Source organism: Pogona vitticeps, chromosome 1, assembly GCF_051106095.1.
Source record: "Pogona vitticeps strain Pit_001003342236 chromosome 1, PviZW2.1, whole genome shotgun sequence".
Lineage (NCBI taxonomy): Eukaryota > Metazoa > Chordata > Lepidosauria > Squamata > Agamidae > Pogona > Pogona vitticeps.
The window spans coordinates 94,785,690-95,074,047 of NC_135783.1; the positions used below are offsets into that span (position 1 = coordinate 94,785,690).

General features: G+C 40.9%; 5 protein-coding genes and 1 long non-coding RNA gene across 11 annotated transcripts; 2 read left to right on the plus strand and 4 right to left on the minus strand.

Annotated features, from left to right (window-relative positions):
* Positions 1-7,022: 7,022 nt before the first annotated feature.
* REV3L (REV3 like, DNA directed polymerase zeta catalytic subunit) lies at positions 7,023-119,612 on the plus strand. 2 transcript variants are annotated; one of them, XM_020805332.3, is made up of 32 exons: positions 7,023-7,408; positions 26,956-27,145; positions 30,602-30,676; positions 32,959-33,119; positions 34,695-34,791; positions 38,607-38,701; positions 40,051-40,155; positions 41,539-41,623; positions 41,702-41,850; positions 45,050-45,175; positions 57,718-57,955; positions 60,545-60,681; positions 62,677-66,793; positions 67,867-68,765; positions 69,390-69,472; positions 72,143-72,268; positions 75,548-75,746; positions 78,581-78,692; positions 87,097-87,212; positions 88,256-88,374; positions 90,335-90,453; positions 91,689-91,830; positions 92,631-92,875; positions 94,989-95,097; positions 95,823-96,029; positions 97,693-97,802; positions 102,093-102,207; positions 107,430-107,567; positions 109,132-109,322; positions 111,895-112,141; positions 112,865-113,074; positions 118,488-119,612. In XM_020805332.3, exons 1-32 carry the CDS (start codon positions 7,204-7,206, stop codon positions 118,626-118,628), a joined length of 9,408 nt encoding a protein of 3,135 aa, XP_020660991.3. In that variant the 5' UTR covers positions 7,023-7,203; the 3' UTR covers positions 118,629-119,612. The 2 variants fall into 2 exon arrangements, with proteins under 2 accessions (XP_020660991.3, XP_072853841.2); XM_072997740.2 differs by lacking the exons at positions 7,023-7,408; positions 26,956-27,145; positions 30,602-30,676; ... (5 more) ...; positions 41,702-41,850; positions 45,050-45,175 and adding an exon at positions 57,362-57,528.
* A 1,655-nt stretch (positions 119,613-121,267) lies between these two features.
* Positions 121,268-138,113, minus strand: SLC60A2 (solute carrier family 60 member 2). Its single transcript, XM_072997752.2, has 4 exons — positions 137,697-138,113; positions 136,183-136,351; positions 128,766-128,882; positions 121,268-127,303 (listed from the first exon to the last, which is right to left on the minus strand). The coding sequence occupies exons 1-4, from the start codon at positions 138,006-138,008 to the stop codon at positions 126,078-126,080; spliced, it is 1,824 nt and encodes a 607-aa protein (XP_072853853.2). The 5' UTR covers positions 138,009-138,113; the 3' UTR covers positions 121,268-126,077.
* A 16,123-nt stretch (positions 138,114-154,236) lies between these two features.
* On the minus strand, positions 154,237-199,194 carry SLC16A10 (solute carrier family 16 member 10). Its single transcript, XM_020805355.3, has 6 exons — positions 198,407-199,194; positions 174,425-174,569; positions 171,784-172,216; positions 161,396-161,539; positions 158,862-159,090; positions 154,237-155,264 (listed from the first exon to the last, which is right to left on the minus strand). The coding sequence occupies exons 1-6, from the start codon at positions 198,885-198,887 to the stop codon at positions 155,023-155,025; spliced, it is 1,674 nt and encodes a 557-aa protein (XP_020661014.3). The 5' UTR covers positions 198,888-199,194; the 3' UTR covers positions 154,237-155,022.
* A 132-nt stretch (positions 199,195-199,326) lies between these two features.
* On the plus strand, positions 199,327-204,477 carry LOC140706665 (uncharacterized). Its single transcript, XR_012086452.2, has 2 exons — positions 199,327-199,437; positions 203,689-204,477. It is a non-coding gene; the product is annotated as an uncharacterized LOC140706665 (long non-coding RNA).
* Positions 204,478-239,914: 35,437 nt separating this feature from the next.
* On the minus strand, positions 239,915-261,381 carry RPF2 (ribosome production factor 2 homolog). Of its 2 annotated transcripts, XM_078385044.1 has the most exons (11): positions 261,006-261,094; positions 260,247-260,367; positions 260,024-260,156; positions 258,884-258,921; positions 256,604-256,643; positions 255,601-255,682; positions 254,477-254,553; positions 253,324-253,423; positions 242,720-242,822; positions 241,733-241,877; positions 239,915-241,198 (listed from the first exon to the last, which is right to left on the minus strand). In XM_078385044.1, exons 3-11 carry the CDS (start codon positions 260,078-260,080, stop codon positions 241,022-241,024), a joined length of 819 nt encoding a protein of 272 aa, XP_078241170.1. In that variant the 5' UTR covers positions 260,081-260,156; positions 260,247-260,367; positions 261,006-261,094; the 3' UTR covers positions 239,915-241,021. The 2 variants fall into 2 exon arrangements, with proteins under 2 accessions (XP_078241170.1, XP_020661016.1); XM_020805357.3 differs by lacking the exon at positions 260,247-260,367 and having other exon boundaries at positions 261,006-261,381.
* Positions 261,382-263,156: 1,775 nt separating this feature from the next.
* GTF3C6 (general transcription factor IIIC subunit 6) lies at positions 263,157-275,601 on the minus strand. Of its 4 annotated transcripts, none has more exons than XM_020805360.3 (6): positions 275,445-275,601; positions 273,439-273,519; positions 268,635-268,698; positions 268,126-268,170; positions 267,913-268,023; positions 263,157-266,772 (listed from the first exon to the last, which is right to left on the minus strand). In XM_020805360.3, the coding sequence occupies exons 1-6, from the start codon at positions 275,496-275,498 to the stop codon at positions 266,468-266,470; spliced, it is 660 nt and encodes a 219-aa protein (XP_020661019.3). In that variant the 5' UTR covers positions 275,499-275,601; the 3' UTR covers positions 263,157-266,467. The 4 variants fall into 4 exon arrangements, with proteins under 4 accessions (XP_020661019.3, XP_020661018.3, XP_078241173.1 ...); XM_020805359.3 differs by having other exon boundaries at positions 267,913-268,026; XM_078385047.1 differs by lacking the exon at positions 275,445-275,601 and adding an exon at positions 274,877-275,190.
* Positions 275,602-288,358: the final 12,757 nt, after the last annotated feature.

The following is a 288,358-nucleotide window of genomic DNA, read 5'->3' on the forward strand; positions in this document are numbered from 1 at the left end:
AGATGAGCATGAACCACAATCTGATGGTTTGGCCAAGTTCAGTGCATCATTCTGTAGACCCCGCACACTCCCCTCTCCTACCTCCTCTGTGCATTGGCCCATTCCCCACCCTGACCCTCTGGCAGCCACCCACTCAGATGAGGTGGTGGGGCAGGGAAGCCCATAGTGCTGTTTTTCAATGGGTGGCCACAGGAGGAAGCACATGCTGCAGTTGGTGAGTGGTGAATCATGCTGAGGAGGTGGGGGATGGAAGCACACCAGCTGGGGAATGGGTAAGTGCGCAGAGGAGGTGGGACAGGGCAGTGCATAGCGCCACACCAAACTGGGCCAAACCACCAAGCTGCAGTTTCTGTCTATCTCTAGTTGGGATGTTAGTTTTGCAGAAAGGGTGTTAACCCTGCCTGTCCCCTCCTTCTATTATGGTCCTCATGAAAACTGCACCTTCAAATTCATATTAGCCCCTGGAAGGAAGTTTCCATTGATACAAACAAAACATCCAATACTCCTTCATTTTTGAGGCTCTGTTTGGCACTATTTAAATATGAAAAATCTGTGACTAAGTGGGCAACAAAGTAAACAAGGGAACTTTGCTCAAAAAAACAGCTCAGTTGAAAAGGACTGTTCTTAAAGGCCTAGCCTCTCTTATCTCAAGGTAGTAGGGCAGGGGGGTTAAGCAGAAATAAAATATAACTGCTACTAACCATGATAAAGTTCAAAAACAAAATGAATTAGTAGCTCTGCAATGCAGAAATGAGATAGACTCTTGAAGAGGAAAGATAATTACTATAATTCATCACATGTCCATGTTAATGAAGCTTAGGTGAATACCTGGGTTTTACAAGAAACAAAGCTGTATATCCTTGTGCTACTTGTTTACCATAGCAACAGGCAAAGATTAGCCTCTTATAACCATCATCTATCAGTGAAGGAACAAAATAGGCTTGACTTACAACTAAAAGTAAACATTAATGTACTGAAATAAACTCGATGGGCAGGGTTACTAAAGCAGCTGTATTAATCTTCTCCCTGCCCCCCCATCACTAGACATAACTTTATTTGCTGAAAGACTGGGTTCTTTGTTATAAGCAAAGACACATAAAGTAGGCTGCAGTTGGTTCTACTTTTCTCATAATACTGAATATTCTTACTTTGTCCTTCTAGAGACAGACCTACACTCAGTTTGGAGGTATGGGGTTTAAATGGGTAAGTCAAGAGGAGGAGGAGGGATCTACCAATAGTTCAGTTCATAAGTGATCAGGCTTCAAGAGTGTGCATGCATAAAAAGCAAAGGCCAATCTGTTGTTCCTTTAGTATGCCTATGTCTCTTGTAGGGCACATGTATCTGTTTTATGTTTGTACAGTCAAGAATCAATGACAGGGCTTAGATTATTAAACAAACTGAACAGCCCAATGAATACAGACTTTATTCCTACTCCTACTCCTCTCCTCCCCTCCCACCCCATGGGCCATGTTATTCTGGTTACCATTGATTGATGCATGAGGACTGGCATACATTTGGTCCCCCCTTGGTGTGCAAGGACACTACCAGGAACAGAAACATCACTCTTACTGCCACAAAACCAGCCCTCTCATGCAGCAAGGTGCAATAACTTTCAATGATTTAAATAAGGGTGGGGAAAAAGAAGAATAAGTAAAGGCAGGAGTTTGCGTGTAGATGGTACAGCAAAATTTTAATGTCAGGCTTAGCAGCAGCGCAGGCAGGGATTTGGGCTCTGTTTTAGGCTGCAAAATGTATTTGGACAGCCCTGAATGCTTTCCTATTGGCAACAACCAAGGCAGAAAACACGTGGGTCTCCCATATTTTCTTATGGAGTGTTACTGCAACCAATCATGTGGCAATAATGCCCTTCAAGAGAGGCACTAGATGTAAAGGACATTCATAACCCAGCAGATTGCATTTATATGAAGAATGAAACCTACTCAAAATGATGAAATATTTAAAAGACATTTAATATGCTCCAGATTAGAACAATATGCAGACAAACTATAAAATAAAAGACCACTGCATTATCAATTGTATAATTCTGAACAAAATTTAAAAGGTACCTGCAGATACACCTAAGGAACTACTGTACTGTATTTTGTACCAAGGACAGCTTATACAAATCTCAACAGCAAAAAAAAACAGGCCTGCATGAACACTATGTTACTGTATGGCAGGCATGTCAGAACAAATGTTAAGGCTTTTTTGACATCTAGCTGTCCACTGATTTGCAGCTTTAGAAGTTCTCTGTAGCTTCATTGTGCAGCTATCTTTCTTTAGGTGCTTCCTGTCTGTGTTCCTGAATAAGGAAGGATAGGGGAGAATGAACTTCCTGAATCATTCATTTAACTACAAAGGAATTTATTGTTTCCTGACCAAGGAAGCATATGCATCAGTAAACAGTTTCTATGAGAGCTCTGAAGTCTTCTAGGAGGATAGCTTATTTTCCCAGATCCACTTGTCTAATGAAGTGAATCATGTGATAAATATACATAAAGAGTTCTCTCAGTTGCCAGATAAAGATAAAACATTGAATCTCACAGGCATCACTGCACGCATAGCAATCTGACCAAAGAAGACATTTGAAATGCTTTATTTTCTAAAACAGAATTAACAAACAAAAATATGCCAGTGTTCTCCATTAAAAGCCTTTTTACTAAGCCCTATTCTGCCCACTATAGAACACTCCTATACCTTGCAAAAATTAGCAATACCAATTCAAATTTATAGAAAACTAACTACTACCAAGAAAAAGAAATGCTTTGATTGTTATTTTACAGGGCATAAACAATCACGTTATTTGAAGAATAAAGCACCGTAGAACAAAACAGTTCCATATTAAACATGTCAAAAGGCTGACAAAATTATTTACATGTAACTAGTCATTGAAGAATATGCCCAAAATCTAAGGCAGCTACAGTAATTAGGTTTCTGCAAAGGGATCCAAATGTGTAATGTGTCCAATTAGCTCAGTTGGTCAGAACATGGTGCAGTACAAACAGTACTAAGTATTATGAGAGTTCTTTTAAAAATAGGTTTAGGGCTTTGGATTCTACTGTACATTCAGAAGACAGTTCATAGGATGTACCAGATCTTGGGTGGTCTAAACTAGATTGGCACAGATCTCTGACTTTCAATTGTTTAGTAACAGCCACTACAAACTCACTAAGCAGCAACATGCCAACTATGTTCCAACTAAACTGTACTGCTGAAAGGACACTGAGGGTAACAGAAGTGACCATGTCACTGTACAGTGAAGCTACGCCAATTCCTGGGCTCAGAGAAGTCTTCTAGCATTCTAAGTGTATGTCTACTACAACTGGTTCTGCACAGCAGATCTCAAGGTTAGTTTATAAAAGATATCACCAAAGTAAATTCTAGAAACCTATAATCTTTTCTTTCTACCACAAGTCAATGCTGAGCATACATTTTGCAAGGACAGATTCAACTTGAGATATCTCCTGCTAAAAGAATCTGGTAGTAGGTTAATGTGAAAAAAATCACCTGAGATGCTAGGCACCCACTACTAGTCAGAGGAGACAATACTGGTTTCAATGGACAAATAGTTAGACCTTGGACATGGCAGCCTCCTATATCCCTAGGCTTTTTAATTTCTTTTCACTTAGATGCTCTTATTCTTAACTTGTATAAAGTAACATGAATCCTTGCTCTTTTTCAAGCATTCTGCTAGCAGTATGAAAATTATTTCATAAGAGTGTTTTAACTAGTTATGAATAAAGCTAGTCTGCTGAAGTGTCAGAAAAGGTCATAATTATATCTGAAATTAATTACAGCTGAGCTATCTTAAATTGTTCTACTTGTGGTTTAAAGAATTGAATTTAAGACTACTCTAGTGGAATTTACGCAAAACATAATGTAACATTTAGAAAAGTTAAACTTTTTTCAGTCATCTGTGGAAAACCACCCTTGCTATTACATCAGGGCTAAATAAGGATATGGTTGGTTCTAAAAATAGGAACTCATATTGGTCTAGTTATAGCAAGAGTTATAATCCTTTACAGATCTGCATAGTTTGCAAGTTCAAATGAGGACACACAAGTGGAGGATCAGATTTACACTTGTCCTGTTACTGAGAAGTCAGACGTGTTCATTTAATTATTCAGGCCTTGCCTGGGACTAGCAAAACCAAAATTGGTCAGCAAATAATTTCTGTGCCACAATGGTGTTAATTAATGCTGCTTAGTTGATTTTACTGTATCATTTACAGACACCAATGCAAACTTTGTGTTTTGGTATGCACTTGTGTGTGAAAGTATGTAATGATTACAATGATCATAATTAACACAATATTTATTTAATGAAGAACCTCAGAAAGCCAAAATATTTTCTAGAATGTCCAAATGCTTTGATTGGTTTTACTAATATTTCACATTTCAAATAAAATGACTGAGGAGAAGACATGAGACTTTAATGCCTATAAAAAGAGAACACTTGTTTAAAAAGTTTTTTAAAACCACATAGTTATCACATGATCATGTACAATTTGTCAGACAACTCTTTAATGTCAGACAACTCTGATTCCATCAAGGCTGCCATCAGTGAAATGGAAAAGAAGTTTGCCTATGCACTTTTTAATGATGTTCTGAAAGCCCTTCAAGTCCATGAAGTAGATTTATGGGAGGGGACAGTATCAAAAGAAGGGATTATCAGCTAGCAGAAATCACTTAAGACTATGGTACTATTGGAGCCTACTGTAAGCAAAAGGATCCCACCAGATCACAGTTCCCTCTAATTTTCAGCCCCATTGCATGGGAGCCCCACTCCTTGTGGCACATGTAGGGGCAGGGTTCCAGCCAAAACTGGAACTAAACAGGTACCAACTCCAGCTGCTGGTGTGCAGCCCCAATGGAGCTCTGCACGTGCAGCTTACAAAGAAAGTTTGCACCAGATGTAACTTGTATGCAATTGTAATATGGCCGGCAATTTATTAGAAAATGTGTTTCAGCTCAAATAAGCATTTGACTCTTGTTAAAAATCAAGAGAATAGCAAATTATAACTGGGACAATATAATCTCTCTACAAATGCAATCCAGCTATAGTAGGGTCCAACATATCCTCTAATTTTCAGCCCCACTGGGCGGGATCAGTCTCTCATGAACTCATGATTCTACCTGGGGGGTACACAGGATTCAGTCACAACCAGAATCAAAGGGTATGCTTGATGAGGAGGACAGCTGGGCGGAGGGGGGCAGAGTTGTGCATTTTAGAGGGAACCTTGGTAGGCTCTGTAGTTTATTGGCACTGCACAAGTTTGTATACCAAAGGTTGCAAACTTACCACCTGATGCCCCAAATAGGTATCCCCTGATAAAAATTATCTAAATAATTTTTTTCCTTGAAAATCAGTATATGGCTTCTGCATGGATGTGAAAGTATACAATTAAGGGAAGCTAACTACACATATGCACCACACCTCTATGTGGCCATAACCACTCACAGAAAAACTTTTTTTTCCCAGATCATGACAATTCAGTCTATTTAGCAATACAATATACTGTGAAGAGTTTCAGTGTCAGAGCTCCTCAACTAAGAATGCTTTTGCTTGCTTTGCTATGAAATAAAACAAAGCCAAAAAAAATTGTCCTTTCTCAACAGCTGTTTCTTGGGCAGTTCCTGTTAAGGTACATCACAGCCAATCACCCCTCAAGAAGCGAACAACCAATTACAAGTGACAGAAATGTGAAAGGTTAGGGCTAACTGTCAGATAAAGCTTCGCTGGGTAAGATATTAGATGGGAATGGGCAGGTACTGTAGGACTAAGAACTGGGAGGCGGCTATGGCTACTCTGAAAGTGAAATCAAACAGATCTATTTAGTCTAGAGACGACACGAGGCTGTACTGAGCAGTCCAGCGACAAAGGGCCTGGGGAGTTGGCGAGGATAGTTATTGTTCGTGCTACAGTCGGTTACGGCTGATGGTCGCATAAATGTACCTATCCCGACAGAGGCACATAATAACCTTGTCAGGCAAATAGGCAAATGCCGGTGAGATTGGAAACATCTGAGGATTTCCACACACCGCCATCTACTAAGATTTCAGACGCCTCGCGGCAACCATGGCCGAGGTGTCCCCAAAAACCGCAGGACGTGCACAGACTCTGTCGGCAGCACGAAGGCTCCAGACGGAGATTCATCTCCGAGACCTTCGTCAGCCGCCGCCGCCGCCGCCAGGAGCTCCCCAACGGTCTCCCCACCCCCGCCCTACCGCGCGCGTGCCAAAGAGCCTTTCCCACCAATAGGACGCGGCGCGCCTCACCGCCCGTCGCCCGGCTGAGCCCCGAGTTCTCCATTCATCTTTTTCTGCAGCCTTCCTCCCCGCACCCTCTGGGAAAGAGGAAGGCGCACGCGCAGGGAAACCTTACCTTCGGAGGAGCCTCAACCCATCCTCCCCCTTCTCCCCCACACTGATGCGTCTCCTAAATTTTAGCGCTGTGACTTTTCCTCATAATCACCTCTCCCCTCCCCCCCTCTACTTTGCGCTAGACGCCTTGTTTCCGAAATGGCAGCTAAATATGGAGCCAAAGCTGTTCTTACCCTCCCACCCATCCGCTACTCGGAGTTCAACCTTTTTCCCAGACCGGAGAGATCGAAAGCCTAGCTATCGATACCACCGCTGTCTTGAGTAACATACAGTACTGTACAGAGAAAGACGCGGTACGCAGACATATGTACTGTATATCTAAGAAAAGCATGCGCGCGCTGAAACGGAAGGGGGGGGACGAAGCAGCCGGCTCTTCTCAACCCGACGCCGTTCCCAACCCTCACCCGCGAAGTTGGTGGTTTCGTCCGTGACGTCATCATCATGGCAACAACAGCTGCAGTCCAGAAAATACCGTTAAGGTGTTCGCGCGCTCCACGGCGAGGCTGGTTTTTTTTTTTTTTTAAATTCAGCTTGAGGCGCATACTATTCGCTGGGTTCTAAAGAGGCCTCGCCGCCGCTTCTCAGCTCGCGGGTGCGCGCGGCGCCTTCTCTTCCCCCCTCCCTCTCGCCCACCCATCTGCTCGTCCATGCGCAGGAGCAAAAGCGCGCGACCGGCGAGGGAGGGAAGAAGGCGGGGGCTGCGCTTGGGCTGCTTCGGCGGCGGCCCGGCGGCGGGGTGGCAGGCGCCGCAACCACCACCACCGCTGCCGCCACTGCTGCTGTTGCTGTCAGCAGGCTGAGGAGGCGGAAAGAGGTTTAATGACGGGCGAGGGAGAGACCCCCGCAACCTCGGGGTGCGCCCAGCGGTCGCGCTCCGCGGCGAACATGTTCTCGGTGAGGGTCGTGACCGCCGATTACTACCTGAGCAGCCCTCTCCCCGGCCTGGACCCTTGCCAGTCCCACTTCAGGGAGGCTCCCGTCAAGAAGGTGCCTGTGGTGAGAATCTTCGGAGCCACCCCGGCAGGTAAAAGGGGGGGGGGAAGGGAACCTCTTAAAGGGGAGGGGGCACAGCTGTGAGTGGGGGGGGAGGACGCGGGACTCCGTTGGGTGCCGGAAGCCTTCGGCGGCAGCGTCTTTTCAGGGCAGCTTCTCCCGGCCCCCCTTCCCTCCCTCCCGACTGGCTGACAGGCGCTGCCTTCTCTCCTTCGCCCTCGGCTTGCCACCCTCACCCCCTCCTCCTGGCGCGCTGTGGCCTCTGCCTCACCTGCCCTCCCGCCGGCCCCTGGGGATGGCGGCACCCTTTTGGCCCGGGCGGTCGAGTGCAGCCCGCCCATGCCGTGGGGCCCCCGCCTGGCGGTAGCGAAGAAAGGGAAGGCATTTCTCACCCCCACCCCCACCCCGCCGCGTGCCTCCCGTGTATTGTGCGTGCCGTCGCGTGCGAGCCGTGCCGGCCGAATGCGTTTCCGCCTGCAGGGACTGCACCCCGGTCCCTCCCAGCTGCTCCTGGCGGGGAAGGTGGGTGTGGGTGGGTTGCCGGTGTAAACTTGCTGGTGTGTCTCGCGTGGTCTTTAGTCCTTATGCAAGCGCTGCTGGAAGCGGGCGATCCGCCTCTTCTCCCGCCCTCTCCCTTTATAAGCTCTAATGGAATGCAGCTGTATAAACACAGCTTTTGTAATAGTGGTAATGCTGAACTATATCTTGGTGGCCTTTCGTTTTGTAGCATATCTTCGGGTGTAGAATTTCTGTACATTGTTTATGGAGTTTATGCTTGCTTTGAAAGATTTTCTCGCATTTCCTTGGTAGAATTCTCCTTAATTATTTACACTTGTCACCCAGGCAACATCTTATAAAGTTGTTAAATCAGTCAGGAGGAATCAGTCTAATCCTAAAACTACCCTTCAGGTGTTCTCCAGAATTTTACATATTTCTTTTGTCCTCTTCTGCTTTCTGCAATTCAAATCTAACAAACACCTATTGATAATTTATTGATCTATAACAAGAGCATTTTGTAGGAAACCAATTTTCGCTAATGTTATGTAATCCTGTGGTAACTATGAAACAATATGGGTAACTACAGTCTTTTTGTGAACACTTATCGGTAATACTGTACTGCGTGTAGCGATGTTGATGGAATAGGGAAACAAGAATTGTAAAAGACCCATCAGCAGTTCAGAGAGAGGGCAAGTGTGGTGTAAATGAATAAGACCAAAATAGGTGGATGACTCAGAAGCAAAATTTCAAAACAGTGGCCAGAATCCTATAGGATTTTGCTCCAAAGTAGATAATATCACTTAAGACATGGTGACAAATCAGAACTAATTAACAAAATGCTTGTTAAGTGTATAGTTGCACACCTGGTCATGTGATTGCCACACAGCTACGCACATGACTAGTTTGCTACCACAACCTGCACAATGTAACTTATCCTAGAGTAAAATTACAATAGGATTTTGGCCAGTGACAACCTCTCTACAAGTTGTATGTGCTGTTCCTTGTTCACTCTATGTTGTATGCTTTCTTGACATTATTTCTCACTGTTGGTTAGTGAAAGAATATTTTGAGTGCTATGCAATCATTTTATTTTTTATTTAATTAAAATATTTATATGCCACCTTTCTCCTAAAGGATCCAAGACAGCTTACAGTATTGAAAGAAACAAAATTAAAAACCAAATAATAAATTATTACAATATTTTAAAAAGCTTTGTCTACTTGCAGAAGGACAGCAATGATGAGGCCAGTCTGACCTCCTATGGCAGAGAGTTCCAGAGTCAAGGAGCAGCAACAGAGAAGGTCCTTTCCCTTGGCCTCGCCAAACACACATTTGAGGGTGATGGGACCGAGAGAAAAGCCTCACTTGATGATCTTAATGCCTGAGTAGGCTCATAAAGAGAGATAAAGTACACTGTTTTTCCAGTGGCCATTTTGAAACCGCCGATCAGCTGGCCGAAAATGGGGGCTTTGCGATGATTGCTTCCCCACGATCATCGCAAAGCAAATTTTCTCCATAGGGACCATCGCTAAGCGATTGCTTTTGCGATGGCAAAAAGTCCATCACTAAGCGATTTCATTGCTCAACGGAGCGATCGCTAAGCGAGGCACCACTCTATTTTAGATAGCTTGGACACAACCCATTTACGGCTTTATAAGTTAAAACCAGCACTTTTAATTATTCCTGGAAACAGATTGGCAGCCCGTGGAGCTGCTGTAACCAATCCCAGTTAAAAATCTGGCTGCATCATTTTGGACCTGCTGGAGTTTCCAAACACTTTCCAACGTAAGACACACATAGAGCACATTACAGTAATCCAACCAAGATATAACTAAGGCATTTGCCGCCATGGCCAAATCAGACCTCTTAAGGAATGGGCACAGCTGGCGCAATAGTTTTAACTATGCAAAAGCACTCCTGGCCACTGCCAAAACCTTAGCATCCAGGCTTAGAGACAAATCCAGGAGCACCTCCAAGCTGCACACATGTTTTTTCACAGGGAATGTAATCCTACCCAGCAAGGTTAAATGCCTGTTCCTTGATCAGCCTTTCAGCTGACCAGAAGAATTCTGTTTTGTCTGGATTAAGATTGAGTTTATTTGTCCTCATTTAGCCAATTACTAATGCCAGACACTGATTTAGAACTGAAACAGCTTCCTCGGATTTAGATGGAAAGGAGAGATAGAGTTGGATAGTGATGACACCGAACCCCAGAACTCTGGACAACCTCTCCCAGAGGTTTCATGTAGGTGTTAAAATATAGTAGGAGACAAAACAAAAGAAAACACTGAGGGACACCACAGACTAACTGGCAGGTTGTCAAGCACTGCCCTTTTGAGTTCTCCTGTCCAGAAAGGATTAGAGCCACTATAAAACAATGCTTCTCATCCTAGAAAGTCTGTCCAGAAGGATACCATGTCTGATGGTATTGAAAGCTACTGAGAAGTCCAGCAGAACCAATGGGGATACAATCTCCCTGTCTAGTTCCCAGTATAGGTCATCCACCAAGGCAATCAAAGCAGACTGTGCCTCATAACCAGGCCAGAAGCCAGATTGAAATCGATCTAGATCACGCGTCTCCAAACTTTTTACAGTGAGGACCACACTGTATACTACCAACGTTTTTGAGGGCCGAAGGAACAGGAATGTGTTCTGCATGCATGCGCACACACCACCATCCCCGCACACCCCCGCCCTACACCCGCACACCCCCCCGCTTGCCTGCACACAGGCTTAAGGGAACAGTCCAGACAAAATGGCAATGCAGTCCATAGTTTGGAGAGCCCTGATATACAGTGGTGCTCTGCACAGTGACGATAATCCGTTCTGGAAAAATCGTCGCTATATGGATTCGTCGCTGTGCGGAACAAAAAAGCCCATAGGAATACATTAAAACATGTTTAATGCATTCCTATGGGCAAAAAACTCACCGTTATGCGAAAATCCTCCATACGGCCACCATTTTTGCTGCCCGGTAAGCGAGTAAAGGGCGCGAAAACACTGCGGGCAGCCATTTTTTACCCGGCGGCCATTTTGGAACTGCCGATCAGCTGTTAGAAAAAACATCGCTATGCGAAAATCGGTAAGCGAAACAGCTTACCAGTCATCGCAAAGCGTCGTTTTACCATTTGAAACATTGCAATGCGATCACTTTTGCAATCGCAAAAAAGCCATTGCTATGCGGATTCTTCGTTAAAAGGGGCGCCCGTTATGCGGGGCACCACTGTAATCCATTTCATCCAGGAACATCAGGAGCTGAAAAGCTAGAACTCATTCTAACATTTTGTTGAAAATGAAAGATTAGAGACTGGGCGTTATGTGTATGTGATCATAATTCATAAACTTGTAATTTCATGTTTTATGATCTCAAGCCAATGATTTGTACAGCAATATGGTTTCTTGTAAGACTGTAGAATCACAGATTTTAGAGGGTAGTATCTTGTTGGGGATTTTTACTAACTGTTTCTCTGTTGGCGAGGTGATCGTGGTTGAACACCTGATTGTGAAATCAGTTGCACAACTACAGTACAACTGCTTGCATAATAATATTTGTTTAAGTGGAAAATACCCAAAATACACAGCCCAGAGTATTTTAATCAATACTCATGTCGTCCTTTTAATGTATATATATTATTTTTTCCATAATTCATCTGACAGTGCCAGCAAGTGTGCTTTTCACATCTGGTAACTTCATCCTGCCTAGCCAGGATATCAAGTAGAAAAGAGAAGTAGCATATGGTCTGTAAAAGATGCACAAGAAAATGGTGAAAACTCAATTTTTCAGAGTTCTCTGCAGTTCGTGACAACTCAGGGGATGGAGATGGTGTTTTTGTTCTTTTTCCCGCTGGGCTTTTGCAGAAGGGAAAAACAATGTCTCACTGCCTTCTGGAAAAGCCCACCCACTTTAAATGCAGAAAAAACATCCTTCCAGTTCTTCAGAGTTGTCAGCACAAACTGCAGGTCATGAAAGAAAAGAGGGATTAGTAGCAACCACAAATGCTAGGTGGCAAGCAAATTTATATATTTATTTATTTTATTGGACTTCTACCCTGTGCATTCTAGACCAAAAGTCTATTCTGGGCAGCAAGACATTTAATCTTTTTGATTTACCATTCATATTTAAATTTATGCAGGGCCTTTCCTTTTTATAGGAATGCCAAGGGACTTTGTAATAAATGCAGATCTGTGATACTGAGAATGCTAAAGAATAGTAAAAGTAATACAGAATCAGAAAAAGTGAGGTATCCCCACCTCCACACTTTGTGGAATAAAATATTCTTCACTACAATCCTGTGTATGTCTACTTCAGAATAGCCCTCTCTATATTCAGTTGGATTTAGCTCAAGGAAAATGTGGCCTTGGATTTACTGCCCAAATTCTGCCACCAAAAAGTTTCTACTAGATTTGAAGTTTGTATTCCTGAGCATAATTAAAGGTCCATGCAAAATACACTTATTTCCAAATAACCCATTGTGAATGCAGTGTATTATATGAAGGAAACATGTCTAGGTATGTACTGTTAGTCTTGCTGGGTAAAACAATAGAATTGTCATGTAATAACAGCAGGTATGGTGCAATATTGCAGTTGTTATGTTGTGTCAGCATCCTGTTTAGTAAATAGTCACTATTCCATGTTTCAGTATGCCTTGTTTACATATTAGTGTTCTATGTGACTCCTTGTATTTATTTTATTTATTATTTATTTATTGGATTTATACCCTGCACCATCTGGCAACCAGGCCACTCAGTAGTAAATGATTGTCTTAGTTACTGAGATCAATTTGCTAAAAATAGCTGATGATAAATACTTATTTAGTAAACGAAAGGGCGCATGTCAGCAAAACAAGATCTTCCTTGCATTCTTGGAATTATTTCATAGAAAACTCAAGTTTCAAAAAACAAGTGGACGTTAACCAGGGGGGATTTCATTTAAATCAATTTAAATCACAATTTAATCATAATTTAAATTTTAAAAATCTTTTTTCCTTATGATTTAAATAAAAAATTGATTTTTCATTTAAACTGTGATTTAAATCAATTTGAGTTTTAAAAACCATGGATTTTTATTCACACTGACATTAATTTGTATTTATGTGTAAACTTATTTCCTACCATGCCAAAGCCTTTCTTATGTAATTGCCCTTCAGAATGGGCAAGGCTTCATCTTTCACTGTTGGGAACAATAGTTAGAATAGTGATGTTATCTTAACATAAAAAGGTTCCCCTTGACAATTTGTCCACTCATGTCCGACTCTAGGCGGTGGTGCTCATCTCCGTTTCCAACCCATAGAGCTAGTGTTTGTCCACAGACAATCCTCCATGTTCATGTGGCCAGCGTGACTACACACGGAACACCGTTTACCTTCCCACCAAGGTGGTACCTATTTATCTATTTGCATTTTGCATGCTTTCGAACCACTATGTTGGCGGGAGCTGAGACAAGCAACAGGGGCTCACATGACTTAACGACTAAACAAGTGGACAGTTTTTGATAAGCATACCCTGGAAATACATACAAATCAGTATTTCTGGGAGGTTCTATTTAGTATTTTCAGCCAGTAGATAAGTGGATCAGTAGATACTGATCCTGCAGATAGGAGAAACCTTTGTTGTTGTTTACTCGTTAAGTCATGTCCGACTCTTCGTGACCCCATGGACCAGAGCACGCCAGGCCCTCCTGTCTTTCACTGCCACCCGGATTTGGGTCAAATTCATGTTGGTAGCTTCGGTGACACTGTCCAACCATCTCGTCCTCTGTCGTCCCCTTCTCCTCTTGCCTTCACACTTTCCCAACATCAGGGTCTTTTCCAGGGAGTCGTCTCCTCTCATGAGATGGCCAAAGTATTGGAACCTCAGCTTCACGATCTGTCCTTCCAGTGAGCACTCAGGGTTGATTTCCTTCTAAATTGATAGGTTTGTTCTCTTTGGAGTCCAGGGGACTCTCGAGAGGCTCCTCCAGTACCACAGTTCAAAAACATAAATTCTTCAGTGGTCAGCCTTCTTTATGGTCCAGCTCTCACTTCCATACATCACTACTGGAAAAGCCACAGCTTTGACTATTCGGACCTTTGTCAGCTAGGTGATGTCTCTGCTTTTTAAGATGCTGTCTAGGTTTGTCATCGCTTTCCTCCCAAGAAGGAGGTGTCTTTTAATTTCGTGGCTACTGTCAACATCCGCAGTGATCGTGGAGCCCAAGAAGGTAAAATCTGTCACTGCCTCCAACTCTTCCCCTTCTATTTGCCAGGAGGTGATGAGACCAGTGGCCATGATCTTAGTTTTTTTAATGTTCAGCTTCAGACCATTTTTTTGCAAGGCAGCAAACCATGAAGGGGAGGAGAATCCTACTGTAGTCTAAACATAATACAACAAATACTGGCCTATAATTATTAATGACAAAAAGCTAAGATACATCTTTCTTCTTTCACTCAGAATTCTGTGATTTCTGAGTGATTTTCACTTTTTTATGTGTTCCCCTCTGCACAAGTAAATCCTTTTTCATGTCTCCACATTTGACTATATCATTTTAAAATGGGATTTCTCACTAAAACTTGCCCACATGCAGGACTGCATGGTTGCTAAGCTACTCCTTGGTTTTAGAATGTTTTAAAAGCTTTTATTAAATTCCCTGTCTTCTAGGCATTACACAAATACATTGACAGGACTTTTTTTAAATTTATTTCTACAACTGGGGTGAAAGTGTGGTGTCTTTGTCAATGGGCATAAATAGTTTTAGAACATTCAGGTGATAATTTGTCTGTGGTGATAGGTGATCATAAAGGTTCTCACCAGAAGAATTCCTGAAAGTCATCACCCTCCCAAATCCAAAAAAGCACTCATTTGCAAGTTACCCAGTACAACCATATATTACGTCCTCTGCTGTTTTGTTGGAAAATAAGACATGTATGTTTATATGCCTGTGAGGGCATATGGTGGCATATATGCCTGGCATAGTAACAATTTAATAGCAGTATGCACATTTTTTAAAAAATTGTAAAATGCCTAACATAAGTAAGCTATTCTGTGCTCCTGCAACATGCAAATAAAAACAAGATCAAGTATAAATGTTTTATGTTGTTTGAAATTTTATTAGAACTGCAATAATTGAAATATATATACTCCAAAAAGCTTATGGATTTATTTGTGTATTTATTTCTAAAATGTATGAGTTATCTTTTTGGCTCAAGTGATGAACAGAAAAAACAAAACAAACCTAAAATCATATTGGGTTAAAAGATAGTAGTACTGTGTTTACACTAGGTAGTAATAGACCTAAAGAACTTGCTCTGGCTCAGTGCATTTCAGCAAAGCCTTCTTCAGGAGCTGAGCATAACACAAAACCACACATTAGATATTGAACCATTCACATTTTCTTTTAAGAAAATTATATATATATATACACCTGGCTTGGGACTCTCATCTTTATATAAATACATGCATTTATACTAAGTGATAAAATATATTGGCCAGGATGCCAAACACTTATTGAGCTTCTTTATACTTGCTGCACCTTTCTTTGGTCCATATCAGCTCAAAAACTAATTGAAAGTGTTGGAAAGTGCAGGCACTGGGAGAGGAGGCATTTGTACACAGCTGTACAAGGTGGTGAGATAACCAGCCCAGCAGTGTTATCATAATAAAGAAAGTCTATTACTTCATTTAACTCATGAGGTATTAGGGTGTTCAATTTCAGGATCCAGTCAATTCCCCTTTTTAGTAAAGACCTTTCACAGTTCCCAGGAACTCTGTCCAAGGCCCAGAACACCAGATCTTTTATTGTATGGTTCATTTCTGTAAAATGGCCAACTAGAGGACCGGCTAGTTGTTTATTTCTGAAATTACTAAGGTGTTCAGCTATTCATACTTTAAGAGGTCTAGAGGTTTTTCCTATGTACACTTTATTACATGGGCACCTTATAGCATAGATTACTCCCTTGGTATTACAGATAGTGAACTCCTTCAGGGTGTAAACTTTTTTATTCTGTGGATCTATAAATTCTGACATGTGCCTTCTATTACTGCAGTAAACACAATGCCCACATGGATGATGTCCTCCGGGAGGGGTAAAACACTGGGAATTAGTGATTGTGTAGTATCTTTGAACTCCTAACCAATATATCTCTTAGATTCTTAGTCCTTTTAAAGGATATCTGTATTCCCTCTCCAAACCCCACTAGATCTTCTAGAATGTGCCAGTGGCTTTTTATGCATTTGGTCAGTTGATTTGTTACATGGTCATATGTCAATATACAGTTTACATGGTTCGTAGGTGTCCTTACTTTTTTATTTAGGAGATTGTGCCTCGTCCTGGTGGCCTTAGCAAAACTATTTTCTATGACCTCATGTGCTCACAGTCCTCTCATGGTGCAATTTCTTTTTATTCTCAAAAAATTGGCCATAGGGGAGATGCTGACGCAGAGGTCTAGGGTGGAAGCTATCAAACCTCAGGTAAGTATTGCAGTCTGTTGGTTTTCTATATAAACTAGTCTATAATTTTCCAGACTCTTTCTTCATGGTGAGATCTAAAAAGGGTATTTCATTAAAGTTGTATTTGGTATCAAATTTGATGTTGTCCAGAGAATCTAGCGACCCACAAAATTGTATCAATGAGCTCTTTGAATCCCTCCAAATCATAAAGATGCCATCAATATATCAGAACCATTTGATCAATTTCCCTTCATAATGGTGTGTTCCAGAATACATCCTATCTTCATATGACTCCATATACAGGTTGGGCACTTCTGGAGCCATCGCACATCCCATGATTGATTAGGCATTCTTCATTCTCGAGAGACTATGGTAACGTCCTCTGTATGGAGGTCTTGGAACAGCGTCTAGTGTGGCTGAGAAGGCCAGTTCGAGAATGACAATCCCTTCCACACTGAATACAAATACAATCTGTCCCCTGTCCAGCTCCCTGATTTTTCTGGTTTCTGGACTGCCTCTTTGCCTCGGCCTCCTGGACAAGGGTCTCTTCAAATTGGGAGAGACCATGCTGCACCGCCTGCCTCCAGGCTGAACGCTCAGATGTCTAGGTTTCCCATCTGTTGAGGTCCATTCCTAAGGTCTCCAGATCCCGCTTGCAGATATCCTTGTATCACAGCTGTGATCTCCCTTCGGAACGATTTCCCTGCACTAATTCTCCATACAGGAGATATTTTGGAATCCAACCATCAGCCATTACCACGACATGCCCAAGCCAATGTAAACATCACTGTTTCACTAATGTATGCATGCCATCCCATAGCTACTCCTTTTAACTGCCAATAGAATTTGTTATTTAAAATAGTTCCTTTTCATGGCTATCTCGGCTAGGGAATTTAGAAAATAGGTGGGATGATGTTTTTCTGTTCTCCTGTCTACAGTAGTCCTAAGGATATCTAATGCTTCTTCCTGAGGGATAATCTGGGATTATGGTCATTGAGTAGAAATGTATAATCTGCATTACTGATACAACCCAAAATGAGGCCTTCTCCAGTGTAATTTTGATCTCCTTAATGATTTCCTTAGCGGGATCATAAGGGCAAGGTTCATAGGCATTTGTGTCAGACTATTGTCTAAGAATTTCCTCCTTGTACTTATTGATGTTCTGAATAACAGTGGCCCCACCTTTATCAGCTCTTTTTATCACAATGGATGGATCAGAAGAGAGGGATCTATATTACTAGACAGTAATAGACCTAAAGAATTTGCAAGTCTGTAATACTGCAGATTTACATTGTCATGATGTAACTGTGGTGGCAAATTGCCCCTTGTTAACTAGTTGCTTCTCATATTCCTAGTTATGCACCAAGTCACAGAAATAGGAATATGAGAGGCAGATCATTAGCGACGATTTGCTACTGTGTTTTTTGCAGTTATACTTACCTTGATTTAGATCTACAATAGGATTTTGACCTATATAATTTTGATCTCAGTTTTAAAAAACTTTTTATAGAAAATAACTTACTAGTTTTTATGCCATGTTTCAAATACCTATTGATATTTGGAACAAGGAATTCTAAGTATGAAGTAGTAAAATAAAAATACAGTTATGTCAAAAATAGAGTTTAATTCATTCACCACTGTCTTTGTGAACATGGGAAGATGAATAATTTTTCTGCACATTTATATTAAGTAGGTATGGTTACACAAGTTTAAATGAAATATTACATATAACTGTGTATTTGCTGTTCCTTTAATTTTGGAAAACAAATTAAATACTAAATGTTTATTTTTTTGTAACATGATTTTCTTTCCAGAACTTCTATGGTATCTCAGGTATTCCAAGCTGCAGTTAAAAATGAACAAGTATGGGGAAACTATTGAGCTAATGGCAGAATGTATTATATTCCCTATTTTCTCTGTTTGTAGTTTCTGTTTTGCTATCAGACAGTGATTTGGTAGGAAGACTACCTACCATATATGGAGCACATGCAAGGCAACATTTAAAACCCTTATCTGGGGCCAGAATTCTTTAAAGAAACTCCTGATCCAGTATATACTTATCTAGACCTTGAGATCTTTGGTTGTCATTTTCATGTTATCTCTGCCAAACAAGGTGAGTCAGATGGCTACTGGGAGGGGACTTTTTTGTGATGCTGCTCCAATTGTGTTATCCCCACTCCAAAAAGCTTCATGTGGCACCTATTGTGATAAATGTTTATGTCTTGGGATGAAATTTCACTCAGAATATGCTATCTGAACTTTATCAATTCTAAACTGAGCATTTGAGGGAATAACTACAAGTGGTGCCTCGCATAGCGATTGCATCGTATAACGATGAAATCGCTTTGCGATGAAGATTTTGTGATCGCTTTTGCGATCGCTTTCCGATGTTCCCTATGGGGGAATTTCGCTTTGCGATGATCGGTTCCCTGCTTGGGGAACGGATCATAGCAAAGCAAACAGCTGATCGGCGCCTCAGGAGGAGGGAGGGAAGGAGGGGTGAAGGGCCTGGCCCCAATCCCCGCGCGCAGCAACCCCTGGGGCGCCGAGCCAGAGAGCAGTTGCGGCGGGAGGCGCTGCAGAGGAGGAGGCGCCCGCCGGGGACCGGGATCAGGGTGGCAGTGGCTGGACAGGGGTGGCGGCACACCAGAGACCCACTCCTCGCCAGCCAAGGAGACCGGGAGTGCGGGGTTGGCTCACTGGCGGTGGCTGGCGCGCCCCTTCCCTCTCCTCCCCACCCCGGGCGGCTGCCTTCTTCCAGCCCGCTGCTCGCCGGCCTTGTCCAGGTGTCTCCAGCGCTAGCTGGCGAGCGGCGTTAGGCTGGCGCGCCCCTTCCCTCTCCTCCTCCCCACCCCGGGCAGCTGCCTTCTTCCAGCCAGCTGCTCGCCGGCCTTGTCCGGGTGTCTCCAGCGCTAGCTGGCGAGCGGCGTTAGGCTGGCGCGCCCCTTCCCTCTCCTCCTCCCCACCCCGGGCAGCTGCCTTCTTCCAGCCAGCTGCTCGCCGGCCTTGTCCGGGTGTCTCCAGCGCTAGCTGGCGAGCGGCGTTAGGCTGGCATGCCCCTTCCCTCTCCTCCTCCCCACCCCGGGCAGCTGCCTTCTTCCAGCCCGCTGCTCGCCGGCCTTGTCCGGGTGTCTCCCAGGCTAGCTGGCGAGCAGCGTTAGGCTGGTGCGCCCCTTCCCTCTCCTCCTCCCCACCCCGGGCGGCTGCCTTCTTCCAGCCCGCTGCTCGCCGGCCTTGTCCGGGTGTCTCCCGGGCTAGCTGGCGAGCGGCGTTAGGCTGGCGCGCCCCTTCCCTCTCCTCCTCCCCACCCCGGGCAGCTGCCTTCTTCCAGCCCGCTGCTCGCCGGCCTTGTCCGGGTGTCTCCCAGGCTAGCTGGCGAGCGATGGGTGGCCGGCGCGTCCCTTCCCACCCCCGGCGGCTGCATCCCTTCAACCCCTCGCTTGCCGGCCTTAGCCGGGTGTCTCCCGGGCTAGCTGGAGAGCGATGGGTGGCCGGCGCATCCCTTCCCACCCCCCGGCGGCTGCATCCCTTTCACCCCTCGCTCGCCGGCCTTAGCCGGGTGTCTCCCGGGCTAGCTGGCGAGCAATGGGTGGCCGGCGTGTCCCTTCCCACCCCCCTTTCCCACCCCCCGGCGGCTGCATCCCTTTCACCCCTCGCTCGCCGGCCTTAGCTGGGTGTCTCCCGGGCTAGCTGGCGAGCGATGGGTGGCCGGCGTGTCCCTTCTCCCCCCCCGGCGGCTGCATCCCTTTCATCCCTCGCTCGCTGGCCTTAGCTGGGTGTCTCCCGGGCTAGCTGACTGGCTGGCGAGCGATGGGTGGCCAGCGCGTCCCTTCCCACCCCCCCTTCCCCAACCCCCGGCGGCTGCATCCCTCCAGCCCGCTGCTCACCGGAGAAAGACCCTCCCGCCCACCTGTTTGTGCCCCGGGACAGCCCCGGCAAGGAGGCCGGGCGTCCTCCAGGGCTGGCTGGCAGTGGAACTTGGCTTTGCTATGATCGGTTCCGATCATAGCAATGCTTTTATAATCCAATCAATCCAAATTTTTTTCCTTCATTGCTTGGACTTCTACTTTTTTGTGGCAAATACATATACATTGATTCAGACAATGTGATTGCTTCATAGTTGAATGGGTGACCAGGCCTAGTTCAAAATGAGGATAGAGCAAAGGGGCACTCCTGGGGGTCCCCAATCTTTTTCACCCCTTGAACTGGCTGGGGAAGGCGGGTCACGCCCGCGCTCATGTGCATGTGTGAACGAGTGCGTGTGTGCATGCGCAAACAGCGGTGCGGCACTCGCACAGGCGTGCTAGAGTGTGTGCACATGTGCAAATCAGCTGTGCAGGGGGTGAGTGCGTGCAGGGGGGCGGGAGGTCTGTCTCCGTGGCCCAGTCTGGCTCAGGCCACGGACCGGTACTGGGCATGAACCGGGGGTTGGGGACCTCTGCACTAGAACAATCAGGATAGTGTGACTGATGGTTAGTGGTGGCCTCTCTGACTGGGGATAACCTTGATACATAATTCACCCAAATGCAAATCTTTGCTTAGGATTTCTTGAGAATATGATCCTATTAGTTCTTGCAGATAGGTCTCAAATGCAAAAGATGCTGGTTTTCTGATTGAGAAAAGGATTGGTTCCCATATATTTTGGACTTCTCCCTTGATATTCTGGCCATGGCTCCCCTTGTTCAGAGGGACCATAAGGGATCTCACTGCCACCAGAGGCAGGATCTTGACACCCCTCCCCAGCCATCCTGTCTCCTCCCACTCTCCCCAAATATCCCTGAGGGCCCACCTCCCTACAGTTCCTGACGCAGGAAATTCACCAGGCCTCCCGGCAAGCGCCTCTACTGGAGACCATAGAGATGGGCAAGGAGAGCCGGGCACATAGCCTTCACTTCTAATTCCTGATTGACATAGAGCAGGGGTCTCTAAACTTTTTAGCAGGAGGGCCACATCATTTATGCTCCACAATTTTGAGGGTTGAAGGAAGGCACACGCCTGCGCGCACGCACATAAGCTGGGCTGGATAAAAAGGCAAGGTGGGCCAGATGTGCCCCCTGGGCCGTAGTTTGGGGACCCCTGACATAGAGCTATGAACACCTCCTCTACAGCCTTCTCGTCCACTTGCTCGTAATCTCGAGATTAGACCACTGTAATGCGCTCTACGTGGGGCTACCTTTGAGGTTGATGCAGAAGCTCCAAATGGTGCAGAATGCGGCAGCCAGACTCCTTAGTGGGGTGAGAAAATACCAGCATATCTCTTCCACTCTGGCTGCCTTGCATTGGCTGCCCATTCGTTTCCGCATTGACTTCAAAGTGTTAATGATGACGTATAAAGCCCTAAACGGTTTGGGACCTCAATATTTGGCAGATCGCCTTCTCCCACCTAGATCTACCCGAATTGACACAGCCAGGAAGGACAGTTGAGGGGCCTAACGCCAAGAGAGGTCCGGAAAGAAAGAACAAGACACTGGACCTTTTCGGCAGTGGCCCCTCAACTATGGCACAGCCTTCCAACAGAGATCCGCCTTGCTCCCTCGCTGGGTGTTTTTAAGAGCCATTTAAACACTTGGCTCTTTAGGCAGGCCTTCCCTTCTGTCAATTCTTGAATTCTATCTTCTTGTTTTCTATCATTCCCCATCTTGAGCACACCATATTATTGATTCAATTCTTTAATGTTTATGATGTTTTATGATATTTATAAGCCGCCCTGAGTAGATGCTGTCTAGGGGGGGCAGGGTAGAAATCTAATAAATAAATAAATAAAAATAAAATTCATAGCTCTATATTCTGTCCCTTTTCCCACGGCGCTCCGGCTTGAATCCCTGGCTGCTCCACAGAGCAATGCACAGTTTGGGAACCACTGCAGAAAAGGAATTAAAACAGGAATCTTTTGTGTTGTCTTAAATTTCATTTCTTATTTGCAAATTACTGAAGATTGTCTGTTTAATTTTCTTATATGAGCTTTTATTGATTTGAAAGAAACTAATTAGAAATTTCCAGACTTTTTCTCAATGGTCAAAGATAAGAAATATCTGTGATACTATGCTGTTGGAGTTCCCTTCCCCACCCCCCAGCATGAGGAACAGGGTTTTTTTGTTTTTTCCCCAGGCTTTTAATTTTTTAAAATCCCAAATTATTTTAATGATGTATAGATCTTGGGTCATTTTTAGAATTTTATGTCCAAGACATTTTGGATTCTGCTGTGTGTTTTGCTGTTTGTTTTATCCTTTGTTGCTAGGTTTTATGTTGTATTTAAATGCTACAGTTTTAGTTTTATATATTGTTTGTTTTACAATGTAAATGGCTTCATCTGTTAGTGAGCTTCAGAAATGGGTAGAAATAACAAACTTTTTTAAAAAATGGATGAAATATTGCATGACTGCATTTTTAAACAAACTACATCCACATTCTAAAAAGCTGTATAATATAATTACATCTAAATTTTTCCTTTCTTCTACCGGTTTGGGCACATTTATGTAGAGTTATTTCAGCCCAGTGCACAACATCTGATGGAAATGGATCATATGAAGAATGTTGCTTGTCTCAAGTCTCATATGAACATTATGGTTCTGTGATATATGACTTTTTGTGTACCTTTCCCCCAAAATCTCTTATATTGTATTTGATTTATCTTTTTGGCTGTTGAAGCTAATACAATAAATATTTTAGAGCTCCCCAGCTACATTCATGACTCCCAAATGTTTCTATATAAAGCTCCTCTGGATTATAGCCTAGGAGAGACTCAAACATGCTAGTATTTACCTAAGATGTTTTCCCATTGGGAATACTGCTGTAATTGTTGTTTGCTCAGGGAAAAGAAAATGATCCCTTGATATTAACAAGCAACCACCACAAGGAAGTGCTTCAAAAGCTTACAAACTGGAATATTTTTGTTATACATGACCTGTGTTAAATTGTGAATTTTTCTGGATCTAATTTTAGTAATAATAGAGGAGATGTAGATTAATAAGTAGTGGGTGACTTCACTTCGTAAATGTTATACAGTGACTTTAGCTACTATATAATAATGATCATGTGCCATCTGATTTACAGAGATCTTTTTCAGACTTTTCCAGGTAGAGAATATTCAGAAGTGTTTTATTATTCATTTCTTCTGTAGGCACGCTGAGACTATGCAGCTTGTCCAAGTCTGGTTCTACAGGTTGTGCAGTGAGATCAAACTCCCAGCCTCTGGCTCTGCAGCCAGATACCTAAACCACTGAGCTATCCAACCAGCTAGCTATTCTACAGTTACGATTAATAACAACTTTTCCTTTTATCTTCCCCCATAAAATGAATGGTAGAGACTAGCTGGAATCCTGCTGGTAGTACCGACACAGTGGTCCCTAACCTTGGGCCTCCAGATGTTCTTGGACTTCCAAGTCCCAGAAATCCTGGCCAGAAGAGGTGGTGGTGAAGGCTTCTGGGAGTTGTAGTTCAAGAACATCTGGAGGCCCAAGGTTGGGGAACACTGGACTAGAACACATCCATACTACTGTGGTTAGGATTAGGAATTGGATTTTGGCTGGTATCTTTTTTCTTTCTTTTTGGCAAGATTTTATTATGGAAATAATTCCCCAGTACTGCAGTTCTCTTTCTCAATCCTGCCATCTTGTTTAAAATCTGAAGCCTCTACTTTTTTCCATATAGATGACACAGAATGACAATTATGGGCTGAACATTGTGGTTTTCTAACCTTCCCTCACCTTGGATAGAATTAGCCTTTGGCGGAAAATGTCTTATCCTGGAATGTGTTTCCCAGGGAGACTCTGGGACTCTTCGGAGTATACCAGCTCCCTATTGAGGTCAGGATTTCAAGATCCAGTGTGTTATATGTGTGATGGGTTTCTTGAGACAGGTCCCCTCTAAATTGTCCACTTGCATAAAAGACTCAAGTATAGGGTTTCAGAAACTGTCAGGATTGAGAGGTTGAAGTACAGTAGCAACAACAGTAGCTATAAGAAAAGCATTGTCAAAAAGAAATCTATTTATTCCTGTGGGGGAATTGACCCAGAACATTTCACCAGCCATAACTATATTGCAGATAATGACACAACATCACTAACTGCCAACTGCTTCTTGCATTTGAGACCATTACAAAACATGATCAGTGAGCCACAGCCTATTTTTTACAGTACCATATTTTTCGCTCCATAACACGCACCTTTCCATAACACGCACCAACTTTTTAGGAGAAGAAAACAGGAAAAAAACTGTTTTCTTCTCCTAAAAATTGGTGAGCCTTATGGAGAGGTTCATCTTATGGAACACACCCTAGGACCCTTTGGAGGCTCACCCTGCCCCCCCGGGCATCAGAGGGGGCAAAATCACCAGCTTCTGGGACTCTTCTGAAGCTTCCCAAGCCTCAAAAGAGTCCCAGAAGATGGCGATTTTGCCCCCTCTGGCTCGGCGGGGGGGGGAAGGGTGAGCCTCCAAATGGTCCTAGGGTGTGTTCCAGGACCCTTTAGAGACTCACCCTGCCACCCCAGGGGTCAGAGGGGGCAAAATCACGAGCTTTTGGGACTCTTCTGAAGCTTCCCAAGCCTCAAAAGAGTCCCAGAAGGTGATCAAGCCGGCCAGCGGCCGGCCTTTGGAGGAAGAGGAGGAGGTGAAGGGGGAGTCGGGGAGCCAGGCGCCTGGCCGCGCCAGGGCTCGTTCCCTTCCCCCTTCCCCCTCCGGTGCCCTGGGGGGATCAAGCCGGCCGGTGGCCGGCCTTTAGAGGAAGAGGTGAAGGGGGAGTTGGGGAGCCAGGCGCACGGCCCTTTCCCTTCGCTCGCCGCCCCGGGATGAGCGAGCCGGCCAAAGCGCCGCTCGCTGCCGGCCCTGGGCTGAGCGCCCGCCGCCTCCTCTTCAGAGGAAGAAGAGGAGGTGGAGCGGGAGAAGGGGAGCCAGGCGCACGGCCGCGCCAGGGCCCTTTCCCTTCCCCCGCCGCCGCCGCTTGGATCCGCGCCGCGGCCGGTCCCCCAGCCATGGTTGGACTCCCGGGAGTCCGACCATGGCTGGGGTAGCTGGGCGCGGCGCGGATCCCGGCGGCAGGGGCAGGGTGGGAGCGATCCGGATGCCTTTCAGGCATCCCGGGCTTGGATCCGCGCTGCACTCGTCTATCCCAGCCATGGTCGGACTCCCGGGAGTCCCACCATGGCTGGGATAGCTGGGTGCGGGGCAGCTCCGGGAATCCGGATCCCTCCCACCCTGCCGCCGCCGCTGCTTGGATCCGCCCCGCACTCAGATATCCCAGCCATGGTCGGACTCCCGGGAGTCCGACCATGGCTGGGATAGCCGAGCGCGGGGCGGCGGCAGGTTGAGGGGGTCCAGACGGCTTCCAGTGCTTTGCCTGGAAGCCTTCCGGATCCCCCTACCCTGCCCCCACTGCCCTGCGCCGCCTATCCCAGCCATGCTCAGACTCCCGGGAGTCCGAGCATGGCTGGGATTGGCGGCGTGGAGCGGCTTCAAGCCGCGGCGGCAGGGTGGGTGGGGGGCCCGGACGGCTTCCAGTGCTTTGCCTGGAAGCCATTCAGATCCACCCTGTCCCCGCCGCCGCTGAGAGCCTTCCGAGCTCTCAAAGGGCTTTCTCCAATGTCAGAGGGGGCCCTTTGAGAGCTCGGAAGGCAAATGTCGGCGGGGGCTTCGGGGTCCTTCCGAGTTCGTCGCCCATCGCCGACATTTTCCCCCACTGAGCTGGGGGAAAATGCCCCTTTCGAAGGGGAATGCAGGCGGTGGCTTCGGAAGGACCCTTCGGAAGGGTCTTTCCGAGGTCACTACCAGCATTTTCCCCCAGCTGAGCGGCGGGACTTCGAAGCTCCCACCGCTCAGCTGGGGGAAAATTGGGCTACATAGTCAACATCGCAATGCGATCGCAAAAGTGATCGCAAAATCCACATCAGTATGCGGATTCGTCGTTAAACGGGGCGCTCGTTAAGCGAGGCACCACTGTATTAGGTTTGAAGTAGAATAGTAACTGAATATATGTTCAGTATCAAAAACGCAGATGTCATATTGGGCATAGTGCAGAAATAAATTTAAAATTAGAAAAATAAAATGAAATTGCCAATATCATGTTGATCACATGCTGTATGACCATGTTAGGAATACTGTATGGCATTTCATCTTGGATGTGGGCAGTTTTGCTCTCCACATTAAGAAAAAGATGTAAAAGAATAGGAAAATGTGCAGAAAAGGACAACAAGAATGACCAAGAGATGGGAGCTATTCCCTAGACTAAGATTCAGATTCTGCAGCTGGTAATGAAATGTGACAGAGATGTAGGAAGTTATGCATGGTCTATATAAAGTGTGTAGGGATAAACTAGAATTAAGCAGGATGATTACTGTATTCAAGATACAGTATAAGAAGTAGAAGGATGGCTTTAAAAGGGTAGTGAACAAATTCATGGAGGACAGTCATTAAATACTAATCATGATGGATATATGAATATAGATATATCCATTCTGTTCTAGCTGGTTTTTTCTTGTATAATTCTTCTTGCAAAGCTGTATCTGAAAACTTTGAATACTAGTGACTATCGCGACATGTTGTAATCTGCCTTCAGAGTTTGTTAATTATGAATTTTTCTGCATTTTAACAAGTAAGATAGTTAATGGCTTTCTGAGCTTGTCAAATTGTGTAACTCTGAAAAACTGGTTTCTTGTCACCTAGGTCAGAAAACATGTCTGCATTTACATGGTATTTTCCCCTATCTGTATGTACCATATGATGGTTGTGGACATCTGCCAGAACATTATCTGCGTCAATTGGCTTTCAGCATTGACCGAGCACTCAATGTTGCTTTAGGAAATCCAGCTTCTTCAGTTCAGCATGTGTTCAAAGTGTCATTAGTCTATGGAATGTAAGTATTATTTTACTCTTTTTTGTCATTAGAATAAAGGTGAAGTGGCAGTTATTTAAGTTTTAGACAGTGTTAGATGATGAAAGATTTTTTAAAAATACTTTTGACGATGCTGTTTTTGTTTTTAAACAAACTTCATTTCTTCCTTTCCAAATCGGCTGGTATCCTATTCCCCATTTTTAAATTTATGGCAAGGGATTTCATATGAGAATCTAATGTTCTCTAATTCAATCACCACCCTTTCCTGTCAGTTAGGAAAAAAAAACTGCTGAAATGTACATACAGTTCTATGCTTCAGTCTGACTTTAATGAAAAAAACATCTACGTGGGCTATTACTATCTATTCTTTACTGCAAGACAAAGAAGATTAAGCTGTTCCTTGTCCTTATTTTTTTGTTTTCCCTGTTCATATTTTCTGGCACTCCAGAAATCCTAGGTAAGGTAAAGGTTTCCTTTGACAAATATGTCCAGTGTGTGTCCGACTCTAGGGGTGGTGCTCATCCCTGTCTCCAAGCCGTAGAGCCAGCGTTTGTCTGTAGATAGTTTCCGTAGTCATGCGGCCAGTGCAACTAGACATGGAATGCTGTTGCCTTCCCACCATGGTGATACCCATTTATCTACTTGCATTTTTACATGCTTTCAAACTGCTAGGTTGGCAGGAGCTGGGACAAGCGACAGGAGCTCACTCCGCTGCATGGATTTAAACTGCTGCTCTTTTGACCTTGCATCCCAGAGGCTTTGCGGTTTAATCCGCACCACCACCGTGTCCCAGAAGTCCTACAGAATCCTTAAAAACAACTCCAAAAAAGCAGAGAGGCAATATTACAGAGAATTGGTCTACTCCAAAACAACATGAGAAAGAAAAAATAGTTGTCAGACCTACACAGGCACTAGTTTATAGAGAAAGCCTCTGGCTGTACCCTTACTACAGTCCACACTGCTACCAGAGGCTATACAAAGAAGCTTCTCTAGCCAAGATACCCCATCATCACTAATCTTATGTGCAGGGCAGAAAATACTCACCAGCCAATTCAAAATGTGGTAAAACACCAAAAAATCTGAAAAGTGAAAGCAACAGTATGTATTCAGTGAAAATGCCACCCATCCTCCTGTGCCTGAACAGTTCATATCCTCTGTGCCTGAACAGTTCAGTATTAAAAAGCCTAGGCATTGGAATTGACCTGTGTATTTTGGTGAGGCACACACCAAAGCAAAAAGCAACACAAAATACTCTCTCCAAAATACACACCTTGAACAGAATAAATATGTAGGAATTTATTCTTCTACAACTTTGTGTAAAGAAAGTCAAGCCCTTGCTTCTCTTTCAAGTGTAACCTGCATAGTGATGTGTGAAATAAACACATGTATGTAATTTTGGTGCAAAGGATTTCCTACTGTATTTTGACACTTTGCCTCCTGGTAGTGTTGAGGTAAGTGATTCCTCGAGTGGTTTTATTGCTTATTTTGGAAATGGAGGGAAGAGAAGATTAAAAGGTTGTAGTGATTCATGGTATACGTGAGTAGAACAAATATATTTCCTCCATTCTAGCCATGGTATTAAGGGAGGGCCTCTCATTTGACTTTCCTTGGTGCACAACAACCATGTTAAACCTCTGCTGACGTGATACTTTGCTTTTTACCCAAGTGTTCATGTCAGTGGAGATACCTGGCTGTGGTGATTAATGTTCCTTTGCAAATAGTTGTTTAAGCAAATACAAGAATGCATATACAGTGGTGCCTCACACAACGATGTTAATTGGTTCCAAAAAAATCAACGTTGTGTGAAACATCGTTCTGTGAAACACCATTTCCCATAGGAATGCATTGAAAACCGGTTAATCCGTTCCAATTGGAACGGATTGCCATCGCTGAGTGAAAATCCCCATAAGAAACATCGCTGTGTGAAACAATGTTTCCTTCATTGGAATGTATTGAAGCCGACTCAATACATTTCAATGGCTTTGCGAAGTCCATTTTCGCTCCTGTAAAAGTGTCTTACAATGTTTGGAAGCTGTTTTAAATGATTGCAATGGTTAGCCCACCTCCTGAAACCTAAGCAAACTGATTTTGGTGTTGTTCTGACACTTCGTTAATTTATGGTAATTTTTTGTTTTCTCCATTGAAAACCATTGAATGGTCTGTCTAATGGTTTCCAATGGAGAAAACAAAAAATCATCATAAATTAACGAAGTGTCAGAACAACACCAAAATCAGTTTGCATAGGTTTCAGGAGGTGGGCTAACCATTGCAATCATTTAAAACAGCTTCCAAACATTGTAAGATACTTTTACAGGAGCGAAAACGGAGATCGGGAAGAGCTTTAAAAGGCAAACGGAGATCAAAGAGCCCTTTCCCGAAGATTAATTCATTAAACTGGAGATAGTTCTCCTTGCAATGATTTCATAATTATTATTTCAAATGGTCAATAACCAGTCACTAATTTTCTGATTTAAGTGTAAAGGTGACCTGAAAAGTTGTTATTCTAAAAATGAAACTTTCATTTTTCTTTCAAGTTTTTTTTAAATATTTACAACTTTCATTTGGGTTGTAAATATTAAGGTTATTTAAAATGTAACAACCAGCAAGAATGAGCATTTATGTAGAAAACCGTGATTTAAATTGGGTCTTATTGATTAGTGATTTAAATTATAATTTAATAAATCTGATTTAAATCAAATCCAGCATGGTCAAGCAGTGCTAAAATAATTCCCACTGTTTTTTATTGTTTTTAATTATTGGAGTTTGGTAAGTGGGCATCACCACATAACTACTAGGATAATTACTAGCTGTCTGTTCAGTGCTGAAGCTTGAGGAAACCGTGGCTATAGCAACGACATGCTGAGTGAAAATGTAAAAGCCTGTTCGCTGTTTGTTGAAGCTAGGGCAACATGGTATTGGATTGAGAGCCTAGTGGACTGTTTATATTTGAGGAAATTGTGAGGTATATTTACAGTTTTCATAACCATGCAAATATGTTTGGGTCTTAAATGCACTATGATCTTTAGTTTGACTGTCAGTGAGAGTATATCCTGATTCGACCTATGTTGTGTTTATAGCAGTGACCAAAAAAAAGTTGAGAATGACTGCTGCAGCATACTGTAATAATTTCGGAGGGGGCAGGCTTTGAAACAAGAGATTCATTTTCCTTTGTATTATGTTAGATACATTTTAAAAATAATCTTTATTTTTTTCTTTAAAACTAGCCCACTTTGTCAGTAATTTGTTTGTTGGCTCCTTGTTTGGATAGTGGTTGATTTTCTGCTGTGCATCCCGAACTATCAAACAACTAATTATGATATACAAGACAAAGTCCAGGTCTCGAATTAGGAATAAGTCCTTATGTACTATATTTCTGTTTACTTTGATAATGGTAGCTCAATACATGCACAGACCCACTGACTCAATCCAGAGCAGAGTGACCATGGTATAATATTGTACTCGATTTTTATTTTTCAGACCTTTTTATGGTTACCATGAAAAGGAAAGACAGTTTATGAAGATCTATCTCTACAATCCTGCTATGATGAAAAGGTAATGCTTAAATACTAAGGAACACTTTCCCTATTGGTATTCAAGTAACATACAGTACACTACAGTTCTAATAGGGATTTGTTCTGAAAGGTCAGGAAGGAGGATGCAACTGTTAAAAAGAAAACTTGGCAGAACATTGCCATCGCTTCAGTGCTGTTTGCACCCTTTTGTTGCCCAGCTACTGCTGCTTGTCAGTGCCATTTTTCCTTAGTCTTTGCAGTCTTAATTATCACCTGCCAGTATTGCTACTCATTTATCTGTGATCACTCATGTGACTTGATGTTTAAGTATTTGTAACATTGTCTTCCTATCAAATATAGCATCTTACATCAACAAAATTGTGCATTGCCTGGGATATTATGTGGTAAAGGTTATGTGGTAATCTGAGCATACAGCAGTGATGATGGAGAAGACCATGAAAGCAAAAGAAAGAAAATGGGGCCGTCTACAAAAGTATCAAAACAACATACAGTATATATTTTTACAGAAACTACAATACAGTGGTGCCTCGCTTAACAATGTTAATTGGTTCCAAAAAAACCATTGCTATGGGAAAACATCGTTAAGCGAAACGTGTTTTCCCATAGAGATGCATTGAAAATCGGTTAATCCGTACCAATAGGCACGGATTGCTGTCCTTAAGCGAAAAAACCCATAGGAAACATCGTTAAGCAATACAATGTTTCCTCCATTGGAATGCATTGAAGCCCATTCAGTGAATTTCAATGGTTTTGCGATGTCCATTTTTGCAAATTTAAGTGTGTCTTAAAAGGTTCAAAAACTGTTTTAAATGGTTGGAATCGTTAGTGCACCTTCTAAAACGGGTGCAAACTTAATTTGGCTTTGATCTGACTTTTTAATTTTAATTTTTTAAATTTTTTTCCCCCACCAACTTTTGACAGCTGTCAAAATTTGACAGCTCCATGCTTTCCTATGGGGGAGAAAAAAATTCACAGAACATTAACGAAGACGCAGAACGAAGCCAAACTACGTTTGGACAGGTTTTGCAAGGTGCTCTAACAAATTCAAGCATTTAAAACAGTTTCTGAGTCTTTGTTAATTTATTGTGAATTTTTTTCTCCCCCATAGGAAACAATGGAGCCCAACTTTTGACAGCTGTCAAAAGTTGGTTTCAATGCTTTCCTATGGGGGAGAAAAAAATCAGCAAAAATTAACGAAAAGTCAGATCAAAGCCATATTAAGTTTGCACATGTTTTAGAAGGTGCACTAACGATTCCAAGCATTTAAAACATTTTTGAACATTTTAAGACACTTTTAAAACTGAAAAAACGGACATTGTTAAGCGAAACAGGGGACCTAAAAATGCATTCGCTATGTGAAGCACGGTCCCGATATCGCTAAGCGAAAATCGCCCATAGGAAACATCGTTAAATGATGCATAGCCTTCCCTTCAGCCAATCCCTGAGTTTCCCTTTCTTACCTTTTCTAGTGTCTGTCCTATTTGCCTAAAGTTCTTCCCTTAGTTAAAACTGTTTTTATTACATTGTCGTATTATTGTTGTAAGCCGCCTAGAGTGGTCCTAACCGACTAGATAGGCGGGATATAAATAAAGTAAATAATAATAATAATTTTTAAAAACCATCGTTAAGCGAAAACATTGCTAAACGAGGCAATCGTTAAGCGAGGCACCACTGTATATTTACAAAAAGTACCAGAATATGCTCCTGAGAGAGAGAGAGTAAATTTTATATACAGTAGTACAAAACATGATTTCAGCATTTCAACTCAGTCCTACTTTACCAGTCTCAGATCTCTATGGATATTTTTATTAAAGAGGAATATATTTTATAGTTGTTGATTTTTGAAAACTATATATAGAACTTCATAGTCAGAGTTGATTTTCTTTTTGTTCCAATAGCACTACTGTATTTATTTCTTGCTTTTCCCCCCCAAACCAAGAAATAAATTAATTTATTGCCTGTATCCTTTTCTTTTGTAATTTTACATTTTAATCAGCTGTTCAAATATGCTTTTATATGTGTTTAGGTAACAGAAGCTGTTTATGCAAAATAAATCCAGTTTTTTCCAGAGTTATAAATAAATACAGATTTTAGTTGTATACATAGTTCTGTTTTTCCTTAAACATATGCACATAAGCCTTTAAATAGCATCTGCAAATATTTGATCCTGTATAGTATGTTTTTCTATAACAGTTTTAGGGCTTTGACCACTTAGATACAATTCTGAGATGTTGAAATATTAAGTAGCATGGTAATTTTTTTTCAAACAAAACTAACTTTTTAAATTCTTTTTAATTGTAGAGTATGTGAGCTGTTACAAGGTGGAGCTATAATGAATAAAATTTATCAACCTCATGAAGCACATATTCCCTACCTCCTCCAGCTCTTTATTGATTACAACTTGTATGGAATGAATTTAATAAACCTGGCTGCTGTGAAGTTTAGAAAAGCAAAGAAAAAAGGTGTGTGACTCTGATTATAAACTGCTGTGCAGTTTTGGGGAATCTGTGCTGGTGTAAAGCGTGGAGCATAATTCATTCTATCTTTTTAGAATGTGAAGCATTCTATGGTTGGTAGAGAGATTAACTAATGTCTCAGTAGACCTGGGTTCAAATTCCTAGTAAGCCATGGAAATTCACTGGGGGAGATATAACTGCTAAAACCACTCCTGAAATATTTTACATATGCAGAAAACCCTGTTTAGGATTGCTGTAAGTCAGATAAGACTTGCTAGCGCACAACAATCATTTTATTCATTGCTGTCAATAGAGTTGTGTTATGTGCAGGGAGTTGAGTTGTTTATTTGAAATTATCTGCTCATAGATGAAAAGATCACCTGGTTGGTTTATAAAAGTTAAGAAGACAGTCTCTTCTAGAGGCTTATAATCTAAATGTTACACCAAGAAATGAAAAGAATTAGTTTGGGGAAGGAGAAAAAGCAAACATGGGCATGTTTAAAAGTTCTATCAATTGTATTCTTTTTCAAATAACATATATCAGATTGATATTCCTCATTCTGTAATGTTCTTCATGAGAAGCAAGGGTGCAATATCCATGTGGACTTTGATCCTATGGAAGATGGATGAGGTCGAACTGTGTTGCCCTTCCTAACTGGCAGATAAAAAGTCACCACTGCAGTTGTTAGGGGGGCATGTGCCAACTGACTTGGTGGTATTAAAGGATCCCAGTGAAGATTCTTTACTTTTTGACTAAGAAGGAGTGAAAGTCACACCATTTGTTACACAAAGCAACAGGATTTCAGCCAGTATGTAAGGTCATGGTTATGCTTATCTTAATCGTTCTTCTTCATGGTCTTCACTTCTGATATGTTGCTAATTGATGTGCCCATGATATCTAGTATAAGAATCATATATAGATTGATGGCTGTAAGTGTGCCAGGAGAGTGTGTTTTTTCACCTTCTCCACCTGTAGGTTTTCCACATGTACTCTTATCTCCCATAAATGTCAATAATTATTTTTGGTTGTCTACTCCCGGGGTCCCCAACCCCCGGTAATCAGCCCGGTACCAGACCATGGCCTTGGCAGGACCAGGCCACAGAGACATACAGTATCTCCCACCCACCCCCACACACTCCACCCACGCCCATCCGCACACATGTGAAATCAATATGCAGAACAGAATGAGGAGGGAGCCAAGAAGACAGCTGATGTGAGTGAATAATAGAAGTTGAGACCCTGTGAAGTTCAAACTCTATCTGAAAGTATGAAATTTTATTACTAGTTTTTTTTACTATGTCACTTTGAATGTTCTTTGGAACTTGTAACATATATTTTAGAAAAAGATCACATGGAGAAAACAAATTGCAGATGAGGAATTATCTTTTATTGTCTTGAGCACCTATTCTTAAATTGGTTTTGAATTTGTTTTGTTTGTAGGACTCTCCCTAAATATTTAGCTTAGTTCAGAATACAAAAAAACATTGATCTTTCAAATCTGCAGTGCATAAAAGGAATAAAAGTTGACAAAAAGCTAGCTGTTAGTACTGGAAGGCTTATCTGCTATGTTTTCCTTATAGGTGATCTATCTGAAGAAACTGGATGTTTTAGCAATAATTTGTCAGGACACTCTGCTTCCAGAACCCCTCTTCGATGGGAAGATAATCAAATACCAAGGTTAGCATGTCCAAAGATATTTTCAGAAAATAAAGCACAATAGAAAGAAATATAATTTGATCAAGATCCTCGGTTTAACTTTGTGTTTAAATGAAGCTGTGCTGGATAGTTGAGACTTAGTCCTCCTGATTTACAAGCAAATTCAGTTAACTTGAATTTAGCCTTCGTTTAAACAATAATATAAATTACTATTTTGAGCATGTATGTTATATATGACAGCATGTTTAAAATGCAGTAATAGTCAGTCTGACTCAGAATTTTACTTTAGCTGTTGAATGATGGCAAGCATTTTGATCAGTGGAACGAAGACTGATATTTTTGCTTCACGAGTTGTTTTGACTCGTGTTACTTTTTTGATCTGGTACTCACCTTATACAAAGGGCCTGGTGCAAAAAAATTGTAACTGTTTATAAGAGATAGTTATACTGATGATATTATACATGATTGCTGCTTAAATGATGGTGACAGAAGTATTGTTGTAATGTCGTGTGTTTAGCGCTGCACAGTTGTGGTTGTTGCAAGGTTTCCACCCTGTCCTCCCAATATTTAGAAACAAACAGTGAAGAAATATTTTGTTCCCTTTTTGGCAACCTTTTTATTATAGCTGTTCACTGGTGCTGACGTTTCACTGTACAATCTTGCCGCATTCTGAGATGAAGTGTCTACCTATACTTTTCACCCAAGGGAACAATGTAGAATGGCAGTCACAAAGTGAAAGTCATTATTTTCTATTCTGTTCCTTAGGTAGAACTGGCTATTTTTTTATTTTTTTGGAACACACTTGAGCCTATAGTGTAATTCCTAGGAGAAACTATGAGCAGTATACCAGCATGCTATGAGGGACAAATATCTGAGTAATATCTTGTAATACAAAGGGTCTTTCACTTTAAGAGACAATGATAAATGGCAGCTCCCTTTCATTGTGAGTACTGTAGGTGTGATTTCCATAGAGATCCAGCTTTGTACAGCTGGTCTTGAATGATTGTTTTTCAGTAAGACACACTTTCTTTTCCTGATATTGATGTTTGTGTTTCTCCATTAAAAAAAAAAAACACAGGGAAATTCCCCAGAAAGGGAAGAAAAAACTATTTTTTTTAAAAAGGGGAATGGAATTGTGGTTGAATTGAAACTATACTTTCTCCAGCAACGAAATTTAGATCACAAATCATCTCTTCCACTTTCCATCCTTATTCAAAACTTGGATACACTGGCCAAGTCCTCTTGTATAGTTATAGTGTAATGCGAACTGTGTAACCTTTGGAGGCAAATTGCCTCGAGTTAAGTATTCACCATAGACATTACCTTTTTTTAATGACTCTCACAATACAACATGCAGCATATAGTATCTATGATGATTTCTAATCTTGAGGCAGTTCAGTCTCAAAAGCTGTTTGTGTTATTCCAATATAACAATGCAGGAGGATTTTGGTCAATGATGCACCTTTGTTTAAATTATGTTTTGGAAATTACTTCAGAACTTATTGCAAATCATAAAAGAAATTAAATATGTTTTACCCATACTCTTGCCCTCTTCTGCTGGCAAATTCTTATACTTAGTGCATTTCAGTGTAAGGAGTGTTGACCCTTTGTCTTGTTACCATTGTTGAAGTAAGAAATTTATTTATTTATTTAACTTATATGCCGCCCACATTACCCGAAGGTCTCTGAGCGGCTTACAACATTTAAAATACAGTAAAAAGGCAAAATAAAAGAGCAAAATAATTAAAATGCAATATATACTCTAAAATTGCCATCAGACCCACAGCTGATATGATTTCAATTAAAAGCCTTCTGTAACAGGAAGGTTTTGACCTGGCGCCGAAATGTCATCAGCGATGACTTGTACGTTTTATTTATTTAATGGTTTGGATTGGATTTCTATACCACCCAACTTAGTGGAAAGGTACTACTCTGGGCGGTGAACACAAAGAAATTAAACCCACAACAAATAAACATCTCTTCCCACAACAACATAAAATAACAAAATAAGGACAGACAAAAAATACAACACAATCAAATGGTAACTGAAACTGAGCTCTGAAATCAAAGTAATAAATTCCTATTTCAGACTCTGAACTAATTCAAATATGGTAGAAGCAGGAGGCAGACATCTCCATTCTCCCTCTTACAGCTCCCCATGTCCCCCACATACCTGCTTGAGCGATGAAAAGTCATCCAGAGCCAGTTTCCAGGCATTCACAGTTAGCTGTAGGAGGGGGTAAGGAAGAGCATAATATTGGATTTAGGTCTGTTATTTGAACTACATTTTGATTTAAAACTTCTAATTATGTCACAGTGTGGATTTGACAATTAAAAAAACTATTATTTTGCTTAAATCGTGATTTAAATCAATTTGATTTTTTTAAAATCAGGCCGGTGGCACTAACTTCAATCTTAATGAAGTGCTTTGAGCAGTTAGTTCGGAAATATATTATTTCCTGCCTTCCTGATCCCTTTGATGGGCTTCAGTTTGCTTATAAAGAAAATAGATCAACCGAGGATGCGATCAATACTGTGTGTTATATGGCTTTATCCCACTTGGAAACACAAGGGAATTATGTAAGAATGCTGTTCGCGGACTTTAGCTCTGCTTTTAACACCATTGTACCCCACAGATTAATAGACAAACTTAAAGATCTTGATTTTCCAGATTCTATCTGTCTGTGGATTTTGGATTTTTTAACAAATTGTCCACAAAGGGTTAAACTGAATGACTACATCTCTACTGACAAGATACTCAGCACTGGCACTCCACAAGGCTGTGTCCTTAGTCCACTACTGTTCTCCATTTATTCATCGGATTGCACCAATAACCATCCCACTAATAGGATTATCAAATTTGCAGACGATACTACACTAGTAGGACTTATCTCTGGGGATGATGAGTCTGCGTATCGGGACGAGGTATTACAGCTATCCCTCTGGTGCAAAAAAAACAATCTTTTATTTAACAAGTAATTCATAGTGGACTATAGGAAAAAAAGAGCAGACATTCAGCCACTGTATATAGATGGAGTTTGTGTGGAACAGGTGGTTGAATGTAAGTTTCTTGGGACTATCATAACAAATGACCTGACTTGGAGTGCAAACACCGTTGCGTTAATCAGGAAGGCACAACAACGGTTGTATTTTCTAAGGATTCTTAGAAAGCAACAGTTGACTGAGAGTTTGTTAATCACCTTCTATCGGAGTTCGATTGAGAGCATATTATCCTACTGTCTCTGTGTATGGTTCACGAGCTGCACAGTGGCAGAGAAAAAGGCAATTCAAAGGGTGATTAAGACGGCCCAAAACATCATTGGCTGTTCACTCCTCTCTTTGGAAGAATTGTATAAGAACAGATGTAAGAGGAAGATATCTAACATACTGAAAGACTCCTCTCATCCGGGATATCAGCTCTTTAAACTATTACCATCAGGAAGGAGATTCAGGGTATTGAAAGCAAGGACAAGCAGATTCAAGAACAGTTTTTACCCAAGTGCAGTATTGAGTTTAAATGCGGGGCCATAGGTTTTTGGTGGAATTTTAATTGCTGAGAGAAAACGGGGTATCTATATTTGGATGGTGAAAGTTGTGTATATTTTAACTTTTTTTTGTAGTGTTGTCCAGTTTTACCTTGGGGAAGAGCACCTCATTTCGTTGCACCCACTTGTGAGCGCAATGACAAATAAATTTCTTATGTCTTATGTCTTAAAAAACCATCAATCTTTATCCACCCTGTTATAATCAGCATTTCCTTATTTTTCAGTTTAAACAAATATTTTAATGGGAAATAACGTTTTAGTAATACTTTTTAAACTTTGTTGTAACTGCAGCTCTTTAATATTGGATGGTATTGACCGACAGAGTACCTGTGAATTGGAAGTGGATGCAGTGGCTGCTGACATTCTGAATAGGTTGGATATTGAAGGTAAATGGTATTTTCTCTGTGTAATCATTCAGGACTCTGGCAAGATTGTTTTTATAGTACCTGACTCAGTGAATCTTCAGTGTTGTTTAAAATTTTTGATTCACAATAAACAATCAAATATTATAATAAATGTGGTTAAATACTAAAAGTGTAGAAAGACAATTGTTAGAATGTTTAGTGTTACAGAATTAAACAATTTTCAGGGTAAGTTGGAATTACTTGTTTCTTGATAAGGTTGTGCGCAGGAATGAACATAATTTTAATTCCTTAATTATTCTTGTGTTTTGAACTTCTCCTGTATTTGCATAAGGTTTGATTGACATCCTGGGCATAAACATTTACAGTGGTGCCTCGCATAGCGATCGCTCTGTTTTACGGTGAAATCGCTTAGCGCCGCTGTTTTTGCGATCGCAAAAGCGATCGCTTTGCGATGATCCCTATGGGTGAATTTTGCTTTGCGATGATCTCAGGGAAGTGATCATCGCAAAGCCCCCATTTTCGGCCAGCTGATCGGCTGTTACAAAGTGGCAGCCGGGTAAACAAAATGGTCACCTGCTGTTTTCAGGCACGGATTCCTCGCTTTAGAGGCACCGAAAATGGCGGCGCTATGGAGGATCTTCGCTTAAAGGTGAGTTTTAAGCCCATAGGAACGCATTAATCGCGTTTTAATGCATTTCTATGGGCTTTTTATTTTCGCTTAGCGATGTTATCGCTTAGCAGCGATTTTTTCTGCATGAATTAACATCGCTAAGTGAGGCACCATTGTATTTTGTATTTAAAGAAGGAACATATCAAACTTCTAATTTATAGGGAACAGTCTAATTATTGTGAACAGCCATACAGTGGTGCCCCGCTTAACGATTACCTTGTTAAATGACGAATCCGCTTTACAATGGGTTTTTTTGTGATCGCTATTGCGATGTTCCTATGGGCTTTTTTCGTTTGACGACGATTAGTTCCCTGCTTCGGGAACCGATTGTTCGCTTAACGATGATTTTAAAACAGCTGATTGGCGGGTCAAAAATGGCCGCTCATTGTGCAAAATGGCTCCCCGCTGTTTTCAGCACTGATTGCTTGCTTTACAGGGGCCGGAAAATGGCCGCCCTATGCAGGATCTTCGCTGGACGATGAGGTATTTCACCCACTAGAACGCATTAACCGGTTTCTAATACATTCTAATGGGTTTTTAAATTTTGCTTGACGACAATTTCACTTAACAGCGATTTGAACGGAATGGATTATCGTCGTCAAGCGAGGCACCACTGTAATTCACAAAAGCACTGTGTTAGATGGTTTTAGTAATCTTGACCCTTCCGCCTTTGAATCTGCTGTGTCTCTTTCTTTTACAGTCCAGATTGGTCAAAACCCAGGTTTACAAGCAATATGGGAAGATGAGAAACGGCGACGTAGAGAAAACAAGGAGTCCTCTCAAATTAGTCCTCCTGACTCACAAGGTAGATAAGGACTGTTTATTTTTTATTGTTCCAACAAGGTAGATTTAATTTAAATCAAATTTATTTAAATCACTATTTGAATCATGATTTAAATTTTAAAAAATCTAATTTTAGACAATTTAAATTTTAAAAAATTTAAATCATGATTTAAATAAATTTGAATTAAACAAATAATTTATTTTTATTACTCTCTTTTGCAGGCAGGTACACGTGGTAGGTCATCATGTGATGAAGCATTTATTCCTTGTTAGATTGCCAGGTTTATCTCTGAAATCAGAATGTCAGACTTTCCCACAGTGATTACTCTATGCACTGTTTTATGTAATATTCTAATAGAATGGATAATCTGTGTACAGAAGATATGTTCAGCGATATATTCCAGATTATGCCAGAAGACCACTTGTTTAATTAGTTCATTTAATATAAATAATATTACTGTAAGAGGCCTTATAGAGTCTCCATGTCCTTTTGTCTAAGTTAAAGATGAGTTATGGCAAATTACATATGGACCAGAATCATGTTGGTGATTACGTGTGTGTAAATTAAATTGTGTAATTCACTGCAGTAAATTACTGCTAACTAACAAGGTGCTAGTCATGTTAAAAATTATGTGCTTTTTGTGCACTCAGGCATGTGCCTCATAACATGAACAATGCCTTCTTAATTAATGACAGTTCGATGCAGTGATTTATACAATTTAACTTACACATGCGTACACCAACAGAATTCTGCCCATGATTAACTAATTCTAACAGTTATGTTTCTGTGTCTTTCTTGCCTTTTTCAATGTAGTTGTTTTCAGTAATTTCTCTTTTGCTTTCTAATGCCCTGGTCTTCTTTTTAGTAACACTACTTGTGTTCTGATTATGCTTCAGTTGAAGAAGTAGTAAATCAGAATTCAGTCTGTACCATGTAATCTAGTAGACAATAAAGTTGCTAAAAATGAGTTTCTGAGAAATCTTTCATAAGATTGTCTACAACAAGGATCTTTTGGGGAGCTGATACTACTTTTCTCCAAAAATGCTCTTCTACTAAGTTGAAAACAGCCCAGCTGTGGGTTCACAAAGGAATTCTGATAGTAACAGGTACATTTTCATCCAGCTACAAATTATATTCCTTGTAACATCTTTGTGGGTGTATGCAGAATATTTTCTAAATATACATAGGAGTATTATCAAAAGCAACATTATTTTTACTTGATTCCGTGCTGCTTGAAGTGCATAAATCATGTGTTGTTTGGCCTCTACTTAAAGGTACTAGACAACATTCCATAAAGCTACAGGTAATTGTTAATAGTTTCAATTCCTTATTTATGGTTCTTTCAGCTGTCCTTTTGTGTTGCTATTTTAAACATCCTATATATCCTTTTTTCCATAACTAAAGAGCGTGGATTTGTGACCTCAACAGAAAGTGAAAAAATATTTCAAAAGAGACTGAAAGAAATCCTCAAGCAGAGTGATCTTTCTATGTAAGTAATAATTTAATTCTTAATCTTGTCTTATTGTGAGGTGTGCAACTGTATTTAAAGCTTTTTTTCATTAATTAGGACATTGTCTGGATCACTGGACTACAGTAAAGAATCACAGGAGTTCTCTGCTGAGTTGACATTACATCCTGATTTACCATCTCCTAAAGTTGTTCCATGTTCACCAGCAAATATGATTGAAGTGCATAGAGATAAAGAGCGGAGTCCAGGTTAGAATTCTTAGTATATTCAGTTCTTAAATCAAATACCTCTGCCCAGAACTGTTTCTGTGAAAAAGCAGAACAAAAGAAGTGTGAGAGAGAGACAAATAGTATGCAATGAATTATCTCTTGGTTTTGCACACCAATCTGCAGTCTCTTCCTTCTGTCCCTTTGAATTATAAAACCCTTGAGAAAAGCAAAAGAAAAATTATATGAAGACCATAGAAGAAAGATTAGCAAACTTTCTTTTATGTCAATTTATGTGAATATGTAAGGGAAAAATATGCTGTGAAACATTTGAAATTCATTGACAGGAGCCCTAATACTGAATGCTGCTCAGTTATATATTTAGTGAAGCTATAGACAGAAAGCATTGGAATCTTTCCATGGCAATTACTTGCCATCCATGGAAATAAGTGATTGCTTGGATATAGATAGGTGGAGCTCTAGTTGCTTTGCATAGTAAATCTCACAAGAGTAGTCTCATTGAATCAAGAGGAATTTGGTGAGTTGATTCCTTTATAATTTCCATTGATTCAGATGGGCCTACTTTTACCACAGTTACTTTAGCGTAGTAAGTCACAGTTCAAGTAGGCCCATTTAAATCAATGAAACTTATGGAGGAGTTGACTCACCAAATTTCTGTTGATTTGATGGACCGACTCTAGTGAGATTTACTACACTACGCAGCAGGATTTTGGCTAGTGTGTGTTTAATACCTTATAATTTAATCGGGAAATACATCTATAGATTACTTTTAATTTTTTTAAGGGTATGCTGTTTGCATAAAACTTAATATTTATGTATTTGTATAATTAATCAAGGCATCTGTTATGTTTGATCACTTCTTAAATATAATTTTGTCTTTTCTTTTTTTTATTATTTGACTGCTTAAAATCACTGATGATTATTTAGACAGAAGGTTAACCTCAGTGGTAGCATCCATTAGTCTATCTTCTGATGGCAGTACTTCTGTGAACAGGATCAGAGGGGGTTGGTCTTCCCCATTGCAGCTGGCTTTTCACCTCAATCTGGAAAGCTTGAAAATTCTTCAGAGTTGCTTTGGGATGAGGAAGACGACAGCAGGAGTGAGGAGACAGGAAGAAAGTTAGGTTGCAGTGTCACCACAGTGTCAGCATCTCATTGATTTTTTTAAAGACCTTTGCCATATTTTTCTACAGCAGCATGTTGGTGAACTTTTAGAACTAACTCTGTAACTATCAATAGATAATTTTAATATACCCTGTTTCCCCAAAAATAAGACCTAACCTGAAAATAAGCCCTAGTATGATTTTTCAGGATGCTCGTAATATAAGCCGTGGCCCCAAAATAAGCCCCAGTTAAGTGAAACCCCACTCCCCATCATTGTGCAACAACCAGAAGAAGATTACATAACTGTATTTGAAAAATCTAGATTGTTGTACATGAAAAAAAAATCCCCTGATAATAAGCCCTAATGCATTTTTGCAGCAAAATTAATATAAGACCCTGTCTTATTTTTGGGGAAACACAGTAGTGTCCTATTATTTCATATTTCTTAGAAAACGTGGGTGTATAATTATAAGTAGGGGGAGGATTTCTATAACATGTCATTGTTTTTCTGCAACCCATGTTTGAGCTTACGGATGGGTTTGAACATGTTTATGAATACTCTGGTGAGGAAGGCCAGATTACTGTGAGACGGGGCGAGAGGGGTACCCACTCTCCAGAAAGCCGTCTCTCCTCTGTACAGAAGAGAAGGAAGTACAGCTCCAGCCTGTCTCAACTCTCAGAAAGACACAGCAGTGAGGGAAAGAGGAGATAGAAGGAAAAATACATAAAATAACCGTTGAAAGAGCTCAGGGAAAAACGGCAGGAATAGAGTGGAAGAAGAGGGTGGAGATAGGGGTGGGGACAACAAATATAAAAAGGAGGGAAGAACAGCTACTGCCAGGTTGAGAGTTGGTTTGGATGGAGGACACATGGACCAGTGCTTGGGAAAGACTAAGAGTGCCCAAGGAGGAGGCGGATTATAGGAGGAGAAGGGAGATTCCACCCAGACCGTCCTATTGGGGAGAAGCAGAGGCCAAAGAGTAGAGAAGGAGGCTCAGAGAAGAGAAGGGAAGAATGGAAAGAGAGAGAGGCTGGAATGGAAGGTAAATGAGATGAGGAGGAAGGGGTTCAGAGAGGACCCGGGAAGACTCCCATGTGGGGTGATGGTCGGGATGATGAGACCGTGCCTTTGTTGGAAGGTGAAGTGGGACAGATTGTAAACCCTAACATCTTTGTGGATTCCCATTCCTGGATGAAGATTGGAAGCCCCTTCAGGACCCGTTGTCCAAAGGAGAAAGACGATGGAATCAAGTTCTAGACACTGGTTATTTGTTAAACACACCAATAAATATCTCACCTGTTTCTAAACAACAAAAATCTCCTGATTTATTTGAAGTGAGAAAGGAGACGAGTCAAACCCTCACAATTACTCTTAAACATGTTTGAACTTGCTTATGGGTTCAAGTGTAGGTTGCAGAGAAAATATGAAATGTCATAGAAATCCTCATCCTAATTATAAGAAAAATAACTGTGGGTCATATATTAAAAATAGATGTAAATACAGTCTCAATAAGAAGATATGCATGTATTAAGTTATTATATAATCCCGATTAATTGAATGTGGTACCGTTTCCCCGAAAATAAGACCTAACCTGAAAATAAGCCCTAGTATGATTTTTCATGATGTTCGTAATATAAGCCCTACCCCAAAAATAAGCCCCAGTTAAGTGAAACCCTGCCCTCCACCATTGTGCAACATTGTGCAGTAACCAGAAGATGACGACTGTATTTGAATAACTGTAGATTGTTGTACACGAAAAAAATAAACATCCCCTGAAAATAAGCCCTAATGCATATTTTCGGGGAAACACAGTATTAAATGACTTTATGTTTTAATGGTAGGTGACCATATACATAAAGAAAGGAAATCTGTTTTTATTATTTTTGTGTTCAAAAGCAGGATACACATATTTAAAATGAATATGCTATTCCTCTTTTTTGGAATGTTGCAATGCCAAGTGTTCTCCTCTGCTTCCAGTACAAATGTATCTAAACAAATCCTGTGATTCTATTTGAGTAATTTGAATATGCTAGTATCTTTAGCAGTGCTAAACTGTTTTTATGACAAATGGTCATGTTAACAAATAATTTGCAGAATTCCTGGTTGTCTTTTTAGGGGAATTCAGCACAAAGTTTAAAGAGGACGATGCACTTATTAATGAAGAAGCCATTTTGAATATCATGGAAAATAGTCAGCATTTTCAGCCTTCCTCTCAAAAGTTTAATAATACACCAGTGCTCAGTAAGTAAAACCCAGAAATATGTTAGTCTTTTTTTAAAGTAAGCAGAATTATTCTTCAGTATACTACCAGTATTTTTACTTGTATCCCATGTAACGTGTCTAAACTGAGGAAGATTTGAGTTTTTCTTCAAATGTGTGTGTATGTGCGCGTGTGCGTGCACACACACATATTTGGAGAAAAACTCTCTCTCTCTCTCTCTCTCTCTCTCTCTCTCTCTGTGTATGTGTGTGTGTGTGTGTGTGTGTGTATACTGTATATACACACACACACACACACACACACACACATATATGTATATATGTACAGTATGTATAGATACAGAGAGAGAGAGAGAGAGATGTAGTATTGATCTCTACTGATGGAGACGTTTGACTGTAAGTGGTTTGGAGACACCGTTTCTGGTTTAGGTTTGATAGTAAAATAATAAGTTGCATTCTAGTAGAGAAGTTTCCATAAGTATACTTCATCTTCATATTGTCTTCATAATCTTAGAACTGCAGAGCTAGAAGGGACCGTATGGAACATGGCGTCCAGTCCCTGTCAAGGAGTCACAGTGGGAATCAAATACCAACGTCTGGCTCCTTAACTAGAGATCTAAGCCACTGAGCTATCTAGCAGTTCTTTGTGGCCTCTGTGAATCACACTCTGGGTGATCCACACATGCACAGAGCCTTATCATAATATTCTACAGCTTCTGCAGTCAGCAAAGATACATTAGTACAAGCCTCTCCCCCCCCCCCCCCAGTATATGTACCTTGGTGCCAAGGCTCTCCCTTCAGTTTTTCTTCAACTGCCACGTTGAGAGCCTCACTTATAGCTTCTGTGTTTTTTCTCTGAAAAAAAGAGAGATAAAAGAAAAGAAAACCCATTATTATTATTTTAATCTATTTCGTTATCTGCTTCGGGTTTTAGACCAAAGTTCCCCCTCCCTGTCTTCAGTTCGTGGCCTCTTCAGGCCCGTTTAAATGTTGTGTGGTCTGTAATAATAAGATCCTTCTTTCCGACAGCCACACTAAGTGCCTTTTTTGTCCTGGAGCCACTCATCAAACCTCTTCTACCCCCACTGTAAAAACTTCAGGTGTGGGATGCTACACAGTTGCGTTTCCAGGCTTAAACTTCGACTTTGGGAACAATCCCTCCACCTAGACAAATACTGTATATGGCACAACCAGCGTGCAACTCTGTGCCTCATGCCAGAGCTATGGACAAGTCCGTTTCTGAAGCAGTAAAACAACATCCATTGGCCACCCCCTCCTGTTCCAAAGAACAAGGTGCTCCTTTGATGTCGACTTCAGCCGTATCTCCTGCCGCTTGGCCTCAGAAGACCAAGCATTTGACATCCACTGCCTCTACTTCGAACCCTCCAATCACCAAATGGAAGGTGTCAACCAACCAGCTTTTGGTGACTGAACTTCGTCCACTGAAAAAGACCAAGTCCTCAAAGTCGAAGCCCTCTAAGGCTATTTCCACACCATCTTCACAGCCAGCTCCCAAGTCTGAAGTCATTGTCTGTATCGGATCCCTCTCCGATGATGAGGCTTCTCCAGCCCATCAGCTGTTGCCTCACCCCTCCCAGTCCCCTGACTGGGATCAGCGCGTCAACCAACTGGCTACTTTTCCACCATGCACTCTGTTCTGTCTCTGTTACATTTATACCCAGAACAACCTATCACATTTCACCACTACAGCTGGTCTTGGTTAACAAACATGCATTACATCAGCTTGTTCCACTTGTATGCTGTTGGTCATTACGTTGGCTTTTACTTTACATTTGTGACTCTGTACTTTCATTACAATATTAAAATTTAACTCCCTGTTCACCAAAAGAACAAAATCCTGCCAGGCTCAAGGCCCCAAACACCACTGATGCTCTAAACGTCATCGGCTTCAGATCTTGCAGATCCAGACCTACTGTCTCCAGCTGAGGACTTTCAGACTTATGCCCAGTTAATGGTTCGTATGGCTAAATTTCTCAAGCTCCAAATTCATATACCCACTGCTTGAACCATTGGACCATCTTTACAATCTAATTTCTAAGAACACTACCACACCAATCCACATATCTGTGCTTCCCTCTCTTCTTAGCACAGCTAAACATTCGTGGATTAAGTCAGCCTCATCTCATGCTATCTCCCAGCATATTGAAAACGTCTATCAGGTTCACAATGCTGTTTTTTGTACAAAAATTGCCTGCACCTAACTCCATCTTTGTCAAGGCTTCCCAGTCTCATTTGCGACATCGATACCTTATTCCACCTAACAAGGACAGTCGGCGCATAGACTCAATAGGCCAATGGCTCTATTCATTGGTTGCCTTTATCATAAAAGTCACCAACCATCAAGGGGCTATGGGCACCTACCAATGCTTCTTATGGAACAGTATGTCTATCCTGATTGAGGCACTGCCTGATGATAAAAGGGTTCTAGCACAAACTTTTCAGCAAGAAGGCCTCTCTGTAGCTAAACAACAGATATTGGCAGCACACCACACTGTTGATGCCACATCAAAGACTATGGTCACCTTTGTAGCACTTCACCATTTTTCCTGACTTAGGACAGCTGGCCTCACAGAGGATGCCCGTGCCCATATCAAAGACCTCTCCTTCAATGGCATTGGTCTTTTCAATGCCAAAACCAGATGAAATTCTTGAGAATATACAAAAGAAACAAACAGCTGCCAGCCACTGGGGAGTTTACCCCACATATCAACAGCACACACAGTGACATCATCCCTACACCTCCTATCAGGTTTCAGCACGAACCTCAAAGGCAAACAACTACTGGTCCTTACTACAAACAGCAGTCTTATTGCACCAGGACCCGGCAGCAAACTACACTCAGATGCCACGACTGTAAACCTAAGCATCAGGTTTGACATCAAATCAGCCAAGCTCTTGCTACTACCGCCCATCCCCTACGAACCTCCCTTTGCTCTTTGGAGACTCTTACCTGTGTTGAAGAACATCGCCACAGATGTGCCTGGGTTCTCTCCATCATAGAGTGAGGGTACTGCATAGAATTCCACTAGCTTCCTCCACCGTTGCACACCATCACACCTCCATAGCTAACTTTACAAAACAAAATACAGTCCTTATTACTCAAAGACGCTGTAGAATCTGTACCACTGCACTGTATAGTCACAGTCTGTCTTTCATTATTTCACTGTCCCCAAAAAGGACAGCAGCCTCCACCCAGTTCTCAACCTCAGAGGCGTAAATCAGTACATTACTACCACCAAATATCACATGGTTACCTTTGAGTCTGTTCTTCCACTACTATTTCTATTTATTCTATTTATATCCCGCCTATCTGGTCAATATGACCACTCTAGGTAGCTGCTCCACAGAAAAGACTGGTGCTCCTTCATGGTCTCTGTGAATGCACACTAAAGGGTTAATCGACACCTGAGCAGAGCAGCCTCAGAAGCTTCCATAGCTTTAAGCACTAAGTGCTGGTGACGTCCCACCTAGGCTATATCACTGCCCCCTGGCACTCAGTGCCTTAGTTCCGTTTCCTGCCGCCGCTGTTGTAGCATTGTTCGGAGCTTCCTTGCGTTCTCGCTTTCCTAAAAACAATTATTTGGACCTCCCATCGTTTGACCTGGACTGGACTGTTGATTCTTCTGCCTGTGAGTTTGGACTTTATCATAAAACTGGTTATTGAGGCCTTTATGGCCTTTGAAGTTCCTTTCAAGCGCTGCACGGTCTGCAGTGCCAAAGTAACTATTAAAGATGGCCATTCAAAGTGCCTCTTTTGTTTGGGGAAGGGCACCAGCCAACCTCTTGCATTCACTGCAGGGCCTTTACCAAGCCTGCCTTGAAATGCAGGCAAAACAGGCTGACCACATTCCTCTGGTCGAAGTCTCTTGACGTGCCTGCCATGGACCCCCCGAGAGCCCCACCATTTGAGCACTCTTCACGGCAGCCAAAGAGACCGGAGAAATCATCTTTCTCTTCAGGCTCAAAGTCAATGGCCTCTGCTGCAGCATCGAAGCCTTCTTCAAGCCCAGGCCGGTTTAAAAAGAAAAAGAGGGCTGCACCACCAGTGTCTCCATCTCGCCCCTTGGCTCCTTTACTGGTGGTTGAGCTCGAGGAGCTGGAGGATGAGCTCATTCTGTCCTTGGGCACGATGGCTCCAGTTTCTCCCATGCAAAGCCGTTCCTCTGAGTCACTGCAGGTTTCTCCTTGGGCTCGATCGGAGACTCCACTCCCTCCTTCTCCCGATCTCAAGGCCCCTCCTCCTCATAAAAGGAAGAGGAAGACAAGGCATCTTGAGCCCAAGCCGGCTCCACCTCATCCTTTGCCGGAGGACTCCCGGCACTCTCTAAGCTCAACAGGCTTCGGGCTCGAAGGACTGGGGTTTTCAACATCATTCGACCCAATCATCTTTTTTGCTTTTCAGCAATGGCAGGCTTTTTGCAGACAGTTTCAGTGATTCTCGCCTATTCCGAGGACTGTTTCCGGAGACCAGCTGTCCGTCCTTCACAGCCTCGGGTGAGAGAACAGCCCCCTGCTCATCCTTCAAGGGATTCTCCAGTGGGCTCTACTCAGGATCCCAGGCACCACCCTGAGTTAGCAGTGCAGGCCCCTCTGTCTCTGGCCCCATCTCCTTGGACTCGGGGGGATGACTTCCTGGAGGACCTGCTTGGGCTGGAGTCTGATTTGGAACTGCCTAGAGATGTGTCACCTATCCATTCTCCAGACAATGGCCTTAAGCCTGGGTCTGATTCGGGCTCAGAAGAGGGGGAAATTGGAGACACCACTCCACCTGATGCCTCTACTCCAGTGTCAGTCACCATAGGCAGCCATCCTCCTTCTCCACCCAACTGATTAAGAGGATCGCAGATGTCCTGGACCTGGTGGTTGTTCAGCCGCAGCTGCAGAAACCGGACAAGGTCTTTGAGGACATGACTAAAGACTGGGTGGAGAACCTTTACAAGGTTCATGGGACCGGTACCGAGTTCCTCATGATGCGTCCTCCACCTAATTCCCTGGTGGTGGATGCCACACAGTCTAGAACTTGGTCCAGGGCTTCTTTGACCCCTTCAGTGAAGAAGGCAGGAAGCTGGATACTCTGGGCAGGAGGGCCTACTCCTTCGTCACCTTTACGTTAAGGTTCGCTAACTATCTCGCTGCCATGGGCATGTACCACAGACACCTTTGGAATGCGGTCCTCCCTGTTCTCAGCGCGGCACCAGAGGAGTTGAGAGCCGCTTGCCTCACGCACCACCAAGAGGCCATGTCTCTGGCCTGTCAAGAGAGGGTAGGTGCCAGACATGTTGTGGATATTTCATCTAAGCAGCTGGCCACCGTTGTTGCCCTCCAGAGACATGCGTGGCTCTGCTCTGCGTCCATCTCTGATTATGTTAGGAACAGGATTAAAGACCTCCCTTTTGATGGGCAGGGGCTCTTTGATCCGAAGACAGATGAGATCTTGGAGAGCCTGATCAAACATAGGAAGACGGCCAGGTCCATCTCAGCCCAGTCGACATCTCAGGGCTCCTGGCGCAGGTCCTACTCTTCAAGATCTTATTTTGATCGGTCCAGGTCCCACCAAGGGTCCTTCCGAGTTCAGTCCCGCCAACAAGCTGGCAGGCAGAGACAGCGCCAGCAGTCCCGTCACCAGGACCGCAAAGCTAAGCAGTCCATTTATCTTCTCACGGTTGCCAGCACCACTGGTTCATAGGGTTAGACTAGCCCAATTTTTTGATGCCTGGAGGGCTATCACATCCAACTCTTGGGTTCTCACCATCATTGCCACTGGTTACACAATTGAGTTTGACTCCACACCTTGCACAGGTTTTGTCAGAAATACAGACACTTCACCTGTTTTGCCTCAGGAGGTAGACAAGCTACTCTCTAAGGATGCCATTGTTTTGGTGAAAAATCCTGACATCTCAAGCAGTTTTTTCTCATGCTAGTTTATTATAAGAAAGATGGTGGACTTGTACCTATCCTTGATCTCAGACCCTTGAATTCTACATTACGCCTTGACATTTTCACATGGTCTTCCTTGATGGTACTATCCAGATGCTGAGACAGGGGGACTAGTTTGTCCTTATTGACCTCAAGGCATGAAGTCACCAGAGCTTAGAGAGTCACATTGAACTGTAAAACTTGAGTGTCAAGATACAAAAGGTCACTGCTGGGCAATACTCAAGATAAGGCCCTGATGTGACTAAGTAATGTTAGTTTGATCTTTAAATGTGATTTTCTCTTGCCTCAAGATGTTAGAAACAGAAACTGTAATGTCTTTTTAACTTTTTTAAATATATATATATCTTTGGCACAGTCTGCAGACTAAACGAACGGGCAGGTGAGTTCAATACAATGGATGAAGTAGCTCTTGGCATCTGATAATAAAAACATATTACCCATAAATTTAATTTTTCCTTCCTGCTTTCCTTTTCATTCTGAACAATTATCTATATGTACATAGGCTGTATGTACATATGTACATATACATAATTGTTCAGAATGAAAAGGAAAGCAGGAAAGAAAAACATAGGCTGTATAGGGACGTGGTGGCGCTGCGGGCTAAACCGCAGAAGCTTGTGCTGCAGGGTCAGAAGACCAAGCAGTCGTAAGATCGAATCCACGTGACGGAGCGAGCACCTGTCGCTTGTCCCAGCTCCGCCAACCTAGCGGTTCGAAAGCATGGAAATGCAAGTAGATAAATAGGGACCACCTCAGTGGGAAGGTAACAGCGTTCTGTGTCTAAGTTGCACTGGCCATGTGACCACGGAAGATTGTCTTCGGACAAACGCTGGCTCTATGGCTTGGAAACGGGGATGAGCACCGCCCCCTAGAGTCGGACACGACTGGACAAAAATTGTCAAGGGGAACCTTTACCTTTACCTTTTATCTGTCCTGAGTACTGGCGATTCCTTCGCTTCTCACTAGATGGCGTAATATATGAGTTCAAGGCTTTCATGTTTGGGTTGTCCACCTCGCCAAGGATATTTACAAAGTGTCTGGCTCCGGTGGCTTCTTACCTGTGTTTACAGGGCATCACAGTCTTCCTTCCCCTACCTTGATGATTGGTTGCTGGTAGCATCGTCTCCTGAAGTACTGTCACAGCATGTAACCTTTACGCTGTCTCTTCTCTCTAAACTTGGTTTACAGGTCAACCAAGAAAAGTCCACACTGACTCTTAGCCAGAATGCAACTTAAATTGGGGGTGTCCTGGATGCAGTCTCAGGCTGTGCCTTCATTCCAGAAAACCACATCCTGAAGATTCAGGAGTTACTTCCTCACTTCACTGCAGGAGCATGGGTCCAAGCTTTGTTGATCCAGCACCTGTTAGTCCTCATGGCCTCTACCATGGCAGTCGTTCAACACGCTAGGCTGAAGATGTGTTCCATTCAAGCCTGGTATCTGGCATTGTTCAATCCTCTTATCGATCTGCCTTCCAAGACTCTTACAGTCTCAGAGGAGCTGGTAGAGCAACTGACCTGGTGGTCTGTCCGCTCGAATCTCCTTGTGGGCAGGCCCTTCAGTCCTCTCCAGCCTTCGATCCAGCTCACCACAGATGCCAGCACGACTGGTTGGGGTGCACACATCCTGGATCTGACAGCCAATGGCCACTGGTCTCCAGAGGAAGCCTATCTTCACATCAACGTTCTGGAACTCTTGGCTGTTTTCAAGGCTCTTCTGGCATTCAAACGTCTCCTCAAAGGGAAAGTGGTACAGGTGGCATCTGACAACACCACGTTTGTGTGCTATCTGAACAAGGAGGAACACACTCCCAACGGCTTCTGTATCTCACAATCCAAGTCTGGGAGTGGTGCTTTCAACGCCACATCTTCCTGATTGCGATACATGTAGCTTCCACTGACAACCTCCTTGCATATCGTCTGAGCCAGTCCCAGGATTGCACTCAGAAGTGGTCTCTGGACAATGCAGTCTTCCACTCCCTCTGTCAGAGGTGGGGCACTCCATGCCTGGATGTGTTTGCTTCGGCCATGAACAGCAAATGCAACAGGTACTGCTCCCAGGCTGCAGCTGGGAGCCATTCAGAGGGGGATGCGTTCATGGTCCCTTGGACAGTAGGTCTTCTGTACATGTTTCCTCCCATCCCTCTAATCCAGAAAGCGATCACCAAGATCCGCCAGGACTGGGCGAATGTTATCTTCATCGCTCCCTGGTGGCCTTGCCAACCCTGGTTTGCCCCTCTTCTTCAGATGGCCGTGGATCATTTTCGGCTCCCTAACCTTCCTCGTCTACTCTCCCTCCACAATGGCAGGACACTCCATCCGGATCTGGACTCCTTGCATCTCACTGCTTGGAGGCTGGACCTTCGATAAGGAACATCCTCAGTCGAGCCCGTAGGCCTTGTACTCTGACTACTTATGCACGGAAGTGGAAGTCCTTTTGTGACTTTGCCTCTGAGCACAATTTGCCTGTGTGCCCCACATCATTGGACACTCTCCTCAGATTTCTCCTCCTTTTTGCAGCGTGGCCTGTCACTACACTGAAAGTCTACATTTCCGCGATAGTGGCATATCAGCCGCCTCTTTCTGATGCGGCCAAGCTGTTTCAACATCCAACATTGAAGCAGTTCCTGAAAGGTCTCCGCAATATGCGCCCAGCCTACAAGCCACCCACACCACAGTGGTCTCTCCAACTAGTCCTCCGTAAGTTGATGTCTCCTCTGTTCAAGCCTCTGGCTTCCACGTCCTTGTGACTGCTTACCTTCAAGACGGCCTTCCTTCTTACTGTCAGTTCAGCAAGGTGTGCAAGTGAACTGACGGCACTGCGGGTAGACCCATCCTTTATACAGTTTCACCCTGACAAGGTCACTCTGTTTCCAAATGTCCCTCTTTCCACCTCAGTCAGCTGTTGGTCCTTCCTACCTTTTTTCCCAACCCTATGACTAATTAGGAAAAATCACTCCATTCCCTGGATGTCACGAGGGCTCTGGCCTACTATATTTCCAGGACTCAGTCTTTTAGTTCCTCTCAATTTGTGTTTCGAGGACACTCTAAAGGATCGCTGGTCTCACTTCAAACCTTCTCCAGATGGGTGGTTGCTACAATCAAACTGGCATATGAGATTGCCCACAAGCCTTTGCCTGCCACTGTTCAAGCCCACTCAACCAGAGCAGTGATTTATTCCACAGCGTCCCTGCATGGTGTTGACCTCACTGATGTCTACAAGGCTGCGGCGTGGTCTGCACCCTTCACCTTTGCAGTGCACTATTGCCTCGATGTCCGAGCCAAGGCGGAGGCTGCTGTGGTTAAGGGCTGTTTTGGCTTCTGTCCTTTTGTGACACTCATCTCCTGGTAAGTCAGCTTGCTAGTCACCCATTAGTGTGCATTCACAGAGACCACGAAGAAGAAAAAGAAGTTACTTACCTGTAACTCTGGTTCTTCGAGTGGTCCTCTGTGAATTCACATGTCCTGCCCTCCCCCCCGCTGTACGTCACAACTACTTGTTAATATACTGTACAGCAGCAGACAGTTCTATGGAAATAAGGCACTAGGTGCAGGGGGGGGGCGGTGGTATAGCCTAGATGGGAGGTCCTTGGCACTTAATGTTTGAAGTTATAGAAGCTTCCGAGGCTGATCTGCTCAGGCACAGATTAATCCATTAGTGTGAATTCACAGAGGACCACTTGAAGAACCAGAGTTCCAGGTAAGTAACTTTTTTGTGATAATCGACTCATGAATGCCTACTTCCACATTTCCATCAGTCTAACTCACAGGCCTTACCTGCACTTCCAGCTAGGGGCTCAGACCCATCAATTCAAAAGACTCCTGTTTGGGCTCGCCACAGCCCCCCCCCCCAGGTATTCAGCAAATGCATGGCCACCGTAGCAGCATACCTCAAACTGCAGGGCATTCAAATCTTCCCATACATCGATGACTGGCTTCTCGTAGCTCACTCTCACCACAAAGCACAGCACCACATCCATTTCACTCTAATCCTCCTTCTAGATCTCAGCCTCGTAGTAAATCTGCAGAAGGCTACCCTACTACCTACCAGACATATGCATTACATCAGGGCCTACCTGGACTCTGACAAAACTCAAGCTTTTCTCCCAGTCAACAAACATCTCAACTTAATTTCTCTGCTCAGCACCTTCACCCCTCACACACTTGTTCCTGCGTTGAGGGTTCAGTGTGTCCTTGGCATGATGGCCTCAATTACCTCTGTAGTTCAGTACACTCGCCTAAATATAAGATCCCTTCAGGCATGGTTTCTGGCCCTGTTCAACCCACTCCTCGACCTTCCACATGCTCTCTTATGTGTCACTCCAGAGCTTGCCTCCCAACTTTCTTGGTGGTTCTCCAGACAAAACCTGAAAATGGGACGACCCTTCCAGCAACCCCATCCACAGATACAAGCCCACTGCGGATCCCTCCAGATCCATGCCCAGTGGAGAGAAAATGCTTCACATCAATGAACTAGAACTACTAGCCATCATAAAGGCCTGCAAAGCCTTCAGAAACCACCTCTGTGGCAAAATGGTCTAGATAGCTACAAACAATGCCATGGCAATATACTGCATCCTCAAGCAAGGCACACTACTCACTAGCCAAGCCTCCTATATCTCACCATCGACCTGTGGGAGTGGTGCCTCTCACACCACATTTGTCTCATGGCAGTCCATGTAGTTGGCCAAGAGAACAACCTAGCAAGCTTACTCAGCTGCAAAGAACACCAAGCCCACGAATGGGAACTGTACCAAATGGTCTTCCTATCTAGGAGTTGGCAGGAACTCCATCGGGAATGCCTTCATCAGACATTGGCCCAAAATACTGACCTACCTCTTTCCACCATTCCCTCTCCTCCACAACGTGGCCGTCTGTCTCTGGCAAGACAAGCTCATTGCCATTCTGGTAGCCCCGTGGTGGTTACAACAACCCTGATTTCTCACTCTCCACCAGCTATCTTCCAAGGTTTACCATCTTCCCTGTTTTCTTCACCCAAAACAGGACTCAGATCCTCCATCCAGATCTTCCAGTGCTTCATCTTGCAACATGGAGGATTCTGCCTCCTTGATGACTGTTATTCATCATGCAAAGAAACCCTCAACCAGGGAAGCCTACATGTATAAATGGGAAAAAATCCAATCCTTCACTTCCTCAACAGCATGGCCACCAATTAACCCTTCTCTCTGCCATGTTCTACATTTTTTTCTACACCTTTAAGTGCACAGGACTTTCTATCTCATCACTCAAAGTATATCTCTCTGCCATTGAGGCACACCAACCACTAATCTCTCCAGCCTCTAAATTCTTCAGACATCCTACTCTCAAAAGTTTTCTCAAAGGGCTAACTTGCATATACCCTGATACACGCTCCCCTCCAACTCATTGGTCATTGACACTAGTCCTTTGACAGCTTACAAGGGCCCCTTTCGAGCCACTGACATCAACAGACCTCCATCTCCTAACCTTTTAGACCATATTCCTCATGGCAATCACTTTAGCATGATGCGCCAGTGAGCTTGCAGCCTTGCAATCCAACTACCCATATCTCCAGTTCGACCCTGACAAGGTTTAGCTTTTTGTACATATTTTATTCCTTCCCAAGGTTGTCTTCCAATTCCACCTCTTGCAACCATTGGTTCTTCCATCCTTCTTCCCATCTCCATCCACTCCTCAAGAATGTATCATTCACACCTTAAATGTAAGATGGGCTCTGGATTTCTATATAGCACACAGCCATTCTGGCATTTAACTAGACATTTTGTCAGCTACCAGCTTCCATCAAAAGGTTTCCAAGTCACCTCTCAGCATATATCCAAGTGGGTTGCCTCTACTATCCAACTTGCCTACCAGCTTGCACGCCTTTCCGTGCCACAGCCCCTTCGCCCACACTCTATGAGGGCATTGGCGGCATCCACAGCTTTTCTCCGGGGGATTCCCCTCCATGAGATTTGGGCATCTGCCACATGGTTGCTGCCATCCACGTTTATTAACCACTATTGGCTAGACATTCACCAGAAGTCCAGTGCAACTTTTGGCTATGCTATACTTTCTTCTACCTTGGTGTGACACCCTCCTCTGGGTAAGCAGCTTGTTAATCACCCAGAGTGTGATTCACAGAGGCCACGATGAAGAAGGCCGGGTTACTTACCTGTAATTGTAGTTCTTTGAGTAGTCCTCTGTGATTCACACATCGCAACCCAGCCTCCCCACTGTCACACCCTTACTCCTAAGCAGCAGTTGACTAAGTTGAAGGGAGAGCCTTGATGCCAAGATACATATACTGGGGGAAGGGGCTTGTACTAACGTATCTTTGCTGATCGCAGAAGTTCTAGAATATTCTGCCGAGGCTCGGCGCATGCACGGATCACCCAGAGTGTGAATCACAGAGGTCCACTTGAAGAGCTACAATTACAGGTAAGTAACCTGTCCTTCATATCCAAGGAGTTAAAAAAAGTTTTATAAACTTTTGTTAGTGTTATATTTCCTTTTATTAAAACAAATGTAAGCTATTTGAAATGAACATTATTTGTAAGAAAAGTGCCTTGTTTGTGTGCCAAAAAGGTAATAGGCTAAAACGATATGTCTGAATTTGTTTTCCTGCAGTAGACAGTAGTGCTGATCAAGCCATGGTACATCTGTTAGCTGGACTAGAGGATGATGAATATGACATTGAAGAACAAAGAAGGTTATCCCAGCATTTTTCTTCTGGAAGTTGTCAAAATCCCCAAAATAGTGATGATGAAGAAAATGAACCTCACATTGAAAAGGAAGAAATGGAACTGAGTTTGCTGATGTCACAGCGGTGGGACAGTCACCCTAATGTTATTACTGAAAAGAGAAGGTATAGTATGTTGTGGAATTTAAGCTCTGGAAGAAATGGTATGAATTGGCTGTGCCAAAATTCCCATTCTCCTAAAACTGGAGTGAACAAAATGTGACCTTCAGAACCATTTTATGGTCCTCAGTGCCCCCAAGTTTAAAAATCCCCCCATTTACCATCCCCAAATCTCCCTGAATTTCCTCAAAAATTGGCTGCTTCCTTTCCTGAAGTACTCCAAGAGTGGTGATTTTGACTTCAGCAAGCTGGATTCCCATTTCTCCTAAACAAGCATTAGTAATGCTTGGGCAAACACATCTTATTTTTTTTTTGTCTTTTAATATTAATTTGTTCTGATCCATTTCTGCGCATCCTGTAGAATCTTGAGGCATGAATGTGGCCTCCAAAACCACCAAGACTGGCCACCTCTATCCTAAAGAATATCTTCATCAAGTCAAGTGTTCAATGTAGTATAGCGAGAGGTGTCTCAAAAACAAGAAATATGATTTGGGATGCAGATTCAAGTGCCGAACAAGCAGCTATTTAAGACAGATATTCTGTATATCAAATTTTGCAGTTGTTGCCCACTTTACCAAACAAAAGTCTGTCTTTTTCCTCCATTAAAGTCTATTTCTTGTCTCTGTCTGCCTATCTGGCAATAATGGATGAGACTTGCAGCTCCCTACTTATGGTACAGAGGTTAAGAAGTTTTTAGGAAAAGTGGGAGGTGGGGCTTCGTCACAGCAAGACCGGTCGGATTTCAAGAGGGCTGCTGAAACTGTCCTAGACCACTTGGTTCCCCCCCCCCCCCCCAAAAAAAAAACTTGGTGGGACAAGGACTTTCAGTAGGAGAAGTGAAAGTCTGAAGCAGCAGAATTGACTGAGAAGGAAGAAGTGCCAGTGGAAGCCTGGTTTTTCTTCTCTTTATAGTCTCATCTGAGTACAGAAATCGAATGGGAGCCATCTTGGCAAAAAGCTGTGAATGCCCCTTACAGAGTGTGGAAAAGTACAGAAGGATTTTGGAAAATATTTTTGGCCAGAACTTGAAGTAAGTTAAGATGTTTGTTTTACATATGGAACTCTTAAGGACCTAAATAATGAAGAGAGTGGATGTAATCTGTCAAAGGAAGTGACTAGAGATATATTTGGCGAGATGGGCGAGCACTCCCCCCTCCCTCCATTTGAGGCTTGATCAGGAGAAAGAGAAAGAAGGAAGGAAGAAAAGAAAAGAAGGGGGGGGAGAAAGTGACTTTATTTGTATTGCTGTATTGTTCGGCAGAACAATATAACCATAAACTTCTGAATAATAAAGTTGATGGATTTAAATCTGTGAAGCAGTCAGAAACAGTCTTGGGAAGATATTTTAAAAGGAGGAAAGCCCCTTCCCCCTGCCAGCCATTACTAATCATGAAGGCTGAAGAGAAAGATTGAATTGTTATTTGCCTCAAGGCACAAGCTGCCCTTGTAAATATCCATTGTGTTTACCACCTGCTAGAAAAAGACCCAGATAATACCTGCGAAAAGTCAGTAACTGCTTGAATCATGGAACAAGACACACTCAAAAACTGGCAAAAGAATATTCAAGACATGTTATTTACTGGATTACAACAGATAAAAGGAGAGATGGAGCAGCTATCTGAACAAATTAAAGATTTAAGGATGCAAATGAAATCTGCAGTGAAGGAGAAAAAAACGTAGGGTCCCAAGGCAGAGCTGGAAGAACAACAACAGGAAAGAAAAGATGAAATCAACTTACTAAAACTACAAATAGAGGGAGACAGTTTTACTTCTAGATTCCAGAAGTCTCTGTTTATCCATCACTACTATATGGTCAAAAAGGGATGGTTTCTTTAGGAGGGAATTTCTCTGTGGTGCTCTGTTAAGTGCTGGTGTCTTTCTCCTTTTGCAGCATCTTCTGGAAGTGAACTCATTAGTCTTCATCTATTAGTGTGAATGCATAGAGCCTGAATAATTAAAACCAAGTGCTTTTATTCTTCAAGTGGTCTTCTCTGCATTCATATGACTCTATCCTCTTTGACGCCTGTATTAAGTGATTTCTGCCACTGTGTCATCTAAAATTTATAATTGAGGGAAAGGTACATGGGAGGTGGAGGAAGCAACAGTCAAAATTCTCAGTCTGGAAGAATCCAAAAGGGATGGTCCTACACAGGGACAGACCTATTAGTGTGAATTAAGAGAAGAACACATGAAGAATAAACATTACAAAAGCAACTTCCACCATATACATAGAAAGCTTCCAAATTAATGTAACTCACAGTGCACTGTAATGCTTTGCCCTGAAATTTATTTCTGTCATGTCATAAAATGAGGAAAATAATATCATAGTCTGTAGATACAAGATCCTACTCTCAAAAAAGAAGCTGCTGTGTGGTTTTTCAGTTTTATACCTTGTTAATTTTGAAAATGCAGAATGTTTTCATTCTTCAAGTACTTTATTCCATGCTTGTTTTTAAAGTACCTTGTATAAAAGGCTAGCATTCAATTCTTAGTAAGCAGTTTTTCAGATGGTTTATATTTCTATGTTATGTACCATAGCCATTTCACATTGCTGGCAAAAAGTTTTTATATACCTAAAATAAGTTGTATTTCTAGGTCATCAAGCAGAAGTAAGAGTCAGAATTCAAGTGATGATAGCTCTTCAGAAGATGATATGGATTGGAATGATGACCATTTTCTGCTAGCAAGCCTGTCTATACCTCAGTTAGATGGAACTGCAGATGAAAACAGTGGTATGTGGACTGAAAAGAGCTCCCCCCCCCCCAAATTAAAAAAGAGTTTGTTCTCTATTAGCTAGCTGGATAATTCAGTCAAGTATCTAGCTGTGGAACCAGAGGTTGGAAGTTCCATTCCCCACTGTGCATCCCAGAAGAGCTGGCCTGCCACACAGTCCCAGGATACCCCCAAAAGAAGGGAATGATATACCACTTCTGAATATTCCTTAGGTAGAAAGCCCTGAAAAGAGTCACCATGAGTCAGAATTAAAAATACCAGACACAGTCAAAATTATAAAAAACATTGACTAGTATTATATAACAGATTGACTTTGCCTGGTATTTTGTAGCAGCAGCAGTAGTAATGATGATGATGTTATTGTTGCATAGCTGCAGAATCTTTTTGAAATAACATTTGTTAGAGAAATAATGTTTTTAAAATTACATTGTTTCATCTATTTAAGTTTCCTTGCTTCCAGACTTTAGGGTATGACATAGATGTCACTAGACATGGGAATATGTAGCTTGGCATCACAGGTGTCACAACCCCCCATTCCTGTCCCCCAGGACCAGCCCAGTTCGCTCCCGGGTCTCCTTGCAGCACATGCCAATCACTCTGGAGCTGAGGGGTGAGATTTGTCCTCCCACCTCTTTGCTGGAGTGGTTGGCTGTAGGGAGAGGTGGGACTACTGTGATTGGTGTGTTTTCACCACTGACAGACACGCCACTGCAAAGACCTCGTTGACTGGACCAGGCTGGTTCTGGGGGGCAGAAATGGACCACCATGGCACCTGTGGTGCCAAGCTTATTTGTATCACCTGGGATATGAATATGAAGCTCCCATTTCTAGATGTCACTGTCAGATGACATTAAGAGGATCAGGCTGCAAAAATGTAATACAGTTGATTATGCAGGTATACAGACAGGATGAAAAATTTGGTTCTGGATCTTTTTATTTTTTATTATATTTATTTATTTATTTTGAGATTCTCAAATCTTTGGGAGGACATTTTAAAAATGTAACTTAGTAGTCATGGGGGATAGTTTTTTTCTGCTGTACAATTTCCCATTTCTCTATGCATGGATATCTTTTACTTTATAAAATACCTGTAGAGGTATAGTGGTATGGAGAAAGATCTTTTATTATGCTAGCAGGGAATAAGATGTAGAACACATACAAAGATACCAGTATATAGGATTCTGAAACATAAATTGCACTGAATTTTTTTTAATAGAAAGTAGCACAAAGTACCAGAAAGCAAGTACAGTATAATAAAACCATTTTTCTTCCAAGAAAGCTCAGTCAAGATGTACCCAAAGTGAAACATTTTCTTAGCCATCTGCCTGCTGCCTTGAATGGTGATGAGTAGACCTTACCTTGTCCTTTCCAAGGACTTGAGGATGTCCTTAGCCTAGTTCAAAAGGACTAACATGCTTTTGTTAATTGCTTTATGAGCCAGTTCTGTTACAGTAGATAATGCATACACTTCAGCAAGCTTTGCTGCTTCTTCATGGTCTCTGTGAATCACACCTTGGGTGATTCGCATCTGCATGGAGCCTCATGGAAAGATTTTAGAACTTCTGCTTATACGGGTGGGGAGGGGCATATTATAATGTGTTTATTGTTACCGCAGAAGCTCTAAAATCTTTCAGTGAGGCTCCGCGCAGGCGTGAATCACCCAGGGTGTGAATCACAGAGGTCCACTCGAAGAACTACAATTACAGGTGGGTAACCTGTCGTTCTAGTGATTACATTACTTTTCAGATAGTGAGAGTAGCTGCAGTACAATACTTCTAGATATCAACTTAATGCCTTGATTATTCATTAGTACATTAATACCTTTGATATGTTTAATACATTTCATTAATACTATTCATGCATAATACAGCAAGAAGGAATCTTCTCTTCCTCTTATCTCTACTAATCATTAATCGTTTTCAAAAAGGTTGACATCTTAGGAAATATTACCAGGGGAGCAAAATCTTTAAAACGTTCTCTATGTTCTCTTCTAGACAATCCTTTGAACAGTGAAGGTTCTCAAACTCACACCTCTGCAGTTGCAACAAGCAAAATATCTGTGAAGTCATCTGTTTTTCACAAAGATGTTGCTACTCTGGAACTTCCATCTTCTGCTAAGATTACCTTTCAGTGCAAACACACAAGTGCTCTTTCTTCTCATATTTTGAACAGTGATAACCTAGAACTTTCTCAGCCAAACGTGGCAGGCATAAGGCCTGAATTAGTAGTCCATTCTCTTCCAAAAGAAGGCACTTACAATGTAAAATACCCAACATCTTTCAGCAATATCCTCCATTCTGAAAATTTAATCAAAGAAAATAATAAAAGTGAAATACTCTCAGTCTCACATGAGCCAGCTTATGAAGGTATCTCCTCAGTAGGTAGGCACTTACCAAACAGAAAATTCACTGGAATTAGAAAGGCTGCAAAAGATGTGTCTCTCTCTATGAATCACCAAATTAGTGAAAGTATATTGGCTAATAATACTAACTTTTCAAATTTGAGTCACTCCATGAACAAAGTGTCCTCTGAAACAAATAACAAAGCCAGTAGCACAAATTGCCTTTTTCCAGCACCAGAAAACTGTGAATCTGTGTCTGGTTCAGAGGGACATCAAATCATCACCCAGACATCTGAAAATAATATTGATGGAGGCAACTTTAATAATCTTAAAATTAGATATGAAGAACCTCAGGAGCATAAAGCTGAAAAAACAAACGTGAATCAACAAGGATCACATTACATGTTCTTTCCTAGTGTCGTTCTTTCTAATTGTCTCAGTCAAACACAGAAACTGAGCCCTGTGACGTATAAGTTGCAACAAGGCAAAAAGCTATCTAGATTAAAACTAAGCAAAAACAAAGTGGTTCTTGGCAGTCAGCAGTCTACAAGTTTCTATGATCTTGGATCCACAAAAGGCAGTTGCTGTGTACAAGGAAATGTTAGTAATAGCATCCCTGATAAAGACAGTTCATTGCAAAATGATATCATTCAAGTTCCTCGTGGCGCTTTTGAAAACAAAATGTCTATGGATTCTAGTAATTGTATTGACTGCCATTTTGAAGATGATGCTCAAGAATCTGAGCAAGTGTTTGGATTATGTGGAAATAAATACACACTTCGAGCAAAACGCAAGATAAATTATGAGACTGAAGACAGTGAATCGAGCTTTGGCATGCACAATTCAAAAATTAATCTACCTCAATCTGTGGGAAATGAAGAAGACATGGATGGATCTAAAAAATTTCAAAAACGAAGAAAACTTTCAAAAAAATTGCCACCTGTTATTATAAAATATATTATTATTAATAGGTTCAGAGGGAGAAAAAATATGCTTGTTAAACTAGGAAAAATAGACTCTAATGAAGAACGAGTTATACTTACAGAAGAAAAAATGAATCTATATAAGAAGCTTGCACCTTTAAAGGACTTTTGGCCAAGAGTTCCTGATTCACCTGCAACCAAATATCCTATTTATCCATTAACACCAAAGAAGAGTCATAAAAGGAAAGCAAAGTGCAAGACTGCAAAGAAAAAAGGTGGGAAGATACAAAATATGAATAGTAAAAATATTAAAAGAACTCTTTATTTCAGAAAACGAACACATGCTTTTCTTTCTCCTCCTGTACCATCATACAGTGCTGAAGCTGAAGACTGTGACTTGAACTATAGTGATGTTATGTCTAAATTAGGTTTTCTGTCAGAAAGAAGTTCAAGTCCAGTTAGTGTATCCCCTCCTCGCTGTTGGTCTCCCACTGACCCCAGTGCAGAAGAAATATCTAATCTAGAAACAGAAACTTTAGTATTCAAAAATGCTAACACATACAGCAATAACACTGTGCATCCTTATGTGGGAAAACATAATCAATCATTAACTCAGGTCAAGAGAAGTAAAAAGCAATTTGTTAGTGCTACTACAAGAACTAATAAAAGGAGGAAGAGTAATTTGTCTAATAAACCAGGAAATGGTGTGAAGAAAAAGCCTAGAGCAAAACAGAAGCAAAAAGTGTCAAACTTGGTAACAGCTGTGGATGAGATAAGCAATGTTTCACATGCCACGGAAGTTAAACTTGTGCTAAAGCACCATGATTTACCTGAAAGTTCTCACAGCTTAGGAAATTCACAGCTACATTATACCCAGAAAGAGATCTCAGTAAAGAGCTGTTCTGCAGGCCATTTGCCATCATCGCAACTTACATTGGCAGCTAATGCACAGGTAAATCCTTTGATCTATTTCCATTCACTGTTGGAAAATGAAAAGTCTGCAGGGTACCAGGGTTCAGCTCTGGCACAAGAGGACCTTCATGCAGCCAAAATGTCTATGGTTTCTGGAAGAGAAAAAGCCAAAATAAGTTTCCAAAGACCTGATAGTCAAAGTGATGTATTTAGGATAAAAGAACAATTTTTAAGTCAGAATAATGTCTTTGAGCAGTCAAACCATGGCTCTCAAGTAACACAGAATACATACATTTCCAAGGATATGCTTAAGAAGATGGAAGAGGTTACAAATTCCCAAAGCAGATTGCTATCCTCTGTTGGAAAGGCAAATGAAAATTATGTATCTTCTGATACAAAGAAGACTGATCAAATCCATCCTGGTAACTTTTTGCATTGTAAAGATAATCAGCAGCAAATACTTTATTTATCAGAAACAACAAAACATGCAGATCATATTTCATCTTTCTTTAAAACTTCTGAGGAAAGCCATGGACCTTTTCAGTTACCAAAAAAATGTTTTGTAGCTTCTTTGAGAAGTCCAGTTAAAAAATTGGGATGGGAGCAGAAGCAGAGAGGATTCATTTTGGATGTGCCACATTTTAACCCTGAAAAAAATATAAAACAAAAGACTCTGTCAGAAGCAATCTCTCACACCAAATCTGATTTGCAGTGTAAAGGCAAAACTCTTGTAACTTCTTCAGCATTCAGTGAAGGACAATCTGGGTTAGCTGTTCTGAAGGAATTACTCCAAAAGAGACAACAAAGAGTGAATGTAAACAATATACATGAACAGTTACCAGTTAAAAATCAGTTGTGCAGAAGTGTTTCCTATCCTCTTGATCAAAACAAATCAATTAAAAAATCACGTTCAATTGCATCAACAAGGAAACCCCGTACTCCTAAGGATAAAAAATCTAAAGAAAAAACAGTCAAACGTTTAAAAGATTCTGCAACCCAGCTAAATAGTAAGATTGGTCATTTTACACCTGTCAGTAGTCCAGTTTTTTATTCTGACCCAGGTTTTGAAAGTTGTTACTCACTTGAAGACAGCCTGTCACCCGATCATAATTACAACTTTGATATTAATACCATAGGACAAACTGGATTTGGCAGTTTGTATTCAGCAAGCCAGTTTGTCCCAGCAGATCAAAATTTGCCACAGAAGTTTCTAAGTGATGCAGCTCAGGACCTTTTTCCAAGTCAAGCTGCAGAAAGTGAACTTTTAAGTCATCATAACAAACTATCTAAGGAGGAAAATCATTTTTCTTCAGACCCCACAACATGGTTAAGATCTGGCCCACTGAGCCCTCAGCTTTTTGATAAAAGGTGCTTGGATAACAGTGAAAACTGTCTCCACAGTCAGTGGAAGAATAATATTCTTCCATCAACATCTCAGTCTAATTTGCCAGTTGATGTGCAATCAGAAGAAACATGCCAAAAAGAGCAATTTCAGATGGATAGAAATGCAATGAAGAAAGGGATTTTTCTTAGTCTTTCATCAACAAATAATGAATGGAGTCACACCCATTTTAGAAAGGAAACTTTTTCTGAACCCAGTCAGTCGCTTGATTCAGTCAGTATATCTTTTTCCTCCATTTTATCTTCACCCGATGGTGAACTTATGGATGCAATGTCAGAAGATGTAGAGCTGTATATTTCCCGAAACAATGAAGGATTAACACCAACCCCAGATAGTTCACCAAGATCTACTAATTCTCCAACACAGTCAAAAAATGGAAGTTCCACAGCTCGTGCTGCTCACATTCTTAAACCTCTTATGTCACCTCCAAGTCGTGAAGAGATCACGTCAACTTTACTTGATCATGATCTGGCAGAAGCAATTTATCGGGAACCATTTTGCAGCAACCCTTCTGATGCACCAGAAAAGCCCAGGTAATAAAAATGGATTAGAAGGTTTTCTGTATTCATACTTATTTTAAAATTTATTTGTGAAAATAAAAATTAGATACAATTTTCATATTTGATGTTTCTCCTGATCTTGTAAACAAGGGCTAGAATTCCCTGGGGTTAAAACAAATTTAATACATAAAGTGAAAATGTTCTGCTTCGTTTTTCAAAGAAACAGCTTCAGGGCACCCTATAGAACTAATATAGGATTTCTTTTTGGGAAATGTACAAGAACTTTACATTTTCTTGTTAGAAAAATGGTTGCCCTGACTTCCTTATTCATAAATAAGTTTTGTTAATATGTTACAGATTTTTAAAGCATTTTTAGTTTTTCCCCTTGAATAAGAAAAAATATATGTGTTAATGTTACATTAAAACTATATTTTTAATATTATAATATATGTACAGTATTTGTAATTTGAAAATTTACAATAATGACCAAATCCTATTGATATTTGTGTATTGTTTCTATAACTGGCTGCAGCCATTTGATAAAGTGCTGGGTTGTGTCTCAGTTGCATATCTGTTAATGTGTCCAACTTGTCATTTCGTTGTGGCAGGTTATTCAAACCTTATGTGAACACTGATAGAATGCCAGCTAATAAAACACTTGTGTTCAATAAAATCACTAGCAAATTTTTAACTTTGGCTGAACTCCTGTTTGGAACTATCTGTGTAAGGCTGATGCTGTCATCAGTAGAATGATTTTTTTAAAATTAAACACTTCCTGCTTCTCTCCACAGGTTGTGTATAGTTTCTTCCATCATTTAGAGGTCATGGGAATCAAGGGGTGAAAGAAGGAAGAATTTAGTTACTTTACATTGCCACCAGTGGCAAAGTCATACTGGCAGCAGTAATTTTCAAAAGATAAAAACTTCCTCCTCCTCTCTCATGGCTTCCAGATGATGAAAGGTATTAACCAGAAGCTTTGAGAGCCACGGATTGGCTGTAGGAAGTGCTTCAGTTCTGAGAAATCACCCCTTACATTGATGTTATTGCCCAAACAGGATTGCAGCCTTTGACTTAATGGAAAATAACTGAAAGTATTATTTTCACAGAGAGATTGGTGGAAGACTACTTACAGTTGAAACTAGACTTCCAAATGACCTACTCGAATTTGAGGGAGACTTCTCACTGGAAGGGCTGAGGCTGTGGAAGACTGCATTTTTGGCAATGGCACAAAGTCCTAGATCAGGATCTCCACTTCGTAATAACCAGTCTACTACTGACAAAAAACAAAAAAATAGTCACAAAGCTGGTGATGACAAAAAGATAGTCATCATGCCTTGCAAATGTGCACCAAGTTATCAACAAGTTCAGACATGGCTTCATGTCAAAGAAGATTTTGAACTTTTTAGGAAAAGGACTATCACCAAATTAACTGAAATAGAAAAGACTGGTGAGCGTTTGGACTGCTCTTCTTTGCCTAAAAATCTCCGTTATCAGATGGTCAATGTAGTTGAAGGTTCCAGCAAACCTGCTGTACAAACAAAAGGTACTGATGTTTCATCTTCCAGTCCTGCATCACCACGGACAGTAAAAAACGATGGTATAGATGTTGCTGAGCTGGGCCAGTATGCATTAAAAAAACACAACGTGTCATGCATCACTACAGATGTGGAAATGAACAGAGATGAAGGGGATTGTGTTAAATGTAGTCCTCCTGATTCCCCAGGACTTCCTCCTTGGCAGCAGATGGCATCCCCTGATTCCAAGCAGTCTAGCTCTGAAGACTCGGAGGGTATTTTTTCATCTGTGGAAGAAACTGAAACACTAGCTGAGAATGAACAGAAGCTTGTCATAAAAGAAAGCAAGATACTCTTTAGTGTCTCCCCATTGCTGAGCAAAGAATATGATAATAATTCTGAAGCTACTTGTCTGCATAGTACACCTATTAGGGAGAGAATGTCTGAAGAAAAAATACCAGAAGAACATGGATTTACTTCACTGTTACCAGGTAAGCTTACAAAAAGTGAGTGGCACACAGAACTGGAAGCTAAAATTGATACTGTATAATGGTGCAACTAGATGTGCTGGATGAGCAGCTTAATATTTCCAAATGCAAAGTAGTTAAAACCTGTCAAAATACAGAAATATTCTAAAATATGCAGTATTGAGTTGTTATGACCAAGATAATGAAGAATATTTTTATACCTAAAATAATACATTTAATTTTAAGACCAGCAGTATAAGGTTCTTTGGTGTCACGCCTTCCATGTGAAGGGAGGCCTGACTGAATCAAACTGAACAAACATTTCCTTAGAAGTCGTTTTAACTATTAGGTAAATTGGAAGCTGCCTTATACCGGCCTAACTAACTCTGTATAATTGGCCTAAATAACTCTGTATAATCTTGGCCTAACTAACTCTGTATAATCTTCTACTGACTTGTAGCAGCTCTCTATGGCTTCGGGATTTAATAGGCATTTTTTTTTATTATAAGCATAAGTAATACTACTTGCTTCTCGTTCCTTTCTGTTTAAAAGAAAATGTATTTTTGTTTTGGAGAAACAGAATGAATTAGTGTGTAACTGCTTGATATATGCATTCTCTTATCACTTTGCCTACTTCTGTCATCTCAGGACCAAACACCCAGAAATTAAATTGTAGAAGAAGAAATAATATTGATGCTCTTCGAAAAGTACTTTTGACAACACATATCAAGGTAAAGATAGATTGAAAATAAATGTATCCTTTAATTTGGTTCTACTTCAGTTGTTTTTTCCCTGTATTATCTAGTCATTTGTTATGGATCAAATTTTGAAGTCTATTTTAAATGTTCTCCACTAAAAATTACATATTGGCTACATGAACAGTGTGGCTCTCCTGATAGTGATATTGCCTGTCTAGCTGCTTGGAGGTTTCAGTTCCTTTTTCTAAGACATCTCCCTTCAGTTCAGCTCTAGGAAAAAAATTAAAATCTTGTCGAAAGCTTTAAAAAGCTTTTTTTTAAAACCCTCAGGAGAGTCTTAAGCAAGTGATTATTTGACAAAGAAAAATCAAAGCTTCTCTGTGTTTTTCTTACAACTAAGTTAAAGAGAAGCTCAGATTTCAAAAAAGTTCAGATGCCCAAGTAGCTGGATGTATTGTGATGTTATTAGGACCTTCATCTGGTCTGGTGGTAGGAGAATATTTGGTCCTTCACATAGTGAAGGTTTTGTTAGAAGTTCCCTTTAAAAAGGAACGAAAGAAAAAATAAAAAGCAACAAATATACAGAATTCCAAATAAAATCGGGTGGCACTGAGAATCTCAAACATGAGAGCAATGTTTGTTGCAGTAGACATCATAGGGTTGTGGCAAATTAAAGACTGTTAAGTTTTATTCATCATAAGCTTACATGTGGTCCCTTCTAAACATTGATGCAGGGGAATGAAAATGCAGCAGGTTTTAGTGCCTGTGAATTTTGCATTTTCTTTCCCATATCTTCCTCTTTTGCCCAAGAAAACACTTTATGCAACCAATAAAGTGGGCTATAGTACACAAGAGCCTAATAAAATTTGTTAGTCTTCAAGGTGGTACAATATCAGTCAAAAAGAAAAGAAAAAGAAAAGAGAAACATGTTGTGGCACCTTAAAGACTAACTGCTATACAGTATTTTAATGTGAGCTTTCAAGGAGCTCCCCAGGGCTGTGTGCTAAGTCCCTTCCTCTATTCCCTGTACACACATGATTGCACCCCACTGTATAACACCAATGCAATTATTAAATTTGCAGATGATACGACAGTGGTGGGGCTCATAAATAAGAACAACGAGTCTGCTTATAGAAGGGAAGTACAAAGGTTGATACTTTGGTGTAAAGAAAATCATCTCACACTTAACATCAAAAAAACTAAAGAACTCATAATTGATTTTAGAAGGAAGAGAAATGTACATTTACCACTGTACATAAACGGTGAGGAAGTGCAGAGAGTTGGTAGTTTTAAATTTCTGGGTACTTACATCTCAGAGGACCTCTCATGGACTATAAATGCCAACATGCTAATGAAGAAGGCACAGAAGAGGCTATATTTCCTGAGAATGCTCAGCAAGTTAAATTTATCTCAGCATTTACTTCTGTCATACTATCGTAGCACCATTGAGAGTGTCCTAACCTATGGCATTCTGGCATGGTTTGGGAGTAGCTCTGTAGCGGACAAAAAAGCTCTACAGAGAACCATTAAAATTGCCCAGAATATCATCGGGCTCCAGCTACCAGCCCTGGATGACGTCTTCACATCCCGCTGTCTGAGGAAGTCACACAGCATCCTGAGAGACTCTTCCCATCCTGTTGGTTGTTGTGGGTTTTTCGGGCTTCTTGGCCGTGTTCTGAAAGTGGTTCTTCCTAACATTTCGCCAGTCTCTGTGGCCGGCATCTTCAGAGACTGGCGAAACGTTAGGAAGAACCACTTTCAGAACACGGCCAAGAAGCCCAAAAAACCCACAACAACCATTAGATCCCGGCCGTGAAAGCCTTCGCGAATACATCTTCCCATCCTGCTTATAACTTTTTTGAACTGTTGCCGTCTGGCAGAAGATATAGAACAATTAAGACTCGGACCACACGTTTTCTAAATAGTTTTTATCCCAGAGCTATAATTGCAATTAATAATGAGCTTAAAGACCACCAGTAGTGAATAATTAGTTGGACTGTGTTACTTGGCCTGCGGTGTAGATGTTTGTATTTTTAGTGGGGGACTTTTAGTGGGTGGGGAGTGTTTCGGGAATTTTATGTGTGTGCATGTGTCTGGTCTCTGGGTGTCTGTGAATTTCGTTGTATGGGTATACTGTGTATATACTTACAATGACAATAAATTATTATTATTATTATTATTATTATTATTATTATTATTATTATTATTATTATTATTATTATTATTATTATTATTATTATTATTATTATTATTATTATTATTATTATTATTATTATTATTATTATTATTAATGACAAGGAAGTATAAGAATCTTTATTTTATTTAGAAAGAATATTGAGTTCCATAGCACATGCATAATTCATTGCGGAGAGGACATTTGGGCCTCACATTAATAAGACAGCCCAAAAGGAGTAAGCAAACTCTTCCCTTGATGGGAATCTATTCACTGTTTTACTGAATAGTGATTTCGGTAAAATCCATTCCCTTTGCAGAGACTGTTCTCTTGTCCAGTCATATAGTATTCTTAATTACTAATGTCAGTGTATGTTTAAGGATCTTGTTATGAGTCACTTTTTATCCAAGTCTGGGGAAAAGGTGGGAGAGAGGTCAAATAAACAAATTGCCCAGTAGTTGCTATGGGTAGAGGTAATATATTAACAAGAAAAAATAGTGTTTTTGTTGTTTATGTGTTCTTTTTTACAGAATCAGTTCACTGCTTTAAGTACCCCAAAGAAAGAGACGTCTCAGATAGAAGGGCCATCTTTAAACAACTCTTATGGTTTTAAAATAAGTATACAAAATCTTCAGGAAGCAAAGAATTTACATGAGGTAGCTTTCTCTCATTGATTACATTCCAATGGTATTACATTTATCTTCTCAAGTCCTATTTTGCTTATAAGCTTCATTAGTAAGAGAAGTACATTTGAATCAAATATATCATAGACTGAAGGGCTTTCATAGAAGCACAGTAATATAGAGCTGAAAGGGATGCAAGGGTCATTGAGTTCAACCTCCTGATGAAACAAGAAATCCATAGCTGCAAGTCCTCAGCAGTTGGACAGCCTTCCTCCATTCCCTGAACCCCGTTTAACTTTGTTAGTTTAGATAACTCTGCCGTTCTTCAATACAGTATAATCACCAGCAATTTAAGGTCCCTTCCCAGTTCAGCGTCATCTGCCATACATCCTGTCTGCAACAGTATATAGAGAATCAAGAAGAGATCTTAGATCATACTACACCTGCAGTTCTAATTTTGCCAGTAATTAAAGGGTGGGTTTTTTTTGTGCAATGTATATATTTCTTTTTTGAAATGTACATAAGTTGAATACCACTGGTTTAGGCTGGTAAAAAAAGAAAATGTAGCAGATTAAAAAGTATGAATACAAATATGCACATTTAACAAAATACTGGGTTAAAAACAAAATATAAAAAATGCACACATAGTCTCAATAAGAAAATAAGTCATTTCATTTAAACTTGTGGGTCTTCAGATACTCCTTCTTTAACTTCTGGGCAGCTACTCTGGTTTCTCTTCAGATATTATAAATCTTTCGCCTTTTACTAAGGATTTTTGTAGCTTATTTAAAAAGAATGGAGGAAAGAAAAATAAGTCACAAAGAAGAAAGTTCCAAATGGTTACAAGAAACAGTTTTCAAAATATGGGAGCAAAAGTGGAGACAAACTTACAAGCATCTAACTATTAGGTCAGCTTCTCAGACACTTTGCAGAAGCATAGAAGAGTCTGTCAGTTGAATTCCATATTTCATATATCCTAAGTTCTTCGATTCATCACAGTTAATATCTCTGTTTTACAGTCTCTTTCCTGTACATAAACCTTTGTCTATTGCTGTGTTTTAATTGGGTCTGTGACTGCAAAATAAATACTACTGCTGCTACTGCTGCTGTGTGTAGAGTCAGCTCTGAAGAACAACCTTGTCTGCTTTATGTGTAGAGTGGTGCCTCGCTTAATGATTGCCTCGTTTAGCGATGAATTCACATAACAATGTGTTTTTTTAGAAAATAATATGCACCGTATAACGATGTTTCCTATGGGCGATTTTCGCTTAGTGAAGTTTGGGATCATGCTTCGCATAACGAATGCGATTTTAGGTCCCCTGCTTCACTTAACGATGTTTCTTTTTTCAATTTAAAAAGTGTCTTAGAAGGATCAAAAACGGTTCTAAATGCTTGGATTCGTTAGAGGACCCCCTAAGTCATGTGCAAACCTGATTTGGCTTTGATCTGACTTTTCGTTAATTTATGGTGAATTTTTTTTCCGGCCCATAGGAACCAGTGGACCTGTCAAAATCTGACAGCTCCATGCTTTCCTATGGGGGAAGAAAAAATTCACAAAAAATTAGCGAAAGTTCAGATCAAGGCCAAATCAGGTTTGCACACGTCTTAGGGGGTCCTCTAACGAACCCAAGCATTTAGAACAGTTGCTGAGTCTTCGCTAATTTTTTGTGAATTTTTTCTTCCCCCATAGGAAAGCATGGAGCTGTCAGATTTTGACAGCTGTCAAAAGTTGGGGGGGAAAATTCACCATAAATTAATGAAAAGTCAGATCAAAGCCAAATTAACTTTTGCATCCGTTTTAGAGGGTGCAGAAGCTAATCCAAGCATTTAAAACCTTTTTTGACCCTTTTATGACACACTTAATTTTGCAAAAATTGACTTCGCAAAGCCATTAAAATGTATTGAGTCAGCTTCAATACATTCCAATGGAGGAAACATTGTATCGTTTAACAATGTTTCCTATGGGTTTTTTCGCTTAAGGACGGCAATCCGTGCCTATTGGAACGGATTAACCGGTTTCCAATGCATTCCTATGGAAAATGGTGTTTCGCATAACGATGTTTCACATAACTTTTTTTGGAACCAATTAAAATCGTTATGCGATGCACCACTGTATAAGGATTTGGTTATGGAACTAGAATCTCATTTTGAGTTCTTCTCTCAGGCTTTGGAAATCCCTCCCATACGAGACCAGGCTGGCTGCCTCTTTGCTGTCCTTCCACAAGCAGGCAAAGGCTTTTCTCTTCAGGCAGGCTTTTTTTCAGTAACTGGTTTCCTAAGAGGGTGACAAACGGGGAAGATAGATAAATACCATTTCCCCGAAAATAAGCCCTAACCTGAAAATAAGCCCTAGTATGATTTTTCAGGATGCTTGTAGTATAAGATCTACCCCCAAAATAAGCCTCAGTTAAGTGAAACCCCGCCTTCCACCATTGTGCAGCAACCAGCAGATGACATGACTGTACAGTGGTGCCTCGCTTAGCGATGTTAATTCGTTCCGAAAAAATTGCTGCTAAGCGATAACATCGCTAAGCGAAAATAAATAGCCCATAGAAATACATTAAATTGTGATTAATGCATTCCTGTGGGCTTAAAACTCACCTTTAAGCGAAGATCCTCCATAGCGCCGCCATTTTCGGTGCCTCTAAAGTGAGGAATCCATGCCTGAAAACAGCGGGTGGCCATTTTGAAACCGGCAATCAGCTGGCCAAAAATGGGGGCTTTGCGATGATCGCTTCCCTGCGATCATCGCAAAGCGAAAATAGCCCATAGGGAACATTGCAAAGCGATCGCAAAAACATCGTCGCAAAGCGATTTTGCCATAAAACGGAGCAATCACTATGCGAGGCACCACTGTATTTGAATAAATGTAGATTGTTGTGCATGGAAAAAAAATAAAACATCCCCTGAAAATAAGCCCTAATGCGGTTTTTTTGGAGTAAAAATTAATATAAGACCCTGTCTTATTTTGGGGAAAGCACATGATTTACAGAGGTTAATGCATAATATAAACCTATAAACAGTTGAGCCTCTTTTTAAAAATGCACGAATCTTCTGTACTATAGAGACAAGTGACCTTATTTCAAATTGCCTGCTCTTCAGCTACCAGTTATCATTATGTTGATCAGAGTAGAAGCAAACTATTTTGTCCCAGTTCCACAGAGGAGAACAAGGTTACTTTTATCAACCCATATGCAAAATAAATTGACAGACTCACATTTGATTGCTGTCTCTGACTTGCCAGTGCTTTCATTTGTAATACCATATCAAAAGTATTTAAAAGAAATTAACAGTGCATACTTTTCTGCATAGGTTCAGCATCTTACACTCTTCAGTGTAGAATTACATGCTCGAACAAGAAGGGACTTGGAAGCAGATCCTGAATTTGACCCTATCTGTGCTTTATTCTACTGCATCTCATCTGACACCCCATTGCCAGATACTGATAAAATGGAAATAACTGGTGCTATAGTGATTGATAAAGACAGAACAAGAACAATCTCCAGCCAAGGTTCTTATTTCTCTTCTGTTGTATTTAGAAATTATCCTCAGTAGTTTGAATTTAATATAATGAAATAAATAGCAAACAATATGTTAAAGTTATATTTCCAGATTTTTGCTAGAGTTTAAACTTGTGTCATTTCACTGTGCAATTATGTTAACCATAGCGGTTTCCACCTTATATCTTCCTGTGAACATTTGCAAGGGCCATGATGCTTGAGGAACAACATGGTATATTTGAAATTAGTGTTTAATACTTTGGTGTATTTCTGCAGAAGTCCTGAAGATATAAAGAGGAAAATATGTCTTAGATAGCTGTTCTCAGAATCCTTGTGCTGGACCAGACCCTTTTACCCTTCCAGGCTGTTTAAGAATTACATCTTTGGTGATCTGACAAAATTGGTTTAAGTAGAAACAGGAAGTTAATTATGTCAAATGTTCCGTAAGGGTGGTTGTGTGGTTTTCTCTGATCTTTGTAGGGTCTAAACAGGGCCCTTATTGTATTGTACCTTTTTGGCTTTGTTTAGACCAGTGATACTCAACCTGTGGCTATAGAGCTGGATGCTCTTGAGGCCCTACAGGCGGCTCTCGCAGTGTAGGCATCTGATCGGCGCTCCACTCTTATCAGGCAGCGCGGGGAGCACTGACCAAAGGACCAGCAGTGTGGGAGTCACTGAAGTACCTCCTCCCATAGGAGGAAAGCGAAGGAGCTGCTGGGATTTTTCCCCCCACAGGTAAGAATAGTAATTGCCTCAAACCCAGCAGCCATAGGAGGAGTGAATGGGAAGACTCACTCTTTTCCCCAACAGCCAATAAGAAATGAAGATCATGTTGGGGAAAAGAATGATGTGTCATAGCTAGAGATGGGGGTATTCATATATGAATATGAATACCCTCGCACAGCTGGACTTAACAAGGGTCTGGCTCCCTGGGGCCGGACTGTCCACTCACACATCTGGTGATGACGACGGCCGTCCCTTCCTTCCAGTCACTCCCAGAGCCTGCTCAGCTAGCCACTCCTGGCAATGGGAGGGAGGAGGAGTCTCTGCAAGGCTGCTGAGTCACTAGCCAAGCGGGGCTTCAGGAGTGATTGGAAGGAAGAGAGGGAGTGGCGCTGGACTCATGAGTGGACAGTTCAGCCCCAGGGGTCGGACCCTCATTAAGTCCAGCTGTGCAAGGGTCATAGCATTTCAGTTTGTGATGTGTTATGGTAGTACAACACCATCACAATTTACTGGAACATCATGATGCAAAGGTTGCAATGTCAGTACTTGATGTTATGCTCTGTAACAGCAATTAATGGTGAAGTGGCTCTCCAGCTGTTAAAGGTTGAGTACCACTGGTTTAGGCTAGTAAAAAAAGAAAATTTGACTTAATGTTCCTTATTTACAGATACTTGTGAACTACTTAGATCTGAAAGAATAAAATATTAAACTCAGTGAGACTAATTACCATTGCATAATTTTATACCACTTACCATTAAAGATCTGAGAAGAGTAAGAAATTCAGGATTGTGCCAAACTTGTATCTCTCATCAATTGATTCTTAGATATTAAGTCAAATAATTACTTGCTTTTACCTATTTTAGTATGCTATGCCATTTTTTTAACATTTTAAATGCAACATTTAAAAAGTTATCCTGACTTTTTTCAGGATGTCTTGGTAAGTCCTGAAAAGAGAATGTACAACTTGAATTAGATTGTAAAGTCTGTTAATAAAACAATTTCAGAAAATAAAAGGTGTACTAACAATGTTGCAGAGTTCTTCATTTCTTAGTATAGAGTATTGAACATTGGTTTATTCTTGGTATTACTGAATAGTATAGTAAAATTTGGCAATTAAAACCTGCTATGTGCCTTTTAAAAAACACATTGACTAATTATGAAAAAAATTGTGATCAGCCAAAGAGAAATTTATGAGGAAGGTTGTCTGTATGGTGTTCACATTTTGGCTCAAAATTTTTTGTCTCATTTTGTTTTATGTGGATGTATTTGGTTCTTTAATTTACTTTGAAGTGATGAAACAGTAATTATTTGGATGTTAATTCTTAGTATTTGAATATTGGATGTAGCCTTGCTTGTACCTCGTGAGCCCAAGGATACAGGGCTTCAAAAGCTCTTGTTAGCTCCCTGCTTTCCCCACCAGCTCAGTGCTGTGTCCCTTCTCCCTCTATTGAACCATCACAGTTTCAGAATGTTTTTCAGAGAGAAGCCTTTCCATATTTCAGACTGGTTCGAATGACTATCTCCTGCCCAAGACTCTGCCTATTGCTTTTTCCCTGCTTAGTAACTAGAGCCTGAACAGGAGGTAGTCCTTGAATATATCCTGCTGTGAACATCACGGTGTGGAGATCACCTTAGAAATGGAGGGCTAGCAAAATGTATACTTAATACATAATGGTAGAGACTATGTAGCTCACACAAAGTTCTTTAAACATAACTGATTTTATTACTGTATTGTAAAAAAAACTTTCAATATGCTTCATATCAAACAAATTGAAAATAATGTTCACTCTGTGCGGGGAGTGTGCATTCCTATATTAAACCAGTTATTTCCACCAAGAAAAAGCTAACCTTCATCAGACTTGTGCTTGTGAGAGGTCATAAATATTTGAGAATTAGTGCCCTCTAATATATTTATATGCAGTATACCTAGGATGGATAGAGTCTTACAAAATTCAAACATCACAAATATTATTCAAATCTATAATCTGTTTCATTGTCCAAGAAGTAGATGTGTACCAGAGAGAGTTGAAAAATGTTAATAACTGATTTTTTCTTAGTTTTTTTTTTTCAAAATAACGTAAAGTTTTTTTCTAGACATACATTTCAATTTGCTTTGCAGGTCTCAGAGAACATGCCCCTTTGCTTACAAGATCCGGTATCTCAGGATTGGAAGTTATGTACGCTACTGATGAGAGAGCACTTTTCCAGGAGGTAGTGAATATTATTAAAAGGTAGAGTACCTTTGTTCTCTGGGGATAGGTTCCCCAGTCTCTGAGTATCTCTGTAGTTAAGCTACGTCAACTCATAATCTGCCTGCCACTTCTTTTCTTTCTCCTTATTTGAACACTTTGAATTCTTTGGAAAATCTTCTTTCTCTGCTCATAACAGATACTTTTATCTTCTAAGGTGCTCTGTGCAAGTCTCCAAACAGACCTCTCGCATCAGTCTTACTGAAATTTTAATATTGCCAATGTACATATAAATCTTAAACTTTGAAGACTTTCTAAGGTTTTACGCATCTTGCAGTACAAATAAGACAAAACCATTATAAGTAACAGAGTTAAAAAAATGTGCAGCAAAATTCATTCATCTTAGTGTGATACAAATGAACTGGCATAAATAGGCATGAAGGCTAGCTTCTGTTTGTGTGTCTTTTTCCCAGTGGGAAACTCCTGCTTCCCCATATTTGGAAAACTACTTGGCCTCTCCTTTTCAAGTTTCTGACTTGTGTTTGTAGCACCCTCTGATCATACATCTGTGGAACTTCAGATATGTCCTTTCTTCAAGTGAACTACCAAAGCTTCAGAGTCCTAGTATTATCAAGAAAGCAAACTGTGAAACATCTGACTGGAATACATTCTCAAGGACAGTGTGTGCTAGGCAGAGTACATTTGCAATTCTCTCTCTCTCCAGCTAGAAAACTTCAGATGACAAGGGCATTGACCAAATCCAGGAAGCCAGAATACTAAAGAGTTGCTGAAAGCAACCAGCACAGGGTGGGTCCTGACGAAGCAGCGGATTCCTGTTCAGAGAAGACAAAATTGCAGGTAAGGGAATTAATTTTATCTCTCTCTTTTTTGGGAATCCGCTGCTCCGTCTGGCTTGGGAAACAACTTGGAAGTAACAACTTACTTCTGTTATTTTATTTTTCTTGGAATTCTCTACCATATGATGAGGGTTGGGGGAAGCTATCATACAATAAACTTTAGACGTGCCAAAAGGTAGCACATTACAACTTTTTCTTTCTGAAGATTGCCAAATGAAGAATTGACTGATGAAGTCTTCATGGATGAAGAAAACACTAATTTCTAAGATCTTTGTAGTGAACAGCCAAAGCAACTAGGTTTCTGCCTGGTGAACATCTGTTAAGGTGCTGTGCACTTGGAGTATCTGTTTAAGTACTGGAATATAAGCAATACCTTCAAATATCCTGATTCAAAGAATTTTTACTGTGAGAACAATAGCAGTTTATATTTCTTCTTGAAAAGTCGATATGACAGTTTCTCAGCTAGTTTAGACTTGCACAACAGTAACAGTGTTTATTCTGTTTTTGTTGAAAACAGTGGGACTGTGCTTCAAGTAAAATGTGTTCCTGATTTAGCCTTGATACGTTATCTAGATCACTACTGTCTCTCTTCTCTCATTTTTCCCATATTGGCTTGCACTTTCATAAACATGTTGAGGAACTGAAAAAAATACAAAATATTTTTTGTTGCTAATCATTATGTATTCCAAATGAAGCTTCACTGAACTCAGTGGAAAGACTGTTAATCTGAATAATTCCTCAGTTGGCAAATGCACTGACTAAAGTGGTTGTAAGGTGTGTAATTACTTCAGTCATGGTATACTGTTAACAAAACTGAAGATATAAAGGCATGGAGGAAGGAGTTGACAGAGGGCTGGAGATAACATGAAATCATATCAGGTGAGCCTTGCACTTTTCCCTTCCTCATTTCCAAGCCCACAAGGTGAAGGGGTTTTAAAACTTAACTGTGAATTGTTGTACCATTTGAACCCAAGAAATAGTGTTTAATTTTAACCACAGTAAGAGGAAACAAGTGAATTCTTAACCTGGTATTTTGACATTGCCTTGTTTTCATTAAACATAGTACAGACTAACAATAGTTGATGGTTTATGTGACATGATAAACTGGAATCAAGAAAAACTGATCTTATAAGCCCGCCAGAAAAAGAGTGGGAAAGAGTTGAGAGAAACGTATGGCTCATCCTTAATTTTCAAAAATGATTTGCACTCGTTGTATCCTCACAGTGTACCTCACTCTGTTGGAGTTTATTAGTTGGTTTATGAAATCGCTCAAGAATAGGATGCAAGAGCATAATTTTGTGATAAATAGCTAATAACTGTTTCTTTTCAATATTTTAAATAATGGCTAGAGATGCGATTTTCAGGTTAGTATGAATGGGTGGAAAAGAAACTCTAATTTTTGACCTTTTTCATTGTTAGAGGCAAACAGGAATTCAGCACTTGGGACCATGGGCTATGCTTCCTGTAAGATGGACTCCCAAGCCAGGAGATCCTAACAGGAAAAGGAATCCAGTATGGGTGGAAGTTTCTTGAAGAGGAAATTCTAAAGGCACAACTTAAGTCCAACAGGAAAGAAAGGTGGAACACAGCAAAAAAAGACCACAGAAATATTGGAAGGGACCTGAACCTGATTTTAAAAGGACACATATAGGAAGTAGAAAAAAGGCCAGCCACAAAGGATGAGAACAGATGAACAGCAAACAATTTTAGAGATGGCATTGGGAAGGCAAACACTGAAATGCTAAAAGCAACAAAAAAGCATTCTTCAGGTTCAGGCCTAGTAAAAGGCAGAGAAAAGAAACTCTGCTCAGCTACTCAATAGAGATGGAAAAAAGGATAACAGAGGACAAATAAAAGGGTGAAGTGTTCAATTCTCACTTCAGTTTGGTCTTTTCCCAAAAGATAACCTATAACCCTTTGTGAAGTACAAATAAGGGGCACAGGATCGCAGCTTGAGATTGATAAACAAATAGCTCAGATGTCCAGGGCTGGATGAATTGCACCCAAGGAGCTGACGTGAAGGAGCTGAGTGAAGAACTCTCAGAACCACCGTCTATTATTTTCTTGAAATCATGGAGGATGCGTGAACTGCTGGATAATTGGAGGAGGGCTAACATCCTTTTTTTATTCAAAAAGGGCAAAAAAGAGGAACCTAGAAACTACATTCCAATCAGCCTAACATCAATTCCAAGGAAAATTCTGGAACAGATTACAAAGGATATTCTGCAAGCACTTGGAAAACTATGCTGTAATAACTAGAAGTCAACATGGATTTGTCAAGAACAAATCCTGCCATTGTAATCTTACCTTCTTTTTTATTGGATATCCTCTCTGGTAGATAGTGGTGATTTTCTCAGTCACACTAGATGCTGTTCCAAGTCCTCCATACAGAGCACGTTACCATAGTCTTTCGAGACTGAAGGATGCCTAACATCTTGGCTTTAACAAAGCTTTTGACAGAGTGTGTCGTGATAATCTGATTAGCAAATTAACTAGGTATGGGCTGGATAGTACAGGTGAATACTCAGTAGGTTACAGAATTGAACTCAGAATGCTTATTAATGGCTTCTTCTCAAACTGGGAGAATTCAAAGATGGGTACCACAAGGTACTGATGCTCTTCAATGTTTTTCTTAATGACTTGGATGAGAGCATGCAGGGAGTGCTCATCAGATTTGTGGATGACACACAACTGGGCGGAATAGCTAATGTTCTGGAAAACAGAAACAAAATTCAAGAAAATCTTGATAGACTGAGCACATAGTTGAAAATAACAGAATGAAATTTAAGAGGAATTAGTGCAAAGTTTTATGCCGAGGAGGAAAAAACTCAAATGCATGGATGGGGGAATCCTGACTAGTAAAACTGTGAATGAGAAGGATCTTGGAAATGTTTTAGATCACAAGCCAACAGAGTGATATAGCTTCAAAAAAGGCCAATGCTATTTTAGGATGCATTAACAGAAGTATAGCCTCCAAATCCTGTAAGGTACTAGTCCCCTTCTGTTTGGCACTGGTTTGGCCTCATATTGAGCATTGTGTTCAGTTCTAGACTCCACACTTGAAGAAGGATGCCAACAAGCTGGAACAAGTTCATAGGAGGGCAACAAGGAAGATCAGGGGGCTGGAAAACAAGCCTCATGAGGAAAGAGTGAAAGAGGGGAGATAGCACTTTTCAAATACTTCAAGGATTGTCATACAGAGGAGGAGCAGGATTTGTTCTCAATCCTCCCAGAGTGCAGGACATGTAATAATGAGCTCAAGTCATAGGAAGCCAGATTTTGGTTCAATATCAGGAAAAAACATCCTGTTAGAGCAGTACGACAATGAAAACAGTTATTTCAGGAGGTAGTGAGCACTCCAACGCTGGAGGTGTTCAACATAAAATTAGACAGTCATCTGTCATATATATTTTGATTTGGAATCCTGCATTGAGCAGGGGTATGGCTAGATGGGCTTTTGAACTGCATTAGTCTATGATTCTATTATTATACTGTCTCATACTATTTGTCCTTCTTCTGCATTATTATCTTCTCTGGTAGGCAGTAGCTTATCACCATGTAAATAAAGGGTCTTTCCCTTACCTCTTATCTCAGTTACTTTTAACTAAAAATGCTATAGATTAAACCTAAGAATGTCTGCATATGAAGTCCTCTGTCACTGAAGCATAATTATTTCCCCTTTTCATCTTTCTCTCTTAATCTATACTGTTTTGAGTTAATGTCGGGAACCGTTACATTATGTTGATTGTTTTTATTATGTATATGTGAGCCGCCCAGAGTGGACTATGTCTAAATGGGCGGCATATAAGCTCAATATAAATAAATAAATAAATAAATAAATAAATAAATAAATAAATAAATAAATAAATACCTACAGAATGGTAGCATCCATCATAAAAATGATGGAATTCATAAATTGCACCTTATCAGTAACGTGGGAAGCATATAGCCCTCCAGATGAGGTAGGGTTGGCAATCAGGAACGATTGGAATTAGAGTTGGCCAATACTCCTGCTTTTAGCTATGGATGAAGCTATCATGGTTCTTCTGATAGTGCTGTGCAATTTTTTTCAAAAATGTCCTCTACCGAAAAGAAAACAACACCAATTTCTGAAAGCTGTATTGCTTTAAAAGTATTAAGGTCCTAAGAAATGCTTTGAGAAATCAGGAATACTTTAACATTTTTATTGTCTGTATGGCTGCCGTGACTGCTATGCTTTTTTGAGCTGCTCGAATCACAGACAGCACATCAACATCCACATGGAATTGCTAGTTCTCAAAAATCATGGATTTGTGACAATTTGCGTGTTCATGAACCCAGCAGCTGTCCTTTATGTTGCGTTATAGCAGAACCAGATTTCAGCTTCCTAACTGAAATCCAAGAATCATGGAACTGTTTCTCTTTTGACTGCAGACACAAATAGGCCTGTGTGCATCAATCAGCAAGTATTAAAGCATAGCTCTTTTTAGACTGAGGAAGCTTATGATGAGCGGGGTTGGGTAAAAGATGGATCATGACCTATCCATAAGTCTCTTGAGTATTTTGAAGCAGGCCATCAGGAATTTCTGATTGTTTAAAAATGAGGATGACAAAAATGGGGGTAACAAAGATGCTACCAAAGAGAATTCAAATATGGTATCACCCAGGAGTGAGCTTTTATGTGGAAGGGCTATAAACTTGGGGCTGGTACTCTTGATTCCTTGGCTAATTCTTCAGTTCTTAGTCTATGTCTTCTCACCTACCTCGGGTTGGTAAATGTTGGTTTTTAGTAAAAACAAAACACATTCTGTGATCCTTATTACTACCATCTTGCCATGTCAAAAAGTTTGTCACCTGAACAGCTTCCTAAAGGCCTCTAGGAAGATATTAGAAGTTTGTGCTTTTCACAGCCGGTATTTATCCCATTTAGCATTAATTCCAGAATGAAAATGGGTAACAATTTCTAATCATATTAGATCCATCTGGGCATCAAAGTATATTTTCATTGCTGTAATGATTCCAGGCAATATCAGCTTGTCTATTTCCACAAGCTTTATTCATCTTCATTGCTTTTATGTTCCATATGCACAAAATATTTTAAGAGTTGTTGAAAATGTAACCTGGAAGTTACAGGCATGTTTCAGTTAGACTAAATCAATCTTACAGCTGTGAAAAACTGTAGGCACAAATGCTTAAAAATATATGAAAACTGAACTTGTTGCAGACAAATACTTAAGTCAGATTTTAATCCAAAATACAGGTGCATAAAAGGTACAATTAAAATATTTTAAAAATGTTTTAATTACATGCTAGATATGCAGAAGCTTACAACCTAAAAGCACATTGAAACTTAAAAACAGAATACAACTCTTCAAATACTTCATTAAAAAGTAACAAGCATTATAGCTTTAAGCAGTCATATTACTGGATACACATGAAAAATATTCTAGGTGCTCACCAGGCCAAGCTAGTTTGAATCTATGGAAGAAAATCCATGATTGCTGCTACTACTGTGCTGATACATGTTGCTGCTCTTTGAAGTTTATGTTATTGGTATCTGGTGTCTGTGGCATGTGTACATTGTGTCTGTGTCTCTTGCTTCCTTCTGTTTATATTTCTCTCAATTATTTACAGTTCTCTTCAACTGAGAAATCTCTATTGCTTTTACCAGGGTGGCAAAATATGGCTCTCATAAATATGAGATGAGCAAATTGCTGCGATAGCAGATAATAGCCTTTATTTTGACTAAATGGGTCCCTGTACCAATGGGAATAGTTAGTTACTTGAATACCATTTTGCTGGGTGGGCAAAGTGCCATGTATATAAAGTCCTAGTGAACTAAGTTGGTCAGGTACCAGTTTTCCCTATTTGCACTTTAGGAAGGTAGGTTTTTTTCCTCTCTTTTGTTTTTATTTTCTTATCATTTGCTTATATCTACCTAAGAAGTGTTAGGAATGAAAGGAGGTTCTTTTGCAAGGCAAGGTTAGTGTAATTGACCTTGCATTTAGACTTAGCTGAAAAGGTGTCTGATTGCCCTGCACTGACTTTTAGTAAACTGTTGTTTAAACTTCATTTTTAAAGCACAACGCACATGTTCATAGCTGCATTTTCTACACGCACCCTTTTTATTTTAGCACTGTATACATATAAAATGCCAAACCTTGACACTCTTATGTAATATGGCATGGGGATTTTTTTATTTTAAAGAAAAGCAACATGTTGGTGGTTTCAATAGACAAATCTAAAGTGTCATCACTTCTAGCCATTGAGGATATAAATTGTTAGCTGCAGTCCCTCATGTGAAAAATGAATAATTATGAAATTGGACAGACTTGCTAGATTGCTTTGAAAACAAGTTTATAAAATTGGGGGGGGGGGAGTGAGAGTAAACAGGAAATTGACAGACCAGAATTTGTAGAAGTAATGCAACTCTTTGTAGTTAATGTGCTGTTAAAGTAAACTTAAATGATATATTCACAAGAGCTGTGGAAGACAGGGAACTAGAATTGTATCCTTCATTAAAACTGGGTAACAGTAATTATGTACACCTGTAGCAAAACATGAACTAGAAGGGTTTTTTACCATCTCTGATGAATGTTTGGAAATTTATTGTAAAGCTGATGAACAGTTTCTAATGCCAGCAAGTATCTCTGCAAAACTCTTTGTGATATTAGAAATTGTTTTGTTTAACAGTACAGTTGGAAAAATAGACGGTTACTAAGGATAATATTGTTTTTTTAAATTCAGACATTTATCTACCGAAATCCAGTAGAGAGTAAATGAGCTTCAAAGCTGTAGATCTTTTCCCTAAAGTATACCTTTTTTACGACATGTAATAATGCTTTCCAGCTACAGTTGCCAGATTTCAACTCAATATTAGGAAAAACATCCAAACTGTTAGAGTAATATGACAATGGAACCAGTTTCTTTGGCAAGTGCTAAGCTCTCCAACTCTGGAGGCATTCAAGAGACAGATAGACAGCCATCTGTCAGGTATCCTTTAACTTGGGCTCCTGCATTGAACATGGTGTTGGACCCAGTGGCCTTATAGGCCCCTTCTAAATCCATTATTATGTGATTCTCTAACATGCACAGATCATTGTAATCCAATTACTGTTTCTTCATTCCCCAGATATCTTTTCATTGATGAGATCTGTGCTCTCTCTGATACTGATAGAATCCAGGGATTAGCCTCCAGAAGTTATATATCTTTGATCCCAGTTACCCACCAATCTAGTTGATCACTTTCAGCATTTACCCTTAATTCAACTCCTTGTAGCCAGCTACATTTAATTCCAAGTTTTTTATTATAAATCGTTAAGCATTAGCTCTTAGCTGGAGAAACATGAACATATGGTGTGAGGATATAGTGACTCGGTAATTAACTACAGTATGTTCTGTTCTTCTCTGCAGCTCCAGCAGATTGGTATACCTAGTTTTCCATATCATAGTTCTGCACTTGTGGGTTCTGCATTTGTGTGTATTTATTTCCGCACTCTTTGGAATGAAACTAACATTTCAGTTTCAGTGGTTGCCAACCTTAAATTCAGTATAGATCTGTTAAGTCATAAAGCTTTTTTTCTATGAAGAAAATTTATTTTCTTTTTTAGGTATGATCCTGATATTTTATTAGGCTATGAAGTTCAAATGCATTCTTGGGGATACCTGTTGCAGAGAGCAGCTGCTCTAAATGTTGATTTATGCCAGATGATCTCTCGTGTTCCAGGTGTGTTTGTGTGTCTAATGATTATTAATGATTATTAGAAGCCGTTATTTTATTTCAGTGTCACTGACATCTTTAATTATCGTTAGAATGTTTTTATGCAGAGGTATTGTAATGCTTTTGATTGTATTGTTTATTTGTATTTTATTAATTTTATTATCTGTTCTGTTAAATTGTATTTTAATTATGTTGTTTGTGTTTATTGTAAACCACCCAGAGTGGCCAGCCAGATGGGTGGTATAACGAACACACACACGGGTGGTATATATCTCTCTCTGTGTATACACACACACACATATATCATACACACACACACACACACACACACACACACACAGAGCTTAGAAGTTTAATTCCCTGCTGGGGATGGTAAATCATTTCCAAATACTTACTGTCTAGAAAACCTTGGAAAAGGGTAATCATAAGTGACAATTATTACCTTCATTTTACTGTTCTTAAAAATAAATGCAGCTATATATGAAAACATACCTTTTTTGTTTCCTTATATCAGCTTTTCTTTCTTGCTTCTCTTTTGAACCTTATTCTCCACGAAAGCTCACATTGAGATATAATATTTAGTCTTTAAGGTGCCACAGCATTTTTGTCTTCTTTATTTTTTTTATTTTTCTTCTGTTTTTGCCTGATTGGTTAAAAGACTATCTTGAAATGTTTGCCTGTGGTGATCAACATCAATTCACTCCCTTTGTTTTCAGTGAACATTTTGAATGTGCTTACTGCTTTACAATTATTTTGAAACAATTAAGAAACATTTTCAGGCTAAGTAACCCACTTAAGATAGGGAAAGCTTTCAATAGATTTGATTCCAGAAAAGTTGCTGCAGTTCTGAAGTCTTAGCAGAACAGTTTATCTGCTGTAATCTACAGTCTAGTGGCAGTATCTTATTCTGTTAAATTCGGTTGTGACAGACTTACCAAATAGATTGACACTTCTGTTTTAGGGTATTGGTTCATACTATTGTCTATTAAAAGTTTATATGTTGCAATAAAATTTAATGAATTATCAAAATCCTCTTTTTAATGTTTTAGAAGATAAGAAAGAGAACAGATTTGCTTCAGATCAAGATGAATACGGGTCTGATACAATGAGTGAAATAAACATTGTTGGTCGGATTATACTAAATATCTGGAGAATTATGAGACATGAGGTAAAGTCTGTTAGAATTATTTTGGAGCCTGAGGAGTTTGATTTCTAATCGAACTTCTCATTAGTGTATAGTGTATTTCTGCAGCTATTATATGATATACAATTTCAGAATAACTTTTAGAATCAGCTGTTTTCCATCATAATTCCACTAATAAAATAAATATTTCTGTAGTTTTCCAGTTTTGTATATCTGTCTATTTAAAGGTCAAATAATTCTGTGTAGGCACAAAAATATGAAAATGCTACAAATATGCTGATAATCTTCCATTTTATATTAACATATATTTACATGGCAAAAGGAAATTCATGGAAGTGAATTTCCAACCCCCAGGATACCATGAAAATGCTAAATGCAGGAAGGGGGGCTACCTAAATGTAAATGTTGTGGTACAGCAGACTGAGAGGGAAGAACATACTTGAAGATGAGTCATGGCATCTTCTGTAAATGAAAGTTTTGACCATTGTCAGAATGGTCCTGTAACTGCATACTCTTAACATGTTTTATTTCACCAGTCTTTCTTGTCTGTGTTTTATACCCAATTTGCATTCAGCATTTGCCATTTATTACAGTTGCAGGAACCATTCTGTGTGTTACACTGATTTCAGTTTAAATATTTAGGCGAGGAGCCTAACACCGAGGGAGGCCAGGAAGGAAAAGACAAGAAATTGGGCCTTCTCGGCAGTGGCTCTTCGCCTCTGGAACAATCTCCCTCCTGAGATTCGCGGGTCTCCCTCGCTGGGTATCTTTAAGAAGCAATTGAAGACATGGATGTTTGGGCAGGCCTTTCCATCACATTCCTCTTGACCTCCCTCTTTCCTCTTTACTGTTTTGTTTTGCGTTTCGTGTAATGTATTGTAGTGTTTTTATTAATTAGAATTGTTTATTTATATTGTTATTGTATCATTTTACTGTTGTTAGCTGCCTAGAGTGGTCCTCACCAACCAGATAGGCGGGGTATAAATAAAATAAATAAAATAAATAAAATATTTACTCTTACCCTTTAAATTAACTGCATACTTGTAATGTTCATTGGGGTATAAACATTCATTGGCAGATCCATTCTCATGGAGTGAGAAATTGGGCAAAATGAACTCTGGCACTAGAGATGGGCATGATGTGCTTCGTACTGCATTGTCACAAGTCATCAGCATGGCACCACAGGTGCCTTGCATTCCCTTCCCCCCACCCCCATTCAGCCAGCTCCTCAGCTCACCAGCCACCACAAGCTGCTTGTCTCCTGCTCTTCATGCAACTGTCCACTTGCTGTTGCAACACAGACTTCCCTTCTCTACCTCCTCCAGCAGCTACTTACTTAAAGGCAGTGCTGCAGGAATCCCTGCCGTGTCTAAATCAAGATGGAACTGACTACAAGCAGTTATAAATAGTCTTAAGCTGGGCTTCATTAATGTCATTTCTGACATCCACCCTACCCTTACACACATCACATTGCAGTGGCTTGGATCAGAATTTACTGGCATATTGGGTTAGCAATACACAGATCTTGTCTCCAGTGTAGCAGTGTTCTTGGTTTTGTACTGTAGTTTTATCCAAGCATTTTGTCAGGACTTTAGCTCTAGCATTGGGCTAGATCCAATAGGAATTGACACCTACTGGCTACTGGGGAACCCCTTTCAAAGATTTTGGAATATATTATTTCAAAGCCAGACCCAGCTTGGATTCGCATGCCACTTGCACTGTCAGTGGTTTGCACTATCGTACATCTAAGTTTGCCTTCCATTCATTAATATTTTCCCAGCATGCAGCTTGGATTGTCATCTTAGTCAGCATTCGGATACCAGTGATCTCAGTCCATGTCTTGTGCCAGATGATATAACAAATAAACAGTGTCTGTTTTTAACCTGTTCTCTATTCTGGTACATTTCTTCCTTTCCCACTCAACTTGATGTGGTTATTTGGGTGGTCATATCATTTTGGTCATATCATTTTTCTCTTATTTTAGGTGGCTCTAACTAACTATACATTTGAAAATGTGGGGTTCCATATACTCCATCAGCGCTTCCCATTGTTTACCCCTCGTGTTCTGTCTGATTGGTTTGATAACAAGGCAGACATCTATAGGTAATTGCTTTTTTAATGGATACTTCCAATTATATTTCTTGATAAAACATATAATTTGTTGTATATAACAGTTGGCAGCAAGCGAAGATCAGTAAATGTAGCAACAATTTGAAGTGCCTTACTGCAAATATCACTTAATTGTAAAACACTTCACCTGGATTTATACTATATTGCTCTCTCAGCAGGTTCAGTTTATGGTTTTTGTGGACCCCATGCAAATGTGTTGTGGTGGGAGAGTAATCAATATCATCTATGTGATATATGATAAAATGAGAGCTGATCACAGAATGGCAAATACTGTGGTTTAATATTATGGGCAAGCCAACTCCATGAGTAGAAAATAGTTCTGCTGCTTACATATGTTGTCTTCATAGTCTGTAGTGTAATCAGTTACTGCTATAGTTGGTTAATCAATTTCTATATTTAAAAGACAGTGCCTGTTTCATATTCCCAGAAGCATGTAATGCCCATGTCAGAGGTACTGTAGGCAAATGAAACGGGGGAAATACATAATTTTTATTTGACATATCTAAAGTTATGCATAGAGGCCACAAAGGTGATTCAACTGTAATATGTTTTTTTGGCAAAGATCCTGTTGCTTACTAAAATCATACTAAATTAGGCCCATCAGATTTGGTGGATTTGGTGAGTCAATGTCTCCATAAGTTCAATTGATTACAGTGGGCCTACTTTAGTTGCTACTTACTTAATGTAGTAAGTCACAGCTAGAGTAGGCTCATTTGTATCAGTGGAACTTATACAGAAGTTAACTCACCAAATCCCCATTGATTCAGTAGGCCTACTCTAGTGTGAGTTACTAATCTAAGCAGCAGGATTTCAGTCACTGAGTGGTGATTTATGCATGCATACAACCCACTCATCCTCTTGTCCTTGGCACCTGCTGGCAACTAAACCACTCCTGCTAGCTTTTCCCAGTTTTTGTGAGGCTGCATGCCAGTATAGATTGGAGGGGGTAGGGTACTACTTATAGTCTTTCACTTTCTTTAGAGGGTTCCAAGGGGAGGGGGGGTGCTCAGCACAGACACAGATCCCATTTGTTACAGCTGTTTTTTGTTTCTTGTCCAGTCCAGTCGTCACCATTTTTGTCTTTGATTTTATTCAAGATGTTGACAAATACAGTAGTTGTTTAATTTCTTGGAACTCTCCCCCTCCCCCCAGAATATCCATTGTTTACTGATTCTAAAGATTTGTATGGTTTGTTATTTGATTTTAAGATGGAAAATGGTGGATTATTACATTAGTCGTGTCCGTGGGAATGTCCAGCTGCTAGAACAAATGGATGTGATTGGCAGAACAAGTGAAATGGCAAGACTGTTTGGAATTCAGTTTCTGCATGTGTTAACAAGGGGATCACAGGTAGGATTCTGTAAGCATTTTGGAAAATCAGCACATTTGGGAAGTTCTTTTTTTTAATTCTTGGGAAAATATGGTGAATCAAAAGTTCAAGATAGACTTTAATTATAATCAGGGCATAGATTTCAAGAATCACCTCCTGTAGAGTGCCTTCAAATCCAGCTCCAGGTCTATGCTGCCTCTTTGTGAAAGATCAAAAGCCTACAGATAGATCGGAAAATCACTTCTCTTTGTAATCAAGTTACAGGATATCTGTCTTCTTTCTCTTCATCTCATATTCCTTTTTTATGACAGATGCTGCTAACTTTGGCCTATTTCACTGTTCTGTTCACGTTTAATGATCTGTATAGTAGAGCATTTCTAACAGGAAGATGCTCTGTTTATTCCATATTTTTGAAGTTTAGGCTCCATCCACACTGCTAGATGCTTTCATCCAGTGGATGTAGCTCCAATTCATTGGCTCTATATTCTATAGACAGTGGAACATTCTGAGTGTCAAATTGTACTACTTGGATCTCGCATTAGGGATTTTATTGTAAATGAAATGCTCCTGAAGAGTTGAAAATTGAGGAAAGTCCTTCACAAAACAGGAAAATAATTAGAGAGCTACTCAGGATGTTTCTCTCAATTTATGAATCCAAAAGTCAATGCAGTCAAGGTAATAATGGTTTTTAAAAATCTGTTTCTCACAAGTTTTGCTGCTTGTTAAACTAAGAATAGCAGTAGCATAGTCATTCTGGAAGTGTTGAAAAATGTGTATTCCATTTTTAAGTTTGACCTAGATACTCTTTTTTCTTTTGTAGTACCGTGTGGAGTCAATGATGTTACGTATTGCTAAACCAATGAATTATATCGCTGTGACACCCAGCGTCCAACAGCGCTCTCAGATGAGAGCCCCTCAGTGTATTCCTTTAATAATGGAACCAGAGTCCCGTTTCTACAGTAATGCTGTCCTTGTATTAGATTTTCAGTCTTTATATCCATCTATCGTGATAGCGTACAACTACTGTTTTTCCACATGTTTGGGACATGTTGAGAATTTGGGGAAGTAAGTATTAATATTTTCAATCTCTATTTAATTCTCTGATACTAAATAAATACTTCATAGATCAAAAAGAATAAATTTAGCTGATTATTTCTGATTTAGCTGATTCTCTGAAAATATTCAGTGTTTTGGTTTCTAAAATCCATTTCCTTACATAAAAACAGCATGTAGAAATGAATACACAAGTGTAACACATGTTTTTGTGTGTATATGCATTTCAAGAGACATCTATATGAAAGTCCCTTTAGTTACAGAAAAGTCCTCTTTTTGAAAATGGTCAGAAGCGTCAATACTCAAAAGCCATGTAGAAACTGAGATAAAATATAAATTTTTAAAAACATATTTGTTATGATAATAGAATTCCAATGTGGTTGTAAGGGGATTTTTAATTAAACCATAAAGTGTACATTCATTATAACAATCTGTAAAATGCTTAAACATCCCATTGTGTCTTGTACAGCAAATTTGTCCAAAGAGTGCTATAGAAATTCAGCATTCTCAAGCTGTAGAAAGGAGGCATTTATTAGGATGGATTACAGTGGTGCCTCGCAAGACTATTTTAATTCGTTCCGTGAAAATCGTTGCCTTGTGAAAAAATCGTCTTGCGAGGTTCCCTATGCATCAGTCTCAGAAAAAAAAAGTCTTGCGAAGCATCGGTCTAAACAAAAAGTCTTGTGAAGCATTGGTCTTTTAAAAAAGCCTTGCGAAGCACACTCATAGAAAAAAAGTCTTGCAAGGCACCATAGTGATCGCAAAAACCGTCTTGCGGGTTTTTTGTCCCGCGAGGCAATCGTCTAATGAGGCACCACTGTATTTCCTTTTGCTATCTAAGTGAGGCAGGGGTTGATCAAAGTCGAAGAGGTTGATATCTGGAATGTACATGCTTGCTTCTTTCCCCTTTCTTTCCCTGACCTTGCCCAGGAAGAACTGTCTTTGATTAAGAACAATCTGAAGAATCCACTGGAGGCAGACTTTTCAGTGCTGATTATTTCCTTTCTGTTGTTTTATTGGGTTACAACCTGAAGCTGAGGGAAGAGCAGTTGGAACCTGCCACTTTCTCTGATACTTCTTGTGTTTCATTGATGTTTTGCAGGAATGATTCTGCTGCACCATGAAAGCTCTTTTCCCAGTCACCTTTGATAGATAATTAAAGCGCAGTTGGCATCTTCATACTGAATAATACATTAACTGTAGAGATTCCACTGGTTGCTTTCAAGGACTATAACCCTTTAAAAAGGCAGTGCTCTTTAAAAGACCAAAATTAATAGTGCTCAGACCTAGCATTGCACAAGACTTGTTAGCTTTCCACCCTAGTAATTACGGCCCCATCAATGGCTTCATTATGACAGAGACCACTGTACTCTCCATTTAAGACACCCTAAACAATATTGAATATAGTGTTGAAACACTGCTGAGGACATTGATCGAATTATACAAACCTGACAGCCCTCAGTAACATCTGCAAAGTAATGGTCTCATCACATCCTTCTGTCTTCACCAGAAATTAGACCTGCATGCCTCTATCACATCAGCCTTTTGTTGTTGCTGTTGATCTGAAAAAAAAATGGGCAGGGATTTATACATACATACACACACACACAGGGGAGAGGAGGCTTTTTCCTAATGGAATGCAAGATTTAGTTTCCTCAGTGGAGTGATTTCCTGGTACCCTCATTGTCATTTAAGTGCCAAGTTAAAGCTACCTTATTTTACCAAACTTTTATTCATAATATGACTTTAATATGCTGACTTTAGATGCTGGTGTTGTTTTATTATCACTTTAGTCTATCTGTTGCTGTTGCTTTAGTTTGTACATGGAAAGATGGAGTAAATTTTTATTTGGGGATTGTTTAACATAGACAAAACAGATGGCAGTCATGAGAGAGAATACAAATTAGGCACATATGAAAGAGAATATAAAGCTTGAAAGTGGGGGGGAGGCTTGGGCATGAGAGAGGATGAGAGGAATGGACAAGCAACTAAAATGGATTTACTACCAGAGTTGGATAGTGTTGCTAGATATTGTGGCATGCAGGTATCTGGTCTATTAATGCAGACTAGAAATGCCCATTTGTATTAGTTCTGAAAAGTTGATTGCTTTTTTCTTATTTTCTAGATATGATGAGTTTAAATTTGGTTGCACATCTCTGAGAGTATCTCCTGATTTATTGTATCAGCTTCGACACGATATCACAGTGTCGCCCAGTGGAATTGCTTTCGTTAAGGTAAAGCATTGTTCATAAGAACTCAGGAAGCGCTAACTTGGATCGGACCAGAGGGTTATCTAATCCAGCATTCTGTTCCCACAGTAACCAGCAGTTTCCATGAATAGACCACCAGCATCCCAAATGCCTGTGGGAAGCCCACAAGCAGGACACAAATATAATAAGTTCTTCTGCTTTGCATGCCCTATCAACTGGTATTAAGAGGAATACTACCTCAAATACTGGAGACAATATATTGCCATAAGGGCTAGTAACCTTATTGTCCATGAGTTTATCCAGTCCTCTTTTGAAAACTATCCAAGTTAGTGGCTGTCACTATCTTTTGTAACAATGAATTCTATAGATTATCTATGTACTGTGTGAAGAAGGGTTTTTTTTTTAATTGAATCTCTACCACCACCACCCCCATTCAGCTGCATTAATAACCTCTGGTTTCTAGTATGGACTGTCCTTTCTGGTTTCTGGACAAGTCAGACATTTTAAGAGTTAATCTTCACTGAGGTTGATAACCCTTTCTAATTATGCTGTAATGATGCTATGAACATACAAGTTTCATAATTCATGAGCTGCTTATTCAATATTCTTGTTTTATTCATCATAAACAAATGGTTCTTCATTACACTCAACACTCTCTCTGTGTGTGTATTTACTGTTAATTCTTATATTACCAGGAAGTTTTGATTTTTCAGTGGTATTTTACTGTAATTTGTTTTGTTTTCTGGTAGTCCTCAGTAAGAAAAGGTGTATTGCCAAGAATGTTGGAAGAAATTCTAAAGACTCGAATAATGGTGAAGCAATCAATGAAAATCTACAAGCATGATAAAGCTATCAGTCGAATGCTTGATGCTCGTCAACTTGGCCTTAAACTTATAGCAAATGTCACATTTGGTTACACTGCTGCTAATTTTTCTGGAAGGATGCCATGTGTTGAGGTGAGTGGCGAAAATAACATGTTAAGAAGACTCAGGGGGGAAATAAAGTAGTTAAATATGGCAGTATTTACTATAAGGCTAAAGCTAATTTCAAAGTTCAGTTCCATTACTGCAATAGAAGAATGATGAGTTAATTCATAGTGTTCTGAAAACTACATGAATATTAAAGATGTATGAAGCATCTTAAGTTAAATCCAGAATTCCATTCATGCAAAAAGGCTTTCCTGCCCTTTCTTCTGACTTACACAACATGAAGTACCCCCAGAAACTGTCAGGCAAACTGAACCCTGTTCACAGACCTACAACTCATAAGGCTGATTATGTCATCAGCTGCAGCAATTTTTTTAAATACAGTGGTACCTCGCACAACGAGCGCACCGTAGAGCGATGAATTCGCTCTACGGTGACACTCTTGCGATCGCTAAAGCGATCGCACAACGATGGCCCCTATGGGCAAAAATCGCAGAGCGAAGGTCGGTAAGCTGCTCGCTTACCGACCTTCGCTTTGCGACCTGCCGATCAGCTGTTCGGCGGGTAAAAAATGGCCGCCGGAACAGCCGAAAGGGGCCGGGGCGCAGCGTTTTCGCGCCCTTGGTAAGCAAGGGGAGCGCGCGAAAACGCTGCCGGAAGCCCCGAAATTTCGGGGCTTCCGGCAGCGTTTTCGCGCGCTCCCCTTGCTTACCAAGGGCGCGAAAACGCTGCGCCCCGGCCCCTTTCGGCTGTTCCGGCGGCCATTTTTTACCCGCCGAACAGCTGATGGCAGCCATTTTGGCGCCCTCATTCTGCGAGGGGAGGGCGCGAAAATGGCTGCCGCCTATGGAGGAACTTCGCTGAACGGTGAGTTTGAAAGCCATAGGAATGCATTGAACAAAGTTCAATGCGTTTCTATGGCTTTTTCCCTCCCGCACAGCGATGTTTCCCACAGCGAAGGTTAATCCGGAACGGATTAACCTCCCTGTGCGGGGCACCACTGTAGTGGGAACTGGATGGAAATCTAGTTAGGATACATTTCACTCGTCTAACCCTAGGCTCAAGTCCTTATATATTTAAATGGCTATATATATTGTCATTTATAGTTTACAGCAGTAAGAGAGAGATATTTTCTCCAAATAATTTATATATCAAATCCCACAACTTTGTGAGTTGTGGTAGAAGTGAAAAGCTTGTGAACCTATGGGCATTCTGTTTGAGTGGGAGCAGTACGTGAGCATGGGACTTTTAAGTGGACACTTTATGTGGACAGAGAAGGAAGGGAAGAAACTGAAAGGCTGTAATTAAATTGTTAATATATTGGGCAAAATCCTGTTGTGCAGTGAGAATGATGTCATTGTCAGCATAGGAGTGCCACTAACTGAAGACTTTCACAGCCCACACACAGAGATGAAGTTGCATGCATCCCACAAATTTTTTTTAAGAAGGAAGCCAGTAAATTAGCAGCAGTCTGCATTCCTAACAGTTTTTCAGCCATTATTATTGGTGATTAATTTAAATGAAAACAAAACCTAGCCAAGTTTGAATGGTAATCTGAGAGCAGCATTTCAGTCAGATTATACTATCATAAAGCAATAATTATACTTGTGGTCAGTTGAATAGAAACATTAGATAAATCAGAAGTCAACTTTGGTGTTGAATACTTTATAATACTGTATCTTTGTATCTACAGATTGGTGATAGCATTGTGCACAAAGCCAGAGAAACCCTGGAGCGAGCAATAAAACTGGTGAATGATACAAAAAAATGGGGAGCACGGGTTGTATATGGAGACACAGATAGGTACGAAGGATATTCTTTTACTTAGGAAACTTCCAAACCAGGTTGAATAGGAGAAGGATGGCTCAGGGAGAGGGAAAGTCCTCCTCCCTTGGAAAGGGAACCACGGTACAGGAAAAGGTTGAAGAGAGAAAAGCTTCTTCTCAGGGTGCTGGTCCTTTTTGTTTTGTTGACACTTATAAAGTTTCCTGCTTTATGAGTGGCTTCTTTAACTTCTTCGTGGCCTCTGTGAATCACACCCTGGGTGATTCATGCCTCATCGGAAGATTTTAGAGCTTCTGTGGTAGCAATAATCATATTAGAATATGTCCCTCCCCACCCATATAAGTACCTTGGCGCCAAGCATCCCCTTTCAGTTTCTTTCAGCTGCCGCATTGAGAGCCTCATAATTCTGCTTCTGTGAGTAAAAGAGAAAGAGAGCTTATTCTTGATTCCTTCCTGTTATCAATATTTTTTCTTTTAAACTATTAAACTCTTTATCATCAGAGACTTTTTCTTTCCTCTCGCTTGGCCTTCGGCCACAGCACACAAACCCCTCCAAAATATTGGTTTTTCTCCTCAATTATTTTCCCCTATTCATGGCCCCTTTGGCCCACTTAAGCACTGCATTGTCTGTGATAATAAGATCCCACTTTCCGACAGACATGCTAAGTGCCTTTTCTGTTTGGGAGAACAACATCAAACCCTGTAGGGCCACTTCCCAAACCAAAGCAATGGAAAAATCCATTACTGAATTTTTGAAACAACGTCCATCGGTTAGACCAGCTCATCCTGATTCTCCATCTGCATCATCTAAGACCTTGACACACAAATCGAAACCCTCCATACCAAAGTCCTCAACTTTGAAAACAACTTCTAATTGTCAGAGACCTACTGAAGTTGCTCCAGCTACGGTGCCTGTTCCTCCTAAACGATCTAAACAGTCTAAATCTATGGACTTCCCACCACAACTCTCTGAATCAGTTTTGGTCGGATCTCCCTCAGATGATGACAGACTTCCGTCCCATCAACCCTGTTCTCCAGAATGGGGTGATAGAGTCGACCAACTAACTTCCTCTCCTTCCAGTCCACAACCTTCCATTCCTTCCAGCAATCCTTCAGTTATTCCATCGCCCGAGGATTCCCATCCTGAATGGCTTGACACCATTCCATATTTGATGCCCTCGGATCGCCCACCGATCCCTCGATGGCTCTGACCATGGATCTCTGCTGCAGACTCCATCGGTGTTACTTACCTCTCCAGAGTTGGACATTGTCGATACTGACCCGCTGTCACCAGCAGAGGATTTCCAGACCTATGTCCAACTTATGAGTCGCATGGCTAAATCTCTTGATCTGCAAATCCACTGACCATTGACAGAACCAGCCAATCTATATGATCCGATATCTGAAACTACAACCACTCCGGTAAACATATCGATGTTGCCATCTCTCCTTAGTACTGTGCAGAGATCCTGGACAGAACCAGCTTCCTCCCATACCATGTCTAAGCGGATTGATAGCCTCTATGGAATCCATGGCCCAGGAGCCATTTTCCTCCAGAAATAACCAGCTCCAAATTCTATATTTGTTCAAGACTCTCAATCAAGACCTCAACATCAACAATCTCTCGTACCACCAAATAAAGACAGCTGACGAACAGATGCCATGGATAGATGGCTTTGCTCTTCCGCAGCCTTCACCATGCAAGTTGCTAATTATCAAGGAGCCATGGGAGCTTACCAATGCTTCATCTGGGACAACATGTCCACCTTTATTGAATCCCTGCCAGAGGATAAAAAGATACTAACTCAAACCTTCCAACAAGGTCTCTCTGTTGCAAAACAACAGATGCTTTCCACCTGCCACACCATAGACACTACAGCCAAGTCCATGGCCACCCCTATGCCATTTTTCCTGGCTCAGAATGGCTGGCTTAGTCGAAGATGCTCAAGCACGTATCAAAGACCTCCCAGTCTAAGGAGCAGGTCTTTTTCATGCTGAAATTGATGATACACTACAGAATGCACAAAAGAAATGTTCAGCAGCCAGACGTTGGGGAGTTTACCCTTCCTACCAGCAATGTCCTTAGCAAAATCAATGGAAATGTCCCTAAAACGCGTACCAGAAGTTCCAACGAGGCCCTCCACAACAAACCTCTTACAATCCATACATACTTTAAAAACCAAAGAGCCAAAACCTGGCAACAGCCTGCCACTAGGCAGAATGACCGGAAACTGAAACACCATGTTTGACGTTCCTCTGGCCAAGATTACCACCCACCCCATCAACCCTGCCCTCTGGAAACACTTACCTGCATGGGAATCCATCACCACAGATTCCTGGGTACTCTCCATCATCAAAAATGGCTACCGCATCCACTTCTTTGAACTTCCTCTGACAACACTCGTCGTTACTCCACTGTCACAACCCCTGCAAGAAGAAATAATAAGTTTACTTCTGAAAGATGCCATACAACCCGTCTATCAAAACAACACCGGGTTTTTCTCTTGCTATTTCACCGTCCCCAAGAAAGATGGAGGACTTTACCCTATTCTAGATTTACCGTAAGATTCTTAAACAACTACATTGTCACCACAAAATTTTGCATGATTACTCTAAAATCAGTTCTTCCCTTACTTCGAAAAAACAACTGGTTCACCGCCATAGACCTAAGAGATGCTTACTTTCATATTGCAATACATTTGTTTCCAACTTGGATCACAAGCATACCAATTCAAAAGACTCCCATTCAGCCTTGCAACAGTTCCAAGAGTATTCACCAGGTGCATTGCGCCTGTAGCTACCTCCCTCAGACTTTAAAACATTCTCGTCTTTCCATATATTGACAACTGGCTCCTTGTAGCACACTCTTGTTGGAAATCTTGACGAGACACCCATTTTATCCTCACCTTTAAAACAGCTTTTCGCGTAGCCATCACCTCAGCTCGACAAGCTAATGAATTGGCAGCTTTACACTGTGACTTCCCTTGTTAGTCACTCAGGGTGCGATTCACAGAGGCCATGAAGAAGAACGACAGGTTACCCACCTGTAATTGTAGTTCTTTTTGAGTGGACCTCTGTGATTCACACATACTGCTCGTCTTCCCCTTTGTCACACCATTGTTTGCTTATTATTAAGCAGTGGTTGACACAATTGAAAGGGGACGCTTGGCACCAAGGTACTTTTACGGGTGGGCAGGGGCATATTCTAATATGTTTATTGCTACCATAGACAGTCTAGAATCTTCCGATGAGGCTCCGCGCATGCACGAATCACCCAGGGTGTGAATCACAAAGGTCCACTCAAAGAACTACAATTACATATGGGTAACCTCTCGTTCTTCTTCAGTGCTAGCCACAAGATTATTCTTCATTGGTGAATAACATGGTGATGCTAAAACCTATGGAGACAGTTCTTTCTTGTTTTCATGGGGTAGCATAACCCTAGGCAGCATATCTATGTACAGTGGTGCCTCGCTTGACGACGTTAATCCATTCCAGCAAAATCACTGTAGAATGAAATTGTCGTCAAGCGAAAGTAAAAAGCCCATTGAAATGCATTGAAAACCACTCAATGCATTCCAATGGGTGAAATACCTCAGCGTCCAGCGAAGATCCTTCATAAGGTGGCCATTTTCTAATGTCTGCAATGCAAGGAATCCATCCTAAGCACAGTGGGCAGCCATTTTGAACAGCGGGGAGCCATTTTGAAACCTGACGATCAGCTGTTTTCTGATCGTCGTAAAGCGAAAAATCTGTTCCCGAAGCAGGGAACTGATCATCGTCAAACAAAAAAACCCCCATTCAGTTATCATTTTGCAATCGCAATAGCGATCACAACCACATCATGAAATGATTTCATCATTAAACGGGGTGATCGTTAAGTGGGGCACCACCCTGGACTCATGGGGTAGCAAATCTACACATTATGTATCCATCTCCATTCTGACACATTGTTTGGGGTCATGTCAGCACCATGAAGCTTTTCCCAGCCTCCCGTTTTCCAGACAGCTAGAGTTTCCTGCCCTATATGGGAGCCAGACCTGCATCTGAGCCATCTTCTTGCCCCTTTTTCTGGCTTATTCTTAAATGTGTTACTTTGAGTAACAACACATAATTGTATGTGTTGAGTTGAGTTGATTTATATAGGAACCCTTAAACAAACATGATTCTTGATTTCTTCGAGCATCAATTGCTTGCCTATACATTTTTTGTTCTCTATCCCAAGAAAGAAGAAATGTCACTGTATTGCCTAAATAATTATAGGAAATATTTTTAAATAGCTGTTTCCTAATTTTCTTCCTTTTTCAGCATGTTCGTACTACTGAAGGGTGCAACCAAGGAACAGTCTTTTAAGATTGGCCAAGAGATTGCAGAAGCGGTAACAGCTACCAACCCCAAACCTGTAAAACTGAAGTTTGAAAAAGTAAGAGAAAAAATTACATTTGATAAATTCATTAATTTATACCCTGCCTTTCTGCCAAAATACAACTTTTTGCAAAAACTCAGCAACAAAATTAAAAAAGATACACAGTGAAAACATTGGTAAAGGTAAAGGTTCCCCTTGACATTTTCAGTCCAGTCGTGTCTGACTTTAGGGGGTGGAGCTCATCCCGCTTTTCAAGCCATAGAACCAGTGCCTGTCCGAAGTTTTCCGTTGTCACGTGGCCAGCATGACTAGGGAACACCGTTTTACCTTCCCACCGACATGGTACCTATTTATCTACTCGCATTTACATGCCTTCAAACTGCTAGGCTGGCGAGGAGCTGGAACAAAGCGATGGGAGCTCACTCTGTCGCATGGATTTGATCTTACGACTGCTGGTCTTCTGACCCTGCAGCACAGGCTTCTGCGGTTTAGCCCACAGTGCCACCATGTCCCTCAAAACAATGAAATTAGCCCAAATCCAGTGATTTACTTTAGCAAGATTTCACACTTCTATCAGAATTGGTGATGCCATCTCCTCCCCTGTGTACCTAGAAGTCTGGTCTGGAGTGCAGGGACACCCTCTGAAGCAGATTTTATTTTAATACCACCACAGTTTGCAGCAACAGCAGGACAATCCCAATTGCCCTGGATTTAGATACTGGCCATATATTTAAAACATGAAACATATTAAAGAAAAATAAAGCACTCAAACCTCCTCCAACAGCAACCTGATTTAAATATCTGTCTGAGAAAACATATTTGCATTTCATGTTTTGAAAAATTCAGCTAGTTTTTTGTCATTCCAGTTTTTCCAGAAGTAAATAAGGAACTCTGTTTAAGAAAAGCATTCTTAGTGCTGCTTGATTTAATAATGCACTTTTAGGAAGATAACAGAACGAACAAGTACGGGATTAATTCATAATACATTATTCAAATTCCTTATAGCATAGAGAGATCTGCACGCTTCTGTACTGAAATCTGTCCTGTTAGAAATGCAAATAAAGGAACATAGCTTCAGAAATAGAATGATGATGTAGCAATACCAGGTAAAAGGATCCAGTTAGGTCCACCTATTTTAATGCTATGTCAGACATGTATTATGTAAGTCAGAATCACACTGAGATTTTGCCTTCCCTTAAGAAATCACTGTAGACAGTATCTGTTGCAACAGATAATACCTATGGTGATTTCTTAACTTGAGGCATTTTATCTCCAGAGGTGAAATGTGTGTTATGCTTATCTGTGTGTTATGGTTATGAAAGTACAGTGGTGCCTCAACTTATGACTGTCCCTACTTATGACAATTTTGATTTACGACCAGCTCCGGCCACAAAATTTTGCTTCGACTGGTAGCCGGAGCTTCTAGTTATGAACACAAAAAGGCAGGGGGAAAAGGCAGGAAATTCAAATTGCTAACTGTAGGTGGCGACGGGGCTGCTTCTTTCTAGCTCTTTCGCCCTAGCAGTTAGAGAGTGTGTGATCAGAGGAGGCTGCCTGGTAAAGTAATGTGCTGTTTTCTGCTTTTTAAAAGCTGTTCTGGGTGGGGTTTGCAGAGTAGTTTTGGGCGGTTTGTTTCTGTGCTGTGTTGTTTTGTTTTTTGGTGATTTTTTTTTTTTGCAGCCGCAGCACCTTGCAACAGGTCTTGCTCCTTTATTTTTGGTTGGTTTTTTTTTTTTTGCAGCACCTTCGGGGCTTGCTTTGCTGTTTATTTTTGGTTTGGGTTTTTTAAAAAAAAAAAAACCCAGCGCCAGAGCTTGCTGTGTGCTTTATTTCGGGTTTTGGTTTGTTTGTTTGTTTGTTTTGAAAGCCCCAGCGACAGAGCTTGTTTTGCTGTCTATTTTTGGTTTGGGTTTTTTTTTAAGCCCCAGCGACAGAGTTTGCTTTGCTGTTTATTTTTGGTTTTGGTTTTTAAAGCCCCAGCGCCTTCCGACTGGGCTTGCTGTGTGTGTGTGGTTTTGTTGCTGTTGTTTTGTTTTGCCGGAACAGATTAATCGTGTTCCAGTGTATTTCAATGAACAATGGTGCTTCGACTTACGACCATTTCGAGTTACGTCCATCTTCTGGAATGGATTATGGTCGTAAGTCAAGGCACCACTGTAGCTAGGATTGTGGTCACAAATTCAGTTGTTTCAGCTTTTGAGATCTGTTGTGATTTTTAGTAATATATTGCATTTTAAAGTCTACATAAAATAAACTATACTATTTTACTCCCCAGTAGCTCAATTCACTCTTACACTTTCTGCCATTTATGTATTGCCATAGGTTCTGCTTTAAACTTATTATGATATCCCGTATGTGTGTATGTACATGCATGTGTGTTTATGTATGCATGTATAGTGGCACTCTTGGGCATCTTAGAAAGTTGAATTCAGTAAAGGAAATAGTGAGGAAGATTACCGTACATTGTTAGGAATACTCTTTTAAAAAGGATGAGAGCTTCTTGAAAGTTAGGTATCAAAAGCAGAGTCACAGTTCTGACAAGAAAAAAATATGGAAGGGTAGAGCTTTCAAATGAGCTGAGATTTTAACGGGCCATATACAGGAAATGGGAAGAAGTACAGATCACCGAGGAAACCTGTAGCTAATATTTCTAGGGAGTAGGTCAGAAGGCTCAAACTCTCAAGAGAGGTTAAAAATAAAACATTCAGAGGTAGTCTCTAGCCAGTAGATAGCAAACAGAAAACAGGATTGTTCAGTACATACTGTGCCTTTCTGTCTTCTCCCAAAAATCCCCTTACAGGGAGAAAGGTGGTCTGTAAGTAACAGGGAGGGAGGGAGGGAGGAAGGAAGGTGTTCAATGTAGCACTAGTAGAATAAAAGAACAATGAGGTAACTGCTCCCCAAGACCCTTAGTTCCGTGAAATTAAGTAAAGCCTCCAGAGGTAGATGATCTGTATCCAAGGCTGCAAAAGAAGCTTGTGGGTGCAGTTTCAGAACCTCTGCCTATAATCCTCGAGAATTCTTAGGAAACAGATGAGATTCTTGTAGACTGGAGGGAGAGGCAAAAGTTGTTCTCATCTTGGGGAAAAAGGAAGAAGTCCATGTAGCTACCAACCAGTCAGCTTGACATAAATAGCAAAAAGGATTCTAAAGCAGATAAGTAAACAGTCAACTGTCTCTTTCTCTCTTTGTAGAGTTACAGACTTCCTAGATCAGAAAAATGTTATAATGTGTACTGATTTCAGCAAGGCCGAAAAGGTAGTACTCACTTGTGCAGCAGGAATGTCTTCATCAGCAGTGGCAGATTACTGATGATTAAAGACGTCTGTGTCCAGTTTTGATACAAATGCAACTTTGTCACATTGTATGCACACCAAAGGAAGGTTTCCATTAATCTGCTGCTAAAGATGGCATCATGCTCGTACAGGCAGGACTGCTCAATAGGATTTCATCCATTGTTTAATATAGTGGACTTTGAAGAAGGAATGTAGGAGATGCTCATCAGATTTGCTGATGACATAAAACCAGGAAGTGTAGCTAATACGTCTCAAGACAAAATCAGAGTTCAAAATTAGCTTAATAATTGAACTGGATCAAAACAAATGAAGTGAGCTTCAACAGGAAAAAGTAGACAAATCAGATGCACAAGTGGAGGATGGGTGGCACTTGGCCTGACAGTCACACATATGAAAAGGACCTAAGGGTCTTGGTGGATGAAAAGAAGTATTGGTATCACTTATTCTGCTTTTGGCAGACCCCAGCTAGAAAATGGTGTACAGTTCTGGGCATCATTGTCAAAGACGTGCTTAGCAAGCTGGAGCATATATAGAGGAGAGTGACCAAGATGGCAAAGTGTCTGGAAACCAATCCCTGTCATCAACGATTGAGGGAGTTGTGTGTGTTTAACCTTGAATAGAAAAGACTGAAAAATGACATGATAGCCATGTAGATGATGGGACAAGCTTGTGGTGTGGGGCTTCAGAGAATATGACCCAAAGTAATGGATTCAGGAAAAGAGGTTTCAGTTAACCACTAGCAAGAACATTTTAATAATAAGAACTGCTTGACAGTGCGGTGGACCACCCAGGAAAGGGATAGACTCTAGATAATTTTAAACAGGTTAGATGACCATCTGTTAAGAGATGTTTTAGCTGTGGATTACTGGCTTCATGCAGGGGTTGTTTCCTTCCAGCTCTACAGTTCTGTGATTTTTTTTAGTGTTCTATAGTCTTTCACAGCTTGGTTGCTTTCATTTAAATAACACCGTGGCTGGAGTCCTATTTTGCTTTTATCACACACTTGGATATCTCCAGATCAACACCCTCAGTTTGCACCCAGACACACACTAGATGGCCAGAGAACTGTAAATGACTTACACAATTTTTCTTACATGAGCGGCCTTTCATTATAGAATTCTGATTTTGTCATTTAGGGCAGTTACATGCGCATACATTTCAAAATCAAAGGTGCCTTGGCAGAAAGGGGGGAATAAAGAAAGAATATATAGCATGTATATCTGTATAAATAGTAGAGATTCTTTTTTTAAAAAGTGCCACAGTTGTGTGATATCCTCATCCCTGTTTTTTGGCCATGGTGTTATGGAATCCACATGGAATTCTGTAACAGAATTTTCTGCTGAGCTTATAATATAGTGCATATAAAATTTACACATGGTAGGCATTCCTTATTTGTGTGATTGATGAGAAAAATGTTTATGTGAGTGTGTGCTGTGTGGATTCATTTGCATTGCCATCAGATTCACTTGTTATGTGTTGAAACTCCAGCATGTAACAAGGAACAACTTATCAAGTTGATTGAATCATAGTGTAACTGAAATGTACACAGTTCTAATGTCATAGAAAAGATAGGCATTCTTTCTTTCTTTCTTTCTTTCTTTCTTTCTTTCTTTCTTTCTTTCTTTCTTTCTTTCTTTCTTTCTTTCTTTCTTTCTTTTTTGTTGGTTGGTGTTCTGTTCTGTGCCCCCTCCCCAGTACATTCTCTCACATTCCTAATATTACATCATAGACTTGGTATGAAGTACCTTTGAATTTTGTGATCTGTGGTAAAGTTGAAAGTCTTGTCACAGATCCAGAGCTTCACCCTGTAAACCTCTATCAGCATCTAAATGAAATGTGTTGCTAGACCATCAATATTGCAGAGTTGTGATTTGTATCTGTGATATTTTTACAGTTAGATCTATTTGTGAAATGTGTAGAGTAGAATAACCCATTCTGCAGGTTTCTTCCATTTCCTGATACTTGTGCTTTCTTACCTTATAGGTTTATTTGCCTTGTATTCTACAAACCAAGAAGAGGTATGTTGGTTATATGTATGAAACTTTGGACCAGAATGATCCAATATTTGACGCAAAGGGCATAGAAACTGTTAGAAGAGATTCTTGTCCTGCTGTTTCCAAGGTAAAAACCACAAAGTTATTTTCTGTTATTGTTGTTGCTATTTCTAAAAAAAACCAATTCTTGATTAAATTCCATAATAGTCTCTAGGCAATGCAGAGGAAGAATCCACTTGACTAAATTAATCCAGTCACTGCCCAGATCAATAGGCAGGAAACACATGATGTTGAAGGAGTTTTCATTGGGTCCGGAGTCTTCTTCCAGCAGGCTTCTTACCTACCTCCATCCAAATCAGAACCCCCATATGAACGCCATTCTATCCTGGCTTTTCAGTTCCACTTACCGTATTTTTTGCTCTATAAGACGCACTTCCCCCCCAAAAAAGTGTAGGGGAACGTCTGTGCGTCTTATGGAGCAAAGCTGGCGATTTCACCCACACTGGCCCCGTGGGGGGTGGGGGAGCCTCCCAAGGATCCGAGTCTGCCTCCCAGAACCCTTGGGAGGCTCCCCCACCCCATGGGGCCAGCGGGGGCAAAATCGCCAGCTTCCAGGACCCTTGTGAGGCTTGGAAAGGCTCAGAAAGGTCCTGGAAGCTGGCAATTTCGCCCCCACTGGCCCGTGGGGGTGGGGGGAGCCTCCCAAGGATCTGAGTCTGCCTCCCAGAACCCTTGGGAGGCTCCCCCCACCCCCCATGGGGCCAGCGGGGGCAAAATCGCCAGCTTCCAGGACCCTTTTGAGGCTTAGAAAGGCTCAGAAAGGTCCTGGAAGCTGGCGATTTCACCCCCACTGGCCCCGTGGGGGGTGGGGGAGCCTCCCAAGGGTCCGAGTCTGCCTTCCAGGACCCTTGGGAGGCTATCCCCACCCCCATGGGGCCAGCGTGGGTGAAACCGCCACCTTCTGGGACTCTTGAGGCTTGGGAAGCTTCAGAAGAGTCCCTGAAGGTGGCGATTTCGCTCTCTCTGGCCCCATGGGGGGGCAGGGTGAGCATCCAAAGGGTCCTGGAACACACCCTAGGACTCTTTGGAGGCTCACCCTGCCCCCCCCCACGGGGCCAGAGGGGGCGAAATCCCACCTTCTGGGACTCTTTTGAGGCTTGGGAAGCTTCAGAAATGTCCCTGAAGGTGGCGATTTCACCCCCTCTGGCCCCCAGGGGGCTGGCTGAGCCTCCTAGGGTGTGTTCCATGAGACGGACCTCTCCATAAGACTCACCAATTTTTTAGGTGAAGAAAACAGGAAAACAATAATCTGAGCATTGCCTGGAAGGCACTCTCGGACCCTTTGGAGGCTTCCCCCACCCTCACCCCGCTGGCCCAGCAGGCCGAAATGCCCAGATTATTTTTTTCCTGTTTTCTTCTTCTAAAAATTTGGTGCGTCTTATGGAGCGAAAAATACAGTACTTCTTTCTTATGGCTGTTTGTAATTTTTATATCCTGCCCTAATTTTGTTTCTTCCTGGGCTGTGCCTACCAAAATGGATCCTCAACATTGATGTCCATGTACTGTGTGGCAGAGGTGAAGAGCCATTTGAAAGTTAAGGGATGGACAATAGTAGATTTATTAATCGTGCCAGTATTTCAGATCACTGGACCTTTTGGATAGGTTTAAGAAACCCCTATTATGTCTTCCAGATACTTGAGCGTTCAATCAAGCTGCTGTTTGAAACACGCGATATAAGTCATATCAAACAATATGTGCAAAATCAGTGCATGAAATTATTAGAAGGAAAGGCCAGCATGCAAGACTTCATTTTTGCAAAAGAGTACAGAGGAAGTTTTGCATACAGACCTGGAGCATGTATACCAGCTCTAGAAATCACAAGGTAAATCACATCCTGGTATTCTAAGATTGTATTTGATATTGTTTTCATGTTACAGGAGTTAAAAGCATGAATTCAGTGTCTGTTATAAAAGTAATTCAGTATACTGTGGTAACAAGGTCCATTCAATTTAAAACAACAACATCCAAACAGAGTGGTAAAAGTGAGTGCAAGTATACAACACTCCAGTTCAACTGAGTTCTGATGTACATAGCTATAAAAAATTAGCTGTCCGGTAACTTAAGAAACCTTGTCTGTTCAAGTAGTACATTCAGTTGACCAGAAGAGAATGATATTCTAAAAAATCTTGACTGAAATCTAGCAGTAAGTTGCAAGTAGAATAGACCCATTGAATCAGTGGAAGTTGACCAACCAGATCCCCATTGATTCAGTGAGCCTACTCTGGTTGCAACTTACTACTTGATTTCAGCCACCAGCTCATAATACAGATAACAGTACAGAACTAAATGAGCTAGAGCTTCAGAGATTGCTATTTTACATGGACACAATCTTTGGGGAGGGGGAAATTCTCAAAATCTGCCCTTGAATATTGCTGTGGGCAGAGCATTAGGCCTCACAAGAATAGATGACCTCTGTATTTGAATGTTCTTCAGCCATGGGAGAACAGGTTCTGTTGGCAAAATCATAGAAGTCTTCTTATTCTAAATTAGAGAGTATTCAAGTAGTCTTCCATATATGTTTATGTATAGAAATAGGTTTCCTGCTATGAACATCAATGTGTTTGTTTGCTTAAACTTGTACCCCACCCATTTAGTGGACAAGCCACTACTCTGGGTTGATTCCAGGAAATAACAAAATATACTATGCAACAATTTTTTAAAATAGCTTATGAAAACAAATACCCTTTTGGCAAACCATGGGCCAATATAAACTCAGTACAAAATTAATATTACAAAGGGGTGAGGTTTGTAAAGGCCTGGGTAAAAAGCCAATTTTTCACTTGCTTACGGAAGCTCAGGAGGGTGGGGCCAATCACTTCCACAAGGCAAGCAAAGGGGAATAACCCCAAAGATACAATTATTTAAATATTGACTTAATTGATAGAGGCGGGGGATACAGATTTCATTTTTAACAATGTAGTGATAAACCATGCCATTCGGAAAGTGACAAATTTGTCTTTGTCAGCAAGCAGGGTCTTAAGCTTTTCTAGTTCAGAATTACTAGAATGTTTTTGTAAAATAGGGTTGGGAAATCTTTCGTGATAAGGCTGTAATAGTGAACAATAGAGCACTACATGTGCCAAATTCTCCACTGATATTTGGTCACAAGAGCAAACTCTCGTGATATGGCATTTGTGTATAGTGTCCTAATAAACTGGCTAGTGGTAACATATTAAAACGTGCTTGAGTAAAAGCTTTTCTATAATCAAAATTCAGTAAATCAGTAAAATAAGATGGAAGATTTAAAGGCAAGTGTAAAATGTTCTTATATAAAGGGGCCGTTTTTAGGGTGCCTAACAAACCTAAATCGGTTTGAACCCAGTGATCGGACAATCTCTGTTTCAGTAAATGTTTTGCAGTGGATAGGCCAAGGTGTATCATATACTGTTCGGAGAATCCAAGTTTAGCAACTAGTTGCAGTGCAAAAAGTTTCCACAATCTAAAATTCATCTCCCCATACAATGCTATTAAAAATTCTGGCTGGGTGATGAACAAAATTTTCAGCCAGTAATTATTAACTTAAAGATTAATGTCATTATTGACATTAGTATCAGTTCTAATCTATGAAATGCTGAGGGGGTTGAAGGGGGGACTGCCAGGAGTAATCGAGCAAATTTATTTTGGATTACTTCTAGGGAGGTTAGGTTTCCAGTTCCCCATACAGGATCTGGGGAAGTAGCTGGATTTTGTAAATTTCATGTATGGGTGGGACCAAATGCCCTCCTTTAATTCTATAGACTTATAGAATCCCTTACAGGGGGGGGGGGGAGTTCCAGCGTGATCTTGGGGCAGCCACTACCAAGAAGGCCCAGCTTCTGGTTGACAACTGCCGGGCCTCTCTTGGAGTGGTCATCGTCAGCATTAAGGATTGAGAGGTGCAAGTGGGGTGGTACAATGGCCTGAGAGAGAGGTGCTCTGACTGGTAGCGAGGTCCTAAACCATAAAGGACTTTATAAATTAACATCAGTACCTTGAATTTTGCCCAGAAGCATATTGGCAGCTAGTGCAGGCAGGACAGGACAGTTGAAATACAGTCAAATTTAGATGTATCAGTGACCAACCTGGCCATCACATTTTGCACTTGCTGCAGCTTCTGAACCACCTTCAAGAGCAGTCCCATGTGGGGAGCATTGCAGTAGTTACTCCTTGAGATTACCAGCACATGAACCAGTGTTATCAGAGACTTCCTGTTGAGAAGGGAGGCAGAGATGTGCAATCTGCTTCAGATGGAAAAGGGCAGATTTGGCCACAGCCAAGATCTCTTTCTGCATTGAGAAGAAGATATATAATTATAAAATAAGTATGCAGATATGTTCTCATTTTGACTACAGTTGGTTTTCTCAGTTAACTGTTGCTTTCATGTGTATGAAATGGATCTTTCTCTCTTCAAATAGGAGAATGCTTGCATACGACCGACGATCTGAGCCACGTGTTGGTGAAAGAGTACCTTACGTTATTGTGTATGGCATGCCAGGATTGCCTCTCATACAGTTGGTTAGGCGGCCTATTGAGGTTCTTCAGGAGCCGAGCTTGCGGCTGAATGCCACTTACTACATCACCAAGCAAATTCTTCCTCCACTGGCTAGGATCTTATCACTTATTGGCATAGATGTTTTCAGCTGGTACCATGAATTGCCACGGGTAAGTAGGTGAAATAGCAAATATAGCATGTAGCTGCAACCATGGAAAAATGAAAAAGTTTTGTAAAATTCTGTGATATACAAATCAAAGGTATAGCTAGATAAGTGGAGAGATCTGCCTCTCTAGCATTTAGATTGCTTTTTACACTTCTGTGGAATAGTTGCTTACCTGTCTTCCATGCCCCTACTCCTTCAGGTATTTGGTACACATGCTTTCTCCCTCCTGCAAGCCTATATTAATTTCCCTTTAAATTTTAAAGCTGAGTACACTAACAGGCAGCAGTAATGGCACATTGACTGTCCTGGCCTTCAGTGAAATGTACAGATGCCATGAGGCTATGCGGATCTTTGCATTTGTTGGGAAGAGTATTCTGTGGCTATCCAAAGTTGTTTGCTAGCCAAAGGATTGAGACTGACAATGTGTTTAGTGTAGCACTTCAGAGTTATATTTGGCTAGAAGAGGAGGACTGCCATGAGCAGAGACTGGGTTTCTTTCTTCCAGTCCGATATGAACTGCCTTATGTGAGGAGAGGCTTCTGGATATATTGTATGTAGGGCAGATCCAAAGAACTTATTTATTAGGCTTTACCTGTAATTCTGGATATATTTGGAGGGGACTTGCCAGATACTAGTGAATACGGAGTGAAAATAGTAAATTTGATAAAAGTATTTTGGCAAAAATGAATATATTATTCACTTTCCTGTCTAATACTGTCTTCTATAGATCCAGAAAGCTGCCACAGTGTCCCACACTGAGCAGGAAGGCAGAAAAGGGACAATTTCCCAGTATTTCACCACTCTGCATTGTCCTGTGTGTGATGAGTTGACACAACATGGGATCTGCAATAAATGTAGGAGCCAACCACAACACGTACTTGTGGTTCTTCATCAAGATATTCGAGAACTGGAGCGTAAACATGAACATCTGGTTAAGGTAGGGTGAAAAAAAAAACCCAGTGGAGAGAATAATCTTTTTAGTTTTTAGAAGCTGGACCCAATAAAGAAAACTGTCAGTCCAAAGTGGGGTACTCTTCAACTGAAATGAACGTACCATACCTTTAAGTTAAAAAATAATTATAACTTCTGAATTTTCATTTATTTAATTTATTTGAATAGTTCTAGCCTGCTCTGTATCAGTACATCTCAGGACATGGTATCCACAATAAAATCACATTAAAAGAAATTATAGAATTTAGATACTGTTAAACAATTAAAACACATTGAAACATTTCAACACAGTTGTACAATCAAAACAAGATTAAAATAAAGGGTTATACACTGGCTCATAATCTCTAATTGCCACGTGTTTGGGTCCTTACATAAATACAAAGAATAAGAATAATAAGAAGAAATGAGTAACTGTGTTACTCTATAATCTGTTGCAAAGAAAACAACAAGGATGATAGAATCATAGAATAATTGAGTTGGAAGAGGCCTGTAGGCCATCAAGTCCAACCCTCTGCTCAATGGAGAAATCCAAATCGGAGCAGATCTGACAGATGATTCTCCCATTTTCTCTTGAATGCCTGCAGTGCTGGAAAACTTACCACCTCCTAAGGTACCGGTAATTGGTTCCATTGCTGTGCTGCTCTAACAGTTAAGAGGTTTTTTTCCTGATATTCTCACCTTAACTTATTCTAGTTTGCTTGCATATTTCATAAAGTGTGGTGTTCAAAACGGAATACAGTACACAAGATGAGGCCTCATCAGTGCCGAATAAAGGGGGATTAGTATTTCACAGGATTTGGAGGCTATACTTCTGTTAATGCAGCATAAAATAGCTTTTTGGCAGCTACATCACTTGTCTTGTGGCACTTTGGTAGTTTCTGAAGAAGTGGGCTAGCATCCACAGGAAGATTTTTGCCAGTAAAGTTTTTTCATCTTAACATGCCACAACATTTTTGTTTGTTTGCTGCAATGTGAAAATGAAACATTCACTTGAAAACAAAGTAACTTACAGATGGGTCACAAAAGGTATTTCAAGAAACTGTGATGCACTGACCAAAATCCTGTTCACACAAAGTTACAGTACACTAGTCAGATTATACCAATATCCAGCACCAATTGAAATTAATCAAAAGCTTCTTGTCCCCCCGCCCTCCCCTTTTCAAGTTCAGAAGCTCCCTGAGGGTTTCTTTTCATCCTGAACAAACTTTTGGGATGACAGAGGGAGCTTTTATTAGTCAAAAATTGACATATCAGTGCTAGCAGTCCTGATCCAGGTGGTGGCAATCTGGTAACAATTATTGATTATTAAGAGTCTTCCCACTCCCTGTCCGAAGGCTCCCAAAGGCTTCCTCACCATGAAAAGGAAACCACAGAGAGCCTCAAAACCTGAAACAGAGGAATAGGGAGCTTTCAATTCAATTTAATTAAATATTACCAGTGCTGGATGATGATGTCATCCAGCCTGTGTGGTGTAGCCCAGTGTCAGAGAAACTCCTGGTTGCATCTTGATTCAAAGAAACTTGTTTCAAAACAGGATTTGTAACATGGATGGAGAGTGGAATGAAATGGTCACCTTTTGATGCTAAGCTGCTACCTTAACCGCCCTATAACTCATATTAGTAGTGATATGCATTTCTTGAGAAATGAAGCCTAAAGACACTTTGGCACCAAGGGTAGTGGGGACAAAGAACTCAGTGTCTCCTGGTTGTTTCCCAAGAGAGGCAGCTGGGGTCGGAGCACTGGTTCACCGGATCAGACAGACATCATTTACAGGTTTCTGTAAAATTTGGAAGCAGGCAACAATACCAGAAGATGATTTTTCACATTGGTTCTTTCCAACTGAAAGATGGGTTTAGATGCTTATAAATCTCCTAGGAATTTGCTCTTAGGATATACCCTGGTGCAAGCTTGCACTGCAGCAATTACCTCTGTGTCCTCCAGATCTTCAATTAACATTAACATTTCCTATATTTCAGATATTGTTTACTTAATGCAGTTAGGAATAAGATTTAGGATTAGTAGATTATTAAACCAATATGAACAATACATTATACATCAAGAGGGAAATATTATATTAGGTTTAGGCCCCTTTGGGCTATATCAGGCAAGCGAATAGGATTTTGTTATATCGAGACAGAATCTATTAAGTTAATAGATTTTGTGTCTATTTGTGTGATTTTCATCAGAAGGGTTTGTGTTCTGCTGTAGCAGAATCAGCTACTGTTCTTTGGGTAGAATCTGCAGGCAGTATGGAATGTGGGTGTGGTAAAAGAAATAGGCATTTGGGGAGGGCTGCAAGAATGCTGCCTGCACCCACTGCAGCAGCTTGTACTAAGAAGAGTGGGTGAGAAAGCCTACAATTGCTATTGTGAGCCCTCCCCATACAAACACTGTCACCCAGCTGCATTGTTCAGCACTGACTCTGTGCAACAGCAGCAGGCAGCCATACATTCAGTGTGTGTCTCCCCTCAGGTGGCAGAAAAGTCTCTGGTTCAAGGTGGGACAGATAGGAGTGAACCTGAGACATGTTTCAGTGACATCTTTGTGCAGTAAGGGGCCAGAAAAGTTGATGAACAAGGCACTTTTCTCCCAAAGAGCTGATGTGCCAGAGAAGGACAAGGATGGCATCCCCACTCAGACTGACACTGTCAGCTTGGGTAGCAGCAGTGCTGCTGGTTTTGTGGTTGGGAAAGGAATTTATGAAGAGCACCATACCCATACTATGCAGCTCCATCATATTCAAGAAAGGGTTTACCCCATTTCCAGCAAATCTCTCCTGTACAAAGCAACCTTGTGGTTGATGGGAACTCCTCTTCAAACACATACACATCTGATGTAGGAGAAGAGGAGAAATACAGTGGGGTCTCGACTTAAGAACTTAATCCGTATTGGAAGGCAGTTCTCAGGTCGAAAGGTTCTTAAGTTGAATCTGCATTTTCCATAGGAATGCATTGAAAACCATTTAATCCGTATCTGCTCTTTTCGTCCATAGAAACTAATGGGAAGCTGCTATTCTGCCTTCTGCCACTAGAGGGGGATATTTTTTCTTTTTTCCTTTTAACCTAAGATGACTTGGCTTTAAAAAAAAAGGAAAAAAAAGAGTTCGTAACTCGACTCTAAGTTCTTAAGTCGAGTCCATATATTCCTATGAGAGCGGTTCGTAAGTCGAAACGTTCGTATGTCGAGCTGTTCGTAAGTCGAGACCCCACTGTAGGTGGGCACTATTTCAGAAACATGTGAACCTGAAATCACCCCTGTTCCTCCAGCTGCCCCACCAGTTGCTGGAACTAGTAGTGATGACAAGTTAGCAATCCCTCTTAAGGAACATAGTCAAAAACCGGAGCTCCCAAGAAGTCAATAATCTGGAATCATTTTCCACAGTATTCAGCAAATACTTGCATCGCTGAGTGCATGCACTGCAAGGAGGTGCTCAAGTGTGGGCAGGGCTTGGGCCACCTCTCCAACATTAGTGTGCTCAGCCACCTGAAGAGTCAGCACAAGGCATTGCTGCTAGTCAATAAAAAGGGGTGAAGTGGCTTTCTCATTATGAAGGATAAGAGGCATCATATCAGCCCAGGGAAGTAGGGAGGAAGATAGGCAAAAGTAGGACATGGAAGGGAGCAAAAGCCAGACCATCTCAATAATAAGTTACCCTGGAGGAACTTTGCAGAAAAAGGCCTTCGGCTATCGTAAAACATAACCTAGGGAAGATGATAGCCCTCAATGACCAGCCATTCTCTCTGGTGGAAAACACCGGTTTCCATAGGTTTGTGGCAGAACTGGCACCATGCTACCAATTGCCATTCTTAACAACCCTTAGCCGTGCCAGATTTATATTGGGGTTTCAGGCACATGGTACAGCAGCATCTGGCTTGGGCACAAGTGGTACATTTTACAAGTGACATCTGGAGTAGCCAGGGTGCAAAAAAATGCTTATCTCCCCCTGACAAGATCCTGGTGGGGAGGCATCTTAGATAGGGCAACATTCATGGGCAGGATATAGGCGGGCCCTGTTGAATATGGCTGTGATGAAGGGTGACCACACAGCTCACAACATTCAAAAGGCTCTGAAGGATATGCTGCTGCAGTGGAATCTAACTATAGAAAGGTTAGGTCTGTTTGTCAGAGACAAGGCTGCAAACAGTGTGGCAGCACTTCAGGCTGGGAAGATGAAAGGGGTTTAATGTGTGGCGCTCACTCTCAACCTAGTAGTTCAGGGTGCTTTGCAGGGTATGGAAGACACGTGCATACTTAATATAATTGAGTAGGCCTGAAAGGTGGCAGGGCATTTTCATCACAGTTTCCAGGGCAATGAGCTGTTGCAACAGAGGCAAGAAAATTTGGAATTGTCACTGCACCACCTAATCCACAATGTGGCAGCTTGATGACTCTCCACTTTCTATGTGCTTAAAAGAGTGCTGGAGCAATGAAGCACATTCCATGATTTGGTACTAGAGATTTCCATTGGTGTGGCTGCACCCCTAGGCAGTGAAAAATGTGACATTATGGGCCATGTGGTCTATGTCCTCTGATGATTTGAGAGTGCAAATCCCTAGTGGGGAGACAGCTATCCTTAGCAAGGTGACCCCGGTATACCAAGAGTTTGTTGGCATGATGGAGGGCATGAGGGGACAGTTTAGGTTAACCAGGGGACTCTGTTGATGGAGAACAGCATTTTTTCCAGCCTGAAGTGGTGGCCCTGGCTTGCAAGCTAAAGGACCTGCTCCCCTACATGTTTGTCTCCTCGTGGAAGGAGGAGTATGTTCTAGCAACCTCCATGGAGTCCTGAATTAAACATTGAGGAATGGTTATGAAGCCGAGGTTCACTCAGCCTTGCATCCTTCCAAGGTTGGTAAATTGAGTACCCAGCTTGATGGGGGTGGACAGTGTGTAACTGGCATAAGTAAGTTGTAAACCACCCAGATAGTGCTTTGAATGCTATGGGGCAGAGTATATAACCAGCACACTTCACTCTGCTCTTCCACTTGCACAACTTGAAGGGCCCAAACTTTGCTGGTCAGATCCACTTGTTGTAGCCCTAGCTGCTTTATTCCATTCCATTCCAGAGGGGTCCTTAAATTGCAGGAGCAGTTTTTCACAAAGTACATGGATTGAAATGAGTAGGAATGCTTGAGGAAAATCTGGTGCCCTGGCCTAACATGAGCAGAAGTGCCTTGTGTTAAGCAAAAAGCCGTAATTGCATATAACTGAAGCTTTTCCCCAGTAACAAAAGAATGCCTTCATTATTAAAGTAGATCCTGTGCTTATTTATTTGTAAATAAATTTCACTTTGTTCAGTGTTTCTTGCTACCAAATAAATGTATATAGAGTCAATTTTAGTCAGGATTGACTTACACATATTTTCCAGTGAAATGTATAATCTGTTTTATCCACCCTAGATATGCAAGAACTGTACAGGTTGCTTGGACCATCAAATACCATGTGTTTCATTGAACTGTCCGGTACTTTTCAAGGTCTCCAGAGTGAGCAGAGAACTGTCCAAGGCACCATATCTTCGTCAACTACTTGATCAGTTTTAGACTGCATGTGTTGCAGGATTCCAGGTGCTATTTTCTCCATGTTTACCACTCCAATCCTATCATGCATGGTCCTTCAGTTTCATCTTGTCCAGGATTTTCATTAACTGCTGACTTGTTCTAAAATAATGAATGTTTGTCCTAAGTAAATTAAAAATACATGTGTTTATTTGTTAACCATTCTTTTTAAGATGTCAATGTTATCCATTTTTCTGCCTTTTTACTATATTGTTTTACAATTTTGATATTGGAATAACTGTGTGTTAGCATTTTGTTAAAAATCCATTTCAAAACTAAAAATTTATTTCCCAATGGACCTCTGAGGAAGTACTGAAACCCTTTGAGGATATGGCATTGTGTTTTCTTGAACTGTCAGTATCAATGTGTGTTACTTACAGATATCTCATCAACTTTATAATTTTGATTGCAGAATATTTTGTAAATACACTTTTTTTACTTTTCAAATAACTGAGTAAAATAATGTGCAATGAATTTTATACTGACAATTTTAAAGTTGGTTGGGGTATTTCCTCTTCAGTTTTGCTTGATTCCAAGTAGATTTGTTGTTTTGACCAGACTGTGCAAACAGTAGTAAGTGTAGCATTTTTGAAGCATTTTCTAAAAACCACTGTCTTGCTTTAGCTATTACTGAGGCATTGTGAGGAACTGTGCAAAGACATTTTTGTTACAAAACTGTGGGACTGTTGCAATATTTTAAATAAGAAATTTTATTCCATTTTTGCTTTTGTATAGACATTTTATTGCTTCTAAATATGCTTAATATTTCATTATGTACTGTACAGTTAAAATTTATTTGCCATCATCTTGACAAAATGTGTATTTAGAATATTTGTATAACTGTATAAAATAAAAAGGAATTATGTTGTCACAATTCATTTTTTAAATCAAAAATCATTTTGTTTTAAAAATTAATGGATATCATAGTAAAACTGAACAAAATCAAATAAATGTATGTGCATTTTTTAAGTTCTTGTAATTGCATTTATTTTTAACAATTCTGCCTAAAAGAATTCTTTTAAAAATTGCTCTTTAAAGATTAGTGCCCTTTCATTACATAGCACTCCTGTTTCAAAAACTTTGTAATGGAACTTCTATCTTACTCTGTTTAGTTATCCAAGATTTTTACTGAAAGATTACGCTATCTGAATTTATCTCTCTTTTAACTGTACATACTTTGTACAGGAGAAAGTAGGATTGCATATTGATTTGCAGGAAAATGACCAGAATAGGAAGACTGGATAGGGAGGGGAACGGAGATCTAAATAAACAAAGTACTGTATTGGTTGTTTTAGATTTTTTGGGCTGTCAGAGTTCTGACTCCTTATCTTCTGAAGATCCTGGCCACAGAGACTGGCGAAACGTTAGGAAGAACCACCCTCAGAACACGCCAAAGAACCCGAAAAAACCCACAACACCATCAAATCTCGGCCGTGTAAGCCTTTGATACAAATTACTGTATTCTCAAAGGCTTTCATGGCCGGGATCCGATGGTTGTTGTAGTTTTGCGTGTTTCCAGAACACGGCCAAACAGCCAAAAAAACCTACAACAACCAAATTACTGTTGGGACTGCAGTTTAGGCTACAGGGGAAAGTTACTGCTGGATTCTTAAAAGCCCTAGACAGTGAAAAAGAAATTATGGGAGTTGACGTGCAGTATTATCCCGAGAAACATATTTTTCCATATCCCTAATTTCGAACCTATCAGGAGGAATTGTTGCTTTTCTGGAATTACATCTTACTGATCTGGCAATCATGAAGTAAAAATGAGGGGAGCAGGCTGGATTTCACAATCTGGTTTTAAACAGACTTTGCCTGTTAGCTTCTCGTTTCTTGGAATGAGTTCAAAAGGAAATATCTTTAGGAGTAATTTAGCAAATTTGTCCATTCTAAAATAATTATTAGATATACATAAAACTATGTATCTTACCTTAAGGGCTGGTAATTTAATATTCCTCAGAAAAAGCAAGTACATTTGTGGAAGGATCATAGCTTAGTATTTTGCAGGAAAAAAAACCCTCCCAGGTTTTATTTCTAGCATATTCCAACAGGGCTAGGAAAGAATCCTGTCTAAAACTCTAGAGTCATTTCCACTCAATTTTGACAAGACTGGACTAAATGAACCAGTGGTCTAATTTCACAATAAGGCAGCTGTTTGTATTGCTAAACTGTTAATGACCCAAGATCCAAAAGCCATAATTTAAGTTCCCTTCTTCCTCCACCAAGGATCTCTGTTTGTGTAGCACCCTACCCATTGTTTCATATTATGTATTGGATGCCTTTTGAGCTTTCTTTGCTGTGAAGAACAGAAGAAGCATTTGGAATCAGCAGCCAATTTTCTGTTCATTCCTGGAATACTTATAATCCTATTACTTACATATGTTTGCATTAAATCAAAATGGCATAACCACAGCAGTGAGTTGCCATTTCTTAAAAGAGTTATGGCTTGCATTCCTCATCACATACCAGTCGTGCCACAAGGGATACATACAAGTGTCAGTTCCTTAACCAGTGGCAAAAAAAGCAACCATTTTTCTGGTATCACAGTGGCTTGCTGGAAATTTGTAGAAATGACCGGGGGAGGGGGCATAAGACAGGCAGAATCACTGCAAGGGACAGCTGGATTCATAAAACAGTATGGCTTTAATAAAAAAATTGGGAACTATAAGTGAGCAACGAAGCATTCCTTACATTTCTACATTCCTGCAGAATACAGATATAAAGCTCTAAGAGGGAGGTTTGTGGCAGGGAAAGACCGGCTTCAAACCCGTTAAAATAAAAGGTACAAGATCAAATAATTTCTGTACAAAGCAAAGGAATACAGTACAACTTGTATATTAAGTTATCTAGGGATCTGCATCAGCTTTAGGGGGAAAGGGGGCTCAAAGAAAGTGGAACCAGTTGAATCAGGATACTGTACAGTATGTCTAGATTACAGAAGTTCAGGAAGCCTCCGTTCCATCCAGTTAAGACATCATTTGTACAAATCACTGGTCTTTTGGGGGGTTAAAAATGCTGAAATTTGAACAAAAAGGCTTGCCACCAGTTAATGTAGCAAAAGAAGCAAGCACCAAATAGAAGAGATTGACAGCTAGAGTTCCAGTAAAATGCAGAACCTGTCCTGGAAACTTCCCTCACTGAGTCCTGGGCTGGGCTCTGATCAGTTGTAGTACGTAACTCTTTTAAAAAAATTGCCCATCCACCCAGCCAAGCATTAGTTTCATGTACAGGCATGACAATTTTTTTTCTATTTCTTTCTTTCCAGCAGTTACACAAAATCTTCATGATACTGAAGGACTGAGAAAGAGAATTTAAAGCTTTGTACAGGGTTTGATAGGCTATGTCAAAGTAGAACCAATGACCCCCTTCACATGGCCATTTTCTACATTTTGGGTTTTTCACCAACTGTCCGTTTCTGGCTTTCAGTTTTCAAAACCATTTATTTTTCTTGTGTGTACTTGTATATGTTCCGGGGGGGGGGGTTGCACAGCACTCTAATTTGAGCTAAGCAACAAGTGGGTGCCTTGAACTAGCCAGACTACTAATGGTGGACACTAATGGAAGCCGCCTATAGTGGTCATTTGACCAGATAGGCAGGATATAAATACAATAAATAAATAAATAAACATCTTTGACACAGATTTTTCCCTGAGCACTATTCCTGGGCAGAGACAGAAGGAAAGAAGTCTACAAACTAAAGATTCACCACCTTCCCAGAGCTGCTGGTACTGCCCTGCCCTGTCCACCTGCAGTATTTTCGTCTGCAAGCTTCCAGATAAGATACCTGCACCAATCCAAAAACAAATTCATTCAGGCCACCTCCAAATCAACTTGGAGTACACTGATCCTTATTTGTACAGCAAATATTTGGATACAAATCAAATTTGACTGCATCCCCACACCCCTAATCATATACAGTATATATGGTGGCTCTTTATCTATTGTTCCCTTTAATTTCTAAGCTTGTCCTTCAGTTGTTTGCTCAGTTCAGAATTCAGAAGTAATGCTGAAAGCAATGTAGTTAACTGTAACTAATTACTTTCTAACTGGTATAATAGTTACATTTGAAAAGTGTTACTTATAATTAGTAATATTTTCTAGTTACTGTTTAAAGATACCTCTCAGATGCATTTTAGAGGCTTTTACAAACCCACCCCTTTTTTCACATTTTACACCATTCTCTTTATCCATCCTAACGTGCATGTTTGTTATTTGATAAACAAAAACCAACTAGTTACGTTTCCAACATTGTTATGAATAATTGTGATGTGTGATCCACTTAATCCTTTTCAGCAAACAAAATTGGCCCTCTGGAATACGCCTTCTGTTACATCAAAGGTAATTCCACTTATAATTAAGTACAGCCCTAAGCCAAATGCCCTAAATGCTGAAACATGACTGTGTACTATTTAATAGTAGAGCAACTAGATTATTAATACAACATAATTATCACAATCCTCCAAATGATAAGAGGCCAAAAGGAACATTTTAGACAAAAGCATTCATTCTGGAATTTGGAACTGTAAATGTTACACAGAAACACTATGTAAATACAATCAATGTTTGCCCATATACTTGATTACTTCATGTTCTAAACAATGATGATCATGGCTCTAAGAGGTGTTTTATTCAAGAATTTCACAATTCTCAATTTCCCTGCAAACACAAACTCCTAGCTGCATTACAAAATCATTCCACCAGTGGACATAGCAAGGTGGTAAAATTTAATCATAAATAATAACTAACAAGGCAAATATGATATGAGAATTAGAACAGCTTTTCAAAAGGTGGATAGTCAAAAAAAGTATACCGTTTATTTCATAATGCCAGCCTCATACTGTTGATTACAAACTTATACAAGTACTCCTCGTATACTCACTGTGTACAGTATATGCACTATTGGGGGGATAGGATTTATCCAGAAATTACTGAGTGTACAGCTTTGCACCAGTGTCTGTAGTTATGCTTTACTATGAGGTTTATATAAAACCAGTATTTAATTCTTCCTTAACATTATTTTTCAGTTGGCAACCATGTTTTTAATCACACTCTTAGATTTCACTGTTGAAAATACAATGAAATCCAACTAACAATATTTGTCCCACATGCCAAAATTAGAATACCTGCTTCTTGTTCCAAAGAACCTTTTTTCAAAACAGAGGATTTGTAACATGGGAGGACAGAGGGTGATCAAAGGAGGGGAATTTTACAGGAGGCATATACAAGCCCTTTCAGATGTCCCATGTAGCATTTTGGATCTTGTTCCCTGTTTACATCCAAAATTAAATCTATCTCTGTAGACTGTAGTAAAATCAAATAAATTCAATCTAAATGCACTAACGTTCTCAATTCATGTAGATATCACTAAGTCTAGTTTTAAAATTAGTGAAATGTGTAACTTTAAATTCCAGAAGTATACAAAACAATCAAAACAACTTACAGTTTAATGCTTCTTTTAAAAATACATATTTTCCTTCCATCAGCTCTTAGTATTAAAATACTTCACCACAGAATTTCCCTGTGAGGTAGTTTTATTTTCAAACTTATCCAGAGGCAAAGAAGTGTTATAATTTCCCAGTTTTTAAGTTCCAGTCTAGATTTCCTCTAATGTCCCAACATAAATATATCAGATACAATAGTGTATTGCCAGTTGTATCTAAGGTCACTTAACAAACAGTACCACTGCAGTAACAACAAAACACATCTGTGCAGAGACAGTTCTCTTCCATTATATATCACAATCCCATACCTGAAAATGTGGGAGAGAATGAAAGGTAAGAACGAAATACACTCGCAAGGCAGGGAGTCACTATTCAAAGCATATTGCACTCTGCAGTGGACTGCAGCTACAGCCTTCCTCTACACACATGCCACTGCCAGCAATGTGGCATTAAAATTCATCTGCTGATCCTGCTGAAGACCAATCTTAAATCTCAACAGCTTCACTCAGTGACACCCATTAAATCTGCAAAATCACAACTCTTGCTTTTATTGTTTGTCCTTCCTTCTCTTTGCACACAGTGCTCCCAAGCAAATTTTAAAATCATACTTTTCTTTCTTTATAAATGTGGAATAATGCAGTCAACTACATACGAAAAGTGTTCATTTGAAAAAAAAAATAGTCTTTTTCCAAAATACAAAAATAAAATTTGTGGAGTCATCGATCACAACATTGGTCGTCAAAGTATAAGGTGCCATAATTTTAGCTTTCCCGTTTGCATCTTGCCATGCAGCAGGCATACTCTTCTGTAGAGCATGCCTGTGGTTGTGAAAAATAAAAGATTCATACTCCAGAAAGAGAAGCTCCACTGTCTGGCATAACAGTGTGAAGGAAAGGCCCTACAGAATTCCTGTTGGTGAACAGGAATATTTTTCAACAGCAATTAAAATTAGAACATTCCTATTCTATTACAGTTTAGCAAACTGTTGCCACATGATGCTGGTTGAAATCCTGTTGCACAGCTCTATGTGTGCAAGAAAGATTATGTAAGCAGCAGCAAACTGCTGCCAATTAAAGGCAAGTTGCTACTGATTAATGATTATTGGGTTCGCACAACTCGTATATGATGAAATTGGGTACATTCTGAAATTTCAAATGGAAGCCTTTAAATAGTGATTTCCTGCTGCTGCTGACATCATCACTGTTACACACACAACAGGATTTCAGCCATTATACCCTAACATTTTGTTAGGAAAGGATAGTCTGTACCTACACTTGAAAAAGAACTGCTATATCCAGGTTCATCCTACTTCTAGAAAAGCTGCCAATAAAAAGAGCATCAAAGGAAACCTTTGCAACTGTAGTACACAGATACTAGTGATTATAAGCAACATCACTGATGCAGATAATATAGTGGGAAAACAGTTTTATACTGACACCACTCTTGTTTTTCAGAGATACTTTGAAAAGATGAAGTTGTAGTGTAGCAGGGGAAATGTGGTCTATACAGCTACATTAAGGTAATGTTGCAACTCAGGGTTGTAGGAATACAGATGGAAACTAAAAAAAGGAAGGGATCATCCACAGTGCTCTCAATAATTCATTTGAAATCACAGACTACAGTTTGAACATCTGTCATATCTTGGTTTAAAAACAAATGTAAACTATTACCTTGGTAAAGAATTAAGAAGCCTAAAATGATTTCATTACATTAATCTCTTCAGTGTCAGGCTCTGTATTTGTCTAAGCAACTTAAAGAGTGAAGCTTCATACCTTTTTGAAGAGCTATTATACTTAGGAATATTAGGAAATGTTCACCTTTGCTCCCATTTCCCACCACCATCATATTCATCCAAGGGGGCTCACTGAACTATTCCTCCCATTCCCACGTAATTTCACACAGAAACTGGAATTACTGAGTTTCTCAATACCACTGAAATGTCATATACCTTTACTTCTTGCTAAATGTCTTCTTGTTGTAAAATAAACCAGCTTTAGTCATTTTTACTTGAGCTTTTGCCTCTTGGAGATACGCTAGCAAGCACAGGAGAATTACATGATACATTTTCTGAAGCATGTGGACTGGAGGTGGTAAGTACAGATTGCCCTTGGATCTTCTTAGATGTTTCAATTACCGAGTTCTGCAGAGTATCATTCATCTCAATGACTTCAAAGTCTACATCATTCCATTCCCTGCCATCCTCATTATCACCCTCATCGTCTTCCTCAACATGAGAGTTGGACAACAAGGCTTCCTGAAGTTCACTATCTCCAACATCCTTCCGCTTAGCATCACAAGGGGATGTTGCTAATTTATACAGCACAGGGAACAGCACTGCAGTCATGGAGGCTGCTCCCAAAGCACTGTACATTAGCACAGGGAGGGCTGGATAGTATCCCTGAAGTAAACCAACCACTGCTGGGATACACATTTCCCCGAGAGCTGCACCCATTACAAAGAGTGCTGCAGATTTCCCTTGGATAGTAGTATACTGTTCAATCCAAGAAATACCACTGGGGAAGATAGTAGCCATTGATGCTCCATACACTGCGGAGCCAAGCCACAAAGAGACAGGATGTTTACTGAACAGTGCAAGGAACAAAGATGACACAGTGGAGCATATGACGCTCAGAAGGATCATAGTTCCAGGATACGAACAGGCTGCAAAACAGATAGCCAGTCCTCTACAAGTTGCAAATGTTCCCCAAAAAACAGTATTCAACCCTGCTGCTTCATTCTCTGTCATAGCAACATAGGTTTTTGCATAAGTAAAAATGTAAGAGCCATAGGTCACTTCTGCTCCAACATAGCACAAAAAGAAGAATGAGAGTAGTAGTATGAGGGCCTTGTGATATTTGGCAGTCTTGAATGTTTTTGTGGAAAGCTTCACTCTGTCTCGAACAGCACTGCTCTTCAAATACAAAATAAAGAAAAACACTGCAACAAGCAAGAGATAGGTGCCTATAACAACGTAAGACCATACAAAGTTTAAGGTCAGATGTAGCTTCAAAGATGATGGAGGAGAAGAAAGAGAATTCACAGAAGACTGGTTGTCATCACCGCCACTTGGATGAGCCTGGGGACCAGTAACTCTCCCACCCAGGGCCAATTTGGCCAGGATGGGAGCCACAACAGCACCCAGGGCAAAACTGAAATGTAACGCCTGCATATGCGGACCAGCTTCTGACCCCCATGTGTCCAAAGCAAGAACATTGCCACCTGTAGAGTAAAAAAAAAAACAAATAAATTAAATTTTGTTATGACGAACGGTTCCTCAAAAATACTGTATTTGCAGGCATATAAGACTACTTTTTTGCCCTGAAAAACATACCTCCAAGTGGGGGGGGCGTCTTATACATTGGGTGCACTTCAGTTGGGATAGACATAGCTGCCCACAGTAGCCTCCTGATGCCTGCCCACCTCATTCTACATACCGTCCAGTATCGCGCGGTATCGAGTGCGGCCACAGTGAACATCAGCAGCAAGACGGGGTGACAGCCTTTTCTATGTGACGGGCCCATTCTGCTCGGCGGGAAGCAGCGCCGCTCCAGCCCACCCCTTGTCTACACAGAGTTCACACATGCGCACTTGCGCACTAGTGCCGGTCACAGGAAGATGCAGGGGCGGGCCGGAGGCACTGCGGCCGCGCTGCGGCCGTACAATGGTGACAATGGATAGCACCTTTTATTTGGTGTGTGGAAGGTGTGCGGAAGAGGGGGTAGTCTTATATGGTGAGTATATAACAAACTCTATATTTTGAGTGGAAATGTTGGGGGGGGTCATCTTATACACCCAGTCATCTTATATGCCGGCAAATACGATACACTAGCCTTAATATGACTGCTGAACCTTTGGAAAACACTGATAGTGTGTCACCACACTGTGGAATCCCCCTCCCCTGGGAAGCCAGGTTAGCCCCCCCCTTCTTGACTCTCTTTTTAAAGGCAGACTTCTAACTGATCTAGAGAAGCAAGTGCATATACTGAATTGAGTGGGTACATTTTAAGTGTTTTAATTGTTGGGTTTTAATGTTATTTTTGAAATGTTAATTTAAAAGCTGATTTAGTGTAGCACACAGAACATCAGTCTAGGACTCAAGAACCTGGGTTCAAATCCCCACTTGGCCATGGAAATTAACAGCACTGATTTTTTTAAAAATTAAATATGTCACATATCTCGGAAACTCTGCTATAGTTGCTGTAAGTCTGAATGAAGACACATAGCACACATTTGTTTAATTGGTTTTTAATACATCTTAACTGTGTTCTTAATTGCACTATATTGTTTTAATTTATTGTGAACTGCCTTGGGTCACCTATGGGGAGAAAAGAACATACAGTATAAAAGAAATAAAACCACAGAAATATAGAGTAAATGACAGTCAAATATAAAAGGAAGGGCAGGTTGCTTGCTGGCATTTTTTTCTATTCTGGTTGATCTTTCTCCTTTGCAACCACTTCTTTAGCCTCCAACAGGACATAAATCTTTTCTGAGTTCAACCCATGTGAACTAACTTGACTGGGCCACTGTGCTCCATGCACACCATCAAAGGTAAGTAGCATTGAGATGTTAGCAACACACAATGGCAATTTACATTTAATGAATGCAACAAATTCCTAGTTTAACCTAACCCTGTATGACAGAATACGGCAACAAGAAAACGGTGGTATTGAGTTTTTACCTGTATCCAGGACGCCCATTGAAAAACCAATGACAGACATCATAGCTGTTAGCAAAAGTGCTTTCTTACACCATGGGATAGCATACAGGCCCATAGTCGTGCCCAGCATAGATAATCCTATAAAATCGAATAATTAAGAATGAATGAGATATACAATTACTAACCACAGTTTTTCATATTTCATTTCAAAACTCATTTTTTGCATTCCAGGAAAAAAACAAGCTTGATTTGTAATAAGTGAGTTTTTAAAAAGTTTAGTTTTGGTTAATGTCACATATTGACATCAAAAGCATGCACAGGCTGCAGCATCCTACAGGCAATTACTTGAGAGTAAGACCCACTGGAATGAACGAGGCTTTCTTCCGAACAGCCACATGTAGGCATATATTATTAGTTTCCAAAAAATGAAGTCACAAACCGGCAAATGCACTGGCTTCAGCAGTTTAGAATGAATAATGGCAAAGGAAACAGACAACTTATTTTAAAATGATTTCACAGGAGGGGTCAGAACCCTGTCCATTGGCCAAGGTGGGTAAAGTCTCTGGCAGTGAAGTCTGACAAATCTTGGATGGCCAAAGGCTCTTCACCCTTGCTTTAAAGAGTACAACTTTGTTCGAGAAAGCATTTTCAAGCACATGAGAGGAGGGGAGATATTTCTTCTGAAAGTAGCAGCCCCTCATAAGGTTCCATTCAAGAGGGATATTTCAGTATCTTTGATTAGGGGAAGGGCTATTTCTAGAAAGGAGGCCGAAAAGCCAGAGTACTCAATCAGAAAAGCGCACACTGGACTTAGATTCCACGAGCGTTCAAATACAAGGGTAAAATATCAACATATTACTCCCACTCTGGCCGCCTTGCACTGGTTCCCCGTTCAGTTCTGCGTAGATTTCAAAGTCTTAACACTTACGTACAAAGCCCTAAACGGTTTAGGGCCTCGTTATCTGACGGAACGCCTTCTCCCACCTAGGTCTACCCGTACCACCCGATCTAGCCAGGAGGTGAGATTGAGGAGCCTAACACCGAGGGAGGCCCAGAAGGAAAAAACATGAAACCAGGCCTTCTCAGCGGTGGCTCCTCGTCTTTGGAATAGCCTCCCTCCTGAGATTCGCATGGCCCCTTCCCTGGGCATCTTCAAATGCCAACTGAAAACCTGGCTGTTCAAGCAAGCCTTTCCTCCATCCACTGTCTGATTTTGTTTTGTGTGCCTTCTCCCATCTGGATCATTGTGTTTTTTAGTAATATGTTTTTATGATTTTAAACTCTATTTAGATTTGATATGTTGTTACCCGCCCAGAGTAGTCGGTACGACTAGATGAGCAAGCTATAAATGTAACAAAGAAACAAACAAATAAATAAAGGTAATCAAAATTATTACCTAAGACTATTTTTAAAATGTACAGTGGTGCCTCACTTAACGAGTGCCTCGTTTAGCGATGAATTTGCATAAAGATGTGGTTTTTTAGAAAATAATATGCACTGTATAACGATGTTTCCTATGGGCGATTTTCGCTTAGCGAAGTTTGGGACCATGCTTCGCATAACGAATGCGATGTTAGGTCCCCTGCTTCACTTAACGATGTTTCTTTTTTCAATTTAAAAAGTGTCTTAGAAGGGTCAAAAACGGTTCTAAATGCTTGGATTCGTTAGAGGACCCCCTAAGTCGTGTGCAAACCTGATTTGGCTTTGATCTGACTTTTTGTTAATTTATGATGATTTTTTTTTCGGCCCATAGGAACTATGGGCTTTTTTAAAATCCAGAAGTGTGTGGCAACACTCTGCTTTAGTTTCCTTTGAAATCAAGAATTCTAGAAGGACATGGTCACTCTCGCCTACACTTCCCCTTAATGCCACTTCCCCCATCAAGTCATCTTTGTTGGTCAGAATCAAATCAAGGAATACAAGGTACCTGTGATACAAGTATAAAAGAAACCCTTATCCTAAAGAGAGCCTTAGGAGGCTCAGAACATGAAAAGCAAAGCCAAGCAAAGCAAAGCGTGCTGCTTAAAAGCGGAGATAGTACGCTTTTAATTACAGTAAGATCCTTGTATCTGCAGGGAATTGGTTCCAGGCCCCCTTCCCACAGATGCTGAAAAATGCAAATTATAGCAAACACTATTATAATGTTGTTGTTTAGTTGTTAAGTCCTGTCCGGCTCTTTGTGACCCCATGGACCAGAGCACGCCAGGCCCTTGTCTTCCACTGCCTCCCAGAGTTTCGTCAAAATAGCAAACACTATACAAAGCATGGTCTCTGGCTCCCTATTGTGGCCAGTTCTGGTAATAACACCATTAAAACATTTATCTAGTGCAGGGGTCCCCAACCCCCCAGTCCACAGCCCTGGAACTAGGCCGCGGAGACAGATCTCCGCCCCCGCATGCATGGTGGGTGCGTTGTGCTCGCGGAGGGGCATTGCGCTTGTAGAGGGCATGGCACACTCACGCGCATGCGCACAAGCACAACACGCCCGCCCACAAGCCGACACACCCTCCCACAAGTGTAGGGGTACCCCCACCCTCCCTGCGCACAGAGCCTGCAGCCCCCAACCAGTCCGTGGCCCCAAAACAGTTGGGGACTAGTGAATACTGCACATAGCATGGTCTCTAACTCCCTCTACTGGTCACTTCTGGTAACTCCAATGTTAAAAGTATACAGTACATATGGAATTTTTCTTTTAATATTTTCAGACCGTGGATAAGTGAATCATTGGATACCGATCCCGCAGATACGGGGGTTCTACTGGAATTTAAATTAAATAAACTAGCCAGATTATTATCATGCTATTTGCACAGCGTAATGTCATGCAAGAGGATTTCAGCCATAAAATGACATTCAGAGGTAACAGAATATAAATGTAGATACAAATTAGAGAGAAAAAAGTAGACATATTGTGACATATCCCAGTAGTATCCTCCCCCTACCATGTGACCCAAGTATTTTATTTCTGGGCTACCCAGCTGACACTTGCGGGCCTGTACTGTTAGCCCTGCTGCACTTAACCTCTGCAGCACTAACTCCAGGTGTATCAGGTGATCTTCCCAGGTATTACTGAAGATCCCTATGTCGTCAATGTAGGCCACTGTAAAGTCACTGAGCCCTGCCAAGGTCTGGTCCATCAGCCTTTGGAATGTGGCTGGTGCATTTCTGAGACCAAAGCTCAGGACTCGAAACTCATAGAGACCAAAAGGGCTGCAAAAGGCAGTCTTTTCTTGATCCCTGGGATCAATTCTTAATTGCCAATATCCCTTTACCAGGTCCAATGATGAGATGAACCGACAACCCCCTATGGTTTCAATCAGGTTGTCTTGCCTGGGCATTGGGTAGGCATCAGGAGTGGTTACACGGTTTAATTTCCTGTAATCGACACAAAACCTAATGCTCCCATCAGGCTTGTCCACAAGGACTATCGGAGAGGACCAAGGGCTAGAAGAGGGGACGATTATGTTCTCCCTCAGCATTTCGTCCAGCTCCTTCCGCACCTTGTCCCTATAGGGTCCCGTTACTCGGTATGGGGATACTGCCTGCGGGGGTGCATCCCCTGTGTGGATCCGATGCATCACTCCCTTCACTATCCCCGGCTTGTTGGAAAACACCTGTTGATATTTACTAAGCAGCATTTTTAGTTCTTGCTGCTGGTCTTGGGTGAGTGCAGGACTGATCTTTACCTCCTCTGGGTTGTATTTTACTTCCCCTCTACCCTCCCAGAAGGGTAATTCCGCTTCCTCACTCTCAGCTGCTTTTATCGCGAATAAAACCCTCTGTTCCCCTCTGTAGTAGGGTTTTAGGGCATTCACATGAACCACCCTCCTTGCTTGGTTCTCCTCCTGCTCTATAAGGTAGTTCAGGTCTGACATCTTGGAAATGACCCTATATGGTCCTGCCCATTTGAGCTGCAGTTTATTCTCTCTGCAGGGCCTAAGCCAAAGCACTTCCTCCCCTGGGTCAAAGTGCCTCTCTCTAGCTTTGTGGTCATACCATGTTTTCTGTCTGACCTTCTGAGCTTGCAGGTTTTCTGCTGCCAGCTCTAGTTTTTTCTTTAGGTCATTCATCAAGGTGTCTATGTAAGTCACAACGTCTTGTGGGTCATCCTGGGTGATCTGCTCCCAATTTTGTTTGATCAAATCAAGGGGCCCTTTCACCCCTAAGTGTGCAGCAAACATGTCAGAGTGACCCCTTTGTAAGATCATGGGGCGATACTTTTCAGGTACCACCAGCTGACTTCTGATCCCATCTCCCCCTTTTGAGATATTCCTCGGGGTCTCTCTATATAAAATCCCCTTTTTCTCCAGAAATCTCACTGGGGTTTCAGGTGTTAGCTGGGCGTCAGTCACCTGTTCAAAACACTTTTGGAGAGTGGCGTCTGCCTTTTGCTCCTGTCCAAATCTGCTGTCTGTGGTTAAGGTTTCCACCACAGCTTCTGAACTCCCCTCTGCTTCCGTCTCTGGCTCATCATTACCCCCCTGAACTGTCCCTGTGGTGGCTTGTGAGCGTGTAATCACTAGCACCCGTTTCACATGTTCAGCCAGGTCATTTCCCACGAGTACGGCTGCTGGCAGAGTCGATGAAATCGCTAGCCTCCAAACTCCCCTCCAGCCTTGAAAGTTGACAGGTACCTCCGCGACTGGCAGTGAGATTATCTGCCCCTCAATCCCTGCCACCTTCATGCTCTCATTTGGGATTATAAACTCCCTAGGAATAATATCTGGATGGCACAGGGTTACCTGGGAACAAGTGTCCCGCAGCCCCCTATACTGACGGTCAAGTATTCCTACGTCCACCCCTGCTGTCTCAAACAACTGAGAATCTGTTTTCACCAGCAAGCAGCGTTTTACCTCCACAAGAGGACCATTTTCCTCAGCCTGATCAGCAGCGGTAGCTGTTCCAGACTGAGTAGCCATGGCAACAGGCTCCCTCAGTGAGACTGAGCCTTGCTCTTTCTGGACACAGAACACAGCTTTTGGCTTGGTTCCACTAGACTCCTGAGGCACCATTCCTTTTAGCTGCTTTAATTTCTGACACTCTGAGATTAGATGACCCTTTCCCTGACAGAAATAACATTTTCTGGTGTATTTTGATTCTCTCTCATCTTGTTTTGGTTTTCCCTCCAAAATCTGAGGTCTTTGTTTCATGTCTGAGGGCTTCCCTTCACCATGGGCCCCTCCCCCTTGCTGGCTTTTCCCTGGTCCCTGAGAGTACTTGCTGTAGGTTTCTTTGAGTTTACCCACAGATTTCCCCTCACCCAAGGGCTTTCTTATTTGGGAAATAAAATCTGCGATCTCTGCGGCTGCGGCCACAGTTTTCGGTTTCCTTTCCCTCACCTGGAATTTCAATTCCCCATGCAGGACTGAATAGAACTGTTCCAGTGCTATCAAGTCTTTAAGCTGCTCATAGGTCTCTGTTCCCTCCTGCGATAGCCATTTCTCAAGCAGCCTCACCAATTGGGCCCCTACTTGGGTAAAAGTCTGTTCTGGGTTTTTTGTGAGGGACCTGAATCTTTGTCTCAGCTGCTCTGCATTTATCCCATGTCTGGCAAACACCAGTTTTTTAAACTCTGCAAAATCTTTCATCAGTTCCTCAGGCATCTCGGCATAGACCTCAGCCAGGCTACCACTGATTAAAGATCGCATGATGGTCATCTTCTCAGTTTCCCTCACTGAGAAGTCCACAAACGCCCTTTCCACTAAGGAAAAGAACACCTCAGGACAATCTCCCTTGTGGTACACAGGGAATTTCTTCAGGTCAGCCTTAGACAGTTGGCCTCCCTCAGAATCCCTATTATTATTATTGTTCTGGTTCATCATTTCCAGTTTTCTTAATTCAAACGCCATCCTTTCTTTTTCCAGAGCAATTTTCTCTCTCTCTAATCTTTCTTCTCTTTCCAATCTCTCTCTCTCTAATCTTTCCTCCACTTCAAATTGCCTCATCCTCAGTTCATGCTGTTGGACTATGAGCAATTTTCTAAGTTCTGGGTTCTGCTCTCCTGTGCTGTCACCCTGCACTGAGCCAAATTCATCCTCAGAACCTTGGTCAATCTGGGGGTCTTTCACTTCACTCATGTCTGCTACCTGGCTTCGAGTCAAGGGCATAATCCCCCCTCAGAACAGGCTGCTTTAAAAAGTCAAGCCTCAAAATAAAATGACCACTTTTTTCCTTCTTGCCTCAGAACCAGCTTGCCCTAGAGATTGCTGCTGTTCTTCAGCACTACTTGCAACAGTATCGAGTCAGAGCCTACCCCCCTCTGCTGGGCCTCTCAGCTGGCAAGCTAGCTCGCTGTTGCTACGCAGTTTTGCCTCAGCTTTTTCCCGCCAAAACTAGGCTGCCTCAGAGCACCTTAATCTAAGTCTCCCCAGTTGGCACGTTCTTCTACTAGCGCACCTCCCCGTGAGGTACACCTAGAAGATTACCTACGCGCCTCAGACTGTCCCTGACTAGACCCCCCTTGCTCTGGGCACACTTGCCAAGGCTTTGCTGGACCGCTGGACAACTGGACCAGTCGTATCCCACACGCTGGACACCAATTAATGTGACAAACCCAGACCTACTGGGATATGTCACACAGTTACACTAAGCTGCCACCAACCATTCCCTGTAAGAAGTCACACAGACCAGGGATGGATTTTTAAACAATAAAAAGAATAAGGTTTATTTTAAATACACACAGGGAAAAATAAACAATCAGGTGAATAGGATAAAGTAACGTGGCTTATTCTCACTCATACAAGCATACAGTTTGGTTCACCCAGAACCCTTAACTTAAAGCACAGACCCTGAACCTATCAGTTCTGGCTAACCAACAGACACCTGAACCTATCAGGTTGGTACTCTGACACACAGAAGTACCCTGTCTGACACACAGACTCCCACAACAGCTTCTTCTTCCCAGCTGCTGCTTCGTCACATCCCAGTGTCTCTCACAGTGTCTCTCAGCATCTCCACACACGCTTCACATATTTATACAGTACAGCCCCTCCTCCTGATGTCCCGCCTTCCACTCCCCATAGGATGGAACTTTCCCTCCAAACCCATGACAGACAGGTAACATCAGTGCTGTATGTAACACATATGTGCCCGTGTGTTTTTCAAATCAATGGAATATGACATGGGAAAGATTTATGACTGAATACACAGAAAACTAGGAACAGGCATATGTGCTCCCCCGATCTCCATTTATAAAGAACACATGTCTGAATATGAAGTTTGGCAGGAAAGTAAAGAGGGGAACTAAGTCTAGGCCCTGGCACATTTCCCCTCCCAATCAACCAATAGAAGTATTGCTAGTTTAATATACGAGGATCAAGCACAGAACCCCATAGTATTACAGTATTTGTGCAAGTAATTACCCATCAAGCTAGGGACACATGAGGACTCCCTATTACAATGATGCAAAATACTGTATGATGGTTCACTTCTGTATACTTACCTAAGAGCAGCTGAACATTCATGCAGTCAGTGAGTATTCCACCAAGTAGAGAACCGCTAAAGTACCCAAATGAACGTCCCACGAAGATGTAAGAAATCTGACTGACATTTTTATTCACATTTTCAGCCAGGTCTTGAAATGTAGGCCCTAAGATAGCAATGGCCATACCCTGAAAAGCAAAACAATTACATCAAACTGAGGGCAGCATAAGCTATTTTGCTGCCTTGGGCAGAGAAGCTTCTTTTAAAACTCAGGAACTGGTATTTGGAGTCACAGCATCGTTATTACTGGATACGCCATATGGCCAACCTAACAAGGCTGTCTTGGTGTGGTGGCAAGCAACAAAGGGGCCTGTGGAGGGGATATGGTTGCTCCTCCTGGCCAGCCAGACCCATGCGGGTTGCGCTGGGAGCACCAGGGGTCCAGGCGCTGCTGTGCCTCTTCCTGGCCGCCACTGGGCTGCTGGCAGCATCTTCCTGATGGGCCAAGTAGTGGGAGCTGAGCGCAGCTGTGCAGGTGCTGCAAGAGGCAGCAGTGATGGGGCAGTGGGAACTGGAGGTGCAGCAGGGCACCCTCTGCACCATGGCCAAGCTCAGTGCGAGGTAGCTGGGAAGGACCTGGGGGGAAGAAGGGAGGAAGAGGGGGTGCTGTGGAAAGCGGCGGTGGCAGATCCATGGATAAGGGGGCGCAATACTTGCCCCAGGTGCCGGCAACCCACGCTACGCCACCGTCTTACTCATTCTGTTGCTAAGTTAAGAGCTTCCGTGTTCCCACCTGAACCACACATAAGGGAGAAATACAACCCAGCATTCTCAACATGCAGGTGATGGCACTTCCCTCCCAGTCATCAGATGACACCACTCACAGGCCCCAGGTCCGTCCACCCTCTGACCTTACCCATTTATAAATCAAGCCTGAAGTGCACTACAAGCTGTTCTCTACATTTTAATCCTCTGTTGTACTGTAGCTTGATTTATAGAAGATTTCTGTGTGTTTTATACTGCAAATTACCTGGCGGCCGCCCTAGAAAAATATTACTAAACTCGAGTTTGGGGAAGAGAGGCCAGCCGGCGGCAAGCCCTTGGGTTCGGCAAGAAGACCCCCCTCCCGCCGCCTTTCCTCCTCTTGATCGGAGCAGAGAGTTTCGACCGCTTTCAGGCAGGGCAGGCCGGCCTTCCGCGGGTCGCTCCCGTCACCAGCGGGAAGGCCGGCCAGATCCTCCGCACCTGCCGACCGTCACTCCTCGGGCCCCGGGCGGCTCTCTCGGCACCGACTCGCCAAGGGAAGCTTTGCCCCCCGCCCCCGGGGGGGCTGCACGGAACGCGGGCAGAATCCCTCCCTCCCGCCCTTGCAATGCGACCACAGCAACAACAGCAACAACAAAGGCCGGGCCAGACACCGGGACCTTCCACGGGCATACTGACAGGCGAACATCACACACACACACACACATACACGTGCAACCCACGCCGGCAACACTTGCTTCTCTGCCCGGCCGCCCCTCGTCTACTTACGAGGCCGAGGAAAGCGGCGCAAAGAGCGGCCGAAACGCACCACTTCAGGGCCCGCAGCGCCGCCGCCTCCCGCCCGCCGCCACCTGCGCCCGCCGCCACCGCGGGGCTTCTTCGGCCGCGCCCGTCCGCCACCGTGACCCCCGGCTGGAGAATCACCCTGGCGGCCCCACGGAGCGACTGCCTCCCGGGCGCCGGCCCGTCGGCCACCGGCTCCTTCTTCTCCGCGTCGTCCTCGCTGCCGTCTTCGCCGCCTCCATCGTCCTCCAGTCGGGCGAAGCGGACCTGCTTCTTCCGCTCCGCGGCGCCCGCCATCGCCGCGCAACCAACCTTGGGCCGCGGCCGCAACCAATGTGCCGGCACCACGTGACCTGGGTACGCCCACGTGCCCGCCGCACCTTTGCCGCTGCCGGGCAAGCTCCCCAGCGAGGAAGCCTACAACTCCCAGAAACCCCTGGGAATAAACAAACCCGGGGGGGGGGCTCGAGCCCGTACGGGACAAGCCTCGTGCCCGTTCTCGACGTCAAAGCCCCTCGGAGGTCCCTATTGGCTACGGTCACGCGATCCCCAGGCATTGCCCTGAACGACACCCGCCATGCGGAAGTGGCGAATGCCCAGAACAAGAACGGTGGTGAGGTCGCCTTGCGCTGCGGTGGTTCGGGGTTGACGTCGCTGAGCAGGTGGCGAAGGACGAGAGGGGCCAGAGACAGGAGAGCAAAGGAAGAGGCGCCCTGGAAAGAGTCCACCTCAGGACGGAGTTCGGAATTTGTGTTTTTTTCTGCCGACAGCGCTTTTATTACTGCTGCTTTTATTTTGTGAAGTAATCAGTTAACGGGAAAGAGACGTTCGTGCTGTTTTGTGGTGTGTCTGTGGGCTGTTGTTGCTTGCTTGTTTTACAGTAGCAGAATGAAAGTTGTATCTGCCCACAGAAAACGGTGAGGAAAGGCAGTCATTTAAATATACCTTGGAAAATTATCTTGGACTCAAATTCCCCCCCTGCTGGGTGGGAAGCTCTGGAAATTGTAGTCCGAAAACACCTTTATACGGCCAACTAAAAAGGTACAAAGTTCTAAGATGATACAGAAAGCAGTAAAGGACCTTTGACGTTCCAGTGGAGCCATCTCCATGATGTCTAAAAACATAATGTGGAAGTTGCAGGGATTAATGAGATTTGATTCAACCATGAGGGTCGTCGTTTAGTCGTATTCGACTCTTCGTGACCCCATGGACCAGAGCACACCAGGCCCTCCTGTCTTCCACTGCCTCCCGTAGTTGTGTCAATTTCATGTTGGTTGCTTCGCAGACACTGTCCAGCCATCTCATCCTTTGTCGTCCCCTTCTCCTCTTGCCGTCACACTTTCCTAACATCAAGGTCTTTTCCAAGGAGTCTTCTGTTCTCATGAGATGGCCAAAGTACTGGAGCCTCAGCTTCAGGATCTGTCCTTCCAGTGAGCACTCAGGGTTGATTTCATTTAGAATTGATAGGTTTGTTCTCCTTGCAGTCCAGGGGACTCTCAAGAGCCTCCTCCAGCACCACAATTCAAAGGCATCAATTCTTCGGCGGTCTGCTTTCTTTATGGTCCAGCTCTCACTTCCATACGTCACGACAGGAAAAACCATAGCTTTGACTATTCGGACTTTTGTTGGCAAGGTAATGTCTGTGCTTTTTAAGATGCTGTTGAGGTTTGTCATCGCTTTCCTCCCAGGAAACAGGCGTCTTTTAATTTCGTGGCCGCTGTCTCCATCAGCAGTGATCATGGAGCCCAAGAAAGTAAAATCTGTCACTGCCTCCATATCTTCCCCTTCTATTTGCCAGGAGGTGATGGGACCAGTGGCCATGATCTTAGTTTTTTTGATGTTGAGTTTCAGACCGTTTTTTGTACTCTCCTCTTTCACCCTCATTAAGAGGTTCTTTAATTCCTCCTCACTTTCTGCCATCGGAGTGGTATCATCTGCATATCGGAGGTTGTTGATATTTCTTCTGGCAATCTTAATTCCGGTTTGGGATTCCTCCAGTCCAGCCTTCCGCATGATGTATTCTGCGTATAAGTTAAATAAGCCGGGGGACAATATACAGCCTTGTCGTACTCCTTTCCCAATTTTGAACCAATCACTTGTTCCATATCCAGGTATAACTGTTGCTTCCTGTCCCACATATAGATTTCTCAGGAGATAGATAAGGTGGTCAGGCACTCCCATTTCTTTAAGGACTTGCCATAGTTTGCTGTGGTCCACACAGTCAAAGGTTTTTGCGTAGTCAGTGAAGCAGAAGTAGATGTTTTTCTGGAACTCTCTGGCTTTCTCCATAATCCAGCGCATGTTAGCAATTTGGTCTCTAGTTCCTCTGCCCATTCGGAATCCATCTTGTACTTCTGGATTAGAATACAGTACCCAGCTTGTACCTCTGGATTAAAATACAGTACCCATGAGGGTACTAATACTAAAAAATGGCAAAAAAGAGCAATAAACTGTAATTCTCCATTTTAAAAAATGCAACAGTGTTGTGGCCCATTTAAGACCAACACATTTATTTCTGCTTGAGATTTGGTGTTTTGCAGTCCACCACTTCGAACACAGACTGGATTGCCACACACAAAAGTTCATGCTGAACTAAATTGGTAACTCTTAAAGGTCCTATGATACTTTAAAACAGCAAAACACAGGTACCTTTATGAAAAAATCATTTTAAAAATATAATGCTTTGCAACTAAAAACGGTCTTGTCCAGTGCAAGTCTCACAGCCTTGCTGAAGAGACCAGAGAGTCTCACAGGAGACACAGTGGGGAATCAGACTCCCAATCTCTGTCTCTGTAACCAGATACTTAAACCACTGAGCTATCCAGTCTTTAAGAGGCCTGAATCCTCTTACCTAGATATGCTGGTTTAGCAGCAATGATGTAACTTTTGCAAGTGAATTGCCCCAGGTTGAGAAATCACAACAGACATTTCCAGTTGCATCCAGAGTTGTATAAGATGATAATTTCTTTTTAAGAAAAGTGAGACACAAATGTTTAGCAAACTGGTTATTCATTGTTTTAAGACAGCAAAGTAGTCATTTGTATTAGCACTGTTCCATTTACAGAAGGAATTTTTGGCTCTGTGTTTATTAACCCATTGGGACATACTAAAACAAGGAGGAAAATGCTCTCTAGTTTCTTCTAGTGGTAAATTCTGATATTGCACCATGATATTGCATCTTGAATATACAAAATATAAAACAAAACCAGACTTCCCTAGGACTGATAAGAATGTGTCATAAAGCTTGAAAAATTCCTGACAAAAGGCACTAAAAACCCTTCTAAATGGTCTTTAAAAATAACATTTGAAAATATCTGGATGCTTGTTACACCAAAAGTAACTTTGTAACTTGCATTATTTTTGAGGCATGGCTTTGTTATACCTTTGTTATCACCTGTAGGCAGATAAATATACTACTTGTTATTAGATAATTCCAAGCTCTGATCCAGATGTAATCACTAAATCTGTTTAACTATACGTAAACAGAATATTAAATTGCCCATTTTACCATATTACTTGTGCAACACAATGAGAAACTAGAAGACAGTACAACAAACTCCCCTACCGTAGGGCAGCAAGAATAGATCTCTTCAGTTTTTACAATTTCCGTAAAAGGCAAAAGTGGCCATTTTCCCCACTTATGCCAGTAAGTAAACCCCTGGAAAGAAAGATATATATCAAAAACAGTTTACAATATAACTGGAGAGGATGAAACCAGAAATGTGTGAGGAGTCAGTGTAGTTCATCTAAAAAATTATTGCTTGATACATTACAAGTCACTATTTACAATAAATTACATTCCACTGATAAGGCAAAATGTTAAATGACGCACTAATCTCACTTACTTGCTCGTTAGTGGCTTTTGATTTTTCTGATCATAAACAAGTAAAAATAACATGCCAACTCACATTTTGTAGCACAAAAGTGTATTTTCTTTCTATTTTATATCAGTTAGACTTATCTTTACTCTCAACATTCATTTTATGGCATTATTAAGATAGACCAGGACATAGCTTTTAAATGTTTTATTGTAAGTGGTTCTCAACCTTTGATATCTTACATCCCAATAATAACTCTACCAATGAACCTTACTCCCACTGTGGAGCAAGTAGAGCAAACAAAAAACTCCACTTCTTGCAAGAAAATTTTACAGCAATTCTGCTTTTCTATTTACCTCATAATTTACTGGATGAGGGTGAATAAACTGAAACTTAACCCAGACAAGATTTCAAAGGCACGTCTAGGCAGTTAGTCAAAGGCAGATCAAGGAATAGAGATGCAGCGTATATTGGATGGAGTTATACAGTACTCCCCCTGAAGACACATGTGTGCAGCTTGGGTGTGCTCCTGGATTCATCTCTGAACCTGGATACCCAGGTTTTGGTGGTGTCAGGAGTGCATTTGCACAATTAAAACTAATGCATGAGTTCCATCCGTTGCTGGAGAGATCTGATTTGGCCACTGTGACACACACCCTAGTTACTTCCCGGCTGGATTACTATAACACATGCTATGTGGGCTGGCAATGGAAAGTGTCAGGAAACTTTAGCGGGTCCACAATGCAGCAGCCAGATTGTGACTGGGGCTAGTTACAGGGATCACATAACCGCCCCTGTTACAACAGCTCCATTGGCTACCAGTTAGTTTTTGGGCAAAGTGCTGATTTTAACCTATAAAGCCCTAAATCAGGCTTGTCCCAACCCGTGGCCCGAGGGCCACATGTGGCCCAGGACAGCTCGTAATGCGGCCCAGTGCAATTTTTTTTTAAAAGAAATTCCAAAGTTTTAAGTTACACTGCCGATGCTTGCGGCCGGAATGTGGCCGGGGCATGTCACAACAGTAGCGGGGGAGAGAGGGAAGGAAGGAAGGAGTGGGATGGGAGCGGACAGGGGGGCTGCGTGAGTGCATTGCGTCATTCCCGTCAATAGGTGGACCCCCTCCCAGTCGAAACTGGCAGCCTCTGCTGTCTGAGATCGCAGCTGCCGGTAAGCATGCTTGGAGCGGGGCTGCGAAGGACGGCTAGGGCTGCTCCCCCATGAGGCCCAAACCAAATGTATGTGCCCAAACCAAATTTTCATCTTCTAATGTGGCCCAGGGAAGGTGAAAGGTTGGACACCCCTGCCCTAAATGATCTGGGTCGAAGCTATCTCAAAGTGCGTGTCTTCCATTATGAGCCGGCTCAGGTATCAAGATCATCAGGAAATGCCTTTCTCTCAATCCCACCACCTTCACAGGTGCATCTGATGGGGACACAGGAGAGAGCCTTCTCTGTTGCTGCACACAGACTTTGGAACTCTCTCCCACAGGAGGCCATCTTTGCTGTCCTTCCACAAGCAGGCAAAAACCTTTCTCTTCAGGCAAGCTTTCCCTCAGTGACTGGCTACATAAATGTGACTTTCAGATGGATTGTTATGCATTACTGCTCTGACTGTGTTTTTAGTACTACTTGTGTTTACCATCTCTTAAACCAGTATTTGTTCCTTTTTAATATTGAATACTTATTGTTTTAGATTTAATATTGTATTTTAATGATGTAACCTGCCTCTTTAAAATCATTGTTCTTAGCTTTAAATATTATCTTCCAGTGATGTAAACCACCATTGTGTACTCCTTGTTTTCAGCTCTGAATATTGTCTTTCAATTATGTAAGTCACCTTGAGTCTTATTTTAAGAACTGTGGGGTAAAAATACTTTAAATAAATAAATTTTATTTGCAGAGTGGACAGAAGGAACAGAAGATTAGAGGAAACACTTTGTGTCCAAAGTTACTACCAACTTGTCAGAAGGTCACAGATGAGTAACCTATGATAGGTAAATATATGGGAGAAGGCATATCCAGGACTGAGGGAGCATAATTGTTATGGGAACCTTGTGTCCCATCCTAGACTAATTCTCTGTTGTACTAGTGCTACATACATACATCTCTGGTTGAGAAGCGCTGTGCGTATTTTTTCATGTCACAGGGTATATGTATTTGTATCTAAGGAGATCGCTAAGACCAAATTCATACAGAAGTATTCTATCACAAAACTATGAAGATAAGAGTTTCTTCCCTTTAGACAATGTGTTTCTAAGAAAGTAAGATGGACATAATGGCCAGAATCCTATTGGGAGTCATGTCAATGTAATGCAAATGATGTAACTTTTGGAGACAAACAGCATTATGTTAAAGAATTACCACTGACATCTATTGTGCTCTGCATATGCAGCAGATAATGTAAATCATGATTTCTTAACCTGGGGATATACATGTCCAAAGGTTATGCCAATTCTTTGTTAGAATGTCTTGTGGTTGTCCAGTGATAATACTGAACACATACTGGAAAATTACATCACTTCTATGTAGTCTGTGATATGCAGATGATACCACTCTGGTGACAGAAAGTGAGGAGGAACTAAAGAACCTCGTAGTGAGGGTGAAAGAGGAGAGTGCAAAAAACGGCCTGAAACTTAACATAAAAAAAAACTAAGATCATGGCCACTGGCCCCATCACCTCCTGGGAAATTGAATGGGAAAATATGGAGGCAGTGACAGATTTTACTTTCTTGGGCTCCATGATCACTGCAGATGGAGACAGCAGCCACGAAATTAAAAGACGCCTGCTTCTTGGGAAGAAAGCGATGACAAACCTCGACAGCATCTTAAAGAGACATCACCTTGCCAACAAAAGTTCGAATAATCAAAGCTATGGTTTTTCCTGTCGTGATGTATGGAAGTGAGAGCTGGACCATAAAGAAAGCTGACTGCCGAAGAATTGATGCCTCTTGAATTGTGGTGCTGGAGGAGGCTCTTGAGAGTCCCCTGGACTGCAAGGAGAACAAACCTATCAATTCTAAAGAAAATCAACGCTGAGTGCTCACTGGAAGGACAAATCCTGAAGCTGAGGCTCCAGTACTTTGGCCATCTCATGAGAAGAGAAGACTCCTTGGAAAAAACCTTGATGTTAGGAAAGTGTGACGGCAAGAGGAGAAGGGGACGACAGAGGATGAGATGGCTGGGCAGTGTCTGCGAAGCAACCAACATGAAATTGACACAACTACGGGAAGCAGTGGAAGATAGGAGGGCCTGGCGTGCTCTGGTCCATGGGGTCACGATGAGTCGGACACGACTAAACGAACGAACGAAGAAGCTGCAGGACAGATGTGACAAGTGTATTGACTTCCTGGGGGAATATGTAGAATAGTGTGGCAGTTACAGCTTCCTAGCGCATTTTTTTCTGGGAAAGGCTCAATACTTATCAGCACCCCCTCATAAGCAGTCCAAGGTCAAGCCGAATAATCACAGAATAAAATCAAGGATCAAAGCTTAATCAAAATCAAGTCAGTCCGTAGTGAATAAGCCAGATAAATTTTGTAATCAAGAAAACCAGTCTGAGTTCAAATCAGAGATTTTAAACAGAAGGTAGCTCTAAGTGATTTGAAGTAGTCCAATTGCAGTGGCGGCAAAAAGGAACTGAGGTACCACAAGTCGGCGGAGCATGCACGATACAGGGAGACGTTTCACTTGTCATTATTTAAGCTCTAGAATATTCCAAAGAGTGCTGCGCAGACGCAGTTTAACCCATTTCTGCGCATTCATAGAGACCACGAAGAAGAAAATAGAGTAATATATTATTTATTTAACAATAATTGACTTTTAAATTACTTCTGTCATGCTACTTTCATAGTTATAGTTGCAAACTTTGCACTATCATAATATTTAAGTGTATATACTGTATGCTATTAAAAATGGAAACTCAAAAACTAATGGTGTGATCATGACTGCACTCCTTGTTCCTCAGCCAGCCAAATCCTAATCACACATACAGTGGTTGCATATTAGGCAGGCCTCTTGCCAGAGGCACAAGCCAAAATGCAAACAAGAACACAAGTGCTACAGCTCTGATGCTTTTGGCCTGAAGACTGCAGGCTGACAGCACAACAGAAGAACTGTTTTTAACATGACAGTATATAAAAATAGGTGATTAGCAATATTATCAAGATGTTAGCATAGATGGAAGTGGGAGATAGCTGAGCAAAGAAACACCTTGATAGCCATGAAGGAGCTGCCAAATGTGAAAAGAGACAAGATACTATGATGGCGGCAAACTTAACAACTTCTGCCCGTCATGCCCATAAAGAGCTGCTTTAGAGGTGAACTTGTTGAGGCTGTCTGTCTTGCATATTCCATCTGTATGGGGAAAGAAAGAATATAGCAGTCTCAGCACTTTGGGATGCAGTAGCAGAAATATTGCCGAGAGGGAACAGTGAAAATTGGCACTTGGTTAGCCATAGGAATGGAGAGTGAGGAGAAGCCCTCATCCAACTAAGACACCCTTCTACATGTGAAAGATGGCTTGTGAGGGTTCACTTCCTGGCTCCCAAGTAGCGCCGAATAAATCGCCAGACTTGTGAGGTTTGGAAATTGGGGTAACATTTAGTGCATGATTTAACAAAAGTCCAGTGTCCGCAAATGTGTTCCAACCTTTCTCCCTGTCAAACAGGTCTGACAGGTTTCCACTCTTCAACTTTAAATGGATTTCCGTTTGGAACGTTCCAGGGTCCCGGCCAGTCCAATGTTGTACTTAGTTTTAATATCTGTCCATTCTCCCCCTCCAACAAGGGGATTGTGTCTTCCTCTCTGGGGTCCACCCAGGCCAACTCTGTGGCAGGGTCAAACACCTGCCAGGGTCCTCCTGTTGCTCCCTCTGTTGCATCCCCCAGATCGTCCATTCTAGTCTTTCCCTTCCCTCCCTCTCCACCTTCTTCTTCTCCTCCCTTAATTTCCTCCTCCATTGTTTCTCTTTCTCCCCAGTACAATGGTTTTGGGGTGTTCTCCCTTCTCCTGCAGGCATCTGCCTCCTCCTTTGGGACTCTCAGCTTCTCCACCTTTCCAGTCCAGGGGTCTTCTACCCATATCCACTCCCAGCCTGGTGGGAGTCCTCCTTCACCCCGTTTTATCTCTGCTAAACCTGCCTCCACAACTACCCGCACTTTTTCCTCCTTTTCCGCCAAAATGGTCCCGGTCTCTAGGATCGTTAAGTCTCTCAGTTCTCTACTCTCCCTGGGTCTGATCCAGGTGGTCTTGTCTTCTGGGGTGGGGGAATTGGCGGACTTTGGCTCTCATCGGCAGTAGGGACGGCACTCCCATGAGAGGAGCTTGCTCTCACCTTTGGTCTCACATGGCTCTTCTAGTTTTAGAGCAGGAGAGCATGTCTCAGGCCCAGTTCTTCATTGGAGTGGGAAGTAGGTCTTTTTACCCAGATCCCAGGCGAAGAGTGAGGGAAGCAACAGTCCTGGTAGCAGTTGAGATCTCCTTCTATGACCTTGATGATTGCTGGCCTGAAGCATGCTGTGACATTTATGTCGTATGTTAATGAAGCTCACTGATGGTTACTGGTGCTATCTCTGGTATGCCGTGCTTTATATGCTAATTTTGTTTTAATACTGCTTTCTGCTACTGTCTGTTGTATTCAGCTAGACCTTTAGAACTGGAAAAAGAATGTCTGCTTTGAATTCTATTAGTGTAAATACTGAGCTTGTACTTTGGGCACTGGTATATGGAAAATAATCTGAAATCAGGAAGTGCCCAGGCAGAGGGGGTTAGAGGAAGAACGTCCAGGCTAATACCATAAGACAGCAGTAGATATGTAGAGGAGCTCGGGAAGCATCATCATAAGAGGAAAGAATACAGGTGTCTAGTGACCATGTACCTTTCTTGACAGCTGCATTTTCAAGAACTGTGTAGCCACTCTAGCTATAATGGAACATCATTCATCTATGACTTGACTGGGTGCTTTCCTGATGTGCATATGAGTCCTGGATGGGGAAGATGGCTTTGCCAGGGTATTCTGTGCAGCATCAAGCCCAGTCAGACAGGGCAAGGGAGTATTGGAGCCCTTTATAAGAATTAATTAAAATGTATAAATGTCTTACTGTGACTATACTTCATGCATCTGAAGACATGGAGTCAAAGATATACTAAATAAAACTTCTTAGATTTTAAGGTATTGCAAGACTGTTGTTTCTGCTGTGACAGGCTAACATGGCTGCACCTGAAAATTACGTAAATATTTATAACCATATGTGTCATACAGCTTGGCTTTCAAGAAAGCCAATTTAAATATATTTCCCATCAGGTAAGATTGCCAATGCTGTAATAGCAAACTTCAATTTCAAAAACCATAAAAAGTCGGCGATTAAAAAAACCTGCCAGTCTATGACCAGAGTTAAGATTATTTCAAATTGACCTAACCTACACTTGGCCTGGGCAGCAGAAGCTAAAGCTTGACTTAACTGATATGCTGCATGCTCAGGGATGATGTACAGTGTCACATCTTCTGCTTGCCAGTAACATACCCACACTTTGCCTTCGTCTTTCAGGCTCACATCAGATGCAGAGGATGGAACACCAGGACCAGAAGAGTCTTCCTATCCTGATCCTTACTTGTTTCTAAATCTATCTTGTGAGTTGACCCATTTGGCTAGTAATTCACAGGATGCTTCAAGGAAGAGACAGGTGCCTCTTCTCATACTATTGTTATGCTGCTTTTTTGTGTGACTCTACAATATGAGAGAATTAAAAGATAATTTTAATATCTTAGTCTGGATTTGGAACTGTAGCATGACGAATAGGAAGAAATAGCCACAAACCACCATGTATTTTTATTTTGTAAGCCACCCCAAGTAGACATAGTCTAGAGAGGCGGAGTATAAATCTAATAAATAAATAAATAAATAAATAAATGTAATTTTTACTAAAAAAGCATGCTGTAAGGTATCTACGGTTGCTTTGGAAACTGATTCTCAGTTTGCATAAAATATGTTGAAGGTATGAGGAAAAATATTAATCCAGATTGAGATTTCAATCAGCAGGCTGAACAGTAAGAACTGTTTCAGAACCAAAGGTACCTGATAGGGATGAAAGTGGTTGGGTGGTATGATGTTGCAGTTGAAAAACAAGAATGTGGAACAGATTAAATACCATTTTCCAGCACCCCACTTCTTTGCTTTCTACTAAAACTTCCCAACATCATTTTGCAGCAGAAAAGATCTGTGGTCAACAATATTTTATATTATGTAACTTGATAATTTATACAAGTCCCTGGCCTACATCAGTTCATTCACCACTCACGCGTTGCCAAGATGCAGCTGAATTATTTTCAAAACTTGCTTTGACAGTTCTCATTATTGGCATCAATTTGTGCTAGGAAAAACAACTAAAAGCACCCCACTGCAGGTTACTAGGAAGGAGCACAGCACACTAATATCATCTGTATTTGAGAAGACATCCATCTATTTGAGAAGACACCCATCTACTCCTTGATGTGCCCTGACGGCTACTGATGTAAGCAACAAACAGGTTGGACTACAGGTACCAGAAACCTTCACCACTAGCTGTGCTGGCCAGTCTCTGGGAGTTGCAATCCAAGAACATCTGGGTTACTCAAGTTTGGGAACTACTGTCATAAAAGGATTAGTTTAGCAACACAATATGGCTCAGCTGCTTCTTAGAGTATGAAGGGCCAAGATGCAGTGTGGTACCTCTGCTAATCTCAGGCACTCCATATTCCCCATCTGGATTTATTCACAAAAGACTAAAGCAATGTGTGGATGCATGAAGAGTAAATTGGAAACTAGCGTAAGTTGTGATACTGCACATCATTACAGATAATGCACATCTATTAAGGCATCAGCCTTAGCTTCCATGTTCCTACCAGTGAGTGGCTTGGATCAACAAGAGACCCTAGTTTTAAACCATCAGGATTTTTTTATTTGAAAGTGTATAGTCTTTAAAATTACAGGTTTTTTATGTTTGTTTGTATAAAATTAGTATTTGTCCCTAAAAATAAGACTGCAGTATTCGCTATCAATAAATAAGATTGTTCACACTTACAGTATCTAATTCAGCCTTATGAAGTGCTATCAAGTTTATTGTATATATCTGAAGTTCACATAATTATAATTTTTAGCACATGAACAAGACATTTACATACTGGATTGTATCCAGCTGCTGTCATTCCACTAATCCAGTTGTGGAAATAAAGTAATTTTCAGCTGTTCTGCCTTACCCCTGCACTGCCTCCCACTCTATCCTAAAGGTCTGCAAAATCCCCAAAAATAGATTTTTCAAGATATGAAGGAATTGTCATTTTGTCAGTGGAGGCCTCCCCTGGTCAGAAAAACGACATCAGCACAAGTAACACAGACAATTAAAAAGACTAACTGCAACATTTAAAGAACAGAAAAGGCAGTAAGAAAGGGGGAAAAACAGGAAGGCAAACCTGAGTCAAATGAAAACTGCAGGAGATGAAACGACGGACATACTCAGGACAAACTGGCCAACAAACTCCCAGACAGGTTAGAATACATTGGGGAAAACAGTCAATAAATATATTATCAGGAAAAGAATGGAATTCTGAAATTCAAATACATGGGGTACACCAGGAAAGCAGATATCATGGTATGAGCAGAAACTACTTCTGTGATATTGAATCATGGTATATGTCACCATTTTAGCTTCCTGTGGCATGCACACAAAAAAAGGTTTTGCCTGCAAATAAAGCATGATTTAACATCTTATACCTTTCAGAAAATATATTATCAAAGCTATATTTGGACAATGAAACTAAATATATACGATTTTTCTGAGCATAAAAATATATTTTCAAAAACTTGATAACACAAATTCGTGTTTTAGTCTTTTCAAAATCACACATTTGTCTCTCAAACTGTTGCAGAATCAGAGGTATCAGTAATATAGGTGCCTTAAAAACAATAGGACAGGATGTTAACACTGAGAATTTAAAATCCTGTGCAATTTCATTAATTGTTGAAAGGAAAAATGATAATTGTAATATAAAATGGCATAGTTTTACATGTTTGCATCTCAACTAACATTAAAAGAAAGCAGCAATAGCTATATTGATTATCTTGTTCTGGCTACATTTTAACATTCTTATGTACATGAATTTTGATTGTTTAATGTGAATGAAAACTTAAAATATTTGTACTGTAAAATGAAAAAAAAATTATACAATAACCAAACCTAGGAATTTTACAAATTTATGAGAGTAACACTCATCGTTAAGACAGATAGAATAACTGTCTATTGAAATAATTTCTAAGGCTAGAAATATATAATTGGTAGAACCTGTTTAAAATACTTGGTGAGCAATACTGGTGTCTTGACTTACTAGATATTTGTTTTCTAAAGCACTTGTGTCTGCACAGGCAAGTGTCCTGATGCCGTCTCTTTTGTTCACAATGCACACAAACATGTTAAGGAACATAGCCTGAGATAGGAAGGAGATGGAGAAAAATCTCACTGGATATAATCTACATTCATGGGCTTCATTACACTCAGCATGTCTCCTTTTTCTCCTCACAAGGATGGGTGGTATTCTTATTAGATCACTAAAAAGTCAACAAAAACTAGATTTTGGCCCTGTAAAAGTCTTCATCAGACTGGGCAGCAAGAGCTGTGAATAGTGCAGAAAAAACATGAACATTTCAAAAATCATGGCCAGATGTGCATGGCACATTTTGTTAAAAGTAAGATTCAAAATGTTAACTACAGATTATAGTTAGAGGTGTAGGCTTCAGTTTCCACCTTTCTAGTATGAATTTAAATGTCCCCATCTGGAAGACAGAGTTGCCTGTTATTCAGCACCCTCCCCCACTGCCACCTTTTTCCTCTATAAGAGGAATTACATGCAACATCTGTAGCATGAACCATGCCCAGAAAAGCAGAAATCTCAGTCCTAGTCTTATCCTGGCAACAAATACCCTTTACACATCTCTTCATCTTTAATACTACAAATTGTACCTTGTTGAATATTCTGGACTCCTCCCATATTGGACCCTGAGATAAACTGCTTTTCTACTGTTTGACAACTTTTAGAACTTATTAGAAGTAAAAGGTTGCTCTTTATTCTTACCTGGATTTTGTTCCCATCAAAGCATATCTGCCAAATGATTATCTAAGTTTTTCTTGAATGTCTCCATTGCTGGATCACTCACCAGCTCCCGAGGTAACTGGTTCCACTGTGAAACTGCTCTAACAGTTAGGAGGTTTTTCCTGATATTCAACTGAAATCTGGCTTCCTTTCACCTGAGCCCAGTGTTGTGTGTCCTGCACTCTGGGATGATCGAGAACAGATCTTGCCCCTCTTCTGTATGACAGCCTTTCAAATATTTGAAAAGTGCTATCATATCCCCCCTTAGTCTTCTTTTCTCAAGGCTAAACGTGGCCAATTCTTTCAGCCTTTCTTCATAAGGCTTGGTTTCCAGCCCCCTGATCATCCTTGTCGCCCTCCTCTGGACTTGTTCATTTGTTAGCATTCTTCTTGAAGTGTGGTGTTCAGAACTGCACACAATACTCAAGGTGAGGCCTAACCAGTGCTGTATAGAGGAGAATTAGCACCTTGCAGGATTTGGAACCTATACTTCTATTAATGCAGCCATCGGTCCAGATAGGCGGGGTATAAATCAAATAAATAATAATAATAATAACAATAATAATAAAATAGCATTTGCCTTTTTTGGAGCTACATCACACTGATGGCTCATATTTAGCTTGTGATCTATGACAATTCCAAGATCCTTCTCACTCGTAGTTTTGCTGAGCCAGGTATCCCCCATCTTATAACTGTGTACAGTGGTGCCTCGTATAACGAGTGCACCGTTGAACGATGAATCCGCATTGCGATGCAGATTTCCCTATCGCTAATGCGAGGGCATGCTTGCATTACGATGGGGGAACAGCTGTTCAGCGGTTCCAAAATGGCTGCCGGAACACAAAAAATGGGTGCCGGTACACCCAAGATGGCCACCAGTACAACCAAGATGGCCACCAGAACATAAAATTGGCCCCCGGTACACCCAAGATGGCCGCCAGAACACAAAAAATGGGCGCCAGTACACCCAAAATGGCCGCTGGTACACCAAAGATGGCTGCCGCAACAAGGGAAAACATCGGAGAACGGTGAGTTTTGGGCCCATTTGGAACGCATTAAACTTTGTTTAATGAGTTCCAATGTGTTTTTTGGATGCGTTTTACGATGTTTTCCCATAGCAAAGGTTAATCCGGAACGGATTAACCTCACTATGCGGGGCACTACTGTAATTGGTTTCTTTTGCCGAGGTGCAGTACTTTGCACTTAGCCCTGTTGAATTTCATTCTGTTGCTTTCGGCTCAATCCAATCACGGTCATTTTGAATATTGTTTCTGTCTTCTAGGGCCTAGGTTCTTAACCTTTGTTACTCGGATGTTTTTGAACTGCAACTCCCAGAAACCCCAGCCAGCACAGTTGGTGGTGAAGGCTTCTGGGAGTTGCAGTCCAAAACTCCTGAGTAACCCAAGGTTAAGAACCAGTGTTCTAGGGCATTGGCTATTCCACCCAATTTTGTATCATCTCAAATTTGACATGCATTTCCTGCACTCCCTCATCCAAGTCATTAATAAAAATACTGAAGAGCAACAGGCACCAGGCCCAATATGCTTCATAAAAATTTTCTATGCTTTGCAAATTCTCAAGGTGAAGTGTTTCCCCTCCATATCTATATTGTTCATAAAAATTAGCTTCTCCAATCAGTAACTGTCTTGCCTCTCATATATATCTCATAATCAATGAAGAATCAAGAGCAACCTGCTACTTATAACAAATTCTAAAATGTGTTGTCAAGCAGTATAAAGGCAGTTTATCTAATGGAACTTCCTGTGCGTACACCTATCTCTCTCAGACCCTCCTTGGGACCTCAGACGTCTATCTTAATGGAGAGAGTATAATGACCCATTATCCAATAGTCTGGGCCTTCCTAAATAAAGTTGTTGTAGTTTGTTTCTTTTGTCTTCTACAGACTGTATAATGTCCCAGTGTGAGCAAGCTGTATGGTATTCTCAGTGTTGAAGAGCAAACATCAGGACATTATTTCAGTAGAGTAGCTTTACAACATTAAACCACCTGAAACTGAACCCAGAGTGTGAAACTCATTCCAGGACTAACCAACTATTCTTTGTATTCCAGGGATGCTACATTGTATTCATATGAAAAGGCAGGCCAGAGAAGAAAAAAACAAGGAATGGAAAGGCCCCAATATGGGAGACGTCCAGAATATTCAACAAGGTACAATCTGTGGTATGAAAGATGAAGAGATAGGTAAAGTGTATTTGTTGCCATGTTGATCACATTGTCTTTCTTGTTTCCATTCCTCCCTCCTCTTATCTGCTGTTAGACACCAAGAGAGAACCAGAATCTTGCCTATTTATAGAAAGTCTATTAATTTATATAATTGTGCTACTGTAAGAGAAGGTATGGCAGAATTGAAATAGATCAAACAAGTATGTTACTTTACTACACTTAAGGCTAAACAATGAAAATACAAAAATCTAACTTAAGGTTTTCATATCACTGTAATTATGCAATATATGGTTTTAATAATACTAATAGGCCAATTTAAAAAAGAAATCCTTGGACTGTAATCCTTAGACACTAAAGATGATGTAAGAACAGTGTATATATATAACTTTTCATTATCACAATAGTTCAATTTAATTATTTAATATATTAATTATAAAATCACCATAATCCCATCTACCTTCTAAATACTGTAATAAATGAAACAATGCAACAAAGGGCCTAGTGCAGAATTGAGCAGCCAAAGATTTACACAAATGTGAAAGGCATCAGTATTGTATTTCACAATTCAGTCCTTTGGAGAACAATTGTTGTGAAGAGTAAGGCGGGAATCCTATGCAGTATCAGGCATTCGGAAAACACATGAAAATAAATGGATCTAAGCAAGTGTAAGTAGACATAGGATGTGGCTTTAAGAGCACCTAAGAAGCAGTGATTCCAGAGACAAGCCCCATGGAACTTCTAAAAGATTAATAGTAATAGTTTAAAAACTTTCGGATGTTCCCAAAAATTTAAAATGAAGTATTCCACTGGACAAGTAATGAAACCACTGAAGGTATTGTAAAAGCAACTGTTAATAAAAGGGGTACAGTTCTTCAGTTCTACAAATGCAATTATAAGCATGTATTGATTGCTTTTAAAGTTCTCCTTACATACCCACTCACCAGCATAAATTACAAAATGTCATATGATGTGTGGACATTTAGTTTGAAAATGTAGCCAAATACTGGTGAAAGGCATTCCAAATACTGGTGAAAGCCAGCCGTTTTGTTTCCACATATGCCACTACTTTGCTGTTTTTCAAAGTGGCTTTGCTTGCAAAGTACAATCATGTGGTACATTCATTTCATAAATGGAACCCTACCCTAGTTCTTATAAAAAATACATTCAATCTGGTAGAAAAAAATCAACCATTAAATAACAAATTCTGTTTCTTTGCTATGTTTCACAAATGAGTTCAGTCCTGAGATGCTTTTGTTTTCCAGCATTTTTTCTGTAGTTCCTCCATCCATAGGAGTAGCTTGAGCTTGTTCTTTGTTTTTTTCCTTTTCATGTACCCATGGGATGAAACATAAAATAACTCCTCCAACAATAGGCGGAATCCCTGCTAGGTAGAATGCAACGTTGTAAGTACCTAAATGATCACGCAGTTTTCCTGGAAGGGAAAGAAAGAGACAAAGAAATTGATTACCAAAGTTACAAAGTGGGGTAAAATCCCAGAAGCTAACTCTTTTTTTTATCAGTTAACCACTATTCACCCAGACACAAATCAATTGTCAGGGTTGTTTTTTGACAAGTGTGAAAGAGAATATCTGTGGTCTATCTTGACTGCTGCCATTGGTATTGTTAACACTGAGGCAGTTCTTTCCTATGTAAAGCTGGGTATCCTTTTCCCTGCTTGCAAGATGAGCATGATACTTTGCATCAATATCAGCCCATTTCCTGGCATTTTGAATTGTCAGTACAGAAGCACAATATCCCATATTTATAAACCAGAGGTTTTTTTAAAAACTGAATTTCCTGGCTTTTTAAAATAGAGTTTATATGGAGTGTATATATGTTAAAATGGAGTGTGTGTGTGTGTGTGTGTGTGTGTGTGTGTGTGTGTGTGTGTGTGTGTGTGTACACACACACACACACACAAGTTCCAAAAGAAACTTCCCTTATGTAGAATTACTCAGTGCTAGAGGATCCCAGATGATGAACACATGATCTGAGCTATGGTTGCTAGGAGAGGACAGAAGCAAGAACAGCTTGGATGTGGTTGTGGTTCCTTTGTGCAACAATATTTTGAAAAGCTATTGCTAGACTTAATGAAATGGTGAAGCAAAGATATGAGTAACTGCAGCACATACAATGGAAAAACATACACACCCTTTAGGTTCTCAGTTAAACATATGTTACCATGTCCAGTCTACAAAACGCAGACTAGGAAGCTATGTTTCAGTTTCTAAACCCTTTCCTTACAGTAGACAACCTGAGGAAGAAAAGTTACATCAGACCAAAATTGCTACAAACATGTGGATGTTTTCCAAAACATTTCCCTCACTTTTTGAAATTTAAAAACACTGAGAGCTGGGATTTAACAAAGATTGTCATTGGAAGCCAAGGTCAGAATTATCCATCCTATCTGAAAGAAAGAGTGAAGAAAGACAGGAACAAAAATTAACTCATTTGAAATGTGGTGTTGAAGGAGAGCCTTACAGATCCCAGTGAGAGTCAGAAAGGCATAAAAGTGGATGCTCAACCAAGTTAAGCCTGAACTATCACTAGAGCAAAAATGAGTCATCTGAATCTATTTATCATGCACATATAATGAAAATACAGAACTGATAAGAAAAGGTAATATTGCTCGGCGAAGTGGGGGCGGGGCAATAGGAAGACAGGAAGACCTAACATAAGACAGAGTGTCTCAATTAAGGAAGCCACAGCTGTTCATTTGTAAAACCTGAACAGAACTTACTGGGAAAACAATATTCCTAAGAAGTGGGGACAGTAGGGAGAGAGAACCTAATGTGACGTGGTGTTGATTTGCAAGGTCAGAGCAGAGCTGTTAATGACAGGATGTTTTGGAGGTCATTAACTCATAGTCATTGCACATCAGAAGTGACTTGATGATAAATAAAATCTTTGGAGATTTTTTTTTAAATCATGAAGTAATTGTGTATTTTATCCATCCATCCAATTTGTATCCCATTCCCACGCACAACTCTGGGTGGGTGACAAAACATGTAATAGAAAACAAAAATGAAAATAGTAACATTAAAAGCAGCAACAATAACCCTAAACAACAGATGGCACCAAGCAATCATATAAACCCAGAGCGGATAGAGGAAAAGGTGGTGGAGGTGCTCAGCTGGGGTCATTGTGGAAAGGCTCCTGGAAAAGCAACATCTTTAATTGCTTCCTAAATATCAGCAGGGAGGGGGCTAGACCAAGCCCCTCCAGAAGCTGGTTCCATAAAGTTCGAGACACCACAAAGGCCCTACCTCTTGTAGAGGATTTATGAGCCTCCCTCAGGATGGCCACCCAGAGGAGCCTTAACTGGGATGATCTTGTTGGTCAGGCAGATAACATTAAAGAAAGGCCATCACAAAGACCCATAAAGAGGCAGATAGCAATAAAACCTCCAAAAGTATAGCATAAGGGAATCATCATAGACATCAGACCAGTGAAGAAAAATGAAATAACCTATATATTGGGAAAGGAAAAGGTTAACTGTTAAATCATACTGCAAAGATAATATATAGTGACAAGAGAGGTGGAATTGAGTATAGTGACCAGACAGGTAGAATTTTGTAATATGACTGGATATAGTTTTTGCTAATATCAAATGAAACTATCCCCAGCCACAACGCAAAAAAATAATAATATCACAGCTTAAATAGTGAGATTCTAAAAATTTGTTCTCTATTCTTTTTAAAATATATTTTAAAATATGTTTATAACCAGACACAGAATCCCTCTGTAATACCTGTTTTGCCAGGAAGGTGTCAAAAAATTCTCCCCCTGAGAGTTAACTAATTGGGTCCTGACTGACAGAGTCAGAAGTTTAGATTGCCCCAAACCTGGAACTGATTTCCCCTTTGAAGACTTGTGTCAGGAGCATGATTTCAGAAACGTTTTCTGAAGACACTCAGGGTTGGGACAATGACAACTGTTCTGTACTTTTCTAATGCAGAAATACTGTGAACATGCCTTACAAAGTAGTATGCTAATTCCCTGGAGATAACATTCACTTTGCAGCAATATGTCTCTTTCTGAAGAACTGTCATTCCATTACTTTCTTTAAAACAAAACTGTTTTTTTTACTCTTTAAAGAAAATCTGTCTTTTGATTCTGTCTCCATCACCTTTCATTGCCCTATAGCAGTAGTCCCCAATCGTTTCCAAACTGTGGACCAGTTGGGGGGTGGGGTCCGTGGTGTGCTTGTGGGTGGATGTGGTGCACATGTGAAGGTGGGCATGGCGCACTCGTGGATGGGCGTGGTGCACTCACAGGTGAGCATGGTGCATGCAGGTGGGCAGGTCCTGCGTGTATGCAGGCGTGCGGGGGGTAGGAGATCTGTCTCTGTGGCCCGGTCCTACAAAGGCCATGGACTGGCAGTGGGCCGCGGACCAGGAGTTGGGGACCCCTGCTCTACAGCTTTCCCTGCATAAAACTGTAACAATGTATCTGCTTTGAAACTCTCTTGTTTGTAAGCCTGTGTAACAAAATAACAGTTTATCCCTTTTGAAAGGCCTTTTTTGAAGATCAATATTTCACGTCCAGTAGCCAGGATACTTTCCAAATTAAAAAAAAAAAACAGGTGGTACCAACTATACTCTTTTAAGACAGCAAAATTGGTCTTTTCAATTTATATGATCTGTTTTAAATCTAAGGACATTTAATGTTGCTTCTTTCTGCATGAGGATAAAACAGTTCTACTTCTTAAACAATCATAAGTTGTAAATCCTTTTCCCACACTTTCTAAAACATGGCACAGAGCAAGAGCAGACTGTCCACTACAACTGTGCTAAATTTGGTGCTGATCTGAAGTCCAGTTTCAAAGTTATAACTTCTTTTTGGGTGGCCCCCATATTTAGAATTGCTTTGTAGAATGTTGCTTTGTTCTGCTGCTCAATAACATCATACTACAGAGATTTATCCTCTTGCATTTACACCAGTTGGGTTCTGGCTTTATAATTAAAAGTATAGTTACTGCCTTACATGTTTTCTATATACAACAGTACAGAAGATAAATTCTGCTTACCTGCAATAGGTGGACCGACTGTCATTGGTATAGACATGAAGCCCAAAAGGAACCCAATTGCCTGAGAGACATATTGTGCCCCAACAAGCTCAAAAGCAATAGGCGCCATAATGCTAATGAAGCAGCCATCAAAAAGACCCATAAAGAGGCAGACAGCAATAAGACCTCCAAAGGTATAACATAAGGGAATCATCATAGACATCAAGCCAATGAAGAAAAATGAAATAACCTATATATTGGGAAAGAAAAAGGTGTGTTAAATCACACTGCAAAGATAATAAAATGGTAAAACTAGTTCGAGAGTATCTAATGAGAAACCTTTGGGTAGTGCGGGTGGCATATAAATAAAATAAAATAAAATAAAATAAATAATGCCGCTATACAATCATTTCAGATTATTTGGGGACCAAATACATTGTGGAGTTGTATTCAATTGTGCCCCTGTGCTGAACAGAGAGCTCTTCAATCTGAATTGAAAGGGGGAACTGCAATTTTCATTGACTAACTTCCTGTTCCCTTTGCATCCCCTTGCATATACCCCCAATATATGCTCCACATAGTTGCAGACACATCGGAATAGCAGAGAAGTAGCACAGGGTTTGCAATATTAGGAGATTTTTTTTCTTAAAAAAATCACCTTCTTCCCATTAAGGAATCCTTTATGGAAGCACACAGCTTGCCATGAATTATGGAACACAGTTGGATACAATCTACAGTTTATGCTTATTTTATTCCAGTAAATAAAAATTCTTTTCTTAAAGGCATGAACTCTACTGCAAGTATATGACATATCTTTATTTATATAGCAATATTCTCATGTTGTGGGAACTTACTGAATGCTATTTATTATGTGTTACAGATGCAACACCTCCACAACATTAGTTAATAATCTAGGTTTTATTTTCTGTTTTTATTTGATTGTTTATGGATTTACTATATTAATTGTTGGATTACTGTATGTGTTTTACTGTGAACCACCCAAAGTAATGCTATGGCACTATTAAACTGAAATAATAAATAATATTTTAATATGCATTAGAGTGGCAAAATATTCCCTCAAGATGTGTTGGACTGCAATCCAATAACAGCTGAATGTTACAATGGTAACATTCAAACATGACAATATCCATCCGGGGGGGAAAGCAATTAACTGAAGGACCATGCTTTCTTCTGCTTTCATAAACTTGGGTGAGAGGGCAATCACTATCTTTAAGCAATATAATACACCTGTCCAGCACTGAAGCTTATATTTCCCTCTTAAGAAAAATAAAATAAAATACACAAAATAAAACACAAAACCATTGCATCACAGAAGTGTTTAGCTCAATTTATCCTGCTGGGATGTGTATTTATTGCAACTGCATCCAAAAGCATGACCAGATTCCTTATTGAATTAAAACAAGCCAATCAAAAGCCAACATTTTGTCTGTTGTGCTGCTTCTTGTAAGATTTGTTTCCTTTTAAGAAAGTAATATAATCTGATTATTTTTAAAAAACTTATTACTCTATTTAATGAGTTCTGAATGAACTTACTAGCTTCAAATTCTATGATATGATTAGGATATTGGGTTTCAATATTTCTGTTAGGCATAGGGCCTACTGCTGGTAATTTAATATTCTGCTGCTCAAAGTTGTTCGTTTCCTAACACTGAAACTTCAAACAGGAATCCAGTTAGCTTTTCTTCCTGCTATCTTCAAACTCCTGTGAATCAACCATATGTATCCTTTCCTAATCACACAGGTAAGGAAATATTTACTCAGAGTACGATAGACAGAACAAAAGGATTTACTTGGATGTCATCTCCTGCAAGTGGCCCTGCTGAGTTTTCAACATAAAGATCTCATTCTTTGCATTTTGATTAAAGGCTCTCTGTGGGAACCAAACTTCAAGAGAAACTATTGTTTCATCAGTCTCTCTTGGATTCAACAGGCTTCCTGTCTGATAAGGGTTTTCATAAAGGCAGACTCCAGCATGCCATAATTGTACTGGTTTACAGATGGCTTTAACTGGTCTTTGTCTCCATGGGTCCAAAACACATGTTTAGACACTCTTGTCAACCTGTACCTGTATCTGGATATATTATATATTTATATAGGGTGCAACTTTGCAAATTCAACCCAGTGAAGTCTAGAAATGCTCAATGAATAAACAACAAATGCTGAAGGACATCCATGCATGTTTTTGGTAGTATCCAGAGATTCCAGAAAAAAATATTGATGAGATCCCAGGAACTGTAGGAAATATGTTTCCTATTGTTACTGGCTTTCCTAGATGCTACTAAACATACACAATGACAGCATGTCGCCTTAAGAAGACTCTTCCTATTCAACATAATGTGGAGAAGCAAAATGACAGGGAGTTTTTCACAGGCTCAAAAATCTACTTTGGATTGGCCTTAGAGACCTCATTTGCATGGTCTTATTTGCAACCACAGAAGATACAGATGTGACAAGTCAACAATGGTCAACAACATTAAGTCATCTGGTAATATATTGGTTGCCTTCTTATCAGGATTATTGCGTAACAAACATACCTGTAAATAAACTTTTTTTGCACCAGGAATATAATCTGCAATTCTGCCAAAGATCAACCGCCCAATTCCTGAAGTAATGCCCAGGCAAAGCAGAAGTGCTGCATCTGGAACATCATCACCAATGTGTTCTTTAACATGTTTTAGCTGTTTCAGAAACAGGGGGAAAGGAGCTGAATTTAGCCAGAAGTACAATCTTGCATATAATCATACAAAGAGAGTTCATACTGCTGTCAACCATATTTTCAATTGTTTCCCACCTTCACAATCCCATTTTGGACAATCATTTCTCAGCTTTGAGCAAGCCTTTTTCAAATACACTTGCCCTTCTAAGCCTCTCTTTGACATCTGCAACAGAGAACTAGGAACTGAAACCACCGAATTCAAAATGTCACAGAGGTGTCTGACTTATTCCAAAATTAGTAACCAGTTTCTCAGTTTGGATTGCATAGAAAATGATGGTTAACCTGGAAGGTTATTCCCAGCATAATCATCATTTACACATAGAGAGAATGTAAAAGGCTTCATGCGCTAGAAGGCTTTTTCCTGAGCTTACAGTTGAGTTGATTGAATATGATCATAGTATTCTTATTATTCTTGTTGCTGTTCTGACTTGTATACCGCTCAGAGTGCTGGAGCATAATTATTCAAACAGCTCTCCCAACCCCCAACTGGGTACTCATTTTACCAACCTCAGAAGGTTGGAAGGCTGGTTCAACCTTGAGCAAGCTACCTGAATCTGTTGAAATTGAACTCGGGTTGTGAGCAGAGGCTTGACTGCAGTACTGCAGTTTAACCACTGCACCATGAAGCTCTTTATACACATCCATACAATACATGCCTTAGAAAAGAAATCTTAAAGAAATGACACCTCCATCTTCACTAGTCCAGCTTACCAATGTTTTAGAACAGGGGTCTCCAAACTAGTTACAGTGACTGCCACAGCGGAGGGCCAAAGGAACAGGAATGTGTATACGCACACATGCACATACGCATGGTCACATGCACACCACCCAACGTTCCCCACATGCACATAGATGCGTTGTTGTTGTTGTTGTTTGTTATTACACTGAAGTTGAAGGGAACAAGTTCAAAGATGGAAAGAGATAAGATAGTATATATGAAAATCAACTGATATCCTTGTGTATAAAGTCAGGAGAGTTGCAATGTGTTTGAAACTACTGTATTAGAACAATGTAAGCATAATCCCAGTTAAAACCTACACAAACCAACTTAATAGAAACCAATTTAATAGAAAATGGAACACACAAATAGGAATCAATTTTAAAGAGTCAAAAGATAATTTTCTTAGAGAGTTGTTAAATGAAATTAATGTTAAAAGCTTCGACACTAGGTTTGTGAAACAGTTAAAATATGGAGATATGCAAAATGTCAGTTTAATATAATAGGTATTTTAGAATTTTTTTAATAACAAAAAAGTTTACTCACTTTTCAATACTAAACCCATTAAATGACTGCATGTGCTTTTAGCTAATTTGAAAATGCAAACTGCCTCAATTAAAGAGCTATCGTCCCTGAGAACTCTTCTTGCCTTCCTTCTTTATTGTTGACTCACAAACTATTTGGTGCACACTATAGAACACACAATTGCAGTCTGGAAATAGCCAGTATTAGTATATGAAGTAACTCAAGTGAAATCTGCAAGCTTTTGTACTAGGAAGCAAGGGGCTCACCAGCTGTCTTATAAATGCTCTTGTCCTTGTCTTTTAGCAAGCTAAAATACACTTGGGCTTGTATCTAATCTGTTTCACTTGAAACTTCTTCCAGTTTAGTGGTGCTAAAATTGCTTAATTAAGAGTTTGCAGAACCTGGCTTAGATTACAGACCTGTATCAAGACCTAATTTAAACAGTGAAATTCACATGATAATGGTAAATCAATTAATGTCTCTCAGCCTAGCCTACTTCACAGAATAGCTATACAGGTAAAACATACTCCATTCCAAGTTCTTTAGAAGAAACATGGAACATAATAAATAGCTACCTAGAGCTGTCAAGGCAAAACCAACTATAAAGTTAACAACATTTGTTCTGGATCTAGGGAAAAAAGAGAAGGATCAGGGTCTTCAGTCCTGGGATATGCTTTTACATTCCAAAACAAAGGAAGTGGCCAATGAGGAAGACCTAAGCATGCCCAGTAGCATTCACCTTGTTCCAGAGAGCCCACACAGCCACAGAAAGGAAATATTATTATTACTATTATGCTAAACCATTCAACATCATAAAAAGGTGAACTAGCAGATGTCATACCATATTAATGACTTGAAATACAGATGTCATACTATATTAATAACTATATTTGCTTCAAAAGTTGGCTGGATAGCTCAATGGTAAAGGTTGTATAATTTTCATCACTTGATAATGATTTTATATTGCCGTTTTTAAACTCAATTCCATCACATTTTTGCCACATTGTATAGACAAGAGCTGTACATAAAGTCAAACCTCAACTTACGAATGTCCCTACTTGCGAACGTTTCGACTTACGAACTGCTCCAATAGAAAAATATTGCTTTGACTTGCACATGGAGCTTCGACATAAGAACAGAAACAAGCAGGGAAAAAAGGCAGGCAATTCAACTTTCTAACTATAGATGGCGCCAAGGCTGCTTCTTTATGCTGCAGCTCTGTCAGCCATTATACAGTAGGGTGTGTCGCAGTTAAGAGAGCTCCTGCTTTCTAGAGTGAGCTAGAGTGAGCCTGTGTATGTGTCTGTTTTCTCCTTTTAAAAAACTTCTGGATGGGTTTTGCCTGGGGCGGATATGTTTCTGTGCTGCTTTGTTGGTGGCTTTTTCCCCCTTAATGCCTCAGCAAGGGAGCTGAGTTTACTGTTAGTTTTTGGAAGTTTCCCCATTTCTTAAAGCCTCAACAAGGGAGGTAGTGTTACTGTTTTGTTGTTGGAGGTTTCCCCCCTTCTTAAAGCCTCGGTGCCTTCCGTTTCTTCAGCCAGAACGGATTAATTGGTTTTCAGTGCATTCCTATGGGGAATGGTGCTTTGACCTACGAACATTTCGACCTACGAACGCCCTTCCGGAATGGATTAAGCTTGTAGGTCGAGGTTTGACTGTATATCAGATTTCATTTGAATATCTTCACTAAATATGTACACTGTTTAACAGTGATTTTATCTCGGTGGAACTTTTCGCATATAGTTTTAGGTAATTCATGTATAACAGATTATTGATTTTTCCTGCTTGTTCTGAAATATGATAACCCAATCCAGTTTTATTTAAAATTACTGACATGGGGATGAGTGGGATGTTAAACAGCAGTGGTGACAAAGAATCTCCTTGAAATATTCCTCTTTTGATCCTAACTTCCCCAATTTTTTTCGCATAGGCCATTAAGACAGTTGATTATGATGATTATTTATTATATAAAACTGTAATTGCAGCTTTTTCATTAAAGGATATAGTTACTATGTATTTCACTATGTGAATTCACACTAAAGGGTTTAATTTGCGCCTGCACAGAGGTCTCCGGAATAATCTAGAGCTTTATGCTACGTTTGTCAAGGACTGTCCCACTAGCCCACGAGATCTGCCCACCCTCACAATCACCTCAGTTCCTAAGAACAGCCCGCTGCTGCATCAAAAGATAGAGGAGTGACAGACAGAGGAGTATGGGCGGGAAGTATGAATTCACAGATGACCACTAGAAGAACCAGAGTTACAGATAAGTAACCTCTCTTTCTTCTTCGTGGTCTCTGTGAATGCATGCTAATGGGTGACTAACAAGCTTACCTTATAGGTGGAGGGACGTCACGGAAGGATTGAAGAAAGGACAGCTCTCCCAAATGAAGCATCTTTTTTGGCTCTTAAGTCCAGTCTCTAGTGGGAGGCAAACATGGAAGGCATTGCCCATGTGGCAGCTCTGCAAATGTCCGGGAATGGAACTCCACGAAGGAATGCTGCGGAAGTAGCCATTGCTCTAGGAAAGTGAGCCTTAATACCCTCAGGTAGAGGCTGTTTGGCAAGTAGATATGCCAATTTTATGGTAGAGACGATCCAGTGGGAAATCGTCTGGGAAGAAACATAAGAACCCCTATTAAGGGGGTGTGTGTGCAGTGATATAAACAGATTTTTGGATTTCCAATAGGAAGAAGTCATTGAAATATAAAAGGCCAGAGCCCTTTTGGTGTCCAACATGTCTAAGGATTTTTCCAAATCATTTGAAGGCGATGGAAAAAAGGTAGGCAGAATTATTAGTTGGGAGAGGTGAAAATGAGATACAACCTTTGGTAAGAAGGAGATGTCTGGAAAAAGAGTAACCTTGTCGGGATGAAATTGGAGAAATGGAGAGTCAACTCTCCATGCTTCAAGTTTGGGCGGACATGATGGCGACAAGGAAGAGCATCTTGAGAGAGAGGAGGTAGTCTGAAGCGGTGGCAAGTGGCTCAAAGGGAGGACGAGAAAGCCAATGGGGAACAAGAGATAGGAACCATTGTGGAGGAGGAGGAGGCGCTGACAGACACATATTGGCAACACCTCATAAGAAGCGTTTCAGTGTGGGATGTTTGAAAATCATGGCAGCTTCTGAGGCTGATATGCTATAATGTCTGACAAATAGATTTTGAGAGTCAAAAAAGTCAGTTGCTTGTCATACAGATAGGAGAGAAACTGCATGACAGTTTGCAGATTTGTAAGATTAGTAGAAAGATTGTGTTGGTGAGCAAATTTCATGAAGGCAGACCACTTGCGAGAATAGAGTTTGATTGTAGAAGGTTTCCAGGCATGAGCAAGGATAGCCTCTACTGAGGAAGGATTCTCCATGCCGTGAGGTGGAGGGTGTGGGGATCTGGATGGTGGGTCCTGCCTCGATGTGTGTGAAGGTGTGAGATAAGGGGTAGGCAGATGTAGTCGCTGGTGATGGAGCATAGCATGGCGAACCATGGTTGACGTGGCCACCATGGAGCAATCAGGATTGCATTTGCATGGTCCATTCTGATTTTGGATATTGTCCTAAGGAGTAGAGGAATGGGAAGGAATAGGTATCTGCAGGCGCAGATTAAACCCATTAGTGTGCATTCACAGAAATCACGAAGAAGAAATTATATTTAATGGGAGTCTCTTATCTCCAGGCATCACAACTGAATTTGTAAAAGTTATAATCCCATCAACTTCCAATTCAGGAGATATGTGCTGTATCACTGAGAAAAATCTAACATTGCTGGTACTCAAAAGTGGTAACTACATGAGACCAGGCCATTCATTGAAATTCTTCTTTGTGACAAAACAGCTGCTTAGAAACAGGATCATAAAAGGGATAAGAGCATGCCTGATTCTTTAGGGAAATGGGTGAGCTCAATTAAGAAAACACATGATACTGTTCATCAGAATAAAATAAAAACCATAAATATGCATCAAATTGTTCACTTTTATTCCATATTAACATATACTATTTGCCTGTGGATGAAGAACATGGACTATTGAAATACAGTATACAAGATTATATCTTTCCTATTCATGGCATCTAATTTCTGGAGGATTTTGAATACAAATGATCATAGACCTTAAAAATCTGTTAACTCTCACAAATCAAACTATTATATTTAGGCAAACATGTTTTTCCATAAACACTGCATGTCTTGGCTTTTCTTTGCAAAACACTGCTCTTCATTCTGCATGATAGCAGGCTCAAGTTTCCAAGGTTCTCCATGTTCCAGATATACCTTGGTAGGTAGCTTCTGAGTTTGTACAGAAAGGACTTTCAGAAACTGCTGCATTTGTGGCGCTCAGAGCACTATCCTCAGGGTTATACTGTAATTATAGGGTGTCAGTACATACGAGAGATTCAGGTTGTAGTGCTATATATACTTACATGTGAGTTGTCCCACTAACTGGTACTACTGAATAGACAGACATACGGATATACTATGAAGATCAAGTCCTTACTCAGCTCTGAAATATAGGTACATTGTAACCTGTTGCAAACCTTTGGAGTATGACAAGATAACAAAGGACTAATCATGAAGAACAGTTTCTGATGTTCGGTGATAGCTATTTAGCTATATTTGATTTAGCTATACTTGATTAATTTATATGTACACAACCTAATTTCAATTAACTCATGCCTCACCCTACATGTGGCCTACTGACTGTGCTCTCCCCCTAACAATTTACAGCAAGTCAGATTTTCAAAAAGTCCCTAAGAAGTAAGTGCTGAGAAGTAACTAATGATGAATGGTTGCCAGTTTTGCCTGGTATAAATATATGAAGTTAAGATCCCTGTACAGTGGAAATAATACTTCCTGGCATTTTTCACAGAACAAATGTAATGTATCACTTTCAGATGGAAGTAAAGGGGCTAGACTAATCAAACACAAGACTGCCAGGTCAACATTGAAAAGTGCAAGGAAGAGAAAAGAAATGCAGACCAGTTGAAGAACTGTATAAAGGGGGGAAATTTCACTAACCTGGGCAGTCAAATTGCAGCAGAAGTTGAGATCTGAAGGAAGATAAATGTAAAGATTAGAAAAGCAAGTAAAGCACACAGGAGTCCCTGAAGATCTGGTGCCTTAGAAAACATCCAGCTAAAAATCAAGGTGGCACTGTGTTACACAAGTACCATGGTAAACCTTGGACAAAAACGCATGGAGAGTTGGCATGAATAGAGGCAAAATAAAAAGAGAAAGAAAGGTAGAAGAGGAAGGGAAATATGGTGTGAAAGGTTACTATGTTTCACAGGCACATGTGTAAATGTATTTTTTAAAAAATTCAAAATAGTAATACTTAATGTACAGCATTACCCTCAGAAAGAAACAGAAAATTGTCTCCAACCGCTAACTGCTATCATGACAATTATTTTTCAAAAAGAAATATTTGTTGGAAAACTGAGTATAAGGACATTAGCACAGAAATTGTACAAGTAAATTGTATGTATGGTTACAATGTGTGGTTAAATGTGTCTCCAACACATTGAAATGAATGTGACATGTCATGAGTAGATTGTGTCCTATACACTTGGTTTTAAATCACAGGATAAGTCAGACACATGGTGTTCTGAAATCTTTATACTGTATTCTAGTACGTTTTTTCACCCTAATATTATTTACTGAAATTGCCAACAGCATCATAAAAAAAACAAATACTAGAAGACACAGATGAGGATTATTTGTGGTTGTATTCAAAGAGCTGCTTTGGCAGTTAGAGTGTACTTCTCTTCATGCAAAGTTAGAAACTGCAGTTTTCTCCAGTACTTTCCTCTTGCTGCAGACTCTTGCAATACAACCCATGCTGTTCCAGAGGTCTTCCCGTCTTTAAAATTGGTTTTGAAAACATAGGGCATTGCCTTCTATGGCGGAATGATCCCACACCACAAACATATTATTAGGATCTAACCCATTTGAAGCCTGTATCTCAGAAACAGCTAAACATATGCATACTACATCCCAGGTGGAATCTCTCACACCACTCATTTGGCTTCCTTCCAAGACAGGTAATGTTTGTTCTAGCTAATTTTCACAGTGATTTTAAAACTGAATAGCAGAAATTTAAACTGGAAAATCTATCCATTTTAATGTAATGAAAAATTGCTTAACTGCCAATCACTACTGGTTAAGTTGAAGACAGACAAATACAGTGGTGCTTCGCTAGATGATTGCCTCGTGGAACGAAAAATCCACAAGACGATTGTTTTTTGCAATCACTATGGTGCCTCGCAAGACTTTTTTTTCTATGACCGTGCTTCGTAAGACGTGGTTTGTTTTTGTTTTTAGACCGATGCTTTACAAGACTTTTTTTAAGACCCATGCTTCGCAAGACTTTTTTTTTGAGACTGATGCATAGGGAACCTCGCAAGGTGATTTTTTCACAAGATGACGATTTTTGCGGAACGAATTAAAATCATCTTGTGAGGCACCACTGTATAAATAGCAATGATTTAAACAAGGCTTCCACGGTGTGGTGCCCACCAGATGTTTTGGCCCATCTCAAGATCAAAAAAGTGGGGATGTGCCATTTGTGTTTGGTATTTCGACTTCAATTCTCCAAGAATTCCCCAAGCAGAATTCTGAGAGTTCCAGCTCAAAGACCCTTACATTACCCAGACACTTACAATTCACTCAGCTGAACTAGGGCCTATCTTGTCAGCTGCACGGCTGTCTCAAGCCTATGCTTCTTGTTAATATTTTTTTTAAAAGAGGAAAAGAAAAGAAGTCAAAGTCCAAAACAGCTGCTGAGGCGCTTTCTGGGAGCTGTAGTTCATTGGGAGGTGCCTGCTCTAAACCCTAAAAGGAAGTGAGACCTCAACTCCCAGAAAGCACTCTAGCAGCTGTTTTGAACTTGTACTACTTTTCTTTTCCTTTTTTAAAAAATTTAAAAATATTATTTATTTATTTTTGCATATTAGCAACAAGAAGTATGGTCCTGAGACAGCCATGCAGCCCAAGATAGGCCCTGGTCCAGGTAAGTGAAATTTAGCTATCTGTAGGGATGACTCTGTGGGCTGCAGCTCCCAGAATTCTACCTGGGGAATTCTGGGAGTTGGAGTCTCAGAAAAATTAATGGCACATCCAGATAAAATAGCCAACATGGCTATAAGTCCTGGTGAAGTGAGTTGTAGTCCAAAACATTGGGAAGGCACTACATTACAGAATACTGCATTACACAAAGGTTTTATATTTACAAAACTGGCCTTGATAAAATGCTTGTATCCTTTCCAATCATAGTTAGCCAAGGTGAAAAGACTACTCATCACTTGCTTTGCATGTGCCTGGTTTCTACCTCTAAGCTGATGTTGGGCATACATTGTGCTGACTTCCTAGAGTTTTTGTTCTTGGAAAGCATTATGTTCTTCAAATAAAGTGCTCTCTTGACACAATTATAGGATGCCTATAAACAAGGAACATGCTGGAAGTATCCCCACTTGCTACCATCAAGTTGCTGAAACTGGGCTAAAGGCACTGTGTTCTGAACTTGTTTCCTAAGAGACAATGAATCTTTCAACCCTCTCCATGATCAAGCTGGCCAATTCCCATTCTTTAATATCAATTTAACCTTAGAAAAATGCATGCCTATATACAAGGATAATGATGCACAGTCTGAGTGAAGAAATATCATTTCACAGTCTCTGTGAAGTAATTCTTCAACACAGTGAAGAAATATTCTAGATGTACAGAGGTACGATTGGATATTGCAAACAAAATGTTCCCTTCCTATCTAAGACTCAGTGCAAACATGCTATTCATACAACTGCAGCTGCAATTATTCAGCTACATATTTTCCCTATCATGAGGGATTTCGATATTTCACAAAAGAACAAGTGAGTGCCCTCACAAATATGTGTCAGTAAGGTCAAACTTCTCAATCAAATTCATGAGATATTAAGGGATGTTATAGAAGTACATATCTGGAGACATGTCTGAAAAGTACTCAGCACAGCACAAAATACAAAATGATGTACTACAGCAAAATTTAAAACAGAATGTTGGGGTTTTGTTCCCTTTGCCAAGTCTCTGGGAATATCTGTACATGCAAACTCCCAGCAAATTTGACATGGACTCCTCAAAACTACATTTAAATGTGCCTATCTACTGTAGAATGCTTTGGGTTTCCTGCTTTTCAACTTTGTATTGTTGGCTCCACCTATTTGGTTTTTTTTTTTACCAAGATTTGTATTGGTTTGAATAAAAAATACTGTTGGACGAACAAACAGATTTCATTTTCCCTATTCTAGACCTCCCAAAGAAGATGACAAAAACAACTGGCCCCTAGAACCAGCAGCCAGATACAGTAAAAGAGAGAAAATGGAGTTTAGAAGAAGAAATTGGGGGGGGGCAGCCAATGGACACAAGAAATTGGTAAAGGAGAAGTGGACAAGCAAAGGAATTGAGAAACACATAGAGTTGTAGTGATATCTACATGCTGTCAGTTCTGTTGCATGGCACAAGACCAGATACCAATGTTGCTTTCATTTTATCTGTCCCTGTCTTTCACAGTGACATTTCACCAATGGCATTCTCACATTTTTCTAAAAAGCCAAGCACCAGAGTTCTGGAAATTCTTATCCTGAGCAGGATGTATTCTTACAATAGTGCACACCACTGAGCCAGATCATGGTAATCCAAACCACAAAGAAAAACACCTGCAGTTCTCTCTCTTCTCCTCTGACCAGTGCAGCATTTGACAACAAGCACTTATCTTACTTACTACAAAATACTTTCACAAATGCATAAGTGAGGGAAATATTATATATAATGTTCTTGCAAAAAGGAAGGTACACATAACAGCCATTTTCTCCCTTGAGTCTTCTTTAGTTTGGAAATAAAGTGAACCTATTTTCACTAGTGTTTTTCAATGTATCAGTCTATTATATTCAGTTAAAGGAACAATACAATATAAAGCTAAATAAAAATAAAAATATGTATACTTACTAAATGAACATAAGGTATGAAATATCCAAATAAAGCAGCTGGGATTCCAAAAGCCCAGATTCGATAACTTGTAATTTTGAAAATTGAAAAATTGAACATCTTTCTGGCAGGAGGAAAGATGAACCTGCTCTTTTCCCCACTCTTTTTGGCACTAGGAATGAGAGGTCTATAAGTAAAACCAGCCAGGAAGAGAATGAACACAAAAATGCACAGGACTCGGAAAGTGTTATGCAGGCCAACTGAGTCAGACAGTATATCTAAAAGAAAAGGCAGTGTTATAGTAAACAAGCTACTGCCAGCAGTGACAATTCCATTCACCAGTCCCAGGCGCTTCTTGAAATAATGTCCCAAGATGACTAGGGATGGCTGATAAGTAAATGAGCAACCACAGCCAAATAAGATTCCATGAGTGAAGTAGAGAGGTCCAAGTGAGCTACAACAGACAGGAAAAAAGTGTTCATCAAAGTGTTGCACATATTTATAGCATTTTGATTTATTATAAAAAATATAGGCATATTATCTTTCAACCCTCACAAGGGCCTCAGTGTGGTTATGAATGAATGATGCTGCTGAAACTCAAAATTATTTGGCTCATAAGTCAAGTCTGGTACATTCATAATTCTTGAATGTACAGTCAGACCCAATTTTGATACAATGAATATTAATATTTCATAATTCTATGAAGATCAATATACTACATGTGCCGAAGCAGTCTCCATAACTGAACTTTACCATCTTTCCTCATGCTCGGTTTATATTACAAGCATTTAAATAGTTAACTTCGATCAATATTACTCCACAATCACTTCGTTTCTGAAAAAAACTACCCTATTATATGTTACTATATTATATCTTATCAGAAAGAGAAGCTTTTATTAGAGAAAACTATATTTTAAAAACATCACTTGCAGATGTTGTATTTCCACAAATATCTGGAAAGGGGGGGAGAAAACCTATGCCAAAAGATACAGTTGCAACTGGGACGCAAAGAACAATGTCAGTACACCCAAGGGCATGAAGATAGAACAGTAAGATTTTTTACTCCCTACCACCGGGTATTACACACAGTTCCCAACCATTCCACATAATACTGTACTTTGATAATTCTCTTGGCTGTAAAATGTGTTTGCTATGTGGCAAGGGAGAAGGGACCAAGGTTTCAAAAACCACAAACCTAACATCATCTTGGATACACACAATTAGTTGCAGTTAGCTGCATAATACCATGTACAGTGGGGTCTCGACTTAAGAACTTAATCCGTACTGGAAGGTGGTTCTCAAGTCGAAAAGTTCTTAAGTCGAATCTGCATTTCCCATAGGAATGCACTGAAAACCATTTAATCCGTATCTGCTCTTTTCTGTCCATAGAAACTAATGGGAAGCTGCTATTCTGCCTTCTGCCACTAGAGGGGGATATTTTCTTTCTTTTTTCCCCTTAGGTTCAGGGAAGGCAGGGAACACTAAAGGCAGCACTTTAGAACTCTTTTTTTAAAAAAACGAAGCCAATTTTAAATAATGTTTTAAAGCATGTTGTGCTGATTTTTTCAGCACAAAGGCACTCAGGCAGGCTTTTTAGGTGCTGAGCAAGCCTCCGGAAGCCTGCTCAGAGCCAGCCGATCAGCTGTTAGGCGGGGAGAGGAGCGGGAAAACCACAAAATGGCTGCCAGGCTCTTTCTGGGTGTCGGCTTTTAGCTCTTTCCTGCTCTTTTTCCTGTGGTTTGGGGGCTACCAAGGCCTGGTAAGTGACTTTATTTAACAGTACAGTATTTATTTTTAAGTTTCTGACCCTTTTCCCCCCTCCAGAAGCCTCTAAGGGGAGGGAGGGGGGACTTTTTCCCTGTTCGTAACTCAAGGGAAGTTCGCATGTGGAGTCCTTAAATTTCCCTATAGGGCAGGTTCGTAACTCGAATTGTTCGCAAGTCGGGTCGTTCGTAAGTCGAGACCCCACTGTAACTGCTATAAGAACTGATTTACTAATATAAACTGGACAAATCTTATTGAAGTCCATGTTTTACAACAGCAAAAAATTAGGAGAGACATCCATAAGGACAACAAATCTGTTTTTATATCTTACTAATGAATCAATTTAGACATTTAAAAAACTGCGAGACATGATTTAGGTGAAAATGTACTTAAAATACATTTTAAATTGAGGCAAAAGCAACCGTTGGCAGAAGGGGAATCTTTTATCTCCTCGTCCCCTTCCTTCAAACTATCCAGACTCCCAGAAGTGTTACCCAGATGGTAAAGGAAACACAGTCATTGAGATGACCTGTGATATGGCAAGAGGAGGGATCTCTAAAAAATTGGGTGAGGCAATTTTGGGTGTTTCTGCCCGTGGAAGCCAGATCATGAATTCAAACAAGTAGATTAATGCTTGAAGGCTATGTCTTAAGTGCATTATGATTCAGACATGTAACACACCATACTGTGTTGACCTACCTAGGTAAGAACAGAGACTTAAGTAAATACAAAATATGGCTTCCAAATTACTTGTCATAGCTGAAAAGCAGCTGAAAAGCCATAAAGTAAATGGCAGTATCCTCTATAACCTGAGGACATATAATCAGGCTACCAGAAGACATCATGTGCTTTGTCTGCCACATAACAACTAAATTCTGAGAAGTGTTTGCATTCTTACCTTACAAATGAGCTTGAAAGAAGCCCAATGAAAGCAACAGCTGCTCCAACAACAGCTACTGTTCGGCAGCCATATATATTGGTAAAGATACTGACTATGGGAGAACAGAAGAAGATCATTCCCATGGATAAGGAATTCACCAATGCTGTAGAAAAGATTAAGAATGTAAAAATAAACTTTTTGAATAAGACAGATTTCAAAACATGACAGAATATAAAAAGCAATTACCTATTTTTAGAGGAATACAGAAGGAAATCTGGCAAAATGAATTAAATGTAGAGGTTTCAGACCAAACATTGGGTAAAATCCTGTTGTGTACTTTATGCTATTCAACTTGGATGATAACTTCAGCTGCACTTGTGCCATGGCCATTTCAAGGTAATTAAAAACTTCCTAGTTCCCACCACCACCTCCAAGAACCCCTAGTGACCACCTTTAACCCAGGACAGACTTCAGGAGCTGTAGAAGATGGTATATAACATTTAAAGCCTGAAAGTTGCTGCTGCCAGTCCTGGTACTGCCAAAGGAGTGGCTAATTTTGGGTTACAGTGGGAGAAGTGTGGGTCACATGAATTCCAGAGGCTTTCTGAGGCTCATCCATAGCTTCACACTGCCGAAGAAAAGGGGATAAAGAAGCCTTCAGGAGGAGCACCATTTCACTCCACCCAAATCTCCCTCGGGTCTCCAAAACAAAGAAAATGATCCCAGAAATGGAGATTCCATCTGGAATTTTTGTGGAACTAGGCAGAATCCTTTCAACAGAAACAAATGCCTGAATCCTTGAAATTGATCTATCTCCTGAAATATTATACAGAACTATAGTTCCTACAGGTTATACCACCTTAGCTAGGAAAGCATAAAGGTTCTGACACATGCTTTCAATTACAGTACTAGAATATTGTTCCAAATATATGTTATTGTATGTTGCAACATATAAGTTATATGCCTCTTCTGTTTAACTTGCAGTCCCCTCCTCCCCACACTTCCTATCCCACTCCTCTCAAGTCTACAGAAACAGGAGGAAATACAGTGGTGCCTCGCATAGCAATGTTAATTGGTTCCAAAAAAAACATCGCTATGTGAAACCATCGCTATGCGAAACACCATTTTCCATAGGAATGCATTGGAAACCGGTTAATCCGTTCCAATTGGAACGGATTGCCATCATTAAGTGAAAAAACCCACAGGAAACATCGCTAAGCGAAACAATGTATCCTCCATTGGAATGTATTGAAGCTGACTGAATACATTTTAATGGCTTTGCGAAGTCAATTTTTGCAAAATTAAGTGTGTCATAAAAGGGTCAAAAATGGTTTTAAATGCTTGGATTAGCTTCTGCACCCTCTAAAACGGATGCAAAAGTTAATCTGGCTTTGATCTGACTTTTCATTAATTTATGGTGAATTTTTCCCCCCTACTTTTGACAGCTGTCAAAATCTGACAGCTCCATTATTTCCTATGGGGGAAGAAAAAATTCACAAAAAATTAATGAAGACTCAGCAACTGTTCTAAATTCTTGGGTTCGTTAGAGGACCCCCTAAATTGTGTGCAAACCTGATTTGGCTTTGATCTGAACTTTCGTTAATTTTTTGTAAATTGTTTTCTCCCCCATAGGAAAGCATGGAGCTGTCAGATTTTGACAGGTCCATTGGTTCCTATGGGCCAAAAAAAAAAATCACAAAAAATTAACGAAAAGTCAGATCAAAGCCAAATCAGGTTTGCACATGACTTAAGGGGTCCTCTAACGAATCCAAGCATTTAGAACTGTTTTTGACCCTTCTAAGACACTTTTTTAATTGGAAAAAAAAACATCGTTAAGTGAAGCAGGGGACCTAAAATCGCATTCGTTATGCGAAGCATGGTCCCAAACTTCGCTAAGCGAAAATCGCCCATAGGAAACATCGTTATGTGATGCATATTATTTTCTAAAAAAACACATTGTTATGCAAATTCATCGCTAAACGAGGCAATCGTTAAGCGAGGCACCACTGTAACATGTTTCAAGAATGATTTTTTAAAAACATTCTTTTATCATTCAAATGATCAAGGCTGTGCTGACCTGGCTGTTTTGTTAATTGTGCAAATATTCAAACAATAAAGAAATTAAGTTGCAAACCTAATCACACATGCTACACAGGCCTTAGACTGAATTATTCATAACCTTCCATTCACATTACCTTTGCAGGTTGCTTTAACTTCAAAAGATAAGTGCAAGCAATTACATGGTTTGTGGTTACAAACACAAGCTGTAATTATCTCTGAATTATGTTATTATAACAGATAAAGTGCAGCTCACAAAACTAATGAGATTTTTATGAAATGTTATTTATATAGTCATCATCCTGGCCTTACCCTGACTAGTAAAGTACAGCTAATGTAAATAGAATATTCTTTTTAACAAGTATCTTCACATATGCAGCGTACAGTGGTCTTCAGCTGATAGACTGTGACACCCAGATAAAAGGGGTATTACAATAGAAGTGGCATTGCAATCTTCTGGTTTATTTAAAAGTCAAGAGAAGCAGGAGGGGAGAGGAATGAGGGTAGGAGGCAGACAGGAAACAAAACTAAGAGAAAGAGAGAGGGGGAAAAGAGGGTCCATAGCACTTTCCTAAAGCTTTCTTACTAGAACCTGGAGGCACTTTTTACTTACCACAAGCATCCAATCAAGTGACCAGTTACAAACCTGCAATTTATATCCAAACAAGTTTTGCCTGTAACTTCTTGCATTAAAATATGTGTTAAAGGAAGAATGGGGAAATTGTGGCCCTCCACAAGTTGTCATCCTTCACTACTGGCTATGCTGGCTAGAGCTGATGAAAAGTTGCAGCCCTAGGAAATATGGAGGGTCGTACATTCCCTACCTTCCTCGATGAAAGTAAACAAAGCATGTAATTGGATACAACAGGACTTTTACCTTATTTGAAATCAATCTGGTTTCATAAGATATTTTTAGACTTCAAATCACAGGACCTGGATGAAATATCCATGTATCATACACTGTATAACTTAAACAAATGTACAGTAAATAAAAAGATTCTTCAAAAACCACCATATACTTTATATAAGAGGAATACATTTTAACATACTTTACACTTAAAAGCAGCAGAACTGATATTTTAAACTGGCTCATATAAAAAAATCAAGCCTTTTACAATGTTATTTATCAATCCATGCAAGGAGTGTTGAGAGAGATGCAAAACTAAGCTTTCAAAATCAATTTTAATTTAGTAACTTAACATTAGTAAGATTTTAAGATAAGTCTATACAGTGGTAGCTGGATGAATACCTCAATGATTTAGGCATCTAGCTGCGGAGCCAGAAGTTGGGAGTTCGATTTCCCACTTTGCCTCCTGTGATTAAAGCTAGCCTGTGTGGCCTTGGGCAACCTGCACAGTCCCAAGGTGCCCACAGAAGAAGGGAATGGTAAATATTTCTTAATCTCTGCCTAGAAAACCCTGAAAATGGTTACCATAAGTCAGAATTCACCTGGTGGCATATTATTATTATTATTATTATTATTATTATTATTATTATTATTATTATTATTATTATTATTATTATTATTATTAGTATTATTAGTATTAGTATTAGTATTAGTATTAGTATTAGTAGTAGTAGTAGTAGTAGTAGTAGTAGTAGTAGTAGTAGTAGTAGTAGTAGTAGTAGTAGTAGTAGTAAAAATACCAGGTGCTGTGAATCAAAATTATAAAAACATTGACTGGTATTATATAAGAGATACTGTATAAGTTTTAACAAAAAACCTAAGTATCTGTTAAATATTGGTGCAGTATGTATGCTGTTCCTAATATTGCTGTTTTTTTGTATCTCTGATGGTTTTAGTTCTCAGATCTGCAACTGCTTGTAACACTGTGTGAAATTTCATGATATTGTTCCAAAGCCCTGTTGATAGTAATTTAATATCACAAACTATGGTTAATGCTAAACTACAAGTGAAGCCAAAAAAGAGAATGCATAAGCCCACACACTATCTTTTCCCCCAAAATCACAGTATAACTATCTGAACTGAGTCAAAGATTTATCATCCCAACTTACTTTAGTGGTGCCTCGACTTACAACAATAGTCCGTTCCAGAAGACGGGAATAACTCAAAATGGTCGTAAATTGAAGCACCATTTCCCATAGGAATGCACTTAAATGCAATTAATCCGTTCCCGCCAAAGGAAAAAAATCACCAAAAAAATCACTGCAAGACTCACTGGAAACGCAATTAATCCCTTCTGGCTGAAGGGGGGGGGAGAAAAGCAACCAAGCATGCAAGACCCATTGGAAATGCACAAAAAACAAACGGAGCAGATTGGAAATGCACAGAGAACAAAGGGGGCAGGTCGGAAATGCAAAGAAAACAAAGGAAGAAGCAAGGAAAGCATGCAGGACCCATTGCAAATGGGGGAAAAAACCAAAAAGCAATCAAACCCTCCAAGACCCATCGCAAATGGGGGAAAAACCCAAAAAACAAACCCCCCAAAATCCATCGGAAATGAGAAAAAACTCCAAAAAGCAACAAAAAATCCCAAGACCCATCGGAAATGGGGGAAATACCCCCAAAAACAAACAAATCCCCCAAGACCCATCACAGAACAGAAATAACCCCCCAGCTCAAAACCATGCTGCAAAACCACCCATAACTGTTTTTAAAAAGCAGAAAACAGCACCTTACCTTACCAGGCCGTCTGAAGCCTCCCTGCAAACACACACACACACATGCTCAGTCAGAAGCAGAAGCGAGGCAGTCCCAAGCCTCCTCCAGCACAGACTCTCTAACTGCTGGGGCGAAAGAGCTATAAAGAAGCAGCCTCGTCACCACCTATAGTTAGAAATTTGAATTTCCCGCCTTTTTCCCCTGCCTTTTTCTGTTCATAAGTGGAAGCTCTGGTCGCAAGTAGAAGCAACATTTTGTGGCCAGAACTTGTCGTAACTCAAAATAGTTGTACGTAGGGATGTTCGTAAGTTGGGGCACCACTGTTGGACTGTAATGGACTCTGCCAAAAAGAATCACATCTGGGGCAATGAAGTCCATGCTGTGGCATCTGATCTAAGATGACCGTTCGACACATGACAGCTATCAATTATTGATGCTTCCTTTTCAAGGAACCTTCTATCTAGTCTTCTTCCCTGTATGCTTTAACATCCATCAGGACAGCACCCTGGCAACAGAAGGATCTGAGGAAGAGAAAAGGAAACTCACAATTGCCAATTCTTCCATCTCATTGGAGCATTTCAAGATATGTCAATCAACTGCTAGAATGCAGCACTCTACAATGACTAACATGTATCAAAAAATCCTCAGAGCTCACACTTGACATTAAACTAGCTAGACAATATTAATTTTCAAGTAGTTAAGGAAGACTTGTGTTGAGACTAAAAATTTGTGTATAATTTAAAAATGTGTGAATTGAGTACGTTAAAAGGTCACCTCATATTACCAATTTTATGCATGATTAAGAACTACATATTGGCACCTTCTCTTTATCTTTTTCTGCTTTCTTGTTTGTTCATTTGTCAACTTCTTTGAAATACAATTATTCTGAACACAGGTATTAGAAAGAATATCGTGCACAATCTGGCTCAGTTATACAATTCAAGTAAAAATGTTTGAATCTGGAAGATTATCAGTTTATCATATGATAAGGTTTTCTACTATGTGGGTACTTCATCACTTTTATGAAAAGAAATCTGATTCTTTTTTCTGCCACAGATGCTAAAAACACTTCCCAACATTTACCACTTACTAAGTTGATATCTGTGTTAGTAGTCTAAGGTAGTTTGTGTTACGTGCTTTTCCTCTGTAGCTTTCACTTCTTAAATTAAAATTTTTTTCCAAAGGTATACACATTTAAAATTGCCTACTCCCACACAAATATTTACAGTTATTCAATGTTTTTGGATTGTTTTCTTTTTTAATCCTCAGTCTTTTGTATGCTCTTTTACTGCTAATAGGAAGTTGCAGTCACAGCTCTAAAGTTATGATACTGTGTCTGTCAGGTAATGAGGGAACTGTGGGTACATATAGTTAGGATCAACTTTACACTGTAAAGTGAACACACTACTGTAATTATTTATTGAGATTTTTTGTTCCTTTTGCAACTGTTATATTTGCACCTTAAAATTGTTCAAAGAGAACTTTAACATAATGTTCACTGTACATAAAAAAAAACAACAGCAACAACAACAACAGCGACCTTAACAGCCTTAAAGGCAACTCTCCTTATTTTTCTGATCATTCATCTACAATGCAAAAGATGAATGAGTAACAGTTGCTTTCAATATGTTATTTGGACTGCAATTCCCCCCACGGTGGATTTGATTTAAATCAGATTTAAATCACTGTAGGGTGGATTAAAATCAATATTTTTTAAATAAAAAAAGATTTTAAAAAAATATAATCAGATTTTTTTAATCATCAATTTTTATAATCCCTGAAGTGATTTAAATCAATTTGTTTCAAACCAAATCCACACTGGTTCCCATCAACTCTGGGCAACACTGCCAACAGTGAGAGATAAACTAGATGGCCACAGTAACTCACCACTCTCTTACAGAGGAAAGCGATAACTCAAAGATCACTGATAATACAATGCAACAATACATGAAGGAATAGAACAAATATCTTCATACGAACAGAACTACTATACAGTAATTAAGAGTGGATGAATAGCTGCCATAGAACATCTCAAAGACAACCAAGCTATGTGCATTACTATACTTCAGCATTTATTTAGGTAAGCTCCTACATTTGTTATGTGGCATATTAGCTTTATGTACTGTACTTAACTCGCACATGTTTTAGGAAAGAAGAAACCACAAAATGTAATGTAATCTTTCCCTAAAACATTGCTGATATTATAAAGAAAATTAACATGAAAATTCAAGGCAATATTCGACATTTGAAGTGTGTTCAATTGCTTTATCATCAATTGTTCTGAAGGGGGTTATGAAAGATGCTTATGTTTCTTTTTGGAGAAGCGAGAATGATAGTCTTATTTAACAAAAATTTCCATTGAAAGTTCAAACACCTGTGCCCATTTTGAGACCCAAATATTTATTCTCGTATTCATGGAGTTGCTTTTCTGTCATGTATATAAAGCAGCATACAAGTAAGCATTCTGGGACAGCACATGGCCAAATGTACACCTCTTACAAAGAGTACACATAACAACAACATCTAGACTTCCTACTTCACGCTGCAATGAGAGAGCAGCAGGAGGACGGTGCTCTGTCTACTGGGCTGAATTCCAACCTGTTTGGGACCTCCCAGGGAGTTAAAACTACCCCAAAGAGGTGGTGAATTGGGGGAGAAACCTGTTGATCATGGGGGGGGTGTTTGGTAGTAATCCCCTTTTTTATCTGGGAGACTCCCCAATCAACCAGTGGTCAGAAACAAGCAGCTGAATAGCTTGCTTGCAAGTCATTGGCAGCTGGCAATAAAGAAGGGGTAAATCAACTAATTAACATTGTTGTTACCTCTCGGTGAGATAATATTTTATAACAATACTGCTTTATGACTATCCCTGGACAAGATAATCCCTATAACAGAAATAAGTGTCTCTTATCTCCACCACTTATAGAGCAGCGGTGAATTTGGAGAGAGGGAAGGAGATGCAAAGAGCCGCAAAGAAAATAAATTGGACACTGTCCAGAGCACAGGTTGCTGTCCTCTGAAGATGCCGGCCACAGAGACTGGCGAAACGTTAGAAAGAACAACCTTCAGAACACAGCCAAAGAGCCTGAAAAATCCAAAACAACCACTAATTAGACATTTAATTTTATTTCAAAGAAAGAAGTTTGGTATTAATTTGGTGTTAGAAATTTAAGAAATCTTTCTCTTAAAATCATTATTAGCTAAACAACTCTGGGAATTAAACTTGTTAAGTTATGGGTATAACTTTTTGCATTGGCAAAAAGCCTAGAACAATGACCTTGAACATTCTATGGCTGTCTTAAGCCTAGAAATTGTTTTGGCTTCCCTTTTTTCCTGAGAACTGACTGAAGCATAGACAAATTAACTCTGGAAAGTCTAATCCTGCCAAAGTGTAATTTTTAAACTGCACCTTGCTGAGATCTGAACAAAGACAATTCAAATTGGAATATATATCTGGCTAATGTGGACCTATGTGGACCAATACAAATATTTGGATGTGTGTATTCACGAAGGCTTTCACGGCCGGGATCTAATGGTTGTTGTGGGTTTTTCGGGCTCTTTGGCCGTGTTCTGGAGGTTGTTCTTCCTAACGTTTTGCCAGTCTCTGTAGCTGGCATCTTCAGAGGACAGAGACTGGCGAAACGTTAGGAAGAACAACCTTCAGAACACGGCCAAAGAGCCCGAAAAACCCACAACAACCATTTGGATGTATCTTGAATTCTGACTGAAACACAGGCCGAGATAGAATACTGGAATGGACCGCTTCCAGGGCTGGATTACAAAATACATGAGGACATGAATACAAACATGAAGAGAACTGGACTATAACTTTACATCTGAGACTGGGTTCAAATTTAACCCTAAAGATGATCAATCTATTAAAGTGGAATTATTGAAGCAATTATTGATGGAACTGGATTGATTACTTTAAGCAACTGGACATCTTTCATTTGGAATACAATTATTTGACATCTTGGGACATAATGCTACAACAAGGAAAATTTTGGGATGAAACAAAATCTCTCTTCAAGCAATTTTAGAAATAGTGAGATCCCACAATGAAGAGGCAAAATCATTCAATGAGCAGTTAAGGAAGGACTATATTCAACAGGAGCTAGGGAATAATGAACAAGGAAATGTGAGGGTGGTAGATGATGTATGCCAACCAAAAAAGGGGCTGGAGGAAATCAGAGGAGAAAACTTAGGAGATCTAATTCATCTAAGATGAGGAGAGTCTTACGTGTGCTAAGGGAAAATAAGGGGAGAGAACTAGCAGATCTAATTAAAAACAGCCTGGAAGATCTATTGGAGACAGATCAAGTGCATAAAATTATCTCAGATGATACAAGAGATGGCAGAATATTAGAGAGAGAGGAATAAGAATTGGGAAAAGACAAACAAGAGAGGCCTGGAAGGAAAAAACAAGAAACCGGGCCTTCTCGGCGGTTGCCCCTCGGCTTTAGAACACCCTCCCAACTGAAATTCAGCTGGCACCCTCGCTGGGTGTTTTCAAAAGCCATTTAAAAACCTGGCTCTTCAAGCAGGCCTTCCCTCCAGTCAATTAACTGATCTTTATTTTTCTTCCTTGAGTCATGTCATCTTGGTAATATGTTGTTTGGAATTAATTGCTATAACTGTGTCTTTGACGATTTTTATACATGTCATATTGTTGTGTTTTTATCCATGTAAGCCGCCCCGAGTAATAAATAAATAAATAAATAAATAAATAAATGAATGAATGAATGAATGAATGAATGAATGAATGAATGAATGAATGAATAAATACTGTTAAAATCATTATACTGAGTCCTGCTAAGAATCTTCCCTCTCACATTAGGGAAGACAGAAAAAAAGCCTGCACTAGAGATCAATATAACTTTTCTATTTTAGCATTAACTGAATAACATTAGGGGATGTGGTGGCGCTGCGGGCTAAACCGCAGAAGCCTGAGCTGCAGGGTCAGAAGACCAGCAGTCGTAAGATTGAATCCAAGCGACGGAGTGAGCTCCCATCACTTTGTCCCAGCTCCTCACCAACCTAGCAGTTCGAAAGCATGTAAATGCAAGTAGATAAATAGATACCATCTCGGTGGGAAGTGTTCCTTAGTCATGCTGGCCACATGACAACGGAAACTGTCTTTGGACAAGCGCTGGCTCTATGGTTTGAAAAACGGGATGAGCACCGCCCCCTTGAGTCGGACACGACTGGACTAAAATGTCAAGGGGAACCTTTACCTTTATGAATAACATTGTGTCCCTTATTAATCAAGGAGCAGTTTTTAAAAATAAACTTAAATATAGCTGGCAGCAACACAAATAATGGAATGCTTCTAAGATAATTCATGCACCCACTGTCCCAAAACAATATACATTTCAAAAGCACTGATGTTATGCACATGCAAATATAGTCAATTAATTGACTACATTTTATAAGATCCATCAATTAAGATGTATTCAAACCAATTGATAGGATAAGCCATTAGAAACACTGTCTGGAAAAAGAACTGAATACCAATTTTATGGGTATAGAGTCCACCCTAGTTTAGTTTTAACTACTTTTGGTTATAACAGCCATAATCATAACTTTTGCACCATAGTTCTGGAAATAAGCAGAAAGAATGGAGGAAATGTTGTATTAAACTGCCGGCAACCCTTAACACACTTATGGAAGTTCAATTGTAGAGCATTCTTCCAATGAAACATGTTTAAGATTGGGCTGTAAATATCATTTATCCAGTCTGGCCCACTCATTTTGTTTCCTAAACAGACACAGCATGTATCTTGGGATATGGGAAGCTGTTTTCACCATGTGAAGCAATTACAAAGTCAAAAGACTGCAGCCAGATGGAAAGAAAATCTAATTATGCATCCAGTTCACCACTCTAAGCATTCAGAATATGAGACTTTTATTTTACTGAATGAATCTGAACATATGTGTGAGCCAGGAGGCAAGACCGAGGCACCTCTCACTGGAGCACCACCCATTCCCACAAAGGAGAGAGAAGGGAATTATGGATTGTCAGCTTCCTCGAAGAATACTTTGGAGGATTCCCTCAAAGGGGCCAAGAGAGAAAGATCATTCCAGGGCCTAAGGGGGATGGGATAGCTAAGAGACCAGTTAGAAAGGGTGGGAAAGGAGGAGGAGGAGGGAGAGAAAGGAGGGGGATAAAAAGGGAGAAGAAGAAACAACAGTACTCAATTTCCCCGAAAATAATCTCTAACCTGAAAATAAGCCCCACTATGATTTTTCAGGATGCTCGTAATAAACCCTACCCCCAAATAAGTCCCAGTTAATTGAAACCCCGCCCTCCACCATTGTGCAGCAACCAGAAGATGACATTGACTGTATTTGAATAAATGTAGATCATTGTACATGGAAAAAAATCCCCTGAAAATAAGCCCTAATGTGTTTTTGGAGCAAAATTTCATACAAGACCCTGTCTTATTTTCAGGGAAACACAGTAGTAGTGGAAGCAGGAGGGGAGGAGGTAAAAGAGGAAGAGATACAACCACCAGGGTGGGAATGGATCTGGTTAGAAGATCCCTGGATTCACAGGTGGGAGAGACTGAAAGTACTCCAGGAAGAAGCAGATGATAGGAGGAGAGTGGTGATTCCCCAAAAGCCGGCTGAGCAAGCAGGCCCCTGGAATTCATGTTTTAGGAACCCTTTCATTCAAGAGGAGTGGAAACCTTTTCTGGCTCAACTGGAAGGAAAGGAAAAAGACTATGGTTCCTGTTGAAGTAAATTGTTTATTTAATAGTTCTAAAATAAATGTTCAACAGTTGCAACTCAAGACCGGTGTCCGTGTTTGGAGATGTGGGAATACGAGAGGAGGGAGACGTCATGAGATTCAACCCTCACCCTCACAATATACAGTGAACACGCCTCAGCAAAATAAAACCTTTTGTTCAATATGGCAACATAGTTAGACATCATTACTGAGATATGCTCTATACATTGAACAAACTGCTGCCTGAAGAGAAATAGCTCACGATGTTTTGAGATAAACTGAAATAAGGGCCAGTGCATAAGATGATCTGGCCATATAGATTTGGAACTACTGTAAGAGAATGGCATTACCTTAAAGCTAAACGATCAGTAATGACCCTTTTAGGACAGTATTTGAAAGAAAACACTGGTCAAAGCAATGCTACATAGCAGAATGATACACTAGCCCCCCAGATTACACAACCTTTGTACTATTATACTATAAAGATCAGACAACAGCATGCTACATGAAGCAGATTGCTCTACTATGCTTTTCAATTATAAGGTCATCTGCTTTGGTTCTATTCAGGTAAACAGTGGATGTGGGCTGAGATTTACAGCTAGAAGAGTTGTCCAATCACTTGTTTTGCAGGTGTGCCCTAATCTACGTCACTACTGGCTTTTGCAGCTATCTACCTCAGTTGCTATCAAGTCAATTTTGATTTTCAGGGTTTTCTAATAGAGAGTACTCAAAATGGTTTACCATTGCCTTATTCCAGGGGTATCCTGGGACTATGTAGCATGGCCAAGGCCACATAGGCTGGCTCTTCTGGGATGCACTGTGGGTAACTGAACTTCCAACCCCTGGCTCCACAGCCCAGTAGCTAACTTACTGATTTTCAAAGCCAGTCAATTAGGTATCACTGAAAAAATCTGTAAAATAAAATCCTTAGAAATCCATGTTGTATACAGTAACACAAAAAAAATCACACAGATACGTACGTAACGATTATGAGAAAGGTAGAAGTTTCAAGAATATAATACTGCTGCAAAGGCGTTAACTACAGGAGAAAGCCTTCCAAACATTTGTGTAGGTATGCCATTGCACCACACCATGCATGGGAATAATATCTTATTCTCATTTTATTTTTCAGAAAAAGTAACCTTATAATATGTTGACGTAATAATAGCTTTGTACAATTCTCCTATTTGATCACATGGCTTGCTTTTTATGCTTAAGTAGAATTTTTGCAGTATGTGTGACTGTAATCGTATGCAACTAACTAAATGAATAAAATATATAAATATCTACTCTGTAGAATTTAGTAAGGTCTCCCTGCAAGCACACAGGTACAGAATCCCACTGTTGGCCAGCTAGAAATGAAAAAGAAAAAATTATGGCAAAAAAAAATAACACCCTGGAAAAATTATTGCAGGAAAAAGGAGAACAATAAGATTTATAAACTCTTAAAATATCGACCAAGTATAAAAGGAGGATCAGCAATACAGCATTTATTAAAATATTATGAAGCCTTTCAAATAACTCAGTTAACTTCATAAAGGAGAAAGATATCCATTTCAAATGGAAGAAGAGAAGAAAGCAAACTTAATTTACATTTATATACATCTAGGTTGTTGAGAAATGGGACTCAATAACAGAACCCCTTTACTATAGATGCAATGCAAATACAGTGGTGCCTCGCTAGATGATGATAATCTGTTCCACTGAAATTGCTGTTTAGCGAAATCATTGTCTAGCGAAAAGCATTTCCTTATTGGAATGCATTGAAACCTGTTTAATGCGTTCCAATGGGGAAGAATCGTCGTTGTCTAGAGAAGATCGGCCATAGGAAAGCCACTTTACAAACCGCCGATCAGCTGTTTAAATAGCTGTCTTGCGAAGCTTAGGTCCCGAAAACACCTGTTTTGCGAGCGCAGAGGGAGCTGTCAAAATCGTTGTCTAGCGAAAATCAGTTTGCGAAGCAGGGACCAAACATTGTCCAGTGAAATTCCCCCATAGGAATCACTGTCTAGCGAAAAAAATGTCATGCAGGGTAACTGTCTAGCGAGGCACCACTGTATGGCAAAGATATACAAAAATTCATGCCCCTCCAATATCCCCCTTATGTCATTGTTTAGAATACCTACAATTTAAATCTAAGGATAAAAATCTTCAGTTTAAATTTTGGAAGGAAATAGGAATTTATAGAATAAAATATCTGTTTGTACAAGGGAATTACAATTAGACAGTTACAAGAAAAAGTTACAGAAATAGCAACTATCTGGTTTTGATTATTTCAGATAAGAAATGCCACAACTCAATTATATAAGACATCAGGACCTAACAGACCATTAGGAGAGCTAGAAAAAGAAAAATGGACTAATATCACTAATTAATAAAAGCATTCTCGATAAAGAACATAGTAGCAGCACAGGACCTAAGTGAGTTTGGGAAACAAACTTAAACATCAACATACCAGAAAATATCGGGGGGGGGGGAATACAGGCCACCCAACCATACAAATTTGATATCAGCAAAATCTAAATAAATTATGTTAGAAGTCGTCCATAGATAGCACTTATGTCCTACCAAACTTCATAAAATTAGTAGAGAGATACCAGAATTGTGCTGGAGAGTGTGGGCAGAAAAGAACATTAGAACACATGTGGTTAGTTTACCTAAAAATAGCAGCAGTCCAGTAGGTGATCACCTGGCTAGAAAAAAACAACAAATGAAACCTTATAATTAGTCTCACTATTTACCAAAGGAAATTAAAGTTTATCAAATAATTGATGACTCTTACAGGGACAGCACAGAATGAAATTATCCAGTGCTGGAAAGATGCTCAGGACCTCAGTTTGCAATGATACATGAATAAAGTATGGGCAGTGACGCTGATAGAGAAACGTGACTACAGTAATCGGGTGAGATTATACAGAAGGGAGATTAAACAAGATAACTTTATAAAGATAAGGATTTTATACAGATACATACATAGACAATAAAATATTTACTAAATGAAATAAGTACTAATTCAGATTTTAACAGAATTTCCATAACCATATTTCTGAGAATATGGTAGCTCTCCATCTTTGGAATTTGAAGCTAATGGAGACCAATCAAATTATGAATTAGAAAGTGAGTACACGTGAGTGTAACTCAAGACTTTGAGGAATGCAGTTCTCAAACCAAGCATCTGAAATTCAACACTGGAGATGTTAACAATGTTGCACAAAGGATATTGTTTTTAGAAGACTTCAAAATTGTAAATAGTTAGTTGCCTAAAATATTAAAAATCAATAAATACACAATGACCATTCATCTAGCTGCTTTTCAACAGCCATTTAATATAACTGTATGCACGTTGTATCGTATATGTTTAAAATAAGAATGCTGAAACCATCAGTACATCAGCATGTTATATAATGAGAAGGGATCTTCTCATAGATTTCTCCAACATATGCTTTAACACAGGTGTTAGAAAATGTAACAGTTGAAGCAACTCAAAATAACCTATGTAAATATGCAGTTGAAAATTTCAGCAATGAATCTTTCAAAACACACTAAAAACTTCTAACCAGAAAAGCAGTTTTTAGAATTTCCCAGCTCAAATTTAGCCTAAAAACTATTTTAAATGCTCCAGCACAGAATCTACTTTCCATGTCTCCCTGACACGACTAGCTGTAAAACTAGCAAACAAAAATGTTATGGTCTTTGCACTGTGAATCAGGTTTAATCAAAGGTCATAGATATAATTTATCCTAATTTATAATAACAACAGTAAAAACAACATATCAAAGGTTAAGAGTATTTTATGGCTTAAAACTTAATAAATCTTAGAATCCTTTTATCTTGTTCTTCCAATCAAATTATCATTCTAAAGCTTTAACCCAGCATAAAGTTTTTATGGCAATGTGGTTAAAAAAAAACAACTGATGGTAGGGGGAGTAAGTTCTATTTTACCTACTGGTTGCTGTTCATGTTCTGACTAGAGAGCCATCTTGAAGTTCCCATAGTCTCTCCATCAGAAAGAGAATCAACATAAGCAGCTCACTAGCTTATTTTCTTCCCCCACAAAACAGTAATTCTGCTTTATGTGTAAGGCTGAAATGTTATACCCAGTGCGAGCATAAAAACTTGAAATAGATGGGGCTTAAATGGAAGATATATTGCATTATATTGGAATTAATTTAAGTCCTATATATAGTCCTTATACAGTCCTCCTGTGCCTTTTCCCTCCCTTTGTCTCATGTGTTTTACCTCTGCATGCCAGATTATACATTACAATAAACTAACTGGGAGACACACAGGCTGAGTTATTTAAACTCAAATACAGTATTTATTTATTTATTTTATTTATTTTTGGACTTATATACCGCCCCATAGTGCTACAAGCACTCTGGTGGAGGAATAATCACAACTGAGACAGCAGCACAAGGGAAAGGTTGGTATATTTTTATTGTAGCTTTTCTTCACTTGCAGGAAATTGGGAGGGAGATTTTTTGCCAAATATATGAAGATGATTCTGCTTTGCCACTGTCCCAATCCCGATATTTCCTCAACACATCAGTTACTGTATTTTAAAGTTTACTGAAGAAAAATGAACTACACATAGTTCATGTAACATACAATTTGGACTTCAGACCATAAGCTCAAGGGTAGGACTATGTCTTTATTTTATTTTATCCAGAGCATATGGTCTACACTACAGCTATAGATAAAAATACAACATATCAATAACAAAGACTTCTGAGCACTTGGAGACTAAGGCCAGAATCCAGTTGAACATGCAGTGAGCATGTTCTCTCTGTCCACCAAATTCTGTGAAATCTCCAGCTTGCCGTTGCAAAAGATTAGCCTGCTGGACAGAACAAGGCTTCTGCTTGTGCAAGTCCAGAAAAAGGACTGTTGTGTGATCAGTTTACTCAAACAGATTTATTGGGAACATAAGCTTTAATTTCAGAGGCATGGAAGCATACAATCATATATTACAGCACACAATTTAATTTTCATGGTACTTTAATGTTGCTGGTTTTGCTGCTGCAGAGCAACAACTGCCCATTTAGGCACAGCTCCTGTTGGCATTCTAGAAACACAAAGCGAAAAAGTGCTAGAAGTATCTCATCAGGGGAGCTACTCAATAATACTATCTTCTGGGAGAAAGTTCTTCATTTGTGCTCTACAGGTAAAGATAAGGTGTAGAAGAGAAACCATGGGACTGCAAATAATCTTTAGGCTAGGCAGTCAGGGTTTAACTCCAAAGTAATGACAAGACTGAATATTTCACTGAAGAACAATGGAATTTCTGTGCACTAGAAAACAAGCATGAATGTCCTTTGGCAACTCTGCCCTCAAAACTGCTTCATCCTGAAAAAGATAAGGAAGCATCCACAATTGTTGAGCCACTGTCATATCCAGGTTGTCTACTCAGAGATAAAGATTTGTCATGCCCTTACTTCACATAGTTTATCATGTTCACATATGCTATCAGTCCAACAGTGCAGTCTGTGCTGGCAATAAGCAGGCTGAACAATCTTCAACTATGCTGGCAAATGTTTTGCTACCCCATTAATGACATTAGGTTTAAGCAAATGACCAGTTACTGGTCCTGCAATTTAACACAAAGTAGCACATGATTACAGAATGAAAGAAAGCTAGGTAAATTTCATTTCACCAGCTTAGGTTTTCCAACCAAGGATATATCCAATAATAATTTATTGCCCCCACAGTTCCTATTATTATTCCACACTTAGGCAAATGTGCACCACTTGCTAAAACTGACATGTATTTTTAAGGCACTGACAACTTTTCATAATAGTGTACATGGGTTTTGAAACAGAAAGGTTTTGCACATACAGTACAGAAATTGGTCTGGTTTCCCTTCCTGAAGTAAACCCTCCTGTCTCATCAGGTAATGCTCTCAAATGTTCCAACTTTCAGGGGAGCACAGGGACTGCCATTGCAAGTTTCCCTGCATCCAGAAACCACCACATGTGGCTGTTTAGCCTCAGAAGTGCTCAACAGCTATGAATGGGTGATTCTCAGCACTCTAATTATTAGATATTTGGCAATTCAACTATTCTTCAGAACTTTCCTAAGAATGAAGTAAACTTCCAGCCTAAGTCGGAGCAATTATCCAAAGATTACTGCTTATTAATTCATTTATCCTCTTCAGTGAGCAAAAATAATGGGGATTAGCTTGCCTTTACCTCTTGTGAAGTTCATGCTCAGTTTCAACCAGACGCCTGCAGTCATCGTAATTAATTATAAGAAGAAGACATAGTAATTGGATTAAACGATACATGTACATTTTTTTCTTTCCAGATGGAATTTTCTCTCAATGTTTTAAATAAAGATACCATCAGAAGGTGAAATATGTTCCTTCACTTTTTCTAGGCATAATCCACTCAAATGCCAAAGTATATCACAGATCACTGTCAACTACTCAACTAGGAAGAAGCTATCTACAGTAATGTCTAAATTTGCAACCAGAAACTGAAGGACAACATGTGATATTGCAACCATGTCTACTCAGAGGTAAATCACTAACTCTGATGGGGCATGCTCTTAGGTAAGGCTGCAATATATTGAAGGTAAATACAATTTGAGTTTTTCATCAGGGTCACAAACATTTTTTGATGAATAAATCTTTACTATTACTTGTAGCAATTTATACCAAAACTTCTAATGTATTTAAACACGTTAAAATGGAACAATATCAGCTAAATAGAAGTGTATCAGGAACACTTTTAAACATAATTCAGACCGCCAAGATCTCCATCCTTCTACAATTTTTTTAATTTATGTATTTATTATAGTTAGACCCTGTCTTTCCACTAAAAGATAGTGCTCAAAGTGGCATACATACTTTTTTAAATAATAAAAACAGATAAAATCACATAAAATATTAATAAAGCCATATATCCCTACCCCACCGTAAAACCATTAAAATTTAGAAAGGAGTTGTTCTAGAAAGAAATTCACCAACAGAGGTTCTGCTTTTTAAAAGCAATCTAACTAAATTACAGTTTCTTCTACCTGTTTCTGTTTTTTTTCCTCAGAAGCTAAGAAGAACTTAAAGGGGCAAAATTACAACTATAAAAATGGAAGTGCAATAAGTACTCGTACGCTACATGGACAGCTGGATTTTTTTTCAAACTAACTGTACATGTTGCAACATAATGCAACATATTTTCTTCCACTTCCTATGGATGTAGACTAGGTGATTTTTTTAAAATCCATTTCTGCATTGTTATGTTTTATTATGTTGCTTCATATGCCTTTTACACCAAAGAAATAACATTTATGACTGATTTTAACATACTTTGACTCTGATTTGTATTTCATGCTTTTATCCCCTTACACAACAGCATGTAGTTTTTGACATACTTATTAGCAAAGAAGTCCCATCACTTCAGATTGTGTCCCAAATTTCTCCCTTGATCTACTTTTCCACATAAATAATTTGGAGGTCAAGCCAAATGATCACAAACTCCGTCAAATAGATTCATTTCCTTTCTGCATACCAGGGGTTTTCTGAAAGTCTTAGTTCTCAGCAGGGCACTTTCTACAGTTGCTAAAATTTGTTTTGATACAACAGAGAACCAACTCCCAATGCTGCTATTAATTTAAACAATGTTTGTTATAGCTGACTATTCTTTTCCAGTTTCCATCCAAAAGAAACACACTGTTTATCACAATAAGACAAAAAATTTGAAAAGCTGCATATATTCAGACTTTACATTAGCACTCCAAGAGTTTTTGAACGTTTTCAATGTTAATTTAAAGCAGATTTTTAGAAAGTTACAACTCTGCATATTAAATAACTTCAAAAGAATTAATAGTTTCAATTGAAATTAATTATAAAAACAATGCCACTAACATTCTGTGCCAGTGTATTGTCCATAAGCAACATACAACAACAAATTCTATCAGAATTTGGAGCTGATGATACACACAGATGACAACATACACAGTAATGCGTCACCCAGGTATTCTCTCCACTACTGACCTATAATTTGATCTTGATCAGTTGATTTATATACTGCTCTAATCAACAAGACTCTGAAAAGGTTGCATTCATCTGATTTCTTGTTGCCATTTTCACATGAAAAACTATTGTATTTTTGTTTCAAGTTCAACTTTTTAATATACGGAATAAATTTGGGCCACAAAGATTTCTACCTAGAGTTGTCGATAAGGTAAGTAAAAAACACTGTCATCCAGCTGTAAGAAAATAAGAGCATTTTTAATAAAAAGAAAAGGGTCCAATTACTTCCTTTTCAAAGGAAGTAAGAGCAGGTCTACTGGAGTACATCAAGGTTCTGTCTTATTTAATTCACCCATCTGATTCCATGGTGTCCAGTCATATGCCTATGTAAACCCTACAAAGCAGGACAGGACACAACAGCATCCTACAATCTGCGTGAACAACTGCCATTCAGGATCACCTCTGCTACTAAAGACTCTATAGTTCTAATGACTGGAAACCATCATTAGCCTTATCCTTCATTACTTGTAATAAATTATGTACAGTACATTAATTTTCCACTGTGTTAAGAACTTTTTTGTGTTTCTCCAGAACTAGTATTTTCCTCTATCAACTGCAATTTATAATTCAGCACATACAGCACATCTAAGCTGCAGCTTAATAGAAAACAAAATACAACCCACAATCTATACGCACTCATTAAGCAGTAGGATGTTTGTTTGTGCCTAATAAGACAGTAGCCAGTACATCTAAAGTTCTGGCACAACTGTGCAAATAAGTTTCAAAATGTTTGCCCTTACAGATGAGAATCTGGAAAAGACACAGGTGTTAAGCTTTGTGAGCATACTGTGGAAGAGGAATAAAGCAAACAACCTAGATATCTAGATGGTTAGCTGCCCTTAAAGGCAAACCCTCTTAAGCAGCCAGAAAGACACACAGGGCTGTGCTATATGATCTAAGAACTTCATCTATCTCAATGTGATAAAATTATAAGTGATAAAAACTGGGGAAGCAGAGAAGAAAAAATGAATTCAGACTTTGGGAGCTGAAGCATACAAAATACCAGTGGAAAATTAATTTGGTGATTTTAATATTTTGAGAATAAATTATAATATAGTTGATTTGGCATCAAACTTCAGCTTCAGTACTCTTCTCATGGTCTTAGCCAAGTCCATCTCAATCACACTAGCTTGCCTTTTATAAAACAACTATGCTAGCTGCCTAGAGTGGTCATCTGACCAGACAGGCAGGGTAAAAATACAATAAATAAATACAAATAAATAAATAAAGCTGAGCCAAACAAGGTCTGACACTTGGGCCTCAGACCTCTTCCACTACCATAGCATTGGGCCATAGCCAAGATGCTTGCATTCATCTAATGCAGCTTCCTATTTTTAGGAAAAATAGGAAGCCTTCAGTCAGAAGGCTCAAATGTAGTGCAAGCATAATTTCATTCCCCTGTTGTTGACATCTAGGCTCTGGTGTTTCTTGGTATTCTGCCCCCATGTATGGAAGTTCCATTTAGCCATCAAGGCTGACAGGTGTGAATAGACTGAGAAATTGGAGGAACATTGATTGAAGAACCTTTCTGGAAAAGTTCAAGCTTTTTTTCCCAGTGCTTAGAAATGGCTGACTCAGAGAAAAAAGGGAGGCAGTTTTTGCCCACAAAGGAATGGAAGCACCACCTGTAATTTATCTGTTGGGGTAAAACTTCAAGGCTGTATTGGCTTGTTCCCTAGGCGACAAAAACTGCTAGTCTTCCTGAACATTCAAGGGAATCTGAAGCTTAACTGATGGGCCATCTCAAAAGGTCCAGAAGGTGATGATGAAAAAGGTATAAAAAGAAGTTCAGAAGTTATTTTAGGAGATGCTATGCTCAGTTGCTGTCCTGCTATGTTATGCCATGATGGATGTACTTCTATGGATGCTGTGAGACCATGCTGAAACTATTCTAATTAATATCCAAGTACTGTATTGTTCCTGCCTTAGATTATAATTGATCATTTGCTCCAAAATATGTTGATGCTCTTTTTTAAAACTTTCAAAACGTTTGCTTTTTCCTTCTTCACTATCTTCAATAAACATTTTAAAAAAATTCTCCATTCAATCGTCTGGCTTTTAGATTATTTTTTCCTAAAAGGGGTTTGTGGTACTTAAAACAAGCCTTTTTCTTGTCCATCTACCAGGAACCTATGTTTTGTGGGTGTGATGGCAAGTCTACTTTGCAAGGTTGGCGTGAGAGTCAAAGTGCTTAACTTTGTGGTTTTTTTTTTTTCAATTCCCCAGAAACACGGTTGAGTCAGGTCAGACTAGTTTCTGGTTTCTCTTCAGATCGTATAAATCTTTCAGTGGGGTAGTGTGGCTAAGTAGTTGGAACAGAATTCCCTGAACTAGGTGGTCCATGACAACAATGGCTTCATCCAAGTACAACCTGTAGAGCAGAGGAGGGGAATCTCTGCCTAGCTATAGCCTCTAGAACAGTACCTCCCAGCCATGGGTAACCCAGGTGTTCTTAAACAGCAACTCTCGGAAGCCTTCACCAATAGCAATGCTGGCCAGGATTTCTTGGTGGCTTACTCTGGGTTACTCTGTGTTGCAAACCAGTGCTCTGAAAATTCAGGAAACTCCCCTTCCATAACCCCTGCTTCCAGGTACTGTATGGGGAAATTCCTCTTTGCCCCACCTGCCTTCTCGCTTAAGAGCATGGCAAATGAGGCAATCTTTCTGCTACCTCCAATTAGTAACAGAAGATGGATTCCCTTAGTTATGCTTTATCCACACTCAAAGGGAAAAGATACAAGTCAGGCAAAACCACTCAGAAAAAGCCACAGACTGCAGAATCACTCCTGCAACTCCCAACTCATTTGAGGCAGCTTCACTGCACACAGATTTTCTCTGGGTGCAGCAGACCCACATACTGTATTACAAATATGGATTTCTGGACTACATCAATAGGCATCGCCACAACCCCTAACGCAGTCTGATCTGAAATGGCAAACACCACCCCCATAAATTACCTCACCCCATCACAGGAGAAACTTGGGACATGTCGAACAAAGGGAACATGTGGAAGGTACGTATAACTTTACCAAATCTGGAAGATATGCACCACTCTCCCTTTTCTGATTCAAAGATGTTGCTAGTCTATTTACTCTTTCCACATCTTTCACAACTTGATAAGCTAATCATAGTCCCGCTTGCATCTTTGTGTGCTCTGTGTGTATAAACAGGAACCTGGCTTAGAAGTCAGCTAGGTCTACAAATGCAAGAGTGGGTGAAATCTTTTATTGGACCACTAAAAAATTAAACAAATAACAAGCTTTTATGGATGGAATCATGGTGGATAAAAAAATCAATGATTTTTAAATCTAATTTATTAAATCACAATTTAAATCAAAAAATGATTTTTAAAAAATTAAAATAATGATTTACATTTATTTAAAAATCAATTTGATTTAAATGAAATACATCCTGGATGAAATCCATGACCTAGCTCTACAAACTGCACCATAAATTACATACAGGCTGTTCTTCGTGGCACCATAGTTCAAGAACTCAACCCAGCAGCACAGATCCTTTTCCATTTTTAAGAGATGCCATCAAAATCATTATCAAATCGTATCTGTGCCCCTGGACAGAAATGTCAAGTTCATGGATTTAGGAATTCATAGCACTACCATAATATCAACAAATTGGTCAAAAAATGAATCACTAATTTACAAAACTTTTGTTGCACAATAGTGTAAAATATAAATACAGGTCATGACTCATCGAGGTTTTACATGGGATAACCACAAGACTATTAACAAACTGGAGTTCTCATCTATAATGATAGACTTCACCATAAAAATCAGCAATCTAAAAAAGTCAACAACATATGTTACTGTGCTATGCAAGCTTGGATATAAAAGATGGATCCTCTGTTTCTTAAATGGGTTGCCAACAAACCACCATCAAATGACATTTGTGCCTACATAAAGGTAAAATATCCAGAGTTTTATGGCACTTCCATGGATGCAAGGCACCAAACTTACAAAGACATATAGATTCTTGCTGGGGAATCCCTTTCTCAACTACTGTTATGTATCAGAAGCCACGTCAGTATTCACAGACTGGATCACAACATGCATCTCTGCCCTTAACAGTCAGGAAATGCTGGCTCTGATGCTTCAATTCTTTTGCAAGGAAAGCCGGTTGGATCTACCACCTAATCACAGAGGTACCCACTGCCTACAAGGTTGTAACGCTTCCATTAAAAACAGAGCTAGGGGAGGGAGGGAGGGAGAGGAGGGGTTATTGCCCTCTAGGTGTTTAGGGACACAACTCCCTCCGCAGCAGGATGAGAACAGCCGCTCTGCCTAGTGTCTACGCCCCTTTGGGAATCCGAGGGATGAGAAGAATGCCCACCGGGGGTCCTTAGTAAACAACGGAGGCTGTGAGCGTCTGCTGGAGAGAGTAGACCGTCTCACCATCCGTGTCTCCCCTTTGGTTTGTTTTTGTTTTTTTGTTTTAACGAATGCAATGCTTCCTGTTGCAGCTTTGGGTGTGAAGCACAAGAGGAGCCCTTCTCCCGAGGTCCGCCTTCCCTTGCCCTTTCCCTCCCCCCCCCCCAGGGCTCACCTGTCCTGAACATAAGTTGCGGGTCCTCGGGGTCTCCAAATACTTTCAGCATGGAATTGAAAAGGATCCCGCAAGAGTTCTGGATGCCGAACACGGTGCCGTTGCACCACATGGCGGCCAGCATGACCAGCCACCCCCAACCGCCCTCAGGAGGCTCGAACGCCTCGTCTTCCTTCGGCCCTGGGGGGGCAGGCGGCGGCGGCGGCGGGGAAGGGGGAGGAGGCGGCGGGGAAGGCGGCGACAGCGACGGTAACGGCTTTCCGTTCTTCTCCGGAGGGCTCCCCGTTATCAGAGCCACTTCGTCTCCGCTGTCGACGGCGGCAAGAAACTCTCCCGGGGGGCACCATTCCTCGTTCCCCAGCTTGGCTCCTGTCGCCGTCGCCTCCTCCCCGCTTTCTCCGAGAGGGGGCAAGGGCGCGCTGGAGGCGGCGGCGGCGGCGGCGGCGTCCCCTGCTCCCAGTTCCTGGCTGACGGGAGACATCCCCGCGCTAACCAAAGGAAAAAAATAAACGACCGAGGCGGCCCTCAGGGCGACCTCTCGCTTTACTGTTTTCCCTTCGCTCTTCCTCCACCTAGCGCCGCTGAGGCCACTCGACCATCGCCGGTAAAAGAGAGAGAGAGAAAAAAAGAGAGAGGTTACAAGAACGTGGAACTTATCGGCTAGAATGGGGACGGGACGCAACTTTTCTTAAAAAAAAAAACAACTAAAACTGAGATTTCCGTTGAAAGCCAAGCCGCCCGCCACACCGCCTCGCGCCAAGCCACGCGCCGATCCCCTGAGGCTGTTGGCGAATGCCGTCCAAGCTGCCTCCAGGTTATTTTTAAAGATCCAAGCCCCACGACCAACAAGGGACGTGGCCAGGAGGAGGACGTGCTCGTTTCCCATCCACTCATCACTGAGCCTTCCACTAGGTAGGAACCTCGAAGTCCCGCCCCCTGGTAGGATTGGTGTCGGGAGGGGAAAGAGAAGGGCTTGAAGCGCTGATTGCCGGTAACGGAGGGAAGTGAGCTCCGCCTGGCTACGACTCGAGGCAAGTAAGGCGGGGGGGGGGGGGGAAGGAGAGAAAAGGAGCGCGTGTGTGTGAGCGCGCACGGCACGCGGCCGGCGCTAAATCAAAAGGTAACGACCACCGAGAAGAGGCAGTTGGAGGAGGGGGGGTGGCGCGCGGAGAAGGCAAAAGGAGCTGCTTCCCTCCTCCTCCTCCTCCTCCTCCTCCTCTCGCCCCCCCCCCCGCCTTCCAGACCTGAAGAGCGGAGTTCTGAGGGGAAACAAATACTGCAATAATCTTCGCGCCCAGCCACGCCGGTCTCAGAGGGTGCGAAGAGATAGGCTAAGCCAGGGGGTGTGTAGATATGCCTCCGTGCTGTCAGTTCATCTGCCGCAAGACCGTGACACCAAGTTATTGGCTTGGCTGCGAGAGCACAAAAATAGCCGGCCAAGGTACAGGGCCAAGGGACGTGCCTTTTGCTAAGGCTCCCTTGGCACCAAGTAGGGGCAGGTGGGCCTCCCTCCCTCCCTCAAGAGAGAGAGAGAGAGAGCCTGGCACGCTTGGAAGGCGCGTCGTTGACTTGTCGGGAGTAAACGACCCCCGACTTGGCGATACGTGAAAGGAGGCAATACGGCTCTCCTCCTGAGCGTCGCTGGATAGCCTTTTTTCTTGTGTCAAGGAAACGTCTTGATAATCGAACGCCTTTTGTCAACGCCCCATTGTCACTTTATTATTGCCTGTTTATCTGTATTCTCACCTGGTCATGGGCGGGAGGTGCATTTAAGCGAATGTATTTGCACTCCAGTGCCTGAGGAAGTGGACTTTGAACCACCAAAGGTCACAGGGGAATAAAAGTATTCGTTTTAAAAGTGGCAAGATAATTTGGTTCTATTCTTGAGTTGGGGGTGAGGTGAATAGCAAAAGGAAACGGCCCAAAGAGGAAAGGGGAAAATAATATTTTAATCTAGTTACTCATTTTCAATCGAATTGACTTTGTGAGCAATGAGTCTCATTCATTCTTCATATCCTACCATTCTTGCAAGAAAGGCAGCATAAATAAATGGGACACTACTGTAGAAGCATTTTTGCCCACATCTTTTTGTTGTTTTCAGGGGTTTCAAGGGAGAGTGTACTCAGAAGTGGTTTATCATTTTCTTCTGGGGCCACCCTGGGCCTGTGCAACTTCCCCAAGTCCACACACACTAGTTCTTCTGGGACGCACTGTGGGGAAGTTAATTCCCAACCTCTGGCTCCACAGCCAGATAACCAAACCATTTATCCAGCTAATGATAAATTGTTCTACTTTTTAAAAAAAACATGTCATATGTTTTCATGTTTCCTACTTCAGTTGGGTAATTGAGGATTGGATTACGTATTTGTCTTGTGTTTATCTTTGAATCTCATTTAAACTTTAAACAGGACCTTGTCATATGAAAGGCAGTGCACACCCTAGTCCTTTGTTTTTGGTATTTGACCGTTGATTGTTGAAGGAACTACACATTGTTTCCTTTCAAAGTGCCTTTCCATTCTTTTGTAAGTATTTCTTGACATGTTTGACTGCCACTTAATATCTGAGCACTTAATTTCCACCATCTCTCTCTCTGAACATTAACTCCCCCCCCCCCCCCGTGAAAATACACTGGTAGGTAGGGTGGATGGATATTTGCAAATTTCTCTTTGTTGCAAATTATCTTGGCAGTTAATGTTTTCCAAACAGTATATACCAAATGTCAGTTGTCATTATGTATACAGTTGTCACTCTGGTTGCAATAAACCAGGAAAAGTATTGTTGCTGCATATTAGCTACAAACAGGCATAACCCAATTTGTAACACACACTCAAGTTGTTGGACTTTTTCCTATGTGTTTTAATCCAACATATCAATACACATGGTGAGAGATACTGTGGGGGGGTAGTTGATACTGTTGCCATGGGCATGTTGGGGTCTCGGTATGATGTCACATGACAGGAACATTGTACCCTCCTCCCATTCCCTCTTACATAGTCATGATTCATAAATCTTTGGACATGCATTTTTAAATACTGTATGGGTTTTAAAATGGAATCGGTCTTCCATATGTGCAAATGGAGAGGCAATGGAGAAAAACAGGACAATGACAGACGGATTATGATAGTTGAGGGAGGAACAAGGGGCTGGTGAACAGGAGGATGGGAATAAATAGAACAAAAGATTTTGAACCACTGTACGGCTTAGTGTCATGTACTATGACAGGTGTCACTTCAGATTTTATCAGGTTTTTCTTGGGAGTGTAGTTTCAGATCCAGAATATAAAAGACCACTGAGGTGGCAAATAACAGCCTTTTCCCCCTCATGTAACCTCATAAACATGTGTTGCCTGCATCCTATATTTCTGATAGCAATACAGTACAGTAATTGTTAAGTGTTATTATTGTATTGACCACTGATATGCATAGCAATTTCTAGTTAGGTTAGCTTGGGTCATAAATTCTTTCTCCCCCACCCCACCCCAAATGCTCTCATCCAACATTCACAACCTAGTTTTCAGTATATCTTTGTTCTTGATACAATACACACAGTCTAAAATACTGAAAACATTCCACAGCCAATTACCACAAGGCTGAACCTAAAAGGAGGAGAAAGGCTTAAGGAAGGACAAAAAGCCCCGTATAATGTGATAATTCAGTATTATTTTAATTTGCTTTAAATAGGTCCCATAAAAGCATTTTTATAGACATAAAATGTTAATAATGATAAAAATATTTGATCCTAAGTAAAACAAAGTAAGGTGGAGAATAAAATTTAGCACAGAAAGACTAATTAGATATATTGAGCAATACAGAAGTCAAAGATCTATACCCTTTCTCAGAACAGTGCTTAATTTATGGCTCCGTGTAGAAATGAACATTTTGTTGCAACTTAGTCATTGGGCTCCTCCTGCTGTTAAATAGTTTTAAACAAAGGAAGTGCATCTGGCAAAATGTAAGGATCTGGATTTGGAAAACAAAGTAGCTCTGGAAGAATACTTTTGTAAGAACAAATAAATCTTAACAAAGGAACAGGAACTTGCTTTGGAGGTTAAATTTCAGTTTAGAACTTTGAAAAGGTGTGATGCAGAACTCAAAAAATAATGCAGCATGTCTGGTGGCTCCAGGCACAATGATTTAAGATTTCTGAAGTCATACATAGCATGGAGATCCTTAAGAAGAAAAAGAAAAAAAAACCCTGCCCGGTTTATTAGTTGTTAATATCTTCCTAATCCTCTGGAGTAGGTGTGTGGAATGTACAGTATTTGGAAGAAAACGTGCTTCTTGCCCAGTTCTCTTAAATTCGACTGTTCTTACGGCAGAAGATCTGCAGTGGATCCTGCCCTATACAAGAAATAATTCTTTTTAAAAATTGTCTTTTAAAAAAAAATAAGTATGGATTTTCATAGATCTGTTTCTGGTTTCATTACAAGGACAGGTTACTTACCTGTAACTGTAGTTCTTTGCGTGGTCATCTATAATTCACATATATGGGGTGTTTCTGTGCCTGCACAAACTCATTGGAAGATTCTAGTGCTTAAATAGAAAAACTGTTAGAGCATGGGGCAGCCCTGTGCATGTCCACTCACCTAGCAACCATCCCTTGGTTTCCCTAGTCCACCACTGTATATGAAATACTGTAATCGTGTGGTGGAATTAGTGGAGGATGGGCAAGTTACGTGAATTCATGGATAACAACTCGAAGAACTACAGTTACAGGTAAGTGTGAGGCTGGGAGTACCCCAAGGGGCACTCCTCAGAGTGCACTGTCTGCCTCCTTGACTGAAGACACTGAGGGACAGATGCCCACCCTGAAGGAGAACCTCCTAAAGGAACTGTGTTTGGAAGAGCAGGGGCAGAAAGAACAAGAGAAGAAAGAGCCACCAGAGGGTGTCATTTTGGTGGGAAAGGGAGATAAAATAAAATGGGGAAAGGGCGAAGGGGGCAGTTGGAGATAGAAGAGGGGGAAGCATATTGGGTGGAGGAAGAAGGAGATGAAAGAAAAAAGGACTGGGTTGAAATACCCTGTTTTCTGAAAATAAGACCTAACCTGAAAATAAGCCCTAGTATGGTTTTTTTGAGATGCTCGTAATATAAGACCTACCCCAAAAATAAGCCCCAGTTAAGTGAAACCCCGCTCTCCACCATTGTGCAGCAACAAAAAGATGACATGACTGTATTTGAATAAATGTAGATTGTTGTACATGAAAAAAATAAAACATCCCCTGAAAATAAGCCCTAATGCGTTTTGGAAAAAAAATTAATAAAATAATCTTTTATTTTCAGGGAAACATGGTAGTGCAAGAGGACCCCTGGACAAGGGAGTGGACAGAGTTTAAGGTCCCTAGAGAGTATGCTGAGAAAGAGTGGAGGAGAAAAACGTATAGAAAGTCACCTTACTGGGATGAGACTGAAGAAAGGGAACAGAGAAGAAAGCTCTGAGAGTGACAGCAACGGGAGGCTCAGAGACGGGAGAACAAGCCATGGCCAGATTGTCCTGGGATACCCGGCGGGATGTGTCCCTTCAGGCCAAGAATGAGACAAAACCCAGGCAAGAAAGTGTGGAAACTACAGGTGGGCTGGGTTTTCCACCCTCCCCAATAAGTTCAGCTACAAGTGTATCCAAAGTATCAGGCGTTCCATGGACATGGCGTTACAGAGACTGCACAGAAACTCCTATGCAACCAGAGGGGGATTTGTTATGGTTTAATGAGAAAGGAAATGGTATCTCTGAAGCAAGAGGCAGAATCTGTGGTGTTTTTTTAACTTTTTTTATCACACCTATAAACACAAAACTAACAAAAAGCACACGAGACAAGCAAAAAAAAACCCCCACATATAGGCAGGGTGGAGGCATTTCCGTACAATATAATCCATTATATAAATCTGACTGCATCAAACTTTTTGTTCTTAAAAGTTTAGTTCAATATAAACCATCCTAAAGTTATAATAATTCTAGTGATTGATTTTTTTATAGATTCTTTCTCTTGCATCCTTGGATAACCAATTATATCTCAGAATATCAATGCTTTACCATCATGAGAAATCAGCATTTCAGAAAGAAAAAACAAAACCAAACGATATATTTGTCTAACCTTAGTTACATAATCATGTTGTAATTCATATGTGCTTAATAGCTCTATGTGAGTGCCTTATAATTGAATAGTCTCCAGTACAGTGGTGCCTCACTTAACGAGTGCCCCGGTTAACGACGAATCCGCATAGCAATTTGGCTTTTATGATCGCAAAAGCGATCGCATTGCGATGATTTAAATGGTAAAAAATCGCTTTGTGATGATCGGTAAGCTGTTTCGCTTACTGATTTTCGCATAGTGATGTTTTTAGAACAGCTGGTGGGCGGTTCCAAAATGGCCACCGGATAAATAAAATGGCCGCCCACTGTGTTTTTGCCTGGATTCCTCGCTTACCGGGTAGTGAAAATGACCGCCATATGGAGGATTTTCACTTTAAGGTGAGATTTTTGCCCATAGGAACGCATTAAACGGGTTTTAATGCATTCCTATGGGCTTTTTCCCCCCGCATAGCGATGAATCCGTATAGCGACTATTTTTGCTGCACGGATTATCGTCGCTATGCGGGGCACCACTGTACTATGTTCACTCTAACAAACATCTATGCATACATATATTTCATATCAGTATTTCACATGCCATCAGTATTTCAAAAAATGGAGATTACACACACACACACACACACACACACACACACACACACACACACACAGAGTGGTGCCTCGCATAGCGAGGTTAATCCGTTCCAGATTAACCTTCGCTATGCGAAAACATCGCTAAATGGGAATAAGAAAGCCATAGAAACGCATTGAACAAAGTTCAATGCGTTCCTATGGCTTTAAAACTCACCGTTAAGCGATGTTCCTCCATAGCGCCGTCATTTTCGCGCCCTCGGTAAGAGAGGGCAGGGCGCGAAAATGCGGCGGGACCTTCCGGCAGCCATTTTGGAACCGCCGATCAGCTGTTCTCCCCGCTTCGTTCTGCGAAAATCGCTAAGCGAATTGCTTAGCGATCATCACAAAGCGAAAAAACGCTATAGGGGCCATCGCTGAGCGAACGCTCCAGCCATGGCCCGGACCCCCTCGCTATGCGAATTCATCGCATAGCGAAGCACTCGTAAAGCAAGGCAGCACTGTATACTATATATATATATAACCTTATTTACTTAATCGATTTACAATTCATATATATTTTGTTTCTCTAAATATATGCCTTACAATCAACAATTTCTAATGTTATATTCATCATAAACATTTCAGATTACATAGTTAGAAATTCTTAATTGCCGTTTGACTCCAAACATAGTCGAAATTACTTGCATTATATAAATCACATCAATTTTATGTCTACTTGTGTGCCTCTCAATCCATAATTTTTATTATTACATTCATCAAATAACATTCCCCCTTTTTATAATTTATAAATCTTAACTCCACATCACTTATATTCCACATCACTTATAGCATTATAAACCTAAAATCAAATTCTTATAGTTCATATTATGTTTCTCTAACTAGGTGCCTTGCAGTCAACAGTTTCTAATGTTATATTCATCATAAACATTAGAAAAGAATCTGTTGTTGATGTTGGAATATGCAAGTTGTTACCAAATAAAGAATTTTTGTTATGATATCATGATGTTCCTGAGTCATCCATCCAGCACAGTTCAGATGAAAGATAGAAGGGAACTGCACAAGATCACAGGAAGTAACCTGTCCTTCTTTGCGTTCTCTGTGAACCACATACAGTATATGGGTGATAAGTTCATTTGCTGGCTGGTGGGATGTCATGCCAACAAGGAGAATACCACAGCTCTGCCAAATGTAGCATGAACCATTCTTTGAGTCCCTATTCTTAATCTCTGATAACTAACAAAGAGTCTGTTAATTTTTCATATATGTTTAATTCTTGGAGAATAGACTATTAAAGCTCAACAAGGTATGTAGTGTTTTCTCAAGGTCTGATTAAGGTGATAGAAAAAATGCTGGAAGAACAATGGGTTGAAATGGAATTCAGAAACTATTTTAAGTAGAAAGGAAAAATGATGACCTTTTCCTTCTAAAATTGTAAAAAAGGGTTGTGTGGTAAATCTGGATGATAGATTGAACCCTTGTTCTTAGCAATTAAGTGAGGAATGAGGTGCCGATTGAAAAAATCACAAGCCATTAGTTTCAGGATCGTGAACCATGCCCAACAGGCCCACCAGAGGACTATGAGGATTCCATTTGACCTTTCCTGTTGAAGCTTTATTATTACTTTGTGTAACAGAGGAATTGGTTGAAAGGTATAGAACAACTCAAGCTAGCCAAAGGACCCATATGATCCTTCTCCACTGTTAAGATGTTCAAAAGAGGCCCTCCTTTTGGTCCCATTGCCATCACAGGTATGCTTGATGAAGACACAAGAGAGGGCTTTCTCTGTAACACATCTCAGACTCTGGAATGCCCTCCCTTGGGGAATTAGGTTGGCTCCCTCCCTTTTATCTTTCTACCAAAAGCTGGAGAAAGTAATTGAGTATAAACCAGTAAAAACTATGAAGTATACTGACTCACCCAGTGAGAAAACTCATAGATTGAGTGAAACGATCAATCATCATCACTTATTTATTACTTATTTTTACTTGTGTATTTTGGGAATTTGAATGGGGATAAGGATAAAAAGAGCTGCTGGTATTTTAGATCTATGGCTTCTGCCCTATATGTGCAAGCCAAAGAAATAACAGCCATTCTTAAAACGCCCAAAAGGGATTTTAAGCTTTTGTTTGAGCTTTTCAATTTACAGATTCTGACAAAATATGACTGCATGAAAGCCTGAAAACACAAGATTTGCCTGGAAGCTGGTAATTTGATTGTACATATGACTTTGCATATGATACTTTGTTATTTTTTGCCACTTGCTATACAGTTAAATTATTGTATTTTCATGCATATAATGTGCACATAATTTTTTTAAGCCGTCGGACCTGCTACATGTTATATTCATAGGAGACACCATAATCTTTTAAGTGCGTAGGGCCTCTAAAGGTCTTAATCTGGCCCTGGCAGTGTGTGGGAGAGATGTTTTTTCTATTTAAGTTTTAGAATGTTCTGAGTAGAGATGGAATATTTGTATTCATTAACGAGTATGAGCATCCCTGGCCCAGGTGTCCCAGATCCCCAGGCCTGTCTCCTAGAACTGACCTATCCACTTAACGGGTTACAGCCACAGAGTCAGCATCCGGATCTGCACACCAGTCTGTGATGAAGGCCAGCTGCCGCTGCTCTGCCTTCCTTCTCTTCTGGCCACTCTAGCCACGGGGTAGTAGGATGAGTCTCACCACTCAGCTGCCGAGTAGCTAGAAGATCAGGAAGGTGGAGCAATGGCAGCCATCCCCATGTGCTGCTCCATGACCCATAAGTGGATGCGTTGCCTCTGGGAGGTGGGCCTGGGGATCCAGGACACCTGGGCCAGGAATATTCATATTTGTTAACAAATATAAATATCCCATCTGTAGTTCCGAGGAGTTTCACACAAGCACAGAAACAGCCCATATGTGTATTTCAGGGAGACCACAAAGAACTTTTGACTATTATTGTTGAATACGAAATAATTTATGTTAGTTGTTGTTAGTTGTATGGAGAGCGGAGCTTCGTCACTGTGCCGTCCAGCTGTACTCAGAGAACCCTCTCTGAGAAATGCTCGAAACCAATCAGTCCGGACACCTTTAGGGACAGCAAAGGTGAAGGAAGAGCTGGTAGAAGTTCTTCTGGGCTGTGTGTGAGCGACAGAGGAAGGAATGAGAGGCGGTGGCTAATCTTTTCATCCTCTGAAGAGATTCACGAGGCATGGGCTGACCAGAACGCCATTTTTTTGGTGATAAGCAGTGAGTGTGACAAACCCAGACCTACTGGGACCTGTCACACAGTTACACTAAGCTGCCACCAACCATTCCCTATAATAAGTCACACAGACCAGGGATGGATTTTCAAACAATAAAAGAATAAGGTTTATTTTAAATACAAACAGGGTAAATAAAACAATTAGGTGAATAACATAAAGTAACGTGGCTTATTCTCACTCATACAAGCATACAGTTTGGTTCACCCAGAACCTTAACTTAAAGCCCAGACCCTGAACCTATCAGTTCTGGCTAACCAACAGACACCTGAACCTATCAGGTTGGTACTCTGACACACAGAAGTACCCTGTCTGACACACAGACTCCCACAACAGCTTCTTCTTCCCAGCTGCTGCTTCGTCACAACCCAGTGTCTCTCAGCATCTCTCAGCATCTCCACACACGCATCACATATTTATACAGTACAGCCCCTCCTCCTGATGTCCCGCCTTCCACTCTCCATAGGATGGAACTTTCCCTCCAAACCCATGACAGACAGGTAACATCAGTGCTGTTATGTAACACCTCCCCTCTTTATAAGTTGTTTTGTAGGGGGAAAGCTAACGTGCTTTTCACCAAAAAACAACCTGAATAAAACACACAACAACAGTTATACATACCATATTATACTTACTTATCCTTACACTCTAAGTTAACCATAGCAATTATGCATTTAAACATTTACCATATACATTACATTAATTTACCTTTATTCATACAAACCAAATTCAAAAACAGGTACATTTAACTGTTTGTCATCATTATATACACATAGTCCATGTTCTTTTGCCGTCTTCATTCTTCAGGTCTTCTTGATAAGGCGTCAGCAACACAGTTCACTGACCCCCTGACCACCTTCACTTCAAAGTCATAGTCCTGTAGGTTTAAAGCCCACCTCATAAGCTTGCTATTGTGGGTTTTCATTGTCTTTAACCATTGCAATGGTGAATGGTCAGTACACAGAATAAAATGTCTTCCCCAGATGTAAGGCTTGGCCTTCTGGATCGCGTAGACTATGGCCAAACACTCCTTCTCCACGGTTGCCAAATGTCTCTCACCTTTTTGAAGTTTCCTACTCAGGTAGGACACTGGATGCTGGTCACCATTCTCATCCTCCTGGCACAGAACTGCTCCTACCCCGCTGTTAGACGCATCGGTGTAGATGATGAACTCCCGGTCGAAGTCTGGAGCACGCAGCACAGGATAGTTGATTAACGCCTCCTTCAACCTCTGGAACGCCGCCTCACAGTCGCCGGTCCATGGGATGCGGTCATCAGCCTTCTTCCTCGTCAGATCGGTCAGCGGAGCCGCAATCTCGCTAAACCTCGGGATGAACTTTCTGTAGTAGCCCACCAACCCAAGAAATGATTTGACTTTTTTCTTGGTGTTGGGTCTAGGCCAATCACGAACAGCTTCTATTTTGGCCTCCAGGGGTTTTATCATTCCTCCCCCTACCATGTGACCCAAGTATTTTATTTCTGGGCTACCCAGCTGACACTTGCTGGCCTTTACTGTTAGCCCTGCTGCACTTAACCTCTGCAGCACTAACTCCAGGTGTATCAGGTGATCTTCCCAGGTATTACTGAAGATCCCTATGTCGTCAATGTAGGCCACTGTAAAGTCACTGAGCCCTGCCAAGGTCTGGTCCATCAGCCTTTGGAATGTGGCTGGTGCATTTCTGAGACCAAAGCTCAGGACTCGAAACTCATAGAGACCAAAAGGGCTGCAAAAGGCAGTTTTTTCTTGATCCCTGGGATCAATTCTTAATTGCCAATATCCCTTTACCAGGTCCAATGATGAGATGAACCGACAACCCCCTATGGTTTCAATCAGGTTGTCTAGCCTGGGCATTGGGTAGGCATCAGGAGTGGTTACACGGTTTAATTTCCTGTAATCGACACAAAACCTAATGCTCCCATCAGGCTTGTCCACAAGGACTATCGGAGAGGACCAAGGACTAGAAGAGGGGACGATTATGTTCTCCCTCAGCATTTCGTCCAGCTCCTTCCGCACCTTGTCCCTATAGGGTCCCGTTACTCGGTATGGGGATACTGCCTGCGGGGGTGCATCCCCTGTGTGGATCCGATGCATCACTCCCTTCACTATCCCCGGCTTGTTGGAAAACACCTGTTGATATTTACTAAGCAGCATTTTTAGTTCTTGCTGCTGGTCTTGGGTGAGTGCAGGACTGATCTTTACCTCCTCTGGGTTGTATTTTACTTCCCCTCTACCCTCCCAGAAGGGTAATTCCGCTTCCTCACTCTCAGCTGCTTTTATCGCGAACAAAACCCTCTGTTCTCCTCTGTAGTAGGGTTTTAGGGCATTCACATGAACCACCCTCCTTGCTTGGTTCTCCTCCTGCTCTATTAGGTAGTTCAGGTCTGACATCTTGGAAATGACCCTATATGGTCCTGCCCATTTGAGCTGCAGTTTATTCTCTCTGCAGGGCTTAAGCCAAAGCACTTCCTCCCCTGGGTCAAAGTGCCTCTCTCTAGCTTTGTGGTCATACCATGTTTTCTGTCTGACCTTCTGAGCTTGCAGGTTTTCTGCTGCCAGCTCTAGATTTCTCCTTAGGTCATTCATCAAGGTGTCTATGTAAGTCACAACGTCTTGTGGGTCATCCTGGGTGATCTGCTCCCAATTTTGCTTGATCAAATCAAGGGGCCCTTTCACCCTTCTTCCAAATAAAAGTTCAAATGGACTGAACCCGGTACTGGCTTGTGGCACTGACCGATAAGCAAACAAAAGGGATTGCAGCTTCTGGTCCCAATTGTTTGGATTCTCTGCCAAGTAAGCCCTAATCATGCGCATTAGAGTCCCATTGAACTTCTCAGTTAACCCATTACTTTCCGGATGATAGGCAGTGGTTTCCTTGTGCTTAATTCCACAGATTTGCCATAAGCGTTTCATGAGCTTTGATGTGAACGATGCGCCCAAATCTGTGATTATCTCTGAGGCAAATCCCATCCTGGACATATACCCCACCAAAGCATCGGCCACTGTGTTAGTTTCAATGTTAGTCAAGGGTATGGCTTCAGGATACCTTGTGGCATGGTCCACAATGGTTAGAATGAACCTGTTCCCCCTCTTTGTGTCCTTGGGCAAAGGTCCCACAATATCCACCCCTATGCATTTGAACGGAGTGTCAATCACAGGCAAAGGGCACAACTTTGCTTTGGTCCTGTCGCGGTTATTCCCCTGCCTTTGACACACATCACATTGTTTACAGAACTCCCTGATCTGCTTCCCTATGTCAGGCCAGTAGAAATTCTGCGTGATTCTCTGCTGTGTTTTGTTCACCCCTAAGTGTGCAGCAAACATGTCAGAGTGCCCCCTTTGTAAGATCATGGGGCGATACTTTTCAGGTACCACCAGCTGACTTCTGATCCCATCTCCCCCTTTTGAGATATTCCTCAGGGTTTCTCTATATAAAATCCCCTTTTTCTCCAGGAATCTCACTGGGGTTTCAGGTGTTAGCTGGGCGTCAGTCACCTGTTCAAAACACTTTTGGAGAGTGGCGTCTGCCTTTTGCTCCTGTCCAAATCTGCTGTCTGTGGTTAAGGTTTCCACCACAGCTTCTGAACTCCCCTCTGCTACCGTCTCTGGCTCATCATTACCCCCCTGAACTGTCCCTGTGGTGGCTTGTGAGCGTGTAATCACTAGCACCCGTTTCACATGTTCAGCCAGGTCATTTCCCACGAGCACGGCTGCTGGCAGAGTCGATGAAATCGCTATCCGCCAATCTCCCCTCCAGCCTTGAAAGTTGACAGGTACCTCTGCTACTGGCAGAGAGATTACCTGCCCCTCAATACCTGCCACCTTCATGCTCTCATTTGGGATTATAAACTCCCGAGGAATAATATCTGGATGGCACAGGGTTACCTGGGAACAAGTGTCCCGCAGCCCCCTATACTGACGGTCAAGTATTCCTACGTCCACCCCGGCTGTCTCAAACAACTGAGAATCTGTTTTTACCAGCAAGCAGCGCTTCACCTCTATAAGAGGACCATTTTCCTCAGCCTGATCAGCAGAGGTAGCTGTTCCAGACTGAGTAGTCATGGCAACAGGCTCCCTCAGTGATAATGAGCTTTGCTCTTTCTGGACACAGAACACAGCTTTTGGCTTGGTCCCACTAGAATTCTGAGGCACCATTCCTTTTAGCTGCTTCAATTTCTCACACTCTGAGATTAGATGACCCTTTCCCTGACAGAAATAACATTTTCTGGTGTATTTTGATTCTCTCTCCTCTTGTTTGGGTTTTCCCTCCAAATTCTGAGGTCTTAGTTTCATGTCTGAGGGCTTCCCTTCACCCTGGGCCCCTCCCCCTTGCTGGCTTTTCCCTGGTCCCTGAGAGTACTTGCTGTAGGCTTCTTTGGGTTTACCCACAGATTTCCCCTCACCCAAGGGCTTTCTTATTTGGGAAATAAAATCCGCGATCTCTGCGGCTGCTGCCACAGTTTTTGGTTTCCTTTCCCTCACCTGGAATTTCAATTCCCCTTGCAGGACTGAATAGAACTGTTCCAGTGCTATCAAGTCTTTAAGCTGCTCATAGGTCTCTGTCCCTTCCTGCGATAGCCATTTCTCAAGCAGCCTCACCAATTGGGCCCCCACTTGGGTAAAAGTCTGTTCTGGTTTTTTCGTGAGGGACCTGAATCTTTGTCTCAGCTGCTCTGCATTTATCCCATGTCTGGCAAACACCAGTTTTTTAAACTCTGCAAAATCTTTCATCAGTTCCTCAGGCATCTCGGCATAAACCTCAGCCAGGCTACCACTGATTAAAGACCGCATGATGGTCATCTTCTCAGTTTCCCTCACTGAGAAGTCCACAAACGCTCTTTCCACTAAGGAAAAGAACACCTCAGGACAATCTCCCTTGTGGTACACAGGGAATTTCTTCAGGTCAGCCTTAGACAATTGGCCTCCCTCAGAATCCCTATTATTATTATTGTTCTGGTTCATCAGTTCCAATCTCTTTAATTCAAACGCCATTCTCTCTCTCTCCAATCTTTCCTGCCTCTCCCTTTCCTCCATTTCAAATTGCCTCATCCTCAGTTCATGCTGTTGGACTAGGATCAATTTTCTGAGTTCTGGGTTCTGCTCTCCTGTGCTGTCACCTTGCACTGAGCCAAATTCATCCTCAGAACCTTGGTCAATCTGGGGGTCTTTCACTTCACTCATTTCGGCCATCTGGCTTCGAGTCAAGGGCATAATCCCCCCTCAGAACAGGCTGCTTTAAAAAGTCAAGCCTCAGAATAAAACGACCACTTTTTTCCTTTTTGCCTCAGAACCAGCTCTCCCTAGAGATTGCTGCTGTTCTTCAGCACTTAAATTGCAACAGTATCGAGTCAGAGCCTACCCCCCTCTGCTGGGCCTCTCAGCTGGCAAGCTAGATCACTGTTACTACGCAGTTTTGCCTCAGCTTTTTTCCCGCCAAAACTAGGCTGCCTCAGAGCACCTTAATCTAAGTCTCCCCAGTTGGCACGTTCTTCTACTAGCGCACCTCCCCGTGAGGTACACCTAGAAGATTACCTACGCGCCTCAGACTGTCCCTGACTAGACCCCCCTTGCTCTGGGCACACTTGCCAAGGCTTTGCTGGACCACTGGACAACTGGACCAGTCGTATCCCACCGCTGCCACCAATCAATGTGACAAACCCAGACCTACTGGGACCTGTCACACAGTTACACTAACACACAGTTACACTAACACACAGTTACATAACAGTGAGTACTCCGGATCCGTGGAGGCGGAGGAGAATAGTTTATTTGTAGTTAAAAATGGACAATAAATAATAAAACTTGGTGCCTTTAAGCTAATGAGCTGGAGAGGAGATAAGTCCGAAAGAAGTTCAAAAGCGGCGAGTTTTTTCTTGCTGATCGGCCCTATTTTAATGAGCTAACTGGAAAATGAAACTAAACTAGCCAAGGCCGATCTGGGTCAGAAAAATAATAACTGTGCCTGGAAACTGTTTGATACCAAATAACTATGGACTGATCCTATCTGGATGTTACAAAGAACTCGACAGAGTTGGTAATAGCAAAAGTACTGGCTTATGAGACTCTGGGAAGATGCGTTATCTACGTGGAGGAGAAAACCCCCTCCTTTTCTTTTTTCTTTCTTCTTTGTTCACTGAAGGGAAGCCTTTGTTAAGTGGATCTATAATGTACTAGAAAGGCCATGTATGGGGAAAGGGCGACACATACTGGAAAAAAGTGGAATATCACTGACAATTTCATGGCATTTAACTGACTTCTCTGCCTTTGCATCAAGAAAGGAATGAAATTGTGGATAGATTGAGGTGGGAAAGGCATGGCTTTTTTTAAAAAATTTTCTTCTCCTTGTCCTAATCTGGCTCTGGAAAGAACATTGGGAGCTGGAAAGCACTGGAGTATGGACCTTTATTCTGGTGAGACCCTCATTCTGGTGAGACTGCATGTGGTTTGAACTCTCTTCTTTGCCAACTTCCTCATTTGTCTGGTAAAACGCCATTGAGACACTAGAACTTTGTGTGGCACTAATTTTTGTGTTTCTGAGGCGCTACCTGGAAGCCTTTGTTAAGTGGATCTACAATGCACTAGAAAGGCTGTGTGTGGGGAAAGGGCGACACCTACTGGAAGAAAGTGGAATATCACTGATAATTCCATGGCATTTAACTGACTTCTCTGCCTTTGCATCAAGAAAGGAACGAAACTGTGGATATATTGAGGTGGGAAAGGCATGGTGTTTTGTTGTTGTTGTTGTTTTTAATTTTTCTTCTCTTTGTCCCAATCTGGCTCTGGAAAGAACAGTGGGAGCTGGAAAGCACTGGAGTATGGACTTTTACTCTGGTGAGACCCTCATTCTGGTGAGACTGCATGTGGTTTGAACTCTCTTCTTTGCCAACTCCCTCATTTGTCTGGTAAAAAGCCATTGGGATACTAGAACTTGGCGTGGCACTAACTTTTGTGTTTCTGAGGCTCTACCTGGCCTGGATTGCTGTGGAAGGACTTGGTCGATAATTTGAGAACTGCGGCGTATCAAAGTTGAAATTTAAATTGCTAATCTAAAAACTGTCTCAGATATTGTAATATAAAGACTGGGGGAAGGTCTGGGGGAGGTGGTGGATAGTGGGTTCTGAAGTTGGATTGATTGAATAATGGCTACAAAAAAAACTAAATCCCAAACACCAGGAACCTCCCCAGCCCAAACACCAGCAATAGGGAAACTGACCTCCCAGAAACCAGAAAAATGAGATAAAGAATGGCAAATGACGATGCAAACTTTGTTGACGATGGGCTTTGACCAGATAAATCAACGCCTGACACAAATGACGAACCAAATGGCTCATATGCAGACGGAATTAACTGAGACAAAGGAGCAAATAACGCAAATAAAAACCAAGACGCAAGATATAGAAGGGAAAATGGAAGATACAAATGCCAGACTGGGCAGAACTGAAGAAACGGTGCAGCAGACACAGAGAAACCAAAGGCAATGTGAAGATAGGCTAATTATGTTGGAAATGGAGAGAGCTCTTAAGGTGTTAAGGATTCAGAATGTACCAGAAAAGGATTCTGAAGATCTGGAGACACTAATGAGTGAGGCCCTGGCACCAGCGATAGAGATGGCAGATGGAATTCTGCCAAGGTCTGGAAGCAGCCTTCAGAGTGAGCACAGCATATGTTAGAAAAAATAAGTTACCAAAAGAAGTGCATTTGAGATTCATGAAGAAGGCAATCAGAGATAAGGTTCTAAGAGCCTCACAAGAAAAACAATTGACAATAGAAGATAAGCAAATCAACGTCTTAAAACAAATCCCTTGGCAAGTGAGACAGAGAAGAAAAGAATATACCACTTTGGTAAAGCTACTTCAACAAAATGGAATCTCATATAGATGGTTAACACCAGAAGGACTATTTTTCCGGATTGATTCACAGAGATATAATATAACATCTCCAATGAAAGCAAGAGATTTCATGGAAAAAAATGAGAAGAAGCTGAAAAAACCAGATGACAAGGAACCAGAAGAAAGATCCCGAGAGGAACAAACGCAATTATCCCAACCAGAATCAGACACGGAATTAGAAGAACAAGAAATAAATGAGCCAATAAGCACCAGAAGCACGATGAAGAAAAAACAAAAAGATAGTAATTCCAAGCAAGATGTCTAGAAAACAAATGAAGATTATATCAGTAAATGTAAATGGCGTAAACTCACCCCAAAAACAAAAAAGGACCTTTCTACAACTGCAGAAACAGAAATTTGATGTTATTTGCATCCAGGAAACTCATGTGAAAAGAAAGGATTTGAAATTATTAGAATGGCCAAGATTAGGAAAACTATTTGCGGCTTCAGACGTGAGCAGGAAGAAGAAAGGAATTGCCATCTATATTAAGAAGGAATGGGAGCCTTGCCTGACCTTTGCCTCAGAGGATGGAAGGATAGTAATGGTGGAAATTCAAAGAGAATCCAAGAAATTGTTACTAGTCAATGTCTATGCACCAAATGGAAACCAGGAAAATGTTTATAAACAACTGCAACAAGAACTGGCAAATAAAGACTATGACCATTACTGTATAATTGGAGATTTCAATGCCGTCTTTGATAGAGAACTAGATACAAAATCAGGAAAAATAAGCAAAAAGAAGAGAAACATCGTCCCAAGAAATTTTTTACAACTAGCAGAAGAATTGAGTATGGTGGATGCATGGAGAACATGTAATCCAAAGACAAGAGATTATACCTTCTACTCTAATAGGCATAAATCATGGTCAAGGATTGATGCATGCTGGATGTCAACAAACCTGATGAGAGAATTGGAACAAATAGATATTCTACCCAGTACATTTGCAGATCATAACCCAATTATGTTACAAACAGGCAGTAGACCAAGAGAATTTAACTGGAAATTTAATATACTACATTTAAAAAATGAAGAATTCAAGAAACAAGCAAAAGAAGAAATGGACTTCTTTTTTAAACAGAATATATTAAGAGCCTCGTGGCGCAGTGGTTAAAACGCTGTACTGCAGCTAAAACTGAGCTCACGACCTGGGGTTCAAATCCCAGGTAGCCGGCTCAAGGTTGACTCAGCCTTCCATCCTTCCGAGGTCGGTAAAATGAGTACCCAGCTTGCTGGGGGGGCAATGTGTAGCCTTTATAATTAAAATTGTAAACCGCCCGGAGAGTGCTTGTAGCGCTATGGGGCGGTATATAAATCCAATAAATAAATAAATAAATAAATATAAGACCAGATATTTCAATGTGTACAGTCTGGGAGGCAAGTAAGGCTTTCTTTAGAGGAATTGCCATAAGATTTGGAGCAAAACTAAAAAGAGAAAGACGGAAAAAATATGAGATTCTAGAAAGCAGTTTAGCTTTGGAAGAGAGGCAGTTAAAACAAAATCCAACAAATAAAGATTTGTCAGAGAAGATAAAATATATACAACACCAGATAAATATATTGCTCACCAAAGAAACCGCAAAGAAGCTTAAATTTGCAAAGCAAAACTTTTTTGAGAATGCAAACAAATCAGGAAGATGGTTAGCATATAAATTAAGGAAAGAGAAGGAGAAGACAATAATTCAAACTCTGAAAGATGAAAAGGGAGTAGATAAATTCAAACAGGAAGAAATAAAAAAAATTGCTGAAGATTTTTATCAGAAACTATATGAGAAAAAAAAAGTAGACAGAGAAACCCAGGAAAAATATATACTGAAATACAAGAATATGAAATTGACTAAAGAACAAATTCAGTCCTTAAATGAGCCTATAATGTATGCTGAAATCATAGAAGCCCTTAAAAAACAAAAAAATGGGAAAGCACCAGGTCCGGACGGCCTACCAGCAGAATATTATAAAGAACTGGAAAAGGTGCTACTTCAGCCATTTAAGAAGCTGTTAGAATGTGTTGAAGAGGAAGGGAAAATACCAGCAACATGGACTGAAGCGATAATTTTTCTTATACATAAAGAAAACACGGAAGGCAAAGAAATACAAAATTATAGGCCAATTTCACTGTTGAATGTGGATTATAAAATATATATGACTATTCTGGCAACTAGAGTGAAAAGAATTTTAACTCACTTGATCCATCAAGATCAGTCTGGGTTTCTCCCCAAAAGACAGGTGAAGAATAATATAAGGATAGTTTTAAATGCCCTGGAATACTATGAAGCACACCCGGAGAAACAGATGGCTATGATATTCCTGGATGCGGAGAAAGCTTTCGATAATCTTGACTGGAATTTTATGATACACATGTTGAAAATACTGCAGGTTGGAGAAAGATTCATGAAACTAATCAAAGCAATATATACTGAGCAAAAGGCAAAAGTAAGAATTAACAGCAAACCATCAAAAGAAATCTAAATACAGAAAGGTACTAGACAGGGGTGCCCACTCTCCCCACTCCTATTTATTTTGACTCTGGAAATACTAAACAAACAAATTAGAAATAAAAAGGAATTGAAAGGATTAAAAGTGAAAGGTCAAGTCTACAAACTTCAGGCCTTTGCGGATGATTTAGTTATCATACTGGAAGAGCCATTGGATTCAATAGAAGACCTGATGACAACATTAAAAATTTTTGGTGACATGGCAGGAATGAGAATAAACCAAAAGAAGACTAAATTACTTACCAAAAACATGAGAGAACAGGAACGACAAGAGTTAATAGAGAACTTCCAAGAGGAGAAGAAAATTCGATATTTAGGAATACAAATTACAAAGAAGACAAGCACACTATTCAAAGATAACTACATGAAATTAATGAAGGAGATACAGAACAATTTGGAGAAATGGGACAAATTACAACTATCGTTGCTGGGAAGAACTGCGGCGATTAAAATGACTATCTAGAAATATCTTTCTATGAGTTACCTTTTCCATACACAACATGTTCCCCCTCCATGACTTAGCACAAGATGCTGGCATTAAAAAAAAAAAGAAATTCTGAAGTACATTTCTATTTCCACAAGAAATTGCATTCAGTCTCTTGCCCAATATCACATATGTCTTCCTAGATTCTTGCACAATAGTTCATCCAGCACTATCAGCATTTTTTCTACTAAGCTACTGCATCTGTGTAGCCAACTGTATAGTGCAAAATGTTCACTGTTAAGTGACAACAAGGGAAAGAGAAGTCTTTTTATATCTATTCAGTGAAATATATTCACAGTATTCATATTTTAGCTGTAAGTAATTACAGTAGTGTCTCAACTTATGAACTTAATCCATATTGGAATGGTGTTCATAAGTAGAAGCACCATTTCCCATAGGAATGCATTGAAAACTGATTAATCAATTCCAGCTGAAGAAAAAAATAAAAAAAAAATTAAAAAGAACACAGCAAGTCCGGTTGGAAGGTGCTCTATTGCTGAGGTTTAAGAAGAAGAAAAACTCTAGAAACAGACACTAAAGCCACCTCCGTTGCTGAGGTTTAAGAAGAAGAAGAAACTCCAGAAACAAACACTAAAGCCACCAACAACACAGCACAGAAACATACCCACCCCAGCCCAAACCCACCCAGAACAGTTTTTTAAAAGGAGAAAACAGCAGCTTAGCTCCCTGCGGACACACACTCCAAAGCAGAAGGAGGCAGCTCCAAGCCTCCGACTACGACGACACACTCTCTAACTGCCAAAAGTGAAAGAGCTATAGTACAGTACAAAATAGCCTCGTTGCCACCTACAGTTAGAAATCTGAATTGCCCACCTTTTTCTGTTCGTAAGTGGAAGATCTGTTCACAAGTCGAAGCAAAATGTTGCGACAGGAGCTGTTCGTAAGTTGAAATGTTTGTAAGCAGGGACGTTCGTAAGTCGAGGCACCACTGTGCATCAAATTTTAAAAAGAAGTACAAGTATTAAAAGTATTCATTTCCCCCCAAAATTGGTTTCCTATAAGTAATAAATTAAAAGATTATTATATGTGCCTTTGTCAAGAAATGCAAACAACTACTTCACATTCATATGTCTTTTTCATATTGACAGCTCCAAAGGTAATGATCAGAGGACAGCCTGGAAAATTTACTTTTTTGGACCATATTTCCCAGAATTTCACAACCAGCATGGCCACAAGTAAAACTTCCAAGAGCTGGTTCATTGTGACAGTAGGAAACAATCTAGAATTAAAGCTGTTTCTTATGTCTCATTCCTAGCTCCCTTTGACTTTTGTGTGATTTTGCTTCCTGAATATTAAATATGGCAATTTACAATGAAATATCTTGAGAATACATAGAAGAAACAATAAAAGTACTAAAAGAATGGAACTGTTCCAAATACCAGTTACTAGTGGCATAAAGAACTGGTAAGAGAGGAGAAACTATATGTGAAATCTGGCCATTTTTAATCAAGTGCTAAAAAGTGTTTCATTTCATTATACAGTGGGGTCTTGACTTGAGAACTTAATCCGTATTGGAAGGCGGTTCTCAAGTCAAAAAGTTCTCAGGTCAAATCTGCATTTCCCATAGGAATGCATTGAAAACCATTTGATCCGTATCTGCTCTTTTCCGTCCATAGAAACTAATGGGAAGCTGCTATTCCGCCTTTGACCACTAGAAGGGGATATTTTGTTTCTTTTTTTCTTAGTTCAAGAAAGGTTCAGGGAAGGCAGGGAAAATACAGTCCAGGCAGTACAGTACCAGGCAGTCCGAAGACTGTCTCCAAATCCACTCTCTAAACGCTGGGAGGAGTGAGGAAGCAGACAGGCACCCTTTTCACTGGCCAACAGTTAACTGAAAGTTCACATTTTGCACTTTCCCTGCCTCCCACGTGGGTTTTTTTCAGTTCTTAACTCAAATCTAAGTATGTAAGTCAAGTCAATATTTTCCTGTGAGAGTGGTTCTTAAGTCAAAATGTTCTTAACTCAAGCCGTTCTTAAGTCAAGACCCCACTGTATCCTATTGAATATTATTAGAGGAATGCTCCAATAAATATATGGTGTGCCATTTAGGCTTTTGCAAAAGGACAAATGTGCCATTTTTGCTTGGTGTCAATCTCCCATGTGAGCATTCCTTTTAGAAACATGACATATGCTAAGGCCAGCACTGGGAATGGGAGTAAACACTTGAAAAGTTTATGGAAGAAAATACCCTGAAGACTTTTAAAGCCTTTTTAAGAAGGCAGATAAGATGAATGATGGATAGCAGGAAGAGTTGTTTGAAGAGAAAACAAGCCCGAGAAAAATGACTGAAAAACACTCTGGAAACAGAAAGCCTCGGCAAAAATAAAGCAGTGCTGAGGGCTGTATCCAATGTAACGAGTGCATCATGTTCCTCCAGATCTGTTCCAGAGGGTTTCCTGATCCTCTTGAACTTATTTGAAAGTGGCATTTGGAGGGGGGGGGGGTTGGAATCTGTTTTCCTATGTTTTTTTCTCAAACATACAAATACTGCTGATGCAAAACATGCAAGGAGAAGAGATACAAGGGACAGGAACAAATTAAAAGATGCTTACCCCTAAATTATGACAAATTCAGGAGATCCCTGAACATTGTCAAACAGGTGTATAGTACAGTAGGATCCCCATATCTGCAGGTCATTGGTTCCAAACTTCCCTATGGATCCCAAAAAAATGATGGATAATAGCAAACACAAACACTACCCACCATCATTGTCACCACCCTCGTAATAGGTGGCCCAGGCCATGCCTCACACCCCTCCACCTACCTGCGGCAGCAGCGGGCAAAGGGGCTGAGCTACCAGGGCAAATGCTGCCCTTTTTGGGTCTGCTTTCCCATCAGGTGCTGCAGCATGGACATGACCTGAGGCAACAGTAGAGGAGGAGGAGGAGGAGGAGGATCCCGCCCACCTGCCTGAGGTGTCTGAAGGCCCCGGTGACTAGGTCGGAAGCAGAACCTGGGGGAAGAGGATGAGCTGCCCACAAGGGAAGGGAATGGAGGCACATGCGAAAGGAAGGGAAGTGTGTGTGTGAAGGGAAGGGAAGGGAGCCTCGAGGGAAGGGGACAGAAGGGAAGGGAACGGTGAGAGAAGGGAAAGGTGGAGCCCGCAAGGGATGGCCCAGAGGTGGCCCAGGCCAGCCCCACACCTCTACACCTGCTTCTCACAGTGGGCAAAGGAAGGGGCTGAGCCACCAGGATTGGGGAGGAAAGGGAGCTGAACAAGTTTGGGAACCACTTTGGTAAAAGGGGGGAAAAATCCAGAAAGGAACAGGAATTTATAGTAGGGTCTCTGGCAGGGACTCCCTCTCGTGGCCAGTTCTGGTAAAACATGCAAATTTTTAAAAGGATTTCTTTTTTTTTTTAAATATTTCTTCTATTTTTTACTACAGTACAGTATTTTCAGATAGTGGATGAGTGAATCAGTGGATACTGATCCTGTGGATAAGGGAAGGTCCTACTGTATTCTGACATTTATGTAGAAGCTGAAATTTGTTTTTTTTTAAAGAGTTAATATTTAGAGACCCCGAGCTGTGATTTGCTTATCTTATGCATAAATCCAGCACTGAAGAAGGGATATGATTATGAAAAACTCTAGAATGATAAATTTTCACTGGTGATAAATATAGCCAAGGAGAAAAACAAATAATTTATGCATAAGCAAAACAACAGTAAGGAAAATACAGCTAACAGAGAATTAAATAAAACGTTCAGTATCATAATAATGAATGAGAAATAACTAAAACTTTATTTAATGTCTAAGGGAACATTACATTAAGAGAAAAAAATGGACAAAGTAAGGCTACAGTCCTGTGTGCACACATATCTGAGAGTAACGCCCACTGAAATTAGTGAGACTTTCTTTAACGGAAATATACCCTAGATTTGCTATATTTCTATACACTGGGGTGGCAAGCCCACAATGTTGCAAAGCTTTTGACTCTGGGTGCACCCACCATCTGCAGCAGCCTCTGATTCACTTTTCTCATGGGTCAACAAGACTTCATAGACGGAAAGTTCTCCACCTCAAGAAAAGCAAAAGTTACTCTTGAGCAAAAATTCTGCATTTTCTCTTTTTCAGCAATGGTTCTTACTGCAAACAGCAGCAGCTTTCAGTCTGCAAATGTTAAGACAGTATGAACTTCCATTCACCAGGGAATAAATACATAAAACTTATTTTTTAAAATTCCATCAAATAATGTTAACAAAGCACAGAGTAATAACATGAACACCTATGCCTAACTATCTGAATACATATTCTATACCTGCTTATGCTTTGGCCATCATATATATTCTCTTTTTTTACCTCTTTTAAGTCATGATAGTATTTCATCTAGATTGGTGTATGATTAACAGAACTGTTAGTGGAGCAGTGATTGCAACATCTTTATTGATTAACAAAGCAGAAAAAAATACATCTTAGCTTTCAGTTTCCAAGCTGAGTCTGCATAATCAGCTTGCAGAAAACATTTCCACTACTGCACTCTCTAGAGTTGCTATGAAGTTAGGAGATCAGCATAAAACCCCATGACTTATATTTGGTAATCACTCTTCAACTGTCACTAAAGTAATGGTGGCAGTTAATTGAAGCAGGGACCCTCACATGACATTAATTGCTCCTTGTCTGTTTTTGCTCCTGAGTAAAATAAATAATGAATTGTCTGTATGTATTACCTATCAATCTATATATGCTCTTACTGACTGGCTAAAGCTATATATGTATTATCTTCAAGATTGCTTTCATTAAAGCATCCTGACTTTCTTTAACTCATGACTTGTGCAACAAGGTCTTTTTTTCTGTGCCATCAATTAGATTTTGCTCCAAGCTCCAGGCAGCCTGAGGACATGGAAGCAAGCAGCAATATAAATCAATAAACTACTGATTGTAAATCAGTGTAAATCAGCTACTACAGATTGAAGAAAAATGATTCAGAAAATTAGTTTAGGCCACTGTGTGTGAAATATACACTTTTATTTTATTTTGAAGCATTGCATTGGCTGCCCATCCGATTCCGCATTGATTTCAAAGTGTTAACGCTTACTTATAAAGCCCTAAACGGTTTAGGACCTCGATACTTGGCGGAACGCCTTCTCCCACCAAGATCTACCCGTGTCACTTGTGCGAGCCAGGAGATAAGGCTGAGGAGCCTAACGCCGAGAGAGGCCCGAAAGGAAAAGACCAGAAACCGGGCCTTCTCGGCGGTGGCTCCTCGCCTTTGGAACAACTTGCCCCCTGAGATTCACGCGGCTCCCTCGCTGGGCATTTTTAAGAAACAACTAAAAACATTGATGTATAGGCAGGCCTTCCCAACAGAAAACCCTTGACGATCTTTCTCTTATTCTGTTCTTTATTTTCATTTACGCTTCTGCTGTAAAGTTTTAAAATTATATTGTTGTTTTTTACTGTAAGCCGCCTAGAGTGGTCTAATATGATCAGATAGGCGGGATAGAAATAAAATAAATAAATAAATAAATAAATATAAACCATGTGTGGTTGAAGCTGTTTAACTTTTTAACACTTAAAGATTTAGCTGATTTCATGGGAGACAAACTGTGATAATCCAGACTCATTGCATTCAAATAAACATAATACTGTATATCTTTATGTACTTTTCCATTAATGCAACAAGAAATGTATCACAGAGTTCCTTCTTAAGCTTTAACTTCAGCCTTCTAAAGCTATTCCAATGACGAACAGCCTCCGTGTATTTGTGTGTTAACTTTCCCCCCATTTTCTCTTTTACCACATCTCTAAACTGCTCTGTTCAGCTCCTGGGAACATCAATAATTTGTACCATATGCTTACTGCCATTGCATAATATCAGCTTACTTGTGTGGCTCATTTATTTTTAGGCACAAGCTCTGTAGTAAGAAAGCATGGCCACTTACCGACAAACTAAGTGGGGAAAAAGTTTTACACACATTCAAGAGTGAGGAATGCTTGTCATAAAGTGTACTTTGCATTTTTAAAAGAGATTTTATTTTAAGCTTCAGCTGGAAATGTTTAGAAGCCTCCTGCACCTAGTTTGGTGTAGTCACTGCCAGCAAATAAACACCGAAGTTACAACACAGTTCAGGCAGGATCAGGATTATGCGTACTATGTAGCACCAAGAACCACAGCAGAACAGGGTGAACTTGGGACAGAGAGCAAACTTGATTAATGTGCTGACAACTTTATAACCATTCTAACCTTCTAAAGAGTGCAAAAACAGTCACACAAGTGGTTATGTAGAGAATTCCAACTTAAGACACCTTTATATGAATCATAAGTGCTTTTCACCAGCATGATTTATGGTTTAAAGGCAAACTAACCCCCTTTAACACCAGCGTCAGGAGGGTTTTTAAACAATAAACTTGCCATCTGTTGGGAGATCTGGAACTGTACAGCCTTTCAAGAGGTTGAATTCCCCTTCGCCCCGCCCCTCCTCAAAACCACAGTGGTGAATTAGCACCAGGAAACAGTCTGCTTTGTTTTGTTTTGTTTTGTTTTTAACAAGTTAAAATACATAAATTAAACAACAGAAAAAGCCCATCCTTTCCCACATGCTGCCGCCTTGGGATTGATAGGAGCTGTAGTCAAATATCTGAGAGGTGTCAGATGGAAGGAAGACTGCAGGATACAATCATGCGAGAACAAAAACATGTGGCAGATTTTGCTTCAGATTATGTTTGGCATTTATCCATTAATATATATTTAAAATGTTCCTATATAAACAGTTGGTTAGAGGGGGTTTTTTTTGGTTTTTGTTTTTTTCTTAAATGGGTAAGCATACTTGCTTTTTGGAGCGCTCATTTGACCAGGATAGAGAGGCCTTTATAAACCACGTAGCCACACTACCTGGGCTTTTCTGGTACTGTATGGGTAAGCTCCAAAAGCAAAAAGCAAAAGCATGCTACTTATATACTGCCCCATAGCGCTTAAAGCACTCCCTGAGTGGTTTACAAGTTAATTATGCAGGCTACATATTTGCCCGCCCCCCCACCTCTCCCCACCCCCTGAGCTGGGTTCTCGTTTTACTGACCTCGAAAGGATAGAAGGCTGAGTCAACCCTCGAGCTGGCTACCTGACCCCAGGTCGTGAGCCCAGTTTTGGCTGCAGTACAGCAGTTAATCCACTGCACCACGAGAGGGATCAATGACCTGAACTCGGGGGAAATGGAAATCCTCTGGCCCGGTTCCCCTCCCAACACTCTGACTCATCCTCACTCCTCAGTGCTTCAGCAGGTTAAAAAAAATAACAAGGTTGCGCACTTTGACGTACACGTTTACCCTGCCAGGTAGGAAGACCAAAACACCTACAAAACACAAAGGGATCCCATGGAAGTGGCACAAGGCATGGGTCTTCTTTCACTCCTTTCCTCTCTGTTTTTCTCAGCTGAAACCGTTCTCACTAATTAGCTTGGTATCAGGAGAGAGCATCTTAGGACCAAATTCCTCTTTGCCCACTGATAAGACACAGCTGGCAAAGCCTTTCCCATTAGCAATTCCCCCCCCCTTTTTTTCCTTTTGGCCTGCCAGCACAAGTGAATAGGCCCAAGATTCAAAGTCAAGTGAAATGTCAACACCTCATTTTCCAGTTTCTTGAGGCTTGTTGATTCAGACAAGCGGTCGTCAGTCAACAGTTCTTCATTTATTGATTAAATAAGCTTTTGAATTATTGGGTATAGCTTTCAAACAAGATAAAATAGTTGAGGGTGTGGATTAACTGCGATTTATTTGAGATTATGTAATAGTTTATGTTCCATTCAAATCATGCTGACTACAGATCTAAGAATGGACTTTCACTATTCTTTTTAATGAGTGAGCTGAGGAACAAAACCCATATGCTTCAGTAGTTTTATATATATTTATTTGGTTTGCTTAATCTGGAAAAGGGTGAACATTCTACTTAAGTTTAAATTTTAATTTAAAATTTTAAGTACTAATGTGTTGTTGCTGCAGCACAAAATAAAAACCCATCATAGTAAAACAAATCAAAATAGAGGTTTGTTTGTTTGCTTGAGCTCTAAATCAAAGTTTAAACCCAAGGCAGAAGCTACCTTTTATTAGACAAAGTAAAACTATTGCATTAGTGAATCATCCAGTCTTCCTTTGATCTCAGAGAAGCTAAATGACAAATCCACCAAAAATTAGCATTACTGCCTCAGACATTTTGGCACTGAAATCTTAACAAATTGGAGGCTGCTGATTTGGCAACTCTAACTAAACTTTAAAAAAGGAACAAAAATTCCATCTGAGTTTTCTTTCCCCCTTACTTCCCTTTTGTTAAAACAGCTGTATAGTGGCATTCAAAGCTCAAAAAGCAAACAAACAAATGCCCTAATTGGGATTTGTTTTAATATTAAAATGTATTTGCTGCCAAGTAAAAGCATCCTGCAACACTCCTTTGCAGCTCTCTGAGGCAGGATTGTGCTGCTGCCTCATGCTGAGGCTGGATCTTAAATCTTAACATGAGGTCTATTCAGTCATAGGTATGGAGCCCACATGGACAGACAGAAACACAGTGGCCAGTGTTGCATTGAAGACAGAAACAGAAATGGCTGATGGCAGGAAAGCTTCTTTACTTGTATAGGATCTCAGGGTGAGCCAGAAGCCCCCAAAGTCAAAGTTCTTTCCATGCTCAACATGACAAGGAAAGGCATAGGGGTTAACACTCTCCCTTCAGTCCACGTGGGCTCTACATTCCTGAACAGGGATGTAGAATATTTATTCAGAGCAAAGCATTGTGAAGCAAAGTGACTTTGAAGAATGAACTGATTTGGGGTGCTTGTTTAAAGTGATTGGTTTTCAACCTTTGATTCTTCCATATGTTTTGGACAAGCTCCCAGAAGCCATTTCTGTTGATCATGTAGTCTTAGGCTTCTCAGAGTTGCTGTCAACCAAGGCTGACAACCAAAGTATAGACAGCTCCCCTTCCCATTTCAAATGGTATTTATTAATACAAAGTGGCTGATGGTAAATGTCCCTGTTTTCTGTGACTCTGTGGAAAAAAAATTATAAGGTCTGTAGCGGGCCACTCTGACGTCACTGCCAATTCAGGCCTCTCAGAGTGCCCACCACTCCTCTTCACACTGCTGCCACCAAATTATAATTACTGCTTAAGGAGGACAAAGGTTTCTTTCAAACAAAACAGGTTTATTGGTTGAACAAAATAAAAGTATGTAAATCACTGGTTGAAAATCAAGATAGAAATCACTTTCTTATTTAATCAATTACACAGACTTTCCCTCACTGACAACTCAGGCTCACAGGCCCTTAAACCAGCTATCTCAAGCTCATCCTTATCCAGTCCTTATCTGTTCCTTATCTCCTCACACACCCTTATATAATTTTTCCCTTCCAAATAGTATTTTATTTAGATTTTTTTCCCTACATACAAAAAAACATCTCTACCAACCCTACACAAAAAAAACAAAAAACAAACAGAGACAGTACACCTAAATCAAAAAATACAAACAGACAAACCCCCACATATATAGGCAGGGGGGAAGCATTTCCATACAATGTTATCCATTCTTTAAAAAAAACTGACTTTACCAACCTTCTTACTTTATAAGAATTCCAAAATATCATTCGTTCTAAAATTGTACTAATTCTAATAATTGTTTCTCTTACATCCTTGGCTACCAATTATTTCTTGGAAGATCAATACTACCATCATGTAAAACTCCACATTTCAGCAATAAAACATCATTAGAGAAACAAAAGCAAAGCAAAACCACACCAAACATATCTAACATTGGCTACCTAATCATATTATACTTCATATGTGTTTAGTATCTTTATATAAAGGCGTTAATTATCCTCCTACACTATATTACTTTCTATTTTTAATCTATGCACATATAAAGTTCTATATCAAAATTTCACATGATATCAATATTTAAGAGAATAGGTATGTTATGTATCTCTCACATTATAGATTGATTGTGTTACAATGATATCCCAATTTCATATTTCATCAAAATTAACATTAGTTCCTTTTTTTCTAGTTTTAAAATGCCACCTATAAAAACCTATTAGGCTATTTTCTCTCTGATTTGAAGTTTCCTCAATGTTCATGTCCATTTGGAGCCAAGGAATGTCTAATTTGTAATCATATTTCAACTCTTCCTTCTCGCTTCTTCGATCTGCATAAACACCCATCAAGTTCGGACATCTCTCATCCACCTGAGCCTCTTTCCCCTCCTTTGTCTCTTTCCTTTGCGACTGTGTAGTGATGATTTCTGTTTCAATCTGTTGTGACGGAAAGTTCCAGTGCTGTATCTTTTCCTCCATCCCAGAGAGGACAGTCTTAAGCCCATCAAACTGCCACACCCTTATATAATTCAGCTCCTCCCCCTTCAGCACCACCTTCCGTCCCCTCATTGGCTGATGATCCACTACCCAGCTGTGATGGACAGGTGAGGTCAGGGCTGCCTGTTACAAGGTCCTTCCTCAAGAGTGGGGCAATGAACTGTATGGGGGTCTGAAAGAGCAGAGATCGTGATTTTTTATGTTTATTTTTACTGCAACACCCGAATTACGCTAACAAATATGGTTTTAAAACTTCTTAAGTCCTGTGGAGGAGGGAAGGAAGAAGTGGCAGTGGCAGCAGCAAAAGGAGTAGCTGCAGAACTGTTGTGGCTCATGTGGTAAAATATCTCAAGTCTGTCCTAATCATACAGTTTACTTTGTTTGATTTGGGACTGCAGAACTGTAGCAAAATCAGTGACATTAAATAATGCCTGTCACAGTAGGACCCCCATATCTGCTGGAGATTGGTTCCATGGCCTCCATGGATACTGAAAACTGTGGATAATAATTAACACTAGAAAGCGCCAGGGACCATGCTATGTATTCTTCACTAACAAGTATTCATAGCATGGTCTCTGTCTCCATCTGGTGGCCTGTTATGGTAATACATATGGATCTTTTTCTTTTAATATCTTTAATATTTTCAGACCGTGTATAAGTGACACCATGGATACTTATCCCATAGATATGGGGATCCCACTGTATACTGTTCGTGATGCAAGGTTAAGCATATCTACCAACACAAAATACCTACAGTAACCATATAAACTGTGCTTAGTTTAACTCACTGGTTCTTAACCTTTGTTACTCAGATGTTTTTGGACTGCAACTCCCAGAAGCCTTCACCATCAGCTCTGCTGGCTGAGGTTTCTGGGAGTTGCAGTTCAAAAACACCTGAGTAACAAAGGTTAAGAACCACTGGTTTAACTGATTCACTTTCTACATGCCACCCCCCCCCCAAATCTGTGAATCTCTTCAGTCAACTGATCTGTTATCAGTTACGGTTTTCTCTGTGATCCAGTTATTTGGGCTATTTTTGCAACCCTAGCAAGAGAGCCACATTGTTTCATTATCAGACCGATTCTGGCTTCAACAACATTCCTCTTTGAAGAAATGCTTGATCCTAAAGCATGGACAGAAGGTGGCTCTCCAGATGCTATTGGACTACAAGTCCCATCAGCCCTAGCAAGGATTACCAATAGTAAGGATATTTGGCTCCATGTTCAGCTCAAAGAAATCAATAGATTTCTGTTGCTTCAAAACAGGTGAAAGAATTATTGATGCATTTAACACTAAACAAGTGTCCATAACATGATCCTGAGTTTTTTCTCCTTCTACCAATGGGTCCTGAAGGGGTTTCCAATCTTCAAACAGGAACAGATTTCCACAACTTGTGTTCCAGGGTCCCAGCAGATCTGCAGGGACCCAATCTCTTATGGTCTGCCCCGTCGAGCCTTCCAGCAAGGCACGGTCTTTCCCAGTACTATGGGGCAAGAGTTTTGCATGCAGGTTTGTTCAGTGAGCACACTACAGCATGTAGGCCCAACATTCAGTTGGCTAAGAATCACAGAGAGGCAGGTCACCACCTGGACTAAATTATATTTAGGGAATCACAGGAATATGCCAAGTTTATATTCTGAACTGAAGAAAAAAGAAGGGGAACAAGCTCAGTCTCTCCAAATTTTGACCTAGGACTTAGCGTAGGACAGAACTTGCAAATGTTGTTACTCATTTATTATCTAGCAGTTTGGTATAGAGATGGGGGTATTCATATACAAATACCCACATGTAGCTGGAGTTAATGGGCCAGACTGTCCACTCATGTGTCTGCCGGCGGTAGCAGCCCCTCTCTTCCTTCCAATCGCTCCGCAGCCTTGCAGGGAGACTCTCCCTCCTTTCCTCTGCCAGGAGTGGCTAGCCGACTGGAAAGAGAACAGCGTTCGGGAGCAATTGGAAGGATGAGCGGGGCTGTCACAGCCGGCAAACGTCTGAGTGGACCCTCGTTAACTCCAGCTGTGTGGGGATATTCGTATTCATATACTAATACGAATACCCCCATCTCTAGTCATTATCATTGCTCAGCACTTTGTTAGGTTGGTCTGTGATGTCATTAGCAGCATGTCATAAAATATTTCTAAAATTCCAAGCTTCCCTTTAATGGCCAGTTCTGATATTGTGACCTAAAATATTTAACAAAATACAGAGATTACCTCTCACATCAAAATAACACCTATTACTACTACTTTGTGATAACTTTGCACAGTAGGACACCCGTATCTGTGAGATCAGCATCTGCGGTTTCACTTATCCTGTCTGAAAATATTAAAAATATTAAAAGAAAAAAAATCCAGAAAAATATTTTCATGTGTATTACCAGAACCAACCACTAGATGGAGCCAGAGATCATGCTATTAATACTTGTCAGTGAAGAATACATAGCATGGTCTCTGGTGCTCTCTAGAGGCCAGTTCTGGTAATGCATGTAAAAAAATTTTAATTTGTTTTTCCTATTACCATAATGTGGTGTTAGATACTATCTGTGCTTTTAAGTATCTGCCATGGAGTTTGGAACCAATCCCCAGTGGATATGGATGTCCTACTATATATTGCTTTTGAACGTCTACCCTCTTTATCCCAAAAGTAACTTGTTAAAGATAACTACGTAGCTTATGAAAGCCAGTCTAGTGGACAGAGTGAGAGACTAGGATTCAGGAGACCTGGGTTCACATCTCCACTTAGCCATGAAAACATGGGGGGGGGCAATTATAAAATCACTCCTTAGATATCTTCATACCTTGGAAATCCTACTAGGGTCATTATTAAGTTCAAGTCAGCTTGACAGCACTAAGCACACATGTTGCTTGTAAGGCTCTCTTTTTCTCTGTCCTGTCTTTCTTCAACACTTTAATTGATTGCCTTTGAACTAACATCATTATTAATCTTTAGCTATTCAAAGATTTAAGCGCCATGCATCTTTGCTGTTGGATTGCTCATCTGAATGGGAACTGTTACAGTTGCACTTTTCCTGCCTAGCAATAGAAAAATAGATCATTTTGTCTGCAAACTGAATTATTGGTGCAAGTAAAACCAAGGTTTTACAGATGGAACGTGGCCCCAAGCTCAGCTTCCTATTCTGGAACGTATATCCTTAGTAGATACCAAGGCATCTGAAGATGTGCAGAAGGAAAATCCTATTTTTTGCTGACACTGCAGTTGTTGTCCAAAAGCAAGAATTAAATATTCGGATGGGGACAAAGATGTTGCTAGCCTATGATTCCCATAAACACCAGCTATCAGTGAGGGAATAATGGGACCCGCTGTCCCAATAACATGCAGGCCACATTCTCCACCTGATTTAGATCAGAGTACAGCTTTCCACATAGCACCAAGCCGGCTACTTAGGTGAAGAAAGGATCACTATTTTAATAAGATTTCAGTGGCAGGATCCTGCATCTTTAAGAATATTGTCCATTCTTTTTGTCCCGTTGATTCCCATTGCAACATTATTAGAATCCTGGCTACTGCTATTTATATTATTCATATAAATGACTAATCCTTTTTTAAAATCCCACTAAGCCCTCTGCTTTAGTAAGCTTATCTTAGATCTGAATCTGGAATGGCTCACACATAAACCACAGACTCAGAGGAACAATCTGCTTTACTAAATGAATCCTTCACGCTTCTAAATTACAGGAGAAAGTGGAGGGAAGGCTGCATGAACTGTACCATGTGGCTTGGGAGAAAACAAACTTAAAAACAAAAGAAATAGTTCATTGGGACAAAATGCATTTGCATGTGAAATCAATCTGTAACATTGCTGTGGCAGAGCCCCTAGAATGTTTTTTAAAACTTTATTTTCCCCTTCTAGACCTCCTATCCTGACATCTGAAAGCAAGCAATCTAGCAGAAAAACAAGGAACAGAAACATTTGAAAGCTGATTTTAATGTATTTTTTTTTCTTTCAGTCTCAAGGCTCTTTCCCTTGGTCCCCCTACAGTCAGCAACCAAAATTCAATGTCGTTAAAACAACAGCAAACCAAATGTCCAAATATACCGAAACCCAAGCTAATTTTTTTAAACATAAAATATTCCTGGAAATTTTCTTAAAATAAGAGTTTTGAAAATAGGCAATTGTTAAAACCCTTCACAGATTGCTGCCTTGTCATGGCGAAGGGGCTTGAATAATTCAGAGAAGCTATGGGCTATGCCGTGCAGGGACACCCAGGACGGATAGGTCATAGTGGAGAGTTCTGACGAAACGCAATCCACCTGAAGCAGGAACTGGCAAGCCACTCCAGTATCTTTGCCAAGAAAACCCACTGGACAGAAACAAAAGGCTAAAAAATATGATGCTGGAAGATGAGCCTCTCAGGTCGGAAGGCATTCAACATGCTACTGAGGAAGAGCGGAGGAAAAGTACAAGTAACTCCAGAGCTAATGAAGTGGTTGGGCCAAAGCCGAAAGGATGCTTAGCTGCAGTCACGCCTGGAAGTGAGAGGAAAGTCCGATGCTGCAAAGAAACATACTTCATAGGAACCTGAAATGTAAGATCTATGAATCTTGTAAGCTAGATGTGATCAAAGAATAAACACTGACATCCTGGGCATCAGTTAACTAAAATGGACGGGAATGGGCGAATTCAATTCAAACAATTATCGTATCTACTATTGTGGGCAAGAATCCCATAGAAGAAATGGAGTAGCCCTCATAGTTAACAAAAGAGTGGGAAAAGCAGTACTGGGATACAATCTCAAACATGCTAGAATGATTTCAATACGAATCCAGGGGAGACCTTTCAACATCACAGTAATCCAAGCTTATGCACCAACCACCAATGCTGATGAGGCTGAAATTGAACAATTCTATGAAAACTTACAACACCTTCTAGAACTGACACCAGAGAAATATGTTCTTGTCATTCTAGGGGACTGGAATGCTAAAGTAGGGAGTTAAGAGATAAAAGGAACAACAGATAAGTTTGGCCTTGGAGTTCAAAATGAAGCAGGGCAAAGGCTAATAGAGTTTTGTCAAGAGAACAAGCTGGTCATCACAAACACTCTTTTCCAACAACACAAGAGGTGACTCTACACATGGACATCACCAGATGGGCAATACTGAAATCAGATTGATTATGTTCTCTGCAGGCAAAGGTGGAGAAGCTTTATTAAGTCAGCAAAAACAAGACCTGGAGCTGATTGTGGCTCTGATCATCAGCTTCTTATAGCAAAATTCAAGCTTAAACTGAAGAAAGTAAGAAAAATGACTGGGCTAGTCAGGTATAATCTGAACCAAATCCCTTATGAATAACACAGTGGAAGTGAAGAATAGATTTAAGGAACCAGATTTGTTGGACAGAATGGCTGGAGGCTCGTAACATTGTACAGGATGCAGCAACAAAAAGCATCCCCCAAAAAAGGAAAGGCAAGAAAGCAAAGTGGCTGTCGAAAGAGGCCTTACAAATAGTAGAGAAGAGAAGGGAAACAAAATGCAAGGGAGATAGGGAAAGTTACAGAAAATTTAATGCTAACTTCCAAAGAATAACAAGGAGAGACAAGAGGGCCTTCTCAGATGAACAATCCAAAGAAATAGAAGAAAATAATAGAAAAGGAAAAACCAGAGATCTGTTCAGGAAAATTGGAGATATTACAGGAACCTTTTCTGCAAAGATTGACATGATAACGGACAAAAATGGTAGGGACTTAACAGAAGCAGGAGACATCAAGAAGAGGTGGTAAGAATACACAGAGGAATTATATCAGAAAGATTTGGATATCCTGTACAACCCAGACAATGTAGTTGCTGATCTTGAGCCAGACATCCTGGAGAGTGAAGGCAAGTGGGCCTTACAAGGCATGGCTAACAACAAGGCCAGTGGAGGTGATGGCATCCTAGTTGAACTATTTAAAATCTTAAAAGATGAGGCTGTTAAGGTGCTACACTCAATATGCCAGCAAGTTGGAAAACTCAGCAGTGGCCAAAGGATTGGAAAAGATCAGTCTACGTACATCCCAATCCCAAAGAAAGACACTGCCAAAGAATGCTCCAACTATCGTAAAATTGCATTCATTTCACACACTAGCAAGGTTATGCTCAAAATCCTCCAAGGTAGGCTTCAGCAGTATGTGGACTGAGAATTCCGGGAAATACAAGCTGGATTTCGAAGGGGCAGAGGAACTAGAGACCAAATTGCTAATATGCACTGGATTATGGAGAAAGCCAGAGAGTTCCAGAAAAACATTTACTTCTGCTTCATTGACTACGCAAAAACCTTTGACTGTGTGGACCACAACAAACTATGGCAAGTTCTTAAAGAAATGGGAGTGCCTGACCACCGTATCTATCTCCTGAGAAATCTATATGTGGGACAGGAAGCAACAATTAGAACTGGATATAGAACAACTGATTGGTTCAAAATTGGGAAAGGAGTACGACAAGGCTGTATATTGTCTTGCTGCTTATTTAACTTATATTCAGAATACATCATACCAAAGGCTGGACTGGATGAATCCCAAACTGGAATTAAGATTGCAGGGAGAAATATCAACAACCTCCGATATGCAGATGATACCACTCTGATGGCAGAAAGTGAGGAGGACTTAAAGAACCTCTTAATGAGGGTGAAAGAGGAGAGCGCAAAAATGGTCTGAAGCTCAACATCAAAAAACTAAGATCATGGCCACTGGTCCTATCACCTCCTGGCAAATAGAAGGGGAAGATATGGAGCACTGACAGGTTTTACTTTCTTGGGCTCCATTATCACTGCAGATGGTGACAGGAGCCATGGAATGTAAAGATGCCTGCTTCTTGGGAGGAAGGCGATGGCAAACCTAGACAACATCTTAAAAAGCAGAGACATTACCTTGTCGACAAAGGTCCGCATAATCAGAGGTATGGTTTTTCTAGTAGCAATGTATGGAAGCGAGAGCTGGATCATAAAGAAGGCTGGCCACTGAAGAATTGATGTTTTGGATTGTGGTGCTGGAGGAGACTCTTGAAAGTCCCCTGGACTGCAAGGAGAACAAACCTATCCATTTTGCAGGAAATAAACCCTGAGTGCTCACTGGAAGGACAGATCCTGAAGCTGAGGCTACAATACTTTGGCCATCTCATGAGAATACTCCCTGGAAAAGACCCTGATGTTGGGAACGAGTGAAGGCAAGAGGAGAAGGGACAACAGAGGACGAGGTGGTTGGACAGTGTCATCGAAGCTACCAACATCAATCTGACCAAAGTCCGGGAGGCAGTGGAAGACAGGAGGGTCTGATGTGCTCTGGTCCATGGGGTCACGAAGAGTCGGACACGACTTAACGAATAAAAAACAATTCCTTAAAATGCCTCCAGGTACAATGCAGTCCGATGCCATAAGAAAGAGAAGGCTGAATTACAGAGGGTCTCAGCACTCAGTTTAACAGAACTCATGTCTTCTGGATGGTCCTGTACAATGGGCAGAGTCACTATTCCTTTGGAGTAAATTCTCCCCAATCTGGTGCGCTCTAAATTTTGGCTGTACTGGCTGGGGGTGATGAGGTTTATGGAGGCTACTGGTTTGCCAGAACATCTTTTAGAGTATTTATATACCACTTTTCTGCAACAACAACAACAACAAAAGGCTTCAAACCAGTTGACATGGAAAAAAGGACAATTACTACATTCTAAATTTCCATCAAATTGCTTTCATTTTTGGGGCAGTTAAGAAAAGCAGTGAACTTCATTAGGTTCTCTGAGGTCACATAAGACCATTGATTTAAAAGTACATTTGGCTTTTCAAAAAAATAAATGAGAATGAAACTATGCTCAAAATGATTTGGCTCCAGACTTTGTATTTTTATTCCAATTGAGGCATACCTTCTTGGCCGTAATTCAACACAGAGACTTTAATTTGCAGCTTAGTTTGTTTGACACTGGTTTGTTGCTCTTCTTAAATTATCCATCCCCCAGTTTCCCTCCCAAGATATACCAAATGATATCTGAATAGTCCTGTAATTTGTTTTGATTATTTTAGCCATTAAGGTTAAGAGTACATCCTGCTAATTCCTCTCCTCTTCCTGGAGAGAACATCTTGTACAATTCAATGCCACTGCCTAAAAAGCTAGCACTGGATAAAGTGTGATAAGAGCTTCATTCAGCATGAAGCTTGGCAGAATGAAGTTTGTCTTCTTGAGCAATTTCTCAGTTTATCCACTGCATCTTGGTGGGTGTACATCACACAGACACACACATGCAAATGTCCGAGTTGTCATGACTGTACAGGGAACCCACAGGAAGCAAAACAAATGGGGGAGAAGCTGTTTAATACTGTGGCTGCTTCAAATTTCTATAAGTGAAAACAATAGTAAATTGTTACATTATTTAAATTATGCATTTCTCTCAAATATTTTAGCTATTAAAGTATGCTCTCTTTTTTTATGAGAAAGCAGGTCTTTATACAAAACTTTACCCTCTTGGCCTAAGATACCGATTATGCCAGTCAATCATATCACTTCAGCCAGGAAAACACAACTAGGATTTTTGAATTTTCTTCATTACAAGCACATCTATGTTATTTTCTTCAAATGTATTGAAAAGGACATTCAATGCTGCTGCAAAAGCAGTATTCATAAATTGCATATGCAGTCTTTTTGTGACTTTGTCACAGCTGTAAAAGGAAGCTATTCAAGAAACTCAATAATGGACAACGGTTGTTCCAGCTATAATACAAGGAACAACTTGTGCCACAGCATGTTGCCAAATGGAAGCATGTCAGACTTTATTGTGCTACTCAGTGTAAGTCAAGCAGTAAGAAATGGAACACGTACATAACTGTTGTCAGCAGCCTTGAATAATTTAAGAGCATATGTGAGGGTATTATGACTTTTGGGTTGCAGCTTACATTTTAAAACTAGGAGGGGCAATCCAGATGTTGCTAGATAGTGACTCCCATCTGTCTATCCCAGCAGTTCGCAGTGTACTGTGGCACCTTGGGGTACTGCCAAACTGAGCTGGAGGCACAGTGGATTCTTCTCCTCCCTCCCTCCACATCCAATGAATCATAGAGTAGGACAAAGCATTTACTTCCAGTTTTTATGGTGTCTGTGCATGGTGGAAAGAGGGAACCCTGGCCCACTCTTACCACAGGACTGGGTTTCCATCCCAGCGGCTTCATTTCACTAGAAGCTGCTTCCCTTGGAGACATTAGGCCACAAGTACATTAAGCAACCTGCCTATAATATCATCGGGCTCCAGCTACCAACCCTGGATGACATCTTCACATCCCGCTGTCTGAGGAAGTCACACAGCATCCTGAGAGACTCTTCCCATCCTGCTTATAACTTTTTTGAACTGTTACCGTCTGGCAGAAGATATAGAACAATTAAGACTCGGACCACACGTTTTCTAAATAGTTTTTATCCTAGAGCTATAATTGCAATTAATAATGAGCTTAAAGACCACCAGTAGTGAATAATTAGTTGGACTGTGTTACTTGGCCTGAGGTGTAGATGTTTGTATTTTTAGTGGGGAATTTTTTAGTGGGTGGGGAGTGTTTGGGGAATGTTATGTGTGTGCTTGTGTCTGGTCTCTGGGTGTCTGTGAATTTCGTTGTATGGGCATACTGTGTATATACTTACAATGACAATAAATTATTATTATTATTATTATTATTATTATTATTATTATTATTATTATTATTATTATTATTATTATTATTATTATTATTATATATAACATACTATCTGGTTCCATCTAGTGGTCAGTCCTGGTAATGCACCTTGGGAACATGTATTTCTACAGTATTCTGTTGTGTTCTTAATTTTTTTTCCCAGACAGTGGATAAGTGAAACAGCGGGTACCGATCCCATGGATATGGCATTCCCACTTCATTGGGGAGCTGTGGCCAATGGCCAGTAAGTCAAGGGAGCCATGAGTCGAAAAATGTTGGGAACCACTGGCCTATCCCATAGTGAAAGATGGTCAGAGCTGCAATACCTGAAGTGCTAAAGATGCCCATTCCTGCTCTAGATACCTAGATAAACTAGGTATGAAAATATAAGTATGTCCAACCCATACATACTTGAGATAAATAACAACTACAATGTAATTGCCCAAGTATTTTTAAGTGCATCCAGGTTTAATACAGCACAAAGCTCATAGTTTGAGGTACATTCTGAAAGGTAATTTCTACCTCTTCCTGTAAGATTTTTTTCCATTCCAAATAATTTTGTTAAAAAGGAATCAGACTATATGCATCTTTCCATTTAGATGAACCCCAAGCACATGACAAAACATACTCTGAATGTACGTTTTCATACACTTCTCAAATCTTTTTTTTGTGAGGGGGGGGGACTTCATCTCTTCCCTCAAGGTGTTCTGGAATACCTTAATGAGAGAGCAATGAGTTTCAGAACAGTAGGATCTTTTCCACAAAATGTGACATAAGACTTCCAGACACAGTTTATCTGTGTAGGTGCAGAACTTTTTACTCATAGCAGATGCTCAGATGTTATAACATGACAGTCATTTGGTCAAGTTCATGAAGTATATTAAAACAAGCATTCAATAAGGACTTCTGGTGTTCCAACTATAGAGGAATGAAGCAGAAACATTTCTCACATATATTGTACTCTTACTGTTCTCTGTAATATCTGAAACGGAACTGTTACTTTTTCCTATAGCAAAATGTGCACACTGACCTCAATTCAGAAACTGGCCAGGTTACCACAGGAACTCAAACATCATAAAAAAGTGGGGAGCAGAGAAAGAATGAGTCAGCTGTCCTTTTATATCCTTGCAGCTATTTACACGATCACTGTTCCTAAAATAGTAATCCCTTAGAATCTGCCTACATGGATTTTTTTTTCAGTCAAAAGAGATGAATTCTTGATAGGTGCATGGGGGGTCTAGATTTGACTGACTGTACTTTATAATGCAATCAAAGTTACAGACTCATTTGAAAAAGAGCAACAGTATTTGAGTGAAAGAGGAGAATCCTGAAGCAACTAGGGATTCCTTGCTTCTGTAATTTTTTTTTCCAAATTCAGTATGAATAGTCTTGAGTTAAAATGCTCCTGTTCTCTGTAACTAAGCTGTTTGAGTAAATGTGCGTTGATTAATTTTTTTTGCAAAAAATAATTGTCCCATATTCAGAGTTGAACATTTGGTATGTTTATTTTAAAAAAATATCCAAAGTATAAAGGTATTTCAGCTCTTGTCTAGTGACCTTACTGCACGTTTTTAATACAAGCATAATGTAGTCTGAAAGGACAACAATAAGAATTGGGGAGTGAATATGGAAAAGAGCAAGCCACTAAGAATAGTTGGAAATCATTACAGAGTTGGCCATACCAAATGCCTGTCAAAAGAAAAATCTTCAAAAAAATTGCTAACTGAACCATACTCATTCCCTCTCCTTAAAAACATCCCCACTCTTTCGGAATGACAAAGTAGTAAGACCTGCTCAAAAACTGCTTCAAAATGAAATTCTGGGTGTAAATGATATTTACTCCAGTTAAAAATCAAAGCAGCAGCCCTGTCTCAGCTACTCAGTCTTGTCCCACCCTATCACCCAAGCTTTCGTTTCTTTGGACTTTCTCCACCTTCATTCTTCTTTTCAGCAGGCCTTTTCTTTAAACCTTTCATTTTCCGAGTTTGCAACTTATCCAGATCCTGTTTCTGCATGTGGATCCGCCCATATTTTGTACCAAAGACATCATGGGAAATATTTTTCTTCTTCTTTGGCTAGAAACAAAAGGAAGTGCCATTCAGATCTTTAGAACGACAGCTATCATTTGTGTAATACCACCAAGCTGCCAGAAAAATTTCGCAATTTAAAAGCAGCTGCATTTTGAATTCAAACCACAGGCAAAGTTGTCCTGACAATTTTGAGAAATAAAAATTGTGACTTATATAGTACTGTACTAATGGTGGCGAATGGGCATTCATCAGGTAAACACATTTATATCTCAAATGAAGATCCAAGAGCAGAAACTCTCTAAATTAAATCACATGCAATAAACTCTAGGATAAACTTGGGATCCAATACTACTTAAAACATTCAAATTGTACCTGATGCCACAGAATCTTAAAAAAACCCTTAAGATAAAGATAATAGGAAAATTAATGGGTGAGCTGGAGAACGGGGTGGTTTGTTAATATGGAATGAGAAAATGGGCAAATATTGCACATGTATACATTTAGGACATATCTGGAATGAAAGATCCACAGTCCTTTTTCTTACAGAAATGTTTTCAGAAGTATAAAGATCTTCCATACCTTAAGAGCTTTGGGCTGCTTTAGAGATAACTTATAAAGATCATCTGATGCCAAATGTGTTCTCCTCATCACCAAGTCTAGTGAGGGTCCCATTTCTTCAAGTTCAATCCTTGGTATTTTGCAACCAGACTTTTTCAACAATACTCTAAAAATGAAGAAAATGAAAGCGTTCCTCTCATCCAACTGTCTTGTCTGGAATCTGGAAATCATGCCTCACAGCAAACTTCCATCTGCCTTTTGAAGTGAATGGCAACAAAACCAAAGTATGTGTTGTTCCTGAACACAGAGTAGACCAGCTCAATATGTGGATGGAAGCTTGCCTCCCACATGAAAGGGGATTTGCCACACTTGCCAAAGCTTGGAAAAGACTGCTTTTATAGACTGTAATTCCCAAAGCCTTGGTCCCTATACAAGTCAAAGTCCACAGAGTTCAACATCCTGATAAACTAAGTGTTCAAGTATTTCCTCTATGAACTTTGTTGTTTAATACAACACATATGTCAATCAGCTCATCTGTGCTAAGATGCCTGGGTAACTACTGTTTTTTTCATGACCTCAGGTAAGATGTTGATATTTTCTACAGTTCAATTCCCTCTTACCCCACTCATTACATCACCCACCTACTGAAACATGTACATAATAATCTGCCAGCTTCAGGAACTCTTCATACATCTGATGGAGTAAGCTGCACTCTATGAAAGCATACAGCAGATATATTTAAGGTGCCATAAGGAAAGTAGAAATGTTTGTGATCACAAACATCTTACTTGTATTGTTCAAACAAACAATAAAACATATTCAGAATTATTAAAAATGCAGGCATAAGACTTTGCTTATTTGCATACCAGTATATGGACAAAATGTCATGTTCCAGCTTGATTCTATGACACACTGTAATCCAAGCAGTGAACATCACAAAACGTCAAGCTTTAGTAAGTGTATTACTGCTATACATAGTGGCCCAAACCAACCATCACACAGACTTACTTGTAACTTCTCATAAAGATTTTTTCATCCACAGCTGTGAAGTGAAGAACATGTTCTAAGCCTGCCAAACGAATATTGGGCACAACAGGGCCTCTGAAGAAATCTAAAAGAGGAAAAAGAGCCAGAATTGTTTTTTGATAATGGCAAACAGAAAGAAATGTAATACAGTTGTGTCTCGCAAGACAAATGCCTTGCAGGACAAAAAACTCGCAAGACAAATGGTCTTGGCAATGGGGGCAAGATAAATGTTCCTATGGCTGTGCTTCGCAAGAAGAATCTTTTCCGATTTTTGTTCCTGCCTCATATTTGCTGATTTTTAAATGTTTTTCTATGATGTTTAAAAAGTTAGTTTTTTGACTGAAATTTTTTAAATCATCTGCACAATATGTATGGCTTTAAAGAGCACTTAATAAACCCTTTGCAAACCAAATTTGACTTTGTTCTGACTTTTTTGCCCATAGGAACACATTAATTAGATTTCAATGCATTCCTATGGGAAAACGCATTTCGCAAGATGAATTTTTCGCAAGACAACTTAGCTTGCGAGGCACCACTGTGTTTGAAACTGGCAGAGTAAGCCTGTCACAGGAGTAACATGTTTGCAAATACAGTGGTGCCTCGCTTAGCGATCGCTCCGTTGAGCGACAAAATCACTTAGCGATGGTCCTTATGGGGAAAATTTGCTTTGCGATGATCATGGGGAAGAGATCATTGCAAAGCACCCATTTTCGGCCAGCTGATCGGCGGTTTCAAAATGGCTGCCGGGTAAACAAAATGGCCGCCCGCTGTTTTGCCTCGCTTAAGAGGCAGCGAAAATGGCGGCGCTATGGAGGATTTTCGCTGAAAGGTAAGTTTTTGAGCCCATAGGAACGCATTAAACGTGTTTTAATGCATTTCTATGGGCTTTTAAAAATCACTTAGCAATGAAATCGCTTAGCAACGTTTTTTCCAGAACGGATTAACGTCGCTAAGCGAGCCACCACTGTACCCGCTAGGCCTATATAGCTCAGCTCACAGTATTTTATCTCCCAAGCAGAGCAGTTCCTTTAGTCAAAGCACTGCTGAACTTTCTGCAGTGGAATTTCACAAGCGTGCCTGGCCTGTGCTTACCTTTCCAAGAGTTATTTGCATTCTAACCTCAGAGAAGCGGGGGACAGAGAAAGCAGGAGCAGGCGCTCCTGAGGACAGTCAGCCACCAAGAAACAGACTGGGCAGTGAGAAACTTCCCTGAGAAATGCTTTCTCTAGCTCTGGTTAGTCATTAACATTCCAGAACCCGTACCACGTGAGCAGTTTGCTAGCCTCAGATCACCACAATATGAGGATGGTGACTAATATGTACAGTGCTTTGCACCAAATGGGGCAATTTAAGAAATCTAGGAAGCAAATAAATAAATAAATAAATAAATAAATAAATAAATAAATAAATAAATAAATAAATAAATAAATAAATAAATAAATAAATAAATAAATAAACAAACAAACAAACAAACAAACAAACAAACAAACAAACAAACAAAGGATAACTACTGTTATCTGTGCAGGCTTTCCAAACAAATGGGGGCTCTAGAAAATCATGGTTCCAATTCATGTGGCCCCATGGACCGTGGCAGCTCTCCTGTTCAGACTCATAATCCTCCACACATTCTGGGCAACAGACATGATGATGGGCTGGAACTGCGGTGCTCTTTCGATGAGAAGTGAACATTAATAGGGCTTCCCTCCATGTGTCAAGATGTACTGCATCTCTAAAACTGAGAAAGTACCCTTGTGAAACATTTTGGGGTATGACTGGCCTCACACTCAAAATAACCAAAACTACCGGTACTATCTTTGTTGCTCCATTCTTGAACAGGGCAACGTTCTTGAATAGGTCACTGCCAGGAATAGTAAACAGAGTGCCTCTATCTCAAAATGACGACAGATTGCTGGAATACAGCCTCAGAATGAAAAGCTGGGAAGTTTTGCCCACACACACTATCACGACCCACTGTACCGCCACCCCTGCATTAAGATCCTTCACTGGCAGTAGGTATACACCTTCCTTCTTTGAACCAATAAAGAAGGTGGTCATGACTCTGTGGGTAATTAACAGATAGCAACAAACCAACATTCATGGATCCCTGAGTAAGGTGACCATGCACAAGTGACAAGAGACATGCACAAGTGATTACTCTGAATTCACGTGGGCAAAGAAGGGTGAAAGAGTGGTCCATAAATGTTTACTGAATAATGTTGTCCATTTTCAATGTTAATTGAAATTCGAACTGAAAGAGCAGAAAACCATTCGCATCTTTGAAACACAGTATTTTTGCCTGACTTCCAAAATTAAATCAGGCTGTTCTTTCTCTCAGGCTCTTTTCCACAAAGACACCAGCTGAACTGCAGATACTAATACACAAGTGTGCTGTAAATGCAACAATGCCTTCCCCTCCCAGATTTCACACACTGATTGCAGCTACAGGTCTGGATAAATAAAATCCATGTAACAACACTTATGCCTTTTACAGTTACTGAAGCACAAAACATGTAAAGCAACAGTAAAAACAAAATGGGGCTTAAATGTCTTGCACGTATTAAAAATTAACCTTATATATATATATTTATATAGCACCAAGTGATGTAGAATAAGGTGCTAGGTTTTCAGTATTGATTTTGTTCACAGTTTCCTGGAACTATGGGCTGTGGGGGCAGAGTATCAGTGGAATTCTGGATTTTATTTATGGACCAAAGTGATTTCTTCTGGAGTTTCTGTTCTGGCCGTATAAAGAAATCTTACAACTCTTAATGCTTATACCATATTCCTCCATTTATAAGATGACCCCCCCTTTATAACCCCAAATTAGAAAAAAACAAGGCTCAAAGGGCTCCCTTTTTGCTAAGCCCTGTTGCCTTGGCCTTCCTTTTTGCTAAACCCCGCACACTCTTGCCCTTTGAGAAGAAATGGAGCTTAGCAAAAAGGAAGGGAGAAATGCCTCCCCTTCCTTTTTGCTAAGCCCTGTGCCTTCACAAAACACAGCAGTAAAGAGCTGCCTTCCGTGTATAAAACGACCCTCAATTTTTTGTCACATTTAAGGAAAAAGTGTCATTTTACACACGGAAAATACGGTAATTTAGATCAAATGCCATCTGCATAGTGAAAAGGAGGAGGAAAAGCCAATGAATATGTGTAGATTCTGGTACTGATGATCTTTGCTTGCAAGCTCTTGCAAGCAATCTTTGCTTGCAAGCACTTTAATGGAGCTTGCAAGCAAAACTCACTAAGGATTTGGATTGCATTGTCAGCCAAGAACACAGAAAGAATGTAGCACTGAACTCAAATATGTGTCAAGTTAATAATCATAATAAAAAGAATAAATATTTAAGTAAGAAAATACAACATAGCGTCCATAATATTAAATTCTCTCTACCAGATCCAATCCTCAGATTAATGAATCCACTTTATTTTTCTTAGTGTTCCTCAGAATTTCAGGTATGCAGAGGCAGAGAGTCCATTTATAAGAAGGGTGGAGAACTTTTCAAATTAGTACATAAATCGTATAAAGAAAACAGAACAAGGTTAATACAAAACCAAATTCAACAGAAGAAAAAATACTTTGAAAATGTAGGCATGACAAAAGGTAATCATGTCCAGATAAATATAAATATAGAGTCATGGGAAAAAAATGGGACAATGGCCTTTATCTTTCTAATATTGCAATATAGGGATAAAAAATATAGATAAAAATCAACACAATATAGATAAAAATTGCAATATAGATAAAAAATCAATGATTTTTAAAAAAACATGGTTTAAATTTTAAAAATCCATGTTTTGATTTACATTGTCAAAAAGTCCAATTTAAATCATGATTTAAGTTGATTGTATTTAAATCAAATCCACCCTGTTGCAATAACAATCTTTTCAGCTGTAGTAATCCATTTCCACTATGAGTTAATTTCCAAGAAAAGGTAGATAATTTAAGAAAATGTGTACATCTGCAAAGTACAAAGATTACACAAATACAAAATTAATGTATGTAATAATCTGTCACAACTGGAGCTATAATTGGACATAACCAGACCATTTATTTAACAGATATTATCATGAATACTGCAGTGTCAGCAATTTGCCAGTTTAGTCAAAGATTTCTTGAAAAGGTAATGTGACATAATTTTTTTTCTGAATTAAGTCACTGCTTTAGATCCACAGATACAGCAGGACCACTGATAAGACAAAACAGAACAACCAGGAGTGCAAGACATTGTTCAGACTGTACTGGGACTCCTACCCTGCTATGCATCACCATTGTATGGGAGTCAAGGTTGACAAACTGGAGGCCGTAAGTTGTTCAACTGATTCATAAAACCAAAAACATAAAGTTCAAATGCTCTTTTCAGCATTTCTAGATTTCTAAATGGGCTAATTTCCAGGAAAGTAGAGAAAAATATTTTCTTGACATTTTAATGTCAAAGGCTATGACTGAGACTCTATGGAGGCAGCTTTCGAAATAATATTTCCTAATGTTTTTGGCACCTAACCCTTAAATGGCACTATTCCATACCATCATATCAACATATTCTTTGTTATATAAAAATCCATGTAAGGGCTTTTAGTCTCTGGAAATTAAAAACAAACCCAAGACATGTTATCTGTCTTCCCAGGTTCTTGCCAGCTTCAATCCTAACTTCCCGCCCCCTCAGTTTGGTTAATAGTTCATGCTTCTGCAAAATTAGTGTTAAAAGGCAAGAATTTTACCCAATAAACAGTATTTTGGAGGAGTCTTTGTTCAAGCTTGCCAAATAAAAATCTGTACTGGAGAAAATCTCTCTCTCCAATGCCTGTGACAAACTTGGCAACTCACAGCTGGCTGCTGACCTTATCAAACATGAGATAGCCAAGTGAGCATCTGTTCATATGGAGAAGGGAGTAAACTCAGCAATGTCAACAAGGAGTGCCTGCATTTAAGGTTTAGAAGTATCCAACATTTATTAAACACTGTACCTGTTTAACATTTACAATGCAACATATGGTTATATATTTTAAAAAACAGATTTAAGTGGGCCAGATCCAGTCTTTTGCTGCAGCACGTCTCATGGGTAAGTCTTCCCAGCATATTCCTATTGTACAACAGAGATTTGTAGCCTGTATAAGGGCAAATTTCAAAGTCAGCCTATGACTGACAAATCTACAGAATCCTAGGTGTTTCTTAAAAACACTGATATACAGTGGTGCCTCAACTTGCAACCATAATCCGTTCCGGAAGATGGACGTAACTCGAAATGGCCATAAGTCTAAGCACAATTTCCCATTGAAATGCACTGGAACACGATTAATCTGTTCTGGCAAAAAAAAAAAAAAAAAAAAAGCACACAGCAAACTCCACTGGAAGGTGCTGAGGCTTTAAAAAAAACCAAAAACCAAAAATAAAGCACACAGCAAGCCCCATCGGAAGGAGTTGGGGCTTTAAAAAAAATAACCAAAAATAAACACAGCAAGCCCCATCGGAAGGCGCTGGGGCTTAAAAATAATAATAACCAAAAATAAACAACACAGTAAGCCCCACGGAAGGTGCTGAGGCTTGAAAAATATACACACCAAAACACACACACACAAAAATCACACCACAGAAACATAACTCCCCCCAGCTCAAGTCCACCCTGGAAAACAAAGTAAATGTACTCACTCAGAAGCAGAAAGCAGCATGAGGCAGTTAGAAGTCTCCTCCAACACACACACTCGAACCCAGGGGTCTCAAACATGCGGCCCACCAGATGATAGTTTGTGGCCCCCACCTTGCCTGCACCCCCTTGAAGCACCCATGTGTCCTCTGCTGTCAAGAATCAAAAAAAGCCTCGCCTCACTCGCTGGCTCTCTCCCAAGACAGCGGCTCTTGCACCCTCCATCCGGAACTGCAACCTGCCAGACACCCCTCCTGTCTGCTGCCTGGCAGGCTGCAGTTCCAGATGGAGGGTGCAAGAGGTGCTGCAAGAGCTGGTGAGTGAGGCGCGCTACTGGCCCTTTTCCCTGAGCCCCTGCCGAGCAATGCCTGAGAGAGGAGCTCGCTTCCAGCCTGTCCTTGAAGAGCACCTCCAAGCCGCCAACAGCAGCTGCCGCCACCACCGCCACCTCTTCCAGGGAAGTGGCCCTCTGGCTCTCTTGGCACCCCCAGCACCAGCCCGGCCAGCGGCTGCCTCAGCGCCCAGCGGTGCTTCCTCCTCCTCCTCCTCCTCCTCCTCCTCCTCTTTGTCCTGCTTCAGCAGCATCAGCTCTGGAGGCTGCCTGGACTCGCCTCGCAAAGTTTGCTCCTCTGCCATGGTGGGGGTAGCTGCTGCTGCTGCTGAGTGCGCCTTTTTTTGAGGGGGGGGCCCTCAGAGGAAGGTTGCCAGACCTCCGTGTGTTGTGTGCATGCATGCGTGTGTGCCCTGTGGGGGCCCCGGCCCGTTCTGTTTAATTTTGTGGGTACCAGTGGGGGCTTTTCTCCTTTGGCAAGAAGAATTCTGTGAGGTTTTTTTATTATTATTTTATGTCATGCCCTCCTCACCATCCCACTAGGCGGTCGCCGGCGCTCCCTCCCTTCTCCGCTTCTTCGTCCTGCTGCTGGTGGTTATAGTGAAGAAGGAGCTGGAGGAGGTCGTGGACGGGTGACGAGGGCTCGCCTGCCCCTCCTCCTCCTCCTCTTTGGAGCCCCAGCTGGGCTAAGGAAACTCCTGGGCAGCTTCCTTGGGCTCTTGCTCCGCTTGGCAGAAAATATGATGCGGCCCAGCCTCACCCAGACTCTTCCTCCAGCAGCCCCCAGGTAAATTGAGTTTGAGACCCCTGCTCTAACTTTTGGGGTGAAAGAGCTACAAAGAAGCTCTTTGCTGACCAACAGTTAGTACCTATATTTGAATTCCCCACCTTTTTTCCATGCCTCTTTTCTGTTTGTAACTCAAAGCTCTGGCCACAAGTCGAAGCAAAGTTTTGTGGCTGGAGCTGGTCGCAACTCGAAATGGTTATACGTTAGGATGGTGGTTAAGTTGAGGCACCACTGTAATCACATAGTATGGGTAATGGTGTTCATTTAGTGTTTGACATCCCTGGGGTAATGCAGGATGGCACATTTAAAAGATAGTCACTTTTTAGCAGAAATCCAAATCTCACCCCTATGAAGTTAATACAAACTCTACAGTAGTTCAAGCTGTAGTTAAACCCATTCTACTGGATAGAAGTAGTGTGTCACTTAATTGCTTCTTTCACTACTGCTTTGGCATTACATTTCACTTAAAGGCATACCTTCTATAACTTGTTCAAGTCTACATTTGACTAGAACCTACTGGTAAAAAAAAGAATACTTTTTTTAGTATCTTCAGTATAGACATATTTGCAAGACAGGAAGCCTCAATATGCAAACAGAGTCTCCACGTTATGATTTTACTGATTACCTATGGCGACTACAGCGGACCCTTGACTTACAGACGGCTTGACTTACAGACTTTTTGAGTTACAGACTTCTCTGGCCGCAAAATTTAGGTTTGACTTGCAGACTGAGATTTGACTTACAGACCAGAAAAAAACCAAAATGGAACAAAAACGGCCTGTTACGGGATTAATCGGTTTTCAATGCACTGTAGGTCAACGGAGACTTGACCTACAGACTTTTTGACTTGAGAACCGCCTTCCAATACGGATTAAGTTCTCAAGTCAAGACCCCACTGTATTCCATATGGAACGTTTCTTGATACATATCCCCCTCCCATGAATTTCTATGGATGTACCCCATCAATGTGTATTAGTCACCTAGATCACTGGTTCTTAACCTTTGTTACTCTGATATTTTTGGACTGCAACTCCCAGAAGCCTTCACCATCAGCACCTGAGTAACAAAGGTTAAGAACCACTGACCTAGATCACAATGCTTAGGCATGGAGATGGTGTGTATACACCTCAAACAAACAGAAGAGAATAAAGGTTCCAGGTTCTAAAAAACATTGAGGATACTGAATTTGTCTTTTAAAAATGTTTTTACAAAATTTTCCAGTTATAAGAAAATTGACAGTATTTGAACTAAAGCATGGTGTGAACCTGGAATCACCTAATTTGCTAGTACTGAACAAAGCTAGAAGAAGAAAAATAGGAGAAAATATGTTACAGCTTTAAAAAATAAAGCAAGACCCTCTCTGGAAAATCAAGATTTTGTATGGTACTCATTCCATGCCATAATGCCAGTGATATACTGTATCAAAAATTATTTTTTGCTCCTATGCTGAAATCTGATGGCTAGATCTGAACAGCCTCAAATGTAATTACTGTTGCTGATGTAACTGCTAGAGCAGTATGGCAATGGAACCAATTAACTCGAGAGGTGGCGAGTGCTCCAACACTGGAGGCATTCAAGAAAAATTTAGAGAACCACTTGGCAGATATCCTTTGATATGTATTCCTGCACTGAGCAAGGGGTTGGACTTGATGGTCGTCCAACTTCATGATTCTATTATCATAAAGTGGGCTCCGTTTTCCCAATGGGACACTGGGGATTTGAAATTAAGGTGGTATATAAGGTTCAAATGTGGCTGCAATTGAGAACAATACTAAACATACTCAAACCAGTAACCATCAACATTTATGAGGCTTTCTGAGTTTAGAGGGGAACAAATCTGAGGTGCTGTTTCAAATTTTCAAGACAATACAGAGCAGCTTCAGACATTTTGGGAGGAAAAGAACCCAAAGAAACAAATGCTTTTCCATTTCACACCTTCCCTTATGGCATCTGAAACTGAACATATGCATTTCCGCTCGCCTAGAATCAACAGGAGTAAAATGTGTTGTCTGTTTCCCAGCTGAGAAGCGGGACAGTGTAACAGAAAAAAGAGTAATATACTGTAAATATGGATAGAGTTTGTGTGGTATAGTACTCCGCCACAAAACCCAAAGGGCAGCCTCAGGCCTGTCACCCTCGCTTCTCTTGGCCTGACACCTGGGGCTGTTGTGAGGATGGAGCAGGGAGAAGAGCCATGTTTGATGCTTTGAAGGAAAGTTGTGATGTAAATGCAACAAGACAAGTAAAAATAAAATGTTTTGACTTCACTGTTACAGTGACAGCATAGATACAGGGCCCTTGATCATTCACCCTATAATCTTCACCTTGCTCATATTTTACAATGGGCCATTCAATGTCATTCAGAATGCAGTATCGCAGTGCAATGGACTTCACTGTTGCATCATTCCAGAGAAATGAATATACAGTGGATCCTCGACTTACAGAATTAATCTGTATTGGAACAGTGGCCGCAGGTCGAAAAGCCCGTAGGTCGAGAATCCATTTCCCATAGGAATGCATTGAAAACCATTTAATCCGTTTGAGGCAAAGAAAAAAAATCCCAGGCTTCCAAAGCTGCACCCGCTGTCCTCTGTCTCCCCTCCCTGGTGCCCTCTGCCTTCTGTCCCTGTGTGGACAGAAGGCAGAGGGCACCGGGGATGGAAGACAAAGGGCAGCGGGTGCAGCTTTGGAAGCCCGGGAAGCCGAAATCCACTCCACGCCTGCTGCTGGCTTTCTGAGCTGCTCCACCCCCGCAGCCAGCTTTCGGCTTTCCAGGCTTCAAAACCCCCTCCGCTACCCTCTGTCTCCAGTCCCTGTCTCCTACAGGGACAAAAGGCACAGGGCACCAGGGACGGGAGACAGGGATGGAGAAGGGAGTTGTGAAGCTCGGGAAGCCGAAAGCCAGCAGCAGGGGTCGAGCTGCTCAGAAAGCCGGCAGTGGGCGCGGAGTGGTGCGTCGGGGGACCTCCAGATGCCTTCCCCACCACCATGGGAGGCCTCTTGGAGGTCCCCCCCGCCGCCGATAGTGCCTCCGAAGCACTATCGGCAGCGGCAGGTACCTCCAAGATGCCTCCCATGGCGGCAGAGAAACCCTGGAAGGTAACTTGAGCCCCCCGCCCCCGCCGCTGGGAGCCGTGCTGCGCTGGGCGATCGCAGCCATGCTTGGACTCTTGACTCGCAGTCACTGCCTCCATATCTTTCCCTTCTGTTTGCCAGGAGGTGATGGGACCAGTGGCCATGATCTTAGTTTTTTTGATATTGAGCTTCAGATCATTTTTTGCGCTCTTCTCTTTCACCTCTTTCATCAGTGGTAATACTCTAATAAATTCTTAGCATCCTGCAATAAAGGTCTACCTTTAATGTAAACATGTACATATTATACAAGCATAGATGTACAGAGCATTTGGACACAAGATTCCTGGTGGCCTCCCATCCAGATTGCTGGCCGAGTCGACACTGAAACTTTCCAATGCTCAAGCATCCCTGTTCCCACATTGCCTCCCAAACCCTGACCTTCCTCTCAGCCCACATTTATTCTTGTCTCCAAATCTATTCCTTCATCTCAAAACAAATTTACCATCATTTGTCCATGTCTTCTACTCCCCAAGCTGGAAAAACTTTGGATCAGCAAGATAAGACAGCACGTAAGAAAATAAATATTTTAAAAGGTCACAGTTATTGACTTAACTTTATCCCAGTGAACTGTTTCTGTCATATTTTATGAATCTCAGTAGATGGCTATAAACCTAACCCACAGCTGAAAATTGGCAGACTCTGTGCTTGCAACCGTTCCCATTATATAGAAAAGTAAACAGAACAGGCTTACCAATCAGAAGGCTTTTCAAGCGCCTATGCTCTTCACTGATGTCAAAAGCATCACCCGCAAATATCAACATAGGTTTTGTTCCTTCAGGGCACTTGCTACTCTACATTTTAGAACATTTAAAAAAAGATAGCTATGGCAGAATGTGGCAACATCTTGAAAACTTATCAGTAAAATAAATGACAAAATGTACATTACACTGTCAGGCAAATAAGAGGGAAAGCGAGTCATTTGTAAGCACATACAGCTTAACTGAAACAAAAAGCCACTAAGATGTAGTCATAGTGGACTACATAATATGCATCAAGCATTATTTTGAGGTTTGCAAGTATATATTAACCACCCAGGAAACTCCATCACTGGCCTTATGTCAGCCATTCCTGGATTTAAAAAACTTCAAAGACAGTTTGCAAAATAAAACTTCTGAACATTATCAATAAATTCCATTTCTATCACTCAAAAAGGGACAGAGCAGTTGTCATCATAAGTTTATCAAAAGTACCACAAGATTCTGGAGTTTCCACTGCAACTGGCTAACTCAGCTACCTTCCTGCAAAATATCTTAATTCATGTGATTTGTGTTGACTACCTGGTAGCATTAAACAGGAGGTGAATTCTATTTTGCTACAATAAGCTTACAAGTATTAACATTATTATTTCTGAAAGAACTGTAATAAAAAATTGTTTTCTTCTTTTAAAAGGAAATACGAAATATGCTCAAGGAAATCTCTTTAAAGATCCATTCTTTACTTTATTTAAAACAACTAAAGAAATCATAAACTTTAAAATATTCTACAATAGAAGCCATTAACTGTTGTTCTGACATTATTTACAACACGTATTATAGAATACAGGTTAAGTCTGCAATCATGCAAAAACCTATTTATTATTTCAGGCTTTTAACCTCCAATTCCCACCCCCACCCCCCAAAATGCAGTACTCCTCATTGCTGTTTTTTATTGTTTCTGTTGTGGCTTTTTAGTTAATGCAAACTGTCCTGGAAATGTTGAACTGAAGGCTATACACAATATTTTCAAATAAATAATGTCTAATTAGGAGGATCTGTAACCATCCTCACAAATTTATTTTTGAAAACATAAAATCAGTTAATCAGTAATCATTTCTAGCAAGCTGGTATCCTTTAAAAGCACTTTACCTTAATATCCTTCAGGGGTACAAACTTCTCAATCCCTAGTTCAACCATATCCAAAACGTGATAATCATACATACGACCTACAAGAAGAAAAGCAAAGGAATCCAATTTTGCTCTTTTGGGATGTATTCTAATGCCATTGCAAAGTACAAACAGATGGATAGCGAGGTAGCAGTTGACTTGCAAGATTCACAGCACTTATAAAGTTAACCATTTGCAGCTAAGAGCCCCTTCCTCTTCAGGAGTCACATAGAAATAGGCCTTAGACTTCAAACTCCTATTCAAGAGACTTGACATGCCAGAGAGACTTTTAGCATCATCTCTGCCACCGATTCACTGTATAATCTTGGCCAAGTGACTACTTCAACTTCAGTTCCCCACAAGATGCCAATCTGAGCACAACATAGAAAACAAATGTTGTGCAAATCACAAAGACTGGACAAACAGCAGAATGAAATGATGACAGTTCTTACTACTAATGCTACTAAACCAGAGGTCCTATTCCCACCTTCTCTATGATATTTGAGACAAATGTGTGAAGGAAAACATGACTCTGCATCCAACTGCCCTCTCCTTAACTTCTATGAAACCAACAAGAAACAACTCTTCTGTGCGTGGGTATACAGGAGGGCAGGCAATTGTGGCCCTCCAGATGTTTCGGAACAGCAATTGTCATCATCTCTAACCACTCTCTGTGCTGGTTATGCCTGCTGAGAACAGCAAGCAAATATACCTGGGGCGCCACAATTGCTCCCCACTGTCTATAGGACCAGTCATTTCAGTACAGACTCCTCCTCTGCTAACACAAACAAAGGTTTTTGTAAGCCATCTTGGGTCCCTCTTGGGAGAGAGAAAGGTTATAAACTGAGCAAATAAATAAATTACTAAAACAAACAAAAACCTGATCTCACTTTCTGTGGAGAGCAGAGTATCCCTGTTCCCTCTCTGTATGTTTAGTGGGGGATGGGAAGATGAGGAATGAAAACAGGACGCCACACATTCATGGCACAGCAATTAAAGGGACTTAAGATGAAGATACAATTCTTTCACATTTATTGTCATTATTTCCCTCAAATCTTATATTTTAAAAATGAAAATCAATCCAGTGGTTTAAAACAACACTTAACCTATTATCAAATTATTGGGCCTCTTCTTATTATGTGATCCAAACAGGAACAAGGAACAGTCAGACTTCTTGGAAAAAAATTCCTGTTAATGAAAGAGATCAATTTTCAAATATGTTGAACACCCTGCAAAGAACATCATAAAAGAAAACACTATCCAATGCAGCAGAATATGTGACTACTGAGCAGCTTTTCAACCTTGTTGAGCAAAATAACCCCATTAGCTCCTCATTATCATTTCCAGATTTATTTATGTATTTAATATCTGCTTTAGCATGTTTGGAAATTAAGACATGATTTTGTTTATAAAGCCTGCAGGAATTGTTATTGTTCTTCTAATGTATGGCAACCCTATGAATCAGAACCCGCCAAGAGGTCAATTCTTTAAGAGATCTGCTCAATTCTTGCAAACTCAAGACCATGGCTTCCCTTCTTTAGTTAATTCATCTCTTATTTGTGGGTCACTGAGACTTATTACAGTAGTACCTCGGTTTGCGAAATGGACCCATTCTATGTGACGTTATGTAGTAATGGAAATTTCGCAAACCAAAACGTCAATTACGCTGCCAAAGGGGCTGTGTTATAGGTGCAATGCGCCCCTGGGAAAACCCTTTCGTACTGCAAAAAGAAAAAAAAATCTAAACCCAGGCTTTATTTCTTATGAATTTCAATTCATAAACTGAAAATTACATAAACTGAGGTGTTAGCAAACCAAGGTAGTACTGTATCTGCCTTTCTCAACTTGGTGGTGCCGTCCAAGTGTTTTGGGTAACTACTTTCACTCTCCCTGTCAGTAGCTGGTTGGGACTGATGGATGGATGCAAGGGATCCAGTTTGGGAAGACCGATTTAGTAGGACAACAAATAAAGTTAATTATTAAATGCATCCTCTATTATCACACATTCCATTAAATTCCATTTTACTGTGTCCTCTTCTCCTGATGATCTATTTATTTTGCTATTTCAGTTTCTCTTGCTCCAAATGGATAGATGTCTTTTAAACTCACCAGTGAGGTCTGATCTTCAAAAGGTCTTGTAATATTTTTTCTAAAAAGAACAGAATTTAATCTTGAAAAAAAACACCATTCAGACATTTTATACAATAAATCAAGCTCTACCTGGAAATTTATACGATTACTACACAATTAGTGCAAGAACTACACATAACTTGAGTTAATTGTCAAGGGGAACCTTTATCTTTACTACACTAAATGTTTATGTAGTCCAGGAACAGCTCAGCAAACCTACTACACTGTATCCAGGAAAGACTAACTGAACATTCCCAGGCAGTTCAGAGGACATGCCTTTGTCCCCAACATGTATTTTACTGCATCTAAACATGGCAGCCAGTATAATGGTTCAAATGCTGGAGTAGGATTTGGAAATCTACGTTCCATTTCTCACTCAAGCATGAAACACACTCAGTACAATAAAAATGGAAGCATTGAGGCACCTTTAAAACTGACCTATCTACTGTATTTCAGTCTGAGCTTTTGTTGATCGCAACCACTTTAGTCAGGCAAATTGTGTCTCATATCTGAAGAATATGTTTCTGAAGATGTGTATGTGTAAAACAATTCACAATGAAATACTTTTTATAGTCTTAAAGGCACTGTAATACAGTGGTGCCTCACTTAGCGACGTTAATCCGTTCCAGGAAAAACGTCGCTAAGTGATTTAATCACTAAGCAATTTTAAAAAGCCCATAGGAACACATTAAAACGCGTTTAATGTGTTCCTAAGGGCTTTAAAACTCACCTTAAGCGAAAATCCTCCATAGCGGTGGCCATTTTGGGTGCCTCTAAAGCGAGGCAAAACAGCGGGCGGCCATTTTGGAACCGCCGATCAGCTGTGCTTCGTCTTTCTCTCTCTCTCCACCCCTCGCAGCTCCAGCCTCGGCAGGGAGACTGAGGCACCGCCGCCGCCCCGGCCAAGAAAGACCCTCTGTGCCTGCATCAACCTTAGCTTAAGGTTGCTGCAGGCACAGAGGGTCTTTCTCGGCCAGGGTGGCGGTGGCGGTGCCTCAGTTTCCCTGCCGAGGCTGGAGCTGCGAGGGGTGGAGAGAGAGAGAGAGAGACGAAGCACAGCTGATCGGCGGGGTCAGCTGTGCAAAAAGGGTCGCTTTGCTATGATCGCTTGCCTGCGATCATCGCAAAGCGAATTTTCCCCATAGGGGCCATCGCAAAGCAATCGCTCTTGCGATGGCAAAAAGTCCATCGCAAAGCGATTTCATTGCTATATGGAGCGACTGTTATGCAAGACACCACTGTACTTCTGTTTTTGTTATTGCTGAAACAGACTGCACAATTACCTCGTGAAAACTTTTACTATGAAAAATTCTTAGGAAAAAAACCACTCTTCATCTCTCTGGGGATTGCATGAACAAACTGGTGAGGAAAACTGGACTTGAATTTGAACAGGTGCCAGTCCATAGAGTAACCACTTTCACAGACCATTTGAACATTGCTGTCCAATTTTGTATACAAAGAAGCCCTTTACAACATTCCGATTTCCATATCAACAGTTAGTATGGCTGTGCTATATTGAGTGACATAGCTATACAGTGGTGCCTCGCATAACGGGCGCCCCGTTTAACGACGAATCCACATAGCGACGATGTTTTTGCGATCGCTTTTGCGATTGCATAACGATGTTTCCTATGGGGGAAAATCGCTTTGTGATCATCGGTAAGGTGTTTCGCTTACCGATTTTCGCATAGCGATGATTTTTCCCCAGCTGATTGGCGGTTCCAAAATGGCCGCTGGATAAAACAGGGACTGATTCCTTGCTTACCGGGCAGCTAAAATGGCAGCCGTATGGAGGATTTTTGCTTTAAAGGGATGTTTTAAGCCCATAGGAACGCATTGAAGGGGTTTCAATGCATTCCTATGGGCTTTTTTATTTCGCATAGCGACGAATCCGTATAGCGATGATTTTGGCTGCACGGATTATCGTCGCTATGCAGGGCACCACTGTATTAGTATTAGCTTCTCTTGAATGACACCATATTCCACAAAAGTTTTCATCACACTGGAGTAAAACAAATCATAGGCCTACTACTGACAATGCATCATGAGTTAACCCCACCCCAACACCCAGTTACAGAGCAAACACATACAGCGGGAGGCCTTTGTAAGCACTGCTATATTCACCGAGGCTTCTATAAAATTCAGACTCCCAATCGTCCAGGGTGGAACTATAACCCTGTCTCTGCTGGAGGACCCAGCCTGATAATGCCTAGAATACGGCTGTAGCCCCAGATCACATCTTAGGAAAATAGCACTTACTTCTTATAAAGCACAGCAAATGGCTTTTTCAGAGCATACTGGGGGGGGGGGAGAGACAATAAAAGACAACATTTTAACAAGAAGGCATGCTACACACAGTTTACTTCAAATACAATGGAAATCTGTTTAGATGTCACACTGATAAAACAAAGCCTAGATTACTGAATGCCCCAGGGAGATCACCACCACACACTTATCTCTCTAATAGGCTTCCTGAAATGGATCTCTTAGGGAGCTCTGCTGATCCCCTGCTGCTTCTGTGAAAAAGGCAGCTGCTGGCTTCATGATAAAGCAAAGCATGGGAAATCCATTTTTGGCACCACAACTCAAGTTCCTCTGCAAGCATGGCTCAGGGATTCTGGGAGTTTCTGCCTGAAACAGTCACACCTCAGTTTTACAAAAAAAACAGAGATAATCTCATCTGCCTCAGAAGACTATCCTGCTTTCCCCGTTGTGAAACAGCCCTACTGACTCTTACTGCACCACAGGTGGCAAAAGAACATGGGGAAAATGCTAGCGCCAAATCAGCACAGTGACCCCTTTTGCATTCTACTTCCTTCTCAGGGTTCTGGGGGTTACACCTAAATTTCATCTCTCTGCTCAAAGGAGGCTGAAAACACGCCATCCTGAACACAACTGACCTTGTCTCTTCAGAATCTAACAAGGGCTGGGTCTGGCAACTGAACAGGAGCTTACTTAGAAACAACACACACACCCAGATACTACTACAGAAGGAATTCCTCCCAAAACTCTCAATCAGCATAAACAATATTGGGCCAGACAGGCCAATGCTCTGACACAGTATAAGGGGGATTCCTATGCCCTTTTCTACCTACAGCTCTTTTATCCAAAAGAGGCTTTTATCATTGGGTTGAACAGAGCCTCCCAAAATTCCAAAGTCTCCCAAAGTCTACTTTGAAAGCTTGGGGTGGGGGGTGGGGGGTGGGGGAGCTAAGCTAAGCTTCTATTAGCTTCCTAGAATTGTGGTAGTTCAAATTATTAAACACAGTCTATAAGAACATGATGCTTAGAGGAATCATTCATTAGGGAATATTCCAAGTATGTATTTCCAAACCCAGATTTTTCTGTAACTCATCAGAATATTACACCACTTTTACAGACATTTCTAAAAATACTTACAATGTCTTTCAGAACTTCAGTTACTGCTGAACTTGCATTTCCACCTTTTATTAACATAGCATTCTTGGTATTCTCTGTAAGCTTTGGCTCTCTTTTCTCCAGAAACCGTTTGGCCCTCTTGGTTTTGGGTTTCCTGCCAGGATAATTTTAAATGACACAAAGTGAATGTTAAAAAAAAATTAAACATTATCTGCAAAGGCACTATTTTTTTTTTGTTGCTTACTTGATGAAATCCTATTCTGTGCTGTATTTTAGTCTGCTGTTGTTTGAAAGCAGAGATGGGGAACCGGTGGCCCTCCAAAGTCTTTTGGACTCAAACTCTTATCAGTCCCTGCCAGCATGGCCTATGGGCACAGATCAGAAAGACTACAATCCAGTAGTATCTAATGAGGCAATTGGGTCTCTCTAGCTTCTCCATGGCTTAAAAAAAACATAAAGAAAATCCCTACTAAACGGTACACAATCAAATAATAGAAACACACGAAAAAACACTCTGCGGTTTTTCAAAAGAGTGACTATCATAAACTGGATCAAACCTGGAGCCAAAAACACAGCGGTTGTTCTTCAGCTATAAGCTCTGTTGCTCGCTCACTCTCGCTGGCTCCGTTTCTCTCTCTCTCTCCAGCACCGACAGATGCCTAGGGAGCTGTCAGCCAAGGACAACACTTCATGCCCTCACCAACATTTGAGCAACCCTACGACACCTCATCCCGTGAAAAGCCCCAAACGCAGATAATTGTGAGCCAGAGACCTTTGGGTAGAGTGGGCGGCATATAAGTTGAATAAACAAACAAACAAACTCCCTCGGGAGTAAACCCCGCCGAGGTCCATGGGTCTACCACCCGACTTCACCCACATCGAATACATACTGTATTTTAGGGGACATACAAATACATCCTTCAGAGAGAAGGAAGACAAGAGCTTCAGGGTTAGGTGAGCAGGAGCACAACCCCCGGCAACACTCAGCAACGGCAACACTTACACTACCCGATCCAACGCCTCCATCTCCCCGGAGGAGGCGACCACATCCACGTGGGTCCCTCCGACAGATGAGCCGGAAGGCGAATCCCCTTCTCCGTCACGTCCGTCGCCACCCGACGCTTGAACATAGAGATAGGAAAGGAAAGATCTTGCAGCCTTTTGTGTTTTCAACACAGATATTTTGATCTCCCCACCACAGTCTCGTTTCAAACAGAATCCATCAGTGGAAGCATTAAAAGTTTCTACAAAGATGAGTTTAGTGTGTTTCCCCCTGAACCACAAGGAAACCGGAAGTTTAAAGTACGCGGAGTAGTTGTATTCGCAACCTTTTTGAGACGCATCCTGTACACGGGGACGTGCGTCGTAGAGAAAGGGGGTCTCTCCTCTCCGCCCAAAACATCCGGTGTCTAATTAAGGACAACAGTCAACTCGTATTTTTGGCAGAGTCAAGTTGCAGTTTGTTTGTGTTAAGATGGGTGTGAATACCCGGACCGATTTCCGATGTCAGTGGCTGTCGTTTTTGTTTTTCCCTTGGGAACAGGAATGAGACCATCGTTGACCCATAAATATCAACAGAGATGTACAAGTTTTTGGTGCATTTTACAGCAGATTCCGCTCCTCCGCAAACAAATAAGAAAATCATACGTGGCAGTAAAGACTGGTGTGTGTGTGTGTGTCTCCTACACCTACGGTGTTTCTAATTCGGTCCTTTAAACCTGTGATTTTTTTTTAAAAGCACAAACTGTTCATCCGGAAATCAGTGAAGTACTGTATGATGGCTTCGGTATAAGACCAAGTACGGAATTTGGCCTAGCCAAATTCCCTACCGAAAGGGGAGCTGTTTTGGCGGAACAACCGTCCCAAAATCAGTGGGATGTTTAGCAAGATTTTTTTAAAAAAGAAATCTGAGCCAGCTCCACCTCCGCCCCGCGGGGGACTCCCTTGCAAGGCAAGGCTGTCGCGGATGACCAGAACCCTCAGCCGTCAAGTTCGTTAAGAAAGGAAGGCCGTTGTGCGTTGCGGGGCTGTCATGCTCTTCTCTTAGCTTTGCCGCTCAGGCTGTTACAATGCAAAACCAGGCGTCCCCATTGCAGAATAATCGTGGGTAACCACTAGGCTCCTTGGGAGGTTACTAGAGGATCGGCACCGGGGGGGGGGAGCGCCGCTCCCTCCCTTCGCAACGTGGCCCTCAGCTTGCTTGAAATGTTGGAAAAAGAAACCGGGATCATATGGTAATAATTTTGTATTCGAACACAAATGGAGACGCGGACCCCCCCCCCCAGTCAAAAACAGGGCGCTCCCCTTCTCTGCTGCGGTGGGTCCCACTTGTTTGTGGGTGAGCGATGCGGGCGCGCCACGCTCAATGCCCGACTTCGTCTCTCCGCTTCCACAGGCAGCTAGTTCCTGCCTTTCGCTTCTAAACGGTTTCTTCTTGTCACCGAGGAAATGCCCTCTCCAGACATACGGATTGTGCTCTCTGTCTGTTTTATCTTTCTGCTGAGAGTAGCACCCCTAGATACTAAAACTGGCCACTGGCCTGGCAGAATTGCGGGCGGCCGCCCACCCACCGACCCACCACCCGCGTCGCCGCCCCTTGGCCGAGGTCCGCAGCAGCGCCAACGCGCTTCGCCCGCCTCGGAGCCGGAGCCGGGCCATGAAATGCTGTTTTACGGCCACCAGGGAGAAGAGAGGAGGAAACCACGGGGGGGGGGACACTCTTGACGGTTGAGACTGCGATCCTCTCAGGGCTTGGAAAAGTTACCCCTTCCGATGACAACCAGCCAAGCGAGATGGGAATTCTGGGAATTGTAGTCCAAAAGCAACATGTCCAATTCCTGATTCCGCATTACTTTATACAGATTAGACTGAACAGACTGAATTAATTTCCAAATAATTTCCATCCATTTCTATGAGACTTTTTCTAAAAAAGCAAAAGCAAAGTGTGCGGCTTAAATACCGTACCACCCTTTAGCACTAAGGACTCTCTGGGCAAATTACAATTTAATTATGCAAGCTACACATTTCTGCCTGCCCACCCTCATAAAATACTCAATTTACCACCCTCAGAAGGATGAAGGTTGAGTCAGCCTCAAGCCAGCTATTCTACTGCAACCTGTAGGGATTGAACTCAGGTCATGCGCAAAGTCTCGACTGCAGTACTGCAGTTTAACCACTGCACCACAAGGAAATTTATTACTCCACACAGCAATAATAAAAATATTAATCTGAAAGATTAGTTGCCTGGCACTGGAAAAAAACAGGTAAGGTAGAAAGTACAGAAAAATATCTAATTTTTATAATTATACACATGGAAAATTATCCATGACCATAGCTTACAAGATTCTAAAAACAGTTAATCCAAGTGTTCTCTATAGTAGATTATTCCAAAGGAATGCATGTGTCAATGGCAGAGACAGAAAACAGATTACCAGAGAAGCATATGAAATAAAAGGAAACCAACCAAGTAACCAAGAAGGTACTGCATGTTCACACAAATCTTAAGGAATGGGTATGAATAATTGATTTTTCCACTGGCAAATCCCACTATTCCAAATATTGTTAGGTAAAGGTTTCCCTTGACATTTAGTCCAGTCGTGTCTGACTCTAGAGTATGGTGCTCATCCCCATTTCCAAGCCATAGAGCCAGCATTTGTCCGAAGACAGTTTCCGTGGCCAGCGCGACTAGACACTGAACACCATTATCTTCCCCCCAAGGTGGTACCTATTTACTCGCATTTTACATGCTTTCAAACTGCTAGGTTGGCCAAATATTGTCAGCACTATACAATTTAACTTTATGTCTCTATTTACCTTGATAAAATTTCAGATTGTAGCACAGAGGATCAGCAATGAAGCATGGGGAATGTTAAGAAGTTGGAAAATCCCCTGCATTTAGACTGAGATTGCTGAAATCTAGGGCCAGATGAGTAGATTCCTATTTACCCAGTTCCAAATCTTGCCTAGCTAGCCACATAGTATCGTATTTATATTAATATTTTTCAGCAAGCTTTGGAGTCTCTCAGATTTGCAGAAACACCATTTCTCCATTATTGGCTCCATTGTGTTGTCCTGTTGGTGGGTGTGGGGCCACTAAGTTCAGTATATTTTTATAAAATGTGGTGATGTGAATTCATACACTGTTATTTATGTGCCATCAAGTTAGAACTGACTTATAGTGAGCCTAACAGGGCTTTCAAAGTCAATGAGAAGTGTATTTAAGGAATGGTTTTACCAGTTCTACTCTTCCAGTGAGTTTCCATTGCTGAGCAGGGATATGAACCCAATCATGCTGGGTCCTAGGCCAACACTCTATCCACTATACCATACTGGGTATCCCAGATGCAAAATGCTGGCTTTGAATTATATAAACCATCTAGGGTCCTTCTTAAAGAGAAAGAAAGGGTAGAAATGTTTTAAATAAAATAAATAAAACAGACACCTTAAAATTATTTCAACAAAGAGGGGATAGAAATATTTGGAGGCAGAACAGTGTCGTCCCCCACCCATTTAAGATATTAAAAAAGTAAAGGTTCCCCTTGACAATTTTTGTCCAGTCATGTCCGACTCTAGGGCGCGGTGCTCATCCCCGTTTCCAAGCCATAGAGCCAGCGTTTGTCCGAAGACAATCTTCTGCGGTCACATGGCCAGTGCGACTTAGACACGATATTAAAAATACAATATTAAGGACAGAGTACAAAAGCATGTTCAAACAATTCATCAAAAAAGAAGGGAAAATAGTACAAGTGGGGTCTTGACTTAAGAATGGCTTGAGTTAAGAACATTTTGACTTAAGAACCACTCTCATAGGAAAATACTGACTTGACTTACATACTTAGATTTGGGTTAAGAATTGAAAAAAACCACGTGGGAGGCAGGAAAAGTGCAAAATTTGAACTTTCAGTTAACTGTTGGCCAGTGAAAAGGGTGCCTGTCTGCTTCCTCACTCCTCCCAGCGTTTAGAGAGTGGATTGGGAGACAGTCTTCAGACTGCCTGGTACTGGACTGCCTGGACTGTATTTTCCCTGCCTTCCCTGAACCTTTCTTGACCTAAGAAAAAAAGAAACAAAATATCCCCCTCTAGTGGCTGAAGGCAGAATAGCAGCTTCCCATTAGTTTCTATGGACGGAAAAGAGCAGATACGGATCAAATGGTTTTCAAAGCATTCCTATGGGAAATGCAAATTTGACCTGAGAACTTTTTGACTTGAGAACCGCTTTCCAATACGGATTAAGTTCTCAAGTCAAGACCCCACTGTACTGTACTGGAACATAACTAGAAAAATACAACCACATTTAATCACAGGGGCAAAACACAATAGTAACTCTTAAGGTGTCCTTGGATAGAAAATATATGTGCCATTCTCTAGACAAAACAGCAAGTAAAATAAAGTCGTTTTGCCAGACCTATTAATTGTTACGAAACAAATGTTTCTCTACAGCCAGGGTGAACTGCTTGTTGCCTGTAATAATTATGCACTAAGAAGGGGAAGAGAGCACTACATTCGTCAAAAATTAGATATTTTACTAGCAAAGAGAAACAGCTCTTTCACAGCAGCTGATGTTACAAAAATAGATTTGCTGAAAAAATGAAAGCAGGTGTTAGTAAGAAGCCAGATATATAACAAAATGGCTCTGTGCAGTCCTTTGCACTGAAAATGCCCAAGGTACCTAGTAATAGCATGCCCTGTACCTACTGAGAAATATATGGGACTATTTGCTTTTGCTGGCAATCCTAGAGGTAGAAGAGGGTGAGAAGACAAGACAGTGCTTCGACAATTTACTTTTTGAACTGCAACTCCCCCAGTCTCCTAGCTAGTGTGGACAACGGTCTCATTGGCAGCGTAGATTTGAGGAATTATACTCCTAAAAAGTTAACTTGGCCAAGCTCTGGAAGAGGAGGCAACAAATCAAAGAGAGCAGTCCAGTAGGTGCTCAACAACATCCTTCTCTGTAAAGTTCAAACCAGCAATCGTGTTGAAAGAGAAAGTCCACATGCAAAACTGTACAAACACACACTATCTGCTTATACATTTGAAAAGAAGTAGAAATGGGTTGTGGATGTTCTTTGGGCATGGTTTTCTGCTTTTAGACTGTACTGAAGTACGTATAAGATATCAACAGGAAGGACTGGACTTTTAAAGAGAAGCCACAATCCAGGGATCCAAGCAGGTATACCCAAATGCTTGCATTTGCTTCCCTTCTCCTTAGGAGAGCAGATCCAATCTGCTCAAAACACATCCCTTGAAAGCTTCCTCCATAGAGTCACTGAACTGATGAAGAGAACCCATCAAGAGCCTTACAAGGAATGGGCATTTAGCTCACAGAAGGTGGACTTCATATTGTAACTAGTTTACAGATTTGTGGTCATTTCTCCAGTTCAAGCTACAGACAAATCAAAAGCAACACAAGGTCGCACCTGAATTATATCAGTGCTAATTGCTATTACTGAATTGTAGACTTGACATCATTGTGGAGAATCTTCTATGGCAGTATCTTCCTGACTGTTCACAGAGGAGAGATCTGTTGCACTGTAGCCAACAGCATCCGCAAGAGGGACAAATTCATCCACATCAATGGGAGGCTGCATCTCCGATTCAAAGCTCTGATCAGTGTTTCCCATGTCACCAGCTTCTCCATCCGACTCTTCTGCCAATTTGTCTTGAGACTCAGCCACCTCCTCTTCTTTTTCATGTAAGAAGTTGCAAATCATTTTTGGTCTGCTGTATGAGAAATCTTTGTCTTTAAGTTCTAGCCATTCCACACCACCACCTGACAACAAAAAGAAGTGGAAGAAGAGGAGAGAGGAAGAAATCAGGAAGAGAGTGAACATTTAATCTAATTTTATTAAACATGTTTACTTCTTTCCTTCTGTCCATTCCCCTTTAACTTCCTCAGTATCAAAAATCAAATAAATGCCTTGGGACAACTGCATGGATGCAGTTTTGTAAAGCCCCATGTATATTAACTATGTGCCTCAAATTGTAATCAGTAAAATATTTCAATGGTTAGCATTATGCATACAGAGTTAACTAAGCAATAAATGTTTATATGATAACACTGTATTAGAAGAAATGTGGATTTCATGGCTGTTATACTGCATTATTATGACAAAAACTGAAACATCTACTTCCACATTTGGGGGATATACAATTCCTTTATTTCCTATAACCTTCCAGGTTCTCTGACGATATGATCTCGCAATCATAAATGCACAAAAGTCATTTTTGTTATCCGTGTAATATACAGAGGCAGCCATCTCCACAGCAGACATTTTTACTCTTATCTTTGCTTGTGGCACCAGAGGGTGACAAATGGTTTTTGTGCCATTTTATGTCTGGAGCATCTCACCACAGGAATAGGTGGTTGAAGGCAGATGGCACTTTTGCTGTTTCTAGCTGCCTGAGTCTATTGTTTCTCCAAGTTACAGAACACAGAATGACCCCTAGTTTTCTCAAATTGGAGATGAGGGTGGGCCTCCTAGGGATGCCAGCTGAGAGGAGACCAGGAACAGCTTTGCACAACTTTCTGATAATAGGCTTCTAAAAAATTATGTCCCAGGATACTATTTTTTAATTATTATTTATTTATTGTATTTATACCCCGCCTATCTAGTCATTTCGACCACTCTAGGCAGCTAGACAGTGTGAGTCAGGACCTGAATGGATCCCTAAAGGAGAGAAGCAGAAGCAATGCCCCCTGCAAGCTCAGTTGCTTGGTGCAAGGAGCCTTTCTGCAGACGAGACATAAAAGTGGGAAAAATGTGGACCGGGTGCAGGAGCTGGACAGAGTGGGGTGGGAAAACCACGACATGGCTGTATGGAATCTGGTAAACAAACCCGATAGAGTTCATAGACTGTGGAGGGAGTGAAAAGATAGTTAGAAAGTGAGGGTTTTTTAGAGCTGGAGCACCTGTATTCTCTTCTCCTTCTTTCTTTTCAGTCAGGAGAGTCCGTGTCATGTTCAGCTTCTTCATTGTGTGGCACTTGTATTTTAGCTGTAATTTTTGGTTACCTTCCGCATCTACTATTAAGAAAGGATATTACAGATCAATATTTAGTGATTCACTTTACTCTTCAAAATTATCAGATTTCCTCCACTATTCCCCAAGCTTCTGCCACTTACCATGATCTTCGTTCTCCTCAAACACCACGCAGGTACCAAGAATGTCTGGGGATGACAACAAACATTTTTCTAACCAACAATACATGCTTCCTGTTAGAAAAAGAATACTCTGAACAGCCATATCTACTGAATGAAATGAAAGGCTAAGAGCTAGTTACTAATGTCAACTAGAACAGACCGACTCACTCAATGGGAACTTGCCCAGCTCTTATGTGAGATTCAATAGGTTAATGCCCGCAGAAACTAACAAGTGTATTTAGTCTGTAGAAATCAGTTAATGTGAGACAGAAAGCATTCTACAAGATGATTAGGATTCAAAGAGCTACTTAGGCTCACGACCAACAAAATTATGTACTTCCCCCCCCTTTGATCAGTATGAAAAACTGCTTCTGAAATGCCATTAATTTTTAAAGGCAAACTGCAATTGGGCATGGGAGCCTAATTTTGGATTCAAAAATTGCTGTTGCTTTCTTATGCTATGTTCACAGTCAAGTGTTCTTCATTCTTACCTTCGTATTCCCCAGCAAAGACATATCTGTCCACTTGCAAAATTGGCCTCTCTGTGTCTATGCCCTAAATTGAAGATAGACAAGCACTATATCAGAAACAAAGTTAAAATGTGAATTATTTCCCAGCAATTTTGATTGCAAAGACAGTGTGAGCATAGTAAGATCTGTAAATCTGCAAACTTATACACACTTAATTTGGGAGTAAATAATAATTAAACCAGTGGGATTTACTTCTGAATGAACATTGCCAGATTTTAACCCAGGTTTCCTGAGTCACAGTCCAACATACAATCCCTTACACCATATTGGCTCCCAATGTCAGTTTCTACAAGGGGGGGGAATCTAAACATCCCCTATAGGGCTCCTGAGCTACAGACTCCCTATGAGAGACTTATAAATGTATGTTCTTCACACACCTGACAGGGAATTTTATTGTGGTCTCAGAAGATATTGTACCTTGTTTATACTCAGTTAATTTTTCATTCCCGGATATGCTTTAGTAATCTGACTCCTTCATGGATTGCTGCCTTGTCGTGGCGAAGGGGCTTGAGTAACTCAGAGAAGCTATGGGCTATGCCGTGCAGGGACACCCAAGACGGACAGGACATAGTGGAGAGTTCCGACTAAACGCAATCCACCTGGAGTAGGAAATGGCAAGCCACTCCAGTATCTTTGCCAAGAACGCCCCATGATCAGAAACAAAAGGTTAAAAGATATGACGCTGGAAGATGGGCCCCTCAGGTCGGAAGGCGTCCAACATGCTACTGAGGAAGAGCGGAGAACAAGTACAAGTAGCTCCAGAGCTAATGAAGTGGTTGGGCCAAAGCCGAAAGGACGCTCAGCTGTGGACGTGCCTGGAAGTGAAAGGAAAATCCAATGCTGCAAAGAAAAATACTGCATAGGAACCTGGAATGTAAGATCTATGAACGTTGGGAAGCTGGAGGTGGTCAAACAGGAGATGGCAAGAATAAACATCGACATCCTGGGCATCAGTGAACTAAAATGGACAGGAATGGGCGAATTCAGCTCAGATGATTATCATATCTACTATTGTGGGCAAGAATCCCGTAGAAGGAATGGAGTAGCCCTCATAGTCAACAAAAGAGTGGGAAAAGCTGTAATGGGATACAATCTCAAAAATGATAGAATGATGTCAATACGAATCCAGGGCAGACCATTCAACATCACAATAATCCAAGTTTATGCACCAACCAGCATTGCTGAGGAGACTGAAATTGAACAATTCTATGAAGATTTACAACATCTTCTAGAACTGACACCAAAGAAAGATGTTCTTCTCATTCTAGGGGACTGGAATGCTAAAGTAGGGAGCCAAGAGATAAAAGGAACAACAGGGAAGTTTGGCCTTGGAGTTCAGAACGAAGCAGGACAAAGGCTAATAGAGTTTTGTCAAGAGAATAAGCTGGTCATCACAAACACTCTTTTCCAACAACACAAGAGGCGACTCTATACATGGAAATCACCAGATGGGCAATATCGAAATCAGATTGATTATATTCTCTGCAGCCAAAGATGGAGAAGCTCTATACAGTCAGCAAAAACAAGACCTGGAGCTGACTGCGGTTCTGATCATCAGCTTCTCATAGCAAAATTCAAGCTTAGACTGAAGAGATTAGGAAAAACCACTGGGCCACTCAGGTATAATCTAAACCAAATCCCTTATGAATACACAGTGGAAGTAAAGAACAGATTTAAGGAACTAGATTTGGTGGACAGAGTGCCTGAAGAACTTTGGATAGAGGCTCATAACATTGTCCAGGAGGCAGCAACGAAAACCATCCCAAAGAAAAGGAAATGCAAGAAAGCAAAGTGGCTGTCCGACGAGGCCTTAGAAATAGCAGAGAGGAGAAGGGAAGCAAAATGCAAGGGAGATAGGGAAAGTTACAGAAAATTGAATGCAGACTTCCAAAGAATAGCAAGGAGAGACAAGAGGGCCTTCTTAAATGAACAATGCAAAGAAATAGAGGAAGATAACAGAAAAGGAAAGACCAGAGATCTGTTCAGGAAAATTGGAGATATTAGAGGAACATTTTGCGCAAAGATGAACATGATAAAAGACAAAAATGGGAGGGACCTAACAGAAGCAGAAGACGTCAAGAAGAGGTGGCAAGAATACACAGAGGAATTATATCAGAAAGATTTGGATATCCCGGACAACCCAGACAATGTAGTTGCTGACCTTGAGCCAGACATCCTGGAGAGCGAAGTCAAGTGGGCCTTAGAAAGCCTGGCTAACAACAAGGCCAGTGGAGGTGATGGCATTCCAGTTGAACTATTTAAAATCTTGAAAGATGATGCTGTTAAGGTGCTACATTCAATATGCCAGCAGGATTGGAAAACTCAACAGTGGCCAGAGGATTGGAAAAGATCAGTCTACATCCCAATCCCAAGAAAGGCAGTGCCAAAGAATGCTCCAACTACTATACAATTGCACTCATTTCACACGCTAGCAAGGTTATGCTCAAAATCCTCCAAGGTAGGCTTCAGCAGTATGTGGACCGAGAACTCCCAGAAGAACAAGCTGGATTCCGAAGAGGCAGAGGAACTCGAGACCAAATTGCTAACTTGCGCTGGATTATGGAGAAAGCCAGAGAGTTCCAGAAAAATATCTACTTCTGCTTCATTGACTATGCGAAAGCCTTTGACTGTGTGGACCACAGCAAACTATGGCAAGTTCTTAAAGAAATGGGAGTGCCTGACCACCTTATCCATCTCCTGAGAAACCTATATGTGGGACAGGAAGCAACAGTTAGAACTGGTCATGGAACAACTGAGTGGTTCAAAATTGGGAAAGGAGTACGGCAAGGCTGTATATTGTCCCCCAGCTTATTTAACTTATATGCAGAATACATCATGCGGAAGGCTGGACTGGAAGAAACCCAAGCCGGAATTAAGATTGCCGGAAGAAATATCAACAACCTCCGATATGCAGATGATACCACTCTGATGGCAGAAAGTGAGGAGGAATTAAAGAACCTTGTAATGAGAGTGAAAGAGGAGAGTGCAAAAAACGGTCTGAAACTCAACATCAAAAAAACTAAGATCATGGCCACTGGTCCCATCACCTCCTGGGAAATAGAAGGGGAAGATATGGAGGCAGTGTCAAATTTTATCTTCCTGGGCTCCATGATCACTGCAGATGGAGACAGCAGCCACGAAATTAAAAGGCGCCTTCTTCTTGGGAGGAAAGCGATGACAAATCTTGACAGCATCTTGAAAAGCAGAGACATCACCTTGCCAACAAAAGTCCGAATAGTCAAAGCTATGGTTTTTCCTGTCGTGATGTATGGAAGTGAGAGCTGGACCATAAAGAAAGCAGACCGCCGAAGAATTGATGCCTTTGAATTGTGGTGCTGGAGGAGGCTCTTGAGAATCCCCTGGACTGCAAGGAGAACAAACCTATCAGTTCTAAAGGAAATCAACCCTGAATGCTCACTTGAAGGACAGATCCTGAAGCTGAGGCTCCAGTACTTTGGCCATCTCATGAGAAGAAAAGAGTCCTTGGAAAAAACCTTGATGTTAGGAAGGTGTGATGGCAAGAGGAGAAGGGGACGACCGAGGATGAGATGGCTGGACAATGTCTGCGAAGCAACTAACATGAACCTGACACAACTCCGGGAGGCAGTAGAAGACAGGAGGGCCTGGCGTGCTCTGGTCCATGGGGTCACGAAGAGTCGGACACGACTAAACGACTAAACACACACAATCTGACTTGAAAATTAAAAAATGAATTTTCTTCTTCTTTAAAAGATTTATTTAGCAAGCAAACAAGCAATTAAGTAAATAAGAGCCCAAAATATATACACAGATGTATACTGAAAAATCATAGTTCTCTATCACAAAACTTTCTAATTCATATATAAACATATTATTTTTTCTATATAAAAATAACGTTGAGCTTCTGTTTAAACAGTATAAAACTTAAGTTTAGTAATTGAAAAGGATATAAGAAAAAAATTCCCTTTAGTACAAGACTATTTTCTTAACAAAAAGCTATCGAATAGATAAACTCTCATGTAGCCACTTAAAAATCACTACTGCAATACATATTATTTATAAAAACAAACTGAGCATACCATAAGCATTGTGGTAATTCATATCACATTAAAATAATTCTTACCCAATTTCCAGCAGAGATTTCTTCCCTGTTTGCAAGAACAGGTGTCTGTATCCCTTGGGAGATGTTCCATAAACATGTTAAAAATCTCTGTGTATATACTTTTGATGTTTTTGCCTTAACATTGTGATATAGAATTTTAGCTCCTGTGGACAAGCTGTGTCCTTGGTTAGCTATCTGCTCGGGTACCGGCCAGCTACGGTATGAACAAGCTAGGCCACCTAAGTTGTAAGATAACCCCATCTTTGGAGTAACTTCCCTAGCACCATATTTGGGTAATACAATATATTTTGAATGTCAATTTCATGATTTTTACATTTTCTATATTCCCATTTAAATTTCTTTTTCAGCCTTATAATTTTCCCAAAACCTATACCTGATAGTGTGTGTGTGTTTGTCTCCATGGATGTACATCATCATGATATATGAAGAACATCTCTCTACTGTGAATATGTCCAGCAGGAACTCCCAACTAATCCAAGTGTTCTCTCTACACACACACACACTTTTTACACCTGACAACATATATTTTCCTAGCAGCCAAGAAGCAACACAAAATCTCTGGAAATACTTCTATTGAATTCTATAGGTTTTGAATACAGATGATTGATTTTATGAAGGAGAACGAACATAAAACGACAGTGTAAGTTTGTATTAATCACTCACCAAAATCTTGCATTTATTCTCACATTTCTTCAGAAAATCTGAGTCAATTATTCCTGACAGCTCAACCATGACTAATTGTTCCTGCAGAAAAGAGTTTACAAAGCATCTTACAACTGTGCACATACAGACTCTTCCCAGCAGATGGTGCCCACCTACAAACATTATTGTCACAACCACATAAACTATACACAAACATGCACACAAGCCTTCCATCTCTACATTGCAAGCGCCTACCATCAATATTTTCAATCCTGTGTAGAACAAGCACTGGAAAAAACAAAGAATCAACTTTTTCTTCCACTGCCATCTTTCAACATTCTTGAAACCCAATATCCCACACCAGCATGTTTTATTTTAACACAGTCAAATCAATCTGCATCTTTCTGTGGTGGTGATTTGCCCCCAGACAAATTATTTCATTTTCAAGAGCTGCAGTGATTCCAGACACAAAGATAAAATCACAAGAAATTACTGTTTAGAATAATTGGCAGATTTTGCATTTGTATTGTTTAGTTCTGATTTGGATCACCACAAATAAATACACATTAATACATGACAGCCAGGCAAATCATTCTATACATTATAATATGCACAGATACATGTGGTAGGCAAAAAAGCATAAGATGCAGTTACAGATATGCCTTTCTTTTTAAATACTAATTTAACCTCATTTAATGACAGCCAGAAAAGTCACTGTTGTACTTTTCATAGAGTCAGTTTAATGTTAACATTTCCCATAATTTTCTTTTCACCATTCAATATGAGAGGCCTGGACAACAAAGACTGCAGAATTTTTTCAGGGGTGGGGGACCTGCATAATGACATAGTGCACACAAGTTGAACACGACTTTTGTCTAGTTACATAAAAATATAAATAAATTGTTTCCAGATGGCAAGATGACAAAGATGTATTTTATTTCCCTATCTGTACAATCTACTGCACATGCAGAATATGACTAGCTGAATTTGATGCAGAGGAAAGAAGAGTAAAAATTGGTGGATGAAACATTAAGAAGCCAAAATATGCAGGTATTACTGGTAGAAAAGAACAATGACACAACTATTGAAAAACATTCAAAACCAGAATTTCAGTTGAACCTTAAAAAGAAAAATTCATGACTATGGAAGAATTATGTAACTTTAATTCTGATAATGATGAAAATAAAATTGCTAAATTACAGTGGGAAAACAGGAAAGCTAAATGTGAGATAGACTAACTCCAAAAAGGAAGCCATGAATTAGTGGGTCATTTTTAGACTAATTTATAAAGTTAGAAGCAACTTAAGACAGAAAATAATAACATAATAAATTTATGATTCTGAAGGTGTGTGTGGAGTATATCCATAGCAACGATACACCCATGCAAAGGCTTCATGATCAATGCCAGTGTCTTTTTATTCAAGGGTCTCGGTTAGCAGAATAAGGAACGTTTTCCTACCTCACATCCCAGCAGCAACTACCAGTTGTTAAGGCATATGGTATGGGATGAAGCTACACAGACCAAATAAAACAATAATTGACAAGGTAAAGCAGTATGCCGAATGGATGCGAGGAGGGCAATCCATTTTAGTAATCCTGAATTTAGCGATCCCGTAGAGTGAAAAGGGACCGTATCACTAATTGTATGAGGAGTCAAGATACTGCCACCGATCGTGGGTGAGCCATCACGAAAAATCGCACAGGTTCTAGTGATGAGACTTAAAACATATCGTGTGAACAAGACGACAATCCGACTATAAACACACGAGCGATCTGACTGCAACCCGATACACGTTTCGGGGACAATCCGACTATAAACACACGAGCCATCTGACTGCAACCCGATACACGTTTCGGGGTTCATCGCAGCCCAGGGAGTGCTCCCCTCTCTCGGCGCCACAAAGGGGCAAAGCACCCTAGCATCTTTATCTCTCCCCTTCGGTAGCCCAGGACCAGCACTCCGGCATCCAAACTCCAGAGCGGGGCGGGGGTGGGAGACTCCAAGCCGAGATGCCCCTTCCACCCACCTCGACATCCGTCTCTCCCGCATCGAGGCCTTTCTCAGCCTTGGAGCACTCCATGCCGGCGGCGCCTCAGCGACCGTCACATGACCACTCCGCCGCCATCTTACGTAGGACCCTTTCCGCCGCCACCCCTCGCCTCTCCCGGACTAGCGCCTCTAGAGAGCCGCTCGAGAAGCGCTTTGTGGGGGGTGAGCAGTGAGTCAGCAAGCTTGACGCCAGGTGTCGTCTTGTGCGCGCGCTGTTCTCCCTCCTAAAAACGAATTGCAGAAAATGGCTCGTGTGTTTTCCAAGAGGCCTGTGTCAGCAATGAGCTATGGAAGAGAATCGGAGTTTACAAGAGGATTTTAATAAATAAAAGGGTGAAAAAATGGTCCCGAAGAAACACAACACGGAGGAAGAGTAAAGCTCACAGTAATTAATGTAATGTGAAAGGCTGTGAAAACCAATTACGTACGTAAAAGTGGGGAGAGGAAACCCTAATTGCAATTGAATTTCCCAGCAGGCCGCCACACGTTACTATCTTTAGAGCAGGGTTAGTTTCTTGCACGGCTTGTCGACTCCCAGATTTGGTTCTGCTTCCTTCGATTGCGGCTAAAATCCAGAGTATATATATACTGTATTTTAGTTTTGGTTCGGAGGATTCTTCTTCAGAATTTCAGATTTATTAGTGGTAGGACGTTAAAGTGAGTGTCTTCGTTTACAAATAAAATTAATGGACTTAATGGATAGTCTCGTAGGGTTTTCAAAGTACAGTATAAACTTTAGAAGCGGTTTACTGTCGCTGCCTTCTGTGCAGGATTCACAAGAGTGACCTGGAGTCCTGCACATGAAAGATCCTCTGCCAATGTCACCCTCACTGCTGCTGCTGCACCTTAAGGATGTCTCCATCTCCATGACCAGTAGAACGATCAATTCTTTTTTGTTGATGTAATTGTTAATTTTAGAAGATGATGCATCAGTCTCAAGTTTGACCAGCCTTGGATGCCCCTCCTAGAGTCTAAATTCATAACGAAATTTGGTGTCCACAGTGTTCCTCAGCCTCTAAAATAATCAAACCCCCTCAGCACATTAAAGTATGCATTCAATGGAGGGATGTCTCCCTCTTTTGGATGCAGTATAGTATATACTAGGGACGTGGTGGCGCTGCGGGCTAAACCGCAGAAGCCTGTGCTGCAGGGTCAGAAGACCAAGCAGTCGTAAGATCGAATCCACGCGACGGAGTGAGCTCCCGTCACTTGTCCCAGCTCCTGCCAACCTAGCAGTTTGAATGTATGCAAATACAAGTAGATAAATAGGTACCACCTTGGTGGGAAGGTAACAGCGTTCTATGTCTAGTCGTGCTAGCCACGTGACCACGGAAACTGTCTTCGGACAAATGCTGGATCTTTGGCTTGGAAATGGGAATGAGCACCGCACCCTAGATTCAGATATGACTATACTAAATGTCAAAGAGAACCTTTACCTTTACTGAGAGTTGAGACTCATTATATCTTCAGAAGTTCTGAAAATACAGTTAAAACTTAACATTTTTAAATGCAGTCTAAGTGAACTAATTTTCAAAAAGATTATATCCTTCCTGATCTCACAATTGCTTCTTTTTACAGTGAACCTCAGACTCCCAAGTTGGAACTGATGCCTATTTGTTATCATCTACTTAATAGTTGTGGATGTTAAATTATATGATTTGCCTTTGATATTCTGTGTGGTTATTCATCCTTCTATGGTCAGTTGTGCATGATTTGGGAAAACGTGTCAAGAGACTGCTGTGGAAATACTGTATTCCTCAGTTCCAGAGAAATGCATTATGCTTTATGATAGGATACTGCAAGATCACCATGTATTTTCCACATCTCTAGTACCTACCTAGGACAAGATGGTTGGACAGTGTCATCGAAGCTACCAACATGAATTTGACCAAACTCCGGGAGGCACTGAAAGACAGGAAGGCCTGGCGTGCTTTGGCCCATGGGGTCACGACGAGTAGGACACAATGACTAAATAACAAAAGTACCTACCTTGGATTAATTTAAAATTCCTTGTGTTCAATATGCAGTGATTTAATTACCTGAATTGTCAAAATATTTGTAACTACATTTCTAACAGTTAAAATAAAAAATACCAGCGTGATGCACTGGATAACAGCTATGCTTCTGAGTGTCAGCCTGTCACCCTGTCCTTGCAAATAGTAAGAAACCAGGAAACACTGGGCTCAGAACATGGTCCAAAAGTTGCTGTATGTACCATGTCCTTGTTGTACTATTAGCTGCTGCAAGATTCACTTTCCTAAGAATTCCAACTTATTGAGATGGAAGTTACTGGCACAGATGAAACTGCAAACCTATCTCTGAAATATGTCGCTAAAGCATGGTGAAAACTTGGAAACTAGAAAGTTGCTGAAAGTTTGCAGCAATTTCCAGATAAATAGCTGTCTTACTCTTAGTGTATTGTCAAAGAAAGAGTGGAAGACCAAAATCTTGTGTCACTTTAAAAAACAGAGCATGCCAAGTGGATAACAGTAATTCAAAGTAGGAGATAAATAATAAATAATACAATAGTTTAACATCGTTTTTTTTTTCGTTTAGTCGTTTAGTCGTGTCCGACTCTTCGTGACCCCATGGACCAGAGCACGCCAGGCCCTCCTATCTTCTACTGCCTCCCGGAGTTGTGTCAAATTCATGTTGGTTGCTTCGCAGACACTGTCCAGCCATCTCATCCTCGGTCGTCCCCTTCTCCTCTTGCCGTCACACTTTCCCAACATCAGGGTCTTTTCCAAGGAGTCTTTTCTTCTCATTAGATGGCCAAAGTACTGGAGCCTCAGCTTCAGGATCTGTCCTTCCAGTGAGCACTCAGGGTTGATTTCCTTTAGAATTGATAGGTTTGTTCTCCTTGCAGTCCAGGGGATTCTCAAGAGTCTCCTCCAGCACCACAATTCAAAAGCATCAATTCTTCGGCGGTATGCTTTCTTTATGGTCCAGCTCTCACTTCCATACATCACGACAGGAAAAACCATAGCTTTGACTATTCGGACTTTTGTTGGCAAGGTGATGTCTCTGCTTTTTAAGATGCTGTCAAGATTTGTCATCGCTTTCCTCCCAAGAACCAGGTGTCTTTTAATTTCGTGGCTGCTGTCTCCATCTGCAGTGATCATGGAGCCCAGGAAAATAAAATCTGTCACTGCCTCCATATCTTCCCCTTCTATTTCCCAGGAGGTGATGGGACCAGTGGCCATGATCTTAGTTTTTTTGATGTTGAGTTTCAGACCGTTTTTTGCACTCTCCTCTTTCACCCTCATTACAAGGTTCTTTAATTCCTCCTCACTTTCTGCCATCAGAGTGGTGTCGTCTGCATATCGGAGGTTGTTGATATTTAACATACCACATATTAAAAGTATTGAATAAAAAGAGTTCAAAACAATTTTAAAAGGCATAACATTACTTACTAAATGCCTGTGAGAAAAGAAAAGTTTAGGTGCCCACCTGGCCTCCTGTGGTAGGACTTCCAACAGCCTCAGAGCAGCAATTGAGAAGGCCTGCATCTGTGCGCCTCTAGGTGCATCTGTGAGGGTGGTAGGACCAGGAGAAAGGCCTCTTTCAAATATCTAAAAACCTGGAGAGGCCGTCTTTCAGATATTCTGGATGCATCATATAAGGCTTTATAGGTCAAGAGGAGTACTTGGGATTCTGTCCAGAAGCTATTCTAACCAGAAAATTTAATTTTCCTGTAATTGACTAGGGTCAACAATCCAGTGACAACATATTGGACTTGTTGATGTTTCTGAACACTTTCTAAAGGCAGCCCCATCTAAGTGGAACACAGTAATCCAAAATGGGATGTAACAAAGGCATTTATTTGTCCTCATCAGCAATCTCAAGGAACAGAATAGCTGGCATACAAGTTTAAACTTAAGTGCAGTCCTGGCCACTGCCAAGGCTTGGGCATCCAGACTCAAAAATGAAGCAGGAGCATGCCCAAACTGCAAACCTGAGTTTTCAGTTTGTACTGGAGTGTGACACCATCCAGTACAAACTGAGTCCTTATTCTCTAATCTGCCTTTCAGCTGACTGGAAGAACTTTTTTTGGTCTAGAAGATTAAGCTTCAGTTTCTCTTTTATATAGTCCAGTGTTTCCCAAACTTTTTTTGAGTCATGACTCTTTTTTATAAGTCAAGTAACCTGCAACTCCCTGCTGCATTTCTGTGAACCCCCTTTGAGGGTTCATGTTGGGGTTCTGGCTCTCCCCCCTCCTCTGGGGTTCCCACATCCTCACACATAGACACAGATCTCAGTTGTAATGTTTCAACATTTATTTTAAGAACATTAATACAACTGTTTATGTCAACTTGAAAGTAGTTTCTCTCCTTTTCTTCCAATGGGGCCAAAAACGGTTTCCATTAATTTTTAATAAATGGGTTTCCAAAACTCAGGTTCCAAGGCCCTGGTTGTTCGGCCGTTTGCCAGTCCTTTCTGTTGTCCCTGTCGACAGTGGTAACAAGGGCATAGACGCAGCTCCCAGATATTGTTTCCACTTGGTTCTCTCCCCGGTTCCATTAATTCTCAGGTTCCCAAGGCCCTTGTCTCCTCCTCCTCTCCTGTGCTCGCTATTCGGTTCTTTCTCTGCTTCCTTGCTCTACTCTGTTCTTCTCACCTCTCAGCTTCCTTTCCCACTCTCTCACTTCTGCTTTCCCCCAGTATGATTATTTTGGCAGAATGATCACCACTCTCCGTGGTCAGCCTTCTCTCTTGGTACTCTCAATATCGCCCACCTATGAGTCCAGGGATTCTCTAGCCAAATCCCAGCCTGCCCTGGTGGTAGGTTTTTCTCCTTCTTTACCCTCTCTCCTTCCCCAACTTCTACCACTGTTATTTCTGTATCTCCTTCCCCTTTCCCCCCTCATTCAATCTTAGATTGGTCTCTCTCCTCCCCTCTCCTTTCCCACCTTCCCACCTGCTCCTTCAGCTGTTCCACCCCCCCCCCAAGACCCATAACTGCTCTTCCCTCTCTGTCCTCTCTAAGGAACTTGTAGAAGTGGTCTCAGGGAGAGCTGTCAGTCCTGAACCTCCTCCTCTTCCCTTCCTCTGCTGGAATGGACGACACTCTAGCAAGAGGTGTCTCCTTCTCATCTCCTTGCTCAACCCCCTCTGTTTTCTCATGGGTTATGTTTTATTGAAGTCAGTAGGGCTCTAAACCTGCTATTAATTGGCAAGGTTATGAGGTCATGCTTACTTGGGCATCACTAATCCTTTTCCAGCTCCTGCAGGACCTTTTTCTGGGGAAATAAGTTGGAGCGGGGCTTGTGATTCTGCTGCACAGTGGGAAAGATAGGTGTGTGTTTTGTCTGTGTGCCAATTTTGACTACACATGGTTGCACAGTTCAAGATTTGCAGTTTTCCTTCCTTCATTAGCAAGGAGTGAGAAAGAAAGACACGTACATACAAATTACTTCTCTTTGCACTCGAGACTTTAAGCAGTCCTGGGCAGAGGTAGGTGTTAGGAAACCAGAAGCGAGCAGGATCAGGGGTTGTAGGGAGGAAGGGGCAGTTTGCTAAAAAGGCAGCAAAATTCCCCTACTGGACTCTAGACAGCACTGCAGCACTACCTTTGCCAACAGCAAAGCCAGCCCGCATCCCAGAGAGCATTGCAAAAGTTTCCACCTTCCATGAAAAGGAGAGGGCAAGATTATGAGTTAAATGGGCCGTATTTCTAAGTGGACACACATGGGAATCAGCTTAAAATAATTGTAACTTAAAATAGTTGTGGTAACTCCACAGAAAACACTTTGCAATCCCCTTGGGAGGTCCAAGACACCCAGCGGCACTTTAAAACATGATCTAGTCCATTGTTCAAGAATACAGAATGAAAAAAAAGGTTCCTTGTATTTGTCTGGAAAAGAGAAACAGTTGGGGATCACTCAGCCCCCAAATCTTTGGATAACTTCTACCAGCAGTTTTATGCATATCTCAGTTAGCATGGAGACAGAACACAGTTCACAGGTCAACTACCAGGACATTGAATAGGAGCCCCCATCGCTACATTCTGAGTTTTCCTGTACAAAAAGGACTAGAGCCATTGCAAAATAGCACTTGTAGTTGCCATTCCACTGTGACAGCTTGGAAATATGCCATGGTTAATGAAAATGAAAGAAAAAAAGAGTCCAACATAACCAACATATTGTTACTAGGGATACAAATTAAACTCTCTCTCTCTCTCTCTCACACACACACACACACACCCACACCCACCCACCCACCCACCCACACACACCCACACCCACACCCACACCCACACACACACACACAGAGAGAGAGATCCACCCTCTGTCTAGTTCCCAGTGTAGGTCATTCACCAAGGCAACCAGACATTTTCATGCTATAACAAGATCTGAAATTAGATTCTGATGAATCTAGATAAGCCATCTCATCCAAGAATCCTTCAAACCTGGAACATACCACAAGTTCCATTGCTTTGCCTAGGACCAGAACATTAGATACTGACTGATCTAGTCTGGTGGAATTCAAGAAAGGCCTTTTCAGCAGTGGTCCTACTATTCCCTCCTTTAGTCATGCCACCATTTCTTCTTTCTCACATTACTTATGCATTTGTCCAGTTTTCCTGAAACTCTTATGAGTTAAGAGGGGCTAGGATCCATGTTAGATCTGTTTTACAAATTGACTCAATTCCTTTCCTACTACATCTATTAAAGAAAACAGAGAAAGACAGAGATTTCTGCCCTCTTAATAGATAATCTGTGAAGCAGTCAGCGTAGAACATGGAGGCTGGAAAAAAAGGTAGGAAATGATTAGATAGTAAGAATCACAATTCAAGGTCCAGAAGCTACCTCTTCTGGGTAATGCAGAGAAGGAAAGCATGAGTGGCCAGGGGAGGGAGCTTGTCAACAGACCTGTAGGTTGTGTAATTCCCTGCCCATCTTTGGGGCATGGTGGGCACAATCCATTCTTTCTAGGTTTTTTTTTTTTGCATCTTCCAGGGTTTTAAGAGTTTTAACTAATTAAAAACTGCACTGCAAGCTGCAGTTCTGTTTGAGCCACCCAGTGACACACATCCCTTAATCAAAGTACTGGCTAGACAGATATTTATCACACTGTCCATGCTCTGTTTCTACATACTGTATATTTAATTTATACAAATTAAATATATAATTCTTTTATTTGTCTGGCAGGTCTTGGTGTCATTTTTGTTTGTTGCTGCTGCTGCTAGCATTTCCACTTGTATTTTTGTACTGTTGGCCTGTGTATTTGCCTATACAGTATCAGTCTTTCCGGGCTGTTGTAGGCTCTGTCCAGGTAACACCATTGATGTGCAGAATGGGTCATGGTTTTGAGGAGAACATCTCCTCAAAACATTGGTTAGGTCTACAACTACAATGCAATCTGTAAACTATATTTTTAAAAGTATTTCTAGTTATATGCTAAATGGACAAGGCTGTTTGTATGTGCTATACATATGGGTACCTGTAACACTTGCATAAGGATGCTCACTTTCTACTACAGCAGCTGACGGCAGGGGAGTGAGCAGTAGCAATTGTAAGGGGGTGGTGAAAGTGAAATAGAACAGATGCAAAATGCAGCAGCCAGATTCCTAACTTTAATATTATACTCATTGTTCTTAGTTTTAAATACTGGCCTTTAATGATGTTAACCACTGTTGTATCTGCATTGTTCTAAACTTTAAATACTGTATTTCATTGTTGTAAGATGCACCTTGGGTCCTTTTCAAGGAGAAAGGTGGGACAAAAATATTATAAATAATAAATAAAACAAGATGTGGACACCTTAGACACACATTCCCAGGATAATTAAACATTTTTGTTTGAACAATAGCAATTTAAGTGCCCAAGTGTATAAAGACTTCCCAACACAACCTTCTGTGTGGTCCTACTCCATGAAAGACAAAGCTAGAGACAGGTTTGGGAGATTAATTTATCCACAAGACATCTCCTTTTGTTGCTCTGTGCTGAGGTTTTCAGATATTTGAGAATTGTCTGGTAGGTAGGGAGAGTAAAATTAAAAGGAAAAAAGGCTGAGTAAACATTGGTGCAGAGAAAACAAGAACAGTCATAAAGGAAAAGAACTCTGGAAGTGCAACTAAGCCATTTTAAATTAATGTAAAACTAAATTTGTTCTGCTTGTGAATATAACATTAAACATTGTGGAGCTGGACCCATGATTTCCAACGTATGCATACCAATGGACAGAATATACATACAAAAGGTGAATGTGAACACTTGGCCCAGGAAAGCTACAGCAAGACTTTTGACAAGCAAGGTAATCAATCAAGGTAAAACAATAATCTTTTTTGAGGCAGTGTTTGTGAGGAACTGAATGTGGCTGCATAAAATGAACTTCCTGTTAGTTAACCCAGGAGATAAAATGGTTCAGGCATTGACTTACAGAGTAAATTGGCTTCAAGTCTCCCTCAGCAAACCACCCCTTAGTTTATCTTATCTGGCATTTACTGGCTTAATACAATCACCCAGAAACTCCAGAAACAAGAAAGAATAAAATGTTTCCATTTACTTACAGTTCTTAAGGTATAAAAATAAAGAGAGGTTACTTACCTGTAACTCTGGTTCTTTGAGTGGTGATCTGTGAATTCACACTAATGGGTTAAGTCTGCACAGAGGCCTCAGAATACAGTGGTGCCTCGCTTAACGAGCGCACCATTTAACGACGAATCTGCATAGCGATGTCGCTTTTGCGATTGCAAAAGCAATTGCATTGAGATGTTTACATAGGCAAAACCTCACATTGCGATGATCGGTAAGTGTTTCCCTTACCGATCTTTGCATTGCGATGTTTTTTTAAAGAGCTGATCGTGGTTCCAAAATGGCCGCCGGGTGCCCAAAATGGCCGCCACAAGTGTTTTCGCGCCCTGCCCTCGCTTACCGAGGGCGCAAAAATGGCGGCGCTATGGAGGAACTTCGCTGAACGGTGAGTTTGGGCCCCATAGGAATGCATTAAACCAAGTTTAATGTGTTCCTATGGGTTTTTTCGATCCGTTTAGCGATGTTTCTGCATAGCGACGATTAATCCAGAATGGATTAACATCACTATGCGGGGCACCACTGTATTCTAGAGCTGAAAGATTGCTAGGACTTGCCCCCCATAGCCCACGTATTCCGCCTGTCCTAGCGATTACCTTAGTTCCCACATGCCGCTGCTGCTTAAAGAGACAGACAGACGTGATGGACAGAGGGGAGGACAGGCGGGAAGTGTGAATTCACAGATGACCACTCAAAGAACCAGAGTTACAGGTAAGTAACCTCTCTTCTTTGTGGTCTCTGTGACCTGAGTTGTCAATAAAAGCAGTGCAAAGGGGTGGCCCATGAATAGATTAGACAGTGTGATTCACCATTGGAGCTGATCGGCAAGCTCGCAGGTAACCTGTAGGCACATGGTGGGTACATCGAGAAGGAGGTCAAACAAAGGCAGGTTCCATGCTTGCAATGAGCACATCTTTAACCTCGCATGCTGGATAACAGAGGTGGTGGAAGCCATGAGTCCAAGTAGACGGTGCACCTGATGGGCAGTAACACACGCCTGCGGATGAAAGCACTCAACAAGAGCCCACATTTTGATTGCACACTCCTGAGGGAGGCAGGCTCTGGCGTGATGAGAATCGAGAACTGTAGTCTTGATGTAGTCTACCCTTTGAGGGGGTGAGCACCGCTTTCTTGAAACTGACCAATGCCAAGATCCTTTAGAAGAGACAGAGTGACCTTGATGTCTCTTAGTGCTTGGTCTTGGGAATGAGCTACTAGTAGCCAATCATCTATGTATGCGAACACTGAGATCCCGCAGGTATGAAGCTATGCTGCCACCAGAGCCATGCACTTTGTGAATACCCTGGGTGCTGTCGACAGGTCAAATGGCAAGGTGTTGAACTTGAAGGTGGCATGTCCGAGAGTGAAACAGAGAAATTTGCAGTAGTCGCGTCTGATGGAAATGTGAAAATATGCATCACTCAGGTTGATGACTGAAAACCAGTTTATTTTACTTATTTATTTATTTGATTTGTATCCCGCCCATCTGGTCTATACGACCACTTTAGGCGGCTTCCAGTATAACATAAGCAAAATAACACAGTCTCCATGTTATAGCAATGGAAGGATGCATTCCAAAGTCACCATACGAAAACGGCACTGAGCAATGTAATAGTTGAGGTCCTGAAGATCTAGAATGGGACGTGGAGAATTGTCTCTTTTTGGAACCAGGAAGTACCGGGAGAAAAAAAACGGGGTCGGACGGATTTGGAGTGACACGTGATATGGCTGATTTTGAGAGAATGAATTTCTGATTTGAGGGCAGTGGAAGAAGGGGTGAGAATAATTCGAGGAGGCAGGAAAGATAGGAATTCTATTACGTAGCCATTTCTGATGGTGGACAGCACCCATTAATCTGTCATGATATGAAACCATGCAGGGGGGAAAGGTGCAAGACTGGTGGTGGGAGCGTCAGGTAGAGGGGGAAACAAGGGGACTGGGAAATCAAAGATATTGTTTGTGTTTTTCTCAGGGTGCCTGTAAGATTGGTGGGAATGCTGACATTGTCCATATTGTCTATGCTAATAAGCAGGAGTTTGTTGTGGTAAGTATCGTTGCCTTTCTTGGAATGGTCTGTATTTTGAAAAGGGTACTGCCTTCTCCCCTGGTGTCATTGAGATTTATGATATGGTTGGACATTGTAAGAGCGTGCCGTCTTTCTCATCTTTTGCAGGTTCTCCAGGATGTCATTGGTCTTAGTACCAAACAAGCCAGAGCCATCAAAGGTAAGTCCTCGATCCGCATCTTAGAGTCTTCCGAGATGCTGGCGGATTTAAGCCAGGCATGCCTTCATAGAGCTATTGCCACAACCAAATGTTTTGAGGCCGCTTCTGTGATGTGATGCGCCGTAATTCTTTCCTGGCAGGCCAGAGCCATGGCCTCCTGATGGAAGGAGGCCCCGTGGTTTGAGCTCTGTGGGAGCTGCCTGGAGGGTAGCAGGGCACAATTCCAAGGATGTTTGTTGTAGGCTCCCATAGCTGCCAGGTAATTTGCAGCTCTTAGGGTGAAAGAAGCCAAGGAGTAGACCCTTATGTCCAATTATATCAAGTTTCCTGCCCCCTTATTACTCGGAGTTGGACTGGTTGTGAGATCGTGACCGAGTGGCATCAATGACAACTGAGTTCGGTGGTGGGTGTTTGGAAAAGAATTCAGTATTGGTACCATGTATTTTGTAGAGGTTCTCTACGTGAAATATGTAGTATCGGTGAGAGTTTAGCCCAGGATTGCTTCACCAACCTTATTAAAGCCCATACGGATGGGGGGAGGTGCTTGATCCTCATCAATATCATTGTAGACTTTGTCTAATTCTGACTGCGTGGGTTGCTGAACGTTCAGGTCCAATGGTTTAGCTATACGCTGGACTGGATGAGAATAAGAAGCAAAATCCTCCACTGGTGATGGAAGGATTGCATCTCCAATGTCGGGATCTGGAGTTGACAAATTAGGAGGCGATTCCTGAAATGATGAAGAGTCCAAGGAATCTGAATCGGATGATTGTGAAGAGGAGGACTCAAGAGATGTCAGGGGAGCGCTCTACCATTCGACGTTTAGGTGGCCTCTCATCCTTTAATGGGCCTTGTGTTTCTTCGATATCAGTTGTACTGATGTCGAACTGCCATGTCTCTTGTGATGCCCAGTACAAGCCGTCAGTACCAGGGTTGGGAGATTGTCTGCATCCGATTCAAGGTCTGATTGATACCAAGAGGAGGAGGCAAACAAATCTGAGGGGCAGCAGTACCCATATTGAAGCCAAGGATCAAAATACTGCTCCATACCCTGCTGCCAATACTGATGATGGTGGCGGTATGACATGGTCGGCATCCTGTAGAAAGGCGGAGGTTCAAAAAGTGTAATGTGCTTGGGCTGATGTTTGTGAGCCCTTGAGCCCTTCCATACCTTCAGCCCCGAGTGTCACAGAGGCTGATAGATGACTGTATTGGAAAGACCGGTATGGTGTATTTTAACCTTTCTTTTCTTCACTGTAACTGGGTAAGGGATGGAAGGTGACTCGGATTCACACACTGACATAAAAGCCAGCCAGAGATTTGGGGCTCAAGCCAGCCAAATACTCCGCTGCCTGTACCTCAGCCAAGGTATCCGCCCATGATGGAGATCCAGTGAGCAGTGGAGGAGGATGTTTTGAAACCAGTGGAATAGTCATCAGTGTCCAACTCAATGGGCTATTGTGTTGATGACTGTTGTACCGGATGAGTGTCTGATGAAGGTTTCTTTGATTTTGAACTAGTAGACTTTCATTTCAGTTGAGACATTGGTGTAGTGTGTGTCATGGAACTGGATTACTTAAGTTTAGGAACTTTAGATTCTGGTGATTGTACCGGCGATACTGCTGCTGAAGAAGCAGGTAGCTGGGGGGTTTGTGAACTCTTCATTTTGGTTTGCAGTGAAAGTGATTGATCCCACAAAAAAGAACGTAGCCGTTGTTGTCTCAATTTATTTTATTAATTAAATTGATACTCCGCCCATTTAGACGTCTACTCTGGGCAGCTGTGAGACACAAGGCGAGGGGGCAGAAGCCCTTGCGGGAATGTCCTCCCTCAGGAAAGAACAGGAGGCACAAACAGTCCCGCTTGCATCACCCACTGAGACAATACAACGGGCAGTGGACACCAGTGAGTTAGAACGGGATTTGTCTAAACTGACCGTAGCCACTCAGACGAAGAGGGAAACGGCAGGAAAAGAAGAAAGGGGCAGAACCAATGTGGCAGGAATGGGGGATATAAAAGGATCCAGAGATGATATTCCCGGCGGCTGGGAGTTAATATGGGTGGAGGATCCCTGGACTGGGAAGTATGAAAAGGTCCGGGTTCCCAGGGAGGAGGCAGACTACAGGAAAAGA

What these genes read in the sequence shown, in the direction of transcription:
- GTF3C6 (XM_020805359.3), bottom strand. Translation starts at nt 275,498, where the DNA reads ATGGAGTGCTCCAAGGCTGAGAAAGGCCTCGATGCGGGAGAGACGGAT. An exon ending in CGGGAGAGACGGATGTCGAG is followed by an intron (nt 273,520 to 275,444) that starts GTGGGTGGAAGG and finishes TCTTTTCTGCAG; the next exon opens with GAACAATTAGTCATGGTTGA. An exon ending in AGAATAAATGCAAGATTTTG is followed by an intron (nt 268,699 to 273,438) that starts GTGAGTGATTAA and finishes TCTTCAATTTAG; the next exon opens with GGCATAGACACAGAGAGGCC.
- RPF2 (XM_020805357.3), bottom strand. Translation starts at nt 261,028, where the DNA reads ATGGAGGCGTTGGATCGGGTAGT. An exon ending in CTGAAGTTCTGAAAGACATT is followed by an intron (nt 258,922 to 260,023) that starts GTAAGTATTTTT and finishes CCCCCCCCCCAG; the next exon opens with TATGCTCTGAAAAAGCCATT. An exon ending in TTTGCTGTGCTTTATAAGAA is followed by an intron (nt 256,644 to 258,883) that starts GTAAGTGCTATT and finishes TGTTCTTTTTAG; the next exon opens with AAAAAATATTACAAGACCTT.
- SLC60A2 (XM_072997752.2), bottom strand. Translation starts at nt 138,008, where the DNA reads ATGGCGGGCGCCGCGGAGCGGAAGAAGCAGGTCCGCTTCGCCCGACTG. An exon ending in GAATGTTCAGCTGCTCTTAG is followed by an intron (nt 128,883 to 136,182) that starts GTAAGTATACAG and finishes TCGATTTTATAG; the next exon opens with GATTATCTATGCTGGGCACG. An exon ending in AATGGGCGTCCTGGATACAG is followed by an intron (nt 127,304 to 128,765) that starts GTAAAAACTCAA and finishes TTTACTCTACAG; the next exon opens with GTGGCAATGTTCTTGCTTTG.
- REV3L (XM_020805332.3), top strand. Translation starts at nt 7,204, where the DNA reads ATGACGGGCGAGGGAGAGACCCCCGCAACCTCGGGGTGCGCCCAGCGG. An exon ending in ATTTACTTCACTGTTACCAG is followed by an intron (nt 68,766 to 69,389) that starts GTAAGCTTACAA and finishes CTGTCATCTCAG; the next exon opens with GACCAAACACCCAGAAATTA. An exon ending in GATGATCTCTCGTGTTCCAG is followed by an intron (nt 87,213 to 88,255) that starts GTGTGTTTGTGT and finishes TTAATGTTTTAG; the next exon opens with AAGATAAGAAAGAGAACAGA.
- SLC16A10 (XM_020805355.3), bottom strand. Translation starts at nt 198,887, where the DNA reads ATGTCTCCCGTCAGCCAGGAACTGGGAGCAGGGGACGCCGCCGCCGCC. An exon ending in TCATACCTTATGTTCATTTA is followed by an intron (nt 161,540 to 171,783) that starts GTAAGTATACAT and finishes TTTCTGAAACAG; the next exon opens with CTAAAACATGTTAAAGAACA. An exon ending in CAAAAAAAGTTTATTTACAG is followed by an intron (nt 159,091 to 161,395) that starts GTATGTTTGTTA and finishes CCCAATATATAG; the next exon opens with GTTATTTCATTTTTCTTCAT.